The sequence below is a fragment of the Phasianus colchicus genome, chromosome 2, assembly GCF_987193195.1.
Source record: "Phasianus colchicus chromosome 2, bPhaCol1.hap1.1, whole genome shotgun sequence".
Lineage (NCBI taxonomy): Eukaryota > Metazoa > Chordata > Aves > Galliformes > Phasianidae > Phasianus > Phasianus colchicus.
The window spans coordinates 95603658-95832419 of record NC_143437.1 but is presented as its reverse complement, the minus strand read 5'-3'; the positions used below and the strand labels follow the sequence as shown (position 1 = coordinate 95832419).

The following is a 228762-nucleotide window of genomic DNA, read 5'->3' as shown; positions in this document are numbered from 1 at the left end:
TGTTATGTACAGACATATATCTCACTCTTCAAACAGAGGTAGCTGCTACTAACATAAAATGAGGATGGAACATTTCATTCGGGCTACTTACATTTTCATGGCCCTGTTTCAAATATGCCCCACAAATATGATACATTCTAGAAACAGGTTAAATTTACTGTCAATCCAAATATTGGCTCTGGGAATCATGGAGAGAGAACATATATCTGAGCCCAGAGAGTGGTAGTGAATGGAGCTTAATCCAGCTGGCAACCTGTCACAAGTGGTTTTTCCCAGGGGTCGGTGCTGGGGCCTGTCCTCTTCAAGATCTTTATTGATGACCTGGATGAGGGCATTGAGTGCACCCTCAGTAAGTTTGCAGATGGCACCAAGTTGGCTGGAAGTGTCGATCTGCCTGGGGGTAGCGAGGCCCTGCAGAGGGATCTGGACAGGCTGGATAGCTGGGCTGAAGCCAATGGGATGAGGTTCAACAAGACCAAATGCTGGATCCTGCACTTTGGCACAACAACCCCAGGCAATGCTACAGGCTTGAGGTGGAGTGGCTGGAAGACTGTGTAAAGGAAATGGACCTGGGGGTGTTGGTTGATGCTCAGCTGAACAGGAGCCAGCAGAGTGTCAGGGTGGCCAAGAAGGCCAATGGCATCCTGGCTTGCATCAGAAATAGTGTTGCCAACAGGAGCAGGGAGGTAATCATCCCCCTGTACTCAGATCTGGTGAGGCCGCACCTTGAGTACTGTGTGCAGTTTTGGGCCCCTCACTGCAAGGAAGACGTTGAGGCCCTGAAGCGGGTTCAAAGAAGGGCAACAAAGCTGGTGAGGGGTCTGGAGCACAGGCCTTATGAGGAGCGGCTGAGGGAGCTGGGATTGTTCAGTCTGGAGAAGAGGAGGCTCAGGGGAGACCTTATTGCTCTCTATAACTACCTGAAGGGAGGCTGTAGTGAGCTGGGGGTCGGCCTCTTCTCTCAGGTAACTGGTGATAGGACTTAGATGGAATGGCTTCAAGCTGTGCCAGGGGAGATTTAGGCTGGACGTTAGGAAATACTACTTTTCTGAAAGAGTGGTCAGGCATTGGAATGGCTGCCCAGGAGGTGGTGGAGTCTCCGACCCTGGAGGTGTTCAAAGAACATTTGGATTTTGTTTGAGGGACATTTTAGTGAGAACTATTGGTGGTAAGTGGGTGGTTGGACTGGATTATCTTGTAGGTCTTTTCCAACCTTGGTGATTCTGTGATTCTGAGTTTGTGCATGACTTGAAGTTGCTCTCAGAAACTCTACTTGCTACTGTGCCCAACTGTTACTCATTAAGGTTTTGTGTGTGTTGTGGAGGGGATTACATTATTATAATGACCTCTCATGAATATGTTGGACAAGGCCCAGATGCTTGCAGAGTGCCTCTTATAAGATGGGACATCAAGATGTAATTAGCAAAGTTAAGTCTCAGTGAAGTACTTTTATGCTCAGTGGCTGGCTGGTGCGAGGCTCCAGGATCACTTCTTCTCAGGTCTCTAACCTCAGCAAAATTCCCCTGTCCTGCTGCTCAGAAAAATGAAGGCTTCCTCATAGGACATATGGCAATAATTTCTTGATGAGTGAAGCCAGACAAAGGAAGAGAAGAGCAGGTGGGTCCTGGAACAAATGCAGAAACATTTGGGCTCTGACTCAGTGACAAGTTTAATTGCACTGGGCTGTTCCAGGCGGTGGCATCCCCCGTACCACCTTTCCATTCATCAGCTGACAGCCCTATTTCTGCACACACCATCGGTTCTGTCCACTGTACAGTGTGCTGGCAATGAGGAAGTACCTCAAACTATGCTGGCTCCAGAGTCAGAGTCAGAAGCAGTAAGGGAGGAATTTTCAGAGCTTCAAAGCTGTGTGTAGAGGAGATAGTGGCAATGATAACTGAAGCGAGCATTATGTGTTACAGGAATAAACCTATCCTGTTAGCAGGTGCAACTTTTATACAGAGTGTAAAATGAATGGCAAGCAATAAGTCTAATAACACAAATGGACCCTGAAGATCTTATAACAAAAATCTTCCAAAGGAGAGAAATTCAAACTCAAGTGAACACGTAAGTAGGAAAAGTTCCTACTTCTAACCAAACGGAATTAAAATCAGGACTGAACATGAATGCTGTTCAGAACAGAAAGAACCATCCTGATCTGAGTGGCAATGACCGTATGTCTTAAAAAGCTATTTGGGGCAAGCTGGTTCTAAGGGACAGAAAAAGAAAATTCCACAGTTCTCCCTTTCTCTGCCTTAACTGTGAACATGAAGCAACTGAAATGAAAACTTGTTTGGTAAGCATCATTTTAAACTGCTTTTTTATTGTGTACTTTACATCCCCCCCTACACTTCAACCTTTTCTCTTAGAATAAACTTATCTTACTCTCCAACCTTATCTTGGAATTAAAAGTAAATCTTAAGCAACTCTGTCAAGAATAAGGTGTGCTTTTCTTTCAGAAACAATTAATCCAAACAAAGAAGGGACTTAGTCCTATCTTATTGCACTAACCTAGGGCAAGTGGGAGGGATCCTGGGAACTGAACTCTCTGCGTGGCAAGGATCAGTTTGAGAACCTGTAACATCAGATATCAGGAAAAGTTAGGTTTCCCCTTTCAACTAGGAGACAGCCCAGAAACCTGAGAATCTTGTTAAAAGCAGTTATTTCCATGGTGCTGTTGCAATTTAACAGGAAACTAAATGATTTATCAATGATACATTTATTCATAAGTATTTAATATGATTTTTTAAAAATAGTTAGGGTAGTAAAATAGGTAACCTTGGCAGCTCCTGAGGACTGTTTTATAGACTGACAAGTAGATTCCCTTTCCATCTACCTCATGTTTCACAGTCTTATACACACCTAATTAAGCTCTAAACAACAATTTTTGAACTCATAATTTAGCTTTGAGGTTCGCTGCTTTTATTGCAGTTCTGAAAAAGAGCCTCTAATACCCACACTTTTCAATCATCAGTGACAACAATATCCCACTTGCACTGAAGTTATTACAAGCTAAAACACTGCACTGTCAGTTTGTATTGTTTTCCCATAAATTATTTCATGAATAGAATTTGCTTTGAAAAGGTGGCTCATTTATTAGAGAAACGTCTTGCTGCTCAAGTCAGTTGTTTTGTCCTTATCATGCAGGCATGAGTTCCTTTAGTCAGGAAATTACCATTTCTAAGATCCGTACCTGAGAGCTGCTACTTACAGCTGAAAAGTCTAGTGAGCTTTCCCATATCCCTCTGTACAAACCTTGCTTGATTTTGCTAACAGACAGGGTTTATAACTGTGAAAAGCAACATGGGCTGAGCAGGAGTTCCCAGGTGACACTAATGCATTTCCCCATTGCAGAACTTACAAAACTTAAGTACTGAGATAAGAGAAAGTTGGCCCAGATGCTTGTTTGTTTGTTTTTGATAGTTGTTGTCTTATAAGTGGAGAGGCTTCTTTGCTCTGTAGGGTTGAAACACAAGAAGAAATCCAAAATCTAAAACCAAAGTGCCCTAAAAGAGCCAAAAGGAGATTTTAGCAACTGAGTGTAGAAAAGTATTTACATTTTTTTCCTAATAACTAAAGAGAAAAACAAAAATTACATGACCTAGCAATGAGCAGTACCATCATTATACAATTCCTACCCACATTAGCAGGAATCACATGGGGCACTGAATTACCAATATAGCAGAACAGACTAATTAGAGATTACTTTAGATTAGTAAACAGTCGATGCATGTGAAACTTATTGTGTTGGGATATTTGAAATACTTCAAGGGATGGCAAAAGGCTGCTTTGGAGGAATGGTGAGACCTAGCTACAAATGGCAAAATTCAATAGCAGAATTTTTGATTTGGTTTAATTGGCATTAGCTTCTGCAGAAACTAGTTACTACTCTTTAGAATGAAGTCTCAGATATTTTAGCCTAATCAAAGCTGGAGAGGTAAAGCTAAAATAAGTGTTTACTCTGGAAAAGGGATAATCTCTCTAGAGCTAATACTGAAACTTGTTTTCTTCTTCATCTGTTGTGCTAAAAGGAGTTCTAAAGGTTGTTCCTGTCTTCTGCTGGGAATGTGTTTTCAGAACTAGCTTACCGAGCAGAGAGAGGAATAAAAACTCCACCCTGTGAGGTGCATCTGATAACATTGTCCCACTGCCTCTGCCTATCCTCTCCACAGATCTTCTCTTTTGGTTCTTCATTGTTTAATGTCACGTGGTTAGACTGGTAATGTAAACAACCCAATATCTTACATGGTCATTTGGCTAAACAACGCTTACAGGAAATGTCTGTTACATTGAGGCTACAGCATTCTGACAGACCAAGTGACCTCACTGGGGCCGAGATGCCTTTGAGTTCATCTTTATACAAAACTGTGAGCACTTATGGAACCATAGAAACTTAATCACAGAACACCAGAAGTAGTTCATAATACATCGAGCCACTCTCTGGGGATTACTTAAACCAACACATCCCCTCCTGAGCTCTGACTGACAGCTGTTGGTGGAATTTCCTTGTGAAATAGGGGATGCTGGGGAGGAACTTCTAGGAAGGGCAGGTAGTGACAGGACCAGGGGAAATGGTTTTAAACTGGAAGTTGGTAGATTTAGACTAGATATTAGGAATAAATTCTTTACTGTGAGGGTGGTGAGACACTGGAACAGGTTGCCCAGTGAGGTTGTGGATGTCTCCCCCCTGGAAGCATTCAAGGCCAGGCTGGATGGGGCTGTGAGCAACCTGGTCTGGTGGGAGGTGTCCCTGCCCATAGCAGGGGGTTGGAACTGGGTGATCTTCCAACCCAAACTTGTGATTCCAAGTACTGCTTCTTGCTCATTATATGCAAATATTTCCAACAGCATGAAAGTAAGTAATGTTTATTGAAAACTGTTCCACTTATATGACCAACAACTCTTACAGGTTTCCTACCCTGGATATGCTAGCTTCTTTGTATCACTTTCCAACCTGCTTTTTCATGGCACCACATGAAGGATTTCTTCATACAACTTTCAGGGCTCATTGCACTGTCAGCGTGTCAGTGCAAAGCAGAGTGCTGCTGTTCACCAGTGATGTCTCCCTGTCCAACAGACAACACAGTCTCTTCACAGAGGGAGGAAATTCTCAACAATGCTAAAAATGTGTAATGAAGTCTCTTAAAAAAAAAAAAAAAAAAGGCTCCTGAAGACCTAGTTTTATCCTAATGCCTGTGGAAGCCCTCAGCACACAATTTATAGCTGATACCAAAGGTACACTACAGTATTAATTGCTTATTTTCCTCTTAATTTCTTCCCAGCCAATATTTGCGTGCCTCACTTTTAATTGAAAACCTGGATTTTAAGCTGTGTGGTACAGGAGCCTTTTTGTTCTTTCATGTAACTCATCTGCCCTGTCACTACAAAGGGACCATTATTTTAAGACACATTTCTTTATCATTGTCTAATGCACACCTTCCTAAATAACAGCATGAGAACATCTACAAACACTGCATTTTTTTCCAATGGAAATTTTGGACAGATGCAATCATGTAACTTAATGCCTTAGCTGACAACTATTTGTAATGATAATGTAATGATAATAAATGTGTCTTTCAGGTTTGAACTCTGAAGATGCTAAAGTCATGCAAGGAAATGCATTTTTGTATTTTCTCAGCATATGCATTGGAAAAAGAATGAAAATCATTGGAAAAGCAAGGACTGTGTTTTAAAACCATCTGATTTCTTATGCCATGACAGTATGAGCTTATTTTCAAACAATTTGTTAATTGAATCCAAAAGCTTCATTCAGCAGGTCAATTACTTGATGCATATATTTCATGAAACTCTCAGTAACACCACCTCCCTGGATTTATTTAGAATCATTCCTTGTGACTGGACTGTGCTTCAGAACTAGCTATGGGCAATCTCTAAAGCAGTTCTTCTGCAGTTTCAGGTGAGAAAGTTTAGATTAAGACTTCCAAAGATGGGGATATGTCTACGTATTGAATCGGGTACATAGGCTTAGCCTTTATATACATGTATGTATTGCCTATTGCAGACTGAGCCCAGTGGCACTGCACTCCTATGAAGTTACTTACATGTATGTATATACATCTGGGGGGTTTGCATTTACAGGACTGATTCAGAATTGACTGGGAAAAGGTGTGGGTGTTTTGGTTTTTTTTTTCCTTTCTGAAGGCAGCTCTTTGCTTTACTTACAAAAACATCATGCGATTGCTTCTGAAGCTGCAGATGCTACCACACGTGTAATTACTTGTCACACAGTGAAGAAAACTAATTAAAACCACTTATTTGTAGCTATTAACCAGTCTCTTTAACTGCAGACAAAAGACCACGCTACAAGCTAAAAGGGGGAAGTGTGGTCTTCAACTCAATAAGAAAAGCACCGGATGTTTTCAGATAATTACATTTACCTCCATTTTTCTGCTACTACCAATTAGAATTAATTGTGAACCTAAATGGGTATGCAAATCACTCACCTAGCTGTTCTTCCAGCTAGGGAGACAAAACATTTCATTTTCATTTTTCATGCACTTAAAATCAAGGTGAAAGTCTTGTGCTTGCGGGAAGCTACATGATTAGTGTGATGTGCAGGCAAAATACACACATTTAGCAGGATTATAGGCAAAATATCCAATACATATATTTTAAATGTTTAATAAAGTTCAAGGAATAGCCTGCAGCTTTCTGCCAAGAGATCCAGAATTCCTGAGCAGTTACAGATTCAGAGCAGTAAGTTCCATTGGAGGCTCCTCCATCATTTAGAACAATTAATGCAAAAACTTAGTTCATAAGAAGAAAAACACTGACACAGTGGAGGATTCTGATGTGAAAGCAGCAGGGCAGGTTACTAAAGCAGAAGCACTCAGTACTAACCCTGCTGCACGAGCTCACTGGCTGCCTGCTGCACGTCCTCACATCAAGTCACTGAGGACTTCGCTTTGTTTCGTGTTGCAGGGCTCACTGGGCAGGAGGAAGAGCTGTGCCACACACTGGTTTGTTGCTGTTGGCACCACATTGCTTCTTGCTTTCTTTAGGGAAACCACTGCGAGCCCAAGCCTACTGGAAAGGCACTTACGGTTGTACTGCTTCAGGTTTGTGTATGTAACAAACAGACCCTCAATAAAGGAAAAATTGTGGCTTGCAGCCATGGTAGATGGACCTCCCTGAAGTCAGAAGCTGGAAGAGGTGGGTTTTTTTTTTGCTAAGTTGTTGAGAACTCTTAATGATGGGGATGCAGCACCTCTCCCAGGAGAAAAGGCTGAGGGAGCTGGGACCGCTCAGCCTGCGGAACAGGAGGCTGAGGGCCATCTCCTCCACGTCCAGAGACACCTGAAGGGAGCACACAGAGAGCGGAGCCAGACTCTGTCCGTGGTGCCCAGAGCCAGGACGAGAGGCACCGGGCACAACCGGGAGCGCAGGAGGTGCTGTCTGGGCTCCGGGAGCACTTCTGCGCGGTGCGGTGGCGGAGCGCGGGCTGCCGGAGCCGCGGGCTCTGCTCCCCGGGTACCCAGAAGCCCCAGACGCGGCGCACCGCGCTCTGCGTCCGCGCTGCAGCAGGGCTGGGCACGGCGCACGCGGAGGGCCTTTCCAGCTTCGGCCGCGCGTGGCCCGTGACACCGGGCCGACCCCGGCCCTCGCTCGGCCGAGCCGCGTTCCGGAGGGCCGCTGCCCCGCCCGCAGCCCCGCAGCTGCTGCCGGCCCCCGGGAGGAAGATGCCGTTTCCTCTCAGGTGCTCCCGTCTATTTACGAACGCCCTCTCCGCGCCCCTCCCGCATCCTTTTCCCCTCGCGGCCGCGGGGCGAGGCTCCGAGCTCGGCGCGCTACCTGAGCGCGGCCCCGACCCCACCTCGGCGCCGGGCGGCCCAGACGAGGCCGGCCCGTCCCCGCGCCGCCCCGCACCGGCGCCGCCCCTCCGGGCTCCATCTTCCCCCTCCCGCACCCCGCGCCGGGCCGCGACCGCCGAGCGCGGAGCCGCTCGGCCCCGCCCACTCCGCGGCGAGGGGCGGGGATTGGGTGAACCCTCCCGTCACTCCGCGCTCGCGCCGCGCTCCCATTGGCCGCCGGCGCCGTCAGTCGGCGGTAGGGTCGCGCCGGCCCCTTGTTGTCACGGCGCCGTGCGGGGCTGGGGCTCTTCGCGCCGCCGTTGTTGCCGCCGCCGCCGCCGCCTCGGGCGCCCGGCAAGGAGCGGTTCCTTCGGCCTCGCCGCCCGCTCTCCCGGCGTGGGTGCGACGCCATGGCCACCAGCACCACGGGCTCCACGCTGCTGCAGCCCCTCAGCAACGCCGTGCGCCTGCCCGTCGACCAGGTGAGGCTCCCGCGGCGCCGCCCGCCCCGCCGGGGGCACGCGAAGAGCGGGGCCGCCTCGTTCCCCGGCGCCGCGGGGCCGCCCGCCTCGCGCTGAGGGTCAGGTGCGGCCCGCCGCCGTCCCCGCCCCGCCGGGTGCGCGCTGAGGCCGCGGCCGAATCGCGGGCATCGCCCCCGGGGCCGCTCCGCCGCGCGGGGGCTGCGGCCGCGCTCGGGTCCCGCGGCGGGGATGTGCGGCGGTGCGGCCCCGAGCCGCGTGCGCGGTGTCGGCGTCCGGGCGGTGCCGAACGTGGGACGGGACGGGACGGCTTGCCGAGTGGTCGTCAGGGGAGCGGGGTCGGCCTCATCGTCCGCGGGGTGCTCGTGTGTCTGTAGGGCTATCCGCAACTTCTGAGTGAGTTCTGGGGATCTTGTGGTAGCGGGGAACTTCGTGTGGGGGGTGCGTAAAGGAAGAGAAAAACGCTCCTGTTGGTGCGTAAATGAATGGAACGGGACGCGAGAAGCAGTCTGCCCTCCCGTGAAGGGATGCCGGTGCCTGGGCACCTCGGGAGTAGGAAAGTGATTTGAAATGAAACCCGGAGGAAGGAGCGCGTCCATCGGCTTCTGAGCTACCTGCTTTTCTCTATTTCTCTTTTCTCCGTGTCTGGGAGGTAGGTGGGGTAACCACAGGTGAAGGGTGCATGGAAATACCTTCCAAAAAGCTGCTAGAAGTGGGCAGGTCTCGGTGGAGCTGGCTGCGATGGGCCGGATGCTGAGCACTGCTGGCACTGCCTCCTGTGGGTATGGCTCTGTATGGCTCCGTGCTGTGTGCTGCTGCCATGGCTTTACTGGGAAATAGGGGGTGGAATAAGAGGTGATCACCTCTTTATGGCATGTTACTGCTGTCTCCTTATCATTTGCTTGTAACTGTAGTCTTAAATTTAGTGATTTAATTTGAATTTAAGAGCTTTTGATACAGCATTTTGGTGGTAATGAAGTTACTTCTTATCAAAGCCTGGAGAACTTTCCTGTTCTGAGTGCATTGCAACAGATGCTCCTGTAAAGGTGTTTTTGCAAATAACTCTGCTTGAGCTCTGTGAGTTCTTGGGGGTTATTACAATGGAGGGTGACTAAATGCAGGGTTTAGAAGATAACTTCTGCAATAAGCATTAAAAAACCTACACGTGTGTTTTTTCTGTAGTGGGCTGCAGTATCAGCCCTGCTGTGTAAGGAGAGCTTGGACAATGAATGGAGTATGAAGAGTTACAAAACTATGTTGCACTAAGAATGCGCCTTTAACTGATTCAAAAAGGGCAACAAAAAGCAACACTCTGGGTTGGGGTTTTGTAAACTGTCAGTTTGAGAGTGTAGTAAGAGTGTAACACAGAGAGAATAGGAATGTGTTCTGTGTCAGGGAGGTGAAACTGGTGGAGAGTGTGAGGGCAGAGAAAGGAAATGCACCCGGAGGTTGTGTGTGGCACTCAGTGACACTGTATGTGTCCTGGGTATGGAAACAGCTGTGCTCGAGGGAAAGGAATGAATGAAGAGCTCCTGATCAGTGCATTGTTTCTACCATCTAACTGAAAGTCCTGCTGTGATGGGTCCTACCATGAAGCAGCCATTCAGAAGATATGCTGTGCCAGTGGTTGGAACCAGCGGATAAACAAGATTAAGCTTTATTTATCTACTTCTCTTTTTTGTTTTTAACCACAAGTAGATGCTAATATTTTTATCTAAAATTTTGTGGTTTACAATTAAGCAATTACTCTCTGTAATGATCCTGCTCTACAGTCTTACTGGAGGCGAAGGTGTGTAACTGGGAGGCTGAGTCCAGGCAGTGTGTGCTTGTGCTGTTCTGCTGACTGGGCGTGCAAACACAGCTGAAAGAAACTTGCCTGTTGGCACAGAATCTAAGTAGAAATTTCACTTACAGGTGAAGCTGATATCTCTAATTTTGACCTGATTAATTGGATGAAAATGTATGTGTGGGTTGAGTGCAAGAAAGCAGATGGACTACTTCTGGTAGTATGAGAGGGACAGATCTGTTTGTAAGCAGTGTGTTACAGAATGGTAGGGGTTGGCAGGAGCCTCTGGAGATGACCTAGTGCAGCCCCCAGTGTGCTAGCTGCTACCAGCCTGGAACCTGGAGGATGGCAGCTCTGCCAGAGCCACTGGGCATGCTTGTGAGATCATAGCATATCCCAAATGGAAAGGATCAGTGTGTCCAACTCCTGGCACCGCACAGGACTATCCAGAAATCAGACCGTGTGTCTGAGAGCAGTGGGGCTGTGCATGCTGCCCTGGGGAGCCTGTTCTGTGCTTGACCATCTCTGGTGAGGAACCTTTTCCTGATATCCAACCTGAACCTCCCTCTCCTCTGTGTTGCACGAGGAGAGCTCTGCTTCTTTAACAGTTTGTTCTTCGTGATCTTTCCTCTTGGTAGTGGACCACCAACTGGCTACTGGGGTGGAAGAAAGCTTGCTGTTCCTCTTCTGTAACTACCCTGCACAAGGTATTATGTGATGATTGGCCGCTCTGTTAACCCATCCTTTGGCTCTTCCCTTGTCTTGTACAAAGTGAAGTGAAATGCCTGCTTTGAAAACCAAATGTGTTTTGTGGTGGGCTGCTGCTTCTGCCTTCATTCAATCCCTTTGTTGTTTTCAGTCTTAAGATGCTGGGGAAGATGGTTGGTGTAATCAGCAACCTAAGACTGTCTCTGTAGATTTGGGAAGGCAAATATGCAGACCTTTTTTTGTATTTAGTTATAGGAAAAAGAAATGTACTCCTTGGGGTGAAAACCTCTATCTTCTCACTTCCTGGAGCAGCCAGGTTTCCTGCTCAGCAAGGGAAGCATCCTGTTGACAGATCTGTGTCTTGGGTCCCTAAAGTTAATGAAGAGTGAATGCATGTAATTGCCCACGATTCTCCCTCTGTCTTGTTTGACAAGAGAGGGAATAGGAGAAGTTATGTCATTCCCTCCCCTTGCAGCTAGAGAAGTGCAACAAGAATTACCAGGAAGGCTTGGCTGCCGAAGGGTTTTGTTGCATAATGCATCGAGGTTGCAGCTCTCAGTGTTGTGTTACAGCTTTGTCTCTCACCTAGGCTTCTAGTTTTCCCATCTACGCTGCTGTCATGCTGGTGTGCCTGCTGCTTGCTTCTTCCTGCAAGGGGAAGCTTTGGCAGGCAGCGTGCTGGGCTGCGGTCCGTTTCTAGCTCGGTCTCGCTGATGACAAGTCCCTTGTCTCTTGTTGTGCCAGCTCACCTATCTTTATATCGGAGAGATTTAAGTTAGTTGTGAGCTGATGGTGGTCCTAGGAGAGCAAAGCTTGGCTTTCTTTGCTCTTTCTCTGCTTCCACCAGAGGGAGCAAAATTTGAATCAGAAAATCGGCAAAAATTAGTTGAAATATTCCCGCAGTTGATTTGCCATAGAAACAGATAGCAGTTACAGGGGAGTCGCTGGGCAGCAGGGATGGGAGCTGGGTGATGCCGGTATGTGAGCATCAGCTGTTGGCACTTGTCTGAGAGATCGATGTGGAGATTGTGGGGCACGGGCTGGAGAACTGGATCTGCTAGCTGCAGCCATCGCCTTCCAGATAAGATCAACAGAGCTGCAGTGTTTTTCAACAGACGTCACCAAATTTCCTTGCTATTTATTTCTACTCATCTCTTGTTGTTTTTTTTTTTTTGTTTCCCTAACAGTAATTTTAGCTTTTATTTGAATAATATGCTCATTTATGTAGACCAGATAGCATTTTCTTCAAGAGTCCCAAATCAAAATTGACCTTTTTAAAGAACAGAGCTCAATGAACCTTATAAACTTCATACCTTAGTGACTGTGAGCAAGGCTGCTACATCTCTGCATTGCTTGCAGCACACGTGTCCTGAGTACCTGAGCTACTTCAGCACGCCTTGAATGCAGCCAGCTCTGCGAAAAGCAGTGAACACTGACATATGTTGAGCCTCATACTTCTCCTGGTTGCCTTCAAGAAGGGTAGGCAGGATTATTTTCTCTTGGACGTTGCTATGAATTGTGCATTTCTTAACTGCATATGACTGGAAAAATGCAACTGTGATGTTTTGACTTTGGATGCTTTGGAGATGAGCTCCAGCTGGAGTTTGGGTAGAAGACCAGGCATGGAGGTGGTATGGGTATCATTTTGCTTAGCAGCCTGGTTGCCTGCAGGAAGCATGTGGACACATCTCATAGCTCTATGGTATGCTGGGAAGTTTTGGGCATTAGCAGTGCTGTAGTCTGCCTTGTTTTCTGCCCAGGGAACCTGACCCAGCCTCCTGAGGACTGAAATGCTTGAATCTAATGAAAGCCTTTTTGTTTAAATATAGAGGAGAAATTAAAATGTTTGTGTAACTGTCCAGAATATAGATGGCCTAGTGTTTGTCTTAAGAATTATTGAACTATATATATTCAAGGAAGGTTCTAGTTGGTTAAGAAACATTTCTTCTCCAAAACAGTAGTCAGTCATTGGCACAGGCTGCCCAGGGAGGTGGTGCAGTCACCGTCCCTGGAGGTGTTCAAGAACTATTGGAGATGTGGCACTGAGGGATGTGGTCAGTGGGCATGGAGGGGATGAATTGGGGTTGAACTCGATCTTAGTGATCTTTTCCAGCCTTAATGAGTCTATGATTAAAAAATGAAAAGACCTAAAGAGCGTCCAGCTTTATTCTGTTGGTGACTTTCGCTGATGTAACCCAGGAAATGTATGAGTAATAGAAGTGAGTAAAAGTAGAACTGATGGGTGTGTGAAATGCAAACGTTGAGGTAAGGGAGTGGTAGGACAAGGGCTTTGTGCCCCTTCTTTGCCCTGTGCTTCCCGTATCTGCCGCTAGCAGTCTGAAAAATGAAGGGTGGGTGGTGGTGTGATTTCCTGTGGCAGTGGATGGAGGCTGTGATGGGTGATCAGAAGCAGCAAGAAGTGCTGTGCTCTGCATTCTGTGTGCCATTCCCTTTAAAAGGGTGTTTCAGATATTTCAGATTTCCTAGCAAAGTGCAAGAGTGGTAGGTATTGTTCTGCTTTCTTCTCTTCCACTCTTTTGAAGGAAAGTTCAGGAATATCCCATCAAATAGCTCTGGTCTCTGTGCAGTTACACCTTTCCTGGAATCCAGCGTTTGAGGCAACACCTGCACACTGTGCTCTGGGTGATGCTGGTTGGAGTTGCACTGTGTGAGATGTGTAGAGAAGGATGAAATCGCTGGGAGAAGATTTAAAAAAAAAAAAAAAAAAAAACTTGGCAGGAGGCAGTGACTGCCTTGAAGGAAGGAGTGGGAGCTGACAGAAATGGAGAGAAGGCAGCAGACGCCGATTGCAGTGCTGGGAAAGATGAATTGTCTCTTAAGTGCAGGGAAGACTTAGTGCAAAAAATGAGTATGTCTCTGTTTATTTCACATTTATGAACACTGTTGCGGAGACACGAAGGATATAGCTACTTACATTTTCTAATTTATACGAAGGAGGTGGTGAATTTTCCCTTTGATACAGCCTCGATCGCTTTCATAATAGGGATTTCTCCAGGTCTTTGTGAAGTAATGGGAAACCTGAAAGATAATTACAGCCCAGCGAGCAGCTGCAATGAACATGCTTTACCTGAGCAGTCTGGAGTTACTGCTTTGCTTTGCCCAATTGTTTTTCCCATCCTTAGGCAATTCATTTAGCTGCTGTAAGAAAGAGCACTTACTGACTGGTGCACAAGTCACTCCTGCATCCAGGGTGCCATTCAGGAAGTGCTGCAAAAACACCGTGTCCTGGGATGCTGAGAAGAAATACTGAAGTGCCCAGAGAACAGGTTAATAAAGAAAAAGCATTAAGGCACGCTGAGGATGACAAGAGTAACTTGTTTTGCTGAATGAATAGCTGCTACTGTGCTGCTTTGTTTGTTTTTGAAGAGCTGCTGTTGTAAATCAGCTGTACTGCAGCTATACAGCTCTTCTTCCTCGGAGGGCTGTGGTGGGCACAGTGCTGCTTTCAAGGAGTTCTGGAAAATGCTCACTTGTAATTCGCCAGCCTCAATACTTGTTTCTTTTTAACACCTGTTTACCTTTTTTTGACCCGATGAAGATCTGCGCTGCATCCTTTGCAGCCTTAATTATGACATATTTAGGTACAGTTGGGGATGAGATTTAGTAAGCATGGTGCTGATGAGTTGACAGTTGGACTGGATGATCTTTGGCCTTTTCCAATGCTTTGGATTCTATGTCTTTATCAAGCTGCTTGTTTTGACTTGTACACTTCTCATGAGTAAAGGTTCCCCTGGTTATTTCTTGTTTTTTCAAAGGGTGTTCAGGCTGTGGGGTTTTATTTATCCTGGAAGGTGGGAAGACTTCACACAGCCAGGTGGAATCCTGTTTGCCTCATGCACCCATCTTTCCAGTGCCACTTTTAAGGGGTGTGCTGGTGCAGTTCTTCACTATGAATATTTCGCTTGAAGCTACTTTCCAAGGTGAAGAAGTAAACGTCAACATCAGGCATTGTTTTCTCTATTTTGCATTCCCTGATGCGAATGGAGCAGTTGGGCTATTTCTATTTATCTGCTTCATTTAAATGATCACTGAAATGGTATTTTCAATAGCCAAGCCACCTTTGCAAAGGAGCCATACCTCTGCCTTCTACCCTGGAATAAGATATCCAAAGCAGAAGATGCTGTTTTGGGCTGGCTGTAACAGTGCAATGTTACTGCGGTACGTGGGATTTGGGTGTTTCTATCTATGTCTCATTCAAGTGGCCTGAGCTGAAGAAGGTGCTCGTGCTTTGCAGCATGGCTTGTAGGCAGCCTGTTAGCTTGTGTAACTGCAGTTGATGTCTTCCATACTGGTAGTGCTTCCTCTATAGGTAATTCCTATTCTTTCTGACCTGCCTTCTGCTGGGGTGACACTCTTGATTTTTATTTTTTTATTTTTTATTTTTTTTTTTACTTCTTCCTGTCTATCATTTAACAAGGAACCCACAGCTCTCTGGGCAGCTGTGCCAGGGCCTCACTGCCCTCTGAGTAAAGAATTTCCTCCTAACTTCTAATCAAACTCTGCTCTCTTTTAGTTTAAAACTTCTCCCCTTGTCCTGTCACTGTCTTTGTGTCAGTCCCCTTCCTGTTTATAAGAAGCTCCCTTCAAGTGCTGGAAGGCCGCATTGAGGTCTCCACAAAGCCTTCTCTTCTCGGGCTCAACAAGTCCAATTCTCTCAACCTTTCTTCATAGGAGTGATGCTCCAGGCCTCTGACTTCCTGCAAATAGAAATGATGGAGACACCAGTCAGATCCTGTTCTTTTTCTCTTTTTCTTTTTCCTTCTGCAAAGGAACAGACCTTAATGTTTTAGTGATGGGTGGGAAATGTTTGTTTTACTTGCTGAGTAAAGGGACTGCTGCTGTTCCTGGATTTCTGTAAGCTTTATAAACAAGTGTTACTGTTAAAGTGAGATTTCAGTTTTCATTTCTCATATACCAGAGTATAATAGTAGAGCAAAGGTAAGAGTACATCTTTATGATTATAATTGGGAAGAGTGCTCACAAATATGTTGGTTATTTTTTCAAATGGCTAGAAAAGTGAGTTATTAAAAAAAAAAAAAAAAAAAAAAACCTCAATGTATACTCTAGATAATTATTACTCAAGTATTACATAGGTTGCTCTGAAACTAATACCTCCTATTTATTTCTATGGAACTAAAACAGATACAAAGAGAGCACTAGCACTGTTTGACGGAAGAAATTCTCGGGTACAAAACATTATTTTCCATCATAGCCACCAGCATTAGCTCTGCATTTTTGCCAGTGATGAGCATGAACCTGCATGTTGTGTTCATAAAATCTGCATGGCTGTCCAGAATGGAGCTTGTCTTTCATGTTGCTGTCGCCATTGCTGAGATGCACCACCCACCCCTCAGTGTGCTCACATCCACTACTTTGATCTCCATCAATGTTCACAAGTGCCAATGGGTGCCTTTTTTTTCTGTATGGAGGCATTCAGTGACACTTCATACTTGCTTCATACACGCTTCCATGTCAGACACCATTGTGTCAGAGTGCCCCTCTGCTGCCATCTGTCACAGCAACATGTAATGGAATATTGATGGGAAGGTTCAACCTCTACTGCCATACCACTGTTGTCTACTTCTGATGTTGTGGGCAAACATAATAAAATATTACTTTTGGAGCAGCCTTTGTAAATAAAAGTTTGCCATTCAAATGCACATTTGATGATCTTGTGTGTTGCTTATACTCCAGTGGCAGAGCAGAGATCAAGGTTAATCATGATGCGTGTGTGATAAAAAGCCACATTTTGGATAGCTCAGTAGCTGAATGTGTCTTTGTTTGGAACTACATTTTGTCAACAGAATCCTGGACTGTTGTTTTGATGCTGTAAACACTCATGTCTTTTTAGACTGAGTTCTGCAATCTTTAACTGGCCAAACCAATTTTTGCTCAGCAGAAGCAGTGTGTTAGGTTGTCATTCATATAGGGGGGGGTATACTGGGGGAGGGAATGATACCACCACCAAAAATACCCAGGCTTTATCACAGTTTCCACCTTTGGAGCAAACTTGCTTCCTAGATTTTGGCTATTGCTGTGTACACATAGGTTCAAAGCTCAGTACCTGTAATCAGATAAAGCTACACCCTTAGAGCTGAGCAGGAAGAATATTGTTCAGTTGTCTTCTTCCCACCCTTGATGAATGAGCACTGGTTGTTTTCAGTGTAAAATGTGTATGTTGTTTTCCAACATAATTAATAATTACAAGTTAGAAATTGAAAATCAGTACAGGAAATAGAGATAGTGTTAACATTAGTCATGTCTGCCTTTGTTTTGGACTACAATCAGCTTGGGAAGACAGCATTCAGAATCTAAGTGCTTAAAGCTGCTTCTTAAAGTTCATGAAAAGATGAAGTCTAGTGGTGGCAAGCTTTTGCCAGTATTGTAGAAGTTGGCTAACAACGGGTAGAGCACAGGCTTAGAGCAAGTGGCTGCTCTTAGAGGAACTGTGCTTGGAAGTCTGGTCTGAAAATGGCTGACCCTTCGCATTGGGTAGTCTACAAACAGAGCAGCCCAGTCTTTGCCACTAGGAGCACAAAGTTAACATCTCCCACACTGATACTGCCTAAAATAATTACTGCTGCTTCACATACTTTTCCTCATGGGATTCCTCCTGGGTTGAGGTTGAGACATCAAGGCAGGAGTGCTGAAGAGTTCAATCTTTGTCATGGAAGGTGATAGGTATTATTTGAACCAAAAGTGGACATGAAAGCATCACTACAAGGCTTATGGCTTTTGAATTGAAGGAGGAATGCCCTGTCAGTTCGTGATGTTGTCTGAATGGAACGCTCAAGTATCCTTCAACTTCATCCAATATTGATGGTCTCTGGGATTCTTTCTGACCTTTCCCAAATAACTGAAGTAAGCTACTGGACGCTTTGATTTTCATTCTTGTCAAGGGATTATTTTTTTGATTGAAAAATTGATTGTTGCTTTCAAATAATAATAGTTGTCACTTTTGGTTTCTTAGTGGTTTGGCAATAGGCAATTACAGGATCATTGTGCAAGCCTATTGTTCTTCTTCTGCTGGATGGAGGTTAGAAATTGGACAGGAGAGCTGTCTGTACTGCTCTTTGGGTGCCACAGGGAAGCGTCAGCTCTCCTGAGTTGAAAGGAGCTCTTGGGGAATATCTGTAGATGTTTTCAAGTCTTTAGCTGATGGCTCTGGGGGAAGGGAAATGGCTGTGACTTAACTGGCATGAAGAGCAGTATGCAATGGGCAGTGATATGGGATTTCTAGGTGTTACCGTCATTAAAATCTTCATCGGTGCGTAAAAGTTGCACAGCAGTGTATTAAAAACAAGTTTGGGAGAAATGATCTTCTGTATTTCATTCTAATGTAAACTTTTAACAAACCATTAGTATTTTTTAGATGCTGCCTATGTCAAAGATTGGCCATTTCTAGCAGTTCAAATTAAGTATTTTTTGCCAAAACTCTGAAGCTGGAAATCCTGAGCAGTCAGTAACTTTCTTCTTTTCCTTTTATAAGGAACAGATTCCTCAAATGCTTTTCTTGAGAAACAGTGTTTTTACAATTGTGTGTCACAAATTGCATCTAAACATCTAAAAATCTAGAATCAATGTTTTTTAAAGAAGTTTTGTTACAGACTTTCTATTGACATTTGCACAGCGTATGCAAGTGGGAAATTTGTCATGTAGATTAATGCATTTAACAGTGCAGTGAGTTTAATAGATCAGCTGAGTTCAAATAGCCCAGGCATTGAAACTGGTTTGTACTCATGTGGCACTGCCACGTTTGGCACAAAAGGTGCAGAGAAACTGTGCTGTACCACTGTTCCTGCACCAGAACAGTGGATTGAACTTGAAAATTGCAAGGATACATGTAGCAAGTTTTGGAATACCTTTATATTTCTTAGAGGGATTTGATAGGCATCTGTTTCAGTAGTTGCTGAATGATCATTGCTGATCATTTGCATCATCATTGTTGCTTTTTTTATTCTTCCATGTGCACATACAGCAGCATGTGATGGAAAGTTATATAGGGAGCATAGGTGTTACAGTCCCTATAAGCTCAGCTTATATGGCCTGTAACATGAGGAGGTCAAAAACTCCATTTTTCTTTTATAGATATACTGAATTACAACACCTTGGGGTGAAACCTGCTGTTCCACACATTGGATCAGATATATATATTTTTTACCCCTAAGACTTTACTTCAAATGGATCCAAGTTTTTATTCCTCCATAAAACCTGAGCTGCTTGTAGGAGTGGCTTTTATGACTTAGGGGAGACAACTAGAGTTGGGTTTGTGGAATGAATCATGCTACTTTCATGGTGTGTTATCTTTGTTCCTTGTGGGCGTTCTGTTTGAGTCTAAGGTGTTTAAAAGTTGTATTCTGCCCATACTCAGAATGTTGAAAGGGTTTAATGTAAGCTTTCAGGAAGTACCCAAGTCTATCACTCCCAGATGTTGAAGTTACCATATGTGATATTTGCCAACTGAATAGCTGCTTGGCTGTGCACGTTTTCTGTGTAAGCTTGCAGTGATGATGTCCAGCCCTGCCCTTGTACCTCGCTCCTTGTTTGCTCTCGGAGTGACTGTTTCATTTGCCTTCTGGCAAGATGGCTCACTTTCATGCTGTATTTCAAGGCAAGTTGTATGTCTGCAGATGACTGTGCAGCTCAGGGCAGAGCTCTTGCTAGTTAAGGCCAAGTGAAGATGGGAGATGTGATTGAGAAAAGGCTGAATGTTGAATTTTGGCTTTGTTTGCATTAAGTACAATAGGAGTTGTATGCAAGTTGCATCAAGTGCAGTAGGAGTGTATCTGTAGGATGTTATTGCTAACGAAGACCCATCACTGATGCTGTGATGATTTTAGGAAATTCTGCTGCTGAGGTCTAGTCCACAGAGTAGATGTCCCATTTCTTTTGGAACGTATCTTCTGGTTCAGGTTAAATTAAAATATGCATGTATCTGATTTGTGTGGACCATGCATGCCAAAGCATCTTTAAGTGAGGATGCTTGGGAGGCTGCTTCAGCAGCCCGCCTGTCTGCCCTACAGCATGACATAGATACTGGAATTGGAAGTGAGCAGGATGGGCTTTGGAAGCCTAGAGTCTCTCTTTACCTCCTATAGGACCAACAGTGGATTAATCTTATTTCCATATGAAATGAGTTGATACTTTTGATAGCTGGAGTGGCAGGAATCTGTGCTTTGAGCTGAAGCAATAACTGGTAATTGCAAACAGGTGAGCACTGAGTTTGTTGTAGAAATGCTGTGTTTTGTTTCTTTTTAAAATGTAAGGAATCAGATATTCAAGTGTCTACAAAGTGAATGCTTAGCCTGTGATAGCATATGTTTAAACATCAGGAGAAGCATCAGATGATGATTATCTGACTGTGATACAGCCCAGCAATGGTCACACCTTCTCTTCATGTGATCTCCTTTCCTCATTCAGAATACGGGTCCTCCTGCTTTGCTGTTTTTTCACATCTGTGTCTGCCACAGAGTTCTAGTGATCTGGAGAAATAACATAATGAAAATGTCATCGTGATGACTTCAGGTTTTGCTTGTGTTCCGAGCTACTTTGGGCCTTATTTATAGGAATGCTGAATATTCATAAGAGCAGCTGAAGCTGTATGTTCAAAGCACAGCTCCAATTGAAGTTCTGTTGAAAGTACTGACTGAAAAACCAGGCACTGTGTGTTGGAAATTAGGCAGTTGAAATTAGTGGGCATTTAGTTTACACTTTGGACTTTCATTATCTTGTATATTCTTCCCATGCTGTGGTCAGATCTGCATAAACATGCCTGTGGGAAATGTAAGGTTTTGTATTCGGTGTAGATGCAGATGGTAAGTATTTAATGGCTTGGAGGATACAGGCAAAAACTGGGCAACTGTCCATGTGCTGAATGAAGCAGAAATCCAGCTGGGGAGAACAGAGGAGCATTACCAGGAGGAGGTATATGTAAAGGCTAAATGGGAGTTGCATGGTTTTCAACTATTAACTTATGTGTATTTTGCTTTTGTAAATATGTATTTAAAGCTTTGGGGGCACCTGATATAATACAAGGCTGTAAAAACCATTGGTGCTTTCTAATCCATGTTTCCGTGCCTTGTGAGGCGGATATTAGGGGTGGATAGGTAGGGTTAGGAGATGGCCCTGAGGTGCTGTGTGAATGTTGTGGTGGTGTCTTTTGTGCATCCCAGTGTGCGTCCATCTGTGCATTTTTGGGAAGAGCAGTTTAAAAGCACTCCCTGCTAACCATGGAGTCACTTGTGAGGAGGGATTTCAGAACAGGCTTGTGTTGCTTGGGTCATTTGTTTGTGCGTTTTGAAGACCAACACTGTAAGCTGACATCCTTAGATTTTTGTACTTTTTTGTGTCAGTTGGGGTTCTTCCACATCCCTAAAGCCACAGGTTTATCCTGAGTTGTAAAGCTCAGGGTCTGCTGTTTAGCTTGTCCACTCCTGTAGAAACAGTGGTACAGGTTGGAGATGCGGAGCGCTTCTCCCCTTGCCATGGCAGCCATAGGAGCCAGACGTTGTTGGCCTTTCTTCCTCAGTCCTTGCCACCTTGCTTCCAGATGTAACCTCTCTTCTCTCACTCCCCATCCCAGTCTGCCTGGGGCGTGAGTTCTTGGGGTCACAAACAGATGTACTGTAATGCCATTTCCATCAGAAATATTCAAAACAAATGTCAATACTGACTTCATAGTTAAGTAAGCCATAGACTTGGGCTTTCTTTTCTTTCCCTCTGCATATTTGATCAGTTTGTTTCTTTCAGTGGTTCATTAAATCCAACTGTATGGAACTTTTCCACTAAACCCAGAAACTCATCCCGACTTATAAATCTCATTCTTTTTCATTTGCATCAATGCGTATAATGGAGAGAAAACAGGTCAAGTTATGCCCTGAAAGAATATCTCCTCATTCATTTAGGATTTTTCAGTTACTGTTAAAAGCATAATGTAAATGTGGGAGTAAGCAAATGGATGGCCAAGCGTAAGTGACAGTTGAGTTTAGGGAACCTTCTCTGTTAAGAAGAGCAGCTCTGTGCCCACAGCTGCTTTCCCTGCTAGCATTTAATGCTTGTGTAACTCACTGGTGCAGAAGTGTTTGGAGTAGTACAGTAGAAGGGGAATTATTCCTTGCAAATGGGAAATCTGTGGATGGTTAAGAAGATGAGTTCTGTAGGTTGTGGTTGCATGTTGTCCCAAGTTCCGTTCATGTAATTAAGTTAAAAAAAAGAAAAAAAAAAAAGGAAATAAAAACCAAACCTGCATCTTTGCATTACTGAGAAGTATAAATGTGCCCGTGATTGAGAGAAGAGTGGTTTGGTGTACAGAACTTGTTTGATATGTGCCCAGATTGCCTCTACAGCTTCGAGGAATCCTTTCTATGTGGTTGCTGGTGGGGAGCCCTGCTTTGTGCTGGATGGAGCTCTAAAGGTGATGTGCTGTGAGAAGAGCTGTGGGAGAGCCCAAAGTTCTGCAAGTTGCAAACTATTTATAGTTTGTCAGCTAGTTTTAATACACAAGTGTGAGAATTGTTCTTTTTCTTTTTTATGCAGGTCAACTTCGTAGTGTGCCAACTGTTTGCCTTGCTTGCGGCTATTTGGTTTCGAACATACCTTCATTCAAGCAAAACTAGCCCATTTATAAGACATGTTGTTGCAACCCTCTTGGGCCTTTATCTTGCACTTTTTTGTTTTGGATGGTAAGTTGCACTTAATTTCACTTCTAAAGGATTCATACATTTTTCATGCCTTGTTTGCAGGAAGCAATGCTTTCGTGTGAAGAACATTACCTGTGTTTTTTAGCTGTTGCAAATGTACAGCAAGTGACTTAAATTTTCTGAAGTGCAGAAGTTTTGAAAGAGCATCCATTTGTGAGCTGGTAGCTAACGCTCTCTTCTTGTGGTTTTGGGAGGATGCAGCAGGTGCAGCTTAAATGTGCTTGGAAGGTGTTCTCTTGGGACGCTGAAGATGTGGTGAGAGCATTTCTCCTCAACAATATCTGTATGCACTAACTCTCCAGGTCCTCTTCTGAGTATTGAAATCATCTGACTTGTTACAGGAAGGGTGACCAGCACTGCAGAGCTGATGATGTTCCCAGTAGTATCAAGCCCCTGAAAAGGAGTTGTTCTTGGTTTGAGAGTTTGGGGTACATTAATGTGTTTCTTTTTGTTTTATAGGAGGAGTTTTGTTTAAAAACTTAAATTTTCTCTGACTGCTGCTTTCACACCTTGATCTTTGCAGAGCATACCAAGGCAGAATGACAGTAGGGGTAATAAAGAGAATGTGTTTAGTTGAGTGTTTTTTCTTTTTTCTTTTTCAAAATTATGAAATGGCTCTCATCTTCCCAAGCTGAATTAAGAGCCAGTTCAGCTCAGTGCACTGCAAGCAAACTGCTTTTTCAATTTTAAGTATATAGGGGGCTTAGATTTACACTGACTGTAAGGAATTAATCCTTTCCCTCAAGCTGGAGTGTGGGTGCAGATGGGAAGATGCATACGGCATGTGCACGCTGTGTGTCTGTGCACAGCATGTATAAATACATCTTGGATTCCAAGCCACAGATTTGGTCTCTACTTTGGCATGTTACAGAGGCTGTCCAACATAATTTGATAAGTATTATTTCTAAATTTAGGAAACATCAAACTTTTACTCTTTGGATTTACGTATGCAATTTACTTATATATGTATCTGTGTAACTCCCATACATTTATTCAACTTTTGGCCCTGGTATTTTTGCTTTGAGCAATCTGCTGTCAAAGACTTGAGGTCCTAGCTGCAAACAGGAAGAATGATACAGCAGATGTGTGTGGTTTTGGTGAGAGCTGTGTAAGCTTTAGAAGCACGTTCTGTATCTGCATTGCTTTGGAAGCAGAAATCATTAAGTGTAGTTGTAATGACAAGTGCAACCAAATATTCCTATCTCAATGTTGTAGCTGGGAGACTTGAGAAAGAAAACCTCCATTCCCAGCAGATGTAAATAAAGACTTGTGGAAGCTTCTTTCTCATTGGCAGTAAATCCGAAAAAAAGACATTGTGGAGAAATTGTGTTCCATGATAGAAATCCAGGTTCTTCTTGTTTGCTCTGGATCATACTTGGCACAGTTATTTTAGCAACGTATTTCTCTTTTACTAAACAGTTTTCTTATATCTGTGGAACAAAAAGCTTTTTAAAATGCAGAAAATAATGTAGTTTGAGATGTTAGAAATATTCTTTCTTTAAGAGACTGATAATGCAGTTTCACTTGTACCAACTTTTTCCTATTGCTTAAGTGTATATTGTGCAAGTATGTTTTTAAGGTTTTACTACTTTTTGTTTGTTTTGCTCTTGTAATGCTTTGTAACACTTGTGGTGGTGATGTGGGACAGGAAGAAAAGGGGCCACTCCTAGAGCCTAATGACCAATAGCACAGAGGGCCTAGAATACCTCTTGTTTATAACTAAAACTCACTGCTCCATATAGTAGGTGCATCTCATATGATTGATCTCATATTAAAAAAAATAAGTTGCTACTGTTACTGATACTTGTACTGAAAGAAATATATTGTCAGGGACTGCAATCTTGACACACTATCCACGTCAATCTGAGCATCTTCAGGCTTTATTGCTATAGATTCCTCCATCTGTTTAAAAAGCAACCTTCCTGACATGATGTTTTCACGTCTTTGTTATGCGGTGTTGCTTATATGTGGTTGATCTGATAAGAAAAAGTGAATATGCTTTTAGTGGGTATTTGTACGTGATAAATGTGCATTTGAATTTTAGGTAGTCATAATTTAAACAAGGGTAGCTATTAGTGAAGCATGGCAGCAAGTACTGATTGGATCTTCCATTGAAAGTTATTTTTCAAGGTCAATCAGTGTCCAAGTGAATTTGTTTCTATGAGTTCATACTGTTTAGTTTTCTTGCAGGTCCCTTGCTCAGTAGCTTTTAAGGTATCTCCTAGTGAATGAATGAGGAGTGAAATTATGCAGTTGCTGACAAGCTGGAAAAAAAAAAAGGCAGATGAGGAGAACAGAATGGTAGCTGCTTTTCATGGGGAAAAATCCCAAAGTACATCAGTGCATCACTTGAGTACATGTAAATGTTACTGAGCGCCAAACTGAAGGTGTGAATCAAGTTTGGTTAAGGACAAAATGCTTTTCCCCATCCCTAGTAAGCTATTCATCATGTGGGGCAAGGAGGCTGGCTGGGCAGAGCTGCTGTACTTACTGCCTGGGAAAGGAAAATCTTCCCTCATACTGATACTGTGCTCACTAAAATATGGGTGGCCTTATCTGAGATCTGTTGCTGCAGATAAGTGAAGGGACAGATATGGGAGCTGAGCCACAAAACATTCATGCTATTTACTCATGAAATAATGCTGGATGAAAGTACTGTAAGGCCTGATAATTAAGATTATCAATGTTTTTATATTCTTGTTTATTAGCTGGAGAATTCTAGTTAAGTCTGTAGTCTTTGCTCTTTATTACTGTCTCTGTTTGAGCTAAAGGGGAGAACTGTTGGGAGGAGAGAGGGTTGCTGCAAACCTAAATAGAATGCATTCTAAGTTTTTGGTAAGAAGTGATGGAGTTAGAATTTGAGAAGCCTCTTCAAATTAACATTAAGTAAATAAATAATGTAGTTGATTGTCATTAATGAAAATGCCTTGAGTGATTATTTTTTTCTTCCTAGGTATGCCTTACATTTTGTTATACAAAGTGGAATTTCCTACTATCTCATGATCATTATAGGAGTGGAAAACATGCACAAGTAAGTTTTTATTCTAAAGCATAATAATAGAGAAATGAAAGAATGCTACTGTTGTGCTTCCTTGTAGCTGTGCATTTATGCTGCTTCTAGTTGTAGTGGAATGCCCAGATCTTTCAGTATTTGATGTCTGCTGTGATTTTTTTTTTCCAGGAGAGAAAATGGTTTATCGGGTATTTTTGCCTCCTTTTTGAACGTCTGAAGGTTGTGATAATTGGCAGTATCCCCACTGAGACTGGGGATAATAGTATTCTCAGCATTCTGATTTATTTTTTGTCATTATTTAATAATGTTAGGTTTCTCAAAAAAAAATAAGATAGTGATACAAATGTATTTTGATAACATCTGTTGCTAGTAGAAGGAAGATGTCTGTCTGAGGAGATATGTCAGTCTGCGAGATATATATTAAGGTACTGTTTGCCATGCTCTTTATTTTGTGAAAAAGCACAGAGCAACTGTTGTCTTAGACAAAAATACCATCATAAAATTAAATATGTAGGGCATTATTTGAGGTTTGCTTGAGCACACGATTAGATTAGCAGCATCTGAAGCCATGCAGAACATTGCTTGTTTTTCTTTTTTAAATCATTCTTGAAACCAGGAAACACATGTTTCTTATTACTGTATGCATATGTTTTATTATTCCACTAGTCTAGAGATCAGAGCAGAGTTAGGTTCTCACAGTGTTAATTCTTGCATAAATGCTTAGTAAAACAGCAAATGTGTGCTTGAACAGGTTCCTGACGTGAATGAAGCTGTCAGGAAAGATGCTGGTAAAAGAGTCAAAAAGGAGAATTGCTTTACACAGGAAGCCAGGGTGACTTTCATGATGCTATTTTTTTATAACACTCTGCTCCTTTATACTGCTACTGAACAGAATTTTATTCTGTCCCTGGATGTGAACCATGTTAGGCTCTTGTTTTCAGAGTTGTCTGCAATGGCTGACCTAATCAAACAACTACAGATGTGAGAACTTTGGTTGGATGAGCAGTTTGCTCCCTGATGGTTGCTTTGGTAAGAAGTTGTTTTAAGACAACTGGTTCATCTTGATTTCAGAAAGGCAAAGGGGAGGCACTGCACTGCACAGGTATACCTGGGTCTTCATCATAACTATTTCTGTAGACTTCTTGTGAAAAGAAATCTCATGGTTATTTACTTCACTGGCAGTGAGGCAGGTGGGAATGCATGCATTTAATGTTCCTGTGTTGGAGTGTGGGAACTGACAAGCTCTGGGTTCTTCTAGCTCGTATTAGCTGGTGTAAGTCCGAGGTCTCATCTGCTGAAATGACTGCTGTGCTATGTGCAACTGTGTGTGTGTGTTCTGTTAGGCACAGATGCTCCTTACCTGGCAGGGTAAAACTCAGATTTGACTGCTGGGCTTATGTTGCTGTATCATGGTATGAATTAGGATAACATTGGATGAAACTAGAAAACTGCTCTTTCAATGAAGGAAAAAAAAATATAACAAATGTAACAAATGCTCACTCTTCAAAGCTGATTAGAAAAAGAGACCTTATTAGTAGAGCAAAGTTTTTATTTCAAGTAACTATTCCATAAGTTTGTTTTACTAGCTGTATTTTAATACTATTTAAGGACTTTGGTTCAAGTGAAAGCTTGTGCTGCATAGCTATGCAAAATAGAGCATGGTATGAAGGCTGCAATGAACATAAGTTTAGAAAATGCACTCATAGTACGTGAGGTGGTGAGAGCATTAGAATGTCTTTAAAGGTGGTTGTTGAAACTCAACCTGAAATAGAGTTAGTCTCTATTTCAATGAGTAGTAAGTCATTTCATAGTTGCTCCTTTTAGATCATTTCTGCTGATACAGCAGTACGAATAGAAAACCTAAGCATCTGGCAGCCTGGAAGCAGAGTAGTTCTGCTGCTAGCTATTCTCTGGCAGCAGAAAAATACGGCTGTAGCTTCCTGTATTCAAAAACCATATTGAGGCTCATAGTGCTGAATAAATAAGAAATAAGAGCAGGGCCAGGAAGCAAGCATGGGTGTTGGACTGTGGACAGTACCTGTTTGGTGCAGTTTTGGACTCCACAAGTCAACACTAGGGTAATGCTTGGATGCTGTGTGGGAAGCTCCAAGAGCCGTTCCTAAGAGGCGACAGAAAAGACTGTATAAGATCATTTCTTTCAGTTCCTACCATACCCTAGGAGGAGTAGAGTCTCTCGGTGTCTCTATATGTCAGTACCTTTTACAGAAGGATTATACCCTGTAGTCCTGATTTTCTGCTGTGAAAACACTACTTTACACGTGGCACCCTGGTTCTCCAGCCCTGAGGCCAGGTAGTATGGCCCTGCCCACGTCCTACTGATAGGTGTGTATATATACAGCTATTCACAGTACTTCTGTATGCCTGCATTGTTTTGTGTTCTACTTCATTGGTGGTAGAAGAGCCCACTGCCTGGCAGTCCCATTTAAGAGGTTACCTGCACTGTTCATATGCCGATTAAACTCATACCACAGAACACCAAATATGATGGAAATATGGATTCAAGTGATTATGCATTGAAAAAACACTTGCATATTATGCAAACTATTCTTCTGTGATAATCACAGCATGGCTCAGGTGGGCAGGAACCTCCAGATCCATCCTTGCTCGAGCAGGGTGCCCAGCACCACGTCCTGGCAGCTTTTGGAAATCTCCAAGGGGGAGACCCTGCAGCCTCTGGGCAACCTGTGCCAGGGCTGTATCCAGCTTACATCCAAATTCGTTCACTGAAGTTGGTTTTACTCTTCTCCTGCCTGTCATCCTGCAGATGAGTTTGTGAATTGGGATGTCATTCTTTGTAACAGTACCTCATTCTCTCCAGCCTCTCTAAAATGTGTTTTGACAAATTTAGACTATTTATCAGTTCAGCTGCTATATACTGGGCATACTGAGCAATTTTTGCTGAACTTCTGTGTTTTGTAAAACGGATTTTCAGGTCTGGTACTGACAGTCTTCCAGACCTCTCTCATTTTCCTCATGTACTTCCTTTGGTTCCTTGAAGTCTTGCTGTTCTGCCAAGTTTCTACCTTTGTGATCTTCCTAAGGTATCTGAACTCTCAGCAGCTATTGCTTTTAAATGTTAGTCTTGGCAATGCACGTTGTGTTAAAGATGAAAGCCTCACTTCAATAATGGGAGGGGGAGATATGTGGAAGTAAAACTCCCTGCAAAAGAAAAATTGGACATGACAAGAAGAAAGCAAATCTTACCTTTTGTATTTTACAACTTTCAGGAAAAAGTTAATTACTAGAAGACCAGTTATCTGAGATGTGAATTTAACTAACAGCAATACTTTCTTTTATACAAGTCTTATTTCAGTGATGGTATTTAAATGAAAAATGGAGTGGTGAACTCAGGAATGGAGAGTTTCCTGAAAAGAATTTGAATTTGTCATTGAGGTTATATATTTGTGGTGCTTTTGTGGCTCGGTGGTAAAAATGAAAGATGTTTAACAAGTTCTCAACTGCAATACATTTGCATTTGATAACTGATGTGGTGCTAATTTTTTTTTTCTTAGAAATCCTCCTTATCCTTCTGTGTTTTTTTTGAAACTGCTGCTTTCCTTAAAAGACAAATCTCCAAATGCCAGAAAGTTTCTCCTTGGTGCAGTTGGCTACTGTTGGCTAGTGGCTATGTAAGCAAATTGTGCACAGGTGACTTACTGACAAGCTTTTTAGGCTTCCAGGCAACTTTCTCTTTTGACATAATTGTTCATTTTATGGTTGGTAAATAATGTCCCTCTGCCTGTGTGGAAAGGAAAGTCAATTACAGGGCTTGCTGTTGCTTCACTGAAGTCAGTAGTTTTCTCAGTGACTTCACTGATAAGGCTCAAGTTCCAGCTGTGACAGCGTAGAAACTAAATCTGCTCATTTAAAATCAGTCCTTTTCAACCTCATAAATCTGCTAATGTTAAGCCAAGCAAAGGCATGCTATTGGTGTCTAGTGTTACCAAGCAATAGGTGTGCTATTGGTATCTAATATGTTCTGCCTTATGCTTTAGGTTATAGGATGATTGTTTTATTGTTCCAGAAGTCCAGAATTGAACTACATTAACTTATGAGGTTATTTCTGGATTTAGGGAGAAAGAAAAAAATCACTTAGCTATTTTCTGGCATATTGAAGTTGTAAAAAGAAAGCTGTTGAAGAACTATGAAAGCTGGAATAACTATTAGAGGTAAATATTTAATGAGTTTGGAGAGCTCATAGAACTGATTTTTTTGATAGATTCTCATAATTTTGTCAAGTCTGTAGGTTTCAGGCATCTTACTGATTATTAATGGAGTACTTTCTTGCATCTTTTATGAAATACCTTCCTTTCCTATCACAATTAGGCATAAGACTTTCTCCTTGGGACTGTGTTGCATCTGCAGAAATATTGTGGCTGCTTATTTGGATAATTTTTTTTTTTTGAAGGATTTAATATTTTTCTACTCTGGTCAGTTGATGAAGCTGTGGTGGCTTCTCTTCCTAGGTTCCATCCTAGATTTCATCTGACTTCAGTAGGTGAAGTGTCTGCCAAATACCATGCAGAAACTGATCAAGTACTTGCTGCTAGCATTTTGAACTCCTAATATTTTGCTAAAGATTCAATTTCTAAACACTGTGGTGAAGGGATTGCCAATACAGTCCATAATCAGCAGAGGAAGGCAAGGAAGTAAGCTTAATGGTAAGGACTTGCAGAAATTCAGCTTCTTAACATGGAAGCTATGATGGAGAAAAGCAAGCAGGGTCTTTTTAAAGGTTTCTCACTTAGAGTTTATTTTTTAATCTACTTCAACAAAATGTTCATCTAAATTTAATTTGCTGAGCATGTTAATTGAGGCATTTCATTAAACACCTGACTGACAAATTCTGCATGTCATGATTAGCTGATAGACACATTGGACTTATGGTTACCCTGCAACTTAAATTGCTGTCAAAATTGTTACCTATTTTTAAAAGTGGTGGTTTCAGTGAAATACAAAATGGGTCAAGTAAATTACTCTCACACTCATCCTGTGAGTGAGAGGGAAGATTTGTGTCTTTCTTGTATCTTCAGAAATAAGAGAATTCATAGGCTTAAGTGATTTTTTTGAAAGTGGATTTTGAGCTGTTTTTATTTCTTTCTGAGCTTTCATCTCTTCCAAAGGCCCTTAATCAAGACAAATGCAGGGCTTTTTGTTCCTGTCTCTTTTTGATTTGATCACAAGTGCTGTAGAGCCTATGAAGAACATATGTGATGTGGATAAAGAAGAAATTTTTTTTTATCTCCAAAAGAGGATCTGATGCATCCTCTAAAATTAGTCATCAAATCTACAGACTGAAATAACAATATCTGATAACTGTTAAGAAATGCTATCACATTCTAGTGATAATTTTTAGCAAAGCAAGGGTTGGAAGCCTGCCAGTCTAATTACATTTCTTAGAAGACACAAGGGCATCCAGAGAACTGTAAGCAAGCTATCGGGCATCGCTTCTCAGTTACGAATTTGTAATTTATTCATGGAATTTGAATAGAGATGTCTGCTACATGGGTAGCTCCCACAGGGCGGTGGCCATAGTGTGGAGAATACCTGATTCTGAATTTGAAGTATTAGCAGTCGCAAATTGTTCTGCATACACAAAAATGTTTCTGTTCCCACAGTTAGTGCAAGTAAGATAAATTTATTCAAAATGTATAAATCACTCGGGAGCTGAAAAATCAGCAGTGTGTTCTTATCATCCAGCCAAGGATAAATTGAAGATGAGAAGAGATCCCATCTCCAGCTTCTGTAGCCTTAAATACCAAGGTGCCTTATCAGATGTATGGTGAAGGCAAAACAAATAAACAAAAAAAAACCCAAGTAAACAAACAAAAAAAACCTGTTAATATTTTTAATAATTACAAAATGTGTATTTTATTTAAAAGCAATTTAAAAGTTATTTTTTCATAGAAGAGAATCAAATATATCCTAAACAATATTAACTCCTGCAGCATACATAGCAATTTCATTTTCGCCTATTAGGAATAACTACCAAGCCCAATGAATGACTGTATTTGGGAGCATATATTAATAGTTAAGAACAAATAATAATCAGTTTTCTGTTGAGAAGTGATATGTCTTTTCCCAAAAAGAAGGGATTATACTCTGTATGAAAAGATCAGTGGCCATTATATGTAACTGTCTCAGCATGAGCAATGCCACAGGTAAGATATGTACTGCAAATCTTAAGGAATGAACTTGCAGTACTTGAAAGGAGCTTACAAGTAGGAGGGGGGAGGGTGACTTTTTACATGGTCTAATAATGATATGACATGGGGGAATGGCTATAAACTAAGAGAGGGGAGATTTAGGTTAGATGTTAGAATGACATTTCTCACTCAGCAGTGCCAGGGCCTCACTGCCCTCTGCCCAGAGAGGAGATAGAAATGTAGAGTGGTTTTTAGAAAACATTACAGAAAATGAGTTAATGGCATTGAATACAAGATTCCTGTTTTCCTTTAGCTGGAATCTCATGTTTCCAGTCAGAAGTACTAAAATGCTTCTATGCAGAAGCCTGCTAACTGAGAGATGAAGCATGTGCTTTTGAATAGCAAAATATATGGTCTTCCTGCTTGATTGCCTTCCTAATTATATGAAGTCTTTGAGACTGCTTGTACAATGCCAGATTAATTTGTTTGCTGAAAAGAAACTAGTGTAGCTGAACTCTGTGCATGCTGGAAAGGTGAAATGGTTAAAATAGAACTATTGCAGATAGCTGAAAGTTGTTATTTGAAATAGATTTCATATTTTCGTCAGTTCTAACATCTTTGAGAAATCTTTGTCTCCTTAAGTGCTGAATGCATCTATATGTGGTTATATTGGATGTCCTGTGTGGATGTCTTAGCTATGCTCAAGAGCTCTGCACAGCTTATATTCCTGTATCCTTCTGGCTCTACCTTGGTTAATGTGTGGGGAAAGGATGAGGATGGGCATAACCTATTGCTCTTTGAAGTTTACTAGCTGCCTCCTGCATGTTCTTTTCTACCTCAAATTACTCATCAAAACAACTAAAAGCTAAAGTATCACAAATTTAAAAGCAAACAAAACAGAATCAAACAACAGCAGCAAAAGCCTAAGAAAGCAACAACAACAAAACCCCCCGCTATTCTTGTTTACTTTTGTGGAGCTTGAAAACTGTGGCTAGTAGTACTAGGAGTTCTGTTGGTTTATTTAGTGGTCTTGATTGATTTTATTTATCTTTGTAATTTCTTGTGTCTCCTCTATTCTGATGCCTACCTGCAGATCAAAATTCTGTATTGAGGAGTGTGAATGAAAACAGGCAGCAATTCCCTGTATGCTGAAGATCTGGCCATTCCAAAAATAGCCGTGTAAATAGATGGCTGCCTTCAGTGGCTTGGAAAGTGAACACTTGTCGAAGCAAATAGCTGTGAAGGAATTTCCTAGGAATCCTTGTGAAGTTCTTTTGAAAGCATTTGTTTTAAATAGCTCCTGCAAGTTCATCCACTTCAATAATTTCCTGTAACTCTCCTGGCTGTGTTTTGATAAGACTTAATGAGAGACTTAAAACAATAAAGGAGTAACAACTTGATTTAACATCCTTCTTAAAGCTGAGATGTTTGAATGGAAAGGTCTTTACTGATCATCTTTTTGTAATTACGGAAATGGAGTGAAGATTGGGACTGGAATTTTATTACCTTTTAAAATGCTTGTAAATTTTGTCTTATTTTTAAACAATGAAACATTTGTTTATTTCTTCTTCCCTAATGTGTGTACATAGGGAGGAAGAAGGAAAGACAAAAAATCATGTTGTCTGAAGCTTTGCAAAGCTTGGTATGACATTTGTTACTGAACAACAGAACAAAATGCACTATTTCTCAAGTTTGTAGTTGTTGTATTGCATTCAGGCCTTCAATTTCACTGGTACTAAAGAGATGTACTAAAGTTCCAATGCAACTACAACAAATTCTAGTTGTGTACTTTGTCTTTCCAGGGAGAAAAGTCTAAATTAGCACATTTTACGTGCTTTCCCCTTTCTGACTTTGGTTGCTAATGTCCTTCAAGGAAAGGAATTCTCAGAACAGGCATGATGATGATGTTGCTGGTATTAAAACCGCCATCATCCCACTTGACAAAAACTTGGGCAAAAAAAATTCTGGACTTTGATTTTGAGAAGTAGTTTTGGATCAAGCATTGAGGTTTAATTGAAAGAGTTCTCTTGTTTCCTTAAACTCAATTGATGAACACATATTTTTTTTCACTCAGTGTACTTGATTTCTATAAGCAGAGAGGACAATCTTGGAAAGAAGTAGTAATGCAAAATGGCGTGGTGCATTAGAAATCTGCTGGGACTGAGTAGTTATTGCTTTCTGGCTTGCATAGATATATTTTTTTAAAACTTCATACACAAAGTGAGGGTGAGCTCAATCAATTAATCAAGCAAAAGAAAATTGATAGCAAGAGTGAAGTCATGTTTTCTGGGCAGTATTTGTTTGATAATCCTTGAAAGTTGTTGCATTTATATAAATACTACTTCAAGGCACATTACTCTGCCTGTCATGCTGCCAAGCAACTTGACTGCTAGCAAATGAGCTCTGAGTCATGGTATCACTGCTGCATGGTTTATTACCTCAACAAACTATTGATGTCAAATAAATTGGGCTCCCTACAAAATGAAGTGGCAGAATAAATTGTATCTAGAAAAGTTCAGTGAAAGCTGTGCTCATCTTCAGCTTCTGGCAAAGACTGCAGCTAATAGCAGTTGATTAAAAATTCTGGTTGCATGGCATCAACTGAATTCAACCAGTTGTGGTTATGATAGAGAGGGATTATATGCAAGTATTCTTCATGTTACAGTCATTTATTTCATTTCTGCATGCTTTTTAAATATTTCATTCTTTGAAATGTCTTTTCTTTGGGGCAAATTGCACTTGAGTAATGATGACAAGCTCAGCAAACAACTATTTCATTGTCCTCAATGGCATTGTTGACTGTAAATTATGCAAGTCCATTTTGAATGCAAAACTGGAAATGGTGGTGCACAAAGTGCCTGATGTGGAGCAAAAAGATGATTGAAGAAGTGGAGGAAGTTGGCCCATTTTGATACAGATGCATATTACTCAAATAACAAATTTCCTTTAAGGGAAACTGGATGTAAATAAAAAGGACTGGTATTTATACAATATCTTCATTTTTAAAATTCAGTGTCATTAAAAAGGTTAAATGTCTTTATTAGAAGTTAGATGAGACTGTAAAATCATAGCATAGCTGAGGCTGGAAGCATTTTCTAGTCTAGCCCCCATGCTCAAAACTGGAACAACTAGAGCAAGCTGTTCTATGAAACTGAAACCTTCCTTAATATGCACATGATCCTGGATCATTGTCATAAGCATGCCAGCCATTTCCTTTTGGTGTCTTGCTTCAATGTCTATTATAGCTTAACATTTATTTGAGATGACTTCATGCAGAATAATTTCTTTATCTGATCTAGACTAAGTACACAAGCTTTATTTTTATTCCTTAATTTCCCTTCACCCCATGGGTGCCGAGCATGGTCAACTTTCCTTGAAGTTGCACAGAGTTAGTATTGTCAGCTGAAACATAGTAGGCCCCTTTCAATTGAAATGAAACAAGTAACTGAGACAATTATTTTGGTACAAGGAGACCATGCTAGGGCATAAGTAGTAATCTGTTTTCTTGTCTTCCTTTTTGAGGGGAATAAAAATAAATAATAAAAAGAGGATGGGGGAGAAACTCAAAACAATGACTTCACCAACAGAAAATATGTAAATCTTGAATCTTTAAGCTAGTAGAAACAAGTGGAATCCAGGCTGGATAATCAAGTATTCCCTCTGATATTTCTATTTCAAGTTTGTTTCAATTTTCAAATCATTTTCATTTGTATTAGAAGACAAATGTGTTTTCAGTATTCAAAGAAGAAATTTCTTCCATGCCATGAAAGGGTATGTAAGGGATTTACTCGTGCTGTCTTCAGTATGGTTGAATTGCTTCGAGATCTTAATAGGGTAATGTGCAAAGAAGTTGTTTCCTTGCAAATAGATTGGCATAGTTCTCATGTAGGATGCTTATAGTTCTGACAGTAGATTTCAAATTGCTGTTTAATCAATAAAATACAACTTCCAGAGACAAGTAGTAAAATGCATAAATTGTAAATGACTATCTGATTCCTATCTTAACTCTCACCTGTGAGAAAGTGAAATGGAGCTCTCCACATCCTGCTTCCTCTCAAATTTTGGCTGTGATGCTACAGCAGTTTTTCTCTACATCAGTGTCTTGTAAGAAGATGCATGTACCTTGAACAATATAGCCCAGTGTTCATCTTCAGTGCTGGAGATGTCTATATTAAGTATTTCATATTTCAAGTGCTAAGCAGTTTGCAGTCATTACTAATCACAGGCACAACAGGAACTGTGAAGTCAGTAGGCTTGTGAAAGGAGACTGGGTATTTCAGTGCATGATTACTTAGAGTGAATAATGTAATTTATTAATAGATTGTCTCACATGGAAATGCACGATGCATACACGTAATGCATAATTTTAAACAACAGCCATGTAGCTGACTTTATTTTTCTTGGCATTCTATCCTTTCTGGGAGTGCCTGTCATGTTTAAGTCCACTATTTTGGAAAATCTGTAGTAAGTCTAGGACTTACCAGTTTATCAGGAGTTCCCTTCTCCTTCCCTCCGCCATGGTATCCATATCTAATGCCACACTTCATGTATGTTATGTTGAATTACTGTCTTCTGGCTTTGATATTGAGTCCTCATTTATGGGTTTCTTTGGTTTTTTTAATTATTGCTTGCGTAAAGAGCTTTTCGGCTTCAAGGCAACTCACAGTCTATGAAATGTGAGGTGTGAATGAGATGGTGTGAGTATAGAGAGTACTAGTAAGATTCTCCCATATTTCTGTATACTCATAGAATGGTCTGGATTGAAAATTACCTCAAAGATCATCTAGTTTCAACCCCCCTGCTATGGGCAGGGCCAGCAACCATTAGATCAGGCTGCCCAGAGCCATATCCAGCCTGGCCTTGGATGCCTCCAGGGATGAGGCATCCACAACCTCCTTGGGCAACCTGTTCCAGTCCGTCAACACCCTCTGTGCGAAACATTTCCTCCTAATATCTAACCCAAACCCTCCGTGTCTCAGTTTAAAACCATTCCCCCTTGTCCTATCATTGTCCACCCGTGTAAACTGCCATTCCCCTTCCTGTTTACATGCTCCCTTCAAGTACTGGAAGGCACAATGAGGTCTCCCCAGAGCCTTCTCTTCTCCAAGCTAAACAAGCCCAGTTCCCTCAACCTTTCCTCATAGGAGAGGTGCTCCAACCCTCTGATCATCTTAGTGCCCTCCTCTGGACCCGCTCCAAGAGCTTCTGTCCTTCCTGTACTGGGGGCCCCAGGCCTGGACGCAGTGCTGCAGATGGGGCCTCACAAGAGCCGAGTAGAGAGGGACAATCACCTCCCTCTCCCTGCTGGCCACCCCTTTGTTAATGCAGCCCAGAACACAGTTGGCCTTCTGGGCTACAAGCACACACTGCTGGCTCATGTCCAGCTTCTCGTCCACCAGGACCCCCATGTCTCTGCAGGGCTGCTCTCAAGGAGATCTTCCCCCAATTTGTATAAATACCTGGGATTGCCCCCATCCAAGTGCAGCACCCTGCACTTGGCTTTGTTGAAGATATGAGTTTGAGCTGACTTCTGTATATGTTGTATAGTAAATGTATTTTGATGTATCAAGAGAATGAACTTCTTTGTTGATGTTTTTCTCACTGATCAGCAGTGCTTGCAATGTGTTCAACAGTAAAGAAAGAAAAAGAAGGATCCTAGCTCTTTCTGTGTGTTTGTGCTGCTCTGGAAATCTGATCAGTAAATGTTATTTATAGGTACATTCTTTACGCATAGGCTATTCATGTAAAATTGTCTTGAGGTAGTTGTTTTTTCTTCAGTTCATGACTGCAGTAGTTTAACTAGGAAGTTTGCTTTGGAAATTCACACACGATGTGTTTGTGGTTTCGGAAGAATTGTCCCTACGGCAACTTATTGCCAGTTTATATCGGAACAAAATGAGAATTTGTCTACATGAATGTAATGTGATATGGATGAAATTGTGGGAGCTTTGCAGAAGAATGGAATAGCCTTGCTACTGAGCTGCTGTCAGACCCGCAGTCAACCTTGTTGTTCCTGGTTACTGGAGAGCAGAAAAACAGATTTTTATCAGATATTTGCATAAAACAAATTTTTCATCCACATCCAGGTAAGACATCTGCGTACTTAAATAGCTAAGGCTTTCTAACTCTTTTAAAAGGGTTTGAAAGCAAATCATGGTTTACAGGTAGCTTCTAAAAACTGGGTTGAAATAAAGCTTTTTTCTGATGTTGCTTAGATATGAACTGTGTGGCTTTTGCAGCTGGTTAGTTTCTCTGGCACTTCTCCACACTTTTGTTTGAGCAATTAGTGTATGTGAGATGATCTCTCTAAACAGTAGAAAGATCTAAATAAAAGAGCCTAAGGCGCTTAGAAACAGATTGAGTTTAGTTTGAATAGCAAAGCACTGCTAACACAACGTGTAATTATGTGGTGTATTTTTCAAACACCTTACAAAGGTTACTTTGCAATGTAGATGTGCAATACCTCAAGACTATGAAATGATTTATGCTCTTAAAAATTATCATCCTTTGAGGTTTAAGAAATGAACTACAAAACCATTTAGAACACACACATAGATTAGGATGCTGTCCTCATCCAGTTCTTTTGGTAGGTGATCATCTTCCTACTGTCAGTGGTAAAACCTATGTATTTTAACAGTTAATATGCATTGTTGGTTCATGTCAAGCTTTTTGTCCACCAGGATGCCCAAGTCTTTCTCTGTAGTGCTGTTCTCAGCCAGTTCTTCTCCCAGTCTCTACAGATACCTGGGATTGCCCTGGCCCAGGTGCAGCACCTTGGAGTTGGCCTTGGTGACCCTCATTAATTCAAATGGGTCAACTTCTGAAGTTTGTCCAGGTGCCTTTGGACAGTATCTTTTCTTTTTGTTATACCAACTGTTCCACTAAGTGTCACTGGTAAACTTGTTAAGGATGGACTCAATCCTGCTGTCTACATCACTGATAAAAATGTTGAAGAGTACAGATCCCAGTGTGGACTGCTGGGGGACACCACTCGCAACTGGATTCCACCTGGACATAGAGCCACTGACCGCAACCTCTGGCTGAGACCATCTGACCAACTCTTTGTCCACCCTTAAGAATGCCATGTGCAAGGCCTTTGATATGGTTACACAAGTCCAGGTAGATGACATCAGTTGCCCTTCCTTTGTCTGATGATGCTGTCGCTCCATTGCGGAATGCCACCAGATTGGCCAGGCACAATCTGCCCTTGGTGAAGCTGTGCTGACTGTTTCACATCACCTTGTTGTCTCGTATGTGCCTTAACGTCTCTTCCAGGAGGATCTGCTCCATTATCTTCCCAGGCACAGATGTGAGGCTTGTGGGCCTGTAGTTCCTCAGGTCTTCCTTTTCTCCCTTTCTTAAAAACATGGGACTGACGTTTCCCTTTTTCCAGTCACCAGGGACTTCACCTGACAGCCATAACTTTTCAAACATGATGGAGAATGGCAGGACCAGCTGGTTCCTTCAGGATCCTGTTGCATGTTGTCCAGCCCCCAAAAGTTGTACTTATTCAGTTTGATTTGGCTCTTTGCTTACAGTAGAGATTCTGCTCTTCCAACACCCCAGCCAGAAATTCAGGAACGTGAGAGGCATGGGAAGCCTGAATGCCAGTGAATACTGAGACAGAGAACTTGAGTACCTCAGCCTTCTCCATGTCTGGATCCAGTTCTCCCTCATTTATTAAGAGAGGAATTGTATTCTTCTTGGCCTATATCTGATTATCCATAGCGTATTTCTCCAGAGTCTTATAATCACATTTGATTTGTCATTCTGTTTCTCATTCTTTGAGTGAAAATGTGAGCCAACAGCAAATAGTTCATCTTAATTGTTCTTTCTCATTTGCTGTGTGCAAAGACACAGGAATACTGGCAATCTGTCTGGTTTATTCTTGATTGTATTATTTCAGTTTCTAAGTCACAGGATGTTAACAATGATGACATATGTTTAAAATGGTATTTGATGAAGTTACTGAGCAGATGCCTGACCAACCTATGTAGGTTATTTTCCTTTGTTCTCCTTGGGAGTGAAAATTCTTGCAGTGTTAGTGTCCCTGTGTGCAAAGATGATAAAAAATTGTACTAGGTAACAATTAATGGATTCCTCTTGCAGCTCATGGTTGATTTGGCAGTTGAGTGGAAATAGAGTGCAATAAGAGAAGACCAAACAACCCAAATGGAATAATAAGTACTTGAATTCTGGACTTTGTGTATTTAATGTTATTCTGACCTGTTCATCTCTTATCTTTGAGTACTCAGGCTTTGACATTGGTTGACTTCAGCAGACTATCCTTGAACTATCAATACGGTCAGTTAAGGATTTGCTGTCACGAGAAAATTTTTGCAAGGGGAAACATTGTTTAGTTTTGCCAGAGAAATCCAGAGTGCTTCATCTCTTAGAAGCCCGAAGGGTTCCAGGATGGAATTTCTGTCAGATGGACAATAGTTGCTGGATGTTTGAGATGCCAAGAGCACAGAGCAGGCAGAGGCAGAAAATGGATGATAACCTCACCATAAGACAGACAACTCTCATTAAAGATTTAAGAGCCTTGCCCTGCAGCAACACGTGACTTTGCTTTGCCAGCATCTTATTTTCTAATAGCAAAATCTGGGGCTTGGAGTTCAAGGACTGATACATATATTGTCTCTAAATTTGGGAGGCACGGCTGGGAAAGATTGACTGCTTGGTCGGCTAAGAATTGGTTAGCTGGTCACAGCCAAAGGGTTGTGATTAATGGTTCTATGTCAGAGTGGAGGCCAGTCACAAGTGGTGTCCTCCAGGGGTCGGTCTTAGGACCGGTGCTCTTCAACATCTTTATCAATGACAGAGATGATGGCATCAAGTGCACCCTTAGCAAGTTTGCAGATGACACCAAGCTGAGCAGTGCAGTCGATACATTGGAGGGAAGGGAGGCCATCCAGAGGGACCTGGACAGGCTGGAGAAGTGGGCCCATGAAAAACTAATGAGGTTCAACAAGGCTAAGTATAGTGTGCTGCACTTGGATTCGGGCAATCCCAGGTATTTATACAAACTGGGGTTGAGAGCAGCCCTGCGGTGAAGGACTTGGGGGTCCTGGTGGACGAGAAGCTGGACATGAGCCAGCAGTGTGCACTTGCATCCCAGAAGGCCAACTGTGTTCTGGGCTGCATTAACAAAGGGGTGGCCAGCAGGGAGAGGGAGGTGATTGTCCCTCTCTACTCGGCTCTTGTGAGGCCCCATCTTGAGTACTGTGTCCAGGCCTGGGGCCCCCAGTACAGGAAAGATGTGGAGCTCTTGGAGCGGGTCCAGAAAAGGGTCACTAAGATGATCAGAGGATTGGAGCACCTCTCCTATGAGGAAAGGTTGAGGGAACTGGGCTTATTTAGCTTGGAGAAGAGAAGGCTCTGGGGAGACCTCATTGTGGCCTTCCAGTACTTGAAGGGAACATATAAACAGGAAGGGAAATGGCTGTTTATGAGGATGAATAGTGATAGGATTGAGGTAATTTTCAACCTAGGCCGTTCTGTGGTTATATAATAGCCAGAGCAGTATTCCCAGCACCCTGACCTGGTGGCTTTTGGAAATATCCAAGGAGACTACAGACCTTCTTGGCAACCTGTTCCAGAGCTCCATGCCCCTCATGGTATAAAAGTGCTTTCTGGTGCTCGGAGGGAACCTTCTGTGTTCCAGTTTGTACTCACTGCCTCTTGTCTTGGTGCTGGGCACCACTTTTGAGAGCCTGGCTTCATTCTCTTTGCATCTTATCTTAAGATATGTATAGACACTGATGGCATCCCCCTGAGTCTTCTCTTTTCTGGGCTGAGCAGTCCCATAGGTGAACTGCTCCAGTCCCTTCATCATCTTCATCGCCCTTCACTGGACTCTCTCCAATATGTCAAAGTTTCTCTTGTACTGGAAAGCCAGAACCAGACCCAGCACTCCAGATGTGACCTCATCAGTGCTGAGTGGAGGGGAAAGATCACCTCCATTGACTTGCTGGCGATACAGCTAGGGATACCATTATCCTTTGTAGCAGCAAGGGCACATTACTGTCTTAGGGCAACTTCAACATGTAAGGAATTTTTTTTAGGTAACAAACACCTGGATGTTTTTCTCTTACATTTATTAATGTAGCTAAGACCATTGGCCTTGAAACAATCCCAACTTGTGTTTGTATTAATCTTTTTAGCTGCAGCTCTCTTTCTGTCTGTTTATGTCTGTGGCTACATTGATTAATATCATTGTGTGACTGGTTTTGCTTTTTCATTTTTTAACATGTATGGTACTTTAAGACATTTGCAGATTTCTAGTGATCATGTACTCATTTTAATATTAGTAGGGTTAGTTGTTCTTCCATCATTCAACCCATTTCTCATCCTCTTTCTCAGAAATAGAAATATACAATAGACTTTATCTTTTTTGTTTTTTTTACTTGTTTCTTACTGAGAGAAAGCTAATGCTGTCCTTGTGCATTAGAAATTGGTCAGTTGGTTCAGTCAACTTGGGCATAAATTCAGATTTCTTCAAGATAATGTCCAGTGTACGCTGTGAAAACCGGACCCTGGGGAAGAGAGCGCTTACAGACCTAAATCTGTGACACTTTCAGATCCTTCACCCATCTGTTGTTGACTTGCTTTGTCCTGCAAACTGAACTTCATTATTCTCCTGTACACACCCACTCCCTTTTATTGGATGGATCTTCAACTTTCACTGAATAGCTGTATCTCTCTGAATTCATGCAACTCCTTGCTGTTTTCCTTCCACCCAATCCCTGCCTGTCCTATCTTGTTGTAGAACACTGTGCTGCCTTGACCTCTCGTCTGCAAACTGCCATGCCTTTCCATACTTTTCAGTTTATGGGTGGCTTGTTCATTTTTCTTGAATTTGAACAATGTTATTTATCTTCCCGTCACGTACTTAGCGTTCCAGTGCTTTCTGGTATTCATGTCTGCTATAAATATTTTCTGCAGGTCAACCTGTAAGCTAAGTTTGAGCAGAGAAAGTCTTTCCTGGCTTCAACGAGGGAACAAGTTGATGCATGTCTTTTCATGGCTTTTGTGGTGATAAATGTGAAACTGTGTTAATAAGAGAGCAAACTACTTCCAAAAGTTTCCACAGAATATCACAAAATATCCTGAATTGGAAGGGGTCTCTAAGAATCATTGAGTCCAACTTCTAATGCTCCTGTCCCAAATGATTAATTACTCTCCCAAATAGATAATGGTATCAGAACACATGCCAAAATCTCTTGTTATCTTTAGGATTCTTTTGAAAGAGCATTCTGAAATGATTCTACTTGCTAATGTGTATTTGTTAAAAATACATAAGAATCCTTGTATGTTTTCTCTCCCTTTATGATGATCTGACATGTTAGCTGAGCAAAAGCTGAGAAGAAAGAAAATGTGAAACAGGAGAGTTGAGAGGTCTTCTGACTTTGTTAGCGTGCATTTGTAATTTGGTGGTTACTTTTCCTAGAAATGATTTGGTATTTTTTTTCCTTTGCATCGTGCTTTCCTGTGAAACCATGGGGAAGGTGACTTAATTTCTAAAAGGAGACTAGGAGCTTTAACCTTTAAATGTCATCGGCTATTTGGAGATAATTTGGCTCCAGTTATGAAAGATACATAATTTATGAAACTTCAGATCCCCCTGCTACTTGAAGTAGGTAAGTGCTATGAAATCTAGTTTCCATGGACTACATAATCACAGCTCCAGATCCAAGTGAATCATTTCTAGATAGTAGGAGCATTTATGGACTTCCTTGATGACCTAGAAGTCCTGTTCTTATGCACTGCAGAAATACATATGGGACACAAAGCTGTCTAAAATAAAAAGTGGATAAAGTCTACTAACCAACTAGTAATGTGGAGACCACCATTTATATAAAGCAAATAGTAAACATCCTTTTAAATGACCTTAGACTTATACAGAGTGATTGATTCTTAATGGTTTGTCACTAGTAAAATTTTAATTGGACACTGAGGGATTTTGCAGAGCTGAATACATTGAGTACTTCCAACTTAGTTTGTTTTCTTAAATTAGAAGCATCCTTTGCTATTAGTTACTTTGGTTTTGATTTTTATTCCCCATGGCAGTGAAGGAAGATTGTGAGGACTCTGCACTAGGAATACTGGAAACAAATGTTTCCTACACTGTTGTCTTCTAGTTTCTGAAAAGGAGAAAACATTAAGACTTACGTCAATGGATTAACACTACCACTGAAGTGCCATTCAGAAGGAAGAAGCCTTCATCATCCTTCGTGCTTCTCTGCCTGCTGCTGCTTTTTTTTTATGCTGATGAGGGCATATCTTCTGAGAATCAATGTGTGGGTGCAATTCTGCTGCAGAGTCCAAGATCTTTGCTTAAGGAGAAGGAGGAGCAAAGGTTTTGATGTAACATAAAATTTCATTATTTAAATCCTTGATTTCTTTACATCTGTTCCTGGAGTAAACCTGCTTTTTAATAGGAAATGTTCCATATGGCTTTTCCAGAAGAAATACATGTGGAGTACACAATGTAGAGAGAAAAATAAAAAAAGAAGAGTATGTGAGAGCTACAACTTTTAGTTTTCTATATGGTTTTTATTTTATTTTTGCAGTTCATACTGCCTGGCTTATTGTAAAGAAATACAGTACGCCAAATATTTGAACAATCTCTAAAACAAAAGAGGAAAAAAAGTGTTGGTTTATCTCCCTCTTGCCAAATGTTTCTGAAATTACTGATGCTGAAGCCTCATTCTGCCTCAAGAATACTCGCTTGCATTGATCAGTAGATAAGAGGTGTGACTGTCCACCCTAAAAACACAGCTGAACTTCTTAATCAGACATTTATGGTGTGGAATATGTGTTCAGAAAGAAATACATGACTGTACAAAATGTGTGTGCTGCAGAGTTTTCACAACCTTGTTTGGCAGGGCTAGAAATGTTTAGAAGAGATCTGAGTAGTACTAAATGTTATGACACCAAAACAACTACCGTGGGTGTGTGTCTCATTCTGTTCTTGGGTTTGTCTTCCCAGATCATAAGCATCTGCACTGCCTTCCCAGCTGTTTTTTTTCTTCATTGCATCTCAGCTCCTAACAGACTTGAAATTATAAACACTTCAAACGGAAGCATCTTTTCTTGTACACATTGGATCTGTTTTAGGCAGATTCCTTTACTCTCATTTCTACCAATGTTTATTTTCTTCAGGAAACCAAATCTGATAATAAAATCATGGAAGAGAAGGCTGGAAGGGACTTGAGAGTTGTTCTGGTTCTGAATGAGAAAAAACAGTTTCCACAGCTTTGTTAGTCGGTTCATATAGGTGCTCAGTGACAGTTTGGTTATGTTGTCATAGAAATTAGCATAAATCTAATCTAAATTTTCCATAGCTTAAACTCCTATATCACCATTGGGGGATTTATTCCTTTGCTTTTTTTGCAGCAGTCTTCTGTTCATGTTGTCTCCTTTCATTCCAGTAAGGACTGAACCATTTAAATCTTTCATTAGATGGTGTTTTCCAGACCACTTTCCACTTCTGTGTAGTTGCTTTTGGACTTCTTGTTCTATGCCATTTGGGGATGTGCTTTGTAAAAACAGGTTGAGGCATTTAAAATGCTAAGCAGGATAAAAGGCTTTTCTGTCTGTTTTGTGGTGCTGTGACTTTCTACAGATCCTTTTCTGCTGTAATGCTCCTTAATAGTTGGTTTCCATTACAGATTTGTATGGTTGATTATTTACAGCCAAAATTGCACTTTGCACACAACTTAATTCCGCTCCATCTGATGCTTTTAAGCCTGCCTTCATTTTCTTTCAAGGTAATTTTTTCTGATCCAACTAAAAAGTATTTGCAGTTCGTATAACTTAATAGGTACCTTCATGTTTAACCACTTTAGTTACAGTTAAAGAAATACTTAACAAATGATGCCAGTTGTTTTGATACTGTCCTGACTCAAATGCATATCTTATACATCCTTCTGATTTGATGTCATATCACCAAAACATTTTCTTATACAATCTGCCTTTGGGTACATAGTAGTATCTCACACTGGCTGGGCTGCTTGGGATGGTTTGTTTGTGGCAGTCATTAGCTTGGGTATTTGCAGTGGTGCAGCACATCTTTTAGTCACAGCTGTCTGACCGAGTCATTAAATAGGCTATTTTGATGGTACATGTTCTGGACAAGCTTTAAACCGTGTAACATGTGTTACATTCTGGCTATTTAGAGTTACAGAATGGGGAAAAAAAATCCCTCACGAGTATTTGACATTGAGTGTGTGGGTCTGTGATTTTCTGAGGTCCCTCCCCTACTTCTAAAGATAAAATCAGCGTCCTCTGCCTCTTTTCCAGTTTCCTAGAAATATAGAACTTCACAGTTGGAAAGGCCTCACAGGAATCATCATGGCCAACCCCCGGCTCCACGACTCCACACAGGGCAACACAAAACCCCAAACCCCATGTTTGAGAGCAGTGTCCAAACACCCCTTGATCTTTGGCACTCCTACTGCCCTGTGCAGCCCATTCCATGCCCAACACTTTCTGGTGCACAGCCTGTCCCTAACCCCCAGCTGCCCGGCCCTGACAGCTCCATGCCGTTTGCTCAGGCCCTGTCACTGTCACAGAAAGAGGTGATCAGCATAGTCTTTAGACCTTATTTTTGATTCTTTTTCTGCAATTGGCAGCAGTGTCTTTGTGGCTTACTGGTTATTTGATTTTTATTCTTTCGACCGTTTTCTGTTTGTGGGTAGAAAGAACAATTGATCAGAACAATTCCTTGTGAAAAGCATCAAGTGTTTGCCTATTAGAGACAGCGCTGCTGTGGAGTATTTCTACTAAAGGCAGCTAGTAGAAATAAAGAACCTGCATAAAAGTTTAGCAACTCCACAATTCGTAATTCAAGGTACCAATAATCTAAGATCACACACTGAAAATCAGAATTATAGACTGGTTGAAGTTGGCAGGGATCTGTCTGACCCAACCTTGTTCCAGCAGGGACACCCAGAGCTGTGCCCAGCACCGCATCAGGGCTATTGGAGATCTCCAAGGAAATGACTGCACAGATTTTGGGCACCCTATTTCAGGGCCCTGTCGCCCACACAGCACAGAAGTGCTCCTGGTGCTCAGTGGCAACCTCTTGTGTGCCAGTTTGTGCCCTGTGCCTCTTGTCCTGGCACCACTGACAGACCCTGGCTCTGTTCTCTCTGCGCCATCCCCTCCAGTATTAGTAAATGCTGATGGGAAGCCCTCTGAACTTTTCCTTCTCCAGGCTGACCAATCCCAGCTCCCTCAGCCTCTCCACAAGGATGGCTGCTGCAGTCCCTTCATGATCATGGTGGCCCTTTGCTGGACTTAATGCCTCCCTGGTGCTGAGGAGAAGAGAATCATACAGAGAGGGATCACTCCTCTTGATCTGCTGAGTGCTCTGCCTGATGCAGCAGATAATTGCAGATAAGTGTTTTGTTGAGACAAAAGAAGAGTTTAATGATCTTTCAAACTACTAGAAGTCAGGAAATGGAGAAAAATGACAGGCTTAGTTCAACATGGGAAAGGCAGTCATTGTAGTTGATTGCTCAAGTCTTCATAAAACACAGTTACCTTGGAATTAGAAGTGAGACATGTATGTCATGGAAGACAGATAAGGGAAACCTCATAAAATAATCTACAGGAAGCATGAGGTGTGAAGCAGAGAATGACAACAGAAGATATTACACTGTTCCTATATGGACAGGGGAGCTGCTGTCCTACACAGCTCTGTGTCAGGGATTGAATGCTTTTATCTCATGAAGATACTGCAGAACTGTTGAGTATTCAGAGGGGTTCAAAAACAAAACAAACAAAAGGCACAGAAAACTCAGATAAGAATTTGAGTATATTTGAGTTTATCTTGAAAAGAGAGTTAATTAAAAGGGGTGTAAGATTAGAAACTGTCTAAAGTTGTTTGTTGAAAATTGCTTTTCTATTGTAGGATAATAGGGAGCAGACTGGGAGGGGATATGAGATGGGAAGTTGGATTTGATCTTTTTATTGCTTCTGGGAAAATAAAAGTAGGTCTGCCCAGTCCAGTAGGGTACTTGCTTCTAAAAACAGCTATTTTTGTTACTTTCAAGTAACAAAAGTACCTAATGTAAATTATATATCTAGTTTGGGCTGCAAATAGAGATGTGTATGAACAGGGTCGGAAAGTCAGCTTGGCAGTTTTTTTTCCCAAATAATATAGAATTGAATTGTTGTTAGAATTTCACTTCTAAAAGGTGTAAGGGTTTACTTTCATCTTAGAACATAGTGGACCACTAAGCATCAAAATCTGAAATGGCTTCCAGCTGAAAGATCTTCATGATCATAGGCTGACCTTTTATAAGGGAGAGTAAGTTCTAGCTACCTGGTTTCAGATATAGCATAGATATATTTCCCACAATTATTAAAACCAAACACTTTTTTTAGTTGAATGTTTTTCAGAATCAAGACTTGATGCTTTTGCTGCAAGTTTGTTGAGTCAGAAAACGTCTTCTCTGAAAGGCTGATTCCTGTAATGGCACTTACTGATTCTAATCTGAACATTTTGTTGCTTTGTTCCTGCCATTATTTCTTGTTATGCCCATTTTTGCCTTTTAAAAGGTTTCCTAATGGACCTCATATTTGTGTTGTGATCAGATATTTTCTACCTTGTGGTTCTCCCAGCAGCTTCTGGTTTACTTGGTGCTGATAAGGATTACTGAATTAAATGAATCATTGGGTTTATCCCTCATGTAAAATAAAAATTGTCTAAAATACCAAAATAAATTACAGTGAACAAACATTATGACGTTTTTTCTAGGTTAGTACTTCCTTTTATGGCAACAACAAGTGAATCTTTTGTAAGGAGGGGGAATCCTTTTATCCTTTTGAGAGCTTCCTTGGGCATAGGGGCAATGAGATGCTGCTGCAGTGGGGCAAGGGGCAGCTGGGGGGCTTCTAGGAGCCAACAATGGGCAGCCAGGGCTCAGATAAAAGCAGAGAGCTTCCCACGGAGACCGGGGTAAGGGAGCAGAGGCTGCCATCATTCACAGCAGTGGAGCTGGCTGGGAGCACGGGCTGCTCTGCCAAGGACACAATGAACAGAGGGAGAGATGTGCTCTTTGTTCTGCCTGTCCCAGTTGCTCTGAGATTTTTTTTTTTTCTCTGTAAAACTTGGGGTTCTGGTTTTTGTTCTAGCAGTGCCTGGGGAGGGGTTGTTTTTTGTTTAGCTTCAAACTTCTGGAAAGCTTCCTGTGGGGAAGGGATCCAGACACATCTTTTAAAGCTGCGGCCAACTCTGGGTTCTTTGTTTAACTCCTGTCCTTCTTAGACTAAGTGGTTTGGGGCATGCACATGTGGAGATTTTCTTTAAATGATGTTTTCCTACAGAAAATTATGGTGAGTTGTGGATCATCTGTTTGTAAAATGAGGGAATTGATCTTTTTGACTCCTTACCTATCATTTGCTCTCATACAGTTTCTCTAGGCATTTCTGCTGAAGCATCCTTACAGATTTTCAGTATTTTTAATAAAAATGTGAATTTTTCACAATCTCTGCTACCTATACTGAAAATTGAGATGATGTATCTGCTCTCATTGATACAGGCTTCCATAGCTTGCAAGTATGTCTTCAGGAGTAAATAGCATTGAGAGAAACCCGAGCTTTAACTGTGATGCTTACAGTGCAATAGAATCTCTTGTTTGAATCTATGTTTGGGAATTTACAAATTTGTATAGAAGGTACGTGTTTATACTTACACATGTATTCAAATATTAAACTCAGAACTTTTTGCACTTCTCTGTAAATACAGTAATGTTTTGTAATTTACTATATGCTGATAGTGTAGGTACTGGACAGACAGAAGTGTGTGCAGAAAGATCACTGTTGGTGCATTTATCCCATATGACAACATCTCAGTTGCACTGCTGTACTGATTCCTACAGCATAACTTCTTTCCGTAAGGCCTGCCTCATCCTGCTTGCTTTGGTGATCTCTTCTCCTAAAGTGTTAGAAATAATTTTAATTGGAGGAAAATTAACTTGTTTTGGAACAAAAAGGCTATGAGGCCCAACTATTTTATGCTCAGAATGCAACTGCTTAATTATTAGATGGCAAACTTGATTAGGAAAAAAAGTACTTTTCTGATTTTCTTTACCATGTTCTGTCTTAGAAAATTAGCAGTTAACTTGAGCCTCTGAATGCTTACCTAATTCAGGTGGAAGGAAGCTGAATGTCTCCAATCCAGCCTCCTGCTTGCAACAGGGTCAGCTATGGGGTCAGAGCAGGCTGCTCCTGTTCCTGTTGGTGCTGGATAACCATCTCCCTGTTATGCTGCTCTCCTTCAAGCTCATAATCAGCAAGTTAGCAGATCTGTGAAAGATGAAAATGGGCTTCGAGAACCAAAAGCTGCCCAGTGTATTGTTACCCACCTTGAATTAAAATTAACTGCAGCTAATGCATGTCACTATCATTTCATAAAGTGTACCTTAGGCTAACAAAGTGAGAAGCTGTGGGCTTCTTAGCAGCTCTGCTACTCTGAAGCTTGTTCACTAAATGTGGTCTTGCAGTCTTTGCAGGAGCCCGGGATAATTTGGGCCATGATGAATAACTATTCCTCATGAATAAAATCTTTGTCCCTTATTCTTTTCTTGCAAGTCACAGATCTTGTAAGGCAGATGTGTTCCTGCTTTTTTCTGCACCATACATTCATGGGCTTCATTACTGAAGTAATTTGCAACAGAACAGCTATTACAGAGGTATAGCACATCTGTATCTAGTGGCAATAGTGAGCTTAGCCTAAAGGTGTGGCAATATGTTCATGGTACCCTCACAGGGCTTTTGCTGGAAAGGTAGAAATAACTGAAGAGAGCACTGCTGGTTTTTGGCGGTCACTGATGTTAATTTGCTAGTAGCTGGAGGCCAGTTTACGTGCTTTTGTTTAGAGTAGAGATGTCTGACTCAACAAGCATGGCAGAGCCTTCAGATAGACTGGGAATGCTTCAATAAACCGACTTACAAGCTTACAACTGCAGATGCTTTTGCTATTAATTAATTCATTATGATTTGTGACAAGACTAAAGCTCCATCTTGTAGTTTACAGCTGATGTTGTATCTTAAGCAGCTTGAAGTAGAGTGTTTTTTCTCATGACAACGTCTGGCACTTGGTTTTGTTTTGTTTTTTCCATTTTCACTCCTCGTCTGTCTTTGTATCTCCAAAGCAAGTATAAGTTCTGGTGTTCAGCTGAACTCACCGAAGCAAAATGTGAGTGCTGCAGTCTGTTTGCTTGTTGTTAATTCTGTGCTCTTCTTGCAAGACTGCCACCAACATTTTTCTTCCTCTTGCTGCTTTCTAGTTCATTTCTGCTTCAGTACGGTTCAGTATGTGAAACAGCATCACAGCAAACAGTACTTGTCCCCTAACAGCTAGGACAAGTTTGAAAAGCATTCTATCTTGACATTTTTCCCAGCTAATGCCATTTAAATTTTCTTTTCTAAATGACAAAAAGACCTACATATAATATATTTTCAGCTTGCACTGTCTTTACGGAGAGCTTTCTCAACTGTTCTAGCAAATAAAGATGAGTGAAGAGAGATTACTAGTAGCAGGAGCATTATAAACCATTGTGGAAGGAGGACTCCAAGTCTACTAGGAAATAAGTATAATAAATAAAAATCCTGGTGAATAATAATTAAATTTTATCCATCAGTGGAGGGATACGGATGCCTGGTGAAGCAATGAGAGGATATAAAGTGCAGACTATAAGTTGTTATTTCCCTTTTGAAAACAACATTAGAACTGATGAATAACTGAAGTAAACACAGAAGCATAAACACTGCTTTTCATTTCACATGAATAGAGTATGGCTGGTTGAAACAGCTTATGGGAGAAAGAAGCAATGGCTCCTGTGGATCTTAGAGACCAAACCAGTATGAAATTCTCTTCTCTTACAAGACATGGTCCACTTTCCCTCACTAGTAAATGTCACAAACCCCAGATGCGTTGAGCTGGTTTTTAAGGCGTGTAAAGCATAGCACGCACATTTAGCCGAAACCTTTGCTCAGATTTGGTTTCTAATGAAATCACAGAAGGAAGCTGAACAGCAGTGACACTGCGAGGCTTTCAACAATGAATAATCAGAGATAGCACATTGTGTGCTTGTGTTGCAGATTAGTTTGTCTTTACTGTTATAACATATGCGATTTTTCAAAGTCTTGACATTCGTGGCAAGCACAGTGTAGGAGATTCTGGATGCATACGGAATTTCTGGCTGACTGACAATCAGTCTATTTTTAGGCTGAAGGGTTACAGTGTGGAGCCTAACATGCTTGGAAGAGATCTTAATTTCATTCCATCTGAAAACGAGTGATTTCAATTAGCGCGAACACAATTTGTACATGGCTCCACGATGCGTGTTTTCTAATAGAATTAGTTTTGTAGAGCGGCTAAGTTTAGCGTTTGGGTGTTTGTATGATACAAAAACAGTTCAGCAAATTGTAATCTTTGACGCTGTTGCTCACAGAATGCTCTTGTGAGCTAGGTAAGTGTTTCTATTCATGTTTTATAGATGGGGCAGTCAGAGGGACTGAAATAGCTCTGTAAATTTAGCTCCCAAATCCCAAGCTTCTGTGGATTTATACACTGAGAATTTGAATGCCAAAAAAGAGCTTCACAAATAGGAACACTTATATTTGTGGATCTTGGTTTAAGTCACCTGTTCAGAGTCTTACAATAAGGCTGTGATGGACTTTCCAGGCTGCTCAAGTTGCATTCCGTCCCTTGCTAGTTCTATGAACTACCTAAATTGTTTCTATGCAGATACATTGTGTATTTCCTACTTGAATAAAAAGGTATAAATGATTTTATGCATATTACTTTTTTTTCTGTGGCTCTACATTTAGCAACATTTAAGTGATAATATGTCTTTTAATAGCCTAAATACAGTAATGTTTTCCCTTTCTTTATTCAGACTGGCACCGGTCTTGAAAAATAAAAATCGAGACAAACTTTCTTCTCAGTCTGTTTCTGCAGTTCAGATTTAAAATGCATTAATTTATTTTTAGAGTTTTGTAGCTCTTTTGTTACCTGTAAATGAAGGAATTTTTAAAATGAAAATTTAACAGCTACAAAAAAGGAAGCTTGAAGCTGGCAAAAGACAGTGGGATACCTCCCTTGTAGGTACCTGCAGCCTGCTGGCAGTCTTGCTAGCAGCAGCAGATGTTGTCCCTGATAAACCAGCGTTACAAGAAATTAGGGAGTGAGCAGTTCATTTCCTTGGACGCCCTGTTTGTGATGAGAAAAATAACTAATCTCTACTAAAGAATGGCTCTTTGTGTTTGGACGTATCACTCCTCGTCCAAACAGAGCAAAATTATAGTAGAAGACTTTTCCCAGCTACTCAGTGAGTAAGAAAAGTGACTGAGTGCTGAGAGAAAGAAATTGTTAAGAGATTTTAGGAAATAGGATAATTCAGGAATGTAATGGAACATCTTCATTAGGATCAATAGGCAAATGGCACTGGTATGGGTGACACATGGGTGAAGGATTTGTGATTTTGATTTCATAATTCAAAGGATAATTGGGGAACAACCTGATGTTCCTTATCCTCCTTGCATTGACACAAACACTGCATTTATATGGAAATGGAGCCTCTTCCACAAGCATATATTACTATTACATTTTCTGCTATTGGCTTCTGCTAGTTGACTTCATTCAACATGTTCCTAGGGACAGGTCATATGATTCTATTGGCTGGAATAAACAGTAACTGATTTTTATGTACTATTTTACTTAATTGTGAGATAATTTGGGATCTCCAGACATTTAGGGGGGAGATTTGGAAGCACATTAGAAGCTCATCTTTACTGAAGAATTGGGTGATGACAAAGCAGAGCACAAGCAGTTTAGCCGTGAGTTTAGGCTGCAAATATGGCAAAGTTCAAGCGGTATGGAGACAGGGTCATGGCAGCAACCAAGTGGAACTAAATATGTATTTTATGTAACAGCAAATATATGCAGTATATATAATAAGAGATATGTTATGAAAATACAGTTACTGTCTAACTTGGAGATTATAAATGTCACTTTGAAGAATTTTTGTTTGTCAGGGGTTAACATCTGGGTGATTCCATGAGTAATTGTGCCATGACTTGGACCATCACTGAGTAATTAATCTTCAGTTTTCAGTTTCCCGTTGGGAGCTGGAAGAGAGAGAAATGTTCCAAAATAAATGCAATAAATGTAGGGCTTTTTTCATAATGGTTTCCTTCTGTACTTGCATGCAACAGTCTACAGACACTGATTCTGAAATGTTTCCTTATTAGCGTACAGTAGGACTACTGTATGTCACAAGTAATCTTTACATGTAAGGCTCGCTGCTGTTGAGGCTTGGTTTCGTGCCATGCCATTTCTATTGCATCTCCTGTTTCTGTGCAGTAGCTTGGATGCAGTCTTGGAAATAGCTGATAGTGTTTCATGTGGGAGAAAAAAAATCTGCATGAAAATGGAAGTTGCCACTCTTGTTCTTAGGAGCAACCTGTGTTAGGCTTCACCGTTTGCAAAGAAAATGGAGTTAGCGACAGGTTTTCTCCAGGCTGGGAGTAGGAGCCAGATAGATGACTTTGATCTCTAAATATGATTCTGCTGGAGCACGTGACAAGCACTGTGACAGTGGCAAAGCTGATGCATCGTGTGGATGTTTTATATATGTTGCCATGCATTAATTAAAGGCTGTAAAAGATGAAACCGTTGTGTGATTGTGGTGATTTAACTTAGCCCAGGGGGTCTGAGGTTTGAGAAAAGCAGACTGAAGTGAAGCAAATCATCCAAAGGGATGAGCTGAGGGGTGTGTTAAGCACCGGAGCAGCACCGGAGTGTTTCTCCTAAGTCGTATTTTTGGTAAATGAGAGTTTTTCAGAGCACCTGATTCCTAATGCTGCACTGTTTGAGATGTGTGCATGATCACAAGATGATGCAAACTGCTCTCTGGTGAGGAGAGCTGTGGGTATGGTGTGGGTCAGACCAGCTGTGGGGCTTGCAGATATAGCAGCCGGGTGACAGCAAAAGGCTGTGTCCTTCCTTCCTGGAGAAATGAGACTTCAGGTGAGAAACAGTGCCTCCATCTCCTCTGGTGAGTACTTCTACAAAAAGCATTTTGTTTTGATAAGCAGTTGGAAAGAAAATTCAGCTGTGTTCTGGCTACATTGGTTTATTATCACAAACTGCTGGCTTCCCTGTGATACTCGAATTGCTCAAATATTCAGTTGCTGTAACAAAATGTGACTTCTGTGGCCTTTCCTTTTGCATATTCCACTTTGCAGGATGTGGGTTGTTTATTAAGCTGCAAGCTGCCCCGTGCACTGCTTCTGGCTGCACAACCACCTTCTCAGCAAATCGCATCCCCTGTGCTTCACAGCTGCTGCCATCCTTAATGCGAGTGCAGAATGTCTCCTGGCTGTCTGAGAACAGATCCCAGCTGGCATCACCTCACGGCTGAGCAAAGCTTCCCCTCACTCCCAGTGGTGTTGTGTTGCCCTCTTTCTCTGTCTCAGGTGCTCGTTTCCGGAGGCAGGGATGTGGGGGCAGCAGCACAGCTCGAGGGAATGAGACAGCTGGGAATCTGCCCTGCCCTGCAGCCAGGAAGGACAGCAGCTGTGACATTTGGGGGTGTGGATGGGGTCTGAAAGGGGTGGGAAGCTGAAGGGGAGTGGTGAGTGGGTGAATGGAAACAACAGCTCTCTCTTATCTTCATCCAAGATGATACATGCCAAGTACTGAGATTACGGCGGTAACAGGTTTAATGATTGACCTCATTCTGGGTTTGCCAGCAGAGAACTTGTTCTGTTGCATTTGCTCCAAGTTCTTGCATCAAACTTAATGGTCTGCTGAAATGAAATTATGTAGCCTTACAAAATGTTTTGGTTTTGGCAGTTCTGGTTTACAGATGCTAAGGTAGTACGGATAGTAGAACTGCATTTTAAAATAGTACTCTTACCAATTTTTGTCAGTATTACGAAAATCATCTGTATTCTTTTAAAAATATTCTGCAGAATTTATGTGACTGCCCCTTTCCTAAAAGGAGACTGTTTTCCAACCACTGGTTTCTGCTGATGTGCAGAAATAAAGGCACTGGACACATCCCTGCTGTTTGGGAATGTTACTTGTGTATCACATGGGGGGAGAGGGGAAGGATTAAATGACTGGCATGCTGTGATACTGGAATATCAGATAGGTAGGCAAATACTGTGTAGAAAAATGGGTGAACAGATGGAAATTCCCAGCATAAGAATTAGGAGTGTTTGGAATTGAGCAGCTGTTTCATTTGTGAGCTATGACTGCTCATCTTTGTGAGAAGATATGTGAAGGATCTCCTTTCTTCACCTGTGTCTTGTAAGGCAGATTCCAAGGTCAAGGAGCTTTGCCTTTACATGTTTTGTGTTAGGTTAGTTGTTAGGCTTTCTGGTTTGTGCTTGTTTTTAACTGCAACAAACTGTTAGCAGCTTTTTATAAAATGTAAAGGTCAAACTTGGTGCTCTTATCTGCATTGTTTACTGTTATACTTCAAGCAATTGCAGAAATACGGGTTGGTATGACATGACAGTACACACTGTGGTGTTTCAGATGAGAGAGAACTTGAATGACCTCTCCTGGATCATCTCAGTTTAATAGGGGATTTTGGATAGGTCCGACTTATCTCTCAGATCTGAGTCTGATAAAATAAGTTTATTACTATCCCCATCCTTCCTAGTTCCATGTTCCCTTGGAGACGTGCGGGAAGAGTAAAGTGAACAACATGTCTCCTCCATCCCGGTGAAGCAGCAAAGGCACTCCCCACACACTTCACTTGCGGGTGATGCTTTTCCTTTGTACAAGAGCCTGGAGCATTCCAGATTTGGAGGGAGCAGGAGGAGAGGTCAGAAAGTGAGAGAAAATAACATTTGAAAGCGTGTGGATAATACCAAAATTTCAATATGCATTTTTGACAAGGATGTCCGTGGCTGTATTTGTCATATATTAATGGCACATATATATTTGTCATACACAAATTTGAAATATGGCCTGTTGCTATAAATGGAGTGATTGTTTAATTTAGCTTGGTTTGAGAATTACCAAGCCACTAAATTGTCACTATCTAGCAAAACATCAAAATACTTGAGGCAAGCTGGAACATCTACAGCATATCTGCAGTAAACAAAACTAGCTATCCCAGAAATCCCAAGTGTTTCTGGGTGCAGCAGAGCTAACAAAGCCTTATTTTCCATGGCTTTCTGTGCCTGTCCTTGCTCAGGAAGCCAGTGAGCCTGGATACCTTTCTCTGCCAGCTGAACAAATCTCTTACAGGCACTGATCAGCCCACAGAGGAGGGCCTGATGCATGGCCTGCACTGGGCCTGTCAGCTCTGTGCTCCTTGCAGCACAGCCAAGCCGGCCAACTCGCCTCTGTGGCAGCATGGCCAAGCCAAGCAAATGGCTTTAGAGACTGTGCCCAGCCCTTATGCCATGCCTTGTGTAGGAGTGTTGCTGCACCCATGTGTCACAGAATCACAGAATGGCCAGGGTTGGAAGGGACCTCAAGGATCATGAATCTCCAACCCCCCTGCCACATACAGGGCCACCAACCTCCTCATTTAATATTAGACCAGGCTGCCCAGGGCCCCATCCAATCTGGCTTTGAACACCTCCAGGGATGGGGCATCCACAACCTCTCTGGGCAGCCTGTTCCAGCACCTCACCACTCCCTCTGTAAAGAACTTCCCCCTGACGTCCAACCTAAATCTTCCCTCCCTCAATTTAAAACCATTTCCCCTTGTCCTGCTGTTCTCTACCCTTTCAAAGTTGAGTTGTCAGCTCATGTGTGGCCATCAGACCCCAAACCTTCAAGTGAAGTTGAAGAAGGATGGGTTGGCCTGGTTGCTCATCACTGAAGCATGGTGATATGAGCTCTTCCTTCTGTGGCCTTGGTCTTGTAGGCAGTCCGGTTTTGTTCATTTTGTTGTGGGTTTTTTTTCCAGCACGTTTTGAAGTACTGAGAAGACAGACTAGTGCATGGGTCACAAGGATTGATATTACATTCTAGAGAGTAGTTTCTTGATATGTGGGGAGGACTGTGACTTTCTCAAGGCCACAAGCTCTGGCTGGTTATGTGATCAATGTTCAAAGTGGATGTACACCAGTAGTGTACGGTTTGATCAGGAATTGTGTAAATAAGGAATCTTTTTTGGGTGTAACAACAGCATGTTGGGGCAGGCTAGCTTACCCTGTGCAATGTTACACAGTCAAAGCTAAATCTAATCGGTATTTGTATTGGCTTGGAGTGGATGGTTACAGAATTAGAGGTTTAGCTTTGTCACTTTGGACCTTTTTGCTTGATGTTTTTCCCTTTCAAGTTTCACAAACATGTTTTATGTTGTAACTGCATGGAGTGGACTTTCGCTGTGTGAACGATGAAAACTAATTACATTTGTTGGAATTAATGCAGTTAATATAGCTACATCTAATAACTATTCTGTTATGACCCTAGTGGTGAGAATTTATTTCTTAGTGGTTTTCACATTGGTGGAAGCACTGGGACGACCAGCCAACCCAGGCAGCAGCTTTCAGCAGAGGCTGAAATGAATGGGAGTGGGGCTTGGGAAACTCCAAGGCTATTCTGTTTCTTTCTAAAAATCAGAGCAGCATGATGCTACATTGAGGTCATATCTGCCTTTTGAAATGGTAGCTACACATTTAAAGTCGATGTTTTCTCCTCATGTATTGGAAGGAATGGATCTTGACTGAATGTTAAACCTTTATTTATAGTGAAAAAGTGCCTTGTGCTGATTGGTTTACTTAACTTTCTCCTAGCAATGTAACATACTACGCTGTTGTCCTTCCACTGCATGGGAAGAGCCTAAAATAACAAAAGCGTTACGACAGCTCCCAAAGGGTGGCTTTGCCAAGGTCACTGCTCCTATTTTCACTGGATTTTGTGCAAATAGAGATAGGTATGTTAGGTACTCGACCAAATATTTTATTTAGAAGATGAGTCCCTCAGAAGTGTAAAATCAAACAAAAATGCAACTCCTGCCCCTGGTTATGCAAATACAATCAGCTGATGTATGTTGTTAGCCTGAGACTGTGACTGGTCAGCGTGTACAGAGCTCTGGAACTAACCTGTGGATGTTACTGCTGTTTTCTAGCCAGCAAACCAAACACTTTGAGGGTCACAGGGATCTTGCTGTGAAGGCACAACACAAAGCTACTGAAGCTCTAGCAACTTCTTTTTGCTTGTTTTGTGCTAATTTTTATGTAGTTATGCTGAAAACCTGGAATTGCTGAACAGAATGAGGGTGATAAAGATGGGGGGATGTCTTGAGAGGAAAAAAACCAAGCTTACGGAAGGCTATTAAATATGTGCATTCAGTAATATTTGATTCCAGGCCTTTTAGGTGCCAATGGTTTGAGCCTCAGAGCTTTGGGAAGTAGACTGTGTGTGCTTGTCTGAGCACCTCCCTTCAGCCACTTGTGGGGAGGAACACTGACCTGGATGGAAACTTAGAGCTTAAAGGAACTGCTGCTTGGATGAGACCTTTAGCTCTTTCTTTGTTGTTGATGATGTGGTGGGCAGAATAGTAAGGTTATGATGTGGAATGAATTTAAGAAACACTGGATTAAAAGGGTTTGCCTGTAAAAACAAAATTAGCTCACCTTGCACTGAACTAGACAAGCAGTGGTGGTGTGAACTATTGTTTTGTTAGCTCTGTTGTGCTTGGGGAGATGATCAAGAGGAGGGATTGTACAGGGCTGAGCTTTAGGAGATATTCTGCATGGGCAGAAATGATGCTTTGGAAGTCTATTTAATTTAGCAATGCAAAGTGTGTATATTGAATTTCATGGAGACATTTGGAAACCAAAGGAAATTCCTTTTGATGTAAAAGAAGCCTGTATATATCTGTATGTATGTGCATATATATATATATATATATATATATATATGCATAAGTACAGACATGTAGAATGGCTTTTAGCTTCTTATATCTATATATAGACACATACACACACCTATAGGTAGATTCACGTGCATATATGCAGATTAAAAAAAAAACCCTTTTTTTAAATTAATATTAACAACAGCAGTAGATAAGACAAGAAATGTTGTAGAACAATGTATTTGCTAATAAGAGAGAGCTCTGCATTTAATTTTTAGCAAAGTTAGAATAGAAATCCTCTTGATCAGCATCTTGTGCAGAGTACCACTTGAGGAGAGAGCCTGTCTGCTGTTTTCTATGTATAGTAAAACAAATGATAATTTATAGAATAAATTATATTTAATGTAAAATGTTAGAACCTATGTAAAAAAACAAAAAACAAAACAACTTTGATTATTTTACTAAATATTTTTAGTGGTTTCAGAGTTCAGAATAGTAGTGAATTAAAACATAAAATGGCAGCTTGATACAAGAAAAGCCCTGCTTATACTTATACTAGTGGTATATTTAGTCTTGTTTGCTTATAACCTGTTTTCTAGTGTGAGAGGGTGGTTTTTTGTTGTTGCCTTTGTTGGGTTTTTAGCTTTAAAGCTGAAGTTAAATGTATCAGACAATCTGTTCTGCTTTCTGCTACTTCATTATTGCAACGTCTTCCAGACATGCCTGGCTCAGCTGCATCTGTTGATAGATGAGAGAAGGTCATTTTGACAAAGATCCTGTGAATTACTTCGAAACAAATTCTAAATGAACGCCTTTGTGCTGATTAATTATATACCATACAACATGCATTACAGGTCAGTTTGTCTTACTAAAAGTACTGTAACTTGTAATACTGAACATATTGTAACTTGCTTGTAGCAGCTCTTCAACAAAGGGAGTTACTTCTGTAATTCTGCAGTGAGACCGTTATTCACCTAACAGCAGGGATAGGTGGAAGATTAACGTGGCTTTTTGAGAACCACTAGCTTTTGTACCAGAGGAGAAAATTCAGCCCTGGGTAACACTGCATTCACATACAGCCTATAATTAATGCTGTGGTAGTTAGGTACAACTTCACATGTTCAGCTCTGCAAAGCTTTACTTGTTTTTCAGGTCTATGGGGTGTTTTTTTGAAGAAATCCTGCCATGTTGGTAGTGGCTAACATCTATTTCAGGTAGTCAGGTGGGTGACACTTTGGTCAGCAGCTAAATACAGCTAGGTTTGGTTTTGTTTAGGAATCGGTAGGCATAGCAGGTGCTGGATCTGATAGATGTTTGTGATTCTCCTCAAGGCAAGGAGCCATTTGTGCTCCTGCTGTCGTTTTTGTAACGATTGGCATTTTCACCTCCAGAGATGATAGGAAGGATGTCTGTCCCTTCCATTGCAGTGTTGTCTAATGCTTTGTCAAAACAATTAAATACTTGTAAATACTTGTCTCTTCTTGAAATAAACGCTGCAGTAGGTTTGGGTTTTGTTGTTCTGAGATGATCACATGTACATACTGTTCCTCAACACATGGCTTTGATGCTTCTTTCTATAATTAATAGTGACTGAGCTGCCTGACAGCCCTGGCTGACATGGCTGGATTTCAGGTATTTTCATTCAGTGGAGCTAAAATATCCCTGATACCTCATTTACTTTTCTTTTGATTTGTATCACTTTGTCTTATCCATCTTATCGACCTTACCTTGTCTGTTATATTTAGAAAAACTTGAATCAGATGAAGATCCAGAGAAAAAGAGGAGAGAAGCCCAGGAGCCTGTAGCCAAAAGCTCAGGAATGAGAGCAGAATTTGTGGATTGCTGGAGGATTGACACCTGTATTTGTTAACCAGGTTCATTATAGGCAGATATCCCTCATAGTTCTAAGCCTTTGTGGGTGCTTAGAGAATGTATGTCTGGGCTTTGCTCACAGCTTTTGATTTTTGTTTTTCTATGCAGACCAACTGTGAGTGGTTATAACAACGTGGTTACATTTGTGTAACCTAACAGACTTCCTGTAAATCCTAAGCATAAATTTGGATTTCCATTCAAAGATGTATATAATGGTAACTTCAGTTTCCTTCTTTCTGGGAGGCAGGAGAAAGGGGAGCATCATTGCTGTCTCCTTTCCCAAATTTAGGGAAACCAGGTAATTCATTTATTATTATGGATATTTTTCCTGATTTTTTTTCCTTTAAAAAAAATAAAAAATTAAACATTCATAATTCTGTTTAGTTTGTTCTATTATAATAATGATCAGATTCTGTTATTTTCAGGAAGCAAAAATCTTCTAGATTTAGTACCTGCAAATATGAAGTTCTTCACTGATAAGATAAACATAAAATATTTTAGAAATAATCTGAATTTAATATTTAGCTAAAATCCCATAATAAAATAACAGCGAATTATATATTATAAGGCTGGAGGTGTTTTCAAAATGCATAAGTAAAATGAAAGCAACAGTTCTGTGGATTTTAGAGTGTTTCTCTTTGCTTTTGTTTTGTTTTGTTGGGTTTTTTTAGGGGATATCTATGTAGTCTTTTGAAAGCACTGCTTGATCTATCATACTGCTGTGGTTCTCTAAAGTGAACTGATGCTGATTTTAATTTTTATCTGTGTAATAACCTTTTAGGGAATCGATTATATTTACTTTGGTCACTTGTTTTCCAAGCCTTGCCATATGTTTCATGTCATTTATTTTATTATCATTGCTAGCAGTAAAAACATCTATATTTCAGTCCAGAAACCACCCTAGTTTTCTTGCAAGTCACTTCAGGTGGCACTTGGTTGTTGCTATGTCTTTGAAAAGTGAATGGTACTGTTTTGTTATTCACGTGGACTCAATGGCCTGCCACATGGCAGCTTGTGATAATCCTTCGTGAACATCAACAACAAGCTTTGCCTTGGCAATGTCAGATTGTATCTCTCACTTGGTCATAAGACAAGTATGATTTTGAAACAGTAGGTTTCACTTAATGAAGCATCAAATTTTGTATCTTTGTGTGTGTATTGACCTTTAAGCTATTACTGAAGACCTTTACGCTTACTTGTAGAGCATATTCAAACTTGCAGTGCTGAAACAAACAAAAAAACAACAAATCTAAGAAGCCTGATGAGGTCACTTTGGATGGCAGCATGACTCCCTGACCTATCAGTTATTTCTCCTGTTTTGTGCCATCAGCAGACATGCTGAGGGTGCTACCACATCACCCAGGTTAGTTATGAAGCTGTTGAACAGGACCAGACCCAGTAAAGACCCTTGGGTCAGTATGGATCCCTTTCCTTTGCTGCTGGCCTCCAGCCAGACTTTGCATCACTGACCACCACTCTGGTGCAACCATTCAGCCAGTTTTCCATCCCACCTCACTGTCTGCTCTTCCAGCACATACGTTAACAGCTTCTCTGTGAGAATCTTAATGGGGGGCAATGTCAAAAGCATTACTGAAATTCAAGTATACAATACCCGCTGCTCTTCAGTTGTTTGCCAAGACAGTCATTTCATTGTAGAAAGTTTGTAATTGAGGTTGCAAGGCATTTAAGTGATACCATATCCAACTGCAAGTAATCATAACACTGTCTTGTATGTTTTAGTATTCCATAAACGGGTAGCATCATTGCCTCCATCTGCCTCAGCACCCTCACTCAGAAGGCAGTGAGGCCCTGCCACAGCTGCCCAGAGAGCTGTGGGTGCCCCATCCCTGCAGGCATTCAAGGCTGGGCAACCTGAGCTGGTGGGAGACAGCCAGCCCATGGCTGGGGTTGGGCGGGTGGGCTGTGAGGTCTCCTCCAACTCAAGCCATTCTATGATTCTATGATTGCAACTTGGTTTAATATTTGTTTTAGCTACAGATATTGTCAGCCCACTTCTGGGCGTATTTCATGAAACACTTGGGGTTAGAGATGTAGAATTATGAAGACGTGTGTGTGTGACTGAAATGTACTGGTAATGTTCTTTTGCAGCTTTAGAACTTTAGAAGAACTGAGTTTGCTGGAGAGTTGGCCTCGCACCTGCCATGCCTGGTATTCAGAGCAGCATAATCTATTTATTTCTTAATTTCCTGTATGTAGAATATGCAGCTCTTCAGTGAGACTGGTGTTTCCAGTTGCACGTTCACGTAGTGCTACAAGACTATATCATCATGACTGTATAAAAAAGAACCTAAGACTTCCCCATTTTTCAGTGCTTTCCTTCTTTTAGGATATTTAGTAATTTTTCAACTGCAGGATCAGCATAGCTTTTCTGCAAAAGAAAGTCTTCATGTTTTGTTAAGAACTTAGTGTAGAAATGTTACAAGGCAAGACGTTCCGAGGTAGAAACTGGTGGCTGTTTCTGTTTGTCTGATGGGATGTGCCTAACCCATTGATGTATCATAGAATCACAGAATCATAGGACCATGTATGGCATGGTCCTTGTTGTAGCATAGTGAGCCCTCCTGCTGTGGTGGGCACTGTGAGGTAGGAAAGCTGCAGTTGGTGTCGTGTGAAATTCTGTTTGTTTGAGACCTGCTGCAATATACAGTGAATAGACTGCTGTTAGTAAATCTATCACGTTGCCATTGAGGATAAAATGAGATTTTCTTAGAGAAAACGACAATATTTAAATTGTTCTTGTTTTATTTTGTGTAATATCTTTGGGTGGGTTCCAACCCAAAACATTCTGTGTAATGTTATTTTTGGTGGGTATTTAGTCAGTAAATCTTAAAAAAAAAAAAAAAAAAAAAAAAAAAAAAAAAAAGGCTGGTAACCCTGTTGAATCATGTGGAATTTTAGTAATGAAATGGCTGGGAGTTACATCTGATTGGGAAACCAGTCATCATTCATGTGAAATTTGTGCGATTTCTATCAAGAAGAGGAAGCAGCTTTTCTTACAATATCTCAAGAAGTTACTTCCTAACTTGTTCTGCAATGTATCTTGCTCCTGATATCTGTGGTCCACTTCTTAACTGTGTCAACTTTTTTCCTTGCTGAAATAATTCAGTAGTATTAGGAGTCAATTACTGCTTAATTTTGTTGCGTTTCTATTTGACACATTTTTATGCCATTTAGCCACTCAATATGATATTGTTTCTGGATTATTAAAATGGATGAAAACAAAAAAGTGCTATCTGTTGCTAAAGCAGGCAACCTAAAGCTTTAAACAAGCAAGCAAACAAGCAAGCAAACAGCTTCTGATGCGTGGCATATGAGGTCAGAAATGGTTCCCTGTCCTGAAACTGGACGACTTAAAATACTGTGTAGTTTAAGTCTAGCACAATTCTTAAAGGTTAACCTGCAAGTGTTCTTGATGGCAGAAACAGGTATCACTTGCAGCTTGAAGAATAATTTCTAAGACTTCAGACTTCATTATGTAAACACTTTTGTGCTAAAATATTAGTTTGAGAAAGAAAGGAAAAGCGTGTCCCAGACTTCTCCTGGAGTGCCCCTCACCGTGTCACCTTAATACAGTCCTAGTTCTGATTTTCCATGTGATACAAGAAAATTTTCAGTTTAATTGGATTTTGATTGTACAGCATAATCTGCTGTAGGGATTGAACATCAGTCTAGTGTGCTTGATTTCATTATCGTGAATGCTTCATGATCTGTGTGGAAATAGTCACCATTTTACTAATAGGAGGAAAAAAAACCTGACCTTAAATGATATGTGAAATTAAATTTTTACTACTTACAAAAGTTGCCTTAGTGTGTATTTTTTATACTTGCAGGGATCAGCTTTAACAGGAGGCGTAAACTCATATGGTTCCTTTTCAATCAGATATGTTTTAATGGGTATATTTGAAAATTAATATTCCGTTCCAGTGTCTGTGGCATCAGAAGCAGTGGGGTTTGTGGTGATGAATTTCAAATGTATAGAAGAACATTCAATGGAGATGATGTTCAATGTATAACTTGCTTAATTTGCCAAATTCACATAGTGCTATGGTCAAAAATTAACCTTGAACTAAAAATAATAGATTCATTTTATAGAACTTCTGTTCTTCACAGCAGCATTTACATTACAAATCCCAAGTCTCATTCATGTCAATAAATAAGATAATGGCAATAGCAGTTGCAAACTTGGAAAAAAATCTTCATGGTTCTGCAAAATAAATATTACAGAAAAAGTCAGAATGGCGGTGTTTTTAACATGCAAATTATGCAGTACTCACTTTAAATTACTGAGAATTAAAATCTAATTAAAGATTGCTGACGCAGTGGAGAAATGTTTTTAATTAAAATGCTTTTTGTTTTTTATCCCTGTCAGGTATTGCTTTGTTTTTGCTTTGGGATACCTCACTGTGTGCCAAATTACTAGAGTCTATATCTTTGATTATGGACAGTATTCTGCTGATTTTTCTGGGTAAGGACAAAAAAATCTCTCCATCTTACCTTCCTGTGTGATGCTACATCTTTGTTGTTTATTTTTCCCTTTTCCACCCATGGCAATATGATGAAACCTGAACTGTATCTTACATACATGTATATGTCTGTAATCTGATGCCATGCTCTGAGTTAAATCTGAATGTTTTAAGGGATTTAGCTTTTAGCTTTTCTCTCTTTTGGGTTTTATGCTATGTGTCCCAGAAAGGAAAGGCCGAGGAGAGAGGCACCCTTAGAACTAGAAAGCTATGCCTGTTTATGTTCTCATTTTATATGAGGACCTTAATCTATATTTGGTTGGAGCCATATGTGAGCAAAATATAATAAAAAAGGTGAGGCAAAAATGAAAAATATTGGTGATTCTTGTCAGTACTACAGAAAGAAACAAAGCACATCATTTCCTATGACTGCTCCTGGAAGGTCTTTGATTTAAAGGAGCATTTTGGGAAAAAAAAAGACACGTGTGCAAGTCTGTTTAAAAACAGCAACAACAGAAGCATTAAATACTTCCCAGGAATAGTGGGAATGGCATTGGTGTTTGTAGTTCAGTATTACTGTACTGTGTAGCAGAGTTGTGTTTGCCCTGTCACTTCTCAATCTTCATTGGTAAGAGCCCCAAAACCACCTTGTAGGCTGATGCCTGTAGCTTTTATGGTTAAGTTCATCCTTCCTGTTCTCATCAGAGGAGATCTAACCAATGCAGACAGCAGAGCCTGGAGGGCACTTCAGCTGACCCTCCACTGAGTGTCTACCTTGATGTGAACTGGATCACTTGCCCCTGACTGTTCTGTCTAGATCTCTGCTGACTATAATGAGAGATTGTAACAAAGATATATGCATACAGATGCACAAAGCTAGATTTACAGATGTTGAATTGAATTTCACCATGAAGAGTGGAATCATGATCCAAATGCTGTCCTTTACAGATCACTTAAGGGCCAAACTGTACAGCCTTACATCAACCAAAGCTCTGAGCTCACTTGGGAAGCAGTGTAATTGTATTTGCCTGTTACTGATCTAAAACTATTAATAGTAGCCTGAGCACACCGTTCTTCAAATGTGACTGTATTGCTCTGATAGCAGCTGTCTTTGATGTTAGCTCCGATTTCTGCCAGGTCTAAACGTGTCCAGAGATTCATGAAGTCTGTGCTCTGGATAGAGCTGCTCTGTTCAAACCACCCTTTCATGCCTGGGAGCTTGGTGTATGCGTATTGTATTAAATCTCTGGCATAAACTGCATTTGCTCCCTTGGGACCTGAGATACGAGTTGTTTCCAAAACAGGAGGAGAACTGCATGCTGCAATTTGAACTGAAAGAGGCTATTTTCCCTCAGTTTTCCCTATTTCCAGAGACAGAGGTTGAACTTAACAAAAATGCCCTAACCAGCTGGTGAATCCCAGCACCAGCAGTTTCTTCTTGGTACCAAAGAAGCTAGATATTTCTCATAACCCATCTTGCCCATCTGAAGTGTCCAAGCCCAGACAATCTGCCAATGAAATTTGACCTCGTGCTGAAGGTGCCATTGTGATTCTGGCTTCAGTACTAACAGACCCCAGCTGCCTGCAAGCTTTCCACAGCTTCCTTGCCCTTCTGCCAGTAACTACAAGGGAAATGAAAACTGATATTCTGCCACACTGTTCCAGAAAGGGCTCTTCCTCTTTTAGTCTCTAGATTGCTGCTCCTCAGTCACATCTCTGAAGGCACTGGAAGAGCCATTTCAGAAAGAAAAAATATCAATATCTGCTGTGATAACAATGACATGTGTCAGCTAGAATTATTGTAAGGTCTGTCTGAGCTTCTCCCGGGCTCCATCCCTTGACCAGGCAGGATCCATGCATTCACATATCCATTTACAGAAGGAAAACCTGTTCTGTTCAGAATCAGCTGGAGATCTGTGACAGCACCAGGCAACTCTTCAGCTCAGATGCTGAAAAGAGACAAGAGAGAATATTCCACAGTGTCTGTTCTCATTTATTTTTTTTCCTTGTTGATCCTCCCCTGTCACTCTAGCCTTGATAACAGGATTTTTGGGGGCATTGGTAATACAGGGGGTTAGTTTTCCCTGATTGCATTTGAGAACTGAAAATACATTGTGCTTTGAAATAACCTGAAACCTAAAAAATATCATTTGGCAGGCTGAACCATCTGGTAAAAGACTTGTCAGTAGAGGAGGACTTGATGGCTACAGGGTGATCATTTTTCTCTATTTGTTTTTGTTGTTGTGTCTCCAGCTCACATACTACTATGCAAATAAAATATGTTTAAGAACTGTTTTCTGAATTCTGGTTACGCTCGTTTTATGCTTTAGTCTCCCCTACCCCTGTTAGGGGTTAGAAGTGCTGAGATTTACATCAGTTGAAAATGTAAGTACAGTGGAGATGGTACCATTTCTTAGTAAACTTTTCTGCTTTCCAGTGCAGTTAAAGCTGAGTTACATACCCAGTCAAGAATCTCTCTTGGACAGTTTATGATCCAATAAAATGTAGGAAATTCAACATGAACTGAATTCCACTGGAGTCAGCATAACTGTGCTAGGTTTTAGTTTTATCGTTTATGTTTACTTGAAGCACATAATAATTGTAGATGGAAAAATTAAGCATAGGATCAGCTGTTAGTAGAAATAGTGAAAAATGCTCTGAGTATCTAAATAAGTAATGCTGCTGCTCAACTTTGGTATTCTTATTATCCTTTGTTTACTGCTGCTGTAATTCATAATGCATATAGTTGTTCTGCCCTTTTTCCCTTACTCTTCCCACTAAAAGAAAAGAAAATAAACAATGCTATTAGAAAGTAAATGTGGAACACTGGCTGTGTTTGTGGGACCTAATGCAGCAATAAAAGGCATCGTTTATCAAATACAGTATCTAAGGAGTAAATTATTTTCATAGCTTGAAAACGGTGTAATGTTTTGAGCTCCAAAAACATACCTTGCAATGGAAGTCTTCCACTAGAGAGTAATTAACCTGGCTATTTGTATAACATTTTCCTTAATATTTACATGTCCAAGAAAATTTGATTTTTTTTCTAAACTGTTCTTTCTTCCTTTCTTGTAACAGTCCAATGATGATAATTACACAGAAGATCACTAGTTTGGCATTTGAGATTCATGATGGTAAGATTTCTTTAAGCTGTCTTAAATTTTTCTTTTTCTTTCTTTCTTTCTTTTTTTTTTTTTTCCCTAAAAGCAGTTGACATTCTTGTACTGGGTTATAGATTCTGAACGCTAGCCAAATAATTTCAAAATTCAGAGGTCACTGTTGTTGAGAGATTGGTGGTAGCAGTACATTGTGATCTCCGTTGCTGAGCACCCATTGTTTTAAACAACATAAATACTATGTGTGTACAGGCTTTAGTGCTGTTGTTAATTTTTTGAATTCTGGTAAGCCTAGAGAAGCCTGCAAGCTTAACTTTCATAAATTTGAAAATACATTCTTGTATGAATTCTTGAATGAATGAAAATGAATGAAAATGAATGATCAATGGTAGATAAGTCTAGCTGATGTCTGAAACGGTCAAAAAGCTGATGTCAAACTTCAGAGAAAACATATTCAGAAGTATTAGTTTTGCAAGCTATAATCAGAATACAGAGTACGCGGATTAGAAGAAACAGTTTATTCTGAAGAAGTAATAATTCTGTTATCAAAGGTAAGTGCTTCCCCCTATTATTCTGCTAAAGGAATGGGCTATTCCAGATTTGCTGAAATCATGCACAAGTAGTGGAGTTGAGCTATAGGACAAGCATGGAAGTGTTTCTGATGGTCTTGAAACAAATGTTTCATTTAGTCAGCTCTGTTCTTTAACTATGAACTGCACAAGATTTTTTTATCTACTTAGAATCATAGAATTGTTCAGATTGGAAAAGACCTTAAAGATCATCAAGTCCAACCACAATCTAACCATACTACCCTAACTCTGACAACTCTGGAGTACTGTGTCCAGGTCTGGAGCCCCCAGTACAAGAAAGACAGGGAGCTGCTGGAGAGGGTCCAGAGGAGAGCCACAAAGATAATCAGGGGACTGGAGCACCTCCCCTACGAAACAGAATGAGGGAGCTGGGCTTGTTCAGCCTGGAGGAAAGAAGGCTGCGGGGTGACCTCAATTGCAGCGTTTTAGTACCTAAAGGGAGCCTACAAACAGGAGGGGAATCAACTCTTTGAAAGGGTTGATAACTGCAGGACAAGGGGAAATGGTTTTAAGTTGAGGGAGGGAAGACTGATGTTGGATGTCAGGGGGAAGTTCTTTACAGAGAGAGTGGTGAGGTGCTGGAACAGGCTGCCCAGAGAGGTTGTGGATCCCCCGTCCCTGGAAGTGTTCAAGACCAGGTTGGATGGGGCCCTGGGCAGCCTGGTCTAGCATTAAATGGGGAGGTTGGTGGCCCTGCATGTGGCAGGGAGGTTGGAGATTCATGATCCTGGAGGTCCCTTCCAACCCTGGTCATTTTGTGATTCTGTGACAACCCTCTGCTAAATCATGTCCCTGAGCACCACATCCCAACGGTTTTTAAATGCATCCAGGGATGGTGACTCAACGACCTCCCTGAGGTCATTCCTTTCTGTAAAGAAGTGTTTCCTGATATCCAAGCTAAATTTACCCTGGCACAACTTAAGGCCATTTCCCCTCATCACCAGTGAGAAGAGACCAGCCCTGCTCTTGCTGTAAGCACCTTTCAGATATTGGGAGAGATCAATAAGGCCTCCCCTCAGCCTCCTTTTCCCCAGACTAAACAGGCCCAGTTCCTTCAGTCTCTCCTCATAGGGCATATTCTCCAAGCCCTTCACAAGCCTTGCTGCCCTTTTTTGGACCTGCTCAGCACCTCAATGTCCTTTCTGTATTGAGGTGTCCTTAAATTAATACATACCATCTGTATTTTACTAGAAAGTACAGATTATTTTAGGTCTGAATTTGTTTGAGATAAGTTGAATTCTGAGTATCTATCATGAAATTTATTTCCACATCAGAGATCCCTTAGAGTCTCAGTCAGCTTGTGAGGATACAGTGAAAAGCTCTCTCTCTGGTTGCATTTGCAGTTATCAGAGTTCTTGAGTTGGATGATCACAGCTGCTAAAAGCACAGTGGCAGCATGATGAGACCAGTGTAAATTCAGGAGCATCTCTGAGTCTTATCTCAAGAGATGATTAAAAAAACATGTACAAGGGAGACTGTGGTTGTATTAAATCAATGATTTTTAAGCATACACAGCCTGCAAGGGATCTGTCAAGAGAAAACAATGTAAAGAAGCCTGCTGCCAATGGGCTTTTGTTCACTATACAAAGATCCTTGCTTCCACTGGAAAATATTTTAAGAGACGTACGGCTTAAGGAAGAGGTAATGTTGAAAATCACTGTATAGATCAATTAATGGCACTGTGAGCCTTTAGCCACCTCAACTTGGCTATATTTGTCACCAACTACTTTTTGTTCTTTTTTTTGCCCTCTCCTTGATTTTTACCAGTCTATCTAAGGAAAAGTAATGAAAATGAAAAATCAGACGTGTTGCTGCATTGGAAGATCTTAGTAAATATCAAGGCTCTAGCTGTGGTTAGGTTGGTTTTGTGGTAAAGGCAAGTCTTCTGCACTTGATCTTTTCCTGGCAGCCTACTCAGTGTGTTCAGCTGGTTTCAGTATTACATTTGAAGATCCTGGAAAGAATTGGGTATAAGGGCACTCACTCACACTGCATAATAAAGAGTCTGTCTGCTCTTAGTGAATCCTTGATCCCAAGTTGAACACCAGCACTTCTGTAAATAAATAGTTCTGGAACTGTTACAGCTCTGCACATTTATTGTGGACTTCTACAGAGGGAAAATTGTATGCAAGTTTTATAAGAACAATTTAGGTTTGATTTGTAATGCTAGCTTTTTAGAAGGTTGCATGGGTCACAAATTTACACCTACACTAATTTAGTCTGTGCCTTTTGTATTTTGAAGTTAAGCCCTTGATAATTCTTGTCTTCTTACATGTTCCTGCTACTTAAATGAACACTAACAAAATTAAATAGTAGTATGGTATATTTTGTATTTCTTGCTGACTATCACACATACTTTAAAGGCAGGGAAGTTTTTGTTCAGAGACAGAGAAAAGTTCAGAGACTGCTTGTGACAAAATTCATTCTTTCTGGCAAGATTTAGATTTATTTGTGTAATGTTAGGCTGCTGACAGAGTTAAGGGGATAAAAAAAGGAACTTTCCAAATTCTGTATGAAGTACCTCTTCATCAAATTTAAAACTGGCATGTTTTGGAGAAGGAAAGGTGCACTGCAGCTATTCCAGAAGTAGGCTGATTGGCTGCATTTAGTTCAGGAAGGCTAAAAATGAAGAATTTCATTTGCAGGAGAATTTTCCAGCTAGAAGATGCTGTTAAATAGAGAAGCTTTTTCAATTATAAAGGAGAAAGATGCCATCATTACTTAACTCCTCTATCTTCCAATGACAACAATATATTTTTTTTATAAAGTTGGTTTAACAAAGTTTAATTAATGTTAAGTAAGACAGCTGTTTAACAAGCTTTGATGGCAAGGTACACTTGGTTATTCTCTACATAGAAGACAAGATCAGAGGAAATCATCCAGAAGCCCTTTTTGTTGAATCATGAGGTTCTGAGTGGACTCCTTGCTTTCCAAACTCCTCCTCAGAGGAGCGAGGGTGCAGCAGGACTCAGTCTTAGTCCCAGCCTAACAATGAAAGACCAGCTTGGGCTGGAGGATGCCATCACACACACAGAGCTCCCCCTCTTTTGCTCACAGCCCACATACCTGCAGATGAGTATCACTCATTTTACTGCAATTCTGCAGGAGCTGGAGATCTTTATGGGAAGGAAGGACCTGTATCAACATCTAATCTCACTAATCTGTATGTGCTTTGACAGCTTGTTTTTAACTCCAGTGCTTAATGAATCTTAAACAAAGAATCTCTTCAGATGTTTATATTCATAACCCAAGGAAGTTCTGGAGCTCACAACATACCTATTTTTAAAGCACCAAGAGATTCAGTCACCAAAGTCAGTGAATATTAGGCTCGACATTTGCTATTTAAATGGGCAAACTTGTTAATGGCTTCTTCCAACCTCATTTCTCTTCTCTAACTTAAACTAAATTAAAGATTAAAACAACACAAAAACCATAAACAGTCACTTCTTATATGTAATAGTTGTATAGTAAGGCAGATGTAATTCTTTCAAATTTTCTCCATATTGCTGTGTTGCATTTGTCCAGAAACTGGCTAGACACAGGTAGGAAACCAGAACCATAATGCTCTTCTGTCAGCTTCTTGGTTCCTGGAGGCTTATTTCTCACATGCTTTCTGACCACCAGAAAATAAACTTTCCTGTTCCTCCCTCCTGCTATCACTCATGCCTTGGTTTTCAACTCTGTAGTTGCTAATGCTTAAGTGCACTGTTTCAGGAACACAGCTTGCTTTTCTCTAATTATTATGTCCTGGTGGATCTGGTGCCCTCCATTTTTAAAAGCAATAGAGCAGACATTGATACTGATCTGTTCCAGCACTGCATTTACTGTGAGAGCTAAAAGGAGATAGAGTACACTGAATATGCAACTGAAAAGGTATTTCTGTTTTATTTTGTTCGGATTTTTTCAAGCTCTGCCTTTTCTTTTTCAATCATGCATCAGGAAATATAGTTATGTGCTAGTCTTACAGCAGTGTTTTGGTTCTCCCCACATTTATTTTGCTCCAACAGCCGCATATGAGGACAACAGGGGGATTGTTTGATGCTGTTTCTCCTCATATTGCTGTTGTACTACGGCATAGTGTTGTTGATTTGCAAATTGGCTATTAAAGCTTATTTTCCTCCCAGAATTGTGGAAGTATATTCTTTGTCCCACGTGGTCCCTCAGGAGATGATGTCTTAATAGGTGTATGAAACACACAGGAAAAAGAGATAAGGAAAAATAAAAGTAATACTGGATAAGCTTACGTGTTACTATGTTAGTTGCAGTGGTCTTAATTATTTTTTGCTACCACCTTCTTGCAGTCAAAGCAGTGCACCATACACTTGGGATGGTTATTAAGCAAAGTAATTTGGAAGAAAAAAAGGCAAATTTCATGTTCATTCACATCTAATGAGCAATCCCATCCAAATTGCAGTACCTGCTATTCTGATAGCAGTGCTGGCTTTATTAGCTGTGCTCAGATAACGTAATGCTGCCAAAAGTGTTAAGGAATGCTTCATGTTTAGATTGATGCAAACATTCCATCTTAATTTTCAGTTAACTTGATGCTTTGCCTTCTCCTTTTCTCAAGGCAAATACTTTCCATATTCAGCAGGAATGCTGTGCTGGTATGGTGGGGTTTTTTTGTTTTTTTTTGTTTTTGTTTTTTTTTGTTTTGTTTTGTTTTGGTTTGGTTTTTTTGTTATTGTTGTATTGATTGGTTAGTTTTAATTGCAATGCTTTCTTCAGAAATCTTAGAGCTTCTCTCTGTCATCTGCCTCTTGGTCTATATTTTGTACATCTTTTTTTAAAGTGCTCCCTCTTGTGTTAGTGACAACATAGCTATTGCAGCTGCTACCAAATCGCTTTAACTACTCTATATGCCATCAATGTTTTAAGGAATTACACTGTATTTCTCAACTCCTAAGACTTGTGTTGTTTGGGGCCCATGTTTGATCATGTCAAAATTTCTGATTTTTTCTTGCTTTTTTTTTTTTTTGTAATTTCTCTGCAATTTTACTTAGCTGACGCCTGTGTCTATTTGCTGCCAGCATGCTGGTAATAACTAAAACTGTTATGGAAAGTCTATGTCTTCTTCAGGCCTTAAAATATTTCATTAACAGTGTGCATTTAAACTCAGGTGATCCACTTCTGAACCTCAAATTAAATCTTGTTGTGGTTTCAACAAGAATGATGTGATACAATCTTCATGTTTAAGTATTATTAGTTAATATCATATTTAAGCATTATAAATGAGTTACTGAATAGCCAGTTTTTCATGCAAATGTAAATCTTGGTAGATTCAAGCAGATTAACTACTAAGCTGGGTTAATACCAAGATATAATGGTAAATATTGTGCTGTTGCAGTGAGAAAGCCTGATAGTAGCCATAACAGCCTTTAATAAAACCTGTGGGGAAGGATATTGGTATATACCCAAAGATGATGATTTACCTTTATGGTGTGATCTCCTGAAGAGAAATGAACAGATGCACTTCCTCGTGATCTAGATCAGTGGAGATAATTTTTGTTAGCGGTGATTTACAAAATTCTTGTACACAGAAGGAGCGCAGGCTTATTTCTTTACAGATGAGAAAACTGAGTTATAGTTGCTGAAAGGCCAGATAATTTCACTTCTCTCACAAATGTTCGATAAAACCCATTTTCTCTAATCCCCACTGTGTGATTTGGTAGCAACTAGAAGATGCAACCATTGCAGAAGTATGCTGCTTTAGAACAGGAGAAAACATTTCTCATAATCCCTAGAGCAAAGTTAGAAAAATTCATAAATTCCCTACCAGTGGCATATTGATGAAATGAGGTGTCTTTACCTCCAGTGTGTAGCAGGTAGGGAGCAGCTATGATCTGGGGCCTCTGTCCCCATGGGCAAATACACTGCCTCAAAAGCATTGAACACATTTATCTTGGTTTAGATAAGGTTGGACTTGATGATTCTTCAAAGTCCTCACCCTGAAGAGGTTTTAAAAGCATCTTTTCCCCTTTTCTATATGTATTTTCTATCAATTAGAAGAAGTCTGTAGTACTTTTCTGAAAGCTTGCAACTGTGACACAGGTACTGAGAAGATGTGAAAAAAAAATAGGGGAAAGGCACTGACCTCTGAGAAGCTGGTGGTTGGAGTGAAAAATTGATGAGGCTTACTTGTACACTGCATGCTTGAGACAGCAGGTGTATTGCCTGCCACATTATGTAGGGGGAAAGCAACTTCACACGTATATGGATAGATTTGAACCTATTTTAAATATGCCAATTCCTTAACCTCTGGCCCTCCAAAAGTACAGGTCATATTTCACCGATTAGATTCTTCTATTTGAGTTGTTTCCCTTATTATGTAGCACATCAGAGGTGTGAAATCTCTTATTAGGCTAATTACCTGTCTTCAGTCCTTCCTTGTTCAAGTTAATTTGGACACACTTGGTCACTGCTTCCTCCTGACTCAAGGAAAAAGGTATCTACCAGGATTTAGTACCTGAGACCTGTTATGTTGTGGCCTTAAAGGTTAAAGTACTTTTTAAAAGCTTCTCCCACTTTTTAAAATACTTTTAACTGTAGTTAAAACTTCTGCTGTAGTACTGAGAAGACAGGACAGCATAATGGTGGGGAAGAGAAAATGCCTGCATGAAGTCAAGGGCCGTGCTTTGTCCTTCAGTTTCTTTGCTTGGGTCTGAACGAAGGAGGGTGTCTTTCCACTGTGAAGATGAGTAATGAAGAAGGTATTGTTTCAGGTTGTATCAGATACCCATTTGCTGTATCTATCTCAGCTTGAAAGACAAATGCAGTTTTTAAGACCAAAGTGTCTGTATGTCATAGTTCCTGGAATCAAATGAAGACAACAGGGCTATCTTCCCTTCAGATAAGTATTTCCATGAGTCATAGAATTGACCGAGATTTGATATCACTTCTCCCCCCACCCCCAGCCCTGTTGTGTGTGTGTGTGTGTGTGTGTGTGTGTCTCAAACTTGACTGATTTTGATATCTAACTAGAAAACAGACTCCATTTGAAACTTTCCTTATGCTTAGATCAAATGTAAGGACTCGTTTCCATGGATTTAATGGCATCAAGGGGCAGGCAATGTTTCTGTGAGTGAAGGAGGATCCTTTCCTTCTATGTAGTCTGTATGATCACTTATTTCTGCACAGTGTATTGTAAATTCATATCTATTTTACCTCTACACTTTCATTAAACTGGGATGGAGATTGGCTTTTGGGTTTAGGAACTGCTAGGAAGGAATATAATTGAAGTGGGATTCCATAAGCTTGATTTCCCTTAGGCAGCTATGTTTTATAAAATAAGTGAATGCTTGCAGTCACTAAGGAAACTTGCCAGTGTGAATAGCAGAGATGGATGCACATGCTGGTGTCTGAGCTAGAGGCAGACCTGCAGGAAGAGCTGAAGCAGCCATTTTGGCAGGCACTGCTGGCTGCTCTAAGACAGGCCTGTCTGAAGGAAGGAGCTCAGCTTCTTCCATGCCCTCATCCTTAGATTACTGTATTTTGTAATTATTTCAAGTGCTGAAGGTTCTATTCACTTTTACAGCAATATGAATTCTGCAAGTTGCTTTTCAGGAGTAGGCCAGCAGCATTTCAAAAGGCACTGCAAGAACATAAATCCAGCCTTGCTGCTGAATGTAGCCTTGGCCTGCCCCTGTCTGCTGGCAGGGCTCTGGGTTCTGGGCAGGGACTCTGCCTGTTGTGCCTGCTTCACTGGACCTTGTTTATAGTCCTTGTTTGCAGCACGGAGGTACCTTTTAAAGGTCTGCATTGGGTTTTGAGTAGCATAAATCTGTCTTGGACTGTGTTCAGATTACACATCAGAGGTATATGACCCTGGGTTACTGCTGTGTTAATGGGGCTTGGATTTTAACTTCCCAGATAGAGACTAAAGGGTTCTGAAACCCGCAGAACTTTGAAATCTGAGGAAATGTAAGGGAACTGTATTTTTCACCACTTATTACAAGCCTTCTTAATGCTCTCCTGAAATCCATGTGGTTTCAGGTTTGGACACTGTTGGATATAACTGAGGATATGTAAGTTTGTAATTTTGTCAACAGTAAGAAATGATTGATCCAACTCCAACTAAAATATTATGTGACATAATACTTCTGCAGTTACTTGGGGACATAAAGAAAAAGATTATACTGCAGCATGAGGATTGCTCTACTAATTAAAGCCAGTACTAATTAATAAGTGCTGTTTAAACTTTTCTTTATTTTTCCTTTTTTTCTGTGCTCTTTTCTAGGTATGTTTCGAAAAAATGAAGATTTGACACCATCACAGAGGTGTTTGGCTGTAAGGTAGGCTTTTAGTGATTTGAGAGTCTAGTTTGGTGGCAGGAAGAAGCTGATGGTTTGTGTGCTTTATTAATGCTGTGCAGAAATGGTACAGCTCCTGTTCAGGATCGAGCGTTTACAAACTTGGCTAAAACAGGTCCATGCATTTTATGTTTGTAACTTAATTACAGGCATCTATTCTGCAAAATACCACTTAAAATGGAATATTTTTTTTAAGTGCAAAAGCTAAGTTCTATGCGTCATATGCAAATTACATCCAGACAGGAGACTAGTTAACATTTAGTTTCAACTATATTTATAACACATATAAAGTAGTTGGCAAAGGAACATATTTGTCTAATTTCTGTTTTTCAGCATTTAACTCACCTGTTTTCCTTTCTTTATTCAAGAGTCTTGCTAATAATATGTTGTCCTGGGCTTGAGGAATTTTCCTCAATTTAGGTTATTGCCAGTGAACACAAACCTTTGTTTACTGACTCAGTTATTGAGGAAAAATGAAAACAAACAATTGAACAAGCACTTTAGGGAAACACCCTTCCACCTTCTTCCCCAGGCTCCGCTTCAGGTCGAGGAGAAAGTCACAAGAGTTAAAGACATCATTCTGAAAATGCTCAGAATGGATTGGAAAGCGATGCTATGTTTAGAGTATTAGTATAAGTTGTGATTACAAAATATACACAAACTGCTTTTCTGCATTTGGTTTTTACTGCAATTAGAGTAAGCAATGACATGCAGTATGACTTCTCCTGCTGTGGAAATACTGTGGAACTACACATTCCATCTCACAAGCTGCTTGTCTTTGAATTACAGACGCATGCCAAGTCTACTGGAATATTTAAGTTACAACTGTAATTTCATGGGTATCCTGGCAGGCCCGTTATGCTCTTACAAAGACTATATTACTTTCATTGAAGGCAGATCATACCAACTGCAACAGTCTGAAGCAAATGGGAAGGAAGATACAAAATATGAACAAACGGATCCTTCTCCAAATGTAAGACGTATGACTCTGACTCTTGCAGTGCTGATGCTGATGTAATCATTGCATGAAAAGCTTGGTTTGCACTGTTTGTTTACAGGCATAACTGCTGAGCTGTATCTGGAGTTCATTCATCAACAGTATAGTTCTCTGTTCAGAAAGTTAAATACTTTCTTTTTAAGCTAGGTTTTCTCCATGGTTTCCAGTCTGGATTTTGTGGACAAAAGCAAATGAAATTGGTGCTTCCTAACAAGCTTATATGGTAAAAAGCCATCTTTAGATGAAGCAGTTAATGCATGTTTTCTTCAAAGTGTACACTGTGTACAGTGAAGACAAACTGTATGTCTTGTCTTTTGAAAGTGGATGAGACTTAACAATTCCGACAAAGTTTTATGAAAGTTCTCAAATTCTATTGTTTTCTAATGTTTTCTGTTCTGCATGGAGCAAGCATTAAGTTGGAAAACATGTATGGAAACAATTTTTCCTGCTTTTATTTGTGTAGAGAGGTGCTGAAGCTCAGTGTTATTTTTTGCTTTCATCTGAAGATGTAGTAAAACATATACTAGTGATAGGTGCATGGCTAGCCATCCATACAGTGTATTGCTTTTCTCTCTGTTCTTCTACTGGAAAAGAGAATATGTATGTGCAGAAGAAAGTCCATTTGATCCTACCTTACTGAAGAGTTTGCATGGTCTGAATTAAAAGCTCCCAGAGCTTGTTCCTTTTGTAATTTAATCCAAAGAGTTTAATGTTGAGGATACTGAATATTATCACTCTCCTCATATATTCTTAAATAGGAGCGTATCTGTCTTTTACATTTGTGTCTAAGATAATTAGTACTGCATATTAAAAACAGAATTATTATGGAGTCAACTGGAACACTTCGCATTAATGGCTTTCAATGACTCCAGGAACAATTACTTGTTTTCTGCTTGTCTTTTAGACTGCTAGCAGTTGCTAGAGCAGATGAAGGCATTCCCACAGCTGCTTGTCACATCCTGCTAGCTGGAAGATTCCATCCCCTAGTGAATAGAACACATAAGTGCTTCTCAATCAGTTGTCATCTCCAGCCACTTCCATTCTTTGAATGTGGGTGAGGACATTTTGCACATTCTGTTCTACCGGTCTTATGTGGTTGTTGTAAGTTGCACCACAGAAATATAAACAAGTGGCTGGAGAATGATAATATTTTAACCTGCTCTGCATGTTGGCAAGCTCATGCAAGTGTGCTGTTGAGGAAGTCGTCAAGAAGGGAGAAGGACAGATGAGACTTGCTTGCACAGATTGGCACTTCATGGTCTGTCCATAGCCTGCACTTGTGTGTTGTATGGGCTAGGTTGCATACTCTTTGTTTTTAAACAACCTTTTATCTTATGTACTGAACTCCTATTTCTGGATAAAAATATTATGAAGTAAGGTTACTACAGATAAATAGACCTAACCCAATCTGCTGGTATCAGGACTTCTGAACATGCATCTGCTGTTTGCCTAGCAGGGCTTCAGAGCTTTTTACCACATAATCTTTCCAGCGACCCAAATAAAGTCAATACAAATAAATGTAAAAATATAACAGATTCTTCTTTCAGGTAAGCTGTTTTTGTTAAAGTATATTGCTCTCAAATTGCTTGATGTTTTTTTTGCAATTAATGCTGCATTAGATTTTGACATAAAAAATAAAAGAGAAGTTGACTCTGCTGTTGATACTTCATCTCCCAACTGGCATTAGAGAAATCTGGCTGCGTTCTATAACACCAGAGAGTATTCTTTGCTTTTGGAGAAATGTGGATGATATAATTTGCTCACTGCATTTGCTGCATCAATTAAACAATTCATTGTTTTGTTCTAGAAGAATGTTTAAATCCCATTAACTTCATGTTAATATCTTAAATTTGTGCCTAGATTCTCACGTTACCTTTAATTTCAGTGTAAATTGTTAGGTAACTCAGAAAAATGAAGTGTAATGGGGATTGGCAAATGTTAATGTACTAAATGAAAAAAAATCCTTCAGTTGAGTTTACAATAAGCCTCTTGTTAAATATAATTTATATAACAGAAGTAGTTCATGCTGGCCTCCTCCCCTCTCCTGTGTGTTGATTGCATGATATTAACTTGGTTTAGTATTTTTGCTGTGTTCATTGCATGTTAAATGAATCAAATCAGCATATTAAAACTCATTTCTTATGTCCCTCCTATTGTGCCTTTTTGCAAGCTATCAATTGTTGGTGCTCAAAGTGGTGTCAACTCTCAGAAATTAATATCTGTCTTTGTAAGTTTCTTTTTATTATGGCTACCCTTAATGTACGAGATGCCTGTCAGCAGATATCCACTTTCTTGCATATTCTACAGACTCTTCCTATAAATTAAAAAAGTTTTGGGTTAATTACGTGTAATTTTTAACTGAGGTGCTATCCTTCACAAAATGATGCACTTTAACGTAGTTCAGTATTATATTGAGATCCTTATTTTTTATCAGCCAAGAACAAAAAAATATTCAAATAAGGCCTAAAGTGCCTTTTGTACTTTTTGTTTGTATTCATATACACAGTACTTCTTCATACAGTGAGACATCTGTGTGAGCTCAGCATTTATTGCTTCAGTTAGAAAGCTGTTCCTGAGCTCCTTTCACTAGTCAGGAATCCAGCTTTCAACCTACTTGCATTCCCAGCTAATTTATGCACGTTTGTTTTTGCCCTGGCACACTCTCCTAGCCTAAATACATTTTTTTCCCTTCACAATATTATCCATATTTCATATTTTTTGTACAGGTATGCTTAGTTTTTATTCATCAGAGCTAAATGAGCCAGGCCCTTCTTCCTTCTTGATGCAAAATAAATTGTATATTTCACATGAGGTGAAAGGGACCCATCCTGTAGCTTCTGTTCTTGCAGTTCATTAGCAGAACAATTACCTTGGACTGTAGTTTTTGAGTTATTCCACAAAAAATGAGTTTTACTTTTTGACTTGATGTACTGAAAACTTCAGAGAGTGAATGAAACAAAATTTCAGACTTCTCAGAATTAGTTTCTTCATCCTGTAGAGACTGACTAATCCTTCCATGAGTATGGAACCCTGTTTGTGCTTTGGCAAAGGATAACCATATGGCAATTGAACTAACTGTGGTGTCAGTTGTGGATTTCTGTTTGTGTGTAAGATTATTCAAAATTTGAGTGCTCTAAGCAAGCCAATGCTAGCATAGCATTCTAGCTCAGGCTAGAATGTAATGATCTGCTGAGTCCAACCCAAATATCAACTTGTGGCTTCTGAGTTGTGTACCTGTCACAGAATGCTGGTGAGCGTTCCATGGCACGGTGATCTGATTTGAGTAGTTGATCCCATCCAAAGCTAGTGAAAACAAAACAAGGCAAATACCCCAACGGCTGGTGTTTCTCCTCATTTGCTTCCCTAATCTGACCCCCCAGAATGAAAAGAGCAAAAACGTGTAGCCGAGGTGAGGAGAAAAGGCAGGACTGCTTTGTTGCATTGCAGCCTGTATTTGGACTGTCCTTCAGAAATGCTGCTTAAAGCAGGCCTGGAGTTGCAGATCCCAGTCCTTGTAGGAGATGATGTCCAGTATTGTTTGCTGAGGACTTCAGTGTGCCTGCCCATGTCTGGGGATGGTGTCAGCAGGCTTGGTTGGGGTTCTGGGATTTGTAATTATAGAGTGAAGTAGTACTGGTTAAAAAACAAAACAGAAACAAAAAAAACCCATTAAGTAATATGCCATGCTGCTTCTGGATGTTGCTATCCTTTTTCCTATATTTAAATGTTGCTGCTAAAAATTATAAATAAATATAAAATAGTAGAATACATCATTTAAGTAAATAAAAACACCATCCTCCTATGGTACATAGGAGTTCTGCAACTACAGATTGAAAACCTCAGAGTTTATTTTTCAAACGTATGTCTATATGAGTTCATTGTTCTTTCTTAAGATGAATTTCATTGAGAACCTGCTGCTGTTTCTTCAACGAAGGGCTTTCACCTCCATGATCTAGTTGAAAACCTGCAGAGAAGTACCAACGCATTTTGGGTTGATGATACAGTATGTGTAAAGATGGGCAAGCTGTGGCAGTGGACTAAAGGGAGAACAGTACTTACTGTGTGTCACATCGTGTCAGTGAGACTTTGGTACTGAGCATCTTGCAGAAATCCCTGTGTTCATTTGGGCACTTAGTGCTGCATTATGGACCAGAATTACTGTTTTGGAGCTAGGTATTTGTAGCTATGCTGATTGAAGTAGGACTTTAAGTACTGGAAGCAGGATGGGCAGCAAAAAGACTGTGAGTATCTTTTTGTTCAGTGCTTCAAAGAAAAATAGCTATCTTGATTTTTTTCCTACTGAGTTTAGTGTCATAGAACTATAAATTAAAATGGTAATATTTTAATTTAAATACTGAGTTTGCTTACAATGAAAACTTGAGAGTTGGATCATTTAAAACAATTTGCAATCTTCTCATCGAGCTGCTCGCTTAGAGTGTTCCTTTAGGAGCTTGCCCACACTGCTAACCACCCTTGGAACATGAGTGAGACTCCTGGCTCAGAATAGTGCGTCAGGCATTGTTGCTCTGTGCATTTTATAACAGAACCTTAACAATCCTGGTGTCCTAAAAGCAGCACCCTCTTTAGTGTGGTGGTTATAACAAAACTGAATTTTGAGGAAACCCGAGTCAGATTCAAGCTGAAGAATGTACTTTTTACATGTCTGCGAGCATATTATTTGACTGCTTATCACTTGATCATTCTAGGTAGGAAAACGGGACGTTATAGAACTGAGGTATGCTATAAATGCATAAATTATTTCAGCATTTTCTTGTTTTAGAGCTTAGGTATTGGGATAATTGAACACAGATAATTGACGTATTGAGTTGGGCAGCGACTAAACATCTCTGTTATCCCAAAGGTTTCAAAAATGAACTAAAATTTAGTCATTCTTTCTGGAATCTCTGCAATAATTGCATGTGTCCAGTGCAAAGTTACATGCTTTGTGCTACAATGTTTTGGCAACTTACTTGTTTAGGTAATTTGACAATGAGATAAAAACTGGGGTTGCAAAAGAACTTCCTGTTATTGAAGGGGATTCTCAGGGGCTCAGTGAGGTTGAAGTTGATTGGCTGAGTTGCCAAAAGCAATGGTACTCACAGCGTAATCGAGATAAGGATATTTCTTGAACACGTCTAAAATGCTACCAAACTACCAAATATTTTAAATATTTGGTAGTAAATATCACTGAAAATCTGACACATATATATACACCTGTTTAGGAAAGACTAACTCCAACTTACCTTTGTTTTCAGAAGGCTAACAAAACCTGAAGCTTACAAAGTCTCTTATCTTAAACTTTGCAGATAGCTGTGGCACAGAAGCTCTTAATCTGTGGACTGTCCTTACTCTTTCACATGACTATTACAAAAACACTGCCTGTGGAATACAACATTGATGAGAACTTCAGAGCTACAGCATCGTGGCCTGTAAGGGTTTTCTACCTATACTTGTCTCTCATGGCTGCCAGACCCAAGTATTATTTTGCATGGACTTTAGGTAAGTGTGGAAAAAAACTACTCTGTATTGAACTACATTTGAGATGCTGCACAAACTATGTTTTAAAAAGAGACAGTGCCCTCTTGAGGCCTTATGAAAACATTATTAGATGTAAATATTACAAGGCATTGTCAAAGACACTGAATGATGTCTCTTTCTTGTGAAACAAAGCCTATCAACCACAGCACTAAGCACAGTGTTGTGACAGTGTGGCACATGAGATCACGGAATACTGAACAAATCTATGTGAAACGTGAGGATTTTTGAAGAGTGATATTGTTTTAATGAACAATGTCTTTTTTGCTTTTTGAAATGTGTACTAAAACTAGTCTGATTTACAATCCTTAGTGTTCTAGACATATCTGAGAAGTGGCTCTAAAACTTTCTGTGATTAGTTACCAGTAATTTGCTTGATGTTATTATTCAAGCATGAAGAGAAAACGAGTAAATTGAAATTCAGATGTATAATTGTGTTGTTAGCAGCAGATACGGTGGTATTTCCAGAATTGGATTGATGATGCTTCATTTTTAGTCTTTGTTCACTAAAAATTCTATTTGACAAATGTCAGAACACCCATGGTCCCTCATCTAAGATACTGAATAGATAATACAGTTTAAGCAGTGTTTTGCTTTTTGCATCACGTTATTTAAAAAACAGAACAAACAAAGAAAAAGCAAACCCAACACACAAAACCAAAACGCTGTACGTATGTAACTTGGCATGCTGGATGTGTCTCACAAAACAGATTTCATTGATTTCCTCCTTCAGATTTACATTATTTGTTTCATGGTTCTTTTGAGAGAGAATCTGTGGAAAACAATGCAATAAGGAATACCTTAGTATGGCAGAGAGGCATGACTCATTTACTGCTTCCTGGTCATTGAATGATGTGCTTTCAGCGTGTCTGGATATAGTAATTTTGGAGCTTGTTGCAGAACGAAATATTTTTGAATATTGTGCTCTTAAGCACCAGTATCATCATCTGTCAAAAGGAGGAGTCAGCTCAAAAATGAATAATTTTCTGCTCTTCCCCCCATCATTCTTCATATGGATTTCTACTTATGTTTGGTAGCAGTGAAGAGTTAGTTCGCTTCTGGTAGAATAGTGAAAAAAATAAACGACATTAATTCTGTACTTCTAGCTTGCTAATTAATTTTTTTCAATTTTCTCCTTCAATTTTATCTCATCTAAACTTCTGATAGTGTGAGCAGAATGTGCAGGGCCTAAACATTTTGCTGGATGTTATGCTTTTGAGCTGTGTATTGCTATTCTTTGCACTTAGAAAAAATCTGTTAGTAAAATGAATTATTTAGAATAAATACTAAGTGCTAGTTAATAAAATGAGTAACTGTAGTCTTTCTGCTCTAGCTAGCAAGGGATTGTGGTTCAGCTGTTTCTGAGAGCTTAAAATCATTGTCTAATATTTGAAGTTGACATCAGTGATGTGACTGCATGTATCCATACAGGGTAGGGGCTGACCTGCTGGAAAGGAGATCTGCAGAAAAGTACATTTGTGTCCTTGTGGACGGAACGTTGGCCATGAGCCAGCAGTGTGCTTTTGTGGCCAGGAAAGCCAATGGCATCCTGGGGTGCATTAAAAGGAGCATGGTCAGCAGGCTGAGAGAGGTGATCCTCCACCTCTATGCTGCCCTGGTGAGGCCTCACCTGGAGTACTGCATCCAGTGCTGGGCTCCTCAGTTCAAGACAGGGAACTGCTGGAGAGGGTCCAGTGGTGGGCCACAAAGATGATGAGGGGCCTGGAGCATTCCTCTCATGAGGACAGGCTGAGAGACCTGGGGAAGAGAAGACTTAGGGGGGAACTTATCAATGCCTATGAATATCTAAAGGGTGGGAGTCAATGGATGGGACCAGGATCTTTTTGGTTGTGCCCAGTGACAGAACAAGGGCCAGTGGGCACATACTGGAACTTAGGAAGTTCCATATGAACACAAGGAAGAACTTCTTTACCATGAGGGTGACAGAGCACTGGAACAGGCTACCCAGAGAGGTTGTAAAGTTTCTCTTTCTTTGGAACTGTTCAAAACCCACCTGGATGCTTTCCTGTGCCACCTACTGTGCTTCCCTGTTTCCACCTGCTTTAGCAGGGGGTTGGAGTAGATGATCTCCAGAAGTTCCTTCCAACTCTAAAATTCTGTGATTCTATGATACCAGATGTATAAATTTTATTGCTTTAAAAGATAGCTATTAAAGTTGTTACTGATGAGCGAAAAAATGTAAATTATGCTGTATTAAATCAAGAGTCACAAACCCCTGTTCCAGACTTGTGAATGTTTGGAGAATCAGCTTAAGGAAAGGAACAGAGCGTTTGGGTTGATCATTTATTTTCTGAGTGCTTTAGATTGATACCTTCAAAAAGCTGTTGAGAAGAAACGAAAATGCTTAGTAATGATACATAAGTAAATCTATAATACAAATTCCTTTCAATATAGTAATAAAAGTTGAGCAAATATCCTTTCCTCACTAGTTGTAGGTTAAGAGGTGACAGTCTGAATGGAGTGCTTTAGATGAGTTCTGAGTACACACACAGGGTTAATGTCCTGCCACTGGAGGACCTGAACTGCACTGCTACTGTAGAGCCTGTTGGCTATGTTGTGTTCAATTCCTTAAGGTTACTTTTAATTGTGAGAGAAATGGCCATCCCCAGGGCCATTTGTACTGCCAGGTGCTCCATGGTGAGCACACAAAGCTGAGGCAAAGGGCTGTATAAGAGAGAAGTATATCTGTACTGTGAGAGATAATAATACTATTCATACTTTTGCTTTCGTAGTTTTTTAATTGAAAGTGCCTATGTAAGCATGGATTCTTTGGTTGTTCAAGCATCTGATACACTGATCCTCTATATTTAAAAATAATACACACAGCCCTTAAAATGTAACATATTTTGAACAACCTACCTGTTGTGTAATGCACAATACAGGCAGTTTACAATTTGTTTCTTCTTGTCTCATTGCAGCAGATGCAATTAATAATGCAGCAGGATTTGGTTTTAGAGGCTACGATAAAAATGGAGTTACACGTTGGGATCTAATATCAAATCTGAGAATCCAGCAGATAGAGGTTTGTTCATTGTTGTTCCAAATAAAATATATGGCCATGTAGGTATTTAATTGTAATTACATTAATTTTTTTCTATACATTTTGTTTATCAAGATGGTGTGTATGTTTTAAATCAGAAATGACACATTTGTACCCTTAGGGAAGGATCTTAGAATATGTTTTACTTGTCGGCTGACTTCTAAAATATTTTGTGGTTATAAACTGCTGAGTAAACTCCTTATTCAGCTCACTTCAAAGTAGGTTTTTTGATGCAGTTCATATGCTAGAATTTGGGAATGTTTTATAACGTTTTACAATTACTGACATAATTGTTTTGTTTTTCTTTTGCAGTCTTCCACAAGCTTCAAGATGTTTCTTGATAACTGGAATATCCAAACAGCTCTTTGGCTTAAAAGGTATTTATTTCTTAAGGGCAAGCTTTTCTGTGCTGAAGTTCTTTTAAGTAAGATGTTTTTGAAGAAAATTTAGCATTTAAAGCTGAAGCTTACAAAACAGTACAGTTGTTTAGCAATTGCATGGAACATTCTTCCTATAATGCCTGTATTAAAGCCTCTGAATTCAGATCACTCAGTGTAAAATGTTTGCTAATGACAGAAACTGCTTGACTTCTTCACTGGTCATAGGAAAGTATTAATATGGAGGAGTCTTTTTTACTTTATTTCCTCTTACCATTCAAAGCTGTTTGTGTTGCTGAAAGCAGTAGGCAAAGCATTTAGTTTTGGCTGCTAGCCTGTGTAGGCTGGGAATTTTGTAGCCACGCAGTGATACAGGAACTTCCATCCAGTCTGTGAGAGAACTTTCTGCCCTCCTTCTGTAATGGGTGCGTGGCAAATATCAAACCCACAGTGTGCTATCAAAAAAACATTTACAAATGAATATCCCTAGATGCATTTTTTCTTGTCTGGGAAACAGAGTGCCTAGTGATCTAAATCATTCTGCTTCCACCACTTCTTTGTGGTAAACAGAAACAAAAACAAAAAAGCATTCTTGAGAGTAGAACACAGGTTTTGTTAAGCTTTGCCTGGTGTCTGTATAGACAGTCTTTTATCTATAAGTCTGGTTAAATTTAGATCCCCCTATCTTGGTATCACTCAGAGGACTTTCTCTCCTATTCTAGGATGGCTGGCAACAGCATGTCACTTCCATCAGATTTCATTATAGTATGTGCTCTGCCTTCCACAATTTCTTCCCTAAATATTTTGCTGACCCAATAATAAAAATTAAAACAAACAAAAACAAAAATAGAGATATCATTTAATTATTCTGACTGAATCAGTTGGCATCAGAATATGTCAACTGCCAAGAAGAATTGATGTATAAATTTATTTGGAATGGTTGGAGAAGAATCTTTGAGGATAATCTGAATATGTACTGATTCTTTCCACAGTGAAAAGGGAGGAAAGTGGAATATTTTCCTAAGCATTCATTTTCAGTAAAAGATTGTTTTAATGTCTACGTACAAGGACCATAAATAGTGGCACAGAGTATGTGTTACAATTACCTATACTTTGTTAGTTGTAGTGCTACAGTTTTCATAGAAAATCTCACATATTTAAACACATAATATTTAAACTCACATATTTAAACACTTTGAAACTCATATATTTAAACATATAAACACTTGGAATATATCACTTGTTTACCATTTAAAAGAAGGTAAAAAACTTAGGTATTTATCTCATAAGAGATACAGAAATGTTGGACATAAACATTGTTTTTGTGTTGGTTCTTTTTATATCTTTGGAAAAGGAACCATCATAATTGTGAATTCCAAATCCTGATTGTGTGTAAAAACTTTGTAGAACTGTTAAGCAGTTAATTGATCTGCACATCATAAGGATGCTTCAGAAGCACTGTAGATCACAAAATAAAGCAGTTCAAAGGTATTATGGTTAGAAGGATGCATGTTAAAATAGATATTTGATGATGGGGCTCTGGGCTGATATTAAATGGGAAGCTTGGTGGCCCTGCATGTGGCACAGGGGTTGGAGATTCATGATCCTTGAGGTCCCTTCCAATCCTGGCCATTCTGTGATTCTGTGACTCTGTGATATTTACACAGTAGCAACGTATATTAATATATATTATATAATATATATGTATATGTATCTCATTATAGTGTTTCCTCCCTGGGAAATTCCTCAGCCTATTCATTTTCATTTTTATTTTTCCAAAGGAAACATGTAATTCTATTTGCAAAAGCTCTGGACTTTTTGTTTCTCTCTTCTGGCTTCTTCCCAGGTTTCCTTTTTTCTTACAGTGAATGTAGTACTTCTTCTATAACCTTCAAGGTCTTTCCTGGCTTTTTTATAGACAGAATGAGTGATATGAATGGATTAATTACAGTTCTTTTCTTTAGATAGCACTGTTACTAGTACATCAGTATTACCTCTATCTTTTCTTTTGCAGCTGCCATCTACTGTTTGCTCGTGCTCAGTTGATAGTCACTGTTGATTCATATTTATGATCAGCTATATTCAGTAATATTACATGGACAGTTACTGTTTTGTATCTTCCACTTTTCTTAGATATTCTAGACTTTGGACTTCATGTTGGTGATTTCAGAACATCATTCAAATCTGTCAAGATCACTTTGGATTCTAGTCCTTTATCTGCTGAGAAAACAATGCACGCCTCCTCTACTTCACCTTCCCACTCAAAAAAAAAAAAAAAGAAAGGGAAGGGAAGACAGGGTGAAAAAGAAACTTGTTAGCCTATCACCCAAGCTAGTAATGAAAGCATAGAACCAGGCCAAGGCAGTGCCTTGCTGAATAGCTGATGCATCTTCCCACAACTAGAGGAAATCATTACTAAATATAACAAGCCATATTTGAACAGATTTTCGCAGCCTGGACCCCTGTTTCCTTCATTTGCTTTTAGAAATGTTAAATGAAGTGTTTCAACAAGAGTCAACAAGTGTTGACAAAACCATGGAGGAATTTTCAAGCTTACATTTAACTCTTTTAAAATGAGGCCTGATGATTTTTTCTAGTATATATCTTTCCTGACCTGTGCTGGTAGGGCTGAAATTTGGTTAGTTTATGTAGTTAGTTTTTCTTAAGCTCCTGAATTCTTTGCAGGGGAAAATCTGCTTAGTTAAAGCAGTTTAAACCAAAACAGAGATTGAAGCCATTTATTGATATAAACTAACAAGACCTAATTAACCAGCAGTCAATGAAATACACATTCAAGATTCAAATCATTACTACAACAGGTAATGTTTTGTAAGTGCATAGTGTTAAGATTTAATGAACAAATTTATTCTGTGACTAATCTCAAGGAGTTTAAAAAATACATGTGCATGACCACAGTTACAGGCAGCCCACCCACACTCTGAAGGACACGTGGGTTACAAAAAAACACCTCTTTTTTCCAAGTGTGGCTCCCTGGCTGTACACAATGCTTTTGGGAGAGGAGGGGTCTCAGCTTGGTGTGAACCTGCTGATTCACATGGCCGTTAGAGAAGCATGCATGCATCTCCACATGCATGCAGCTGATAGGGGCAAGATGTTGCACCCTATGGATAGCATACTGCACTAACAGTTCCCTGGCTGGCTGCAGTCTTTATGATGTGTTCCAGGGAGTATGCTCTGTCTTGGCCTTGGCAGAAGTCGTGATGCTGGTGGTGACTTACAGCAGTGTGAAACTAAGTTTGGATTCCAGGATGTCTCCTCAGCTGTCCCCCAGAGATGTCATGCTGCTTTTGTACTTCTTTTTAGGCTGACACCTCCTTTGTTTCAAAAGTCTCTTGGAACGTTCCTGGTTACTGTTTAATCTGGCCAACATTGCTTTCTTCTTTATTTTGGGCAAATGTCCTCAGTCTGGTCTATTATGCACACAAACACCTGCACCCTTTTTAGGTCCATGTTTTTATCCTAATGCTTGTTAGCAAAGTGCTTTTGGCACGGGGAGGGGACTGTCCTGGTACGCCACACTAAAGAACTCATAGGATAACATTTGCTGCATCTGTTTGACTGAAATAAGCTATGGTTGCAAAATACACTTATGATAGTTCACTGTGCAGATCCCATCTCTTTTCCTTTCACTCTTTAGCGCTGACTGTATTATTCGGTCTCAAAAACCTTTTATGTATATGAAAGTAGTAGAAAAGTAATTACATAAGTAGTAAATGTTTTGACTCTCTGTATCATAAGCTTGTCTTCCTCTTTCAGTAACAGATCTACATTCTCTTCTTTCTGCCACTTGCTACATATTTATAAAACCTTTCTACATGTTGGTGTCAATGGCCTTTTTTAGTTAAAACTCATTTTTGTTTGCTAGTCCTAGATTTCTGTTCATGCGTGCTTTGTGCTGTTTAGTCTAACTTCACTTTAGTATGCATCTCTTTCCATATTTCCTATTGCTTTTTGGTTTTCAGATCATTAAAGAACTCTAGATGAAGCCATATCAGGACCTTACCATGCTTCCTATCATTGTTCCACATCATGATGGTTTGTCACTGTGTCATTTAATGCTGTCTTTTAGTAACTACTGCTTTTCTTGGATTCCTTTTTCCCTTCGTCCTTCTAGAACTCCTCACTGTAGGTCCTTGCTTAGTAATTCAAAGTTTCTGTTTTTAAAGAGCAGAGTTCAGCATTCTCCTTATTTGATATCCTCACGTTCCTCAAGTCATTCATCGTCATGCTCAAAACTGCCCTACACACCTGTGTGCAACTACAGTATCTCTGTTACTCAGAATTGAAGGAGTTGTTATTTTCCCCTTTGCCCATAAGTGGCTTTCGTTTTATGAAAAATATATATCAGACTCATTGCAAGAGTTTGATGGTTTCTGGCTTCTGGTCCAGCTTTTCAAACACATTTTTAGATGACTTAAGATCCCTTATTGATACTGATACCTGTCTTTGGATGCTTCTGTGCAACTTTGCTATAAATAAGTATCATGAAGGATGGCATTGAACGTAGATAGCACTGAAGGTTTAAATCTGCAGCCGTGAGCAGCTTTAGGCATTTTCTGTGTTTTAATGTAGTGGCATTATTTTTAAATAACAGTAAACTGCAATTGTACTGCAAAGAATACATTAGAGACGAGCCTGCCAAAAGTATGAAGGTATAAATGATAAGTGGGAAGGTTTGTTAACAATCTGTCTCATGTTGTTTATCTTGATTTGTCTTTCATTTGCTAGAGTATGCTACGAGCGAGCCACCTTCAGTCCAACAATCCAAACATTCATCCTTTCTGCCATTTGGCATGGGGTTTACCCAGGATATTACTTAACATTTTTAACAGGAGTACTAATGACGCTAGCAGCACGAGCTGTGAGTATCAACCAAATATCTTCTTAACTAATAAGCATTTTTGACAAAGAAAAGTGAGATCACAAAGTTCAGGGACAGCTCATGGGTAGCAATTGTGTTTTCTCAGCTGGATTTTACAAGCGAATTCAGCTTAAGAAATAATGAATCCAGCATAGGAATTAATGAATCTTTTTATATTACTCCCATTGGATATTAGTTGTTTTATTAAGAGTTTTGAAGTGTGTCATAAGAACTAATATTTGGAGTATTCTGTTGGGTTTTTTTGTACCCCACTAGTCCTAAAATATACCTTGGTAGTGAACATATGAAAATGGTTTACCACATAGGAGCTTTTCAGCAGAAGTGTTCTGGTTTTCATTTGTTCCAAAACTGAGTGATTACAGAATGGCTTCATAGAATAGAATGCCTGCCATATTCAGACAAGTAGTCTTAAAATGCACTGGATTTAGGGGAGATGGATGCGTATGCATTGTTTTGCTTAAGTGTGGCTTAAATACTTAAAATCCCTCTGCTGTATTAAACATGCTGCCCTAAAAGGCACAGAATTTCAACTGACTTCTTCAGAAGTTAATGGGTACTTTGAATGGTTCAGAGATGTTTGTCCAGACATTTCTATTCTTCCTGTGTATTTTGTGGAAGTACAACAAATTCTATGCACTAAAGTAGCACTAATTAGTTTATTACTGATCTAACTTACTATTATATGGGTGTTTTTTTTAGATTAGAAACAATATCAGACACTATTTTGTTGAATCTCCTGCTGTTAAACTATGTTATGATATTATAACATGGATGACAACGCAAGTAGCAATAAGTTACACAGTTGTGCCATTTGTACTGCTTTCTGTGAAACCCTCTTTCACCTTTTACAGGTAAGCACGTTCTCCCTGTTTCCTTTTCTTTAACTAAAAGAAAATGAATTTATTTTGTTACAGCACTGTATTCTGTGGGGAAGACTTTATTTCCATTTTCCCCTATTTTTTTTTTATTTCAAACAAATATCTTAGGCACAAAGTACTGTATTTGAGTGGGTCTCAAGAATTTATTCTTAAGCATCCTGAAAGACTGGTCATCGTTTTATTCAATGATTGATTTTATTTGTTTTTTCAGCTCCTGCTATTTCTGTCTTCATATCGCCAGCATCCTGGTGTTGTTGGTATTTCCATTGAAAAGAACTCAAAAAGGAAATAAAAAGCATGAAAGCATCCAGCCTGTGTGGTCCAAAAAACTAGAAGAAGAAAATCTTTTGCAAAAGAACAATTATTCCACAACAAATAATAGTTTCAGTCAGAAAGAAGAAATAACCTGCAGATATCAAGCACTAAAGCAGTGATTGAGGAATATTATGATCAATATATTTTGTATGTTTTCAGAAACCCATTTTTAGCACCTTTTAAAGGGGTTTGTATTTGTTTGCAAAGATGTTTAGTATGAAAAGAATGCATTACCTAGGAAAATCACATACAATAGCAAGACTGGAAACAAAACAGATTAACCCCTCCCATGCCATGTCCCGGTGGGTCACGCCTTATAAGAAGATATTACCATTATTTCAATGGGCACTCAGGACTTGCAACGTATGTCCATAGGGTCATATGTGTGCCCTTGCTGAATGTACGTTGTGTATCCCAAGGCACTGATGGGGTGAAATGAAATCGTGTCAATCTAGGATTAACAAATGGAAATTAATTTTTCCAAATGAATGACTTGCCTTAAACCCTCTATTTACTGAAACATTGTTTCTAAGTGGTATTTTCAAGTCTGATTTTGTGGAAAGTATTTCAAATATTTAATACTATATGCTATAAAGAAGATACAAATATGAAAAGCAAAGTCATTGGAAGGTTTTTGAACCTCTTCTCTAAAAGGGAATTGCAATAAGCATCTCAGTATTTGGAGGGTTTTCTTAAAGTATCTCAAACAATTACAGTACATTATGGAACTGTAAACATTACTGATGCCAAATTATAGTTAGGTTTCTGTGACAGAATCTAATAAAGCATAGCCCTTCTGAACAGGTTAAAAAAAAAAAAAAATCATCTTAAGGTTCACCTTTTCCAGGGCTTCACAGCTCTAACTTAGGTTTCCTTTAATTTCAAGTACATGAAAACAACAAAAAACACCACTGAGTGGGCTCTGCAGTTAGAGAAGGAAAGGCAGCCAAAGGATGCTGAAGACAATGTACAAGCACCAGAACTTCAATGGAAATTTGTTTTTACTCTTAAATACCAGAAATATTTGTTCTAGAATATAATTATTTTACCAAAAGAGTGGTTTTAGTACTTAAAAACAAAGTAATTTTGAATTTCAAGGCATACAGCATTGATGATGCTAGCAGTAATTAACTTGAGGTCTAGTTCATAATCAAATATGAAATCATCATGGTGAACAAGATCTGTATGCTTGATCATTGATTTCCCTTTATGCAAAGAAGTATATGAACTGGGGGAAAAGATTTTTCTTTAAATTAGAATTTTAGATGCAGGTTTCACATGGCACTTGTAGGTGAAATAATGAAAGAAAGAAATGCGTGAGAATATCTGACTGAATCATGGCAGAAAGTCAAGGGAATGATGCATTGGTTCTATCTACTCCAGACCATTTGTTGAGATGATGGTCACTGCTAGAGTACTGTTTTAAAGGGCTACATTTTAATTGTTTGTATTCTGTGTTATCTCTCTTTTTCTATTTTTCTTTTTTTTAGTAGGCACAAACTGCTTATCCACACGTTGTATTGGCTTTAAAGATAAAGTACTGGTGGGGAAAAATAACACGGCTCATTGGGTAACCTATGAATGAGTGAAAACAAATATGTCATACTGTTTTGATCCTGATATTTTTGATCAAACATCTGGCTCTAGTGAGGTCAGTATTCCCATTCCAGGGCCAATATTGCATTCCAGGGAAACTGCAGTGGTTGTTCTCAGCTCTGGGGACATTACTGTACAGAAACAGTCACAATATTTGTCCTGTTTACTCTCCAAAAACCAAATCCTCAGTCAAGTCTCTGTGACCTCACTGTAGTAATTCTGTGACTGGCCTTTGGCTCCTTGTTTGAAACTTCAGGAGGAAAACATACTTTTTGTTGTTAGCACTTAGCATACTTTTTGTAGGTTAGCACTAATTAACAAACTATTTAACTAAATAACTAATTAACACTTGGAAAGGTGAAACCAAATGTGAAATGAGTCTTAGATAGGCAGGGATGTTCATTGTTTCAGTGACAGCTGTATTATCTCAAAAAAAAAAACAAAAAAAAAACAGATTTTTGAATCCTTATGTTGGTCATTCAAGCAGGTTTCCCCTTTGCATGGGGCTGCCAATGTCATCAGATGTGTTTTTGAAGCAGCATTTTTTCTTCCATTGTTTGTAAATAAGGGCACACTAATTTCTTTACGCTTATTTATCCTTACTGGAGATAGAATCAGGAAAGACATTATCCACTTCTTGTTCTTGGAAGGATATTTACATTAAATAACAAATGGAACTGCAGTCTTGTAGGAAAGTAGATTTGGGGTTGGTTCTTTTAGTATTTGCTGCTGTTGAGCTTAAATTCCCCTTCTAGTTGGTGCAGGCCACTTATCTCCTCAAAGAAGTGGGCTTGGATGCCAGTACCTCTGATGTGCCATTTTCCATTAATATTCTGGTACTCCTGTTTCCTTCTTTTGGCATGAGTGCCACTGTGTGCAATGAAAGCTCTGCATTCTTGATTAAGAAATATGAAAACAGTTGTAAACAACCCCCAGAAAATAAGTTGAATTAAGCTGTGAAGTCTGGTAGTTCAACATGAGCAAATGCACAGATACAGTTTCGTTCGGAAGTTTTATGCAAGTTAAAACAGTGAAGAGAATACACTCATGCTTTAGCTGGTCACAAACAGCAAAGATGGGTTTCAAAATTGGACGACAGTGGTCTGTGTGCATTACAATTGCTTATTTCTTCATGATTTGAACTCCTTAAACAATAGCAGCATAAGAAAATGATGACAATTTTGTTCTGCCTAGAATTTTTTTTGACGTGTAGTGTCCTAGAGTTTAGTTTTTGAATATCACTGTTGAATATAGAAGTACTCATAACCAAAATCTGCTCTTCATGCACATGAATTCTCTTGAGGACTATCACGAGAGTGGGCTATGGGTTTTTTTTTGTTGTTGGTTTGTTTTTGGTTTTTTTTTGCTTCTAAGTGGCAGCACTCAAGTTTTTGTTGTTATTTGCCCTCCACTTTGCTAGTTTTTTGCCTTGCTATGGCAAATGGAAATGTTGCACTGGATCCTTTTTATTCATTCAGTTATAAAATAAGAGCAGCCAGCCCAGACGCTTTAGATAATTTTCAGGTTCTACACACACGGTTTCATAATAATGATTTGGAAAAGGTGGAGGTGATTGACTACATGTGACTCTTTCTGAGAAAAATAGTAGAAAGCAAATTGCTTAGAAACACTTCAGATATGAAAGAAACATGATTTTAAGTATTCTTTCACTTAATGTATATCCAAAAGGTAAAAGTCTTTTCTGTGTTCCAGATCAGCACTCTTTGAAAAGTAAAGATAACATATCACTCATGATATTATGGTGCTTTGCAGATATTTGCCTATTGTGAACAGTTCATCCAGACACTTAATGAATTAATATTATTTACTAAATGTAGTCATCCCAACAGTAACTATTTGCTTGCATAACCCTTTTTTAATGCTTCTGTATTAATGAAAGAGATGTATTATATATATTTAAAGAATAGTTTCAGTGGTGCCTACTACTGTTCCATTAGGGAAGGCTTTGTTAGCTATACAGCTACATGAGCGCCCTTCAGGAAACTTATTTTTCTGTGGCTATTTCTTAAGGTGACATGTAGACAATATTTCCATAACAAGTGACATTTGAAAACATGCTTTCATGTAAAAAACATATTATTATGTAAAAATATTGGTCCTCATTTTAACATGCTCTTAATAACAATGCAACAAAGACAACTTTGCAAAGAGATCTTAAGTGTATTCCGTGCTCTCCACTGAGTTGTGATATGAGTTTTACCTGTAGAGTATGTTATATATTAAAAATTGGTACAGTTTTTTTAACTTCCTCCCTTCCCCCTACAGGAATAAGTAGTACAAACAGAAGCACTGTGTTTGTCTGGCACACACTTGGTAGCTGTGCCCCTTTTAATAGCGCTGATTTAGTTAGTGGTAAAACTTCTGATGTGGCTGAGATCTGGTTTTGCAAACAGCCCTCTGAGAACTTGGCCTCCTGTCAAATTCATATCAAAAGTAATTTTAGCAGTCTGCATTTTTCTCAGGAAACAAATTATTGTCAATTGCTTTAAATACAAAGTCAGATGGGTACTCACGTTCACATACAAATGTGTTACAGTTGCTTACGTGTAAACTTGTTCAGCTTTCTAAGTTGGCCTTGAAAGATAGAGAAAAGCATGGGTTATGATAATTTTAGACTTTCATTTCCTTAGTTCTTTCACTTTGTCAGTTTCACTGGCACAGCTGCCCAGAGAGCTGTGGGTGCCCCATTCCTGGAGGTTCTCAGGGCTGGGCTGGGTGGACCCTGGGAGCCCATTTGCAATCCCTATCCTGCTCATGGTCAGGATGGAACACACGCCAGCACAGGGGGCTGTGCAGTGCTAAGCATGTCCCATTGGAGCAGAACCGGGCAGGGGAGCTTATGGTAGCCACAGCTGTGGCTGCTCTGTGCTGGGTCTGCCTGAACTGCCGTGGGTGTTGCAGTCTTAACCGAGATGCTTGACAACCACTACCAGATCCTGGCATCTGCAAAGCCACCTTGCCATGTTATAGCTGCACGTGTTGAAAAAGTTGCTTGGCGTGGTTAAAATTAAATGATGATTATTTTTTTAATTTCTTTGAAATGTTTTGAGATTAGCTTTTTGTATACTTCTAATAAAATCTAGCTATTAACTGTAACAATTTTCAACCCCATTAAATAATATCTAAATGAGGACTTTGCTCCCTTCACAGCTATACAAATATTCAAAAGCAAGCTTTGCCACTTCATCCTGTTCTGTGAGTCAGCTATGTGTGTGTCCAATGACTTTTGGCCTGGTTTTGGTTTTAGATGTTTGTAGATTGCCTGCATCCCTGTGCCTATCCATATAAACCTCGTGAACTGGCAAGCTGTAGTTGCCAGGAGTGTGCATAAATAGGTGTAGCAGAGGCCGTACTGCTAGTTATGTGAGCCTGGCTTGGGTGCACCTGCTGGTGCCTGCTTGGTCTGCTCCCACAGTGCTGAGCTTCTACTTCTAGAAGTGAGAACAGAATTCACTGCTTGCAGTTCAAGTGGAGAGTTAAGGGCTGCTTTCCCTTTGGGTGTTCTGCTGTAGACCAGGCAGACAAAATTGGGCTGCCAATAAAGGACTGAAATCAGAGTTGGAAATTGCATGGCCACTTCTGGAGGACCTTTTTCTATTGATAGTGACTTGGCACCTTACTCCTAATGAACCTTTTGGCTAAGTAGGCCTCAAACAGTCCCTTTCGTTCCAAGGCAAACAGCCCATGTTGCACTGACATTTAAGTGTCCCCACAACACAGTAGGAGCAGCCAGCTGCGGTCTGGGCTTCAGTCAGACTCAGCAGTTCCCTTCCTTCCTCCCAAACTGCAGAGATGTGATCTGAGACAAAAAGCAGTGAAGTGTGGCCCCTGGAGACCTGCAATCAGAATAGTGCAACACTACACATTAAAGATGCAACCAAATGTTGTGACAGTAAGTAAAAGGAGGATTTGCCTACACATATTTTGCCTTTTTTGGTATGTTTACCTTTACATTTTTTTCTGTGTACCTTTTTTGTCCGGTGCTATTGACTGTTTCTCTGCAGCGTCTTCTGATGTGTCACAGCACAACAGGTGTCAAAAGGGACGCAGCAGTAGCCGGGTGGTCATTCTGACATCCCAGACCTCAGATGTGTTCTAGATCAGTTAGAAGAGAGCATTTAAAATGTATGGAATGAAAAATGGTGCAGGACAAATGAATATAGTGTTGTTCAAAGATGTGATAATAAGTTATTCAGTTTAAGAATATAACATACAGAACCGCATTCTTTCCTGCCTTGGTCACACGTTCAAGGGAGTAGTTTTACCTCAATGCAGAAGTAGTTATGCCTCCAGATACCCGTGTATTAAGATGAGAAAACACCCCTAAAAGTGTGGATAGTTACAGTATCCCTAAATTTGCCTTTCCTGATTCAGAATATAATGCATTGTTGGTGAATTTCATTTTTATTATTCCAAAATATATATTTTTAAAAAAGTGTTATTTTTCAACAGATCCATAAACTAAGTGTTGGTGTATGGTAAAATTAAAATACCACTGTTAGTTACACTGTGATTGTGATATTTTAATAATTACATATTTCTAATTTGTCTCAGCCGTGCTGCAGAAGCGGCATGCTGTTATGTTTTAAAGGTGTTTTTAACTTGCCTATAAATGTTTTTTTTCTAATTTGTGTCTTTAAATCTGATTAAACTGTAGTTAAAAAAAAAAAGTGAACTTGTTTTTCCAAGTTCTTTGGTGTCTGTCTGTTTTTAATTAGTGCTAGGAATGGTATCACGCTGTGTTTTAAAGCAGCTTCTCCTTTACAGATAACCAAACATTACACACACTTACATTGTTACTTGGGGTATTCTGTTTAAAAATTGCTTTCATCCCATGGGGCTTACATTCAAATATATACAAGTCACAGTTTCCCAAGTCCAGCTGCGTGTTAATTGGGAAATATACTTACACAACATGCAAATCTCCATCTCAAAGCTTCCTGCTACACTGTGCAGCGACTGCAGTTTTTTCCAGCTGGGAGCTTCGTAACTAACAAATCACAACCAGTGTTGTGAACAAGCTGCTTATTTAACTGCTGACTCCAAAGAAGCAGGATTAAATGTGTCCTGTGTGTGCGTGCTTCTTTTGCTGTTTGAAACTTCACTACGAGGGCACTGCTATGGTTGCTGTTGGCAGGTGATGGTATTTTAAAACATACAGATTCCTCGACCTGAAGTCTCTTTACCATGCAGATTAACATAGATTGTTATGGAAAAGAAGGTATATTGTATGCCATTATGACACAAGTTCCCACGACTTCCTGTCTAATACTGACTCATTCCCTCTCTTCTCTTCATCAGGTATTAATGCTTCAGAACGGACCTTTTAATGCCAGTGTAATTTGCTGAAGAGGTCTTTACAAGGATCTGTTTTTGCAGGTGGTCCCACCTTAGAGCAGCACTTAGAGCACGTGGCTGCCCTCTGGAAAGACCCTGCTGTGTTAATGATATTAAAATGCTGCGTTCAGGCTTTCCTTTAGGAAGCTGTATTGGGGGAGATAACAAGCACTTGCCACTTCCACACAGGACTACAGATACAGCTGAAGAAGCTCCAATGACTTGTCATTCCAACCAGAACTGAGATACTGCCATGGAAATTGCCTTCTCAGCTATGCGTTCACAATGGAGTGGGTCACGGGTATGAAAAACATCACCATGAACTAAAGGTTTATCGCTGCATCTAGTGAGAAACATTTGAGCAGACAAAGATAAAATACAACTGCTGAGATTTATTGGTACACCCAATTATTCTTACAATGAAAAACCGTGACTCCATGCCTTAAGATACTGAAGAAAATGTCCTGATTCAGAGCATCCTGAAGACACAGATATTATCCTGTGCCAACAGTGAACCTTAAATTGCCCTAGTAACTTCCTGATAACAAAGCAGGACGTTTTAGTGCATAATGCAGAAGCAGTTTTAGGGGAAGATCTCTTTACCCTACCTGTTAAATTAGAAGTGGAGACGTGTACCCTCGGTGGGGTTTGCAGTTCTTCCTGGGATGGTTGTGTCTAGCAGCAAAATAATTTTCTCCATGTGGGTTATTCGTTATCTTTCCAAACTCAGTTAACTAGCAGTAAGGGGAATCTCTGCATTTTTTATTGTTATTCTGCTGCCATAAGAAACACATTTAAATATGAATCAAGTGTGAGATATACAAAAGGCTTTTATGACTCATACTTAAAGCAGTGTTTTCTCAGAAAGTTCCCAATGGGATCCTAAATTATTTGCTTGATAATTAATAACTTAATTCATGGGGGGATAATTCCATGGCAGCTTTTGCTTTGTTTGAAGCATGTTGGCCTTTATGGCAAACCTTTTTGCTGTGCCCCCAGTCTCTGCTTTAAGTGGGTAATATCTCTGCCCACAGAGTCCACCTCACAGCAGCCTTTTCCCATCATAATGCTTTGGTCAGAAGACTAAAATATATTTGCCAAATGGCTGCAATTTTGATCAATTTAAGTTGAAGAAGTTAGAAGAAGGAAATAAAACAGTTCAAGCATTATAGTAATTATTATTAGTATAATAATAAGATTATTAATGATTAAAGCACAGTAAAAATCTATAATTTTATACAAATTATTCCACCGAGTCTCATTTGTTTCTGAGCTGTTAATTGATCTGGTGTTAGGTACTGATTTGGGATAATGTCAGGTATTTAAACCAATACCTTCTAGGTGTGCAAGGAAACTTAATTACTTTTTTTTTTCAAGTAGGTTTTGATGGTATGAATGACGTTACTGCAGAATGCAGAAGTCTGTCAGAGGGGGGATTATGAATTCTTCAAGTCATCTGTTGTGAGTTCTCACATTTCTCTCTCTTTCTCCATAGGTTTTGTTGGGGATTTGTTTTGGTGTTTGTTTAATGAGGCGTTCAGATGCCAAAAATCCCAGCCCCCAGAGGCCACTCTTACTATTAGTGATATGACAAGTTTTAGAACATAAAGACAAAAATTCAAATGGGAAACAGAGCACTCCAAGTGAAATTAAGATTTTTCTAGATTGCAGCTTGAACCCCTCAATAGGACCATATTACATCGTCTGTGTGAATTCACTGATGGGAAAATGTTGCTCATGTCAGGGTAGGGTGTGAGTGGAAGAGCATGAGACAGAGTTCTGCAGTTCCCCAGCTGAGATCAGCAGGCACGAGCATGTCAGGAGTTGAATGAGCTGAGTGAAGGGGGGAGAAGGTGAAGTGCAGACAGCAGTGCCTTCCCTGCCTCCCCATCACCAGCACATACAGGGCCCTCGCATGCAGGAGCTGCTGTTCCTGTTTGTAGTCACGGGGTGAGAATATAGCTAATACCTGATGCGTGGAAAAACTACGGTAAAAGAATAAGGATTTAGATTATGATGATACAAAGTGAGATTAATATACTCTGAAAAACAGTATTTTGAAAATGTTTGAAAATCCATAGATCTCATGGTGCTCCGTTTCTTGAAACATCAGGACCGCTGCTTCTTGAGCAGTAGTCCGTGGGCATGAATTTAAGTGCAGTGCAGTGAATGCTTTCTAGCTCAGCAGTAACTGCAGGGATTTGGGATCTTTTCGTATTGCACATCTGTTACATACAGAAGAATGTGCTTTGGGCCTTTCACTGCTCCCAGTTTTTCAGCTGAACACATCCTTTGGTGCAGACCTACGCGGATACAACTTCTAATCTTCAGAGCTTGCTTATTTTTTCTTGTATTAACAATTTTTGTGCATGTAAGGTACTCGTTCTATCTGAATATGAAGAAGTTCTTAATATAATTGAACTCCTTTAAAAGGCCAGAGGAAGAACTTGCAGTCACTTTATGGTTAAAGGTATTTAGGACATACGGGATGCACTGTGCATGTTTCTGCAGGAGGCTAGCAATTATGTTTCCACAAAGGGATGGAAGACCTCAGTGTGGTGAAGATTCTAAGTTGACACTTTGGGAACTGGTAACCTCAGAAATATGACTGCATCCAGGTCTGGGACCCCCAGCACAAGGAGGACACAGCTTTTAGAGAGCCCAGAGGAGGACCACAAAAACGATCACACTGCTGGAGCACCTCTACTATGAATAAAGGCAGAGGCAGCCGGGCTTAGTAAGCCTGCAGAGGGCTCTGGGGAGACCTCACTGGAGCTTTGGGTGCTGGACCTGCTCAAGTTGGGTGGGCCCTGGGCAGCCTGAGGGGGAGGGGGGCAGTGAGCAGGGCAGGTGTCGGGTGGGTGGGCTGTGAGGTCCCTTCCAACCCAACCGCTCTGTGATTCTGGTTTTTTTGCCACCCCAACTTTAAGCTCGTGTCCGCGCCTGTCGAGGGAGCTGTTATTACTGCGGTCAGTACTGAACTAAACGAATCCTGTAACCAAACACGTCTGTTACCATGGATCCGGACAGTCCCGGGGATGGCTTCTGACAGCCACCACACAGGTTGTAAACAGAAAGCACGGCCTGAAGCGCCGTCATTAGCGTGCTGAGGAGACCCGCTGCAAGCAGCGCGGGAAGCCGCAGCCCCGAGGCCCGGCGGCGGGTTGGGCACAGCGGCTGTTAAGGGAAGGCTCCGGGGCTGAGCGCGGAGGTGCAGTGCGGTGACTCAGACCCGCCAGGGCTCCCGGGCAGGCTTTTCCGAGCTTCGTGACGATCCCTTTAGAACCGCTTATTAACGCGCGAGCCCCGCGGGGCCGTTCAGCGCGTGCGGCGCCCGCTAGCGGCGCGTCCCCGTCCCCATCCCTGTCCCCCGGGCACGGCACGACCAGCCCCGCTGCCCCGGGGCGCGGAGAGGGGCACGGCTCGTCCGAGGGCGGCGGGCGGTGCCGTCTCCCCTCACGTGACCGCCAGGCAGACGGAGGCAGGCAGACGGAGGCAAGATGGCCGCCGCGGCCGGGGGGAGATGAGAGGCGCTCGGAGCCCTGCCGCCCTGTCACAGCTCGCTGGGTCGGGGTGTCCCCGCACGGCCGCGCCTCGCCGGCTTCGGGGTGAGCGGGGCGGAGACGGAGCGGGGCAGAGCTGGGGGGGCGGGAGAGGCCGGGAGGGCTCTGGCTGCCGAACAAAGGCGCGGGGCGCGGCGGGGCCGGGCGCTGGGCGGCGTGCGGGGCTCGGGGGAACCCGTTAGGCTCCTTCCGGGAGCGAGGAGACGGAGCGTGAAAGGAGGGCTTTGCCGTCGGGTCCGGGTGCCTGGGAAAACCCTCGTGTTGGTACGGAACGGCTGTTTATTCTTTGTTCTGCAGTAGCGGCTATTTAAAGTAACTTTGTGATTGAGAAACGTGCGTCTGGTCAAAACACGCTGTGGCCGCACCCGCTGACAGGCGGCAGCCCCGCTGCGGGCGGTCCGTGCCGCCGCCTCCCTCAGATCCCGGCCGGGCGCTGCCGAGGAGAGCGTGTCGGGCATGGCAGCCCTGAAGGGTGGTTTGGAAGACCGAGCGTGTTCTGTTTTACAGGAGAAGTTGAGGTATTTATTTATTTATTTATGTTCTGGAACACCTCACTGTGCGCTGAGCGTGTTCTCGTTCTGCCTTAGAGGCAGAGCAGTTTCTTTGCTGAGGTGTAAAGCCCGTTGCCAGCGTTGGGTTTTAACCTGCAGTCTGTATTGTCTTTAACCACGAGTCTCATCCCTGCGGGATTCGGCACCTGGAGAGCCTGAGGTGGCGGAGGCTGGTTGGGATGGTTTGCTTGTTTGCAGCTTCCCTGTATTTCCTACTCTCCAGAGCTGGAGAAATAATGCAGGTGCTGGTCATTTACAGAACCTTTCTTCAGGTTTCTTTCTTCCTCTGGCTGCCAGAAGTTGGTATTTTAGAACCTCATTTCAGCTGTTTCAGAAACGTTATTTAAGTAAAATCTTGGCAGTCCTATAGAAGGAGTACTTAAAGCTATTGATCGCTTCATGTCGTGTTATGTCTGGCTTGTCAGGTATTCTGATGTTTATTAAATACGTATGTTAAGTAATAAGGTGTTATGAAGGATTGATAATGCGGTTGAGAGTGACGCTATTTCTATAAATCAGCAAATTTTTGCAGTCTTTCCAAAGCAGTGATAAAGTGTGCTTCAGTGCTGGAGGGGAGAGGTGGTTAATCCAAACCCAAACAGCTTAACCCTTGTGCAAATGTTACCTTCATCTGACCCTCTGTGCTCTGAATACATCTTGTCCTCTCTTGGTTTGTTCTCTGTGTCCAAAAGCACTGGGCTGTGCCATCCCTGGGCACTGTGAGCATTCCAAGCTCAGAAGGTTGGATTGGGAATAAGGAGGTTTGTTGGTTGAGAACTGGCTGGCATTAGTGGGGGAAATCGGAGTGAATCTGTATATAGTTTTCACATAGGTTCTTGGATTTAAATGATGGAAGCTTGGGATTGTGAAAATACTTGCTCTATGTCCGAAAGCGAAATAAATGCTTTAAATTGGGCCTTTATGACTGTCTGTGTATTGGATGCTTTGAGGATTGGCAGGGATTAAGTTCTCAATCTCTCTTTTGGAAAAGGAAGTGCTGTTGACGTTTGTGCTGGCAGTGTGCATTTCTTGCTGTATGACTGCATGCTTTAGGAGCCTCGCTGTTGGAGAGGTGTTGTGCTTCAACACAGAATGAACTTATTTTTATAGCCAGGGCCACAGAATCTTGATCCAAAGCATTTATGGTAATTTAAATCTAAAGCATTGGAAGAAACCCCATCTTACTGCCGAGCACCCGTGCAGACAGTGCATAATTTCCGCAGCAGTAATTAATCTTATTACATAGTAAGGTGGGCCTTGCTTGTTGGGCTCCACTTGTGCTGAGTTGCTGCTGTGAGTTAAAATACCATGCGTAAACTTCAGCCAGGCATAAACTTAAATAAATAATAAATTTCAGGCACATTTATTGAAGTAAGTAAGTAAAAAAAAAAAAAAAAAAAAAAAAAAAAATCAGGTTGTGTTTTTATAATGGATGTTGCTGTTCTTCTCTAGAGTCCTTTCCTAGAGCCCTGTGGTGGCCTTGGTCTTCAGGAGCTCCAGAAGCCTTGCCTGAGAAGTGCCATATGAATGTATGGGGTATGGAATCCAGGGTTTTTATGTTGGATTTCATTGTTCTTAATTTATAAAGTGGACCATTACCTATTCTAAGAAGGGTGTGCTTTGTGACAGTGAAGCGTAAGGAAGACTGGTAGTGTCATCCATAGAGATGGCTCACCCCAATGGCTTTCCTCACGTACAGACAGGGAATATTAATGTAGGCTTTGCAGAAGCAGCTCCAGGTTCGTGTTTTAGTGTGTTGTGCTGTGAGCCAAAGGTTTCAATTGCACCTGAGGGCTCTTGCCAGAGGTGAGGCAGCAGCTGTGCATCCATGATAGCTGAGAGTTCCAGCAGCATCGCTGGAGCAGGAACTTATCTGTAGGGCAGCAGAGCTGCCTTTGCCTTTCTGAATTAGAGCAGTGAGGAACATGAAGCAAAGAGCTCCGCTTTGAAGCAGAAGGACTGCTGAGTTCTTTTTTTCCTTTTCACGCCAGCTGAGAATTTACTGACTGAACTTTGATTGCAAATGCATTGTGTAATTTCTCTGTGAGACGTCGCAGTTGTGTTTTGCGTGTGATTTTAAACATATCCCTCAGTTTACTGTGTGTGGACAGTAGGGCGAGAGCTAAGGCTGCAGGACAGAGCTGGAGTGCTGCTCAGGGGGAGTGAGAGTGAGAGGCAAGTTGGGTTGTATGGGCTTCTGTCAGAATGTGTACAAAGGACAGGAGGAATGTGAACATCGAATGGCATTTTGATTGTCTGAGAAGCTCTGTGCCATTGGCACAGGGCTGGGAAGGAGGTGTGCTGTGCTGGGTGCTGGGCAGGAGGCTGCTTCTGTGGCATTTCTGTAGCTAAAATGACAGTAAGTACTCAAGTGCGGGCACTGAATCCCTCTAATCATTCTGCTTCTTTTCAGTCTTCCATTTTTGGTGTGCTTTGGTGTTTTTTTTTTTCTTTTGTTAAGCTTACAGCCTCTCAATTAGCTTTTCCTCCTACCAAAAACATACACCACAACCCAACCAAACAGTAGGAACAACGAAACCAATTGCATGCTCCCACTGCTGTGCTGCTGCTCACCCCCCTCTGCTCCATGGTACTGAGCTGTGTGCTGAACACACCATGCCTTTTGGTTTCTGACTTTTCTTGTGGGAGGGCCCGTGTGTTTGTGCAGTGCCTACAGAAACTGGGTGTTGTGTGCCAAGTCTGGGCTTCTTTGGAACAGATTTGAGGTTTGGGTCTTAAATAGTGTCTGAGTCACCATTCTGGCTGTTTGGTTCATATATTTTGCTTGGCACGTGGAAGTCTGGAGAACTCAGGTGCCTAAATCTGCTTTGGAATTTGTTTCTGAAATTGCAGCCTGGATTTGAAGCCTGGTTTAAGGGTGTGATTTACATTCCTGCTTCTCCTCTCTTCTCCCTTTGTTCTGCTGTACCTACAGTTTACGTAGCTTCACAGCAAGTCTTCTGTTCCTCACTGTTGTCTCTTAACCAAGAGCACTCTCCCATCTTATGTGTTAGCGTGTAGTCAGTTGACAGAAGCCGTGTCACGTTTGAGTAGGAAGTTGACAACGTGCAGGCATGTCTGGATCAAGTTGCTGAAAACTTGCTTGATAAATGGTGCTCTTCAAAGTCCTGTGTGACTGTAATTCAGATTATTATCACTATTTAATAATGTTGAGTGGTCTCGTTGTTGTGCTCATCTCCATACGGGTTGCACTGTACACAACTAGTGTGTATGTTGCATGTATCTGTAGCCTGTACAGGTATTCCCACAGTGTTATGTATGCAGAAACATTTACGTGCGTGAAAGACTGCTGTGCATTGCATTCATAGTTCCCATTTGGCCAGTACCTAAAAAATGGAATAACTTTTGTTGCTGAAACCCAGAGAAACTATGCAGTTGCCTTTTCACTGTAATGCAGCATGTTTGGTCTCTAAAGTATTTTATTTAGGAGAATAATGGAGCTTGGTACATGACTGCTGATGGATTACATGTACAATTTGTTTTCTAATGTCAGAATTAACTCACAGCGTTTACTCATGCTTAATTTATTATTTTTTTAAATGCAGATAAACTTTGTCACAGAAGCGTTCTAAATACTGTGTGAAGATGGCAAGTCTGATGAATCAGAGTCTGCTGACCTATGCAGAAGAAGGAAATGTTCCTGCTCTGAAAGCACTGCTGGAGAAGTGCAGGGATGTAGATGAGAGAAATGAGGTACGGTGATATTTGAAAAGGTTGTTTCATACTGCAGCTTTTTTAATTAAGTAATGAGTAGAATCAGTGAGACCACACTAGTAAATATAAAAATGTCAGCTTTATTTTCAGCTGTTTGCTTACCTTTGCACAGACTGAGCACACAGTTCAGTGTCTGTGAGCTCTCCAGCATCCTTAGTTGTAATTGTTTTCTCAGTGTTCTTCTGAGCTGGAAAATGCAGGTCTGTCCTTACTTTGTGGATGGAGATGCTTCCTGCAGCTGGCAGTTGTTTCTTAGTTCACAGAGGCAGTTATGTGTACCTCATAGCTGAGCTCACTTCATGGTTAGATCAGGGTGCTCATGGACTTAGCAGGGAAAAATCGGGAAGTGCTAAGGATGGAAGTCCTGCATCCCCTCAAGTCACCATTCCAGCGCTTAACCACTTGTTGCTTAGAAATGTTTCTTCTGATGTCTTTGCATTGGAGAAGGTAATTTGTGAACACAAGAATGGTTTGCTTCAGTTTCAAACCCATGAGGAAGGTTTGTGTTGGGGAAACCACACACTGCTTATATGCATCAATAACAGGAGTTTTGTTTAAATGTTAGCTCTTCTTTGGAATTCAACAGCATTGAGCGCAATTCTTTTTCTAGTTTTGGACTTGCCATGACCTTCTCTTCCCTCTCCCAAGAGTTGGGTAAAAACAGAACAACAGAACAGAATGCCTGCCAGCCCCAGGAGGGCATGTCTACAAAGACTGCTGGCAAGGCAAGGCTTGTCGGTGCCAGGACCTCCCTAGTGGCAGTGACTTGCCTGAGGGGGAGCTTTGGAGAAGTAGGCCTTTCCACTTCTTCTCATTGACAGCTGAAAGCTGGGATCTGAACTTTATGATCTTCACTAGTTTGGGACCTTTTATTTTTTAGTATATATGCATAATTTGTGTCACTTCTCAATGCATCGCTTTTTACATGTCATTTTAATTTCAGAATGGCCAGACTCCACTCATGTTGGCTGCTGAACAAGGCAATTTAGAAATTGTCCAGGAGCTTCTCAAGAAAGGAGCTAATTGCAACTTGGAGGATGCAGTAAGTATTAGCACTGTTAGGTACTGCAACTTACCACAGAGGGAGAAGAATGCTGCTGCTGATTTTTTTTTTTTTTGTAGGGAATTAGTACTGTAAAAAGGAATTACAATGATAGTGTTGGCTGTCATTGAAATAAGAGGATGGGTAAAATAGAGAAATACTGCGTCAACAAAGAGTTGATATCCAAGTGATTCTTCTTGTGGCATTAGTGATGTGGTCTGTTAGGCTTGTTTTTTGTTTGGTTTCTGTGTTTTTCAGTAAGTATCGAGGGAGAATTTAGGTTAAAGGATTATTTCACATGAAAGCCAGAACAGAGACAAGTAGAAAAGAGGACCTGCAGCCACCTGAAGTAGCAGCAAAAGGAACTCTGATCCCCCTGAAGCAGGATCACAGATACAAGAGGCAGGGCACTGGTCCAGACTCCCCTATATATTAGCTCCTTGGGTGTTGGCATTCATTGTATGTGGAAACAGACCACCACCATTTTTTGTGCTCTTAGTCACTGTCTGCTCCTAGCCAGCAGTTCTAAGTGACTTTACATTATTCAGTTATTCTTCTTAGTTTTGCTTCCCCTGTAAAAGTGTTAAGAAATTAATCTGTAGTGAAGTGAGGAGTGGAGGCTGATAGGAGAAGGGAGGAGATGATTTGCAGTCTATAATTCCAGTTGTGTAACTGTCAAGGTGCTTACAACTTTTTACGTACTATTTTAAAAGGTAATTTTTAAGAAGTTGTGCATTTTCTGTTGTGCAAATTTACACTCAGAAAACAATGCAGTAGTTGTTATAATCTTGTAGTATTATGCCAGTACTGTAATACTGAATATCACTTATTATTTTTCCTTTTTTAGGATAACTGGACAGCTCTTATTTCAGCAGCTAAAGAAGGACACGAAGCTATCATAGCAGAACTTCTCAATTATGGTGTCAATTTGGAGCATAGGGATTTGGTATGTGTTGTCCTAGTGTAACACCAAAAGATTCTATATTTTAGTGACAAAAACAATATAGAAAGTTAGAAATGTTCAATTTATTAAAAACATATTGATCTTTTATTCTTCTATTATGTACTGTATCAGTGCTGTTGTAATGGAAAATATTTAAATACTGTTATTACAGTATCACAGTGGTTTTCTTGTGTCTCTCTTACTATTCTTTGGTCAGTATTTTTGTAAAATGTTACTATTTTAGGTTAGATATTAGAAGGAAGTTTTTCACACAGAGGGTGTTGACACACTGGAACAGGTTGCCCAAGGAGGCTGTGGATGCCCCATCCCTGGAGGCATTCAAGGCCAGGCTGGATGTGGCTCTGGGCAGCCTGGTCTGGTGGTTGGTGACCCTGCACATAGCAAGGGGGTTGAAACTAGGTGATCATTGTGGTCCTTTTCAACCCAGACCATTCTATGATTCCTTTTCAGAAGCTGCTTCTTTGTATATGCTTTTAATCTGTGCAGCTGTGCTCACCCATCTAGCAGGCCTTGTCCTCAGTATGCTGGCATTTGATTTCATTTATCTTGCTGAATTTTTAATGTGAAAAAGTGAATGTTACAGTCCCGTCCACCTGAAGAATTGGGGAAATTGCTTGCATGTTTAATGAAGAAGATTAGATTGCTTGGTTGCTAGTTTGTAGAGCTACAGTCATCTCTCTTGACAGAAGAGAAAGCTGGATGCCCCTCAGAACTAGTTTTGTTCTGCTTAAATTGGGAAACCACTAAGAGACTTGAAGTGCTTCCCTTAATTGCGGTTTCACCCTGAAGAGTGAGGCATGCTGCCATGCCATGCTTTTTCCTAATATTGCAATGGTGGTCACGCCTGCTTGGCAAGCACTGTGTTTCTAGGCCTGTGTCAGTCTGAGAGGGACCTTGACCTCTGAAAATACCTATTAGAGAGTAATAAAAATTGTGCTTAAAATTAACAGAGGTACACAGTTGTTTTAAAGGTAGCTTTGGTTACCTGACCGAACACATGCCTTAGACGATGAAACCTCTTTGTTTCCATGCTTACAAACTGAAATGACCATATCTGTAAGGTTTGTAGCTAACTGCTCTTAATTGCTCTCTTAAAAGGACATACAGCATCTGTCAGGAAGGAGGGAGCCATTACATAGTTACTTTTGAGTAGGACATGTAGGTGTCTGTTAGACAAATCAAAAATAAGCCCTTCGTGTTAACTGATTTGAATTTTGGCCTTTTGTTTTAAGGTAATTCATTGTTTTTGATCTGTCCAGTCATTGGTTTGTATGCACTTGAAGTCTGAGTGATGTGTTTACAGAAAATCAGTAATGTTTAAGGTGCAGTATTCTGCCAGGCTTTGCATACAGCAGGAAATCAGCGTTTGCACACGTGCATTTGTAACTTAAGTAAGGTTATAAGGTTGTGCAGTCAGTCCTTGTTATGTTTTGGACTTGAAGAATGGCAAGTTAAGTAACAGTCTACAATTAGGTTTCTAGAGAGTATTTTTCAATGATGGTGTCTGTTTGAATTGTCCTTGCCAGGGAGGATGGACCGCTCTGATGTGGGCTTCGTACAAAGGCCGTACTGAAGTAGCAAAGCTGCTGCTTGAGAAAGGAGCAAATCCAAACATCACTGGCATGGTAAGTGTTTGCCTTAAGAACCATCTATTTTCTGTTCCCCAGCAAGATGTTGAACATCTGGAATCCTAATCTTACCTTGATTAGCATCTTTGACAGTATAACGTTAATCATTGTACTTTATTAATGGAAGTAATTGTTTTGATTTGGTATGGCAGCCACTGCTTTTTAATTAAAGTAATTAAATGAATACCTATTAGTAAGATTCAAATCAGCAGGAGAGGAGATAATAGAAGAAATCAGTAGTGTATGTAATCTTGCTTGCATAACCATTGTCATTTTTCTGCATCTGTGTATGTTAATGGAGTAACTAATCTGTTAGGTTTAAAACAATTTGTTTTAATTGTTCCATAAGTTATCAAGTGAACTAGATTATAGAATTATGTGCCATAATTGTGAGACAGAATTGTGTAGTTAGGATTTTGAGATTTACTTCAACTTATAAACATTCATACTAAAAAAATATATATACATGCATCTTGACAGGTGATTTCTTGACATTTGAATGACAACATAAGCAAGTTGGTGGCTGATGCAGTAATGACTGCTAAAGGGAAAACCAGTAGCCACTTCCCTTTCTGACTGTGTCCCATTCTGATTCTTCTTTGAGTATGGAGCTTCTGCATGGCACAATTGATCTGCACTGTTGATTACTTAGGGATAAAGCATAACTGATTTGATTTTTCTCTTCCGTTACAAATGTGAATGTGAATTTTTAAGCCTTGTTTAAGGAGTTACAAAATTGTTTCGAAACAGCGGCCTGCTTTTAGCCGTCATCTAGACAGTGTGCTAGGAAACATCATATGTTATTACATCTATTCTGTATATTCCTTCTGCGTGTTCATCACCTCCTAGAATACTGTGATCAATACTGTGTTTGAAAAATTAAAAGCAGTGTTGTTTCCTGTGGTTCATCCTATATTCCTTTCCTTCCAAGCAATACAGTGTTTATCCAATTATTTGGGCAGCAGGACGGGGCCACTCAGATATAGTACATCTCTTACTGCAGCATGGAGCTAAGGTGAACTGCTCTGACAAAGTAAGTTATGCTTTTGTAAGGTTTCATTTCATTAATGATTGGTACATTTCTTGTAAAAATGAATGTTCTTTGCCTGTAATATCTTAAAATGATTGTAGTAGTTTAAATATCTATCCATCTATATATAAATGTGTCAAGTAGTTCAATGCTTGAAGTTCTGTTTTGCCCACGAGCTTAGGATTAGTGTAATTGAGTAAGCCATTATAAATGCAGGAAGTTTTTCCCTAGGATGCTGAAGATGGCTGTGAACACTTGGTTCAGTGGAACATATTTCTGTTTTTTAAGCCATTGGTTGCATAGACTAATAGCTTTTATTGCTAGAATCTTTAGGGAAAAAATTTAGTGGCTTTTCAGATTCATATATTAATTTTTATAATGAAGTTTTATCTTTGTAGTAGCAAATGACTTAAGTATAGGATGAGTACTAAAATGTAGAAGATACTAAATATGACAAAATGTTTTGCATTACTTTTACAGTATGGAACCACCCCATTGGTTTGGGCAGCTAGGAAAGGCCATTTGGATTGTGTGAAATACTTGCTGCAAATGGGAGCTGATGTTGATCAAGAAGGAGCTGTAAGTAACTGCTTGTTTTCCAGTGAAAGATGGAGGCACGTACATCAGTGCTATTAACATAGATTCAGATATTTGCAAATACAAATAAACTTAATTCAGCATGCCTTTTGAAAATACTAATGACTGTTACAACTTTTCAGATGTTAGGGTTGGCTGGTTTTTTTTGTTTCTTTTTGAAGTTTCAGTTGTGTGTTGTTTTATTTCTAATTAAAGCAGATTTCATTATTTAGCCATTTAAATAACAAATAATTGAAAATACTGTTTCAAACTAAATAAGTCTGAATGGAAAATTATGTAGGACAGCTTTTGTTATTTGTATGATTATTTCTGAAGTTAGTATAAAAAAAAAATAAAAAGCCCAACTCTTTCTGAATGGTGTTGACATCCTGATAGTAGATAAAATGGGATGGATTTCAACCAGGACCACATGCTGGGTCCTGCACTTTGGCCACAACAACCCCAGGCAACGCTACAAGCTAAGAGAAGAGTGCCTGGAAGACTGAGGGAGAAATGGACCTGGGGCAGTTGGTCAGCATTCAGCTAAACATGAGCCAGCAGTGTGCCCAGATGGCCAAGAAGACCAGTGGCATCCTGGCTTGTGTCAGAAATTGCATTGCCAGCAGAAATAGGGAGGTGATCATCCCTTTGTACTCAGCTCTGGTGAGGCTGCGCCTCGAGTACTGTGTTCAGTGCTGGGTCTCTCACTACAAGAAAGACATTGAGGCCCTGGAATGAGTCCAGAGAAGGGGAACAGAAAGCTGTGATGGGTCTGGAGCACAAGTCTTATGTGGAGTGGCTGGGGGAACTGGGATTCTTTAGTCTGGAGAAGAGGAGATTCAGGGGTGACCTTACAGCTCTCTACAAGAACCGGAAGGGAGGTTGTGAAGAGGTGGAGGTTGGCCTCTTCTACTGTGTAACTAGCAATAGGGTGAGAGGGAATGGTCTCAGGTTGCACCAGGGGAGATTCAAGTTGAATGTTAGGAAAAATTTCTTCACCAAAAGAGTGGTCAGGCACTGGAATGGGCTGCCCAAGGGGGTGGTGGAGGCACCATCCCAGGAGATGTTCAAGGAATGTTTAGCTGTTGTACTGGGGGACATGGTTTAGTGGGAAGTATTGGTGATGGGTGGACAGTTGGACTGGATGATCTTAGAGGTCTTTTTCAACCTTGGTGGTTTTGTGATTCTGTGCTAATATGAAGTTCTCATATGGCAGGAAGGTGATTGCACAGTGCCTGTGACATTCAGGAGTTCAATTGAATTGAACTTCTCCATTTGCATTTAAAATGTTTTCTTGTTGTAGTGTTAGTATCTCTTTCCTTCTTCCTCTTCCCATTTTAGCTCTTTATTTTTTAGTACAAAGCATAAGCATGGTGTATATGAACATCAGAATGTAAAGCTAAAGAAACATTTGGATCCCTAAAAAAGATGTATCATCGGGTATTCTTCTGTTATTTAAACTGATAGAGTGATGGGTTCTATACTGACTGTAAAACAAAATCTGCTTTGTTTGTTTACAGAATTCTATGACTGCACTTATTGTAGCAGTTAAGGGTGGCTACACCGACTCAGTGAAAGAAATACTGAAAAGGAACCCAAATGTGAACTTAACTGATAAAGATGGGAATACAGCTTTGATGATTGCATCAAAGGAAGGGCATACTGAAATTGTGCAGGATCTTCTTGATGCTGGAACTTATGTGAATATTCCTGACAGAGTGAGTAAACTTTCTTACCGTTTAAATACCAGTGTATGGCATGCAAATTTGTGGGTACATTTTTTAATGGTTCTGCCACCTAGAGGTATTTCCGTATATTGCAGTGTTACAGCTATTTGAAGTGCCTGCCACAGGAGAAAGGAAATAAAATCAGTTTATAAAATGAAACTACCCAAAAACCTTTCTGCTAGTGTGCAGCTTTGGGGTGGTTTTTATGTATATTGGCATTCATGATTATGCTATTAAAATAGTAAATCAACAGATACTGGAAATAATAATATATTTCTTTCAATGCCTCCCCTCATCTTTAACATTTAAAAAAACATTTTATTAAGAAAATTGCATATAGAAGAGAGAGATTTCCACTAAGACATGTAGATGTGATGTCTAGATGCACTGTGTACCTCTGAGCACCTAGAGTAAGAATTACACTGGCCACTCAGGCCTTTTTTCAGTTGCTTACACAGATGTGCTTTGGACCGTTTGCAGTGCTGCCTTGAGTTCATTGTTCTCTGAAGTGGCAGAGGCAGCTCTGCAGCCAAGGGTGTAATAGAGGCTTAGATGCCTAAACTTAGGTGCCTCTGTCAAGATCGCTATTTTATTTCAGGGTAGTGACATGGTTTTAAGGTGTTGTTATCCTAAATTGTGTTCCAGTTCTAAAGTGAATTCCTTGAGGGTTGCAGAGAGGTGAGAAAAACCACCTTGATTTGCTGCATAATTTTAAAAGGATTTGTGGATGTTTTCCCATATTTCATGTCTCAGCTTTATGCATATTGTAGATGATTTTGTGCTGAGCTGCAGTACTGCATGGGACAAGAACTTTGTTCCAGACTACATGCCAAGGCAAAACTTTAAACGTTAAAGAAAATATATTTAGAATCTCCCTTTCCACCTTTTCTCTCACAAAATTCTACAGCTGTGTGTTGTTCTGTGCTTTTGGGAAGAATAAATGACAACTTACAGTGCAGATGACTGCATTCCAAAATAAGTCAGACAACAAGTAGTTCTACTTGTTGTTTTCAAAATCTACTTAAAAAGTAGATTTTGAAAAAGGAAAATCTCTTGTTTGGCAGCCACATGCATAATGATTGCAGTTGATAGAGGACCTGTTACAACTCAGGTTTATAACTGATTTCCACATCTGTGATTTAGCTGTACTTTCATTTATTTTTCTTGCTCTATGATAAAGTAATTATTAAAGAAGTCATTTCAGGATTTCACTTCCTGAAACGATGATTAATCCTTAAGCGTGTTAAAATGAGAAGCCTTAAGCAAAACTGTAACTTTTACATTTTTGTAACTCAATTTACCACAGCAAAATAACTTCTTTCAATTAATTTGAGCTGAAACCAGCCTTTGGCTGCTCTTCTCTCTTATGACAGAGTGTAAACTGGATAGCAGTCAAATCTGTGCACGCGTGCACACACATACACACCAGAGAAATCTTGAAAATCCTGTCATTTTTGAGTATCCAAAGGAGACAGCCAACATTCCAGACTGACTTTAAAGAGGTTATTACTCATGGGGATCAACTTTTATAAGGGCAGGTAGCAACAGGACAAGGGGAAGTGGTTTTAAACTGGAAGAGGGGAGATTTAGACTAAATATTAGGAAGAAATTCTTCACTGTGAGGGTGCTGAGACACTGGAATTGAGGTTGTGGATACCCCCTCCCTGGAAGTATTCAAGGCCAGGCTGGATGGGGCTGTGAGCAAGCTGGTCTGGTGGGAGGTATCCCTGCCCGTAGCAGGGGGTTGAAAGTTTTGTTTTGGCTGTTCAGGTTTTTGATTTGTTTTTTCATCTTCTAAAGAGTGCACAGGCACAATGCCTCTCTGGAGGCTGTAACTATTTTTCATGTTGACTTTCTTTTTTGCTGAACGGAGTTAATTCACCTTCAGTATTCTTCCACAATTTTTCCAGAGCGGAGACACGGTGCTGATTGGGGCCGTTAGAGGAGGTCATGTTGAAATTGTGAGAGCCCTGCTCCATAAGTATGCTGATATAGACATCAGAGGTCAGGTAAGTACAACAGTGTAAATGTTCACATCCTTCCTAAATAGATTGTGAATCTGGATATCAAACAACTATACTATGTATCTAAAAACAGGGCTTTAAAAAGCTTTTCAGATTCTGCTCTACAGGGAGCTCAAATTCCTGTCAAATGTTAGAAATGTCATGTTGCGGTGCAGTCTTAAAGATAGAGAGTGTATGTAACTGTAATGATATGCTAAGCAGAAATTTTTAGTTACTCAGCATAATGGTTGAAAAGCAAAGGGTGTAAACAGAACTTACTCCACCAGCACTGCTGGTGAAATAAAGGTTTAAACAGATTTAAAATAGTGTGAACTATTTTAATACATTTAATATTCTAATGTTTGGTACTTTTTATACTGACAACAGGGGTATCATATCAATGTAGTAGTAATAATGCTAAGCCAGTTATGTCCCTGTATTTGATTGGTTCCCTCTTTAACAAACATCCTTGCTGCAACAAGCAGTTATTGGCAGTGGATTCCATATTTTCTACTTGCCCTTCCTTTCCATTTTTGTCCTTTGTATGGGTTCTGTTTGTACTCTTCCAAAAAGCCTGAGTGCTGACTGAGTTCAGCACTTTTATTTTACGTTCAGCTTGCTTTGTTCTGTGGTGTTCTGGAAGCACTGCTGAGTTCTGCCTGGCCTCCTAGCCCATGTATTCTTTGTGCTCCATCCCCACAGACACTGGGAGCTCAGGGGAGACCCCGAGCAGATAGAAAGTGACTTCAGGGTTTTGTGAACAAGTGCTTGGGAAATGAAGAGGAGCTCAGGTGAAAGGCTTAGCTGTGAGCATCCAGTAGACCAGAGTCTGGCTTTGCAACTGATGTTAGCAAGGAATCAGCTTCCTCACTCTGTTGTCCTGTTGGAAACTCGTGGTTGAGGAAGAGGTTGAGCTGAGAGGAAAGAAATCTCAGTGAGCAGGCTTGTTAAATTGGTGAGAAAGGCTTTAAAGTCAGTTTGCTGTGAAGCCCAGAAGTGAAAGAGGAAGAGCTGCAAATGGAAAAGGCTGTAATGGCTGCTTAGAAGCAAGTTTGTGTTCAGAGTGCTTTCTTGAAAATGTCTCTACACAAATATGCATCTAAAAAAAATTAGTTGCAGTGCAGTTATCAGGCTACAAAAATGTCAGACCTGCAGTCAGAGGTTTCCTGGGTTAGTACGTATCACTGGGAAGAGGGGAAAGAAAACATAATGCAAGATTTACAGCTGTCAGCCTTTCCTCCTGCTTCAGTGATGTGTTGCCTGACTGATCTGCATTCTGGTGCTTTTTGTTGCCCTTCACGTCTGTTTACAGCTTTCAATGTGGATATTATTCTTTTGTTTCTAAACAACCAGCCAGTCCCCCACTACAACAGTTTTATTGGGTTATGCCATAAAGAAGAACTTTCCAAGATTTTCCTCTTTAAATGCTTCAAGGTGATTACTGCCTCTGTGTTCTAACAGGAGGGAAATCTTTTCAAACAGGAACCCCCAAGCAAACAAAAAACAGAGATACACAAATACTACATAGCAGGAAGAAAAAAAAGTTGTTTTAATTTGCTAGAAAATCTGTGTATTTGAGTTACAACTGAAAACCGATATATAGTTTTTGGAGATACATGTTTTGGGAGCTGTTTCAAGGCAGATTGGCTCTATCAGGTTGCTAGAGCGCTCAAGATATTTTCTTCTGGTTTTTAGAATAGATTTTGTATTCTTTGGCCAGATTTCCCCACAAGGTTCCATTGGTACCAATTAGAGTTGGTAGCATTTCCATTTGCCCTGAACTGTACTAAAATTTGCTGATTTGTGTGCTGTTTTATGTGTGATTGCATTTTATATATTTGTTTTGAAATTAATCCTATTGTATTGAAGTGCTACTTTTTTTTTAGGATAATAAAACTGCTCTATATTGGGCAGTTGAGAAAGGAAATGCTACAATGGTGAGGGACATCTTGCAGTGCAATCCTGATACTGAAACGTATACAAAGGTAAGTACAAGAGTTTTGAGAGTATGATTTGCTTTGTTTAATATCTCTCAATTCCCACATGGTATTATGATCTTAACATCAAGTTCAGTTTTTATGAAGTATGAATATCTTGTGTGCTGTTTAAAAATAAGTTATTTTTTCCTTCTTTCTGAAATGCAGAATTTCTTTTCAGTGATGTTAATGTCCACTTTGATCTCTTGCTAACTGAAACTATGAGTATCTGCCCATACTTTACCTCAGCACAGCTGACACTATCAGCAGCAAGCTGGTACTGGAAAGTCTGGGAAGAGCCTTCTGGTATTACTAAGCTTGGTTAAGTTCATCATTCATTGAATGAAAAAAAAAAAAAACCAACCTAAAAAAAACAGGGAAATGTTGTTATGTACAGAAGTGTACATAACATTTGCCTCTCCTCTCAGATATCTTTCATTGTATCTCTATCCACTCCTTCTCTATTTGACACTTAACAGAAATGCATTCTGCACATGTGTTTTTTGCTGCTGTCCAATCAGTCTCTAATAGTGTCTGTGATTCTTTTTTGAGCACAGTCATACTGAAGGATTGTTACCTGCAAAATGACATTTATTTAGAAAATTATCACAACAGTATAGGATTTGATTTGTTACACTGTTACTGCTTTTTGTTTGTTATTGAGTATACAAGGAAGATTTAGTGTGTGTTTATTTCTTTTTTAAATTAGGCTTTGCTTTTATTTTCAGGATGGAGAAACACCGCTCATCAAGGCAACCAAGATGAGAAATATTGAAATAGTAGAGCTGCTTCTGGACAAAGGAGCGAAGGTCTCTGCTGTAGACAAGGTAAAGAATATTTATGTGTTCATTTACTTCAATATATTTAATCATCTTTGTTTTGCAACCAAATTTTAATGTGAACTGCTGAGGCTAAAACAGAAAAAGGTTTTATTGCAGTCGTGTGGATGGAGATGTTTCTGTGTCAGGAATAAAAATTTCACAGATAAATACTGATTCTTAATATGCTCAAAAAAGAGTGTAGATATGGTTATATTAATTGCCAGTCTTTTTTTTTATTTTGATTATTAGCTACTAAACTAAGCAACGCCAAAGATGGATAACAATAACTTGTTGCTGACCTCTTGCTACCTACTTTGGTAAACCTCTTAAGTACTGGAGTATTTATTTGATGCTGTTGGCACCTCTTAGAACTGTCTTATATCGTAGTCATGGAAGTGATATTTTGGATTTGGTGTAATAAGGAAACTTCAAAGCTTTTTTGAGAGATCTGTGCAGACTTTGAAAGAATTCTCTTATTCTATCTCTGAATTTGCTAGCAGACACTTGTTTTCTGAATAGAGACTGCAGTTCCCATGAGCGTTGAAAGAAGATAATGCCTTAACTTCCTCATTATGAGGCCTTTATCTTTGCACTTATTTTTTTTTTTAAACTTTTAGAATACTTTTCCAAGGGGGGAAATGTTGGCTGTAAGGTTTAACGCTGTAAAGAGTTCCTTAAGGTGTATTGCAAGTAAATAATGCATTTGGAGGGATGTGGAACATATTTTCTATGATGGGATTTAGTAGGTCACGAGACTTAAGTAGGTCAGGTTGGTGGTCAAACGTAATAACCCTGAAGATCTTTTCCAACCTAAATGATTCTCCAATTCTATGACATTGCCTTTTCATCTTATGAATTCATGTTAGACATTACTAGCTTTTTTTACTGAATTGCAGAAAGGAGACACCCCACTTCATATTGCTATTCGTGGAAGAAGCCGTAAACTTGCCGAATTGCTCTTGCGAAATCCAAAAGATGGTAGATTGCTTTATAGACCCAACAAAGCGGGAGAAACACCTTACAACATTGACTGCAGCCACCAGAAGAGTATTTTAACACAGATATTTGGAGCTAGTAAGTAAAAGTATTGGCCTAGGAGTGGTTAAACGCACCTTTTATTTTTAATCTTTGCACTGTGACATCGGATACTACACCATTTCTCTTAATCACTTTTACTTAAATCTTGGTTATGTAAGAATTTTCTTTTATTTGCTTTAATTTTGTTGGAGAATTTGTAGTAAGCTGTAATAGTTTTGACAATTGTGTATCACTTCTATAGTTTTGATAACTGTGTAATGCTTATCTAGATGATCAGCGTTCCTTCGAACAAGAATGTAACACCAATACTGCTGTGTTAATAACACTAATAATATTATATGAGAGGGTTATGCACACAAATATAGGTAAACCTGTTGTAATTTTGTGTATCAAAATTGTCATACTGATAGGATTTCTTAAAACAAAGCTCTATAACACAGTGTTTATTTTACAGGACACTTGTCTCCCACGGAATCTGACGGTGACATGCTGGGTTATGATCTGTACAGCAGTGCTTTGGCAGATATTCTGAGTGAACCAACCATGCAGCCACCTATTTGTGTAGGCTTATATGCTCAGTGGGGAAGTGGAAAATCTTTCCTGCTCAAGAAACTGGAAGGTAAAATTTAATGTAGCCTTTTCCGTTGGGTTCAGATACATCTATGGAAATCATCACATCAGCATTAATAGTTTTTGCAGCAGCCATTGGTTCATCTAGTGCTGTATCTGATCTGTGTGCCACACCATAAATAAAAAGCAGTGTGCGTTTTTCATTTTTGAGTGTGATGTTTGTTAACTCCTATGTATTCAGAACACTTTTCAGCATTTCTTTCCTGCTTGTTATTCATCTTTTCATTGTGTGGATGAAAACTTCTTGCACTCCTCTTTGAAGAGGAGTTATAACTGTATAACTATTATAACTATGACTTATAGTTTCTATTGGTTTTGGTCAATATTAGGGAGAAGTTAGTGTAGAAAAAATTCCTTCAATAAATGAGGATCTTTATAATAATTTCTGTGCTTTTTGGTCTAGAATGGTTTAACATGTTTACTGGTCTTTGTTTTTCAGATGAAATGAAGACTTTTGCAGGACAGCAGATTGAACCTCTGTTTCAGTTCTCCTGGCTGATTGTGTTTCTCACACTTTTGCTCTGTGGAGGTTTGGGTTTATTGCTTGCTTTCACAGTGGATGCAAAGCTTGGAATAGCAGTGTCACTCAGCTTATTAGCAGTGCTCTACATTTTCTTTAGTAAGTCTGTTTTTTATGAAGTTTCTGATGGCTTTTGCTAAATATCTACTTTTAGCATTAGTTTCTGTTATGTAGATAAACTTTGTGTTTTAGAAGAAAACCTGACTTTGTAGGAAGTAGGACCTCCTTTGACCCTTTTCTTGTGTTTTGCATGTACTTTGTGGGAAGATGTGCTTGAAAACAGACAAAAACCATGCATATTAGCTTCACTATGTTGCTATTACCTTTCTCATTTCTGGCCAGAATTGTTGAAATTCTTAAAACTTCGCTTTATATCTGTATGTGAACTTCATGATTCCTTTCAGTTGTGAATTTTGACTAAAACAGACTTCTTTTTCCTTCTAGCTGTTATTTATTTTGGTGGTCGAAGAGAAGGTGAGAGCTGGAACTGGGCCTGGGTACTGAGTACAAGACTGGCAAGGCACATTGGATACTTAGAATTGCTTCTCAAACTCATGTTTGTGAACCCACCAGAGTTACCAGAGCAAACCACTAAAGCTTTACCTGTGAGGTTGGTTATTTCACTTAGTCTTGAATGAAGAATTCAGGTTTGCTCTGACGCTTTCCAGACTGCGTGTATTAATGTGTATGTATATTGTCCTGTATAAAACTGTTATGATTCCTGTTTGGAGAACAGCCATAAAGGATGATGCAAGTAAATTCTTGAGTGTTTAAAGATCAAGAAACTGCTGTGTCAAAGTACTGTTGCTACTCTGTGCCAAAGTCAGTGAAAGGTACTGCTTTTTGGTGGTGATGTGTAGTTGTTTTGTTGTTGTTTGTTTTCTTTGTTTTTAATTAATTTGTGACAGAGAAAGGATTAAGTTAGTAGTGGGCCATACCAGAGAGTTAAGCTTAATGCTTATTTCTCTGATTATTATTGCTAGGATATCTTTGTAAGATTTTTTTCCTTTTCTTGCTAGTAGAGCATCAAGCTGCTCAAAGCTTTTAGCTTATTGTAAGCACGAAAAAATTAGACTGTGTTTTGTGGTTTTGTATACTGCTGTCGTTTGAAGCTGTTATTTTAGCCCAGTGATGCTTTTATGTGATGTTCTTCTGTATTTTTTTATCTACTATGTTTGATAATACATCAGAATGTGACTTTAAAAGTACACATTGATATTTATTCTCTGGGGTTATGAAGACATTTTTGTTTTTACTGCTGTCTGAACTACCATTATTGTTATCTTTGTTTTTATCTTTATTAATAAAGTTTTAGAGCAGGAAGTGGGCCAAAAAAGAAATTGATAATGGGATAAATGAGTATGTAATTTTATGTTAGAGATTAAAAAAAAAAAAAAAAAGAAGTATTTTAGATGGTTTCCCACTTGGAAGGAAAAACCAAATAAAAGAAATATTTCAGCTACTGATATGCAGGAAGATTTTTGCCTTGGTGGCCTAAAACTATTTCAAGCTTTCCAAAGTATATAACATGTATGTTTTTTTTCTCTTTCAGATTTTTGTTCACAGACTACAATAGACTGTCCAGTGTAGGTGGAGAAACTTCATTGGCTGAGATGATTGCTACCCTCTCTGATGCATGTGAAAGAGAATTTGGTTTCTTAGCAACAAGGCTATTTCGAGTTTTCAAGACAGAAGATACACAAGGTTTTTATTACCTGAGTGGCATTTCTGATTATACCATTTCAGTGCACCGTTATTAGGGGTTCTGTTCCTCACAAGTTCTTGTTAGAAACTGCTGTAATCATGCAGAAGGGGAAATTCTCTTCATTGTCTTGGAGAGAAAAGCACCCTATGTTCTTTGTTTATCTTGATTTTATTAACAAATATGGTAAGATGAAATGAAGTATTTTTACTTGATCCAAGTGGGAGAAACTTCTTCTGTCCCATCTGCAGATTGCTGAAAAAAATATGCAGAACAGTGTGTGATGTTGTGAGGTAAAGGGGAATTTTCAGTTCGTAGAAAACTTATTTCTGCTTGGAGTTCTGTTTCAGTCAGGTACTCCTCATTTAGACTTGAATTTATCACACAGAGGAATCTGTGAGATGTCCTCTTTTGTCCTAAAACGAAATATTTCTTCTCTCCTATATTCTTCGGGGTGGAAAGCACATCCTGTGTGCCAAAACACAACTTGCTCTGCATTATTCTTTCATAAATTCACTTATGTTCTTTATCATACTGTTGCATGGATTTTTTTTCCCTTATTTCTGTATTAGACATTTTCTAGTTTGTCTCCTTCATTGAAGCTCTCCTTAATTTCAGCTTTTGTGGTGCTGTAATTTCACTGAAAGCAAGGTTTATTTTAGTGCTGGTTGTGATAAGTTGTAGTGATTGCCCATTCCCCTCACCTGCCCAACCTTTGTCTTGTGTTCCTTGGCTCTGCTGCCTTCTTGTACTCTTTCTAATTCTGTATTTGATGATCTTACTAAACCTCTCCTTGTCTCTAGATTTTCATAGACATTCCATATGGTTTTCTTTTCCTTTTCCTTATCTTTAACGTCTGTTATGTCTCTCCACTCACAGACATATTCAGTTGCCATTTCTTTGTTGATTTGTAAGTCTCCCTGTAATCCATTTCTGTCTCTTTCTATTTAGAGGAGACTTACATCCCTACTTATATTCACTTCTACACATCTTTATCTGAGCTGTTATGCTTTGCTTCTTGCCCTTCAGTCCTGTCATTGTGCATTTCTGTTGCTTTGTACTGCATCACAAACCTGTCAGCTTAGATCAGTAATGGGAAGACCTTTACAGCTTAAACCCTGGTCTAGAGTGTCATATGTGGTCTGAAATTCTTTCAGAATAGCTTTTTCTCATTGAAGTTCAAATACAGGATTTTTTTTACTTAAATCATTTTCCGTTAGACTATCACTGTATTCTGTTCTTTGACATGGACAAGTGTTGAATTTCTCTGCTTGTACAGTTCCCAAAGACAGAAGATGCTGCTTTGGTTAAAACAAACAAAAAGCCTGTTTCTTAAATTGTTAGGTCTGCTAATCCTACAACTGCAATGTTCTCTTGTCTCTTCCTTACCAACCCTGTGTAAGTCAGCCTTCTCTGAGGCTCTTGTGATCATCTGCTCTTTATGTACTATGTGCTTGCGTTAGCATGCAGGATAGGATAAACCTAGGGCTGCAATCTCAAATTGTGGCTTGCGTTTTTGAGTCATTTCTCCAAAGGAAAATGTTATTGGGTTACCTAAGGATCAGATTGCTGTTTAAAACCAGGTAGTTACTTCACCATTTGCCTAGAACTTGTAGAAATACACTTAACTGAGGGATGTCATAAAAGGGATGATGCCATTTATGTGAAAGCTGCTTAATGAAGGTTGTTTCAATCCAGTATGGATTTCTTGAAACAAACTGAAGATTAAAGAATTATCTCTGCTTTATGATTCCTGAGACTTATAGCAAATTTAGGTTTACTTTTGTAACTGAATAGTAAAAGTGCACTAACCTTTGGTACAAATTATTATAAGAAGTATGCAAGTTAATATATTTTGAATTTACCTGTAATGACATCTTATGTTCATTGTAACAAATACTTGTTTTCTAGGTAAAAAGAAATGGAAGAAAACATGCTGTCTCCCATCCTTTGTGATTTTCCTGTTCATATTGTCTTGTGTTGTTTCTGCGGTTGCCCTGCTGGCGATTTTTAATGTAGAGCCAACAAACATGACAGTGAATGCTATTCTGATATCAGTTACATGTGTTGTTGGTTTGGCCTTTATCTTGAATTGTCGCACGTGGTGGCAAGTGATGGATTCAGTTTTGAATTCTCAAAGAAAACGTCTTCACCATGCTGCCTCCAAGCTTCACAAGCTGAAAAGTGAGGGATTCATGAAGGTAAGTGTTTGTGTGAATTAGCCATTGAAAGAAGTGAACCCAACCCCCCCAACTGACTTTAGATGGTGAGACTAGAAAGAATAACTTATTAAACATTCTAAAGGTGAACCAAGGCTAAGGGTAATTTGTTACTTTAAAGCAGAGTATGTGTTATGTGCTGCTGTATATTTCAGTGTGACTAGGAGAATGAACGTTTTGGAAGAGGGATTTTTAGGACTCTTGCACTTCTGGGAGGAATTTCAGTTTTTTATAAGCATTAATTTTTGTAAACTTAATGAAGTACTTTTGAGATAAGTAGCAATCTGTCAAAGAAATCAGGTGCATTTTTTTCAGATTTAAGTGTTTATAACAATGTGTTTTCCTTCTCTGCTTTCCTTTTTTTTTTTTTCTCCTTAGGTTTTGAAATGTGAAGTGGAGCTGATGGCCAAAATGGCAAAAACCATTGACAGCTTCACTCAGAATCAGACCAGACTTGTTGTAATTATTGATGGATTGGATGCTTGCGAACAGGACAAAGTTTTACAAATGCTTGATACTGTGAGTTGGATCGTTGTTTAAAGATGAGCTCTGGATTCTCTCTTCCATAGATGATTCAGATACATCCACTTATTGCATTTTCTTTAGAATGAAAGCATGTTTCATTCGAAAGAGTCTCTGTTGTGCTGTAGTTATTTTTAAATGTTTGTGTGCACAAACATAGCTGTAACACTAAGAGGAGCAGCTTTCACAAGTTGAAAACTACATCTTAGTGGTGCTGTACGTGTTTGTAAATGTGAAATGTTTTGAAATCAGCAGGTGCTAATTATTAGTTATTATTAAGATATCAGAAAACTGGTATCTTTTTGAAACAAACTTACATTGTTTGAAGTTTTTGGTTCTTTTTGAAGTACTTCACATGATAAATACTTAAATGGTAAATATTTCAGAGACTGTGACATTTCTGCATTATATTTTCTTGCTGATGATTTCTTCTGTTTTAAGTACTTCTGCTAATGTGTCAAGTATGCTTATGGATGGTATGTCCATAGATATGTCATATTGAAGAAATTCATATCTTTGTATGTCCCTTGTTCTCTCCAAGCTCTGTGTAGGACAGAGTGAGTATAAAATGTTGAATGAGATGTTCAGATGATTGACAATACTGGACTTACTGTCTTCTTTCTTACAGGTGCGAGTTTTGTTTTCAAAAGGCCCATTTATTGCTATTTTTGCAAGTGATCCACACATAATTATAAAAGCTATTAACCAGAATCTCAACAGTGTTCTACGTGACTCAAACATAAATGGACATGATTACATGCGAAATATAGTCCATTTGCCTGTTTTTCTGAACAGCCGAGGGCTGAGTAATGCAAAAAAACTGATGGTAGCTTCGACAACCAATGGGGATGTTCCTTACACAGATAATGCAGGTAAAGTTATGCAGGAGAATAATACTGAGCTTACCAAAACGGCGGTAAAATCTGTTTCCTGGAACAAACTAATTAAATAATTAGTAGATTATTAATGTTATTTTATAATGCAGTCACATGTATGTGAGTGGAGAAAATGCCTTTTTTTTTTTTTACCTGATAGGATTGCATGAAGAGATCGACAGAAGAGTTTCTCAGAACAGCCTGGGGGAGATGACCAAGCTTGGCAGCAAAACAGCTCTCAATAGGCGGGTGAGAGATATTATACTAAATGGTCCAGTACTGGTGATAGGGTTTCTTTTTCTTATTCTTTTCTCATTTTCTTTCATATATTTGATTGCATCAACTTTGAAGGCTTATCAAACCGTTCCTTGGAAGTTAGGATGTATGATCTGTATAGGACAACTGTATTTCTAAATCAGCAGACTGATTTTTTTAATCAAAGAAGAAAAGTTCACTGAAGTGTTCTTTTCAACAAAGCTTTAAATTCAGAAACTCGTGGAATATTTAAGCTTTCTGTGAATGTTGAAATGATACAGTATACTATTTATGTGTTATATCAAATGTTAGGTACCTAAGTCAGTTAAATTCAGCTAAATATTTTTATGGTATTTCAGCCTCACAGTTGTATTTACTCACAGGGTTTTTAACTTTATATTGAAGTAAAATTAATTCCATTTTGAATACATGAATTACTTTGTTACTGATCAGTACTTCTTGCTTTTGTGTGTCACTATCAGGATACTTACCGAAGACGCCAGATGCAACGCACCATTACTCGCCAGATGTCCTTTGATTTGACCAAGCTTTTGGTTACAGAGGATTGGTTCAGTGATATCAGTCCTCAGACCATGAGAAGATTACTAAATATAGTTTCAGTGACAGGTAAGTGTTGCACTTGTTTTCCTGTGACATGAAGGCAAATGCCAGCTTTTTTTGAAAGGATTCTGTTGTTTTATCTGTTCCAGGCTTTGTGTTCTGAATGTTTGAGTAGGAAGTGGGCCCTTGTAGAGGATAACCTTTATTCAGCAGAAACTGGTGGAATAAATAGTATTACTTGTATAGGACTAATTGGAAAACTTCAGGCTTTCATGGATCTGTCAGATGTATTGTTTTAAATATTAAGAATATATTAACGCTATTTGACATGCAGCTTTATTATGGGAAGTATGTGTTAAGGGACCTTACCAAATGATGAATGGTAGTGTGCTGTACAGGTAGATAATCAAGTGAATAGTAGTTTGTTTTGAAGGAAAATGGCACTGTTCTTGTGTTTTAACAGTCCCAGTATTAATCAGATTATCACAAGTTCTGAGTTAAGTGTATGAAAATAGGATTTCTAAACTTAGCATGCCTAATGAAATTTGAGTGCTAGGAAGACTGATACTCTCCTACCCTACCAGCAGTACTAACAATAAAATATTATGTTCAATGACCTGTCTTTCTAAGGTAACATTTAATGCTTAAGTAAAAAAAAAATCCTGCAAATTTCTAATGAGAACTGAATCATTTGAAAGAGAGAATTGTGGGAATAAAACTTTCACAGGAGCAGAAATACTGCAGTTGTCTGCGTGCATACGAAGCACAGATTCATCAGATTCAGCATGAAGCACAGCACTGAGTGAATGTAGCTGTATTGCCTGTGCTGGTTGCAAGTCAGAAATCTCCATGTCATTCTTGCATGGCACATAGATGGAGCTAATAAAACTGCTGCAGCTAACTTGTATCTTCCTTAGGGTGTTCCCTTTTACCAGTAGGTGCACAGAGTAGTAATACAGGCAAAGCTTGAACTGATTCCCACTGATGCATCTGGTTGTAGAAGCCTGCTGCAGCTGTATCTGTGCTGCACCCACTGCCCAATTTAATACTACGTTTGGCAGAACGTATTCTAGCATGCTGAAGTAGGTAGAACTGGTTCAGCTCTGGTATAGAGGTGAATTGATCATCTCAGTAGCAAGTATGGTACAAATGCATGGTTGTATCTCTCTGAGGTGAGGTTCAGCTCAGTTCAACTTGCTTGCGTAAGCCAGGCTTATTGGCTGTCTTTGAAGCTGTGTTCCCAGTGCTTACATTGTTTGCACTGTCCTAATTTCCCCTTAATTGATTTGGAATATAGTTGTTGTTCTGTATTACGTAAAATGAACCACAACTTGTTTTCTACTCCATTAATTTGAACGAATATAATTAATAGAAGAGTCTCTTATTTTTCCTGTTGGTCTTTACATCTAGTGAGGATTTATATATGAAAACAGACCTAAAATTGTAAACAAATACACTATCTCCTCACATTGTCGTTATCATCGGCAAATTTTATTTACAAATGTAGAAGTGCAACAAAATCACTAACTTAGATATTTGTAGTGATTAAATACTGTAAAAACAAGCAGAAGATACACTGGAAGAAATCTTACAGTGTGCAGTAACTTGTGATTATAAACAATGTCATGAAGAAGCTGTAAATTAAATGTCATCTCACCAATATGAATGCAGTTCTGTAAGGAAAAGTTGCTAAAACTTATTAACGTGGCTCACTCATCCTTTTTCTGTCTCTTAAAATGAGCTTTATTTGTAATTCATACCTTGTCTTATTAAATGAAAGCCATTTTTAATTTATAGCTTTGAAATTCACTTCACTGACTGATAAAGATGGCAGTTCTGGTTATTTGTTTTGACTGTATTTTGTATCTCAGTGCACAAAAGATCTTTCACCATATTAGTGAGAGTTTTGCGAACTTCTGTATTTAATTTTGTTGAAGTTCACCTGTAACAGAATGAGAACGTTTACCTTGGAGCTGAAGTTAACAGTTATAATACCAGAAAGTACTTAGATCAGGTTGAGGGACATAAGGACAAACATAACTGTTACTTCGGAGGGAGGGAAGAGGTTGAGCAAGGTATCTTTCAAAAGGGGAAGAAAAAAACCAAACCAACACAAACACCTGTGTTTCTTTCTGTCATATTAGGTCGCTTACTGAGAGCAAATCAAATCACCTTCAACTGGGATAGGCTTGCTAGTTGGATCAATCTCACAGAGCAGTGGCCATATAGAACGTCATGGCTCATACTGCATCTTGAAGAGACTGAAGGTGTTCCAGATCAGCTGACTTTAAAAACCATCTATGAGAGGTAGGTGGTGGACTAAAATGATCATTACAAATGATTACTGGGGTATCATGGCTTTCAACAGTGATGTAGTTGTAATCTAGAATTCCTACGGTCTAACTCTTCTGACAACTTGTGGAATGACTTTCATTACTATTTAATGCACCATGTATTCTTTGTATTAAAACCAAAGGATAGTATACTGGAATTCTTTTTCAGGTAACTGTCTGTTTATTTCTTGATCTAACTTTCCTCTCTGCAATGGTCAAGCTAAGTTTGTCTAGTTAGAAATCAGAATCTGCGCTGAAGTCTACAGACTGCCTTTACTCATAAAGATCTCTGCAGTTTTGGTGCTCTGTTAATGATGTGCTCAAGGATGTAGCAGTGTTCTTACTAAAGTTAGAGTGTGAAGGTGGAACATGAGTTCTTTCTTGGTCACTGATACAAGTTGCTGTCTGTAAGTGCTGTCTATGTATTGCATCTGAGAGCAAGAGGTGTTGTCAGTGAACGTGTCTGTATAGATCTGGGCTGCTTGTGTGAAAGGAAATGTAGATAGTGAGAAGTGACATGGTAGAATTGTCATTTTCTGATTGAATAAGATGACAAATACTGCAGTCTTTTTATTTTTAACACAGATTTTCAATTCCAGACCAGTTGGTATGAGAAAAATCCACAGAAGTACAGATAATGTCTCATATCAGACATTTTTCTTTAATGCTACTGAGGGAAAACCTCAGCTGTCTTTCCTTTTAAAGTTATGAAACAGATTTAAATTAAGCCATATTAGGGCCACACTGATGGATGATTGTGTCCTGAGAAAGAAATGCAGTCTGTGCTACTATTTCTGAAAGATTTTGACACTGTATCTAAGCAAAACTTTTTTTTTATGGATACAGATTCTTTTCTTCAGCTTTTCTTCATTCCTTGTCACCTGTATCAGGGGAAGGTCAGGCTGGGTATTAGGAATAGGTGCCTCACCGGAGGGTGGTGGGCTTGGAACAGGCTCTGCAGGGCAGTGGGCATGGCCCCAAGCTGCCAGAGCTCAAAGAGCACACTTGTACGTAGGGTTTAGATTTTGGGTGGTCCTGTGCAGATCCAGGAGTTGAACTTGATGATCTTTGTCTTCCTTCTTCCAGCTTAAGATATTCTATAATTTATTGCTTAGCAGTGGAGGATATTGTCAAATAGTTGTTGTTGGGCTTCTGCTGACATTTTTGGAACAACTTTTTAATTGCACATTATTTAGTCTGTTTCATGCAATCCCATTTGTACTGGTAAAGAGTAAACATGGGAGATTCTTACTCTGAAATAAATATGTAAGGACATCCTTTTCACTAATTCAAATTCCAGTTAATTTCTTCACCCCATTGCCAAGTTGCACATGCTTGCTTAACTCTCTTGCTTGAGAAATCTTAATCTTTTCTTCATACTGAGTTCTCTTGTAGCAAGGCGTCCATTAGGATGTTGAGATATTATTAATCTCTTATGAGGTATATTGTTTTCCCAGAAAGCCTGTATGGAATCTTTGCATTACTAGCTACAAACATATGCCTGAAGTTAGTTTAAGGTACTCATTAGTACCCTTTGATTAATTAGCATCAGCAGTACTAATCACATTGGACTTTGTTCATTCCTATGCTGTCTTCAAGAAATACCAACCTGTTTGAGGTTTCTGAGGAGCTGAAGGGGATATTAGAGACCTGAATTGTTCTCAAAAACATGTACTAGGGATTCCAGTGTAACATGAAATCTGTAATAAACCAATTTGAGGAGAAGGAAAGAACAGGCACGACTGAATGCAGAAAGCTTATTCAAGTTCTGGATTATTAGTTGTTTAGTTGTTAGCACAGACACTTGAATGGCTGCCACTGTCAGGTGTGGAGGAGATGCATGAAACCTGCCATGCAGTTTTGAATCTTGCTATGCGAGTTGCATCTGAAAGCAGTATTGCCACTTGAGTAGCTTGCAGATTCATAATATAGACATTAATAAACTTATTTATAAATTTATGATGTTTAAAGGATCTGTAATGTGAAGCAACAGTGAAGAACCCTGTGTCATCTCTTGGTTAAAACAAACAAAACCTGCCATAATAACAGCCATGCTTAGGAAGAGAGTTGATGCATCTCTCGCTCTTCTGTTGAACCTGGGTAATTTACAGCTCTCCTAATATAGTGACAGAGCTGAGATCTCATCTGTCCGATGATTTGGGCAATTGTGTTCACCATTGCTGAGTATGAAAAGGTCTGTGAACTCTCCTCTTGGGTTATCTGATGCTCTGAAAATTCTGTTTTATTCAAAATAATCCTTTCAGTGTATAGCAGTGTATTGCTGCTCTTCATGTACAACTGTTTGAAGTAATTTGGCTTGAATATCTGCTCCTGTATCAATTCAAAATAGAGTATTTAATTTAGCTCCTCTTTTAGAACTTCAATCTCTGTTTTCTTAGGTTTTCTAGTTGATGGAACAGCTTTCCCATTTGGAGTGCCATGAAAGTACCAAAATCTGGTATCTATTCATATCTTCTATTCCTGTACCAAGTGCCTGTTACTTCTTTCCCAGCTTTTATTCTGGAAGGAGTTATTTGAAAATGTTTTGGTGCTTTAGAACAGGAACCAGAATATAATTTTCCTAGCATTGGATAGTTTACATCAAAATGCTTTTTTACTGTGGCAGTGCACATTTTCTTTAGTTTTGATGCATTTCTGAGCTGTAAGTGTGTGAGGAGAGAGAGCTGCTTGGACACCTCCTTTGAAGATGGCCATTTCAGAGATTCTTTTTTATATGTAGGGTTTTCAACTTGTGATTGCTTCCCCCATATGAGGGCTTTGATGGCATATTTGCTGTCCACCTTAGGTCTCCCTTTCAGTGACCGACCCATTGGGTAGGTCTGTTATAGGTACATTCAACTGAAGAGTTGCAACAGATACTTCAGGTGTGCACTGAGGTTATGACAAGAGGTGACAAAGCCATTGTACAGCTGTTGCACGGCAGTTTCTGGAGGCAGGCAGCTCCCAGCTGTTCCCTGCCAGCAGTTGGTGCCGGCAGGTGGCACTCGCGCGGTGCTCTGCATGGCTCATGGAGCCCTGCGCTCAGGTACAGCATCAGTGATCTTTTCCATCAGGTGCTTTGTTTTTCAGTGTTGATTCAAAGAATAAGCGATACAGGTATGGCTAAAATGAAAAGAATCAAGTAGTTGAGCATTAAGAAATGGAAGAATAAAATAGCCTGCCTGTGCAGTTTGCAGACAATGTAGTAAAGGGAGGGCTGTCTGCATCAGCAGTCACATCTCAGTGCTGTCTGTTCCAGTTAGGAACACTGAACTAAGACAACTGAAAGCTGTTCTAGAACTATTCATCAGTTCCTTAGTGAAGCTAGAGTAGTCACCTCCTGTACCTTTCACTTGGATAGTGTTGTGCCTCTCCTGGATGGTGGCAGCACGTTGTGGGCTGATATCTGTGAGTGCTGAGTACTCAGAGCAGTGCAGGAGCCCAGAGCTGCAGTGTTTCTGGGGGAGAAGATAAGATATCTCAAATTGATTTGTGAATAAATATACCTATAGCTCTTTGTTTCCAAATAAACTAATACATTCTTTTCACGAGTGATTGCTAGAGATAATAAATTTCCTAGTGCATTTTCTGTAGGTACTGTGTAGACTGATGTGAAGGACTACTAATTAGTATGATTCTGTTGGGAGTAGTGTGTCCCATACTTCTCAGAGATGGGAAAGCATTGGATATTGCACGAGCAACATTTTCCTAGGATCTTCTAAAAAAAAAAAAAATTAAAATGAGCATCACTTTGCAACGTCTCTGCGGGCAGACTTTGTGAACTAATGCTGTTTGCTTATCTCTTAGTAACAGGTAGACATTCTGTGTTATAGTCCTTTCTTCAATAGATGGAAATAAGTCCATGCTTTTCAATTATGTCGAATTTTGAAAATAAATATTGAGTCTACATTGTTCACTCTTTGTCTCCAGATTCTGGAAAAAAAAAGTCCTTAATCTTCTTACTTTCTTTAACATGCTGTATCATCTCACTTGAGTCCTCTTACTTGGCAGTGTTTCTCTTTGCTGGTATGGATCTCTTTGTTCAGCCTTCTGGTTGGTATACTTAGTAGCACCAGTATTTACTCTTTAGAACTTGGCTGTTGCCTTTCCAAGTGTTCTTTTGCCAACAGGTTTTTCATGCAGTCTTTCTCCTTGCCAGGTTAAGCTCCCATTCTGATTTCTCATCTGTTGTGTCCTCCTTTCCCCTTGGTGTTCACGTTGATCTGTGATCATTAACCATGTCTTTCTCCAGCGCTGGTTTCATTCATTTTATCATGTTCTTTTTACATTCATTATTGTAGCATACAGTTAGTATTTGTCTCTATTTATGTTGTGCAGAGTTCTCTTCTGTGTTACTGTAGAGTCTCCCTAATGTCAGTTCTGTGTCATGCCAAAATGGCTTGTAGAAATTGCAGAAAGCAAACGTTTGTAACCCTGAAAGGGAGCAAAATACTCAAACGTTCTGTAAATGAAGTTGTCAGAGTATTAAGTTGCCAGATTAAAGCAAGTTTCAACTGAACATTTGCAACTGATACTTTTCACACTTGTAAACTAGCCAGCTATGGGAATGTGCTCTTCTGAAGACTACATAAAATATCCATGACACTAGAATGAATATCAGTGCCAGATCTAAATAAAGGATATACTGGGAAAAGCCACAGTGGCTTTTGGACAGAGAAGATATTTTTCAAGAGTATGAATTTTCAGCAGAGTCAATGAACATGTGAAGAATGTGATGTAATGTCTTGAAGTTTCAGAAGTTTTAAGCAAGATCCTGAGAGCATTCACATGTATTAAAACATTCACATGTATTAAAACTTAGGGTAATTGCAGGCAAGATTGTTTGAGGAAAGCAGAAGAGAGAAGCAAAAAGTAGGAGGAAGAGTCCCATGAGAAACTCCCTCTCTGACTGAGGGAGAAGATGCAATATGGAGATTTAATTGGGACAACTGTTTCACAGAGGGTTGCAGAAGTAGTAATGAGCAAATTGCAGATGCAAGTCATTGTGGATATGTGTGTCTTAACCTACTGGGGAAAATGATCTCATCTGTGAGGTTACTAATGTAATTGTGGTCTGTGGATCTGCACCTACAAAGAACATTCACAAATTCATTGCTGACAGATGAAAAAATACATTCAGCACTTAACAACAGTCAGAAAAGGAAATTGTGTCTTTAGGATTTATTAGCAAAGAGATGAAAGAAGTTGTTGTATTATACATAACCCGTGATGCATCTACATTCTAAACACTGTGAGATTCTAGTCAGTGTATTTCAGAATGGATGTACCAATGTAGAAAAGATCTTAGAAGATGAGAAGAGCCCTAGTTTCACTTCAGAATTTTTCTATGAATATCAGCAGATTTTATTTTATTTTTTTCCTTTTTCTCATGCTGTGAAGAATCCCAGCTTTGGTTTCCTTTGTAAAGAATGCTCTCTCCTTTGTTTTGGATTTTCTGGTTTTCCTCAAGACTGAGACATTTGGATCATATTTCCCCCAGAGATATTGGTTAATCATTTCACTTTGAGGATCTGAGTTTTAACCATCTTACTTTGTTTTTTTAATACTTTCTACTGTTTAAGGCAGTAAAACAGTGATTAGATATTAACACCTTCTCAATTAAAAATATTGATGTTAAAGCCAGTTGTACAAGGGCAATATCTTCTCATTTCTTTTCCTCATTAAGTTTATTCACTAAATGAGATCAATCTGCTGAGCATGTTTTCTTGTTTGTATCCTTACCATAGCAGGAACTGAATCTGTAACACTTTGTCTATTGGAAGCTGCTCTTAGAAGTCAGTGGAGCGATTTTGTATCCACCTTGCCGGTAGGCCTTTGTCCTTGTGAGCTCTGGAGTTGTAAATGAGAGATGCTGCAGCTGTGAGCTAACCAGTTCTCTTCCAGATATGGTGGCTTTACCAGTCTGTCACTTGTTATGGCTTCTAGTGGCTGGACTGCCTTTACGGGTTAAAGTCTGTTCCATATGTTACGGTTTACACAGATGAAAGTGGAACTTCAGGCATTTGTTAGCCTCTTGAGTTCAAGAGAAGGATTCAGAAAACGACTAAACAAACTTGTAAACACTAGAAGAACTTCAGATGTCTAAATTTTTACCCCTGAAATTCCTGTAGGCAGAGGCCGAAACTGAGTTTTGTGGTGTTTTTCCTTGCACCTCAAGTTTATTCAAGATCATTGAGAGTCAGTAATTGAAGCTCTTAAAAAACATGCACAAATAAATGTGGTTTGAGTGTGTTTACAAGAGGAGTAAAAGATCAGATTCAGCACAAACCACAGCAGCTGAAGTTACTTCAATTAAATAAAAAAAAAAAGTGGAAGGGAGAGGTGGTAATGCCTGTTTCATGTAATATTCTGTGTGTAAAGTAGCTTTATCAGGTGTGTAAGGACAGCCTATGTGGCCAATTGCAGAAACCTATCCTGGCAAGTGTGGTGAGTTGCCCATGTAAACATGGCATCATAGTAGTGTGAAATGCCAGCTGTCCTTTGGAAGAAAAAAGAAAAGAAAAAAAAGATGTCAGGGACCACATTGCAGCTTCCCAGAAAATTTAATGGCCTTCCTGATGTGAAGGGAGGGGTGGGAGAGGAAAAAAGTCCATGTAAAGTTAATGCTGCTCTGTAAGAACTTGTTCATGGTCATGACTGGACATTACTGTGGATAGAATATTTACCCAGTAATTATAATTTGATAGATACATGGTATTTTCTGCTCTCTTGTGCAGTTAGCATCTAGGTTATTCTCTATCTGAGTATAATTCTAGCCATTACGTGGTGAAACAATAAGAGATACAGCTGGTGTATCTAAGGAGATTGTCCTGAAGGAGACCATGATTCACTCTCTTAGTGCTTAAAGATACTTGAGAGAAGGATGTCCTTGTCCCCACGATTGACTTTACATTTTGTTTAATTACGCAGAATTTAGGTAGTCACACAACCTTATTTTCAAGCACTTCCTCCTGGCTAGTTTTGGTGTTGCTCTGCTTGTCATGTGTAATGTGATGAGGGACAGTCTTAACTGTCACTATTTTCCCCAAGCTTTGCTCAAACTGAGGTACTAAGACAGCTTTGTGAGGATACTGGCAAGTTGTTGCTGATCCCTGGATTTCTGTGACATGCCTATTCTTACACATTCATTCAAAATATTAGAACATGATAGCTTGGCTCAAGATAGAAGAAACACTCACAAGCCATCTGTTCAGCTTAGGAGCTCCACCCTTTACTTAATTTCCTTGAAAACATGCTGCTTAGAAACTAAAGAAAACCATGAAAATCAAGAATCTTAAGTCTTTGATTTAAAAAAAAAAAAAATGAGATCTTCCAGGATGAGAAAATGGTTGTGCTTTCCTCAGAGTTGTAAGTAGCCATTGTTTTAAACATAACGTAGCATTCATGAATCACTTTGGCTGAATTTAACATCTGCAGTATGTCTACCTATCAATACTTAGCTGTGTTGGATGGCAAATCCATGTGCCAAAGCAGAACATAGCAAGTTTAGAAGAATAACATAGTAGCTTTCTTTTATTCAGGATTCTTTTTGTGGGCAGAACTGAAGGATGTAAGCTAGCTATAGTTCTTCTAGTAGGTTTTGTTAATGCATTGGTAACTGTTCTATGGAATAATTTGTAGAAGACATCTGCTCTGACTAATTTATAAATCATGGAAAGTATTGGTATTTCTTGACTTCTTCAGTTCTAGATGCTGCCTTTCCAGTTTCAGTATGGGTGTATGATTTTGCTTGTTTTTTTTCTTTTTTCTTCAAGTCCCAGAAGTTACTACTTATGGGAAGTAACCATAGAAATATTTCTCTCTGCTAACTGATTGGAGGAATACTTAATCTCTATTAGGCAACTCATCCTCTAGTTTTCCTTTTTTTCTTCAGGTTCAGCTGCTAAAGATTAATGTAGTAGTAAGTGGAACAACATTTGATTATTGTAGATTTGGAGTTCTATAGTATGGATTCATTTGATGCTGTATTTTACTGATAAGTTCAAATCTTTTGTGTGATAAGCCCATGTGAACCAAATTAGGAAGTCACAAAAATGCCTGTAGTTGGATATTTGTACTTCATTGTTTACTGCTTCAATTTAGGAGTATTTACAGCATACTAAAAATACCACTAAGATACAAATGATATGAAATTATTTTATTAAAAAAATTGATTTCATAAAAAAAAAATCAGAAAAAAGTATTCCAAAGCACTAGTAGTAAAATTTATTTTTTCCTCATATAAAGGCTCATTTATTTTTATAGCAATTTGATGACACATCTGCTTGCTTTATTCAGCTGAAAAGAAAATGTTGGTTCTTGGTGTTTTGTAAAATTGCTTTGTTAAATTATTTTCGAAATCGTTCAACTTTTAACAAATGACATTTGATACTAACATTGGAAAGCAATTTCAGCTAATTAAGTAGATCCTTCTGTAAACCATTGGAACATTAAGATGACAAACTGTTCATTCAGGATTATTTTAATTGGTACAATTATTGTAATTTTGTTGCAATTATGTGTTGAGCTAAAAGCTTTTGTCTAAATCATTTGAGGGTTTTTTTGTTAATATACATAAGTAAGAAGAAAAGGAGTAAAATAAAGACTGAAGATAAGCATTATCTGTCTACTTTTCCATTACAGTGTTTTAGACAAGTACCTATTAAATTATTCTGTTAAAAAGCATGTTATATATTTTTCTGCAAATTTCTAGCAATTTAAAATGAGCAAGATTGTTTGAAATGTAACTTTTCTGGAAGGTTATTATGTTAATTCCAGTTTTGACACTGTTTAAATACCTTTCAATAAAAAGAGTGAAATTAACTTCTGAGGGATTTGCAACTTGTATAAAATCTATTGATGTATTAATTTAAGCAGTGTAGCTTTTCAGTGATTATAGAAATTAGAAGTGCCACATTCATCTCTTCTGGTCATAATGTTCTCTGCAAAAATCTTTTGCCCGGTCCAGGTTCAGTTAAATCACTTATTTTAAGAAGGCAATTCAGTGTTCTTGTAGACCTCACAGTGAGTCATTCTTAATACTTAACGTGCACTTTTTTTTCCTGTTTCCTTTTATTGTCTCTTACTTACAGTGAAGGACATAGAAAGTTAGGTTTCTTATGCTAATTATGTCCCAGTATTAATACCTAGAATGCCAGTTGATGTCGGAGTTCAGAGCAGGTTCAGAGGAGGGCCAGAAAAATGATGAAAGGGCTGGAGCACCTTCACTTTGAGGACAGGCTGAGAATGTTGGGGCTCTTCAGCCTGGAGAAGGGAAGGTTCTGGTGAGACCTTGTAGGGGTCTTCCAGTACATGAAGCAGGCCTACGGGAAGGCTGGGGAGAGACTTCTTGTAAGGGCATCAAGAAACAGGATAAGGGGAAATGGCTTTAAACTGGAAGAGGGTGGATTCAGACTAGATAACAGGAAGAAATTCTTCCTCTGGAGAGGATGTGGATGCTTCCACCTTGGCGGTGTTGAGGGCCAGGCTGGATGGGGTTTTGAGCAACCCGGTCTAGTGGAAGGTGTCCCTGCTATATTATAGCAGGGGAGTTGGATCCGGATAATCTTAAAGGTCTCTGCCAACCCATTCTATGGTTCTGTGATCTCCCAAACTGTGTAGTACATGAGGCAAGGCATGAAGGAGAAGGATAGAAATTACCAAAGGACAAGTAAGAAGAGAGTTCTGTTGAAAAAATGCTGGGGAGAGAAAAGAAAAGGACTGGAGCAAAAGCTAATCAGAACTCCACGGAAAGGAAGTTCTCTGAGTATTTTTTGTCCTTCTTTTTAGTTACCTTGGTAATGTAGACTAGTAAGTAATATTTCTGAATTACGTTCCAGATAAGCATATAAGAAGTTATCGTTAACGTGCATTACTGATATCTCAATTAAAGCAAACCATTTGTGTATTTCAAGTCACTTCAAACTCTGCTAGTTGATACTCACTTTGGATAGAACACAGAAGTCTTAATTTTAGCAAAACAATAAACACAAATTTCTGGAAATGAAATATTTTTACTCACATAAGTCAATTCCTGAGGCCTGTGTATTTTGGGGGGAGTCAGTAAAGTTTGCAAATAAAATTGGAGGTAATGTCTTTTTGTACTTGAATGAATGCTTTTGTTGAAGGTGGAATATTTATTCAAAAGTGGAAAAACAGTTGTGATACAAGGTGGTGGTCTGGAAATGCCTATTTTGGCTACACAATAGCAGTGGCTCATATCCTTGTGATTTCATATCCTACAGAAATTGCAAATGTTTGCTAGAAATCTAAAATCCTGCAGGTAAAGGTATTGAATAAAAGAATGAAAGGCGCAAAGCCTTAAAGAAGCTTTGTAAATGACATTTGGTGGTGTAAAATACTGAAAATGGATTAATACAGTATTCTCATATTTTACTTGTGTGAGTGATCCTATTGGACGTCTAATTAGTAAGATACAATTACTTTTTTTGTTTGCAGCAGCAGTTTTGAGCAGCCTTAAATTCTTTACTACTCCATTTTGCTGCTTTTCTATTTATGTAATAAGTATATCTTTTAAAAAGTTCTTTTTTGCCTTCTCTAATTCAAATAGCACTGTAAAGTTGTAAATGAATCCAGGCATTTTAAACTCTATTAACGCTTTTTAATTAAAAAGAACGTTGACATAGGATGTATTCTGGAAAGTTAAATTAAAATCTGACCTTTGTAATAGGACTCAGTGGTAGATCATGATACTGGGCATGGGAGATTAGAAGTTTAATAACTATCCATCTTCTAAGAAAATGCTTTTTCTTTCTGGAGTGATCAAAACCAGAAGACTCAGAAGAAGTGCTTTATCTAGCGTTACTTGGCTAGGATAGTTGGTTTTGCAAAGAAAGCTTTCCTGAATACCTATGGTAATAGGAGTTTTTAAATAGCTATTGCATCTGTTCAGTAAAGTCTCTGTACTGCTTAATATGCACCAAGGGGGTTATAATTTTCTTTCTAGGCAGCGATGTCAAACCATAGCTTTCCTTTTTTGTCTTTATTAAAGTAAAACATTGATTTCCTCTGTTTTATTATTGTGTGTGATGACCTTTTATTCCTGTCTTTATACAAGTTTGTATATGAGCAAATGTTCTTTTTAATGTCCAAGCTACCTGTTGCAGCTTGAAGAGTATTTCAAGTGCTATTGTTGATAGATTGATAGTACTATAAATTTTGTGGAGTGTTTTGTATACGAACTTATAATCTGGAAGAAATACACCCTTGTGCCTGCAGACACCGTTGCTATTTTGACCAGGTGCAAAACAAATAGGATACACAACTTCAAAGTATTAAATCAGTGGTATTAGTTTATTATCTATTAGAGAATAGATATCAAATGACCAGGTTATTAAGCATAAATTTTGTCTTGCATTTGAGAATGGCCAACATTTTCAAGGGTTTTCTTTTCCTTAGAATCAGACCTATAGGAAAAATGGTTTTGTATCATTTTGAGAGAGAAAATTACTTCATCATCTTAAGTTACTATTTTAAGTTTTGACTTAAACTATATCAAAAGAAAAACTTAAAAGGCACATTACGAGTAAAACATGACATGCCTTCTTGCTTGTGCCTTTTGTTGCTCTAATTATTTCTTAATAATTGTAATTAATTAGGTCAGTTGCTTTTTATGGCGTGCATAAGTTAAATGACTCCTACTTGCCTAGGTACTAGCTGCAGCTGAGGGAAATTATTTTACGTGTTTGAAGATGAACTTGCTGAATGTCTTTGTTTTTGCAGTCAGGGGGAGAGGCCTGGAAAGGGCAGTGGGGATAACCTTCCAGATCTGAGCTGTGCAGAGAAGGCTGTCTGCCTGCTGGGGAGCAGCTGGGTGGAGTGAGTGACTGCAAGGCAGGGCCTTGTCCTCACTGGCAGGGGCTGCAGTCTGGTGGTACTCAAATGGGAGGAGCATTGCCTCTGGCCAAGCCAGAAAACATTCCAGTGATCCCTGGGAGTGTCTGTAGCCACTAGATCATGGCAGGAAGAAGTCAGTGGGTTGAGGCCAAGGCCAGTAACGTGCATAGATGCAGCTTTGGCAAGAACCAAGGGCAAAGGCCTGCACTGCGAGTCAAGCAGTAATAGCACCCAGTGATACTTCTCATGGCTTTTATCACGGCGGTCTAATCCCAGGTTACTCTGCTGCACTGTGTGAGGGCTGGCCTGGAGCTCAGAGGTGATATAGGGCCTGGCCTGCTGGTGTCCTCAGGGTCCTGACCCGACCAAACAGGGAATGTGGGCATAACACAGCCTCCTGCATGGGTGGAGCTGTGCAAAGTCTCTTCCATTTGACCGCCACCTGGCTTGGTGGTGAAGGAGCATGTCCTCTGGTGGTGACCTCTCCTGCAGAAGGTGGTGGCAAGCATGCTGTGCCATGTAGAGCCTGATGGCCTAGCATCTGCCTTAGCCTGTGCTGGCATCACTCATTGCTGCTGGACCACGGTGGTTATTTTCCAGTCGGTCTTGGAAATGTAAAAATGAGCAAAAATGAAAAGATTTGAAGCAAATTCAGAGTCTTTTGAATGGAATATTCAAATGATTTACCAGTATGTATTTTAAATATTTTCTTGAGGAAACCATTATTGGACATTCATTGGAATACACCTTAATCCACTCTAAGGCAGCTTTTAATTATGGCTGCTGGTGGTAAGGCCATCGGAGGCATAGGAGAATGAATTTTTAAGCTTTTATCAATGTAACGTTCTGTTTTAGGCCCTATTTTTTTGTGTTTTGTGGTAGTTTTTCGCAGAAACAGACATTCAGCAACGCTGACAGTTTTTTTTGATGTTTGTGATTGATAGAGCAATTTTTCTCCCTCAGCAGTATCTAGCCTGACAATGAGAATAGAGTGTTCATAGAGCTTAATTCTTAGATCTGTGTACTTATATTCTGGAAAAACTAACTCCTGAAGTGCTTTACATGCTAACCTTATATATATATATATATATTTTATCTAAGAAGTACAGACACATACCATTCCTGTGGCTCTTAGCCAGAAGATTATCATTTACATAAAATTTCTTTCAAAGGCGTAGTTTAAGGCATTGAGCTCAGGAGGTTAGAATAGAGACTTCAATCTGTACACCAGCAGTGGGCTACTGGCTTCTGAACAGAAGCTTTGTTGGTCATATTCAGAACACTGTTCACATTCATACTTAAGTAGAGCTGGCATTAAAATTCAGCTAATTTGTTTCATGTGATTCATCAGCTGTGTATTTTATTTAAATCTATGTCACATTCTCTTTCAGCATTTTATTTTGTAGATTCAAGTGTTGAAATAGGCCACTCTGTAACTCCTTAGTCCCTGACTTCAGTACTGACTTAATCTTCGTTCTGCTTGTTTTAAACTCTTGTCTGGAATACTGAAAATAAATATGCATAACTGAAATGTACGTTAATTAAATTTATGGTATTTCATTTAAAAATTCATTTCATGTACATTTACACCTAGGGTTTTCAACTTTGCCTAATATAAAACTAACATAATAGCCAGACTTGCAAAGTTGACATAATCAGATTTTGCTGACTGGACAGGTTTTACTTTGATAATGTCTGTGGTCTTAAATTTTTCTGGCTTTTGACCATTCACTCTTGATGTGAAGAACGAGGAGTTATTTGTAGATGCTGCTTATAAAAGCACAGTATAGAAGCATCCATTTGTTAGGTACGTGATCCATTTAGCTATTTTCTTTAATATTTGGTAAAATTAACAGGAATGTCTTAATTTTACTTTTAGTATAGCACAAGACAGTCCCAACAGATCAGAGTGAGAGATTTGCACACAGCTGAAATGCTTTTTTGATGTAAAAGAGTTGCACTTCAGGCATCTAGCACTGATCCTGAGTTCCTCTTAATACTAAATCCTAAATATTCTGTGTAAATTTGCCATTTTTATTTCTGGAATCACAGAATGGCCAGGGTTGGAAGGGACCTCAAGGATCATGAATCTCCAACCCCCTTGCCACAGGCAGGGCCACCAACCTCCCCATTTAATGCTAGACCAGGCTGCCCAGGGCCCCATCCAACCTGGCCTTGAACACCTCCAAGGACGGGGCATCCACAACCTCTCTGGGCAGCCTGTTCCAGCACCTCACCATTTTCTCTGTAAAGAATTTCCCCCTGACATCCAACCTAAATCTCCCCTCCCTCAACTTAAAACCATTTCCTCTCGTCCTGCTGATATCTACCTTTTCAAAGAGTTGATTCCCCTCCCCTCTGTAGGCTCCCTTTAGGTATTGAAATGCTGCAATGAGGTTACCCTGCAGCCTTCTTTTCTCCAGGCTGAACAAGCCCAGCTCCCTCAGCCTGTCTTCATAGGGGCGGTGCTCCAGTCCCCTGATCATCTTCGTGGCCCTCCTCTGGACCCTCTCCAACAGCTCTCTGTCTTTTTTGTACTGGGGGCTCCACACTTGGACACAGTATTCCAGGTGGGGAATAATCCCATTGTACCTGAAGTCGTAGGAGACGTAAAATAAAGATCAAAGAAGAAAGTCATTGTTTTTAAAAGCTAACCAGTTGTGAAATAAGATAGTTCAGCTAATTATAGATGTAGCTATATTAAAATATATATTTCAGATCCAACCAGATTTTGTTTGGAGTGTTTTCTTTTTTTCACATTAAGGCAAACATTTAGTACTACTCATTCCTCCATGAAACTCCTTTATATGAGAGCATACAAAAATCCTAGCACAAAACACATACACAGAAAAAAAACAGAAAAGCACCATTGCTTGCCAGTAGTCATAATGCATTGATGAGACCATGTCTCACTGTTTTGTTGATCTCTTTTGTTTGTTTTTGTTTGTTGGTGTACTTGTGGCATCTTGTTTTAGAAGGTGAGTTAGTTGGAAACAAACGCTTATTTACCATGAAATCTCACATGGTTGGGTTCTGATCATTGTCTAAGAAACTGGGCTGTTCCTGTTGGAAGAAATATTAGTTTGAAAGTTGGAATTTTAACTGTGTAATTTCTAATTTGTGTATTAGAACTTGAATGAATACTTCAGGTTAATGCTGATGTGTTAACTTGCCATTACTTTGGATATGAAGTTAGAGCTATAAATTCCTGAGCTGATTTCAATGAATAACCATATTCTAAATATTGTGGTTTGTTTATCCATTATTCTCTCTCCAGAATTTCAAAGAATATTCCTACAACTAAAGATGTTGAGCCACTGCTTGAAATTGATGGAGATATACGGAACTTTGAAGTATTTTTATCTTCACGAACACCTGTTCTTGTAGCACGTGATGTAAGAACATTTTTGCCATGTACTGTCAACCTAGATCCCAAACTACGAGAAATCATTGCAGGTAAGCGTTTTTTCAAATAAATAGAAAGTGATAATTGAGGTAGAGCTACTTTGCATATTGCACAGGTTCTGAGGTGTTCATCAGTTCAGACCTTCATGTCATCTGACCTGACTTCAGTAGCAAATTGTTCAGTTTTACAGGCCAAATCATACTAGACTAAAGCAGCTCTTCAGAATGGACAAAATATTGTTAATGATTGATTCAAAGATAGCTTTAGCAGTTGTGGGAAAACAGTACATGTATCACAATGATATTTTATTTGTAGAGATTTACTTCCAAGTAGTTCTTAACAATTTCAGGTAGCATCAGGTCTTTTAGAACTGAAGCCAGTGAAATAGAATGGAATGTCTCCAATCTGATGTGTTCCCTGCTAGACACCTGTGCAGTTGGTACCTGCCAGTCATTTTTTTTTAGTCTGTGTTAGGATAATATTTAAATTGCTAATAGGGTGACTGTTGTTCGTTGTTATTACTAGCTTGTAGTCTCAAAAAGTGAAGTTAGACTGAGGTATGTGCTTGACAGTAAATACTCTGCCAACTGCTGAAGTGGACTAATGTGACTTCTAATATGACAGAGGTTGCTGTTTGATCTGGTAAAAACAAGGCATGCTAATATTTCTCCTTGCGTAAAGATGCTGAAACTTTAAAGAAAACCTGATCTTTAAATTTAAAATGGGATCCTTATGAGTTTCTGGTCTGACAGTATCCTAAGTAGGTTCTGAACCCCTTGTGTTTTAGTAAGTGCTCATTGCCTCTTGTCCTGTCACTGGGCACCACTGAAAAGAGCCTGGTTCCATCCTCTCTGCACCCCTCCCTCCAGGTATTTCTGTACATTGGTGGGATACCTCTGAGCCTCCTATTCTCCAGCTTCAGCAACCCTAGCTCTCTCAGCCTCTCCTCACAGGAGGATCTTCTGTCTGAGCCCTCTGGTGGGCTATTTCCAGTATGTCTGCACCTCTTTGACACTGAAGGGCCCAGAACTGGATACAGTGGGCAAACAAATCAAAACTTGTTCAAGTATCTCAGGCTCAATCTCATTCTCCTTTTACCTTTGTTCTTCAGATGTTCGTGCTGCAAGAGATCAAATGAATATAGGACTTCCTTATCCCACATTGCCTTTACATGAGGCACCTGCCAGAGCAGCGTCTCTGTTCAGCCAGCCTTCATCAGCCTGCTCTTCTACAGCCTCTTTCAATGGACCCTTCAACAGTGGAGTTCTATCACCCCAACCTCACAGCAGTTACTATAGTGGTATGACAGGACCTCAGCATCCATTCTACAATCGGGTAAATAATCAAGAACCAATTCACATTCTTCTCATTTAACCTGGTAGTATTGTGTGTGACGTCTATGAAGTGTTTAAAAGACCCACACAGATAATATTTACAAATGGAGCTTTGTCCAAAAGTCAGTACATTTTGCAGTGATGTTTGCTCATATAGTCTTGTAGGGAAATGAGGTCAACTGCTTAGAGTATTACACAAAGGGAAGAAAGGTCAAACACACTAAGATAATGCTGCTTAGTTGTAGGGTATATTGCAGGCACCCTTTACATGTATATACCTACACTGCTTTTTAAATGGTAAATTCTGCACACTTCTTCACATACTTGCTTACAGTCATTAGAGAAGGTCCTGTTTTTTTTCCTTGGTAAATTAGGTAAACTACAGAAACTTAAAAATATAAAATGCAGCAACTTTGGAGGAGCTGCCCAACAAGAACATATCCAGACATGTCTTCCCTTTTATCTCTTTTTAAAGTTATTCTGGGATCTTTACCCATAACCAGCGCTGCACTAGTTTAAAGAATTAACATAAATTGCGTAAACCATATAATTTTGAGTTATTTGTGGGCATCAGAAAACATAGTCCTAGACAAGGCTCACATGTAATCTGCAGTGCTTTACTATATAATGGGATTGAATCTAAACAATGTAAGATAACTTGGTACAACGATAAAAAAAAAATAGTTTATGAAGGTATAAATAGGTGAGACAGCCATTTATAAGAATGCCTTTTTAGATGCATTTTACAATGACATTCATAGTACTGATCTACTTAGAGGGATTTAGTTTGTAGTTATTTAAAATTGGAGTGCGCTCCACAAGTAAATTCTAACTTTCTATTTTTAAACCTTATTTTTTCCTTTTTTTTCCTGCAATGTTATCAGAGAGAAAAAAATATTCAGAAAGTGGGTATAAGTCATAGATTGCTCCTGTATGCAGTTTTAAGTAGTGAGATATGGTAGTAGGTTAAGGTTCAATCTAATAAGCTGGGGAAAAAGATTGAGTTGTTCCTTAATGTTCATTAACCAAGGCAGAAGAGAGTATATTTAGCACAGAGTCTTTTATTTGTTCTAAAAGTATTCTTATATTGACACTATATTGAGCATATATACTATTCTGTTTAAAATAACTTAAAGTGACGTGTTCTTTGCCCAACACTGAGAAATGCTTGTCTTATTAATCTTCCTGCTGATGCTGACTCACTTAATTCAAGTGCGTGTTTAATTGGAAGCCCTGGTTTTTGTCTGTTCCTGCACATGAAAAGGTTTTAAGTATGTGGTAACTTGCAGTTGAAACTTAGATGTTTTTTATGGCTCTAATAATCAATAAAAAAAGCAATTATTGGTGAATCATGAGCTGTTTTTACAAGTATTTCATTTGTTCATTTTTATGAAGTACATACATGGACTTCCAGGCTTTTTTTTTTTTTTTTTTTCCTTTTTAAGACTCAAGTGTTTTTATTTTGGTCTTCCTCTATGGAATTTTATACTGCTTTTCTAAGGTATAAAACACTGCATACTGAGATAAATAGTGAGAACCTTATAATAGTAGGTTTTCTGAGAGCATTTTCAATCACTTTTCACTTCTGGAAGAACGGTATTTAATAAAAGAGCACAGATGATTAGGCTATTCTAAACAATGAATTATCTGAAGAAGGTCTTTGGACACCTGGATGACACAGCACAGAGGGGTCAAATACTGCTCTGGAGATGTCTGAATTTTATGGCAAAGTGTTCTTAAGTTCCTAGGATGAATACATTGCCTTTTTCTGACCAGATAATAGTTTCTGTCTTGTTGTTTATAAGTGATCGTTTGTTCTTAAGGAAAAAAAAAACAAAACAAACCTTTGAGCTCTTTTGGAAAGCTCGTGTTGCTTGTCTTCAGAAAATACTACACTTATGTTCTCTTTGTTCTTCAGATGTTCCTGTGTTATGTTCTTGAACTTCCAGTCACATCATCTCTTCATTTTTTGGTTTAAGGCCCCATTCTCCCTGTGCATTGCTGTGCTATGGTCCGATTCAGCAGCTCTTTAACTTGGCAGTTTCACTCTCAGTTTTTGACAGTGATAGAGAGCTAACAGTTTACCCCTGTCAGGTTCCCTGGTGACAAGTTGGTCTCGAGTTCAGCTTCCCTAAATCGCTGCTGTCACGAACCATTGTTGATGGTTCATGTTTCTAATGGAGAAGATCAGAGCAGTAGGCATGTCTAAAGTAACTGAGTGGGAACTAGAAATTATGACATGTAAGGATTTTATTTTATTTTATTTACATTGGTATAGCAGCACATTCTTTGATACCTGGGCTGTGCTTATGATTTATAGGCTATCTGTAAACTTGGAGAACAGCTGTGTGCTGGTTTATGCCCAGTATGTATTTATATTGATCTCATGTTTTCACTATACCTGTCGTCTTATACTTTGTGAGTTGAAACTGCAGAGTTAAAAATTTGATATTGGAGAATTAATTCCACAGGTGGAAAGCAGTGAAGTAGCTGAAGCGGGCATGAGGCATAATTAGAAATTGTGAAGCAAATTGTGGTATAATTGCCTTATTGGACAAATTTTTTCATTGCTTCGTAGTTTGATGACTCGCAACTGAAAAACAGGTGCTCACTTTGTTTCAGAGGGTAGTCTGCAGTGAGAGCTAGGCATGTGAATGTGGTATCATAATTAAGCATCTCATGCTTGTGGGTTTTCCATGTGGTTTAAGCTGCTGGTGGAAAACGGAAGCATTTAATTATTCGAGAAATAACAAACTCTTTTTGAGAAGAGTTTTATTTCCACGAGATACCATAGAGCAGGTGTCTCATGGCAGTGAATTTTCTGAATCGTCCTGTACTAACCAGTAAGTATGAGACAAAGCTTAGGCATTGGTCCTCCTGCCTATTTGGCCAACTCAAGTTGAAAACCACAGAAGAAACAACTCCCACATTTTGAGTAATGATAACAGTGCATACCATGCATCTTTGTACGTTGGAAGAGCATGTGAACTTTTTGTGGTAATAACCTGAAAATGCGTGCAATGCAACTAAGAATAGAACATTGGTATTTCTTCGTAATTAATCAGAGTTGGTGCTTATGCCATCTTGTTTGATGCACACATGAATCAGGTTTCCATCTCCCCGTTAATTTACTGCTGCTTCTGAACACAGAATGCTTTCTTGGTTTGTTTTGATTTGTTTTTGTCCTTATTGATAAATCCAGAGTGGGATACTTCCACAAGTTTTATTCCCCTCTCATACATTGGCCATCGAGTTGTAACATGGTTTAGTCTACACTAAATTTGACGCAGTTGACTACTTAAAGTCTTGTCATGTGCAGAAACATAAACCAAGTAGTATGTTTTGTTTGATACATAGCAGGGTAGTATAATTCTTAAATTTTATGTATAAAAACACCAGTATGGTTTTGGTTTGTTTGTTTGTTTTTTTCTTCTTCTTTGCTTTTGAAGAACTCAGTAAAGAATTGAGTGTAAAGAGTTCTGTAATTCTCTTTCTCGTGAAGTCTGAAGACTGTTGGTTTTCCATTACATTGCCTTAAAAGGGAATTCACAAGGAAATGAAGGTCTTTACTTCAAAACCTAATTCAAGTTCATAGTTAGGTCAAAAACAAAATTTAACAGTATTGGAAAAGCCTTTCTTAATATGTTACCAGTTGTAAGGTTTGTGTTTCTCAAATGTACACACATGCACACATTTCAGTGGCATGCCAGTGGGTACCACGTGGATTTCAGGAAGGATGTTTGTGCAGCTGATTTTAGCACTTGAAGGACTGCAGCATATGGAGTACTTTGATCAAAACGAAGTAATTTGTGATTTTTAGATGCCTGTATCTCTTAGAAATGACTTTGTTAACAATCACTTATTAATTTCACTTTTATTTTTGAACAACTGTTCCGGGTACTGTGAAGCATTTTGCATTTTACTGAAAATCTGATTATGAGTTCAGCAGCTCTGAGATGAATGAGAAATATTCGAAGTGTGTAACCTTATCACGTTTTCAAAACAGCTGTTAGTGTGTAACTACTATGAGCACCCTAACTCTCCTCCTGCAAGCCGTGGTGAGGCACCTGCTGACTTTGGGGTGAGCAGTGGGGGGAGGGAGGGCCAGTTGCTGTGGGGTTTTGAAGAACTCCAGAGCTTTTGATTGAATTCTGCTAAATGCAAGAAGTAACAAACACTGTTAATAATTGCTCTTTTCATTTTATTAAACTCAACTATGGAATATGTTTTGTTGAAATAAGTTTTCTTTTGTTATTACATTTTGATTTGTGTAATTGTTTGTCCCTTTTTTTTGTTACATTTATTTTTTTTCCATAGCCATTCTTTGCCCCATGTCTTTACATGCCAAGGTATTACCCTGGCAGTTCTCATCTCATCTCACGTCCACTAAAAACGAGTTTGTCCAGAGATCAGAGCAATGGCCTAGTAAGTATTTTGAAGGTTAATTCACATACTAACCTAGACAATAAGTATAGTGAATAATGTAAATGAAAATTGTTAATGGTGATGCAGTATTAGACAAGTAAAAGCTCTATTTTATAAACAGTTTAAGCAAAGGTGTTATTGATATGTAATGTAAAATGTATTTTGTTTTAACTTTAGAAGCTTCTTAGAGTTGAAAACAAATTCTAACATGCAGGTATCAAGATTGGAGGAGTTTAACCTGTAATATCGGCAGGAAAGCATTTCAGTGAATGTGCCAACTGTGCTGCAGTAAATTGATGCAGTACAGTGTTAGAAGAAGAGAATGCCAGTGATAAATTTATATTCAAATTTTATAATAATACAAATTCTATGACATCTGGAGAAAATAAAATTATGTCTCTTCATGTTGTAAAGTTTTCTACAAACTGAAAGGCCAAATAACTTAAAAGCAATGTTTTAAATATTCAAGTAAAACAAAATACATTTTGTCTGTAGCGTGCAATAGTTTTAGCTTTGTTTTGTAAGTATATGTAATTCAGCTTTATTTACCTGTTGAAAAGGAAGAAGAAACAGACTTCTCTGGCTTCCTATAGAATAATACAATTCCTATTAAGAATATTTATTTTACTGACAGATGGTTGTTCAAATGGAGTTAAGAACTAAAGAAAGCTTAAAAAAATCCCACAAAACAGAGGCAGTAAAAGCCTTACTTGTCAGTGGTTTAATTCTAGGATATTGTTACATGGAGGAAAGCTATCAAAAGGTTTTAAAATCTTTAATCACTAACAGAAAATAAATACGTTTCTGTCAAGTTATGTATTATTATGAGATCATTCTCATTCATTATTTACTTCATATTTTTTGTTTAGCCCTTGATCATTTTACCCAAACCATAATATTTTGTTGTTGCTAGGATGTTATCAAGGAGGATGCTGATGAGGGGCTTTCTTCACCCACAGACCCCTCAATGGTAAATGAGTAGTCATGTGGTGTGGAAATTTTAGCATCTCATTGCTTTTTCAGCAGTAATGAGTCTGCATTAATCATAACTGCAGTTCACTAACACTGCATCGGTGGCTTTGGTGGGCAAATAGAGTAGCTGGAAACTAATGTAGTTTGTGAATGAATTTAAAAGCTAATATTTCACTTAAAAGATATAGATCTTTTTTTTTCCCTGTAGTTTTTCCCTTGCCTTTCTCAGTAGCCATTGTGCATATTGTGGTAGCTAAGCTGAGTGAAGAATGAGGTGGTCATTCGTGACTTAGATTTTAGAGTGAAGTAACTTTTGTGTTTCCTGCTTTAGTCAGCTCTCACCTGATCCCTACTTCTGTAGCTGGTGGCATAGAGCCATTGCAGTTAACGCAGTATGAAGCAGTGTTCCATGGGAATAAAATAACAGGCCACAGGTTAATTCTTGAATCAAAATGCTAACACTGATATTTTCTGTGACTTGTTCTTTGTTTTAATCTCAGTATTTGCACAAAGTCTTCTTTATGGATATCTGTTTTAATTCTAACTGGGAATCAGTGAAAAGTCTTGTGGAGATACTGCCAGCAAAGAGGTTATACAGCTATAATCATTTTCTTAAATGTTGCTACTATTGTTGCTGTTGTCAACACCTAAAAATTAAAGCTGCAGTTATTTTTTGTTTATGCAGTAAATATTGCAAAAATAAAAAATCTGTGATGTTGTGCAATGGAAAAAAGAAAGAAACAACCTACGAACACACAGGTTTCAGAACTACTGTATTTAACTGCACATAAACTTATCAATTATGAAAATGCAATGGAGAATTTACCCTAAAGTTCTGTTTCCCAGGTCATCTTCTACCCTGAGTGAAGGGATGACTTTGAGGTAAATTTTCCTTGTAGTATAATTTTGGAGATGATGATTCTTCTCTGTATTTGATTTCTTATCTCAGTATCTTGTTGTTCTCCCAGTCCTTTGCAGCTTGTCATTGTGAAGAGAAAGCAGTAGAATTATGTGTGTGTATTTGTGAGTGTGAGAAGGGGACATGGGTGCGAAGAGTGGAAACTCGTCTCAGGGTGAAGTAGGTCAGGAGCAGACCTGGACCTGGTTGTTCCTCTGCTTGTTATCCTCAGCGTGATCATAAGCAGATAGGCTGCGGGTTCAAACAATTGAAAATACTTGTAAAATTTACAGGGTCTGATTGCAAGGGCAACTGATCTGTAGGTTAGAAAATATAAGAGTTAAAACATAGAAAAGAAACTTTGATGTAATGATAATGAAGGATTTCATTATATCCATTTTTCAGTTCACCTTTCTGTGAAGCTCAGGAGTAGAGCATGAAATTATATGCTTTTTCTGAGGTTTACTCTGCATTGTCAATGTAAGATTTTGAATTTCTGAAAATCTCCTGCGTAGTTTGCAATATACTTAATGTGTGGTATTCTGTGTGCCTGGCAGGTTGCCTCACCAGAGTTTCCTCTATTCTAAAAACCCTGATTTTGCAGTCTTTGTTGAAATTTCAGTGAAGGTGAACAGTGGAAGTATTATGGTTGTTAAGACATGGCAATTGTCCATAGATTATAGTTACTATAATACCATCCAGCTACGAGGCTGCTCTCAATTGATGGATCGCTACCACCATATAAATGATAGTTTTAGCTTATATCTTAATATGCATACTGGTGCATGTAAATTAATGAAATATACTTTAAAAACAAATAAAAGCAGAACAATCTGCATCAAGTAGTTAATGAGCACCAAGGCTCATAACTGATTTGAGGACTGAAAATAAGAGGGGCATGTAGAATCAAGACTGACTTTCATGCACATCTAGGAAGAAGCCAGAAATGTTGCAATTTTACTGTTGTGTTGAATGTGAAACAGAGTTAATAATTATTTTTAATGTTATACAGCAGGAAACAGCTACTGCAAGAGCATAACTTTATAATAAAGACCATCACTGCTATTCCTTGCATGAGCTGAACAGACCTGTGCCGAGAACACATTATGAACAACTGAGACCCCTGCCATTGTTTGCATCTGACATTAGGGTAGAGTGGATATCTGAAATTCCAAATCCTAATCTTACTTAAAACCAATGTAAATCTGGCTTAATGAATCTTAGCTTAATGAAAACGAGAGCATACATCATATACAAATAATAAAGCTGTTTTTAGGGACAAAGGAATAAAATGCAGCTGGCAACTTTTTGAAGACATCTTTGTTACAGAGTGCAGGAGCTCTCCATCCTTACATTTAAGAAATCAAGCAGGAGAAACAGTAAACCAGCATGGCTGAGCAAGGACTTGCTGCTCAAACTGAGGGAAAAGAAGGGCATGTACAGGGAGTGGATTTAGGAATGTGTGGTCTGGGTAGAGTATAGGGATGATGTCTAGACATGCAGAGACAGGATCAGAAAAGCCAAGACACAAATGGAATTGAACTTGGTGATGAGGGATTCTGCAGGTACATGACATTAGAAAAGAAAGGCCAGGGAGTGTACCCCCTCTGATAAATTAGGAGAGAGAACTGGCTGCAACAAACCTGGAGAAGGCTGAGATACTCAGTGAGTTCTTTGCCTCAGTCCTCACTCAGTCAGGCTTCCAATGTCTCTTGTGTCCCTGAACCTCTGGGTGGGGTTGGGAGAACAAAGTCCCTCCCGCTGTAGGCAAAGAGCAAGTTCAAGACCACATGATAAGACTGAATGTGGACAAGTCTACGCATTCCAGAGTCCTGAATGAACTGGCTGATGTAGTTGTTGAGCTACTCTCTAATCGTATTTGCAAAGTCATGGCTGTCAGGTGAAGTCTCTGGTGACTGGAAAAAGGGAAACATCACGCCTGTTTTTAAGAAGGGCAGAAAGGAGCACCTGGGGAGCTACAAGCCAGTGAGCCTCATGACTGTGCCTGGGAAGACCACGAATCAGATTCTCCTGTAAGCTATGTTAAAGCACTTGTGATATATGAAGGTGATCTGAGATAGCCAGCAGAGCTTCACTAAGGGTAAATTGTGCCTGACAGTCTGGTGGCATTCTTTAATGGACTGATAGCATTGATGGACAAAGGAAGGATAACTGATGTCATCTGCTTGGACTTTTGCAAGACTTTGGTATGGTCCCACACAACATTCTTATCTCTAATTTGGAGAAAAATTGATTTGAAAGGTGTGCTTATTCATTGGGTAAGGAATTAGTTGGAAAGTCACAGTCAGAGGGTTGTGGTCAGTGGGTCTGTGTCCAAGTGGAAGCTTGGAAAGTGATTGGGATGGGTGAGCTGTGATGTCCCTTCCAAACCAACCATCCTGTAATCCCATGTACTTCAGAATAAATATAGGATACTCTCTAAGAAACTGGAAATGCTCTTCTACAGTTTGAGCATAAATGTAGGTGTGTGGCATAGGAGTTTTCTTTTTATGTATTTTCCAGGTGCTTTTATGTGGCATTGTTGCACTTCAAACATTTACTTGTTAATCCTGTTGTTTGTTCTTAAGAGTACTGTTTCAGTTCTGAGTGGTGTTTAAAAAAAAAAAAAAAAAAAATTGAAAAAATCACGTGCTTAGATACAAGGCTTCACAATTATTTGAGTACAGGGCTGATGTAATGTGATTTTGAAATGGCAGGAAAATGTGTTTAAAGCTAAATTTTCCATTAGTAATGTAATGTAGAACTTCAGGGCAAGCAAAGTGTCGTGCAATTTTACAAGTACAAATCAGAGCAGTGTTTTCTTAGCAGATGGTATTCACGTAACATATACTAACTGTGTATTGTGAAAGTATATCTTAAAAGTTTCAGCACCTTATGAAAATATCCCAGTACAGAACTTTTCTGTCTTAATGTTGTTTCCTTTGTTTACTCAAGAGCATGTCATCTCTATATACAATCTTTTTGATGTCACTTTAAGCTGTTGTTTCTTCTTGTTCTGTTTTGTCCTTTCCTGAAAGCTGTGTAAGTCTGGGTTAAGCAGACCAAGACAGGTACAGCCACTTTCTGTGAATTATCATTCACTTTTTAGAGTCATTTCAGAAGCTATCATGCTGGCGCTTCATGCTGGGCTGTCTGTAAACTAATGCTCATTACTAGCCCTGAGGTTTGTTTTGACAAGCTGCTTTTAGCTTTTGCATGGCAAGTACTTTTCAGACTAATGTTCTTTAAGCATCTTTAACGAAACCACTAAGGCTGAAAAATGTCAGTTTAAGTACAGTTTTAATTCACTTACATGATGGCAATATCCTTAGAGCTATTGCATTACTTATTCTTCAGAGAGTGCTTTTTATAAAGAATGTTTTGGATTAATGTGCATCTATTTCAAACAGTTCACACTTCAACAAAAATAGTCTAAATATTAGATTGCTTTGCTGTATTTTTTTATACACAGAAGGAACTTCCTAAACTAACTCTTCATGCTTGCAGAAAGTATGACTTGTTCATGATTGTTAACAAAATATTTTGATCTGAAGGAAAATTGTTAAATTAGAAGTGTCTTAAAAACTGCATTTATTTGTGAATACTGATAGATACTGTATTTAATGGATTGAGAGAACAAAGGCAATTGCTTGCACACATTGCTTGGGGATCATTCACTGTGTGGTACCACCTTGTGATTTTGGCTGTAACTGTTTCTTTTGTTTTAATTGACCTAACTGCTTTTTGGAAAGAAAGCTTTAATTTGAGTTAATTCACTGACTGCCTTTTGCTTATTGATGTAATATAACTTGTACCAATAGCAAATAGTTTGTTTATGGGAAAATATTAGACAAAACTCTTCAGGAAAAATGGAAATAGTTTGGTGGTTGGCTTATGTCCTTATCTTGATGAGGATTTTAGCTGTGCTAAAAATCAGGCTAGATTGAGATCTGAATTCGCTCCTCGTTAGGTGCCTGATATGTTAACTAGTTGGCATTGTAGGCACCTGATTAGGAAGGCATTGCAGAGCCTGTCTTGTCCTTGGATGGAATACCAAGTCACTATGTTAGGTGCCTGCCCTTTGTCATAGTGAAGGTGTTATGCTTAATTTTATACGGTAATTTCGGTAAGCTGCTTACGCAGCAAGTGGGAATATCTTTTTTCTTTAACATGCAGTTGTCATCAAATATTGATATACAAATGTTCAAAAGAAATGAACTCAAGCTTCAGCCCTATTTTCAGCCATACGAGCAAACCACAAGGCTTAGGGTCCCCACCACCTCCTTTAGTGTTTTTGAGCGAAGTTGATGGATTGATTGTTCTAAGGCCATTTCAAACATATTTGGCTGAGAACTGTGGAGGAATTGCAGATTGAGATTCAAAGTCAGGTGCTTGGAAACTTGCCTACCCAGGCTATTCAGAAGCATCTGACTTTGAATCTCAACCTGTAATTCCTCCACAGTTGCCTACCTCACCAGATTAGGATATCTCCAGTAACAATGAGTTTGAGATAACTGAGGTTAAGGTCAATGAGAATAAATTTAGGGTTTGCTGCCTTACAGCTGAACAAATTTTTCAATTCTTCTCAAATATTCTTATTGACAATTTGGGTATGGTTAGCATCATTAAATATAATCTTGAGTTTTATAGGTAATTATCTTTGAATATATTAACTTACTGTCAGTTCTTCTGTGAGATTAAATAAATGTAATATACATGCATATTACATAGACATACATATATATATGTATACATACATATATAGTTGTGTGTGTATATATATAATTTAGGCTTTTTCTAGTCCCTATATATGTGTGTGTATGTATATGTATATATATATATATATATATATATATATATACACGTATATGTAGGAACTAGAGAAAAATTATGTATATATATATATATAATTTATATATATATATAATTGATTGAGAAATATTGCCCTATTTCATTAATTGAATTTTGGAAATTTAAAATGTACTTTTACATCTCAGAGTTATGCATGTGATGATAAGCTCTGAAGCTTTGGAAGCTCTTTTGCATCCTCCCAAAATGAGCTTTATTTTGGTATTTTTATTTTGGAAGCTGAAACTTCCGCCAAAACTGAAACAAAAACTTTTATATTCAGAAAAAGTGAAGGTACAACCTCCCTTCCTGGGGAGTTTATACAAATATTTCATGGCTGATAGAACATGGCTGATAGAACTGTTTCTGATTTTGCTATTTTGAATTTGGAACAACTGAACTGTTCAGAGCTTTGCACTTTGTCCTACCCAGGGCAGGCTCCCATCCAGGAAGAACACGTTAGTTTGTGTACAAATGCATTTGTTTTGTTTTTCCACACTTTCTTGGAAATGCCCAGAAACTGGCAACGTTATCAGGGCAACTTGGGTGTTAGGGATCTGAGATATGAATAACTTCTACCAAAATCTTGCCAAAGCTCCAGATACATGAAACATCCTTACAGTATCCTGGAGGGCAGCAGTAGTACTGCCCTGTATTTCTGTGCTATGACGACTGTATATAGCTCCCTGACTGATCTTGTGGAAAAATGGAGAGGTACTGATATAAGTACCCAGTGAATCCAAGTAACTGAGGAGCTGCATTTCCAATCATCTTTGTCTTATGCTAAGCCAATAATCTTTTCAGACAGGAAAATCTTAAGTTGTGTCTGGGATACTTGAGAAAATAAATAAATAACCAACAAGAACTGAATTAACTGCTAAAATCACTGGGAAACTTGGAAAAAAGATGCATTTGAACTTAACACTTTATAGTCCTAGTTTTTATGTTGTTTTTCTTAAATAACGTGACTTAAGAGAGTTATTTTTCACATTGGCAGGACTGAAGATGCTGTGGTTTTTTTTCTCATAAATACTAAAATAAATGTTTCTCAGGATATCGATATTCTGATATCAGTTACAAATGCCTGTGCATTCTTATTCTCATTTATTAATTTTCTTTGGCTTGTTGCAGTGCATATTGTGAAATTCTGGGTGTACTGAGTTGTTGAACAGATCTTTTATGTGCACCTTCTTGCTTCTTGCAGGGAGGAGGAGCAGGTGCAGGACCAACAGGAGTTTCACATGTCTCCCTGAGCACAATGAGTGTGGAAGCTGTATGTGAGAAGCTCAAGCAGATAGATGGTCTGGATCAGAGTATGCTGCCTCAGTACTCTGCAATTATAAGAAAGGTATCAGCTGAATTTAATTAGTGTGTTTAATACCTAACCATGGACACTGGCATGGAAGAGAAAATATTTAGTTGACGCTTTTGGAGGTGTTTACCGTAACACGTGGAGTATCAGAACATCTTAATTTCTATACATGCTAAGTTTGAAGAACGTTTTTAAGGCAAGCATGTATTTCTCAGAGAAAAGGCTCTCTTAAAAACAATCAAGAAAAAGAGCACAAAAACGTACTTACTGATGGTAACTGGTTATTTTGAGAAAAGAAACAATAAAAAATGATTTTTAAATTGTCATATTTAGATAAATAGTATTGTAAATGGGTTCTAAATCCAGGTAGCAGCTTTTTCTTTTACCTGAAAAATTGGCATCTCTCTTTTATTGTGAGTGATGAGAATACAGTTTCATCTCTCTGCTACCACATTCCGTGCCTATTTGATTCAGAACAAAGCCACTGTACATTTTTTCTGTTCATGGCTCAGTATTATTAAAATATTTTCATTATTTCATGAATTATAGATGATTGCTGATGGAGAAGAATCATCAATAAATATTCTTCTTCTTTAAAAAAAAATGCTTTTATTACGTAGGATTGGACTTAGGAGTGGTGTTGGGAAGTTTCACCGGTAGCCCCCATCAGTATGTGTCATGGCTTTGTAAACCGTTGACAGTATGTCTAGTTTTACCTTTCTTGTCTGTCACTTTTAAACCACAGGTCTTGTGTCAGTAATTTACATTATTTCGTTTCACTTTTCTAGGCAAATATAAATGGCCGTGTCTTGGCTCAGTGCAACATTGATGAACTGAAAAAAGAAATGAATATGAATTTTGGTGACTGGCACCTGTTCAGGAGCATGGTAAGACTTCTTCAGAATTCCAGGACATCATAAATTAGTCTCTGCTATTATTAATCTTTTTTGTACACACTGCTATCCTGATAACAGCTTATCTTACATTTATCATCATAAAGCATGTATGCTTTTATTATTTTGTTATTTCATCATCTTGAGTATACAAAACCAAGAGCTAGTTGCTTATGGGTTTGTGTCTTAGATGATTGTGAAGTTCGAAGATTTTCCCCTCATGTAAGATCTACTTTTCATGGATGGGTTTCCTTTTCACTTTTTAAATTTGGCTCATGCATGGCATACAATTGCAGGAGAACAGTTTTAAATGAAACTTAAATTAAAGATCAATTCAATGAGTTAAAGGGACAATAATTTAATTGACACATACTTTTATTCAATGCAACATTCTCATGTTGTGCTGTTAAGCATTTATAGATACCTAATTTCCCTTCTTGCGCTGTGAGTTCAGTGGCTTCAAGCTATGGCTTCAAGCTGCACCAGGGAAGATTGAGGCTGGACGTTAGGAAATACTACTTCTCTGAAAGAGTGGTCAGGCAGTGGAATGGACTGCCCAGGGAGGTGGTGGAGTCACCAGCCCTGGAGGTGTTCAAGCAACGTTTGGACGTTGTGTTGAGGGACGTGGTTTAGTGAGAGCTATTGGTGATCTACCTTTTTTCTTTCTGAAAATTAGGTGTGTCACTGAACTGCTAAAGTCTTCAAAACGCAAGGAATTACAAGACAATTTTTATTGTTAGACTTAGGTTGACTAAAGCTGTAAAACTGAATGCTTGTCTTTGCTTTTAGATTTATATTTATCACTTTGTTTTACAAGAATTTATTGTTTTGTGTCATATAAGTTCATGTAAGGGCCTGCAAAAAGTAATTTTGTAAATACAAGAAAACTTCTTAATATTAAAATGTGATTTGCTGTAAAGACAGTAGATGTACTAGCTCTGTAAACTGATCTTTCTTCGTACTTTTCCATTATCACAACCATAGGCAACTACACTTTTACAGCTGAGTTACACATTCCTATATGTAATGGAATTGTTCTTTATCAATTTTCAGGTTTTTTTGACTATGTAATTAACATTGCAGTGTCTCTCTCTCTTTTTTTTTCCCTGTGTGTTAAGATACTTGAAATGAGAAATTCAGAAAATCAGGCTGTTCAGGAAGATCCTCGAGGAGCAGCTGAGCATGTCACCACTGCGATTTCTCATAGTGAACTTGCTCGTCGTCCTGGGCATAGCACTGAGCTGCCTCACACCGAGCTTACAGGTCTTTCTGGTCAAGCTCCCTACACACTTAACTTCAGCTTTGAAGAGCTCAACACAATTGGTCTTGATGAAGCTCCTCCACGCCACAGTAACTTAAGTTGGCAGGTATTTAATAGCCAGATGTATTCTACATGCGTACTGGTGTAGTCTAGGGCTTTTTATATTCTTGGATATGGATGGGTCAAGAAGTAAGACTACTAGAGCAATTCAGTTAATTTCAGTTCTATAAATGATTGTACTAAGCAAATTTTAGAGCACTGACAATGTCAGTGACATGACTATTCAAAACAAAAAAAATAATTTAAGCATGTGCTTGATGTTTTGAGTTATGCTTTGAGGTATGCTTTCAGTTACTTCACTTAGAGCAGCCAGTAAAAGACAAATAGTTTATGTAACTGTTATCTCTCTCTCTTCTTTCTTTTTTTCCAGTCACAGACTCGCAGAACACCAAGCCTTTCAAGTCTTAACTCTCAAGATTCGAGTATTGAAATTTCAAAGCTTACTGACAAGGTACAAGCAGAATATAGAGATGCATATAGAGAATATATTGCTCAGATGTCACAGTTAGAAGGAGGTGCCAGTTCCACTACTGTAAGTGGAAGGTCTTCCCCTCACAGTTCAAGTGCTTTCTATATGGGTCAGAGTACATCGGGGGGGTCCTTGCATTCCAGTGCAGAGCAAGAGAAAGTAAAAGATGGTGAGCAAAAACAAGATGATGGAAGAAAGTCCTTCCTGCTGAAGAGGAATGATGTTATTGATTATAGTACTTCAGGTGTTTCTACTAATGATGCATCTCCTTTGGATCCTATTACTGAAGAAGATGAAAAATCTGATCAGTCTGGTTCCAAGCTTTTACTGGGAAAGAAGTCATCAGAAAGAACAAGTATTTTCCAGGCTGCAGATTTAAAGCTTAAGGGAGTTACTCTCCGGTATCAGAAGCTTCCAAGCGATGAAGATGAGTCAGGAACTGAAGAGTCAGATAACACTCCTCTTCTTAAGGAAGGTAAAGATAAGAAAACAGATGGGAAAGTAGACAAACAACCCAAGTCTCCAGAACATGGATCTGAACCTATTAGAACCTTCATCAAAGCCAAGGAGTACTTGACAGATGCGCTTTTGGATAAAAAAGATTCTTCTGACTCTGGTGTAAGATCTAATGAAAGTTCTCCCAATCATTCTCTCCATAATGAAGGAACAGATGATTCACAGCTTGAAAAGGCAAATCTCATTGAGCTTGAAGATGACAGTAATAGTGGAAAGAGAGGAATTCCACACAGCCTTAGTGGCCTTCAAGATCCAGCTGTGGTTCGCATGTCGATTTGCTCAGAAGATAAGAAGAGCCCATCAGAAAGCAGCCTGATAGCAAGTAGCCCAGAAGAAAACTGGCCAGCCTGCCAGAAAGTCTATAATTTAAATAGAACCCCTAGTACAGTGACCCTAAATAATAACAGTGCTCCAAACAATCGAGCTAATCAAAATTTTGAAGAAATACAAGGTATGAGAGATCCATCTCAGATTATTCTGAACCCTAGTGCAGGTTCCAACTCAACTGCCGTTCAGAATGAGAACCTGAAAAGTGTTGCTCACAAGCGGAGCCAGCGTTCAAGTTACACGCGGCTTTCAAAGGATTCATCAGAGCTCCACACTGTCACTGCCTCAGATGGGGCTGGTTTTGGAGAAGAGAGAGAGAGTATCCTTTAAAGAAATGAGGTTCAAACAGAGAATGCCCACATGTTGTAGCTTGCTTGGAATTCGTTGTCAGTGTGTGGTTACGTTAAGCTGCGTAGTTAAGTTTTCAGTACCATACTTAAAAAATTTAGAAAATTATTTTCATTCATTTTCTTGAAGAAGAAGAAGTAATCTTTAGGACAAATTATTTCAGACCTTCCCTACAAATTAAACTAATGCTTGTCAGTATGGAAAAACAATTCCTTAAGATGCTGTGCAAATGTTTGGTCAGAGGCATACGTTGCAGAAGTACATACAATTTAATCATTAAAATGTGATTTTATTTTTCTGTTGGGTTGTGTAACACTTATCCCTCCAGAACATTCCATTTAAATCTTATATACTTAAAATTAATATTAAGACCATGCATCTTTGCCGTTTAACATGAGTTGCCAGAAGATGGAATCTCACAGCCTGTGATATCTGTATCAAACTTTACATTAACTAGTGGAATAAGGTGTGCAACATTTGTATGTCGAAATTTTGAGTGTTAAAGTACCTCTTTGGCTGTGTGTACACTTTCATTGGCTATGTGTTCAGTAATTGCAGTTGGCTTTGTGAATTGTGGGTAGGATGGTGATAAGGCTTGTAAGGAGCGTTGTCTTGATGTGTCGTTGGAATTGGCAGTTATTTATAAGATAATGCCTTACCATTGAATTAGTGAATCAGTTATTTATTATAGGTACGTAATTTTATAGTTACTGGTCTAAGTAGATGCAAACACCTAAGCTATGTTAAAATATTGCAAGGGATAAAGTGTGAACGTGATATCTGAACATAAGGAGTATCTGTTGCTGTGCATGATATTTCCTTGGTACAGTGTTTATCGTTTGGTTCTAGAAAGAAAAATAAGTACTGTTTGCCATTTTTAAAGTAATATGTACTTCCTGGAATTTAGTCACAACTGTGTGGCAGCTTCTTTATTTCTGAAGTACAGTATTTGAAAGTTTTGATGTCATCCAAGTATCCGCTTGTTATTGTAGTAAATACCTGTACCGGTCCAGTGAAATCTGCATGATTACAAGGGAAGAATTGTTCAAACTAGACTCTGGTAGTTCAAAGAAAATAAAAAAATAAATTGTCCTCCTGAAATTGTGTCCAAACTTCTATTTACTGTGGCATTTTCTTTCTTCACTTCTTAAAAATGGTATGAGCATGTTGTTTCTATTAAAATACATCACAGATTTAGTTAAAGGGTGCAGTATTGTTATTAATACAACACTAAATAAGCATCAAATATAAAGATACGTTTGAAATATGAAAGACATTTCTGAAAGAGTCCATTATGGAGAGGTGGCCACTTCTTACTGTTCGGCATCATGCTGCTTGTGATGTCTGTGGGTAGTTCTGTGTAGCTCTGCTTCTGTCCTACTGCCATCTCCAAGTGTATTCCTCCAGCTTTTCTCAGAAGGTACATACAAAAATTATTCTGCAGTAGGGGAAAATAATCTTCTTTATTTAAAGATATTCACAGTATTGATGAAAAATAACAATTCTCTCAAGTCGTTTTGTCTCAAATAATCCAAGTAGAGTAATCTGTATATTTCATACGGTTTTGAAATTTTTCTATCCCTAAAAGTTTTCTAAGTCTTCATAAAATACCAAAATTGGGAAGAAACAGGCAATTGAGTGAAAACTCTTCAGTGTTTCCAAATTATATTTATATATCAGTGCGATGGCTTACCACCACTAAAAAGCAATTGTTTGGAGCATAATATCTGTGCAAGATTACACTGGGCTTAATGTTTGTTCTTCAGGTATCTCAGATGATGTCACAATAAAGAGTCAAGTAATAGGAAATTCCAGTAGAAGACTATGCAGTTATCAGTATTATGAATTAAATTGGTCTGTGAAAGTGATTTTTAGTCTGTGTGAGCCTTGCCCAGCATTGGGTGGACGGTGGTTCAGTCCTGCCTCTTACCTGCTTTAACTGCATTATATCTGCGTTTTATATAATTAAATCTGTTCATGAAGTTATTGTCTAATAGCTTCCTTAGAGATCCTAGAATTAGCAGAATGTAAATGCTTTGTAGATGATTCAAGGGCAGTATACTACAAGAGCCTTTTGCTAATAGGATGCTAAGTATGATTGATACTTAGAATCTTCTGACTTAAAAATGAATTAACAGAGTTAATTGTTCTCCTTTGAAGTATCTGCAATTTTTTTTTCTATACAGGTATAAGCAAACAGAAGAGTAGGGAGAGAGGAAAAGAGAGACAGAAGACAGAAATGGAATTCTTGAACTACAGCATAGTAGTAAGAAGTACATTACTGTTTAGGTTTAATTAATTTGTTACATGTAGGTTATGAAAGAATAGCATTTGCAAGAATTAAAAATAAACTGCAGTTTCGTTGCTGAAATTTGTTATTTCTGTTCCACAGTTCCTATGGTTACTAGTTGCTTAGTTTGTTGCACAATTATTGGAATTAAGGGACCATAAACAATTTCTAGTGTTGAAATATTAAGTGCTAGCTGTGGGACTTGGGGAGATGATGGAGCCCAAGAATTCCATGGAGAATGGATATAAATGAATAAAAACACAACTTCAAGCTTATTTCTAGTTCTCACCGCTTGCCAGAACTCTTGTAATGATAGAGTATGTATCCATTCTAGTTTTGGATGAATGACTACTACAAGAACTTTATCCTAAGTGAAGAGTTACACTTGGCCTCTTGTTCCGATGCCTTATTAGGTTTGTATGGTAGAATGAAAATAAGTCATTTTAAAGGGAAAAATTGGATGCAAGTAAACAAACAGGTGGGGTTTATGTAACTTTTATAGCTACTCACCAGCTTTTTACAAGGATGCAGTTCACAGGGAAGGGGGAGGAGGAAATTCTTACTTTCTGCTTTAAAAACTTGCTACAAAATAATGATTGCTGAAATTCATAGGGACTCCGGAAAAAGATTCCCATGTGGGGCCTGACCTGGTCAGCCTGAGTGATCACCCTGTGTGATTTTTGTCGAAGCAGCAGAGTACGTACTTGGTGTTTTTTGCAGGTTTTCAGTTCTTAGTTTTTTGAAGTTTTCAAACACTGCTGTTTTTTGTTTTTTTTTTTTTTGGTCTTATTTTTTTTCTTTCAATAATCTTCAGAAATCAATCCAGGGAAGCTCTTAGCATAGGGTTCTTAGGATGAAAACTTGAGGCTTCTCATGGTCTGGGCTTCAGGTGTTCACATCTGTCCATGGAATTCTTGAAGCCTTTAGTGTTTTTTTTTTTTTTTTTTTATCTTTACAACTCTTATGGGAAGCTTTCTGAACATAATGGTAAGTGTATGTGAATTTCTTTGTACAGCTATGAAAGCTACAGGCAGAGGATCCTAATAGCATTTTTTTTTCCTAGTCCAGCGTGTTGCCTTTACCAGCTATGACAGGTTTGTTTGGGTTTATAAATACATTACCAACAAGCTGCCAAGTAAAATAATGCCTGGATATTTGAGGTTTCTCAATTGAAAGTCACAGTTGTGGTAAAAACAGAAATATTAATATCTAGTCATGAATTTTCAGACATTTAAGAGAAATATAACATGTTAATTACATTGGACATGCAAAAGCTGTAACATGCTGATGTGATATCAGGAATACAATGTTAACTAATTAGTTGTCTTAAATAAAGATTACTGCTAGTAGGTTGGTGTTTTCTGTGCCAAATGATAGCTTTGGTGGAGAGAAGTTGAAGCAAGTTTCAAATTTTGTTAAGCAGAAAAAAATGTACTGTTTTCTGTTAGCTTTAAGCATTATGTTTTCTTGTTTTTGAGATTATACTGATAAAAAGGCCCTTATTTATTAAAGACAGTGGAGATAGTGGTACTTAGCAGCTTCCTTTGTGAGAATATGGAAGAATTTCATGAGCTTGACATGTTCTGACAGATTGGGTGTGTGAAAAAGTTAATTTGAAATTTTAATATAAAGGTAAGTAATAAATATTTTCAAACAAATTCTAACAGAGCGAGGATTTCCAGAATATTAACTGGCGTGTGGAAACCTACCCATCAGTTTTAAGATGGTTTTCGATATTTTACATGCAGTTAACAGTTTCATTAAAGGTATCTATAACGTAAGCTAACTTAGTATCCAGTATGTTTTGCCATATGATTAACAAACGGAAGTTGGTTATAGAACTCAAAAAAAGCACTTTAAATCTGATGGAAAACTGCTATTTATGCATTTATTTATTGCTGTTGTGTGCATCTTGTTTTATTTCTTTGATACTATGCTTAGGTAACTTATCTTTACCTTTATTTAAATCTTCACATGAAATCTTCTTGAAGAGGTGTTTATTTGTTACAGCTTAGTGACATTTCTGGCACTATAATGATTCAGGTTTTTTGTGTAAAAACATAGAAGTAATGATAGAAAGTATAGAAATTTGAGTCTAACTTCTATTTTAAGGTCTGACTTCTGTGATGCACTTAGTTGTATTTTGTTGCTTTAGAAAATGTTTGCCAACTCTTCTAGAAAGGCTCAGAAGTACAGCTTTTTCAGCCATGTTTTCTCGGTCTCAAGAGACTGTAGTTCATTTATAAGACTTATAGTCATAACATCACTGGCTTTAAGAAGCATTGAAAGGTGTTCTCCCCCCTCACCCTATGTATGCTTGGTTACAGCAGTGATACTGGTTGTAAAAGAGAGGCTGTTGGTTGTTTTCCTTTTCTTAGTTTATGATATTTTAGGGTGATCTTATTCAGAAGTGGGAGAAAAAACGTGTAATATTTTAGAAGAACATGGTCTTTTGGAGGGTGGAAAAAAAGATGAGAAGTTGAGAGAAGGTACTTAAGAAACTAATTACATTTGAGCGTGTATTTCTCTCAAAGATGAGATGTTAGCAATTAGCATACTTCAAGTGTTTGTTGTTTTTTTTAAAAAACTTTTACCATTATGTGGCACAGTGTACAGAGTTTTAATGTTTCCAGTCGTTCTGAATACTGATACCACCTATCATTATTTCTTACAGAAGCCGAGTCACTCAGTTTCAGAATTGTAAAGAAACCAACAGGAGTTTCTCTGTGTCGTTACTTGAGTGTGTTTGTTGTTTATGAGACAGGTAGAGGGGAATAATAACAGTCCGTTATAAGATTTTATTTGGGTCCCAGTTTTCACATGATAGAAAACAAAAGAAAGAGAATGAATGGTTTTGTATATGTCCCTGGAACCTAGAAATAAAAACGCAGGCATAAAATATTGACTGTGGGGAACAGTAAAATTAATGGAAATTCTGTGATGCTTTACTGCCTTTCCTCGCTAATTAAACTATAGGGAAGCAATCAGCAGAGAATAAATGTTTTTTTTTTAAAAAAAAAAGTATTAGTATTTTTTCTGGAATAATGTGATAGCTTTCCCTTAGCTAAAGGCAGTGTAGACTCTTGAATCAGCTTACATATCCCAGTATCTTGTAATCCTTCTGTATTTGTCATGGCTTTGAAAGGCAGCAACATTATACTTGCCTCATTTTGGAAACCAGAAAAATCAAGACGTAGCAGAATACAGATACATGTATTTTCTGGTACAGTCTAGTACTGAGCTTCCATTTGACAGTCACATAGCACTTCTACTGGTATCAAAAGTCCCCTTTGCTTCATGTTGATTTAAACCAATAAGAAGTCCTGACATCTGACCCAAACATCACTGTTAAGCCTACTGCCACTCAGCATTTTTGTTTTCCACCCTCTTGAAGTTTCCTCTTTGTAAACCTTGTAGCTTGTGATCCTCTTTGGCAAAAGGTGTAGTGTGTAACTTCAAACTTCTGACTTGTTTGGCATTTTGGACTAAAGAAACTTTCCAAGATTTTCATTGTAACCTTGGGACTGTTGTACAGTGTGACTTCTCCTGTTTCAGCAAATGCTGTTCTGCAGGGAAGCTGGGGGCTGTTTGTTGAGGTTTTTTTTGTTGTTGGTTTTTGTTCGTTTGTTTTTTAAATCTGAAGTAGATTTTTATTCCTTCCCTTTATCTTGCCCACTCAGGAATCAACATTTGGTTTTCAGATACTTTTACTCTCAGAGATGAAGGGAAATGTTGATGTTTTGTTTTTCTGTATAAGACAAATCCTTAAACTGTAACCCATTTAACCTTAGATATTTACAACTTTGGAATATAAAGGATTTAGAGACTTGTTTTTTTTTCTAAACGTCTTCTGGTCTTAATTTTCAACATCATCTTTTCAGTAGCTTCATTCAAGGTGTGGTGAGGAGTCATGAATAATTTCCTCTGTCTTCACCATCTGTGCTACCTTCTGCCTCTCTTCTGTTTGATGACGGAGTAGCTCAGCTTCACCAGATCTTTTTATATGCTAATACAAACTAGAGTCCTTAATTTTGTAGTCCTTGGCTACAGTATTGAATAATTACCTTTTTTTTTTTCCCCTTTTTTCTTTCTCACTGTTTTCACCTTTGAAAGCTCTCTATACAGTGATTTATTTAGGTAGGTTCTATTCAATGCTGGGACCAGAAGAAGTCTCTTTTCTACATGACAATACAAACACTTTACTACCAAGCAAGAAATACAACAATGGTTCATCGTAACTTTGCAAGGGAAGACATTTGTAGTAAGAATTCAGAAAAGTTAATCCCATTTTGTTTTTTCCAATATATGAAAGGAAACTATATTTTATTCTCGTCTTTGAAAGTATTTGGACTTTCTGGAAGAATGCAGGTTAGTTTTTTGTTTTGTCTACTAGTCTGTTAGTGAAGACCCAGCAGTGAGAATAGCTTATCTAAGATGGACCATGATTCCTTTGCCTGGATGACTGTCTTCTGAAAACACATTCTAAGACCAGTTTGTTCAGATCCTATAAACTGCTTTAGGCTTCTTCAAACTACTTAAGAGCCAGTAGACATGCACCAAAAAAAAAAAAAAAAAGAAAAAGAAAAAAATCACCTGAAACACTTGTACCTGAGTAGAATCTGGAGTTCAACTGCAGGGAAGATGAAGTCTGACAGGTTTTTTTTGTGTTTTCTCAGGATTCATTTCAGGCTGTGAGAAGTTGGATGAATTAGCTGGATACTCATCCTTCTACTGTGATGAAGTCCTTCCCAGTCTTTCTGCAGTACCTGGAAAAACAACTCTTTTTTTAGTTTGTTACTTATACCTGTTTTCCTGTCTAGTTGTGAACAATATAGTCCCATGGCATACTTTTAGAAGTCGAAACATCTCAGTGATAGTGACACTCCAGACCCTGACACTTTATGCAAGAGAGAGATTTTCCTGCTTATTTTCATTCCAGATCACAGTATGTCACTTCTCAGTGAAATGCTCAAACGGAAACTAATGTCTGAGGGGCAGGAAACTCTTCTTAATGCATATCTCAAAACTTACATATCTGAAAAAAGCGTTGGGCCCACATTCAGTGATGGCATGTTCAAGTGGCAGTTCATAACACCAAAGTGATGTATGATTGCAACGAATAGTGCGGCACAGGGTCTGCTCCTCACAGTCCAAAAGTCTTTGCTTTTTATGCATTGAGTACAATATTCACCTGCTTGTTCCTTTCTTGATATGTGGTGAATGACTGAAATCATAACTGGGAAAAGAATTCTAACTTCTCTGTCTAGATTCTTATGTATATATATACTGACTTATTTCAGTACGTATCTTTTGTCTTGAATACAAAAAGCAGAGCTTTCTGTTCCTGAGGTGTACACATCCTTAGTTCCTGTTTTGTACCTTTCTGAGTCTATGGCCAGAAACTGATCACACATCACACGTTGTTATTATTTTTCATCTGGAAATCACAACACTGTGTCTTTTTCATTAGAGATCAGAAAATTTTTTTTACCTGTTCTAGGCCAAGCATCCTTTCTTAAACCTCAATGCTGCGTGTTTGTCAGCATTGCAATATTGATTTTCATGTGTTATAACAGAGGTTCTTAAGAACACAGCGCTATGAGAGAGTTATCTACAAAGCCTTGTCAGTTCTCTCTCACACAGAGCTTCTGGTTTTGGATTGTTTGTTGGAGCTAAAGAAGTACGATCATCCAGTGGTTTGTTCCTCGCTCATTTCACAAAGTCTTATTGGTGCACAAATTCAGTGTTTATTCAGTATTCTCAAAGGTTCTCTGGGTTTGAAATTGTTTGAAATGCTTGCAAATGGCGTTTACATTGCCATTCATGATCATGTTTCTTTTCAGGTTTGTAACGTTGTTAAAAAGACTAGGTGAAATCCACACCCTTATGGCTTTCACCTCCACTTAAACATTTTGGGTTAAAGCATCCACGAAGTCCTGATAGCTTCTCTCTCTCTCCCGAGTGATTCTCCTTTCATGTTGGATTTTCACATAGCCTCACATACCTAAGCCAGTCTTCCATGACCAAGAAGTCAAGATGAAATTGACCTTTTCATGGTCGACTCAGGACTATGTTAATAGCTGACCAAAACTATTTACAAAGTCTGCTGAACAGTGTAATGACATATGAGATGGCTAAGATGGAACAGGCTCACAATGGCATGCTTCATCAAAACTCCAACAGTCTCTGTGAGTCTTCGCCAAATTTGTCAAGTTCTTCTCTGCTGTAAGCAGAGGCAAAAAGTTTTGAATCAACATTGAGTAAGAGTTGTGCTATCCTACAGATATCTAGGAGTTAACAGATTTGTCTTACTCAGTACAAGGTCTTAGGCTTTCTTTTCCATGTTACTGAGAGTAATGTATGGAGATCATAGAATCACCAAGATCCAAGATCATCTGGTTCAACTGTCCACTACCACTAATGTTTCCCCACTACGGCGCGTTCCTTAGTACAATATCTAAATGTTTCTTGAAGACTTCCAGGGATGGTAACTCCACCACCTCCCTGAGCAGCCTGTTCTAGCCCCTGGCCTCTCTTGGAGAATAAACTTTTCCTAACAGCCAATCTGAACCTCCCCTGGCACAAATTGAGGCCATTCCCTCTTGTTCTGCTGCTAATTACATGCGAGAAGAGGCTGAGCCTTACCTCGCCACAACCTCCTTTCAGGTAACTGTCGAGAGCTGTAAGGTCTCCCCTGAACCTCCTCCAGACAATCCCAGGTCTCTTAGCTGCACCCCATGAGACCTGTGTTCCAGACCCCTCACAGCTTTGTTGCCCTTCTCAAGCTGTATGCCAGGACCTTGATGTCTTTGTTGTTGTGAGGGCCCAAAACTGAACACAGTACTTGAGGTGTGGCCTCACCTGAGCAGAGTACGAGAGGTCTATCACTTCTCTGCTCCTACTGACAACACTATTTGTGATTCAAGCCAGAATGCTCTATAGACCTTTTTGGCAATCTGGGCACTCTGCTGGCACATGTTCAGCTGAGTGTCGACCAATACCCCCAAGTCTCTGCCCCAAGCTTGCAGCATTGTCTTGGGTTTTTGTGGCCAAAGTGCAGGATCTTGTTGGACTTCATCCCATTGGCCTCAACCCAGCAATCCAGCCAGTCCAGATCCCTCTGTAGGGCCTTCCTATCCCCAGGCAGATCCACACTTCTTCCCAGCTTGGTGTCATCTGCAGACTTACTGAGGATGCACTCAATCCCTTCATCCAGGTCATCAAGGAAGATACTGAACAGGACGGGCCCCAGCACCAACTCCTGGGGAGCACCACTCATGATCGGTTGCCAGCTGGATTTAATTCCATTCACTACCACTCTGTGGGCCCAGCCCTCCAGACAGTTTTTTATCCAGCTGAGAGTGTACCTTTCCAACCCACAGGCTTCCAGTTTCTCTAAGAGAATACTGTGGAAGATGGTGTGAAAGGCTTTGCTGAAGTCTGGGTGGACTACATTGATAGCATTTCCATCATTGACCAGATGGGTCACTCGGTCATAGAAGGACATCATGGGGATCAGGAGCTCTGGGACCTGCCTGTTGTGAACCTATGCTGGCTAGGCCTGATTCTCTGGTTGTCCTGCACATTCTGTGTGATCTCCCTCAAGATGATCTGTTCCATAATCTTACCTAGCTCTGAGGTCAGGCTGACAGGCCTGTAGATCCCCATATCTTCCTTACAAACCTTTTTGATGAAGATGAGATGAGATTTAACTACATAAATTTTAAAGTGGAGAAAGTAAACTATTCATAGGTTACCCTTCAAAGTCTCTCTGCTACCTTGAGTTCTGTAGTGGAGCAAGGACTGAGGTGTGACAGCATCTATAGCTCAAGCATGAATTGAGGATGTGGTGTGAACACATGCCATGGATAGATTATGATTCTCAACTGCCTGTGAACATGTGCAATTACAATATAAATATGTAAGTGAATAACACTTCTAAGAATGTAAGTCACTGCTGAAGGAAAGGGATTTTGAAAAAAAAAAAATTACTGAATGTATTCATGAAAATCCTCCAAACTGGTGCAAATGTAGCTCTGAAATTTAATCAACTCAGATGACTTAGAATTACTTGGAACTGAAAACACTGACAGGAAAGCATCATCAGAGTGCATTCGTGTTTCACTTTTGTAAGATTTTCTGTTTAACATTCTCTGGAAAACAAACAAACAAAAAATCAACAAAAGAACCCTCCCTTCCCTCTCCCCTCCCCCCCCCCCCAAAAAAAAAAAAAAAAATATAAAATCAAGGTAATTTGACTCAATAGAAATGTTTGGGTTGTTGTAGGACAATGCAAGAAGATTACCTTTGAATATTTTTTTTTCTCTCCAATTATCTTGTAGAGTTAAATATACGGTAGAATATAGGTTTCAATCCTAAGAAATTAGTATTTACCAACAGAAAATTACTCAAGCACCCTTGGTTTTTCTTTCAGTGGTTGTTTCAAATCAGTGTGGCCTGACTACTTCATGCTGAAGCTAAGGGTCTGTTCAAAACAGCCTATAAACCATGATCAGGGTTTATTTTTGGGTGAAAGAGGGAGAGCTGTAGCATGGAATGTAGCTATTAGAAGACAGAAAGGACTACTTAGACCCCACATTTAAGGGAAAAAAGGGCGCCTGGGAAATTACCAGTCATTTGGTCAGCATTTTCTTTGATATCTGCAAGAATTTCCTTCATCAAGCTTATTTTATTCATCAGGTGTTTTTAAACAATATGGAGTTTTCAGGGATGGCCCTTATCAAATTTGCTTTAGTTTTGTCCTTTGGGGGGGTTGCTGCTCTGCAGAAGGCAGATAGTGGTAGGTAGTGGTATGTTTGACTTCAGTGAAACTTTATTAAACCTTAAGCAAATCATGCAATGAGGTGAAAGCCGTCTTGCTTGAAGAAGTGGATTTTGAGTGATTATATAATGTCATAGTAGGGCCATGTGGGGTCTGTTTGGTCCATTTTTATTCAGTATTTTTATTAGCAGCATTGTTGGTGAGTTTTCTAAGTTTACTCTTGTCTGAACCTGCCTTACTCTGCAGAACAGAACTGATACAGAACATTGTAAATTAATATGATGGCATTCAGAAAAGGCAAGTATAAAGTACTACAGTTACCAAAGTGAAATCAAATGCATGACTTTAAAATGCAGTATATCGCACTGAAATACTGCAGAAAACAATAGTTTTAGTGTGGTTAGCAAACCAATACTAAATCAACAATGTAAGTGATACTGTTGAAGTTAGAGGGAAGAAAAAGAAATCTCTGAGGGGTGCATTAATGGAAGTGTCATACAATGCAGGAGGGGAGAGGTACGCCCTGCTGCTGAAGGTGTACTGTGTCCAGACCTGAGCACCTTTAACAAGCAAACTGGAGGAGAATGGCAAAAAAAAAAAAATTAAAATACAAAGATGGATCTACAAATTATATGGTAATGAAATATTTTGATTTGTTGAGTTTAAAAGGAGAGAGGCTGAGTGGACATTATTTGTAAATATATAAAATCTCAATAGAGGGGGATTATAAGAAGCTCCATCAGTGGAGCATGAAGTAATCAACTTCTAAGTTGTCATGAGGAGAAAAAAGAAAATTGAAACAAAAAGTATTCTAATAATTAAGTAGTGTCAAGGTTATCTAAAGGAATTGTAGAATTTCATTTCCTGGAAGCTCCTGGGAGTAATATAAATAACCAGTAGGAATCATAAGATGACCTCTGGCCATTCTAGCCTCCACTTTGCTTTTACATACTGGTATGAACAGAAGTTTGATTACGTCAGTGGCTGTCACTGTGTTTAGCACTTATGAGACTCCCAGAGGAAAAACCAGTGCATGCCAAACCATTTTTCTGTCCTAGAAAATTCACTGGTGGAATAGGCCTGAGTGTAAATAGCTGTAAAGTAACAAGGACTGCAGAACTGTCCTTCAGAGGAGTAGGAATATAAGTTCAAACATAAAAGGTCACAGCTGAAATGTGTGTTATACTCTACCAAGTGCCTGAGGACATCCTTATTGGAGGTGGTAGCAAGAAGTGAAGTTCCAGACCATTCCAGTCATCAAATGGTCCATTCTGATGGTAATTACGAGCACAAATACAAAGCAATATGTTTTTCCTTCTGCAACTTTTTGTCCATGATCTTATGGCAGCGCTTCCAGTCACAAGTGTGATTCTGGTACTTTGCTCACGGAGCCAGCATTGTCATGTTTTGATGTTACTAGTATCCATAATTAAATGTATGCATCATCTTGGAAGCATCCAAGTAAAATGATTTGCTGTTTGCTTTTTAACTTCTTGAAAAGGTTAAAATGTGAACTTTCTCAGTGCTTCATCTGTCCTTTGTCACAGATCGTTCAGGCTCTGGTTTTATTTCTCTCTTTTCATTATGCTGTTTAATTCTTCAAATGTAAATTCCAATCATCTTTATACAATCACAAGAAGATGAGGAAGATCAGAGAATGTATATCTAATATGCTTGTTTAGGCAAAATGCAGTCTCCGAAAAGTATTCTCACTTCATCTACATTTGGGCCCAAAGAAACAGCTTTTCTCTTACTCGGATGGGAGTGTGCCCAGGTTTTTGCTTTCTTCCCAGCTATGTTGTATTGATCAACGTAAGCAAAGTGAGAGCCTGGATTAACAAGCTAATGGTCACTCTTTGGCCTATGTAATGGAATTTCTCCTATCACTACCGATAATCTCTCTTGAAAAGAAAACATGATATTGAAAAACCAGAAGGGCGTCTGGGCCACATAACTCCAGAATCATGACTGGCAATTGTTTGTGTGGGGCAGGTACAATTGCACAGGATAAATGGCCAATTTCAATGCCCAAGAATGCTGCTGCCTCTGATCCGTTTAGTGTTACAAAAGCAGACCGGTATCCAACCACTTCAGACGTGCTGGTTCATAAGAATTCCTGGGAGGGAGAGCTCAGCTGCCTCTTTTCACACATGCACGGAAACATGAGGGACTGAGACGTCTCACAGGGGTCACACACAGTCTTGGGAAATTGGGAATAAGAGCTGTGTCTCGAAGCTCTCGGTTCAAAGTCTGAACCATGAGATCATTATTTTCCCCTACATCACTGAAGTTCTGTTTCATCACTTCCAGCAGCTGATAAATCACTTGCTTGAGCTGCTTTGAAGGCAAAGGTAAGAAGGCAAAGGTAAGAAGCATGTGTAGAAGCCATCAGTTCATCAAGAAACTTTAAAACGCGTTTCGTGAATAGTTCAGACTAAAAGATAGTAAGCTAAAGATTTGTTTGTTTACTTAAAATTGATTTCATTTTCTTAAGAGTTAGTTAGTTTCCCCTCCAGGAAGCTGAGAGCTGTCTATGAATGTCTGCTGAGTGAAATACTTCCTTAAGAGGCTTTGTCTGAGGGTCTCTTTGCAGTGATCATTCTGTTATGCCTTATGTCAGATTGCCCCTTACAATCACTGTATAAACCCACCCACCTATTTTGGTGTTAGATTGGATCCAGGTCTATAAATATCTAAGGTGTGGGGGGCAGAGTGGCGAGGCCAGGCTGTTTTCAGCAGTGTGTGGAGACAGGACGAGGGGAGCGTCCAGAAACTGGAGCATAGGAAGTTCCGCACAAATGTGCGCAAGAACTTCTTTACGGTGAGGGTGACGGAGCACTGGAACAGGCTGCCCAGGGAGGTTGTGGAGTCTCCTTCTCTGGAGATATTCAAGACCTGCCTGGACGCCTACTTGTGCAACCTGGTGTAGGGAACCTGCTTTGGCAGGGGGGTTGGACTCGATGATCTCTGGAGGTCCCTTCCAACCCCTACAATTCTGTGATTCTGTGATAAGGACAATTACCTAGTAATTGTAAAATAGTCCTTGTAAGTTTTCTCTGACTGAAACCCTGCAGAGTCTGTCTGTGGGTATGTCTGCACTGTGACCTGGTGGTGTTAGGGCAGCTCACACAGATGGGCAGTAAGGTTTAGGTATCAATGCAGATGTGTATTGTTCGTGGCTGTCTCCTGTGTTACAGTCTGGACAATGATCCATGCTGTCAGCAGCCAGCCTGGCGGGATGGAGGCCAGCCTGGGCTCATCTCCACCTTATGGACTTTGTTAAAACTTTCCTGAGACTGGAGGAAATTTCTGTTCACTCCTTTGTGGGACAGTTAAGTTTCCCGTGCTTTTTGTTCCCTCATTTTATTCTTGTAGAATTGACTGTACTCACTGTATACACTGCAAAAGTGTTTTCTTTTGTTTCTTTTACCTGGGCAGTTCCTTTGTGTCTTGCTCATTATATTTTCCATGTTTTCATTACATACAACTGGTCCCATTTCTTCTCCTGGCAGAGCCATGCTGATTTTCTTGTAATATCACTTACTGTTTGTCCCATTTATCCGTCTTGTCTTGTTCTTCCACTTCTATGCAGTGCCCGCTGTTTTGCAGCAAGTCATTGCCACTGCACATTTTCCAGTGGCAGTCAGACAACACTTGAAGTATTTCCTTCATTTTCTCTCTTCGATGCCTGGCTTGAGTTTGTTTTTCCATTTGAAAAATTCCAGTTATTTTTTTTGGTTAGTAAGTCACAAATCTGCTTTCCTCTAGGTCTGGTATAGTCCAGGTATGTATTTCTTTCTACCTCTGCTTGGGCATCTGTTCATAAGTGCTTCCTCCCTCGAGCAAATGGTGTTTATTCACCTTGCTTTTATCTATTGGACAATATTGCTGACCTAAGATAGGAATAAAAGTAGTAGTAAATAGTCAGAGCTGCCAAAATAATGACATACTATTCCGTATCTGTGATAGTCTGTTTCAGATTTTCAGATTATGAGAATTTACTTCATGCTGTCAACAAAGTGTGTAGTGTAGTAGGATGTAGTGTGTATTTAACGTATGCAGTTTTTATGTAGATATTGACTGCAAGGAGCTAAATTTCCTAACGGTTAACCTTTGTTTCATAGAATGGGTTGGGTTGGAAGGAACCTCAAGGATCATCAAGACCCAACCCCCTGCTGCATGCAGGGCCACCAAACTCCATAACTAATGTGGCTTTTTTTCCAAATTAGACTGGTAAGATGGAAAGATCCTTAGATAGGTGTATAAAGAAACATTTGCTGAATCAAATGAATTTAATCAAACGTTCTGTCTCAGAGGAACTCAAAGGGTTTTGAACGACAGAAGAAGAGATTTACAGTGGAATTTAGGAATTCAGAGTTACAGTTACTGGGGAGTTCTAATACTTTTGTTATGGATGAGGTCCAACCAGGATTTCCAGATTTCAGTAAGAGTTGTGAGGGTGATGATGGGGTATCTGAGCATAGTTGAGAATCAGTGATGGTTGATAAACAGTTTGTGTCCACATGGGTGGCACCTTGCTTTGTACGTGTTGGGTGGAAATGTTTATGTGCAGTAAAACAGCTATTTTACAAGAACCAGGCTGAGTTTAGGGATGTGGCGTGTTATTCACTCTGATCTCCCACTGTTACAAGTTTTGACTTGTGTTTTATGCAATTTTTTTAATTAAAAAAGCACTCTCCCAGCACTAATGCAGGTGGTTTTTTTCCATGTATTTACAAGCAGAAATACAAAAGCACAAATGAGATGCTTCTTGGAAAGGTTATGAAACAGCTTATCCTGTTTTTGTGGGGGAAAAAAAAAACAAACCAACAAAAACCTTATACCTGTGTATTAATTCCTGTTGAAACTTAATCTGAACTTTATACATATATTCATCCTCCTGATCTTTGTGTGTGTATCTCAGGACGTGATTTAGCAGTGGGTTGTTAGAAATTACGGTAGTATGGTTGCAGTTGCACTTGATGATCTTGAAAGTCTTTTCCAACCTGAGCTATTCTATGATTTTATATATATATATTTATATATTCTTGCTCTGGGATCAGATCTCTCTTACCTTTAACATGTAGATATAATGTTTCACATCTCTCATAATTAGCATTCTGCATAATGATGTCCATGCATTACATTTTCTCCTATTTGCAATGAGCTGGTCTGAAGGTGGCAGAATTCAACACCAAAGCTTTCCATGTTCCTTCTGCTTTGGTTTCTTGTAGGTTGCTGAGTTGGTCAAATTCCTTCTCTTTGAGTACTGCATGGGCCTGCTGCTAAATTTCCAAACCATCACACAGTGCTTGTCAATGAGCACAAGATTTACAGAAGATATGTCTGAAGGACACTCCCAGAGGTTGTTTCCCTGGGGTGCTGAGATTTTCAAGTTCTGAATACACGCACATGAAATACCTGGAAGGCTGCTCTCCTTCCAGGTATTTCATGAGACATGAAATGCTGTGGGTATGTGGAGGAAAGGTCTTACTGTGCTCTTCTGCCCTTCCCTAGGCTCTGAGTGTTGTTGGGAGTCCTTCACTGGTAGGTGGCAGTGCCCTGGGCCTGGCTGAGTGCATGACGGTAGGTAGCAAATAATTCACTCTTCTTCAAATGAAAGAAAAATGTCGTGGGCTTACAGTACTGCTGTGTTTAAAAAAAAAAAAAAAAAAAAAAATTCAGTACCTAAAGGGAGCCTACAAACAGGAGGGAAATCAACTCTTTGAAAGGGTGAGTGACAGCAGGACAAGGGGAAATGGTTTTAAGCTGAGGGAAGGGAGATTTAGGTTGGACGTCAGGGGGAAATTCTTTACGGAGAGAGTGGTGAGGTGCTGGAACAGGCTGCCCAGAGAGGTTGTGGATGCCCCATCCCTGGAGGTGTTCAAAGCCAGATTGGATGGGGCCCTGGGCAGCCTGGTCTAGCATTAGGTGGAATGGTTGGTGGCCCTGCGTGTGGCAGGGGGGTTGGAGATTCAAGATCCTTGAAGTCCCTTCCAACCCTGGCAATTCTGTGATTCTGTTTGTGGACTTTAAAAGTTTGGCCATCAGCTGTAAAACTTAGGAGCAGACTCCAGCTCTTTGTTTTAAGCAGGCATGTCCAGCCCATGGCCCACAGGCCGCATGCCGCCTGCACAGCTTGTGCTGTGGACTCAGTGCCCTGTGCCATCATGGCAGCATTCACGGACGGTTTGTGAACATTTATGGAGACCAAGCAGTGTGTGTGAGCACAGCGAGGCGGTGGGTGGTGCGTTTCAGCAGCGCTGGCTGTGACAGTGGGTCCCCTCCACTGGTGCAGGTTGTTACAGGCTCTTGCTCACTGCTGCTGAAAATGCAGAGCTAATGGTGGTGACTGTGGTGAAAGAGTGTTTTGTAGACTCTGTGATGTTACTGTGCTCTTTGTATTAGTTGTAGTTTCCATAGAAATAGAAGGCATTACTTTCAGAGCAGCCTCCATAGATGTGGCCAGGCAACACAAAAGATCGGATGCCTGCAGTTTTGAGGGCTGCTCCAAAAGTAATGCCTCCTGTTTCATGACGTTGACCCACAGCACCGGGGGCGGATGTTGATGGTAGGGCAGTACGCTGTGAACCTTCCCACCAATATCCCGCTATGTTGTTGCATTTTGTTGCCGTGTGCCAGCTGGCAGCCGAGGGGCAGTCTAACGGGATGGCCAACACGGCACTTTGTGTTCCGCTCCTTTCCCACAGCGTGCCTCTGCCTCTATTCACACTCTTCCTCCGCTTGTTTTTAGCGCTTTTTCAAGGCCGGCAGCAGGCTGAGGTATGAGTCCTTCCCAGCCGATCGATTCCGAGGGCACGTGTATCGGTTTCCTCTTTTGTTTCCTCCTCCGGTTTGCTTTAGCACGGGGCTTACGCAAACACGGACCGCTGCTGTGCGATATAAGCTTTGCTTACCGAACTACTGTTTTGCACCGGGTACATTTTACACTTACAACTTCAGCGGCTCTTCTAGAGGGAAGGATGTCAGTGCGGATAAATCGGATATCGATCTTCTACCGCGACCCGCGGGCTGCTTTCCCCGCGGCAGCGCGGCGGGACGCCTCCCGTCCCAGCGCAGCGCCCCGCGTGCCGATCGCTGCGCCCAGCCCGCCGCTGCGGATCGGGCGTTCCCGCGGAGCGCCGCGCGCGTTGGCCGGATGGCGGCAGTGCCCCTCCACGCACGGCCCGGGGCCGCCGCTCGGCGCCGCGTTCCGGGGATTTCTGTCGAGGCGTCGGCTCGGGGGCTGGAAGGGAGCTCGGGAGCGTCAGCCCAACCCCCTGCTAAAGCAGCTCACTGCGGGAGTCGTACAGCAACGTGCCCAGGTGGGTTTTGAATACCTCCAGAGAAAGCAACTCCACCACCTCTCAGGGCAGCCCGTCCCAGGGCTCTGACACCTCACAGTAAAGTTCTGCCTCGTGTTTGTATGGAACTTCCTGAGTTCCGCTTTGGGCCCATTGCCCCTTGTTCTGTCATGGGGCACCACTGAAAAGAGCCCGGCCTCATCCATTTGACTCCCTTTAGATACTGACAGACACCGATAAGATCCACAGAATAGCCAGGGTTGGAAGGGACCTCAAGGATCATGAATCTCCAACCCCCCTGCCACATGCAGGGCCACCAATCTCCACATTCAGTACTAGACTGGGCTGTCCAGGGCTCCATCCAACCTGGCCTTGAACACTTCCAGGGACAGGGCATCCACAACCTCTCTGGGCAGCCTGTTCCAGCACCTCACCACTCTCTCTGTAAAGAATTTCCCTCTGACATCCAATCTAAATGTCCCCTCCCTCAACTAAAAACCATTTCCCCTTGTCCTGCAGTTATCTACCCCTCAGCCTTCTCTTCCCCAGGGTGCACAGCCCCAGGTCCCTCAGCCTTTCCTCATCCAGGAGATGCTCCAGGCCCTCACCATCTTTGCACCCCTTCATTGGGCTCTCTCCAGCAGTTCCCTGTGTTTATTGAACTGAGAAGCCCAGAACTGGACACAGTGTTTCTTTCCAAATGGGGACTTTAGGTTTATGCCTTTAGGTGTGTTTGCAATTTTCACGCCAGGTATATGCAAGAAAAGGGGCAGTGTGTAAATGAGATGGCTGCAGGACAAGGGCAGTGTGTGGGTCCGTCCCTCACAGGGCTGTGCAGGACTGGGGGAAGCAGTGACAGCTTCACTGAGCAGTGACAGTCTCACAGAGCTTTCTGCTCTCAGCTGGAGCGCATTGGCAGTGCTGGAGGATGGAGAGCCCAAATCTGCAAGGAAACAACATCAGTGTCTCAGCATTAATTCTCATTCTTTGGCTTTGCTGTTCTTCTTTGAACGCCAAAATCTTAAGAACAAAACCACAGAGAATCTCATACGTAGAGCAGCTGGTGACAGCCCCTTGCTCTGCTCCGAGGGATGCAGCACAGAGGTGATGAACTAGTTAACTGTGAGATTTCATTTCATACTTCACTTTTTAAAAAAAACATTTTTGGTTTTTGTTCTTTTCACCGTGCCTCAGCAGTGGTGACTGCCGTATGGCTGTGCGCGATGGTTTGTTTCGGTGTACAGGTGTGCGAATTGTCCTGCAGCTTTGAAGCACAGAGGTGCACACAGCTCAGTTCCTGCTGGGGTTGATGTGAGTGGCGCAGCTCTTTAATTTCATATATCACACCGTGCGTTAAAAGTGATGCTTAAAGGCTCCCCCTTTGTCGGGTGACAAACGAGCTTTGGGGGAGAAATGGGGTGGCGAGCGTTGGATTGTTACTGGCGGGTGAGGGCTGAGCTCGCAATACCGAGTAGAACCCCCGCTCAGCTCGTGCAAATTAGGCGAAGCGTACACCGACAGGGCTATTTTGGGGAGCGAGGCGCGCGGAGCGGTAGCGACGAAGCGTTTCCCCGCTGGCTCGGGGTCAGGCGCTCCCGGCGCGGCGCCGGCAGGCTCAGCCCGCAGCGCAGCAGTAGCGCCGCTCGGCCGCAGGGGGCACCGCGCTGCCCGGCCCCGCAGCGCTGCGGGCGCAGCCCCGGCCCCGCGGCCCGGCACGCCGAGCCCTTCTCGCCTCCTGCTCGCGCTGACCCCGAGCTCCCGCATTAAGAGATCAGCGCTGGCTCCCGCCCGGCCTGCGCGAACGGATTTGGTGTCAAGGGCAAGGAAAAGCGGCTGCCTCCCGCAGCACCGCCGGCCCCGGGCGGCTGGAGAGGGCCCAGGTGAGGTTACCGCAGCACGGCCGCTCCCCCGGCTCCGGCGCAGGGCTGCCCTGCGTAGCCGAGGCTCCCCTCGTTCCTAGAGCGAGGGATCTCTGTAATGCGTGCGCAGGACTCACGGCTTCCTTCCCATTTCAGGCGGGTTTATAACAGCTCGAATTAACGCGTCACCTGGGAAGGCACAGTTCCCACATCCACCGTCTGATGACAGCTCGGTGGAGCCGATGAGCAGCGCTCGTTACAGGGGATTCGGGGGGGTACAGTAAGTGGCACTGGGTAGTGGGGCACACTGCACACAAGTTTCTGAAGGCAGGGGAGAAAGAGACACTTACTGGCTTCCAAGAACGTCGACTCCTATTTCAAACTTAATTTAATTCTTATGGAGAAAAGAGTTCCTTCAGGAGCAGCCAAAGTTTAATCAGTAACACAACAGTGATTTAAGCCCAATTCTCAGTATCTTAGTCATACAGCGCTGCTGCTGCAACTGATTAGAAACCCCATTTCATTGAAATATTGCATGGAAGCATGCAAATTCCAGTGTGGAAAGGCAACAGTCACTTCATCATTTTAGATCCCGTGTTAACGCATCACCAGCTCGCGCATTCAAAGCCTTCAGAGAGAAATTTAACAGTTGCAGGAATAATAACCACCCACAACCCCTAATTCGGAGCCACTATTCTGAACACAAATCAACAGATCTGGGACATCAGAATCAGCCATGGAGTGGGAGGGAAGTCACACTCCATGGGCACGGCTCAGGGTTAACTGCTTTTGTGTACATTCCCCAACACTTGGTCAGTAGCATCCCCTCGGCCATCCATTACTTCTCTGGTTCCTTCCACACTGGTTACAGGCATAAAGTTTGGAATATACACTCAAATAAGACTTTCCAAGTTACAAGAATTATTATTCACTTCAGGTCATTTTATTCTTTATATTCTCTACACATTTGAACTTGCTCAGTAAATTGTAACAGAATGCTTAAGTATTTAAAAGAGAAAAAAAAACAAAAACCACAAACAGCACAAATCAGAGCCAGCAAGCAGTTGGTCCCCAAAGAAGAAAGCCAGCAATCAGTTCAATAAACACACTTGATTTATTTTGTATAAAAAGGGGTTAAGTTTACAACTAAACTTTTATAAAAAGTTTAGCATGATTAAGTACATCATTACACTTTTTGCAGAAACGTCAATTTCTGCCACTATACAAGAAAACTCTAATTAAAGAGTTCACAAGGGTTCACTCATATATATATATTTATATATAAATATATACACAGCATTCAGTCCTAGGTTTGGGTCAGAAAGGCAATTTCTGACCCCAGACTCTCCTAAAAAACTGAACACCGGATCCTTCTGGTACTCACGCTCCACCTTTGGAAAAAAAGGCAAAGTCTGCTTTAAAATGGGCAACTCCGCGTGTGATTTTGTTTCGCTCCCCATGTTGGGAATAGTATATAAAGGAAGCCTTCCAACTAGGGAAAGGGTATTTAAGAGTCTCTTCATAAATAACTAGGTTCAGTCCAACTTGAAGAATGGGGTGGGGGATAAAGATCAATCTTGATTTGTTTTCTTCTTTATTCACTTTTAAAGGTCCTTTTAGTTTAGTTAGCGTGGGTTTCTCCCCTTCAGATACAGCTGAAAAATTCAGCACCTCAAGAAAAAAAAAAAGATCCTGTAGACGTATTCTTGTGCAAAAAAAAAAAAAAAAAAAGAAAGAAAGAAAAACCTCCTCAGTGGAACACCTGCAAGAGATTGAAAAGAGGCGTATTTAGGAGCACGCTAACAGGGCAGAGATCCGGACAGACTGGCGCCAGGGAGGAAGCCGCAGTTTGAACATTTAACCAAACACTCAGAGATTGGGCAAACCCTGGCGTCCAGATGCAACACATACACGCTCACACACTCGCTCTCGAGAGCGCAAATTGAACATTAAAATAACACACACTCCAGGGAAAGGACAGGAGGAGGATTCTCAGCCCAATCTCTGGCCGGATCTCTACAACGCAACGCTCAGAGGCGCCAGTCTGCCTCTTGGAGCAATTACTTGATTAAAAGCAGTCTCTTATTGAGCCGATAGCGCAGACAATCCCACATCACAGAGGGAAGGAACGCTGCCAGGATTCCCCACTTGGCAGCCGCAGGGGCCGGGCAGCGCCAGGGGCGCACCGGGCTGGAACCACTTGCGGGCTGCCTCGCTTGTTTTACTATCGACAAAGCATCTCCGCACCAACTTTTAGGACTGCTTTCTGCGAGCAGCAATCAACTTAAAATACGGCTCCCCCCCCCTTCTCTCTCTTTAAGTGGAAGCGCTCTCGACTTCACAAGACAAACGAGACGGGCTGTACTCACCGTGCGATTCAGCCACAGAGCGCTTTGCTGTCACTTGCCATTAGTTCTGAGGGGAACTCGGCTGCCTGCGGGGAGAGAGCGGACAGAGCGGGCGGCGTGAGGGCGGCCGGGGGAGGGCAGGGCAGGGCTGGGACCGCGTCCCGGAGCGGTGCCTACCTGTAGGGAGAGGATGCTGATGTCTGTGTTGAGCGTGGTCAGCGGGGTCCGGGAGGCGGCGTTCTGCCCCGGCCGCTGGTGGTGGAGGCTGACGATGGACGGGTGCGAGTCCAACGCGATCTGCAGGTCCAGGATGTAGTCGATGACGTGCTGCAGGATTTCCATCTTGCTGACCTTCTTGTTCTGCGGGATGCTGGGCACCAGCTCCTTCAGCTTGGAGTAGCAGTCGTTCATGTTGTACAGCAGGCTCATGGGGTCGTCCACCGGGGTCTTGCTGCGGGAGATGCCCAGGTTGTGCTCCGAAAGGCCGTTCTTCCGCACGGACCTCACGGGGCTGAAAGCTTTCATGCTGAAAGGCGGAGCGCGGGGAGAGCGCACGGAGCCTGCGGAGCGCGCTGCCTGCCGTTCCACTCTCGGCGCCGCCGGAGCTCGCACTGAGGCGCGGGGCCGCGCGGCCGCTTTATAACCGCCGCCGCCGCGCCCGGCCCGTGCGCGCCGCCATTGGCCGCCGCCCGCCCGTCCGTCAGCCGCGGGCCGCGCTCACTGGCGCGGAGGGGGCGCGCGGGCTTCCGCGTGCCGGGCCAATGGCGGCGGGGGGCGGGGCGGCGCCGCTCAGCTGAGGGAGTAAATAGTGCGCGGCGGGGAACGGCGCGAGGGCGGCGCGGGGCCCGGCGGCGGCGCCGCGAATAAAGGCGGAGCCGCGCGCTTCCCGTCAGCGACGCGTTCGACTTTCGGTCCGCCGCGGCGTTCCGCGCTTAGCCCGTTCCCCGTTACGCGGTGCCGCGGGGAGGCTCCGCTTAGCCCGGGGAGCCCGCGCGCCGCACGTGGGAACGCGCTGCCGGGCCGGGGGTACAGGGGGGAGGCGGCTGTGCGGGGCTGAGCGGCGGCCGGGTGCCGTCGGAGGGCGGTTCGGAGGCGGGTAACGGCGAGCCCCGGCGGCCGCCGCCGCCCCGTGGCGCCGCGCACCGGCGGGATGCCGCGCGCCGGGTGCGTCGGGGCGGCAGAGCTGCGGGCGGCGGCCCCCGCCCCGTGCGCTACCGCAGCGCGCGCTCCGACCGCCGCCCGCCCCTCGGCCGCGGCTCCCCGGGGGCGTCCGGGTGGCCCCTCGGCGGCCCCGAGCCGCGGTTCCCGGCCGCGCGCATCTCGGTGGCGAACTTCGCCGCTCGCCGGGGCTCCGCGCCGGTGGTGCCGCTCGGCCGTCCGGCCGCGGGGGGCCCCGGCGCCGGGTCGCTCGGCCGGCCCCCGGGGCTCCCCCTTCCCGCCCCGGGCGCCGCGCCCCGCCCCGCCCCACCGCCCCGCGCCCGGGGCCGGCCCGGACTGCGCGGCGCCAGCCCCGTGACATCAGCCCCTCGCCGCCGCCCCCCCCGCCCGCGCCGCCCGGGCCCGGCGGCGCCGCTCAGGCGGCTGCCATGGCGACCGGGGCTGCGCCCGCGGCGGCGGCAGGCGGCGGCCCGGCCCCGCTTCCCCCTCCCGGGCGCACCTGCAGCGGGGGCCGCCGGACGCCCCGCCATGCCGGGAGAGGGGGCTGAGGAGGAGGGGGTGGGGGGTCCCGAGGAAAAAAAAATAATACTAATAAATAAGATTAAAACGGGGAAAAGCGCGCACGGACCGCCTGACTGCGCAGAGGAGATCGGGCTCTGCCATCACCCCCCGCTGCCGGCTCCTGCGCGCCGTGCCCGCAGCGCAGCGCAGCGCACGTCTCTAAAGCCTCGAGTCAGAACGTCAGTGCTGTAACTGCCTCGTGTGTGAGCCACCAAACTTGACTTCAAAAAAAAAAAAAAAGAAAAAAAGAAACCAATCTGTGATAATTGGCCCGTTCCAGCGCGGTGTGTCCGTGCATCGCGTCCCGCATTCAGCCCGGGGACGGAGTTTGAGGAGTTCGGTGGGCTTCTATTTTTTGTTGCTTTTATATATATATATTTTTCCCCTTCGGAACGGGAAAAAAATATTTAGTTACAACGAAACGCACCGGTCTGTAACAGAGTTTTCTACTTTCACAAAGGATTTTCCTGTTACTTTTGTTCCGGTCACAAAATTAAAAGACAAAAAAAAAAAAAAAAAAAAGCGAAAGAGAACAAAAAAAAAAAAAAAAAAAAAAAAAAAACTTGGGGGAGAGATAAGGTCTGGAAAACAATCTGGAATTGCCAGGCTGTTGGTGGGAGCTCTGCGGGGCTGGCGTCAGGAAGTCTGCGCCGCCTCTCTGACTGTTGATCCAGCTTTGTGCAGCTGCACTCAGCACAATTAGCTTGTAGAAACAATCCTGCTGTAGGCAGCCTCTTCCCTTCAAAGTGCTTTTCTATACTGATCCCCTCACATCACGACGCTGGAAATCAAGTCACAAGCCGACCACTGTTTGGCCAACATCATCTGTGGGAATTCATTAACCTCCATCCCAGAGATGCAACAAGAGATTGTTTGTCCAGAACTAAACTTACAGCTTAATATGATGTAGCCCATACAGGAAAAAACCTGTGTCCCCTTTTTTTTTTTTTTTTTTTTTTTTTTTTGTGCATAACAAGAAACACATTGTGCAGCTCTTTTCTCTCTCTCTCTCTCTCTTTTTTTTTTTTTTCCTTCAGAGGGTGGAGAGTGGAGCAGGAACCAGGCGTGAGCCGGCTCCTGCTAAAACTTTGCCATCGCGCTGCTTTTTGGTTCGTCGGGCTGCAGTTTCCATAGAAGCAACTTATCCCCGCGATCATCTTGTTGGGTGCACTTTGCAAGCTCATTTCCCGTCTGAGTTTGCTCCGCTGCTCTCAGATGCTGCAGCTGACACATTTCCTCCCCGTGCACTTTGCACCCACCTCATCCTTGCCCAGATGCTCAGGGCTGATTGTGCCTAAAAGGGGGTTTCATTGCGCTCTGCAGCTGCCTCGGGGGAAGGGAGTATTATTTTTTTGAATTCTGCTTTTCCCCTTCTCCAGCTCCACGCAGCCAGCAGGCCTTCCTCACTGCCCTGTCCCGGCCCTGGCGCAAGGAAGCGGCCCCCAGCCCCTGCCACGTGCCCGTCTTGTCTGAGTGCTGCCAGAGACCTGGGGCCTTGTCCGTGTGGGCAGCCCTGGGAAGCAGCAGTGGAGACTCTCCCTGCTCCCAGTGTGCTCCTGGATGCTCTGCTGGAGAGCAGAGCCCCTGGGGTCTCACTGGCAGCATCCTGCTCTCCATCACCACTGCCCGGCACTTCAGGGCACCTCGTTTGGCCAGATGGTGCTCATTTCTTCCATTCTGAACCTCCTGCTATGTCCCAAGGACGGCTGTCCCCTTCATCTTTGCTTCTGAAATGCTCCTTCATCCATGGGTATGTTCCCCCACCCCCAGAGCCTCCTTTTGTGGATCCTGCATCCCTAACTCTCAGTAGTACCCCTGCTTCCCCAAATCCCGCTTTGCTACAGCAGGGCTGGGCAACCCCCAGAACGAGGTCACACCTTTGCTACATCCCTTTTCCAAGCACCATTCTCTTCTGTGCCTTTTTTAAAAGAAGGCAAGACCTCTTTTCCTTCCCCCTGCTATTCTTTTGAATAACATTGCTTTTGTATGGCAGTGTTTGCCTTCATCCCCACTTCTGCACATTCCTCATCTGTTGCTGTTGTATTCCCAAGCTTGGAGGCTTGCAAGGTATTGTTGTGAAACATGCGTGTTTGGCCATTTCTTCCTTGACAGCTGTATTTTGGGCCACCAACACTGGGTTATCGGATGGACGGATCTCTGTTCTGACTGAGCTTTGACGTGCTCATTCCTTTATGGTCACACTCCCAGCTCTGCAGGAATGCCTTTTTACTCAAACTGTATTTTCTAGCACCACCCTGTGAAGAGGAACAGTGTTGTTTTGCGGTCATGAAGTCCAAGTTCAGACACTTCAGTTCTGATGTTTCTTCTGTCATGTAGGGTTTCTCATCTCTATAGCAGGACCAGTGCCCCCAAGACATTTCTGTGGAAACTGCCACCTGCAAAGGGCTATTGCAGAGCTGATGCTACTGGAAGAATGTTGCCATGAAATCCATCTGAAAGCAACACCTCTCTGGCATAGTAAGTGTTACTGGTGGAAGGTGTGTTAAATCTGACTATTAACTCTTGCCTATTTACCCCAAAGCAACTTTTTTTTTTTTTTTTTTAATCTCCAACTATGGGATAATTCCCACTAACTTAATGTCTGTGCTTTAGTTAAGTGTCTCTAGGAATGCTTGTAGCAAACCAGTTGGGTGGCTCAGTAAGTTCTGTGATTGTGCTAAAAGTGAGGATCAAACAATTCCCTTCTTTTGTAGAAGATGGTCTCCATCTGCCCTGCCTTGCCTAGTGATACTTTTAAATTAGTATTTAAATTAGTAAATGTTGCAAATTTTACACCCCTCCACAATTCTCTGCAAGATCCCCTTAGGATGGAACAGAGAGGGGAGCTGGTCCTGAAGTTACTGACAGCACCTCACCTGCACTGAGGAACAAACCAAACATTAAAGATGGGCTTGTGCTTTTGTTAGTTACCTGCCATGCTGCTTCAGCTCCCTCAGCCTCTCGGTTTGGCCTGACTTTGGTTTTTAGGTACAGACCTGTGTGAATAAGGTCACAAAATGCTTAGTGCCGTTTCACTGGATAAAGGAAGGATTGGAAGCTGCATTGGTGGGTGAAGATTTTAATACCTGTTCCAGGTCGGGTACCCACCCCCAACTGCCTTACAGTTTAAATCTTAGGATAATTATGAGGATAGATACTTTGGTGTAGAACACTCTGTGCATTTGTTGATACTCAGTAGTAATAATGTTTCATGAACATAGGAGAAGAGTGAAGTCTGCGCTGCAACTGTTGGTGAACCCATTATCCTGCCTTCCTTCACAGCACTTCACCTACGGGATGAAAAGCCCTGTAATGTTAAGTAAGCAGCACTGATTCAGTGGTTTACTGAAGCTACTGTTGTTGGTTCAGTAATGTTGTTAGGACAGGATCCACAGTGCTTTTTAGCTAATGCACAGAGCAAAATATTTTACATTCTGGGAAGGCTCATTCCGCTCAGGTTTGGATACTGGAAATGCAACTCAACAAAATGTGTGCAGCGAGTCCCAGATGCACCCTCTGAAATCCCACTGAACCACGTGAGTTCTGAAGTTTCTTAGGCTGTAAAAACTTTGCTTCTCTACGGACCCAGAATCAGTGTTATCTAGGTTAAGCTGACTTTCTTAGCCACTGTCTGCTGCATTAACCCATCTGGGAATCACAAAATAGGTACGTGTCTAACTCTCTTGAGAATCCTGGTCCAGGAGGTGTGCTCAGATCATGCTTAAATGCACATTGACAGCGTGGAGCTTAGCACAAAGCACAGCAGCTGTAGCTGCTGGAAAGTTTAAGGGGGAGAGAAGGAAAAGAACTGCTTCGCTTTTATAAATTGTTTTTCTCGTGAGAGCACTTGCCCTGGAAGTGAGAGATTCAATACTCTCCTCATTAGAGAGGTGTTACGAACTCCCTCGCGCTTGCAAAGCACCCCCAACGACCAAAGATAAGGCTGAGGTGGAGGATACCCACCCATCCTGTTGAAGCTTGCCGCTGTAAAGAAAAGGATGCAAATTTCAAAGGGCCAGAGGGATTATAAACAAGAGGGAGCCTGTCACTGTAGCTCTGGGGCAAAGGCATCTCCTGGATGGCAAGAAGCTTGAATGCCAGGCCTGGCCTGGCAGACTCACCCGTTCTTGAGGGTGAGGTTCATCTCACCTTATCTTATTTACTTAGAAGTTTTCTGTCTTGTCTCTCCTCAGTCAGTGAGAACAAGAGACACCTGCAGAGAATGATTCATTCTGTGTGCCTGTTCAATGCTGCTCTGGATGGAACAAGTCTCCTTGCTGGGTGTTGTCTCTCTCCATCAATTCTCAACAGAAGCTAGACAACCAGTTCTGACCAGAAGCCCAACTTATGGGTGCCACGTGAGATGAATTCTACTGTAGATGACTAATTTTTCTCATTCATTATACCTGCTTTTGGCCTATAGAAGTTGGGCTTGTAACAAAGTTAGTCATTTTAGTTCTGTCTTTGTACAATGGTGCTTCCCTCCCCCAGGAGTCTGGAGACTGATAGCTGAGGACAATTGTCCTTGGATGATGTTTATCTTTGTCTGAGCCTTGTAAACTCCTCATGGGCACGTGTGCTCCTCCTTTGCACTGGCTGGGCTATCTGAAAACTGAATGTGGAACTATTAAATGGCATTGTGCAAACTTATTTCGTGGATAGTCTGAGAGACTGGAGAGACTGTGCCATTTTAGTTTGAGAGCTGCCAGTTTCATAAAAATACGCATTAAAATATAGGAAGATAGAGTCTTCAACTAGGACTTTCAAAAAAATGAAAGACTACTTATTTAAATCAATGGAGATTAGGTACTTTGGAAAGAATCACTAAGGTTACGTTGCATTTTAGGCACTTTCATCCAGAAAAATCTGTCTCTGACTTCTAAAACTGAAGGTTGGGTGCCCTGAAAAAAGCTACCTTTAATCCTACCCCTGAAGAGGCAAGTATGTAATTTTCAGTTTCGAAAAACTATAGTTTTTCATTTTTCATTAAGTGCACTGATGCTGAGGTCTATAACAGGATAACTCCCCAGTATGTACCTCATTGTTTCATCAGAGATCAGCAAAAGGTCACCCAACTTTTTTTATCAGATTTCAATTGCATGCTTTATTGTGCTACTCTTAAGTTTGGTGCAGATACAGCCTTTGCAAAAGGATGAGTGCAAAAAAAGGCAAGCTGTGTGTTTTTATGATTTAATATTTGTCAGAGGCCACCTAAAGGTTATGTCCAGCCATTTTCAAAGTTTGGATTGCAGAGGCAATGGTGTCCAGTTTGGCAAAAATGAAAGTCACATGTTCTGATGGGTGTTTAGCTGCAAATATAGCTGGAGATGATTCCACCACATTGTTCATGTCAGTCACTGTGTAGTCCTGAGTGCCTTCAAGAAGTACGAGACACAAGCTTGAGCAACTTTTTTCTTTTCTTATCAAAATACTGAAATTATATGTGTATGCAAGATGTTTAAATTTGGCAACAGAAAAATAATTGGGAATTGGCTCAAAATTAAATTACTTAAGGCCTCAAGCTATTGTTTCTAGCAGAGACAAGAGGTCTGACAACATTAAAAGGATATGCAAACTTTTGAGAGTATTTTGGGCCAGAACAGAACAGCTGATTTATGCCTCGCTGAGGATCTCAGTTATTCATGTTTGGATCTGGATCAGAATTTGGATTTTTTTTTAATTTCTTAATTTCCTGCTGTATCACTGTGCTTTCTTTTCAGTCCAGTAGCATAACTTCTGTGCTTTTGTGCTTTTTGTTCTCTTTCACAGCCCTACAGGTCTATTGATTCTGGAGGTGAGAGTGATCTCACTTGACATAAAGCATACATCTGGTAGATACCTATAACAAATCCTTTTTCTCAAGACTCTTTTTACTGACCACTGATAAAATCATTGCTTTTGCAGTGACTTTCACTCTAATCACAGAATCATAGAATCACAGAATCACCGTAGTTGGAAAAGACCTCCAAGATCATCCAGTCCCACATCCACCTACCACTAATATTTCCCACTAAACCATGTTCCCCAGTACATCTAGACATTTCTTGAACGCCTCCAGGGATGGTGACCCAAACACCTCCCTGGGCAGCCAGGTCCAGTGCCTGACCACTCTTTTGGAGAAGAAATTTTTCCTAATGTCCAACCTGAATCTCCCATGGCGCAACTTGAGGCCGTCCCCTCTCATCCTATTGCTAGTTATGCAGGAGAAGAGGCCAACCCTCACTTTGCCACAGCCTCCTGTCAGAGAGTTGTAGAGAACTGTAAGCTCTCCCCTGAGCCTCCTCTCCTCCAGACTACACAATCCCAGTCCCTTTACCCACTCCTCATAAGCCTCTCCAGACCCCTCACGGCTTTTTTGCCCTTCTTTGGACACGCTCCAGGGCCTTGCTGTAGTGAGGGGCCCAAAGCTGAACACAGTACTTGAGGCGTGGCCTCAGCAGAGCTGAGGATGGGAGGATGATTACTTCTCTGCTCCTGCTGGCAACACCATTTCTTGCATAAGCTAGGATGCCATTGGCTACCTGGGCACACTGCTGGCTCATGTTCAGCTGAGTGTCGACAACACTCCCAGGTCCATTTTTTCTGTTCAGTCTGTTGTACCTTTGTCCCAAGCCTGCAGCACTGCCTGGGGTTGTTGTGGCCAAAATGCAGGACCCAACACTTGATCTTGTTGAACTTCATCCACTGACCTCAGCCTGTCCAGATCCCTCTGTAGGGCCTTCCTCCCCTCAGGCAGATCAACGCTTCCTCCCAGCTTGGTGTCATCTGCAGACTTTCTGAAGATGCACTCAATCCCCTCATCCAGGACATCAAGGAAGATACTGAACAGGACGGGCCCCAGCACCAACCCCTGGGGAGCACCACTCATGATCGGTTGCCAGCTGGATTTAATTCCATTCACCACCACTCTGTGGGCCCAGCCCTCTAGAATGTTCTTTACCCAGCAAAGAGTGTACCCGACTAAGGCATGGGCTGCCAGCTTCTTCAGGAGAATACTGTGGGAGACAGTATAAAAGACTTTGCTGAAGCCTAGGTAAAAGACTATGTTGACATAATGTAGCTAATCACAGAATCACCAAGTTTGGAAAAGGCCTCCAAGATCATCTATTCCAACTATTCGTCTACCACCAGTATTTCCTGGCTAAACCATACAGATGGACTATGCCAGGGGTGGTTCTCAGACTTTCTAGGCAACTGAAAATTCTGTTTTTCTTTATGTTTTTCTGTGGGAATTGGCACATTTTAGTTAAAATACTTGAAACAGAGAGAAAATGAACAGTGATTAATGCACTTTCATCAAGAGCATGTTCTTGTTATGTTCTTGTGGAATAGTGGAGATTTACAGAACGCAGTGTGTAACCTCTAGGCTAGATGCTCATTGTTATGAGCTTTATGCATTTCTGAGCCATAGTTCAGCCTGTTGTTGGATGTGGTAATCTTTTATTATGGAACTGCTTGTTCATTTGCTGAACAGATGTGACTTGTGTAGTTGAGAGAGACTGTCTTCAGTGGAAGCCTTGCCTCAGTTATTGTAAGAAGCATATGCAAAGAATAGTAAAAGGCAAGGTACACCCATAAAACTGCTGAATTCTGCTGTGGAGGAGAATCCATGTATCTGCCACAATGATTTTTTCGTGAGATGACAGTGATGGACAGTGAAGTCACTTCAAGAAGAATTTGGTCAGGAGTCTTTTAGCACATGGGAAGTCGGTGGGAATTGTTCTTAAATATCTTAAGTGTAATGAAAATGCCAAGCATTATGAAGCTGATTATTATGGGGGGTTGGAGATTCATGATCCTTGAGGTCCCTTCCAACCCTGGCAATTCTGTGATTCTGTGATTCTGTGAAGCAACAGGTCCAAGCTATCACAAGCTTGGCAGCCAGAACTGGAGTTATTAACCAGTATGTTTTCTCGTCAGCTGCTTCACAAATAACCATTGTCTTAAAGTTAACAGATTATCATTTTTTCCTTGAAAAGTGAATGGCCCTTTTGAGGGTAGGACAGAGTATATTCTAGTAAATGATTCACGGGTTGACAGATGCTTATTGTAATAAGTGACATCCCAATTTCCAGTAAGCTTTTCGGAGACTACAGATTGATTTTAGCTCCTGGTCTGCAACTAGGAGCTCACAGGTGGTGCAGAGCTGGTGAGGTGACCATCAGGAATCAAGTGAAGCCAGCAGAGAGTGAGAGAAGAAAGATAACACTGGCTTGGTTGGATGGGGCTGGAGGACCAGGGAAGGTACCAGTCACAGCTGAATGAGGACTTGGAGCCTGAACAAGGAGGTCTAAAGATTAAAGGGGAACAGGAGAGATAGAAAATTCAAGATTCATATCCCTAACCATTTCTTTCTTCTTCTTTTTTTTTTTTTAAATTTTCATTTGAAATTAAGAACTAAAATAAGGAACAGTACTCAGAAAGTGAATGCTTCTGAAGACATTTCTTGCATGTCTGTGCTCTTTTATAGGTAGAACAACGTATGGTGCTTTTCACCCGAGCTACATAAATCTCCTGACTTCTGGGACACAAGCTTGAGATTGATGCCATGAGATCTGTATTAACCATCACATATGTGGCAGTCTCTGGAAGAGACTCCAGAGCTGGTATTTTGGGGCATTCATATGAAATACTGGGAATTACCAGTTGTGGTGTGAACTAGGGAAAAACAGGATATGAATTGTTGGTCATCAGCAGACCTTTTAAACATCAGGTCACTTCTCTGAGAATTTCCTCAGAAAACGTTCAGAATATTCTTGCGTTTCTGAGACAGGGAAGGTTTAGGTTAGATATTAGGAGGAAGTTTTTCACACAAAGGTTGGTGACACATGGAACAGGTTGCCCAAGGAGGTTGTGGATGCCCCATCCCTGGAGGCATCCAAGACCAGGCTGGATGTGGCTCTGGGCTGCCTGGTCTGGTGGTTGGCGACCCTGCACATAGCAAGGGGGTTGAAAATAGATGATCATTGTGGTCCTTTTCAACCCAGACCATTCTATGATTCTTCTGAACCATGTCAGTAAGACCTCTGAAATACTAACAAGTGCTACAAGGTGAGAAAATCATTCTTCCTACCTGAATCCATTCAGTGCAATTTGGGGTACGGGATCTTTCTATTATAACTAGCATCACTTTGAAGTCATATCTGCTATAAAACTTCTGAATAGTTGCTGGTATTTGACTGTGTTTGCAGAAATTGTTTAGTACATTGTAGCTATGTTCTGCTTCAATTTTTTTTTTTTGGTCTATTTTTATGTGAGCTGCTGCTCTGTTTCTGATAGCGTTTGTATAGATTCTATCAAGGGAAACAAATGTCATGGGAAAGTTTTAGGTAATTTTTTTGCTGTCTATGTTTTTTTTTTTTTTTTTTTTTTTTTTCCTGTAATGCAGATGTTCCTATTTTAAACCTGGTAAAGGCATTTCCATTTGAGACGATGATACTCTGCTTTGTACACAGAACAGAGAGAAGAGAAACACACCTTTCAAATTGGCTCAGGGAGCAATGTGCAGTACACCAATTGCTCTCTTTTCCACTGTTGTGGAGAATCAAGCACGTGTGTATAAGCTGCAAATGTACATTCCTCTATAGGATAAGCAGGCTGCCCATGTGGTTGCACAGGGGTGGCTGTGGGAATGACATGAAACAGGCTGTAGACACTCCTTTGGTGGAGACTCAGTAATCTTGATGTTTTACACACATGGGGCCTGATGAAGAGACAGTAAAACCCAGGAAGACTTTCTCTGTCAGCCTCACAGATTTGAATTCAGCTTCAGGTGCATCTGTGGATGTATATGAAGTTTACAGCTGGGATTTGGCTGGGAGAACAGTTGCCTGTGAGAGTAGAGAGGGAATTTTTTTCACTGCTCTGGGGTGGTGAGTGAATTTTATCTAACACCTTCCACTTGCATGTAGCCAGCCTGCTCACGTTCATAGAATCATAGCATGTTCTATACTGATTCTGCCCCCAGACTGTAAAGAACAAGATAATAACTTTATTTTATGTATTAGAGAGCTAAGTTATTTTAAAAGTCTTAGTTTAGCAGTCAAAGATGAATTTATTTGCCAAAGAGGTTCAGAAGCAGCTTGGGAAACTCTGTCAGAGCCCAGCTTTAACCGCTTAACTCGTGGCTGTTGTACTTAATAGCTCTCAGGAATGCTTGTAGTGTGAGGGGGACTGGCACAAAATCTGGGATGTATGGGATTTTTCTCCAAACAACAGCAAATGCAGTCAATTCACAAATCGTATAGTTGAATAAGAAGAAAACCTGCATCTGCAGCCACTTGCATGTTGCATCCCTTATTGGCTTTGCTCCCGTACTTGGGATGAGAAAGAATCTTGCTCTTGTTTCACTCTTTATCTGTTTTGTCCAGCTCTATTAACTTAGCGCACAGCTGAACATTACCTTTGCTGCTTGCACTGCTGGCCTCTGCCACCCTTTTCCCACCTAGATATCATGCATCCTAACCTTCATGTATGGAACAAAATCTGGAAAATTCTCTCCATCTGCTCTTCTTCAAATCACTCTGTGAGATGCACTTCGACCCTGATGCCTGTGGGGTCTGCTGATAATGGCCAGAGTGCAAGTTAAATTGTTTTCTAGCCAGCCAATGTGAAAACATGTTCGTGTTATTCCTACTGTGGTTTTCGTATCAACCCCTTTCCTGCCAGGGAGGACAAAGCCATAATGCCTTTTTAGTAATGGCCAACTGTCTTTGGAAGCTGACACAGATAAGAGCAGCTCTCAGCCCACTAGTTGTTACCTTCCTTCTCCTTGAGTCACAACTCCTCCAGCTTGCTTTTAGCCACCATATTCATTTTGTTCTCCTTGACTTTTGCACATCTGTGAATGTAACTCTCTGGCCTCACCAAGGGACACTGTCAGCATCCACCCTTTCAGAATATGTTAACAGGTCTTGGCTCCAACCAGCAAAGGTCGTTTTTTGGGGAGTGGCTTTCTTGTATATACAGCCACTGATCTTAACCCTTTACAGAGTGACAAAAAGACTTCCTTCCCATTTGCTATTACTCACCTAAATGTGTTCGGAAAGGGCGGGCATATTAGCTAATCAGAGTTTCAGACAGGCAATTCCTCAAATTGTTTTAGGGTTTTTAATTAAAACTGTAGGCTTCAGCATCATGTGGCAGAGAGCCAGAAGCAGTCATCTGACAATAGCCTTCACCATCTACCAACAATAAGGGAATTCCTAAGTGTAAGCTCGAGAGGCTTCTGAAATGCTGTGAATGACTGAGATTGGTGTTTGCAAAGCACCCTGCAACATTTGGCCTTGCAGGTCTGCCGATTTTTACATTATATAAACAAAACCCTATAATCTCCACATAGCACAGAGATACTGACTTCTGTTTATACTGTCCAGATCACAGATGCTGAGCATGAACGCATGAGCAGTCCTTTTGTATGGTGTTTGACACTTTCTGTGGCTGTCTGCACTGTTTTTTAATATACAGAATCCCCGGTTCTCCACTGCCTTGCACCCTGTCTATTCATTCTCACCCCTGTGAAGTGAGGGTAAAACACTATCAAAACAAAATGGTACCACTTTGCATGTTTTCCACTCAGTTTGTACAGGTGTAAATGACTACAGAAAGAACAGGGCAGAGCAGAACCTGACCTGCAGTCTGTCTCTCCGTGCGTCAGGGGTCTTGAAGTGGGGTATGACAGAACAAACACAAGCTGTTACCTTGCCAGTTTTGCTTTTTTGTTTGCTTTTTGTTGTTGTAGTTGTTTTAAAATCAAGCAGCTTGCAGGGATGACAGATGCAAAAGTCGGGCAGCACTTAGTTCCTGTAGTCCTCACGTGATGTCTTCTCATAGAGTAATGGAAGTGTTACCCGTGGCAGAGGTAGGTGTGCGTGATTACTGGTATGGGAGCATGGTTGTCAATGTGAGTAAGCTCTGAGTAGTGTAACTGTTTGCAGAGAGAGAAAAATCCTCCTTGTTCTTTCTGCTGTTTGTTACATTATCTTAGCTTTTATAAATTATTGTAAAGGAGGCTGAACTCCTCAAGCTGGGTCCTGGAAAAGAGTGGCACTCAATTTTTAAATTTAATTATTATTCTTTTTGTCCTTAAAGCACCAGAAGGTTATACCCATCCTAAATCATTTTAAATCATCTTCTGATACTGCTTACTGCATCTCTGCAGGCACGCACTTGAGCTTTCTTCCAAAAGAAATGGTGGCTGCTTTCTACACTCTCTACACAAAACCCAGCTCTCTGGCACTTGCCCTACTTTCCTGAGCAACACACCAGACCATCCAAGCCCAACTCTTTGTTTTTACCCAGACACAGAATTTATTTATGGCACATAGATATCATTATCACTCCTTTGCTGGATGTTTTTCATAAATACAGATCCTGCCTATTCCTAGGCCCCAGTCTACCCTATTCTTTCTGTTTGTTTGTCTGATTTTCCAGAAATCCTGTCCGGTTACAACTGTCCAAATCCTTCAGCTCACACCATTACCTGCTGTAAATGCTGGTTTGGGGCTGACTGCCTGCTTGTAAAGGAGCAACATACTGCCTTAATGGTTCCAGCAGGTAGGAAGGAGATGAATCTTTGAGAAGGGCCTTGGCTCTGCAGTGCCTTGCGTCATCAGTTGGGTTAGCACTGCGCTGTGCCCTACTTCTGATAAAACATGAAGATGTTGTATAGTGCTGTTGTCTCTGGAAGGCAGGATAAGAAAGTCAGCAGACGTGGTGGCTGCAAAATGGAAAGTGATACAGATATAACATACTTTGTTATTAATGCAAGAAAAAATGATGTTGAATTGCACCATGAATATCCTTCCAAGAAAAGAACATATCAAAGCTTTATATAGATAAATGCTGGCAAGATCTGAATTGAACAAATATTACATAGTTCAGAGGCTGTCGTATTATGTAGGAAGAATGGGCAGAAGTTACAGTCCAGAACACTATTTTTTCTTATCTTCAATTGCAATCTCAACCTTACCATTGCATTAACATAGGCACCCTTTTTTAGAAATGATGTGTATTTTTTCATGACTCATCTGAGTGCTCTGTAACTATTTGTATGCAAATGTGACGTATCAAACATTCTCACAGTCGCACACTTTGCCCTCCCATTGGGCTGCATACACAGTTAGGAGTGGTGGTGTTCCTTCACCTTTCCTAAACAGTCTTGTGCCCGTTTCACGTTTCTGGTAATATCTGAAGAAATACTTACGTGTGTCATTTCAGAGCTGCTTTAAAGTGGTAGGACAAAAAAAAAAACTTTATATCAAAAAGCATTTTTACAATAATGCCACATTTTCACATCTAAATTTGAGAGGTCTCAAAAAGACTGCAAATTTTCTTCAACTTTGAGGGAAAAAAATAAATGCTGGCCTGAGAACAAGCATGTGGAAGTTCAGCTAACAGGTAATGTATCCATCAATGCGCACGTAGGCTTAAAATGAAATTGCCATCTTAATCAAAGCTAAAAAAACCCACAGCTGATAAGTAAATATATATTGGCTAGAATAAATATAAAATGCAATGCAAGATGTGGACAGTGCAGAATGCAGAAAGGCAGTAAAGTAAGTAAACATCAAATGGAGGATTAGCCTTAATTATGAAGTAGCAATTCTAGTGAGAAACAGAACTGGAAATCTCTTTTACTCAAACCCAGTTGAAGTATCTTTGTAGCTAGAAGGGAATCTGCCTGGTCTGTCACTACTGTACAGTTTGAGGCTTTTCAGCAGCAACTTGCTGCCCAAAATATGCAGTTCCAAGTCTGCCTTTGCTTCGGAATATTTCTGGCAGAGTTGTAGGCTTTACAACCCAACAAATTTTGTTTGCAGCTTTTGTCTTGTATTCCAAAATGCACCTTTTTACTCCCATTAAGCACCCATAAGATCTTCTGCAGGAATACCTCCTGCAATGCAGACACACAACATCTCTGTCAGTCAGTTTTATATTGTGCTGTCTCTCAAAGTTCAAATGACTCCAGTGGATTTTTCCAGAATTATTTGTTCAGCAGCAATGCTTTTGGAGTTCCTGTGGTGCTTTATGCAGATGTGATGACCCTGTATGTTTTTGTGCTTCTCAAAGTATTTAGGCTTTCCAGGTTTCTTTTAGGAAGGTTTTTCTAGGCCATTTCCTTCTAAGAACCCTTGAAAATGTAAAGCAACTGTCAAGGTTAATTGTACTTTGGAACTCACAAAAGCAATGGGGGCTCCTCTGCTGTCTCTCAGAGGTCTACTGTATCCCACAGAATTTATTTTAAAAGGGGCCCCCTAAAATCTTATGTTTGCAGCTTTACTGTAAGTAAGGGTAGGATTCACCTTACAGATTAAGACACCAGTGCATAGAGGCTTCTAAGTTTTAGATTTAGTTGCCAACATACAGGAGTCCAACACTATCGGAGGTGTTCCAGTCTTGCATCTGGCCTTCAGCTGCTGCTCCCTATTGGTCAAGAAGTCCACAGGTGGTGTGCCATTCTTATCAGCCCTGCATTAGGCGTTTTGGATACCTAATTACCTCTCAAATGACAGTCACTATAGTCATCAGACATATAATCAGTCCTCTCAGAGAGTCTCAGGGAGTGTCCAAGCAATGCCTTAACATACATGGCTGCCTCTGACTTATTTGAATGGCTTTGTAGCCTTTCACCACTAACTCACAAACTGACACCTGCAGATACACACTAACATTATTTCTCATATTCAAGTAGATAAATTGTACTCTAGATGTCATGTGTTTGTTATTTCTGGAATGGCCTATGCTACCAATACAGGAAAAAAAAACACTGAATTGAACTAGAGATCCATTATACTGGTCTGCAGACAGAAGATAGCACACCCAAATGCACATTCACACGTGTGCTGTGTGATACCCCAGTGGTTTTCAGACATTCTGCTGATTTGGAACATTTTCTCTGTTTTCTTCTTCAGAGCTTGCCATCACTTCTAAGGAGCCCAGGCACAGGTCTCTGCTGTGCTTGCAGTTAAGGTGGCTAAGTAGCTAAATGGGAATGAACTCAAGTATCCTTTTGTTGACACACCTCTGACTGTGAGCTGATCAGTCGTAGGGCATCTGAAATTTCTATGCTGATACAAAGTTAACCAAGTTGTAAAAGATGTATGTGAACAAACTGGAAAGAAGAGAAAGTAGAAGCTAGGTACCCTATCCAGCTACGAGCTCTCCTGAACACTGCAGGATCAGGTCTTATAAAGGAAGCTCTCCCTCTTCTATTAATGACAGCATCATTAGCAGTGCAGATATATAGATCTCTTAAATTAATAGTGCAACAGATTGTTCCTGCTGCACTTAAGAAGCAGTTCAATGTAACATCCACAAACTAAGATATTACCAAGCTTGTGAACTTCAAAGCAAACTTTCCTTCTTTTTAAAGAATTTTAAAAAACAGCTGAGCATATTTTCTCCTACCTCATCTTTAAAGAGGTACAAAAGAATGTATACAGCAGGCCTGAAGTTCCTGCCAGTCCTTCATCTTGGTTTTGTTGGCATATTGGCAGGGAATCTGGACACTGAAATTTACTCTTAATGAGGACCTTGTTTTACGGATGTGTTCTTGTTCTGTGTGGTAATGCTTATCTGAACTGCTTGTTCTCTTATGGAGGGCCAAAAAAGATACCTTGAAGATAAACACTGAAGTAACGAGTCAAAATGCTTATTTATTTATTTATTGTAGCTGGTCATTAAGTTGAATTTCTTTATTGATTTATGTAGTGGTTGATTTTAAGTTTACAATATATCTGCAATCTTCTGCAATCTTCATTTCAAGGACTGGTCAACTGAGAGGAAAAAAAGTGTGCTTTCCTTGGTTTGTGATGGATTAAACATGGAGGCAGCAAATATTAGGTAGGTGTTGGTCACTGCAAATGAAAGCTGCAGGTAGTAGTTTGAATGGAAACAGTGATCTAGTTGAAGTGTACCTGAACAGGAACTTAAGGTGGAAAGTAAGAATGTGAAGAAGTGGCAAGGACAGCAACTGTGCAGTGGAGCAAATGAAGAGAAGCTGAAAACACTTACCTAGAAATGAAAAAAACAAACACCCAAGTAACTAGCAACCAGCAATAGGCAGGAAGGATTAAAGCAAGTGAGAGAAAGCCCAGAAATGCATTATCCTTACTGCTGATTGCCAAGAATCATTAAGCGACTGTCGTTGAATGCTGGACTAAAAGCAAGGGAGATGAAAAGTCAGAGCCTCTTTGATGAGAGAGAGAAGCAATGTGTCTGCCTCTTGAAAGTCACAGGCAGGGTTTCTACTGGTTTTATCAGAGCAGAATTGGACCCTCTGTGAGCTAAGCTGATGAAAAATAAATGCTTTTACTTTGCAGTCCTACATTTATACGCAATTCATATGTTGTTTTACATTCTATAAACAGAGTGTTTATAGTTAGGAAAATTTTCAGGACTGAGAACCCTGCAGTATCTTTCCTTTTTCACTGGTAGTGGAGAATGGCAGCTCCTCAGCGCTGTGTGCTTCTGTGCCTCAAACCTCCAGACACTGGTAGCTGAGAAATGTTGCAGCCTGTGTGCCTGGTAGCTTGTGTGCTTTTCTGAGGGGCTAATAGAGCTGTCATTCATGTTGGAGATTTTTCTCCCAGCTCATTAGTAAAACTGGAATTAACTGAGTAACTTGCTGACCAAATAGCTGAGTAGATGTGGGAGGCAGGCTGACAGTAGACTCAGTTTCAGCCAATCTGTGATTCCCTGAGCAAGGTGTCCGATTCCTTTATAAACTTCTGTGGGTCTGATTCCAACCAGAAGTATCTTTCCATTTGTTTTCATTCAATACAAATCTGGTAACTGTGGTTGACTGAAGAGCAAGGTGTCTCTAACTTTTTGGGGAGAGGAGAAGGGGAATCTTTTCCCGTGTTGTGTAGTGTCACTGAATCAAACAGCCCATACTCAGAGTAATTGCAGTGAAAGCACTGTTAGGTACGGGAATGCCAGGGGAGCTGTAGTCCTGGTTTCTGCCGGCAAGTGTGAGTCTGGTTGGCTGAAGAGCCAATGTCACCTTTAGTTCCTCCTCACGCTCTGGATTAGAGCAGCTGCATGCAAGAACTGCTGAGCTGCTCTGACCGAGGAATGAACACCATGCAGATGCGGTGCCAGCGTCCCATTCCGAACAAGCAGTCTTTTCCCTTCATCAGCATTGCCATGTGCAAACAACATCTTAGAGGGTTTATAGCTTTGTGGCAGACGGGGATGCTCCACTGCAATCTCAAGATAATAGGTGTAGTAACTTTGTGAATACTTTGTATGAGCTGTTCGCAGAGGACAATGTTTGTATACCGAGTTAAAAGACTTTCTAGCATGATTGCATTGTTCCTAATAGTAGCCTATAGGAACAAGCAAGGGGGGAGATGCGTAACACCTAGATAATAGATAAACAATCTCTTTGCAAATATTGGAGAAGCAATTGAAACACAATGCCATATATCTATGCCCCAGGCTGTATTTAAATAGCCTGAACTGGGAATAAAGAGGTCTAAAGTGCCTTGAATAGTTAAAAAGCTCTTTCGAAGAAAGGATGCAATCAGTTGCCAGTAGGTGTTCCAAACACAAGAGAATACCCAGTTTCCTTTGCATCTGTTTCTTTTGCGTCTGTCCTCTCTCAGCAAGAGCATCTTCTCCACAGCCACTGGCAACTTCTCTGCCCTCCCACCCCCGTGCTGCTCTCCCAGTCAGCAGCCCAGCTCTGTGCTGGGTGTTTGAACTGCTTGGAAATCCTCCTGCCTGCACAACAACAGCCATAATGTCCTGCAGAGGTGGCGTGTGTGATTTCTTGGGAACAGTAGTTGCATTTCCTCTTCATAACTCTGTGGTACCAATGGGCATGTGGAAAACCTTGGTAGAAACCATCCCTGTGGTGTGTGAGGCTGCCACAGCAGGGCTTACTGACAGGGACTTGAAACTTGCCTCCTCTTTACTCTCAGTTCCACATTTTTGCTGCAACAGTTGTGTCGAGGCCCAGAATCACTTCACAGGATGAGGTCTCTTGCAGTGTTTTGTCTGAATTCAGAGGGACCAGAGAGGCCCCTAGGTAGGATGGTATTTGTCTTTGCTCAATATGTCTTGCTCGAACAGTTAGCATTGTGCTAAGTGGTAGAAACTTTAGTTAGCTTGAAAGCTAAAGCATAGACAAATGGAGTGGGCTGATTCTAACTGACTCAGCAGCTGTTTTTCATGGATAGGTAAAACAAAGTCTTTGTGGGCAGGGTATTCTTTTGCATAATCTGCTATAGAAGTTCCAGATGTTTTTTCTTTGCAGTGTTTCTTCGCAGATGTTATTTTTTCTTTCATTTCTTCCTATTTCTACACAAAGAAAGATTTTTCCCAAATTATTCTGAGCATTTTAAAGCTGTTGTACATACTCACCAAATACTTCTTTTTTTTTTTTTTTTTTTTTTTTCATCATGAGACTGTTGTCAAGCATCCCAGAACCTGTTTGGATCCATCCAGAGTCATGTTTCTGAATAACTCTAATAGTGGAGATGTGACTTTGCCTTACCGCTGGCTATATAGTATGGAAGGAATAGCCTCAGACTTAGATCTTTGTATCCTTAAACATGTAAGGGCTAAAGATGTCAGGATTAAAACCATGCCTGTTTGGCTGTTCCCACTAATAATGGATACTTCTTCATTTATTCACTTTTGAGAAGCATTTGTATTCTACAAGTATTTTTTGTTGCTCCTTTTACAAATAAATAGGAAATACATCTGGAGAATCATGATAGTGCAGCTTTCCACACCAAGCACAGTAAAGAATACTTTTCCCTAGGAACTAAACCAGCACAGATATGGTCACCTGCTTGTACTGCAGCATTTAGTTAGAGATATGAGTGTATGTGAACGGTATGTGGTCCCAAGGCATTATCTCAGATTTGGGCCATCTCCATAAGACATCCATAAATTGATTCTCTTTAGTAAAGCATGTCTTCTATTACTGGAGACACTATTAAATATTTGTTTTGGATAAAGGTAAGAAATGTCACAGTTTCTGTTCTGAAGGCCTGCTTCTGGACTTAAGTTGGATGTCAGGGGGAAGTTCTTTACAGAGAGTGGTGAGGTGCTGGAACAGGCTGCCCAGAGAGGTTGTGGATGCCCCATCCCTGGAAGTATTCAGAGCCAGATTGGATGGGACCCTGGGCAGCCTGGTCTAGCATTAAATGAAGAGATCGGTGGCCCTGCATGTGGCAGGGGGTTTGGAGATTCATGATCCTTGAGGTCCCTTCCAACCTTGGCCATTCTGTGATTCTGTGACTTTTTTTCCATCACATTACCTCCTTTTTTTATGATGTTGCTGATGCAGTTTCCCTCCACAGCTATCTGTGGCACCAAGTTCTAGAATTTTGGTAATTTCTGTGTTGGGTATTTTTACCTGTTTTAAATCAGTCTATCTCATTCTAGTTTAATTGTGTTACCCTTAATTCTAGTGTTGTGAAATTTGTTGAAGAGGTCTGCTTTACTGATTTTACACCACCTTTGTGATTCTATAAACCCTGCTCATATTCCCTTTCTCAGCCACCTCCCCTCCAGATTGGAGCCCTAATTTTTTTTAGTCTTTCATTCCTTTCTAGAGCAACCACACAATCACTGTGTTTAATTTGCCTTTCTCAGTACATGCTATATCTCTGTTATATCTGTCCTAGGATGAAGGGAGCAGAGCTGTGAACAGTAGTCAAAATCTGACACATTTTTTCTTAGAAGAGTCTTTATTCACTTGCCCCATTAATGCCCATCACTCTGATCATGATGTGTCTGTCAGCCATACTGCTTCCCTCTAAGTTGACATGTTGGATTGCTGTTATTCTAGGGTGCTGGAGGGGAATCGTGTGTGCCATATCTTCCTGCTTTCCAATCCAAGATGCCAAAGTCTACTGGGGCAGAGTTGATAGCATAAAATGATACATGCAGACCAGAAGTGGAATACACATTGATCAGAAGTTGAATATGTGCCGACAAACCACCTCAAAAAAACCACAGTAACTGTAAGTAAATGACCAATCTCTTTAGTTGCTATGTGCCTAACCTTAGATATACGCATCTATAAAGTTACCTGCTTTTGTACTTCATGAGGTATTTATTAAAATACAATATTACTGTGAGAAAGCTTCAGTTTTCCAATGAAGGCACCTCATATTGTCATATCACAACAGTACCTACATATTCATTGCAGATAGCATATTAGAAAAACAAACCTACTCATACTCATTCTTTAACTTCACAGATACTGAACCATGGCCATTAAAGTTGAGATCTATACATCAATGGACTGAAGGAAATTGTTTCAACATAGTTGTAAGTTGTAACAGTCTCCCTTTAACAATTATTTATATTGATGGACTTACCATTTTGTTGTTAAACATTTTGTCATCCTGGAATATTCCTAAAAACATATTCGAATAAAGAAACTGAAAAATTGAAGTTCACCTTGTATGTACTACTCTGGACAGCTCTATCTGGAGAAAAATAAATACAGCAGATATAAATTAAAGGCAAGGGAGCAAAATGATCTGAGCTGGAAAGAGAAGAGTGCAAGTTTATTTTATTTCCTTGGTTGTGTAGGAGTCTTGTTAACCAGTATGTAATGCATAGTCATGTAATAAAACATGCTAGACATTAAAAGGCAAAAACCCAGTTCACAGATGTTGTAACGTTATGAGATAATTTTAGGGAGTGAATGGGGTGAAAAGGCTGGATTTGTTAGAGAGGAAAATACCTATGGAGGCCTTTTCTGTGAGCAATACCATGACTTCATTACCATGTCAATTCTGGGAAAAGGCTCTGATTTAACACAGCAGTTGGCTGGATCCATATGGAGCTGATGAACCTCTGAATGAATAGTGAATGGAAAAACTGCTGGAATCTGCCTTCAGCTTTGTTCCCAGGATGACCAATGTAAAAGGCCTAAGAGCAATACTGCACAGATGGTGTAAAGAGGTAAGAAATCTGCAGGGTTTAGTTTACTTTTTCTTATCCTACATTATTTGGGTTTTTATTTTATTTTTTAGCCGTATTTCAGTTTCTCCTGCTCTATTTGTTTAAATGTCTTTACTTACAAAACATGTAAAAAAATCCAAAACAGAACAGCTTTTGGGAAATGAAATCTATAAGTATATGTAGCACTGAACATTTCCATAAAAATACAATCTAAAACATTGAATTTTGTATGGTATAGAAGTAATTGAAAGCATAATTACAAAATAGTGAAAAAGGCTAGTTAAAATTTAACAAAGAACTTTGGAATTACTTCTTCAATTCACCCTATGTTGTGGGAATATGCAGATGTTCACATTTACACAGTCATGTATGTCCACTAGGGTTACATGCTTTTATAGTCTGAAGCATCCTCACAAGTGCCAATACAGTAAATCAAAAGACTCTCTGGCATTATCTAGTTTCCTTTCTGGCTTTAAAAGTTAGAACAGATGTCACAAGAGAGGACAAAATGGATTTTACCCACCGAGAGGAGCTTTTCTTGCCATCATTAATAGGAGGCTCCTTGAAATGCTAATGTACACAGTTTGTGTTGCCGGGTTTGCATAGAGATGGTGGGAAACAGCTCTGATCCCAACAAAACCTTTTGTTATTAATCAAGAAAATCTGCTCTTCTGAAACAGCAAAGCACTGAAATGGTGTGGCTACTTGCAATGCAGAGATCTCTATAGCAATCTCCAATGAACAAAAATGTAATAAAAACTGTTCTACGAGATACGGCACATGTAGCAATTTATTTTCAGTGATTTTGCATACAAACTTTCTACTTTCCTTTGTCATTTCAGCACGGATATTTACAGTTGAAAGAATATACTGTTTCTCTATTTCTTCTGAATCTCCACTCTTTCAAATGTGTCATTTCATAGTAAATCTAAAAAGCAAGTTTGGCTCAAAAAGAGCTTTGAAAAGCAAGCTTTTTCTTCTTGAGAAAAATGTATCACGGAGCATGAGTTTCTGTTTGATTTGCTGGTAATACCATGTAAGATATTTTTACTTCATTAGAATATAGGATTATGAGATCTTGTGAGCCCTTTATCACTACAAACATCCTCTGCAAGGGCTAGTATGCTCCAGCTTTTTTAAATAGGACTTGGTAATTTTTAGTAATCTTTACAAGAAGCGGTTCAGACCTTGGCATTGCATAGTGACATATGACCTCCTATTTTTAAGTAATACCTACGCAATTAAATCTGCTGTCAGCATTCATTGCCTTGTTTCGGATGCCTCAGCAGAAGCCTTCTTTCCCAAAAGTACTTGAAGTATGAATTGCAGCCAAAAATTCAGGGAAAGCCTGAATTAAAATGTAAATTCTTCGCCTAGCATTACTCATCACTGGAATCTCTGGCCCAGTGTCTGATCGGAGCTACATTAAATTCCCTATCAATTTATTGTGCACCAGTTCCACAGCACAGTGATGCGTCCTTTCACCGATTCATTGTGCTGAGACCTCAATATACAGGCATAGGAGAATGAACTGGGGATGAAGCATTAGCTCAGGGTTTAAGCCTCTTTTAATTTCCTTGCCTCTGTGGATATAGAGCATAGATTATTGTGGTTTAATTTCCATTGTGTTTTTAATGGTGGTATTAAACAGGTAGTAAAAATAAATAAAAATAACTTGTTATGGTTCGTGCAAGATGTTTGAGATGGCCATCGAATTGTTAGGGGATAATATGGCCTATGTCGTAAATTTTAAGAGGAAGCATTTATTTGTTCATAGATCTGTCTGGTAAAGACAACAGGAAAGAAAAGAGTGGAGAGTGTGAGAAAAACTGCTGAAAGATCAATGATTCCATCACCGAGGAGCTGTTTCACAGGTAAGAAATACTGTAACAGGCAAGCAGGGAAAAACAAAGCTGTAAGAAAACTCTGAAGTCGGAAGTGCCTTTGGCATTGTAAGAGGTGATAGGTGAAGCGACCAAGCCTATCTCCAGATACTTCCTGCAGAAGGATTATCCATTCTTTTAAGCTTCCATGTGTAGAATTTTTCCCAGACCCCTTTTTCCTTTCAACTTCACAGCTACGCTTTCGACTTCATGGCAGCTGCCCCTCACAGGGGTGCCGTGTGCCAGACCCCGCTGCCACCAGGCCTCCACCACCTTTGCTGCTAAGCAAAGCACCTCGCTTCCCCTGCAGGTGTGGCCAGATTAACTTGCATGAGGCTGTGCTGGAAATCCCAGCTGGCATGGAGGGGGTACTGTTCATCCAAAATAACATGCAACAGCAACAAAAAATCCTACAGAGCGTGCTTAGTAGGACTTGCTAGGGCTTTTGTCAGGGACTAATGACTTTGACCTCACACTCCGATCCCTCAGCACAGAGGTAAGGATGAAGACTATTCTAGGGAAAAATCTTGATTAGGAGGGCTGAACCTTTCTCTGTCAAATAGATATCCTATAAAACCCTTGTCTTAAAAGCACTGACAAAGCAAAGTTGTGGAGCACAAAAGTATTTAAGGTGTGCTGTCTGTCTGAGGACTTCTGTCTACCTACCTGTAAAATTTCTGTGCTTTAACAAAAGGCATTTTGCTCAAAAAAAAAGTCATATATCTCAGAATGCCTCAAAATTTTGTAGAAGCAAAAATCTATACAGTTCAAACTGGCTGAAATCTATAGCTCAGCTTATCTTGCTATACTGTGAGATAAATGATATTTAGGTAGTTTGAAATGCATCCGTGAAGCAATTTTTGGGATAAATTCTCTTTTAAACCAATGTAAGTTGTCTGTGTGGATGCTAGACCAGAGGAGTTTCATCACGGATTAAATGTTAACTGACTACTTCCCTGTATAATCCTTGCCAAATTTTGTTCTCACTTCCTCGGGTTCTAAGTAACTTCTCTGCATTTGAAGTGATTATTCTAAATTTGCACCAGTTTAACAGACCAAAATTTAGCTTTAAGGAGCGTGTTTATAAAGTTTGGGGCTAAGATCTGAAAGAGGTGAGTCTAGATCAGGTATGAGCTCTTTTCATACACTGCATTGTAGGGAAATCTTGTCAAGGGATTTATGTACTTGAAAAATGGGTGTGAACTGATGTCAAATCAAAACTTCTCTCTTGTTCCTTTGATAACATTTTACAGCCAGGCTAAATAGGCAAGGTGCAAGAACGAAATATGAGAAGCATGGCTCCAAGCAGTAAGTGTTTATAAAGTCCAGTTCCTTTTTGTGGAGTTAAAATAATAATTTTTCAAGTCAGGCTGTATATGTAAATTATTTAGGAATAGATTTTCCATAGGGTTTCTAAAATGAAGTCAGTATTTATGATATGAGGGCCTTTGAACTTTAGAAAACCGTACACGGGCAAGCAGCAAAAAAGGTCAATCTTTTTGTGTATTTAAATCAGTCTCCAAATTACTTTGAGTCTTTCTGCTTTTTCTGTGCTTCGTTTTTTTTTTTCTTTAAACTTCCATAGTCAGGTAGCACCCTGCAAACTGCATTGAATCCAACACCTAAGATAGCCTTATAAACCCTGCGGACATTAAACTACTGGAAAACAGATTGGGTTGGTAAAAATAAGTGTGCATGTTCTCACAGAACCTGAGAAAATCACACCTTCGCTTTGTTAAAAAAAAATCTGTTTGTGCCACTCCAGTAATCACTTCATAACTGGTGGGAGAGCAGAACATATGTCTCAGAAGTTGTAGAATATAAAAGCTTCTACCTCGAATCCAATTTTCTTTAAAAAAAAAAAAAACACCACCACCACCAACAACAAAAATCAAAAACAGAAAGACCAGCCTTTTCAGAATGTCATTTGTAGAAGTGATGCCAAGGGCTTTCTGCTTAAAAATCACAAATGCAATGCAAATTGCTCAGGAAAGCAAAATGAAACAGGTGTTTGGTTTCTTTTAAAATTTGATTAACATTGTTATTATTATTATTATTATTATTATTATTAAATGAGGTGTAGGATCACACACTAAAATGCTTTGCTGAAGCAGGACCAGAGGATACAAAAGGTAGCCCAGTCCTGGCCTCCTCACTCCAGCTGTCTTTTTTTTACGAGATGCCTTAGCATCACTGCAGCAATGTGCTGACTAACCCCTGGTCTCAGAAAGGGGGAACTCTCTCAAACATGGATACAGAGACTCATTCCTGATGCAGGTTGCTTGTGGGAATTGTGAAGATTCTTCTTGGTTCAGTCCTAGCAAGGTATCGTGGTTAGACTGAATGCGCCTGCATCTGCAGCCTTTTGGAAGAAATGCAATTTAAAAACATTACTATGGAAATACAAACTACACTTTAGTGGAGCTGTTTTTACTCCGCTTCCTGAATGTAGAAGGCTGTAGCAGCTGTCACAATTCCCAAACTGTTATTCCTGAAATGTGTCAGTACCGTACCTAGCAGTAGGTAGTTATGCCGGCCTGCTTCCTGCTTGGCAAGTCAAGGCAGCGTCAGGAATCCAAGACCTGGTAGGGGTGATGCAACTTGCTTATGAGGGTATTCATTTCCATGATTCCTTTTCAATTTTGATATGGAAGTTTTGGAATTTGAATTCAGTTCCTTGTTATCAATTTGTTGATGTGAATTTGTCCTTAACTTCTGCCCTTTTCCTCTGTTTTAGGAAGAAGTGTTGTGTGCTCCAAATATCCAGTGTTTTCAATAGGAATTCGATTGCACCAGGGCAGCAAGAATAGGGTTAGAAAGAATATTGTGGCAATTTCTGTGAAACTTCTTTGTTAATCCTTTTGCAGTTTTATGAGTAAGCAAGAAGTTAAAGCAGAATCAACAGGTTTGTTGTATATGGCTTTTGTAGTCCTGCTATAGCTGGGGAATTATACATGCCTGCTGGTCCTGAAGCATTCCTTGGTTGTTTATGAGGGCTGAAATCACCTCCTTTCAAATTTACCTTTTGGACTCTGCACCACTGTGGTAAATATTAGGTAACACGATATTAGCAGAGCGGTCATTTCAGTAGGGAATGGATGGGACCTGAACATTGCTCCAGTCAAGAGGGAAGGAAAAAAGAAAAAGGCTTCTTTTCTGCCAGGAGCTGGGTGGTTGCATGGATCGCAGCTGGAATGCTCTAACGTGTGGCAGGGCTACTGTTTGAAATGAATACTGAAGTAATCAGACTAGTGCTCCAAGAATAAAGAGGAGATGATGGCAATTTAAAATGCAATAAACAGAACAAACGTATCCCACTTTTAACACTGTTGAAATTAGTGTGGTGACAGGTTGTGCCTGGGAGACTTTGGTCTGGCGGTGTCCAAATTAAATGTGAAAATACCAACTAACTGCTGACATTAGAAACAGGTCTTAGAAAGGTTATTTTGTCAGGATTCAGTTACTCTTTCATCTTCCTTACAAACCCCATCCATCTCCTCTAGTTTCCCATCTCGCTAATCAGCGAGGTCAGACAACTGGAGATCTGCAATGCCTGTGCTGAGCCTTGGGGCTGTTTGGCGATCTGTGGGTTCCCTGCACTGCTGCCTTTCCTTCCCAGCCGTGACCTCATCCTTCTGCTGCTTTTCATGTAGGTTAGCACAGGGCTGTATATCTCAGCTGAAAGACAACACCTCCAGCAATACCGTGTCCTTGGCACTGTGCGGCTTCAGCTCTGACTCAGATGGATAAACGCCTTTGGAGGAGTAACTTGCACTGTAAACCACACTATCTACTTTTAATCTTGGATTTTTTCCAGCTCCAGAATTCACATCTCTGTTACAGGCCAACAAACAGCCCTGGGATCCAAACATTACAACCATGCTCTAATAAATAAATCTCTTTCTATTGATACATACCTCTGATAATTTCTACTGCACAGTGAATACATCGATGGATGTATATTAAGTGGAAATGAAACAATGCACATTACTGTGTGTATTTGTTGTTTATAGCACTTATTTATTCAGCGAAATAAGATTTCACTGAGCAGTTAAGCCTAGTTTAGCTATGCTTAATTTTTATTAATAAAAATAGTACTTGAGGTGGTGTGATTTCTTAGCATCAACCCAAAATAGCAGCAAAAAGAGTAGGTAGAATAGATATTGTCACAAGGATGATAGTATTTACATTCTACTGATGGTTATATGTTCTTGATGCCAAATCAGATTGTATTATAAAATGCTAAATTAAGAAAATATCATACATAACTTTATTTTCTATTATTTTAAAGCAGGTTTGCATGAAAAGCATTCACTTCTTTTTTCTCGAGAATAGCTATTACACACCCTGTGCTCTGATCTTTTCTGCTTTCACTTCACTTTGCTTTTGCTCTTACTCAAAACACAATAAATGTCACCAGTTTCTGTATACCTTGTGTATGAAGAAGACAAATACAATATTCATCAGATTGCCATATAGGCTTTTTTCTACCTCTGCCACTTTTCCAGGTAAATTCTACTTAGCAGTTCATTTCTGTTAAACCTTGGTGGTTTACAATAACCCGGAGATCCTCCTTAAGTAAGTGCTAGCAAATGACTTAAAAATAAACAAGAGCAAAGCAGGGCTGTATATCTCTCTGTGTATTTAAATGTGACCTTTATTTTTTTAAGTTGCATTTGGGGAAAAAAAAGTGTCAAGTTGTTGAAAGATGAGTGCACTCCATTATGCTATGCTCAAGGCTTTGAGAAAATCCCATTGACTCAGTAACACCAGCCAAGCTTAGAGTGCTACAACGCATTTTAAATACATATTGGAAAAAGAAAAACAAAGCGAATTCCCCACATTTAACATTGCTGTAGTTAAGAAAGCATAATTACAAAAAATGCCAGGATTTCTTTTCAATGGCAACCTAGTTGGCAGGTGGTTGTGATGGATCAGGTCATGGCTTGAGAATGGAAATTCTCATGAGAATCAGCCCAGGTCCTTGCAAGCACGCAGGTCCAGGTGTGGATTTGGGTGGAAGAGGGGCCTGGAAGAACGTGGCTACCTCATATATCTGCCCCCTTCTACATTTCCTCTGACTCATGTTGCCATCCTGAGGGGGATTTCCTCTCCGCTCCCCCCTTGGTATATATTCCAAGTTCAGACTTATATATGCTCGTTTTTCTGTTTCATGCTTCTTGGCAAAGGGAGAAGTCATTTAAAGCCTAGTACCACGTTGCATACTGGGATGTCAGTCAGGCCTACAAAAGTGTCGGTGGTACTGGAAAAAGAAGTTATTTTGCTAGAGTAAAGGGAAAAATAGAAACAAGAGGATCTGAAATAATGAAAGAAAGCTTAGTGTGCATGAAAACCTGGCACTTTTCTAAAGAACATTTAAAACTGGAAACCGAGTTACTATAGTTCAGGGCTATTTGAATGACATTTGTGAATAGTTTTTTGGTTTTTTCTTTCCCCCATTAATTGTTGAATAACTTACTCAGAAACACATTTGCCCCTCTTTGACCAGCTTTATGTATGGTTGAATACTCTTCTCCAAATACATTATTCATAAATTTTGAGCAATCGGTGAATAATTTATTCAAAATATTATTTTTCATTATTCAATCCTCACTTCCATGAACTGTGGGGTAACTCTGACTCTGTTAAAGTTAGTGAAAAAATTCGGAATGGCTTGAACAATGCCAGGACTTCACCCAATTAAAAGTCTTTTTGAGAACCAAGTGTTGCTTTTTTTAATGGAACTTCCGCTTAAATATTAACAGCGAATGCCTTCCTGTGAGTTTGTCAATGTGTAGAAAAAGTCACGAGCAGGAATTACTTCAGCTTTTATTAAGCTAATTCATTCAAGTTATCATTTAAATATAGATATGTGAATGCATAGTTAAATTGCTTCTTGTAAAATGTCCACAACAGAATATTTCCCGTCATCTGAAGTCCTGCTTTGCAGTGAGCAAAACCCTACAGCACTTGTAGAAGAGTAGGCTCAGGTTCTGACTGGTTTCCAGTTCTCAATGTTATTAAAGCTATTCAGGAGTATACCAGATTTTTTTTTTTTAAATTACATCGATCTTTCCAAGTGTTTGGCTTTTGAGGCGTGTTGAGCTGCTCTGTTCTTTGATCGGATAAAAATGTTTTGAACGTTTCAAAAATTCTGGCAAAAACATCAGTTTTTGTTGTATATTTATTTGCATTTTGCAACCAGTTACGGTAATTGTGATATGCCAGTCTTAATTCTCCCTGGAGATATGACGTGAATTTTCACTTCCTGTCTTAAATTTGTGTTGTGTAACTCCATGCAATTAAAGCCTGGCTGGCAATGTGCCACTGTTAGTGGGTGAAATGATTCCTATGTAAATACTTCGTTTTGTACAGTTAATTGGCAAATGGTATGGAGTGCTTTGGGATCCATCTGGAGAAAAGTTGCTGCATATGTGTATGGTCATTATTACCGTGTTATCTCTTTACATTAACATATACGACTGCTTTATTATTTGCTGAGATTCAGGAGAGTACTTAGAAGTACACAGAGAAAATACTGCTGCCCCACAGAGCTTACAGTGGTCTTGGCTGAGTGGGACAGCAGGTATTGAGCTCTGAGAAAATCGTAGGTTGAATATTCACATTTCTTATGAATGGAGATTTAAAACTGTCTCTGCGGCATTATGGTTAAGATGTTTTGTGCAAGAAAGGTGAAAGACAAGTGAAAAACAAGAGAACAAACCTAAAAAACCTAAAAAAACCTAAAAAACCTAAAGTGAGAATGGGAGGAGGATTCACATGGGGCATTTTAGAGATAGCTTGGAAGAGAGAGGAGATGTTGGGAAACTTGTGCAGTTAGACAGTTATGATAGAGGGAAGGAAGGAGGTTGTAAAGGATGATAAATGAGTGCAGAACAAAACAGAGCAGTGATTTTAGGACTGTGATTTGTATTGGGCAATGAAGATAGTGGCATCTGGAGATTAGTGGATTGCATAACGGGGGAAAATGATGACTGTTGGCTGATGTCTGGGGATGGAGAAGAGCTGGAGGAGACATGATGAGGTGGTAAAGAATAAAACTACACAAAGTATAGTTTCATAAGCCCACGTAATACAGAAGATTGTGATAGCTTTTTTAAGGAAATAGAGCTGTTTGAAATTCAAATGTTGATGTGATTTTGTAGGAACAGGTGATGTGAAATTTCACTGAAAGAGGAAGAAGAACTGAGATAAAAGGCTGGGTTTGGATGTGGGTAACTGAAAATGTGGCAACCATTCCAGAAGCTGCCAGTTCATTAATTAACTAATTTATTAGTTGGCTTTAAACTCAGCTAGACCTTTCTCTAAAGCTGAAAGATTCAGGCAAGGCATTTCTTTAGAAGTAAATTAGAAAAAAGAATCCTACTACTTTTTTTTTCCTTTTTGTTTAGAATTCTTTGTGGGAAAAAAAAGTATATTTTTTTCCTCTGATGCTCAAATATGTAGCTAAAACTGATCAATAAGACATTGAGGATCTTGCATCTTTGCAAGCACGTGTTAAATAGGCTCCTTCGAAGTAAGATACCAGCCCAGCTCTCTGAGAACCATTCATGGTTTTACATAGGTGCTTGTTGGGATTTGTTTTTTTTTTTCCTCATGTGCTTTGGATGTAGTATTTTATTTCTGACTTAAGTTATCCGCTTAAAATGTTTGGGGTTTGAGCCCTGTGAGATTTTAGCTTACCTCATCAAGGGTTTGGCAGCTGCAGACTTGACTTAGATCTAAAGTGATTGGAGTGATGCTTTTGAGGTGTCTTTCCATTTTTATTGGCAAGACATGGAACAAAGAAAGCCAGTATCTCTTCAGACCTGAACTGTGTCTGTGCAATGCAAAGCATAAGTGGGAATACACTTTTGGGGTATTTAAGCTTTATGACCCTAATAAAGCAAAGGTCATGATTCTTTGCTTACATATGGAGTCAGCTCTGAAAGCTCTGGATTACAGGTGACCTGAAGGTAATGCTGTTCTCTTGAAGTAGGACACTACACCAGTTGTGATATCCAACTTAGCCATATACAGTTTGAATATGATCCCACAACAAAACATATAGTGTAATGATCCAAAGAATCAAAATTAAAAAGACAGACTGTTGAAATCTGTATCAGATATTGTGTCTGAAATACTTCAGCTTTTCTCTAAAGAGAAAAAGAGCTTGCTGTAGCAGTTGCATGCTATCAGCTGTCAAACAATCTTTTAGCAGAAAACACTGTATAAAGTATTTTTCTGATGTGAGAAATTACACTTTTTGTAAAAGTAGAAAACAGCATTAATCTTAGCTGTTACCTGTATCTTGTGTAGGTAGGCTGTGTAGATCAGCGTGGAAGGCTTGAGCAAATGAGAAGATACTGTTTAAAGTATGCAGTTAAATTCACTTCATAGTACTTTGATTAGTGGTAGTTTTTTTTTCATGCATCAGGTCATTTTGCACTAATTTAGTACAACTGTGCCTGCTTAATAACAATGAAAAGTAAATGATTTCCTGCTTAAATATCAGTTGAAAATGAGTGATGTCCTGCTTCCAGCTGCACTTAGTGTCAGTCATTGCACATGGCACTGTTCAATACAAGTGATTTGTGTATTAACTACTTTTTATATCCATTTATCTATATATCTTTATATCTCTCTATATTTAAGTCTGGTTTCACCAAGCCAGGCTCTGAGATGTTATTTATGTTGCATTTTACATGACTAGTCTCAGTGCAACCAGTCATATAATAAAGATGCCATTTTACTAGAGTGAGCATCTCCTGACCTGGCACGTGAATTACTGCATCAGCAATTAGAAAAGTTTTTGTTTTAACTCCTTTGTAGATGAATTAAATGAATGAAACTCAAATCTGCTTTAATGGTTACATTCTGTGCTTGGGTATGGAAATGCTGGCTGCATTTAAAATATGGCAAATAGATGCTAGTAGAAGGAAGGCTTGGAAGTACTTTTCATGGCTGCTTTTTTGTCTCATGATATGTTATTTTGCTGCCTGTCCATTTCTTGTGAAAGTTGAACCAAAATGGCTGAAAAAATCATAGGCACAAAGCATTATTATGGGCTAGAAAGCCATCTTGCAGCTATGCACAGTACATCATCCCTCTTTCCATATGTCTTTGCTTACTGGTGAAGATGAGTAGGTGTTGAAGTAGGAGGCACTACCTGAATCATCTGAGGAAGAAATAAATCACATGGGCAGGCAATCTCCCGTTGTCCTATCTGCAGGTAGACAGGTACCTTGCTTCTGCATGTTCAGGTGGCTGCTCATTGAGAAAGGTACTTCTTCTACTGGACTTCTCTTCTGTTTTAGAACTGCTTCTCCTGGATTATTACACTCCTTAGAGGAGATCTCTCTGTTAGTCTCGAGCAAGACAGATGCTTTGGCTTGAGCTGGTAATAGCGTTGTTAGGGGGCTGACAAGCTGGGTGAATTTGCAGTGTGGTTGTATACATCCCCTTCAGTCACCAGTGCTGTGTTTAACTTCACAACATATTCCATCTGTGGTAGCTAACGTGGGTATGGAATTTATGACTGCAAAGACTATAACATACCACAATACAGGAATGCCTCTTGAACTGAAATGATGTTTTTAATCAGTACATTAAATGTTGGAGTTGATTGACAGATGGCTTTTTCTATTTTCTGGAATGAATGTACTTTAACTTAATTGTAACGGGGATATCACATCTTGTATAACACCTTTCATGCTAATGGGTATTAGAGAATTTTAAAATCCACGTGCAAAGAGCACTTCATGCACCATGGAAATGCAACCACCTTGGGTAAAATGCAGAGAATTTAGGTAGAGAGAATGTAATTACCCATGCTGGAATTTGGCCAGCACACTGAGATTAAAGCCCCTAATCTTACAAAGAGTACCATGGGATCTCTAATGACCACAAATGGTCAGATCACAATTTTATGTCTCTGCCTATAATGCTTTACTACAACAAGGGTATTTTCAATTGTATGGAGCATTCATTATAATTATACAGCTAATTTTATTCTCATTGTAATTTCCAACAATAAAGTTACAAAAGTGCCACTGAAATGTGCGAACAAAATGGCATGACACTATATTATGTTAAATACATTTTTGGGGCATATTCTGCTCTCATTTGCGTTGGTATGTTTCTTTGAAGCCAATGAAATTCCTCCAGATTTGCACTGAAATAACTGACAACAGAAGCTGTCTTTACCAGAGAGCATTTTTATGTACGTATATTGTAGATATGCTTGAAAAGTTAAATATTTACACTCTGTCCAAATATGGGACATTCTCTCTTCTTTTATTTTTAAATCCATAAAATTGTTAACAGACTCATGAAAAAAATAAAAAATAAAAAAATACTGAGACTCTATGCCTGTTGGTTAACCTTCACCACAAAAATTGATCTGTGGGAATTTCTCACAGTGTAACATACTGTATCCAATTCCATAGTTATTACTGTAAACCTATTAGTGCCACCTGGGTTTGCATATCCGCAGTGCTGTCCAAGTGAAGACAGATTAGCTCTATCACATGTTATGCCAGAGGGACAGCCTCACGAGGAGTCTGCCCTCAGGGAGAAAAAAAAGAGCTCAGACCTTTAATGAGAATACAGTGCTTTATAATAGCATTTGGTGGCCTAGAGATTTTCTGTCAAGTCATTTCAAATTAAATTGGCAGCCCTGCAATGTTCAGCCCATATGAGTTTTTGTGCTGCCTATACTGCTAATGTTAAACCAATCCTCACATAAGATCAACAGAATATACAGAGGAAGCGTTTGCATCAATCCCTCTTTTCAAAGTGTGGGCCTTTATAAGCTGCTGAAAAAAGCTTTTTCCAGGGCAAATTTTAGCTTTGGGCTGAATTTTTAATGTGGAAATTCAAGCAATTCATTTGTGAAAGTATTTGTAAATTTATTTGTAAAATCAATTAACTTTTCTCCATAGCACAGAGGAAATTAGTAACCAGACTAGAAGTGAACGGAATGACTTTGTTACCAATTAGAGTGACTTCACTCCCACTCCTTCCGCCTGACTCCTACTGGAAGGGGGCAGAGTTTGGCCCTGAGAATACCATTTATTTCTGGTACTTCCAGGACTTTCCTTATTAAAATGTAAAATATGTGTGATATTTTAGGCCTTCTAGTGTCTGAAAATTTAAAGAGCAGATGATATTTGAAGATAAACTACTATCACCAGGCAGCAAGTTTTTCCTTAAGGTTTTCCCACATTTCTCATTCAGGGCTCAACCTGAAACCAGATATTGATATCCTCTTTCTTTGAGCATGGTGGAGACATCCCCAAAAATGGGTGAGTATTGTGTTGGGTGGGATTCAAGGAGAACTGGGCACTAGGTAACTATGGGGATCTCTGCTTACATTCCCAATTATGCAAAGTCCTTTGGCAGGATTTTGAAAGCTCATAAACTCATCAATGTGACCTCATTGCAGCATTTCAGTACCTAAAGGAAGCCTACAAACAGGAGGGGAATCAATTCTTTGAAAGGGTAGATAATAGCAGGGCAAGGGGAAATGGTTTTAAGTTGAGGGAGGGAAGATTTAGGTTGGATGTCAGGGGAAGTTCTTTACAGAGCGAGTGGTGAGGTGCTGGAACAGGCTGCCCAGAGAGGTTGTGGATGTCCTATTCCTAAAGGTGTTCAAGGCCAGGTTGGATGGGGCCCTGGGCAGCCTGGTCTAGCATTAAATAGGGAGGTTGATGGCCCTGCATGTGGCAGGGGGTTGAAGATTCATGATCCTTGAGGTCCCCTCCAACCCTGGCCATTCTGTGATTCTGTGATTCTGTGAAACTCAGTTACCTTCAGTGATAAAGGAAGTAGTTTTGCAGTTTATAAGTGTGCTTTAAATTTCTGCCATTCACACAAGATAACATTAGATGAGAGTTTGCTTTCTAGCTCAGTGATAGGCTTTGTGAACAGGAAAGTCCAACTCACTGAGCAGTGTGATGAAAGGAACTATTTCTGTATTTTGGAGCTACAGGTTATCTTAGTCCAATATTGTGCAGGTATTAGATGAATAGAACAGTCATCCAATAACAAAAACAGATTTTGCTTTTATTAGGGAGCATATATTTTCCACATTTTTCCTGGAAGATCTTCCATCCCATATTAGATATGTGTACATTTGTAACTCGGCCATGATTGATTACTTTTGTTACAGTTATCCAAGTAAAACTGGAGCACCACAGTTGAGAGACAAGCTTGTACTTCCCTCTTTATTTAATGTAATCCTTGTTTTGGGATACAGTCCAATACTGTGATTTCATAATATCCCCTACCCTGTGTATTCTGTTTTGAAATTGAAGGAAAAGTGATGACAGAAAATCTTCCTAATGTGATCACATTCTTACATGTAACTGTAAAAAGAAACATCCAAATCGTGCTTCTCCAAATTAAGGAGTAGGTCCACTGCGCTTGGTAAGAGATTTACTCTGCCAGAGCAAGCATGACTTGATCCTATGTAGTGTAAGCTCAGTTTTTTCCTCTCTGCTAAATGTGTAGAGCAGATCTTACTTCACTGGATGTGCCTTGGGGCAGAATTTAGCTCACTTTTCTTAATTTGCAACATTGGACCAAATTCATCTGTGCTGCAATTCTGTTGACCTCTTTGGAGTTACTAAATAATTGGATTTGACCTAATACACTTTTCACTGAGTGCTATCTTGTTTTTCAGGGATGTTAACACAATAACTGTTTTCTATTTCTGAACTCAAACATGATCATCCTTTCTTTTTTCTTTTAATTCCTGCTAGAGAAAGGAGAGAATACAATGTGCTGCAGTAAATTGAGCTAAATAACTAAAGGCTATCTACAGCTGCCTTGAAACTGACTTCATTAGTTCATGTTGAAATCTGCAGTAAAACTCCTCGTGACATTAGGATGGCAGGAATTTTCCCATTGCTGCACCTGGCCATTTTCACAGTCAATTATCCTTCTTTAAAACTGGGATTGAGCTCACCTAAAGGTGATACCCTGAAGGGTCCTGTCTCTGACTGTAGAGGAATCTTCGATGATTCACTCCCAAATAGCTGAAGTTAGAGGGGAAAAAGCTGAAGTTAAATGTTAAAGCACTTTGTTGCTATCTCTAGTGATGCCTTTGAAGTTCCAAAGCTCAAAGTCACATACTTCAGTGTGCCTTGAACAAGTAGTGTCCGATATGGGCAGGTGAATAAAACTGGGCATCTGTCCGAGACCACGTGAATTGGCTTAAGTTGAATTTTTTGGCCTGAGCTTGTCTTTCAGTTTTTCTCATGGTGAATCTTGGTAAAAGAGCAAGAAAATGCATGGGCCTTTCTCTGTGAAGCTCTTCATATCCACTGTTTGTCTTGATCTCAAAACGGTGATGTGTGCCTAACAGTTTGGTAGGTGTAGGGAACACTGGGTTACATGAAATGCTCACTTGAAAAGCATTACTAGTATGTATGTAAATATTTATAGATTTGGGGCTTCAGGAAAAAGAATTCACACTGGCAGCAGTAGTAAAAATTCTTGTTTTCTTTGGAAAAAAAATGGCTTAGGAAGAAATTATATTGTATAGGATTCTAAGAACCTAAATTTAAGCCAGAAACAGCTATGTATTTAACAGATAAAAGGAGCTGCAGTCAGTTGATCTGGTCAGTTATTATTAAGATTAGAGATACTGGCATAATTCTGTACTTGCCCTAGACTTGTGTTCTGATTCAAACCATGTAAGATGGATGTAAAAACCACATAAGGTGAATGTAAGGGTTTATTTCCATGTTACACAAACATCAGCATCCATACATTATGAAGAACTTGGAAATTAAGGCCTTAATTTAATATTGTGTTGGATGTGCCTTGCATCCAACGTAGTACAGATTGTTGTGTCCTCAACCAGCAAGCAATGCAGAGCTGTAGCAACAGAAACATTGGAAGGAGCTGTTGGTGCTCTGGATCTGGTGCCCACACTGTGTACATTTCAGCAGGGTCCTTCAGACTAATACTAGTCTAGTCCTGTGGCCTGAACATCAGTAATCTGAGTAACCTAGGGCTCTCCAGAGGCACATACTTCTGGCTTATTCCTGAGACAACTCTGTAATGTGAGATAAAGTGCAGTAAATGGGGATGGTTGGGAAGTTCAACTCAGAAGGGCCTGTGTGATCCCAGCTACTGCTGTAATAGAGATACACCCACACGGAGTGACTTGTGAATGGGAATCACTCACTTCAGTAAAGAGACCACTTTTGAGATCTTATTTGATCTTTCTTGAGACTGTCTTTGATTTTTCTGCCATCACCAAGCTGTTCAGAAAGAGCCAATGCAGATGTGTGTTTGCTGAGAGCACTGACCAAAAGTTTCTGCCTCTTTAGACTTCTAGGATTGTATCAGCACAAAGAGATTAGCAGAGATGATATGAAATGTAGCTGCGTGATCTGAATGTCCTTACTGAGTAGGCCTTGATTAGCCGGTCAGCATAAGGGTAGATTTTAAAGTTTTTTTTTGTCCTTGTGAGAGGTACTGGTATGCCTTGGTTCACTGAACGTATCCCAGAGCGTATCACCCCTGAATATCAGGAGCGCACCTACCATGCACAGGCTGCAGTGAAGCTTGTGCCACCTATGTCAATGCAAACCACGAAGAACTACAGGGTGGCAAATAAATTTAAAACTGCAGATTGCTGAGGAATGGTCCTGCAACTAAAAGAAATCCAATATAGAAACTAGATCTGAACATTTTGCTCATGTTTTCCTCTGCTATTCCCCTTTAAAATCTCTGATAGGCTTTAAACTCTTGTGCTAATGTTTCAAAAGAAATGTAATTTTACAGACTGACTTGTCTGGGAATAAGATGAACTGGAACATCTGTCCTTCTGACTGTTGGAGTTGCTTGGCTGAAGCAAATGCAAGATGAAAAAAAATGGAGATAAAAAGACAAGTTGAAAAAATAGGACTTGTTAATCTTTTCTCCAAAACACACACTAAACTTTAAAAGTTAAATTTACGCATACTATTTCCTGCTATTTCATACTACTACATCTTCCCACATAACAACTGAGTTAAAAAAGGAAAAAAGCAAAACTGGATATAGTGCTGAGATAGCAGCGTGTGCCAGGACAATTGAAAAAGCATGATATATTTCTGATCACAATATATATGCATATGTTTTATTTTAAAATAATGTGAAAGAAAACATTTATTGATCTAGATTTCTGTATTATCAGCTCAGATAATTATGATGATCTTTATTTTGATCTAAGCTTATCTTCTAGAAAAGGTACAAGAACAAACAGCCATGAAGACTTTGGTGCCAGAAGGCAGTTACAGACTAGTAAAATGTAATGCATTTTTAAAATGTTTTTTAATGTTTTTATCAGCCAGTGATCTGTTTTCATGGTATTCTGTAAACCCTATTACCAGGGCTGCAGATTCCTACACATGACCAGTCCTCAGTAGTGAACAAAAATGGCATCTAAATCCCAAGTGACACTCTTAAGTACTTGGCGGCAGAAGGGCTCTTCTGAGGAAGATTAAGTTAATGGAAGCATTTGGGTAACATCTGCATGACTCTTCGTCCTGGTATGGCCAACTCACACTGCTGCAACACGTGAGGGAGGATTTCTTTGATTATCGCTTAAGAACAAAACTGGCTGAAGTTCCTTTTTGAGCATTCGTCAGGCTGCAAGAGATGTGTGAGGGAATACACGCCGTGCAAACAGGCGCAGCTCTACAGGCAGGCCCATTCAGGCTTCGAAGAAGACTTAATAAAAATCAGATTACTTATTTAAAAAAAAAAAAGGAGGGGGAGGGAAGACTTGTTGTTGTAGCTGCTGTTTATTTGTCTTATTTACAGCAAGACATACTGTCTTTTCCAATTCAGCACTGCCGCAGGCACAGGGAGCCTTGTTAATACAGGCGATTAATGCACTTGCCCTTCACCTCAGTTGACCCGGGTTTAAATCTGTTATTTTGTTACCAGTTAGAAGAGTTTATTGGCCTTTCTTCAGCCCCAAGCCGGTGCCTTTCCACCTCGTAAAACCATTTCACGATTTGGCATAAGTGCTGTTTTCTGGTGTGAAAAGACCCCGCGTGCAGCAGCAGGGAAGAGGCAGGTCACAGCTGAGGGACGCCTGCACAGCAGACGTGCGGCCGCCCCCAGGGACTGATCCTATGGGACTGACCCTATGGGACTGACCTTGCTCGGTTCTGCAGGCTCCCATTTAGAAGCAGGGAGATCTTTGCTTCCCCATGTCATGCATCGTTGGTCGCTTTGCCTAGGCTGGTCACAGGTTAACCTAGTTTCATTTTCTGTAGGACTTATGTTAAAATAAAGAAGGATGAGGGGAATGTGAAACAGTCAATAGATCGGTATTGAATGGCACAACTGATACTTGTTCTGAGTGGATTTTTTTTTTTTTTTTTTTTTTAATATCAGTAAGGACCTGGCAGAGCTAAATAGAAGTCTTAAATTATTTGAAATGATTTTTATTCTCTACTGGTTGTTGTCACTCTTTCAAGCCTTCTTTACTGCAAAGTCCAACGCTGCAGCCGTAAATAGGTGACTTTTGTCAGCAGTTACAGGGGGAACCTCTTACTAATGCAAACTCCACAACAATTCCTCCTCCTCTTTATTTCAAGTTCTGACTATTTGGAAAATCCTCCTCACCAACTGTTCCAAGATTTGGGATAAAGGGTGACAAATTACTCCAAGTTTGAAATGAAATCCATGCTGAGAAAGGCTAAGAAGATCAAAAATGATTTTTTTTTTCTTCCATTGGAAAGGAGCATTTTAGAGGAAATCACCATTTTCCAGAAGAAAGCCTTGGAAACTGAATTTTAAATTTGTGTTTATGAGCAGAGCACTCAGCATTTTGGGCAGTTTTACAGAAAAATAAAATTTGAATAACATACAACTGCCTGAAATTTTAACAAACTCTCGGAGTTTCACGGGAAAGAACCAGAAATCAAGGCGGAAAAATTGCTCTGGCCAAACCATGCTGTCAAATTATCATTCAGGACTGAATGTCAGAGAACTGTAATTCACATCTAACTGCAGAAATGTACTGTCTTTTTTTTAGCTTCAGATCTTAGCATTACTAGAAGAGAAATCGACTAGCTGTTAATAATTCCCAGAACCTTATTTCCAGAAAGTATCATTTTTCTCCAAGGTACACATTCCTAGATTTTCTCCGGATTTTGTTTTGTTAAAGGAGGTGTAGTTTTTCATTGCAATTATTATTACTTTTTTTAATATCTTCGAAAGGAAAAGCATTGGCAAGCAAAAATTGGTTTTGCCTGAAGATTTCATCTTTGACTGATGTTTCATGTTTTGGGATGTGGTAGACGTTCACTGTAGAAACAGCACGCTGTTTTCAGATGTTCTTTCTTTTCTGTTGCTCATTACCAATATATGTATATATTTACTCTGTTGCCCAGGCAGAGCCATTTGGATAGAGACAATGAGAGTCTGCTCCAGGACAATGTTAGGCAGCTTAAAGTAAAGAGCTTTCATTGGGTTGAATTAACCTGTTAGCCTTTGTAACAGGAGT

The 228762-nt window shown here is 40.2% G+C and overlaps 4 protein-coding genes, 1 long non-coding RNA gene and 1 pseudogene across 13 annotated transcripts; 4 read left to right on the top strand and 2 right to left on the bottom strand.

Annotated features, from left to right (window-relative positions):
- Window positions 1–8078: 8078 nt before the first annotated feature.
- Window positions 8079–97355, top strand: MBOAT2 (membrane bound glycerophospholipid O-acyltransferase 2). 2 transcript variants are annotated; one of them, XM_090136356.1, is made up of 13 exons: window positions 8079–8293; window positions 22341–22486; window positions 25458–25535; window positions 65801–65896; window positions 68973–69028; window positions 77837–77891; window positions 78699–78882; window positions 84213–84405; window positions 87381–87484; window positions 87815–87879; window positions 92629–92761; window positions 93482–93633; window positions 93872–97283. In XM_090136356.1, the coding sequence occupies exons 1-13, from the start codon at window positions 8222–8224 to the stop codon at window positions 94092–94094; spliced, it is 1557 nt and encodes a 518-aa protein (XP_089992482.1). In that variant the 5' UTR covers window positions 8079–8221; the 3' UTR covers window positions 94095–97283. The 2 variants fall into 2 exon arrangements, with proteins under 2 accessions (XP_089992482.1, XP_031467209.2); XM_031611349.2 differs by lacking the exon at window positions 22341–22486 and having other exon boundaries at window positions 93872–97355.
- A 156-nt stretch (window positions 97356–97511) lies between these two features.
- On the bottom strand, window positions 97512–100759 carry LOC116240805 (uncharacterized). 3 transcript variants are annotated; one of them, XR_004169410.2, is made up of 5 exons: window positions 100503–100759; window positions 99539–99687; window positions 99290–99428; window positions 98106–98166; window positions 97916–98005 (listed from the first exon to the last, which is right to left on the bottom strand). It is a non-coding gene; the product is annotated as an uncharacterized LOC116240805 (long non-coding RNA). The 3 variants fall into 3 exon arrangements; XR_004169411.2 differs by having other exon boundaries at window positions 99561–99687; XR_016464519.1 differs by lacking the exon at window positions 99290–99428 and having other exon boundaries at window positions 97512–98005; window positions 99561–99687.
- Window positions 100760–103719: 2960 nt separating this feature from the next.
- KIDINS220 (kinase D interacting substrate 220) lies at window positions 103720–165339 on the top strand. Of its 6 annotated transcripts, XM_090136352.1 has the most exons (32): window positions 103720–104537; window positions 104790–105010; window positions 108610–108757; window positions 109722–109820; window positions 110668–110766; window positions 112311–112409; window positions 113344–113445; window positions 113923–114021; window positions 115539–115736; window positions 117656–117754; window positions 119635–119733; window positions 120453–120551; window positions 121442–121619; window positions 122038–122202; window positions 122653–122832; window positions 123178–123343; window positions 124286–124437; window positions 126347–126636; window positions 127033–127173; window positions 127805–128048; window positions 128212–128300; window positions 128789–128933; window positions 131012–131174; window positions 146334–146512; window positions 147574–147797; window positions 152114–152221; window positions 153135–153191; window positions 157130–157162; window positions 160144–160287; window positions 161040–161138; window positions 162263–162511; window positions 162836–165339. In XM_090136352.1, the coding sequence occupies exons 3-32, from the start codon at window positions 108650–108652 to the stop codon at window positions 164105–164107; spliced, it is 5379 nt and encodes a 1792-aa protein (XP_089992478.1). In that variant the 5' UTR covers window positions 103720–104537; window positions 104790–105010; window positions 108610–108649; the 3' UTR covers window positions 164108–165339. The 6 variants fall into 6 exon arrangements, with proteins under 6 accessions (XP_089992478.1, XP_089992477.1, XP_089992480.1 ...); XM_090136351.1 differs by lacking the exon at window positions 104790–105010 and having other exon boundaries at window positions 103721–104537; window positions 162836–165338; XM_090136353.1 differs by lacking the exons at window positions 103720–104537; window positions 104790–105010 and adding an exon at window positions 104592–104756.
- Window positions 165340–172554: 7215 nt separating this feature from the next.
- On the top strand, window positions 172555–174120 carry LOC149919200 (uncharacterized; annotated as a pseudogene).
- An 11335-nt stretch (window positions 174121–185455) lies between these two features.
- Window positions 185456–187335, bottom strand: ID2 (inhibitor of DNA binding 2). Its single transcript, XM_031611082.2, has 3 exons — window positions 186886–187335; window positions 186730–186794; window positions 185456–186122 (listed from the first exon to the last, which is right to left on the bottom strand). The coding sequence occupies exons 1-2, from the start codon at window positions 187231–187233 to the stop codon at window positions 186738–186740; spliced, it is 405 nt and encodes a 134-aa protein (XP_031466942.1). The 5' UTR covers window positions 187234–187335; the 3' UTR covers window positions 185456–186122; window positions 186730–186737.
- Window positions 187336–189450: 2115 nt separating this feature from the next.
- Window positions 189451–215108, top strand: LOC149919199 (uncharacterized). The gene is made up of 7 exons (XM_090136350.1): window positions 189451–190905; window positions 208235–208409; window positions 208649–208719; window positions 209220–209361; window positions 211139–211235; window positions 212498–212552; window positions 213982–215108. Exons 4-7 carry the CDS (start codon window positions 209269–209271, stop codon window positions 214052–214054), a joined length of 318 nt encoding a protein of 105 aa, XP_089992476.1. The 5' UTR covers window positions 189451–190905; window positions 208235–208409; window positions 208649–208719; window positions 209220–209268; the 3' UTR covers window positions 214055–215108.
- The last annotated feature ends 13654 nt before the right edge of the window (window positions 215109–228762 follow it).

Bases quoted from the DNA above. Each gene is read 5' to 3' on its own strand.
- MBOAT2 (XM_090136356.1), top strand. From the start codon at position 8,222: ATGGCCACCAGCACCACGGGCTCCACGCTGCTGCAGCCCCTCAGCAAC. The intron at 25,536-65,800 runs GTAAGTTTTTAT...TATCCCTGTCAG, and splicing joins GGAGTGGAAAACATGCACAA to GTATTGCTTTGTTTTTGCTT. The intron at 84,406-87,380 runs GTAAGTGTGGAA...GTCTCATTGCAG, and splicing joins TTATTTTGCATGGACTTTAG to CAGATGCAATTAATAATGCA.
- KIDINS220 (XM_090136352.1), top strand. From the start codon at position 108,650: ATGGCAAGTCTGATGAATCAGAGTCTGCTGACCTATGCAGAAGAAGGA. The intron at 117,755-119,634 runs GTAAGTACAACA...CTTTTTTTTTAG, and splicing joins ATATAGACATCAGAGGTCAG to GATAATAAAACTGCTCTATA. The intron at 131,175-146,333 runs GTAGGTGGTGGA...TTCTCTCTCCAG, and splicing joins TTAAAAACCATCTATGAGAG to AATTTCAAAGAATATTCCTA.
- ID2 (XM_031611082.2), bottom strand. From the start codon at position 187,233: ATGAAAGCTTTCAGCCCCGTGAGGTCCGTGCGGAAGAACGGCCTTTCG. The intron at 186,795-186,885 runs GTAGGCACCGCT...CTCTCCCCGCAG, and splicing joins TCAGCATCCTCTCCCTACAG to GCAGCCGAGTTCCCCTCAGA.
- LOC149919199 (XM_090136350.1), top strand. From the start codon at position 209,269: ATGGAAAAACTGCTGGAATCTGCCTTCAGCTTTGTTCCCAGGATGACC. The intron at 209,362-211,138 runs GTAAGAAATCTG...ATTTGTTCATAG, and splicing joins TGCACAGATGGTGTAAAGAG to ATCTGTCTGGTAAAGACAAC. The intron at 211,236-212,497 runs GTAAGAAATACT...AACATTTTACAG, and splicing joins ACCGAGGAGCTGTTTCACAG to CCAGGCTAAATAGGCAAGGT.